Below are 248,809 nucleotides of genomic sequence, written 5' to 3' on the forward strand. Positions count from 1 at the left end.
GTGTCGGTAAAACTGTGACTACTTGCTCTGCAGTGGGATCCTGCCTTTACAAGGGAGTCACTGAGGAGCTCTAGATGAACCTCTTCATCTCATCTCTAGTGACTACTTAAGAACAGGATTGTTGCCTTTCATCCCCCCAAAACATCAGCCAGATTTTCTTGTTAGGATGTTGTGTTTGTTAATAGGAACAAAGGGAAACAAAAGGAAAGAGGGGAACAATATATATTAAAAGTGATAAATCTTCCAGTCAAACCACAAGTGCAAAATTTTCTCTTATGACATACAGACAAAATGACATGTGGATTGGAATGACCTGACCCAGCAATCCTGCCCCTTCTGTGAAAGACAGTAAGAAGCTCTGTCGCTCATTTTGAGCAGCCAGTTAAATTAAAAGTTAAGATAGCTACTCTGTTATTTGTATACAAAATAAGCCTTACCCTCTTGAAATCTGGGACAAATTCACTGACCAAAGCCAACAGAAAAGGAAATGGATTACTGTTGGTTTTTAAATCACAACCGAGAGCACAACAGAGTAAGATGCCTTTGAAGAAGAGAAACAAAATGTCAGGGCCAGGAGGGCCACAAAGAACTTCTTTATAGCTTTCAGTTTTACAGAGATGATGGTCTGATAACAGCAGGGAGAAGATATATCCTCAGACAATGAAACAATACCCACAAGCAATACAAAAGGCCAGGTCTGGCATGAGGCACGGAGCAGGAGAGGCAAGAGCACCCAGAAGGCAATTCTAGGTGGTCTAGCAGCATGCAAGCATTACCTTCTCTCAGCTCTTTTCTGACACGTTTTGACAGTCCTTGAACAAAGCTGAAGCAGTGCCAAACAGCTCTCTGTCAAAAAGAAAATGCTTCACAATTCTACACAGGGAAGGGGAGAAGCCCTTAAAAGTGCTTTATCTTTTCAGCTGAAATTTGGCTAAAATGCTGCTGAAAACCATAACCTTGCCATTCAATATTGTTCCATCTGCAACATGGCCCCACACATGAAGGTCCACATCTGCAGATGGCATAATTCAAAATAATGCTCCTTCAACCAGTAGTGATGTGAAGAGCACTTACAGCTTCAAACTTAAAGGCCCCACTGCCATAAACACTAAAGACAGCTAGAAAATTATATTTCACTACAACCAGCAAGTTAACCTGATTCTGTCATGAAAAATATCTGTTTCCTTGACTCATCCATCATCAAGGCATAATAAACTTATAATCAAAATTATATCAATTCAAATGATACTGCCAATCTTTCCTTAATGGATTTAATTTAATAAAATTTTTTAAATTTTCCATGCCTGTCTATAGTAGACAACAGTAGTAGCAATGGACTCATGGGGACTGTGGGAAAAAAACCCAACCTCTTCCCCCATGGCAAAATGCTCTGTGTACCAGCTGCTACTGGGGAACCATGGAGGGACTCACCCTCACAAGGCAGAACTGAGCTTACCTGCCCTTTCAGGGAAATGCAGTGAGAAGAGTTGACATGTTCTTTTCCCAGTTCTATTTTCTCTGCCACTGGCTGGAATACAAGCCTGGGAGGTTTACTTGCTGCTGTTTGAGGAAAGTTTGAGGGGTTAAAGGTCTCTGTATCTGTAGATAACATTGTAAAGTCCTGAGATGGCAAACTGCTGTTCCCCTTTGGCAATTAGCCTCATTACAAAAAAAAAAAGAAAAATTTACTCTTTAATATCCCCCTTTCTTCCAATCACTCATGATGATGGGCACAACCCAATGCTGACTGAAGTTTTGGGCCTCTCTGCTGAGCTTGAAAAGACCAATTACTTCTTTCACTAGAAAATAGCACCCAAGATTAGAAGCACTCACTAGCAGAAAGGTAAACTAAGTTCTGCATTCAGGGGAGAGATTCACCTCCAGATCCAGAAGATAGAAGGGCTTTGAAACTTATGATGGCAAAGCCTAAGCCAAAGTCACTGGGAATTTTGCTTGGGACTTGAGATCAGAGCGTTAGTATGGTATTTTCAGCACCTAAAGACAGGTTTCTACCAGTTATAGTCCTACTCCCTCCATCACAAAGCAAACCTAGGAATAACAAAGATTGTAATGGATCCAAACCAGGAAAAAATCACTTCAGTTGGAGCAAAATTGGGTTTTCTATTTAAACTAAAGCAGTACTTAGACACAGGAACAAATAGTTTGCAAGTTGCACGTGGACACATTTTGGTTTGAAATAAGAAAGCTATCACTAAACCAACAGCTAAAATACAGGAATACAGTTATGGAACAACTTTCTGGAGGCCAATAAACCTAATTAGTTAGGGATGTTGACAGGATTTTTTAACAGAACTAGGCAACTCTAATGAACTGCAGAAACCATGGTTGCCTAATGGAGGACTTCATGTCCCTGTCCTAAAATCCTTCTTGTTACACTGATGCCCTTTATGGTGTTACTCGGGAGTGTTATAAGAAGCAGAACAGCTCTAGATACATCATGTAAGAAGAAAAGGGAAGAGGAGAAAGGGTAAAAGTTCTTTCTTTCTCAGTGGATATGCATAAAAGTGTTTTCCCCCTAAAAAGAAATTAGAAAGACAACAAAAAAAGTGCTAAAGGGTTTGGCAACCAGATTCATTCTTTACGGGCTTTCTTCTGGAAGCTGAGTATTTTGCATTCACACTCCAAGATACAAACAGGGAATTCATCTTGGGATTCAGCCAGAGTAGTCTTATACCAATGGGTTGATTCAGGACCAAAATCTTCAAAGAGACTCCAACTGCTGAAATTCTAGACAGAAAAAAAGAACAACCAATATGCAAGTAACTACATGTGTCAGTGGGCTGTGACTGAAGCCAAAGGACTTGATTTTGCATTCCTCCTAAATTCACTGGGCAAACTGAGGCAGGAGAGGTGAATCACCAGAAGGTTTGCTCATGGAATGTAAGAACTCAAGCTTTATTGCCCCCATCAGGATTTCACAGCCACATAACACCAGTGATTTCATTAGAGTCAAACCTGATTAATCAAAAAACTGAATCAGATTTTAGGTCCAAAGAAACCCTTAAAAAAAGTCTTTACTAATATATTGATATTTTTTATGGTGGAAATGCATAGGAATCAGTTAGGCTACCCAGGATTTACAGTGGTATAAGTTAAAGCAAGATTCAAGACTTAACATACAAGCTTCTTGGACCTGTGATGTGCTTATTTGCTAGTTTAGGCACAGACATGAAAATAATTAGTGACCAAATGCTAAGCAGAGCAAAAGTTAGACCTTGCCTAAAAAAAACTTTCCCAGACAAAGTCATAAAAAAAAAAAAATGGGGGCTACTATGCTGTTCTTGTGAAACTCAACATCATTCCATTAACAGGAGAACATCTATTTTTGCTGGCCAAGGATGCAGCCCTTGATCGTCTTTTCCCACACAGTGAGAAGGACACAACTCTGGATAGGGCACTGCACAGATGTGCTCACCTCAGACAACATGCCCAGTGTGACATGTCAGGCCAGCAGTAACCATGGAACACAAGGCAACCCGTGCTTAGCCCTTCTGGTAAAATCATTCATTCCCAAAGAAATGTAAAGCCTTTGGAGCCCACAGAGCACCAGCTGGGGTCCTGTTCGCCAGTCTGCAGTGGAGAAATGCTGCCCTTTTCCACTCAATATTTGCCACCTATCGGGATCCTGAGGGGAAGAATAAAGGACCTAATCTACTTCTTGCTAACACCACTGTAAATCAGGAGCAAAGCTATCCACATTAGCAGCCTTCCATGAGTATAAAACAGGTGTAAGTGAGAGTAGAAACAGGTCTATAAACTCAGCTGAATTTAGAAGTCAGTGTATTACTTTCTAATTTTGCAGAGATTACATTACGTGTATACATAAACACACACATATACACACACCATTTTTAAAACCTCTCCAGGAAATCAGACAGAAACTAAGCAGAACATATGGAAATTTAACTGGTTGCTCATAAAAAGCTGCTAAAATCTGCCAAAGTCAAAAGACATGGTGCAGTCTGCTACACAGGCTTGTTAAAAAGAAGGTAAAAAAAGCACCATTTTTAACTAGACTACCTGATGGGTGGAGCAGAAGTTTCACTTGTCTCAAAAATGCAGTATTTTTGCATTTTTTAAAAACTCTGAGAGCTTGGGTTCTTTCCTTTTTTTTTTTTTTTTTTCTGTATGGATTTTCTTTTCCCCCACAGAACCTCGGGAGTAGATTTCTGAGACTAAAGCGCTTCTCGCCGCTGCCTCTTTGATGCTCCTCTGCTGCCACCATGTGGAAAAGAAACAGGGAAGCAAAAATGTGCCGAAAGTGCCTGGAGCTGACGCCAAAGGCCTCGTCTCAATCTGCTTTCCCGCTTTCCCAGTTATCCCCTCAGCCCCTGCCTCCTCCGGGGTTGCCTGCAGGGATGGGGAGGTGACCGTGTTAACCACGGGGTCACCCACAGCAATGCCACCCAGAGCAGCCTCCACAGCACTCCATTCATAGGAGAAATTGGGGAAATATAAAAAGAGACTGTCGAGATAATAAATACACAACACACTACACAGCACATCTGACAGACACTGTAACGAAGGGGCTCCTCAGGCATTAAATGCCTCTCCTCAGTAACATGTCCCCACTTTTCCTCCCTGCCAGGCTGCTGCTCCTCCACTAAGTGACACGTGTGCTTAATATAGATATAATTGCATGGAAAAGTAGATCTTTTACTTCCAGCTTTTCTTGTAGAGGAAGCGAAGTACAGGTCAACATATGCTGGGAAGCAAACACAGCATCTGACAGGCCAGCTCAGGTGAGGTGAGGTGAGTTGAGGTGCCCCCTTAAGGCAGCACCACTAACCACTTTTGCTGATGAGGTGTCTGAAGCGGTTGAAGGAACAAACATCTGTTTCACTCTATTGTGAATGGATGGTTTTCAGGCAGGAATGCTGCCCACACCATAGGGTGCTGTGGAGAATACTGAGGGAGACACATGGGTAAAGTTACTCCCAAGGAGCCCAACAGTTCATACTGGTTTCCAGGGATGTACATGCTGTTCACTTTCGCTTTTAATTTAAACTAATTTAACATATTGTAAAATGTTCTCCCCATTTTAATACATCTTGTTTTTGTAGCAATTACTGTCTTTTAGGTAATGTCACACAGATGTGCTCAAGGAGCACAGAGTTGTGAGGAGCCCTGAAGAATTTCTGGCAGTATTTCTTTCATTCAACCAAATTTCAGAGGCAGACGTAGAGCCACACAGTTGAACTATGTTGAAGATGAACATAGGAAAGGCAGCTGAAAGACTGAAAAAGAGATGAAATGGCCTTTAAGCACTAACATAAGTAAACATGAGAATTTACCCACCTTCTCTGTTGTGCTGTAAACAAACTGAAAATAAAAAAGCTTAAGACTTACACAAGTAAGCTAAACTACTAAAATAAAGATGTACAAGACACACTAAATAGAGAAAAATTATAAACTTCTAAGCTCATGGATGACTGGTTCATTTTACAGATGCTTTTCAAAACCTAAGCTTTGTCATCTGCAGTTACATCAAAGAAATATTCAGATATTTTAGCAACATGGGGGCCACAAATATGTTAACACACATGCACTGCCAGCAAAGTCACTGCAGTTAACACCAGCTGAGAATCAGCTTTCAGATTTTTTTGTTATTTTTTTTCCCTGTTGTTGGTGGGATGTTTGAGTAGAGTAAATCATTATTAATCTTTGCCAGCTGAGGTACTGACTACTGAGGTTCCTGAGGCCAGCCAGCTACGCAGTGCAGGCTTTGTCTTAAATGACTTAGAACCTCAAATTCTCTTTGGACCAGATGAACTTACCATTATGCATTAACTGAAGGCTTGGCTCAATTATATCTTGCCTTTTTGCCATGGGAATATAAGCACCATGGCATCAGATAATTCTGCAAGTCAGAAGTCACTGTAGCTAACATCAGAATCTGGCCTTTTTGCATTCTGAAAACCTGTGCAAGAAAATCCATGGGCAAAATCTGGCCCTTAATTTTTCTGATAGTACAACCTCACTCAGGTGGCAAAAGACAAACAAAACAAAACAAGAAGTTTTTTTCAAGCTTATTTTGTTCCTGTTAAATTTTATAAGTGAGCCAAGTCTCAGTCTGGGAAGTTTGCCCTGGTTTTGGCAAAAAGTCCAGGTAATCTAGAAATACTAACCTATGCCCAGAAATTACTCATTTACCTACCAAAAATCTTCTGTGTAATTATATATATAAGGAATGAGGTCGAATTATTAGTCTTTAATGATCTGAGTATCTTCCAAAAAAATAGGATACTTTATTCTACATATCACAAGAACATTAAAAAGAACATGTGAAATGGACCAGACTTCATTTTACCAGCTCAAGCAAGGAGCAGCTCCACAGCTTAAAAAAATAAATGCACCTCCTTTTACAAAACAAACAAACAAACTCAGTATGACAACTGTAACCCTTCTTTATGTTTTGAATTGAGACAAAATCAAAATTTCAGATTTTTAATACATTCAACATAGTTAAACAATGAAAAGAGGTACCCTTACACTGGAGTTACCATTTAGGGAGATGTCACATGTGAGTTAATTCCATTTTAGTTAAACTGGTACAAAACTAAATCCCATTGTGATCATAATGTAAATGAATCAGATACATATAAGAGCACCCTTTGTCTACATTAAGTATTTAAAAATCTGAAATTAATATAAAGCTACATTAAAACAACACTCTTAAAAATGGCAAAGTTGTACTAGATCTGCAATTCTGCAAATATAGTATGTCACAGAGTCCTGTCATCATCCAAGATAAATTGGACCTTAATTTTCAAGCCTATATTCCTCCCTAAGCAATTTGTGGCCTCAGAACTGTGCTGGGAGCTTCCCATGCATGGGAAAACCAGAACATGAGCAGAGTAAGGGCCAGTACCTACCAAGCAGTTTATGAGGTTTCCCCAGAGCCCTTATCTGGATAAATTTTCACTGGGATAACTTTTCTTTTTAATCTCTTAACAATGCATTTCAAATTTTTACCTCAGTGAAGGAGAGTTACAACCTTTAGAAAAACATGTTTGGAAGTTTCAAGCTGACATTCCAATGTGGCCTATACTTTACACACCATGTTCTTCAACAACTGTAAGAACTACTCAGCCTTTCCGGTTTTTGAGGAATTCATTCATGGTAGAGACCAAACATGAAAAATTCCAATACAAGTAGTTAAAAGCTGGCAAAATTACAAACATCTGGGAACACATTACTATAAGAAGTTGAGGCACTGTGTGGAAGTATGAAGAGTAAACCCTGTATATAATAAAAGGTAAACAAAGCTTAACAAATACTGTCAAAGCAGGGAGGAAGTAGCCCTTAACAGACAATTTTGCTGGAAGTAAATATTTTAGTGCTGGTTTTATTACATGAAGACATTCGTACCTACATAAAGCCAAATTCTCAGTTCTTTTGTACTGGATTTTTGCTACTGTGACCTCAATGAAATCAAGAGTTAAACTGACTTAAAGCAAAGAGAATTAAGCTTGTGGTGTTACACACTCTCCAACAATAGCATTTCAGTAATATGCACTTTGTATTCTGTTACACACTGAGAGAACTTCCTGATAACCAGGAGATCTATAACATGCAGGTGGATGTGTAATGTGTACATCCACAGACAGCACCCCATGTGATTAACTGCCTTGAGGAATCACTCTCTCCATGGAAACTTCACAGGAGAAAACGTGTTTTGTCTTGTGTGTGGGTTGGGGAGCAGGTCTGTCAGCCCAGGGCAACAAATTAAAAAGACTGTTTATGCTATCCAACTTGTCAGTGTTTGTTACTAGGCATTTCTCCTTCTCACCTTTCAATAATGGGGACAGGAACTTCGTAACTTTAAACAATGACTCATTTGTTCCCATGGGGGCAAAATACACTCAGGTGACAATGAAAAAAAAAGCATTCTAGAAAACAATTCCTCTGCTATATTCATGGAAATTAATATCCATATCAAATGAGAGACTATCGAAGACTACTTTTTCACTTGTAGTACTCAGCAGCTGCTCATTTGCTTTAACAGACTCTGCTGGTAAACAGTAGCTAAGAATTTACCCCTAGAATTAGTACTTTAAAAAAATACATTTGCAACCACATTTGAGTTTCACTTCTTTTCTGTCTATTCTGAATCATTGTTATGCAAGATATACCACCATAAATTGAAGGTGATCCTTCGCTTGAAAATTAGTTTGTTGTTCATGTACTCTTTGGATATGCTCTCTAGGTACCTTTGATACCAAGACTGTCTTGATGTAAAGTTGGAACAATATAGAGCTGAATTAAATCCATTTTCTATCACTTAGACTTTAAATTTGTCCATGGAACATGTCCACACTAGATTCAGAAGAAGCCTCTTGGCAATACCAAATTATCATACTGAATTGCTTCCATCAATTTGCTGGGGCTGCCAAATTGAAATGATGCATGTAAAGGCAACCCTACACTGAAAAGTAAAAGATAGCCTCTTAAATGTTCCATTTATAAAGCTTTTTATTCACAGTCAAACTTAGTATCCCCTCCGAAATATATCACTTTACAAATTGATACCTTGCCATTACAAGATTTCTATGCCATATTTACTGAGCTTAGTAGTAAAAACAAGCTTTTGCTCTTTCCCCTTTGGTACAGCTGATGAAAACTGAGCAGTTCAAGGTCTGCTTCTTAGATCACCAGCACTAAATATTCCATAGATCTGTAATCTTCTCCTACAGGGAAGGTTAAAAATCAGCAAAAATATAAACTTTTGGTTTTATCAATAAAATATCACAAGTGTATCCCACTGAAAAGCAGAAATTGAAGAAAAACAACCAAACTACCACTAATGCTAAGATTCTAATAGTGCTCTGCAAAACAAAAGCATTCATGTGGACTTTCTGAAACTTTGTGCAAGAAATACTACTCAAAGTAGATTAGGAAAGAGAAAATTCCACTGTCCCACTGCAGAACTTAAATGCATTTTTTTAACTTATGTGTATCATGTGTGATTCTAAAATGACAAACTGTATTTACTTTCTGTAACTGATGTAACCTCTTTTTTTTTTTGATCACTGGCAAGTGAATGTCTAAGAAACATAAATAATGACATAAACTAATAATGCCCTGTTTTGACATCATTACATCTCAGTTTACGAGAAACTAACAACCTGTATACATTTGGGATGCAACCACTTTCCATTATTTTGGCACTTTTAAGTTGGAAACCCTACGCCACAGATGCCACTTGCACCAATGTAACTCCACCCGTGTTTCCAGTTAGAGATTGGAGTTTGCTGTTCATGGCTCCCAAAAGCCTTCCGTGGCTGACAGCTGATACAAGTCTTCATGTAGGTAACCAAGGTCTCTCCTTCTAGAGCTGCAGAAACAGGTCACCATCACTTCTTGGGTAATGTATGTCATTTACTATGAAAACTAGGATTTTCCTTTACATTTGTAATGGTCCCAGACCCACAGTTAAAAACTATCCGTCTACCCTCTTAAACCCAATAAAACTCTTAATCCTAAGAGAATTTTGTTTGTTTAGCTTTTATTATTCCAGATAAATATGCTTGAGGATTTTTTCAATAAAACTGCAACACCGACAGTTTTTGACAAAGCTCTATGCTAGCACTGATTTTCAAGGCCAGGAAAAATAGGATGACTTAATAAAAAAAAAATAAAAACTCTTAGGAATGCAGTTCTCCAGTAATAAAAATACTGAAGGAGTAGAAATGCACCATTGATGTGTTGACTTCCCAAGTCATATGGCTAGCATTTTTAAGGCTGGGAATTTAAGCCCTAGTAAAATTCCCCCTTTGTTTACAGTCACAGTAAACTCTCTGTCAGAAAAATGTTTTCTGGGAGTAGATCCGTGGAAGCTTCACACAGCTCAAAGAATACCTAGTTTCTTACATCAAAGATAGTAATTTTGTTACAGTAAAAATCTCCTTATATGGCTAGGACAGTTAATGCCAAATTGCTATTTTTATGTAGTTATTTGCCACTAACACGAGTGGCATTTAACATCCTGAGCTGAGTTTTCATTTCTCTTCTGAAATACATTTTTTTGAACTTGGAAAATTCTCCATGCAACCTCATACCAAATTCTAGCCCCAGCTGTTAATTTCACATGCTCTCACCAATCTCACCGCTTCCTTGGTGCAAAGAGTGGAAAGCAAGAGAAGTTCCAAGAACTCATTAACTGCCTGAATCAAAACAAAATCTTTAACAAAATAATCACTTCAATGATGTAAAAACCACTTAGCATTCATAATCATTATTTCAAACTTCTTTCTATTAGGGCTGTTAGTGAGTAACAAGCACATGGTGAGGATTCTTAGTTTGTGGGGTATTTGTCTGGGTTGTGTTGTGTCAGAAGAGCAAAGCCACAATCCACATTATTAACAGTCATACTGAATGATGCAAGCCTTAAAAAAAAAAGTTCACAAAATTGCATATGCTATATCTATTTAAACTGCTCTATTACAAATGTCAAATACCTGCATATAATTAATTATGCCAGAAGGACTTCTACCTCAGTAAGTCTTAGCTAATAGCTTTGCATTACTCTTGTTTAAACATTTACCAATGAAACCTGCGTACTCTACTGGACAATGAATTATGATCCTTTTCAGAAATTATCCTTTTAAAACAAAACCTATAATTGAAGCTTAAGAGGAAAATCATGTAATGGAAATGTCCTCCAATTCCCTTTTAATTAACAGCACTGTGCATAAGTACAAGCTGAGCTACTTATTTCCTCAAGACAATGCCTCTCAAAGCAGATGTTATCTCCCAGAAAATTTCTATATTAAAGTGCTCTGGTTTGTGCTGCTTCTAGACCACTTCTATCCAACTTGTCTTCCCCACTAGTCTAAAGAACACCTGACCTTTTTTCTTTTCTTTAGATCACTGGGTTTGAGATTAACATTTTGAACCTCGTGTTTTGTGCATGCAGACCTCAACATTCACACCAAGTCCAGAAGTCTATTTATAACAGTCTAATACTGCCATCTGCAGTATCAGGCTGAAAGGGGTATGAGACAGGGCACACAGACTTCTGAACAAACACCATCCAAACCTATTTAGAAGAACCACTTTACACAAATGTGTTACTTCTGGTCAAGAACACACTTTGGGTCTTCTGAATTTTTTACCTTAATTAAACAAAAAAACCCCTCCCAAGTCCAACAGCTCCTTCATTTGATACAACCATGACATTAACCTGAAGAAATAAAGCACTGTCATTTTAGCTTTTTATGGGCCTTGGCCATGTACACTCACATAAGCAGTCCTGTGGATTTGAGGCAGCAAGGTTAGGTATCCACATCTAAATAGTTCTCGTTAGTTGGATTGAGGGCATTGCTATTTACTTGAAGATTTTACTGTAAACAAAAACATGTAAATTCACACCAGTCACTAAAAATGTTTCTAAACATGTAATGAGTTTAATAAACTTGTCAATGCATTGAATTTTTACTTTCAAATATGTATTTCTATATAATAATGGAAAACCTTCATTTTAGTACATAATTCAATTTAGTCACACTCTGCATTGCCTGCTGCAATATGCCTAGGACAGTAACCATCCACTGAACATCATTCAGCATGCAGTACTAGAGCTATACTGGATTCCTTTGTTCCTATCATTTAGTCTTTCCTCTAAGATTTCCCAAACACCTGTATGGACTGCTACCCAAACTGCATTTTTGTAAGCTAAATAATCTGTTTTTCCTTCATAATTGTTAATTCCTTGCTAATTGTTAAATAGCTTTTGGGCAGATAATTGAGCTTTGCATTGCAGCATATTGAAAACTGAACCCACCTAATACACATCCTTTCCTAAATGACTAAGCTTCACATTTTGAGGAAAAATACAGTATTTGCAAGATGGAGCAGTAGTTTTTATTGCATCAGAGGATGCTTTCTCAAATGAAGAGTTGAGAAACACCAATAGATGGCCACACTCTTACCACGTCAGAGCACATTTCTCTAAGCATCAGCACGAAGGGATGAGCACTGCAGCCAAAATTCCATCAAGTTCCTGCACATGCTGTTTCTTAATAGCCATCCCCAGCCTGCTCCTTTTTTTTTGGACCCTACAAACTGCCCCTAGGGGATATCTAACCTTTCCATTGACTAGACAGAGGAGCTTAGAGTGGAATCCAGGGTGTTTGCTTGTGGCCCTTGAAGGTCTGGTTTCTCAGAGACAACAAAAGTAAGGGAATATTGCACATATTCAAGTTGAAAGGCTGAAAAGAGTTTAACACAGTGAATAAACCCTACAAAATTCTACAAATAAGGCATTTCACACAATGCTCTTTCATAAACACCACAGACTGGATAGCACTGTTTGAAACTTTTTAATATTAAGGAGATTGAGGACATATAAAAAAATACTTTAAAAATTTGAATTCTTAGGCATTATAAACAAAACATTACTAGTATTTATTACCAGCAAGTATATGTCACGTCATTATCATTTGAGTAATGAAATGTCAAATGTGCATCAAATGGCACTTTTAGATACACATTAAATGTGATCACCTCAGTGACAAGCGTTCTGGACAAAATACAATCCTGTAAAATCTGTTATACAGCACTTCTGTGAGATGCATGCAGTATACAAAACATTTCCAAGTTAAGTTCTAGGTGTCTGCAATTTATATGAGGGGAAACAAAGATTTAGTCCTTCTGCCTCTTTTTCCCTTTAGGAGTTTTGGAAGTATGTTCGTTTTCTGCGTTTGGTTCCCAGAGTGCATTTTTTACAAATCTAGAAGCAGCTCCTTTATCAAGTTTGGATGCCTTTTTCTTGTCTGTTATTTCTTTGACCTTGTTCATGTATGTTCTTATTCTCTCCTAGGGAGAAAAAAAAAAAGGAAAAGTATTTCAAACCATTCTCCCAAAATTACTGCTAAAATGAATCAATGAGTAGAAGTTCTCCACACTGTACCCTTCTAGAACTGTAATACCTGGAATAGCATTACTTAAATAAATACACCAGGCCCTTTGCAAACTTGAGACTTCCCTTTAGCATATTTTCCATCACAGGTACCTACCATACCATCTGCATGACACCCACCATAACAGGAACACAAAGTCCTACAGAGATGCAGACTCTGCATCTAATTTACAGAGAGATGGGAACTGTTCTTGCAAGCACAGTTAGAAAATAAAGTACTGAACTCAGTTTGGAGTTTGACCTACATAAAGATGAAAAAATAGTATTTAAGTATTTGACACATCTATGGATGAATTATACAGCCTGACTACTGTCCACAAAAAAAAAAAAAAAATTCAGCAAGTCCAAGCAAAGCTAAAAAAGCATCTTACACAAAATCAAAGATGGTACAAGCATTACACATGCAACTACCCAGAAGTCTAGGGGTTAAGTTCCTGAAATGGTCAAGGGGGCTTATCAAAAAATTTATTTAGGGCAGCCTGATGAATTTGCAGCCATATCAGAAGTTCCTTGTATGGCCATAAATAACATACAGGGGATGTTTTCTTGGCATATCTTAGCCTACCAAGGTTATTTGGTGTTTATGGGGTTTTTTTTGACCAAATCATGACATGGATTCAGCCCCACAGAAGTATACCCTCCCAGCTTAACAATCTCATTTATACGCCTACTCATCCTCACCTGCTCCTGCAACAAAAAAAGAAAATTACTTTGAGAGGGTACTAAAAGCAGCTTTAAGATGGGAATTCCCCTCTGGTAAGTGCCTGCTTCTCTTCACTGACTAGAGAGTACACTTACAGTAACTCTGCAAAATATTTAACAATTTAGTTTACAGATTTCACGTCTACATATTTAGCCTAATATGGCCTTTAACTGTAGGGCCTTTGGGTGTTACTGTAATATAAACAACAGTGATATGTATATACACATATATGTAGCGCTCTACCTGATACTTGAATTATAAATGTGGATTAACAGAACACATGTGGATACTGCTAAAATAAATTTTGATATGCAACCCACACATTTCTCACACAGCCATTGCCACCTCTTTGAATATGGAACAAAAGTTACAAGACCTACACTACAGAACTGATTTTCAATTCCTCAGTGATCATTATAAGCAACTGTCAAAAACTTGGCCACTCTTTCTGCATCAAAAACACAGCTTTAACAAGGAGGGCTTTACAGGATCTGAAATTATGATCGGCCATAATATTTCTTTTGTGACTGAGATGGCTAATGAGAACAGATGGCAAACCTACATGTATTAACACGGGAAAAAGGAGATGGAAAATGTCAAGGTGACAAAAGAAATGAATTCTGATAGCTTGAGTGTGTTTTATTAATACAGCTTGAATACCTGTATGTACACAAGGAGAGCAATTCTAAAAACAAAACAATCATGACAGAACAGTCTTATTTTAAGTCCCTTTCCACATGAATGAGAACATTACAGTGCCTTTGGAAGGAAGGAATGTGCATTCATTCAACCTTGATACTTGCAAAAGGAAAAGAGATCTGAGTAACAATCTAGGCTATGAAAATATTCACTCTTTCTTCAGAGTTAAAACGGCAATTGTGAAGTAAAATACCAACACAAAATATCCACAGCATAGAGATAAAATTTTTTATTATCACTAAATTAACACAATACTCAGACAATATATAATATTGGAGGAACAAAAAACTGACAGAAAGCTCAGGAAATATTAACAGATGCATTTTTTAATATGATGCAGTCTAGACTACTGAAAACCTCACAAAATTAAAAATAGAAGTATTCTTGTTATTCAGGCTAGCTTTCCACATTTTTTAGTCCTATCCTCTATTCGACTGGTTATATAAGGATTACAATTAAGCTACCTATTTTACAATTGCCAAGTTAATATTTTCATTTATTCAGGAATTAAAATGGGTAGTGAGAAGTTTTGATTTCTGTTTCCTCTTCAGGCTAAATGATTCGGTTTTTTAAGTCAGAAGAATTTTCAAGATAACTGGCCTTCTATACTGTAGTCATGCATCTAAATGGAATATAAAGACAAAACTAAAGATTTATTATAGGTCGTAAATATGTCACTAATGCAGAATTACTGGACAATACACATACAACTGGTGCCAAAAAAGCTTTTAGCTTTGTTGCTGAACTGGATTCTTTACTGCTGAGAAAATGAATTAATGGAGGGCTTGGAAGGGGAAGGGGGGCTCTTTCCCGTCTTCGCTAGTAAATCAACCACACTGTACTTTTAGAGTCATACAAAAGTAAGAAAAGGCAGCCTCAGAGATTAACATGATTCCAAGTATTTATAAGAAAAAAATACCATACTGGAAGTTATAAATTATTATCAGGCATGTAACATTTTTCCATTTAACAGATACAAGTGAAAAGCTGCTCTGTACAGAATCCAATTCTCAACCAAAGGTGGAAAAAAAAGAAGAAAAGATAAGAGGATATCATTCATCATCCTCTTCTAATTTCAGCAGACTCTACAACTTTACTTAAAACAGTACTGTTTAAAAGTAAAAAAAATTACTTTCTTAATTTAGAGAGCCCAGCAAGGCATACAGTTATATAACAGCATGTAGCATATGCATGCTATTATGGCAATGTATCAATTTTAAATGTAGATATAAGCATTTTTTAAATTCTCTTTGGGCTAACCATCCTGAACAAGTAGGATGCATGCAGCATAAGCAACTCACCAGTTCTTGTTTCACTGGATGTTCCTTTGGATTGATTCCCTGGGTAGCCAAGTATACTACAAGAAAAAAACATTTCTTTGAAACTGAAGGCTATCTGTGACTGAGGACCCTATCAGTCAGTCACATAGGAAAACCCCAGTTTCCACAAAAAATCATTAATAAGAATTGTTAACTGCGTTGTTAAGTATCTGACAAACTACTATTATCAAATATTGCAGCTAAAACACCCCCAAACAACTAAAATGGTTAAACTTTCTGTCCTTTAAAGGACAGAAAAGGTTGCCACAAAGAAACCAGAAAGATCTTCGTGCATGTACAAAATTAGCTTTTCTAAATACAGATTTTTGGTTTGGAGTTTCAACGTCATTTACCCTAGGGATGGCAATAAAGTGAGTCCTCAGGGTAATTACAAGTTTTTAATTATTTGGCTTTGAAATATGATTATTTAATGTTTGCAGCTGTCTAGGTGTTCAAATGGTAATCATAAATACTACATTTTCCTTCTACCACATACTTACCCCAGAACATTGAATTTAATGTGTACACTGAAACCAAATCCAGCTTTGCTTGCTCAAGAGGATCTAACTAGAATGAAAAAAAAACCACCACATTTGAAGATTTTTAAGCAAAATATGCATAGATTGTAGTAATGTGCATATTTTATAACTGTGAATGTATTAATAAAAAAATACATACTGAAGGAGCACATTTTTGCGTCACAAATTCACTGAGACTATGTTTATGCCTTATTTCCATGCCATCACAGAACCATTCATTCTCTCCTCTCTGAGTACTCATGTAATTCTCCCAGTTTGAAGTTAAATGCCCCAGTCCCATACACCCAAAAAAGCACAATCCCTTAGCATGTAGCACTTGGACTACTGTTCCCATAGTCAGAAATAAGCCCCTGTTTTTCCACAGAAACTTAATTCAAAATAGTTGTTGCTATCAATGGAAGGAAAAAAAAAGTTTAAAGTTGCTGAAACTCAAACGTCAATATACAATCAATGAATGTTAACACTGCACACGACAGACTGTGTGTTCAATGCATACTGGAATACTTAAGGATGTAAAGCAAAGGAAGAATAAAGGTAATGAAGGGTTGGGTTTCTTTCCCTTGACTGTCAAAGTCAATTTATTATTTTAGTCCTACACGACTTCCAGAAACTCTGATAACATAATTGTACAGCTCACTAGTTCTAACATGGATACTGTCAAAAGATCTGTGTTGTCAAGACTGTTTTCTTCATAATTTATTTGTGTAAGAAATCCTCACAGGATAAAGAAGCTCCCTCATGTGCTGGCTTTTTCTTGCCCTACAGAAAGAAACTACACATTATGCTTTAAATGTTACAAGACAGAAATGCTTACATTAAATTCTCAGGTACTACCTTGCTCTGCTAAAAAGCTACATTTTGCAGACTTATGCTTCTAACACAGCTAGAGGAGACAGCTCAGGTTCTGCAAGTCTAGACTTCTGGAACCACATCAATTCTCACTTCTGCCAGTTCACCTTCACATCCTGCTGGGTACACCATTCCATTCAGTTTGTTGTGAAGCAGCCTCAGTCAAAAACATGAATGACCTCTCTATTATGGAAAAGCATGCTAAAGAAGGTCAGGAATAAGACAGAATATCCTCGACCTAAATGACTCACTGGTAAGATTATCACTTATCAGTTTGGAAGAGCATGTGTTTCATTGTTTAGCTTGTAAGACCATCTGGGTATCCTAGAAATGTAAGAATTTAACAGTAGGTGTCAAGCGTAGGAAGTGTTGTATTTGTTATTTCTCAGTGCAGTGGTTGGCCTAACAGACCCTTTTATTTCAGTTCAGGCTCTCAAGTATTTTAATAACGAAAAGGTTTTTAAAAGGAAGATAACTTACCTTTTGCAAAAGCTCGCTCCTAGAAACCGACATCATTGTCTTCAGCATCTCATCTACAGAACCAAGAGACTTTTCAAATGCTGCGAGATAATCATGAATTTCAGTGGGGTATTCTTCCATGTTATTATCATCTTCTGACATTTCCATCTGGAAAGTGGAAACAAAACTAATAATCCTTTTCATTAAGTACCTACAGAGTCAAAAGACTGTAATTTACAACACAAAGCATTAGCATTCATTCATTAAACATTGCAAGAAATGCCTACATGTCAAGAGTTCTAGCAGGTAATGTCAGCAGCAACACAGTTAAAGGTCCTGTAAATTCCAGGGATATCTCCTGTGCAAAGTGGCATGAAGGAGCATTACAAATAGTGCCTATTCTTGCAACAGTCCCAAAGCAGTATTTAGCTTTCATGATCTGTGATAGAAAGAAATTATTTGCATGTTTAAAAGAAGTGCTCTATAAATCACACTGTATTAAAGAGCTACACCAAGCAGCAGGAGGGACATCAGGAAAAACAAAAACAAAACTAACTAACCAAAAAAACCAAACCACAAACCAAACCAATGGGGATATGGCTTCAGTCTGTCCTAGGAAGTCATTACTTCAACACCAGCTACGTCATGGTCAGTTCATTTAGGAGTAGGTCCAAAAAATTCTTCTTGTGAACCCTGTATCCAGTTTTCTGAAGTCCCTATGGGGTATTATAATCCCCGATATAACTCTACCTGTAACAAAGCTGAGTTGATTTGGGGATTTCAGAATACTCTGGCAATCTTGTCAACACATCAGTGCACAGTAATTGGGAAATAAGATGTGAAAAATCCCAAAGCACCCCTTTTTTCTTCCCAGAATTTATAGTACCATGGTATGGCTACTGCCAAGCCATCTGGCTGCTGGTTTATAATCGATATCTTTAATTCCTCTCAAATCATAAATCATGTATTATCTTGGAGAGTTAATGTTACTTTGAGCTATGTTATTTTCTACAACTTCTACTTAGCAACAACTTTTCAAATGTTTTAAGGTAAGAAGAGAATATGTAATTTTCCTGCCTATTTGTTGAGCTGATCAAGAACAGTGGGAGCACCTGGATCACTGCAAACTTTTCTTCTTAGAATCACTGTGATAATCCCACTCTCCAGATGCTGAGTACAGAGGGAGGGAACAGAAACTGGAGAGACTGCACTTTATCTATGAACATTAAGCCACACAGTCAGTGCAAACAGCAAACAGCTGTCACATCACTGGAGTTTGTTTTAGATAATGATCTTTCCCTTACCCTGGCAAGAGCATGGCGTGTGTGAGAGAGGTTTCTTTTTATTTATATTGTCTCTTGGAGGTCAAAAAGGAAGAAGATTGGGAGGAAAAACTGTGTGGAGCTACTCAAGCTTGTTTGCAACTCCAGTTTTAACTGCACCAGTGTGATTCCAGAAATATGATCACCCAGTTAACAAGCCCAGTTTCACTGCTATTGTTTGCATAGTTAAGAATTATAATCCTACTCAGCTGCATGACTGCTCATCCTTGTCAGAGCTGGTTTTCACACTGAGTACAGAATCACAATGCCAACCATGCTAAAGGTCCCCTCCCTACCCCAGCATGTAACCCACACACCACACACGTACGTATTACTTCCATCAGCTACAGCAGACCTAAGCAAGAAAGCTGAGCTGGATCCATAAGATGCTGCCCACAGAAAGGCAAAAAATTGATTCAATTATTTCTGCCGCTCACAATAACACTGTTTGTGTTTCGTTCTATCCTCCTAGCCACCTGCTTTATAATCTGCCATGTTAGGTTGACTAAAAGGGTTCAGAAACAATGTTTGTTGTTAACTTTTAGTCATATAATACAGCATTAAAAACCCTTCAAAGCTACAAAAGATTTTCCCAATCGTTAATACAGTTAAGTTTGGTTAGAAGGTGTCTGTCAATACTTGTTCCCTACACTTACACATTGTAGTGGTTTTGGTCCAAAATACTCATTACTTACTTATTTACCTTCTGTGAGATAAGAATTAGGAGAAAGCAAAACAGGCACAAAACTTAAAAGAATATAAAGAAGTTTATTAACAGACCTAAAAGAAAGGGAAAAAAAAATCAGACCACACCTTCCAAACACTTCTCCTCCCCCCACCTTTTCCCCTTCTCCCACTGACAATGTAAACAGACAACCCTTGAGATTTTCAGTCAGTTTACCACTTCTATGATAACCTTTTTCAGTTCACTTAGGGAGAGGAGTCTCTCCTGCTCATGCTATGGAGACATCTCCACAAGAAGTTCTCTCATGGCTTCAGTATCGCAAGACAGCCACCCAGGTTGGTTCTCTGCTCATATGTGAGAGCCTCTTCCCCAACTTACAGCTGTTCCCACAACTGCTTTCGAGGGTCCAATCTTGAGCTACTGGGGTACCATTTTAAGGTTGAGCTGTTCAAAAACAAAAGTTCTCTTCACCCATCTCTGGGAGCATCTAGATCTCTAGAAATAGAGGCCCTCCCCCTTCCCTGGGAGAAAAAGGGTCCTCATCATCTTCATCTCTAGGACTATCTCTGGGAGTATCTCTAGGAACAGAGGTCTGTCTCCTTCCAATTTGGAGGAAGAGTCCTCATCAATTCTATCTCTCCCTGCTCAAACTTCTCATCAAATTACAGCTGCTTCAGCATTTGCTTATTCCAGCACAGGTGCCTTTGCTCATAATTGCAGTTCGAACGCTCCACCCCCCATGCTTTCATGAAATTACAACGGGTACTCTGCTATATCATAGTCCATCACCACCATAGCTTTACAACAGAGTTTCAGTTCCTAAGCATCTCCTCTTTCTCCTCCCTCAGGGTTTCAGCTCTTCTTTCTTTACCTAATGTCTGCAAGCTTCATCTGTTCTGGTGATGCCTTTTCCTGGTCTTAAAATCAAGAGGCATACACGGTTAGAAGGGGAAAAGGGATTTTATCTTGGTATTTATTTTAAGGATCCTTAGGTGTACACGTCCAGGTCATATGCATCGAGATGCACCCCGCCGAATCTATCTCTGTGTCCATGTCTCTCTTCTCCTCCCCCCCCAACATTGGGTATAACATTATAGGCTTTACTAATTAGCATATCTATCAAAGATTCCCCAATGAGAGGCTCAAGTGAGCAACCCCTCCCCAAGGAATCTTCCCCTGGATGGTTCTATCTTGGTTTACAGAATATGTTCTGGAGAGGACCTTGGGGTCTGGGGCGCACTGATCCCTAGCTACGAAGCTTCTAAAATGTTTAGTCTCTTAGCTTGACAAACAAGTCCAAGAATGTAGGCAAAAAGCACTAGGAATACAGAAGTTGTAAAAAGGTATAACAGGGGTATAAAAGAAAAGGCAAAAAAATCTTCATGGCATCACTGGAGGAAACTTACAGTACTAAAAGGGTTAATCTCACCCGGCCCCGCAGCTGGAATTCATTTATTGCCGGGCAATTTTTTGCCGGGCATTTATGATCTTTGCCGGGCAGCGGGGCAGCTTCAGCTGAATCTTGGCCGCACTGGAGAGGGGGGGGTGCGGAGCCGGGCCGGGCCGCCTGCACGTAACAGGGCTGTGGGGGGGCTGTGGATGGAACAGGGCCACACGACTCCACGATGGCTGTGTGCTGGCCAGGCCCGGCCAAGCAGGCCCCGGGCTGAATGGGCCCAGCCCAGTTACCTGTCCCAAGGCCGGAAGCAAGAGAGGCAAGAGAGTTTTCCCGGGGTTTGTCCATTCTTAAATGTGGACCACAGAGGCGGTCAAAATTTTTAAGTGGCTTAAAAAGTTGTCCATATTCAAACTAGCCAGTTGATAGGTTCTGTCAGGTCATAAAGGAGCTGTAAGCACCTCTTTGCAAGAAAATCACTTCCGGAGCTATGCTAACCCATGACACACATACAAGGAGAGAGGTAATCCAATTCAACAATCACCTACAGATCTTACCATCGCTGCAGTACTAAAATTACTATGGTCTGTATTTGACGGGCAGGCACGAACATACTGATAAATTCCAACTTTTCTCTCTCCCTTAATCAGTGTATCCAGCACCAGCAAGAATAAAAAAAAAGAACTAACAAAAGCCTGTAGCAAGTATCTGTTACCAAAATTAACTGGAGCTGTTTTACAACTGTTGCAAGGATAAACAGTCACATATTTGATATTCTTTTCAGTATACCAAGCTAGACTTAAGGAATAAAACAGAAGAAGAATAGGAATAAAGAAGGAAAAGAACAAGTACAGAACGAAATACATTTTGCTATGATTGCTGTCTCATAAACCAGAAAAAATGATGTCTGACCTCATATCACAGAGTATTTACTTGACACTATTAGCACGGAAAGGGAAAAATGTGCATCAGTGTCTTGGTTTGAAAGACAGGTGTCTGCCAAGGAAGGTGGAAGCCTTCCTTGGAATGGAAAAATATTACCCCCTTCCCTCCGAATTATTATAACTTTGAAATTAAGGGGCTTTCAGGCAAAGATATGGGAAAAGGAATAACAGTTCTCTACTAGTATGCGTATGTATAACAAGGCAACCAAACAACCACAACAGCAGCAACAACAAACAGAACAGAAACCCAGCACCAGCCTCTCTCAGCCGCAGACCCTTTCCCCTTGGGTGCAGTTCCGCTCACAGCCGGCAGGGGCGCTGGTGGCTCCCGGCCAGGCAGGGCGGGTGCGATGATTCCCCCGCGCCTGCAGGGGGCGCTGTGGCGCGAGCTCGGCCGCATCTCCCTCACGGGGTAATGGTGGACGGGGTGAATGGTGAAATGGGCTGTGGCAGGAACCTCGGAGCAGCGGCTGGGATGGCAGAGGCAAGCAGCCCCTGGGGTGGCAAACAAAATGTAACAGAAAATTCTGCAGCCTTAGCAAGAGCTGCAGGGGTCGGCGGACATGGGGTGTTGGGTTAGGGTGTAGCGAAAAAGCCCGAGGCAGCAGCAGAAAGCAGCAGAGCTCGATAGCGGCAGCCAGGCTTCTCCCTAGCAGCTGCTGCAGCAGCCGGGGAGATGGGCCCTCCAGAAGGGCGAGGGGGTCAGGATCCCACGTTTTTCCCTGAGGCACCCGAGTAGATGGTGAGGGTCCTTTCCAGTACGATCAGGTGTTGATAAGGTCCCAGTTCAATGAGTGCTCTTACAAGCAAAGGCTCACCCACGGTAGGAGAAACAGTGGGAGGACAACAGCTCTGTAGAGGCAGTGAATCCTCCGGGCAGTGACCGCAGACCAGCTGTCCCTCCTCCGATCCCGAGAGCAAGACAGAGCTACGGGCTAAGGCCCAGTACCTCACCCCCCAGCCAAAATCTCGAGGTATCTCTGCCCTTCCCAAGAGAAAGCCTCTCAGGTAAGAGAGTAGCCATCTGCACCCTTCCCTCACTGTGGCCATTTCTTTTGTCTCTCGTAAGTACCAGTTGTTATTGTCTCTTAGCAACAAATGGGACAAAATTCCATGAGAGAAAGAAAAAAAATAAAACAAAATATCTTAACCTCCAACACCTGGACTTCAATGGAACAAGGCTGCCCTTTAACCTGTGTACAGAACCTTCACTGATAAGTCTGCTGCTTCTGCCTGGGGAGCAGGAAATTATTAAACTTGTGTTTTCTGTTCACTTCAACAGGAACTAGCAAGTTCCTACTCCTGCTGTGTAGGGACCTCTCTCTTTTCATTACACTGTTGTTTCAGCATAATTAATCTCCAAGCAGGATATGTCACAGTGTTGGCACATGCCAACAATGAGGCAGCAGTCAACAGCCTAAAATAATTTTGGTAACATTAACAACAAGGGCAAACTACATTAGAAAACGTGTACTACAGAAACTCCACAAAATTGTTTCTGCGAAAATCAACACATGGGTTATGTACTCACACCTGCAGAATGACAAAGCCAAAGATAGGAGGAACTCCATGACACTGTAAACATACCCAAAAACTATACTGCCCTCAATAGTTATGTTTCAGTTATTAAACAATAAACAAAATTTTTCTCAAAGTTCTTCAAGTGTTTCTTATTGTATTTTGAACAAGCAAAAACTTAAGTCAGTCCCTGAAGACAATGTTTATTAGACAGGTTTTCTGATTTGAATTTACTGACTTTCAACCAGATTTTATTTGGCACTGAGTTCTCACTTTAAAAATTAATGATAGTAGAAATATTAAGATAAGAGAAGTAATGAAAAATTCTTGCTAGGTAAGTATGTCAACAATGAGAAATTCTAAAGGAAATTAGACAGAATTTTCATTATCAAGAAATAACACCTATGATGCACAACACATAACCTGTGGTTGTGTTGCGATGGTAACACTTTAAAAGATCTTTAATTTTGAAAATGCAAAGAAAAGTTCATAACCCATAAACATAAAATACAAAAGAAATGGACTACTTTGATTAAGGACACTGAGGCAAAAAAACTGTGATGAAAAATGTTGTATGACTTCCTAACACCAACTTACCAGAAACAATGTCCCTTTTAACCGTGAGCTGCCATGTAGTTTTTGGAAAAAACATAAGAATAAGTATTTGAGGAAGAAAAGGACTTCAGATTGCAAAAGTAAACCATTTTCATGAGAAAATTTATGCATTGCATTTAGGTCTATTTAAAAAATGTTTATGAATTTCCACAGGTGGAAAACCTCTGAATATTCTGAAATTTCTGAAAAAATTCTGAATAAATTGTCATTTATTCAGAAAGATGGCTATATTTATGAAAACTTCTGCTTAGAAAACAAGAAACACCTTGTTTTCTTTGCAGTCAACATATCAATATACTATAAAGCAGAGTATGTAATACGAAGTGCAAAAAGGGAGGGAACTATCAGACATTATTAAAGAACCACAGAAAAGACGCAAATATGAAAAGGAGAAAGAGAAAATATGTCATCTTCTGCAGATTCTATAAAAACAACTACACAGGTGACAATCAAAACAGTTTGCTGTAGTGTTAACAGGGCTATTGATCTAAGATACAAACAAGTTAAATGCCATATTAAGGTATTTTAAATAATAACAAAATACAGATGGTTGTGCACAATACTACTGGCAAAATTATCTATATTTATCTTCCAGGAGAACGAAGAGAAGAACTACAGACCCCTTTTAAGAAAAGCACACCCAGGAAAAAGAGAAACTGCAGTCAATTTGCAGGTGGCTTTTATGGATAATCTTTTAATATATCCAGAGTTGCTAGAAAGCAACTGCCAGCTGGCTTAAAAAGCAAAACCAAACTTCCTTTCCTGCTCAACCCCCTCCCCACCCCCAGCAAAACCCTGACATACTGAAAGATACAAACTCTAATTCGGCCATAAGTACCTCTATGAGAGATTCTGCTGAAGATACATTGTGAAAGTAGTGGAAGCTACATGTATCTGTCAGCGTGGCAATGGGAAACCACTAAAGACAGAAATGAAAAATGTTCAGCGTTAGCATCATGCACATGGTTTTCAACTGGAATTAAAACTGCAAGTTCAGGATAAAAACGGTGTATTTAAAATATTTTGTAATGTGCAAACAAAAGACAAAAAGTAATTTAGCATTCTGCTAAATACTGCAATTCATGCTTCATGTTAATTCTTATGTATTCCTTAAGCACTAAAAGGCCTTTTCTTCATACTTGGGTCAGATCTTTTATTTTTTCAGATTATTCACCTAACAAAAATCAGATTAGGTAGTTAGATTATTTCTTCTTTTCATGGATATTTACAGACTGCATAGAGAAAAAAACAAACTAGAGAAAACCAAAACAAACCCAAAACCTTCTGGTCAGGACACATAAAACTGCTCTCAAATTCAAAATGAACACATGAACAACATCAATATGACAAACCATCTCTGTCAGCTCCTGAAAACTGGCACTGTCCTCCCTCTTCTGAGTTCTGACTCACAACCTGCAGTGAACGTAGTTGATATGCAACTGCAGCAAAGTGTCCCTTCTGCTCTAACACTGTAGTTCACTGCTGTGGCTCTAGGGCAATAGAACAACCAGCATCCTAAGTTTAAAGCTACCCACGATCACGATTAAGTTCTTTGGCCACAAACCTCTTTAGGGCAGAGAAATCCATGTTTGCAAAGTTCTGAGTAAAAAAGGCTCTAATCTGTGACAGACACGCATTACTGCTGATAATAAATAATTACTTGCCCACTAGTCATCACTGTGTCCACAGGCCTGCTTTGCTCCTAATGCCTTTCAAACCTGCTTAGGGCAGCTGGAAAGCAAATCTAGTACAATTAGAGCACTCTTGCAATGCCAACTCACAATCTTGTTTGCAAGAAAGATTTCCACTGCAAAAGTAAAAAAGCCTACAATGAAATATCAAGTATACACCAGCAGGCTTATCTTGATCCCCTTAAAAATACTCCAACTCAACCCACGGTAGTTAAGCATGGCATAATTTGCATGGCATAATATATTACAAATGGGAAAGAGCCAAGAAATCCCTGCCTTCAAAGCCAGACTCCAGCCACCACAAAAGCCTGCACAGAGCCATCCTACAAAACAGCTCACAGCCATCAGTCTCTTGCTGATGCCACTGAGTCACCTGAGCTTCAAAGGACTTGCAAAGTTTATTCTCATCTGTCTTAAAAGGAGATTAAAATTTAAAGGGAGAGAAAATATTATAGGCTCATTTACACTTCAGCCAGTGGTGGGTATCACATGAGAAAACAGTTATCTCAGCTTGGATTAAACAACCCTCATTCACCACAGCCTCATCTATATCCACTGATGTAAACCTTCAACTCCATCTGCACAATTCATAAAACACTTTTACTCTCTGTAATCAACTGTCCCAAATTCCACATCTTTGATGATGCAGTGGTTTCCTCTTCTGAACAAATCCAATATAAGCGGGCTCTTGTTCAGCTCCAACCCATCAGTACACCCAGCATAAGTACAATAATAAAAACAGCTTTCTTCAGGTATGTGCAGAACACTTCTTCATGAGAGGTTTTCATAAAAGCTCCCACACCCAGATATGCTGCCACACTTCAGTCCAAGTTCACTCTAAAGTGATACTAAATGTGTGTCTTTAAACTGGTCTTTAAAACATATTCTTTTGTTTGCACTGAACTTACCAGGAACTTCTTGTACAGCAAAAGACTGTCTCCTTGGACAAACTAGTTTACATACAGTGGGGACAAAAATCAGTACTGAATACTTCTGTCTCACCAAATTTGCAGCAAACAGGAAATTACCTGCCTGCAGTCTGCACCTCCTGTATACTGTAAACTATGTAGTTTACTACTAAAACCTGCTGCCACTCTCCACTGGTATCAGCACCATGAATATCCAGAATTAAAGCCAAGAGGTTTTTTCAATCCTTTTAAACTGCTGACCTCGTTTCCTTTAGCCACTAGTTCCATAATACATGAAAAAGCCCTTCCTATTTTACCAGAATGCAATTTTCTGTATTTGCAATTAATGCAGTGCCTCTCTGTACCATTTTGAACAACTCAAATGTATTTTTGGCTGGTTTTTTATTTGGCTGTGCTAGCTGTTATTTTTATTTGGCTGTACACTATTAGAAGAATGTTTACCCATTTTTTGGTTGAATATAATGCAGTAACTGTGGGATGTTTGTGTTCTTAGCATCAATTTCACTGATGTGGGAAAAAACATCTACCTGGAGCTATGGTGGCCAATCCATTCCAGTGTACTGTTTATTTATTTAGAGGAAAAGCAGACCCCAGATGAAAAAACAATGCTAAAGGTCTTAAGCCACTTCAAAGAGAAAGACACTTATCAGAAAGGTTTGTCTGACTTGTGCACTGCTTTTCTGATATGAAGCCTGACAATTCTACCAATTGCTTTCAAGTTTCTCACACTCTGGAGAAGAACCTTGAGTTGAGTGTTTTCTCATTTCTTTAGCAAGGGTCATACTGCCACAGGATTAGCAATATCCAGGTATTTTAGATTTGAAGTGTTCTTTTATACTTTTACAACCAAGAAATACGCCAGGCACCTTTCAATGTTGGTTTTAAAATCCAGTTCTTCCATTTTTGTTTGTCTCAAAAATGAGGCCTTTTAACTGGCATAATTTAAAGTCTAATTTGCAAGTCAAAGTCCATTCCACTTTGCTGGCAGCAACTAAGCTTGCGGTCAGAAAGCTGTGACAAAGCATAAGGAAGGGGGGCATTTTTACCTTTGCAGCAACATGAGAGATACACAAGTTTCATTACAAGGTACTCATAACTTTAAGTACCACCTGCCTTTCTATTAGGTTCTGTGGAACTGTTTTATCCATGGCCTGTATATGCACACTGTACCCTCTCTTTGAAAAACTTTGCCAGGTTCTCAAGGCTCCTCAAGCTGCAACACTATTTTGCTAATTTTAAGCAGGGATGTAATCGTTTACTGCCTACCGAACATCCATCCTCAAAAAAAAATGCCAAGAAAAGCCTAAAGCCCATGGTCTCTTTTTCACAGGTACGTAAGCAAGCTGTAAACATGTCATACATTAAACATCCAAGGCCAGGCTGGATGGAGCTCTCAGCAACCTCTAAGGAAGCTCTAAGCAACCTAAGCCTAGTGGAAGGCGTCCCTGTCCATGGGGGGGGGGGGGGGGGGGGGGGAAGGGGGGGGGGGCTGGAACGACATGATCTCTAAAATCCCTTCCAACCCAAACCACGCTGTGATTCCATAAACCGCGTTTATTATGCTCACTAACAACACCAGCAGCGCGCACAACTCGTGCACAGCGGCCCTGCCTCCTGAGAACACACTTCCCCGTTTCCCAAGGCCTCGGGAAAGCCCTAAAGCCACAGGAAGCTCCCGGGGGTACACACGGGGGGGTGGCCGCTCTTACCTGCGGGCAGGCGGTCGAGCCCCGCGTGCGGCTCCCGGGCACAGCGACAACGGGGCGGGACCTGCGCCCGCGACCGGCGGTGACGTCACGGGCGGGCCGGAGCGGGATGCGGAAGCGGGGCCTGGGGAACCGGCCTTGAGGGGAAGAGATTCTTCCGATCTCGTAAACGCGCTTGGTGGGAAAGGAGCCAGTCAATAGGGTCCGCAAACAACCAGAAGGTTTGATTACGAAATCATACACTTGGCATAGAAGCTGGTGTTAAGTTAGCCCCTGACACGCACTACAAGCACACGGCAGTGGGTTTTGCTTAAGGGGGGAGGGGGAAAGGGAGAAGAGAAAGGAAGAGATGAATTAAAGGGGGGAAGAGAGAGAAAAAGAGAGAGAGAGAGAAAAAGAAAGAGGAAAAAAAAAAAGAAGAAGAAAGGAAAGAAAGGAAGAAGAAAGAGAGGAAAGAAAAAAAGAAATCCAGCTGATGTGGTGTCCAGGGCAGGGATACCTTTTTATGGAGAGGTTTCCCTGCCCTGAAGACTTGTTTTCTCTCTTCCTGTGCAAATTAGTTCTCATGCTATGTTCTTTCATGAGTCTTGAGTGGTCTTGATCGTCCCTACAGCCCATGCCCACTTCTTGGCCTCATTCCTGCACTTGCACTGTGGTGCATTGTGCCTGTCTCCAAGAACTTAGCAAGGATGTTTGTCTGAGAAAAGCCGTGCCCTGCCTCTTCATGGCCCCTTGCTCCAGTCGCAACTTGATCTTTCTCACAGCATGTTAATACCAACAGTCCGTTGTTATTACTAAGAATTCTTGTCTGATGGGATTCTTACCTGATTAGTTGGGTCCACAGCCATCCAGTTATCAGTGTTTGAGACACACATTAGACGCTTACCTTCTGGGATTCTGCAGTGGGGAGGGAGATGCTCTTTTGAGACAGGAACACACTTTCCAGCCACTGGCTCCTCTGAGTGGAGAAGGTAAACAGCTGGCATGACATATCTCCAGCTGTTCCCAAGCTCTTGCAGTTGCTTCCTGGAAAAAGAGAGGCACAAACTGTGTGTAGAGATGGTCTCCTAAAGCCAGAGATTGCATGGAGTCATCCCAGGAGGTCGGCACTGGTTCCTGCCTGACGCTGCACATCTTTGCCTCACCCTCAAGTGAAAGTTGGTTTCTAATTGTGTTATTGGCTGTGTTTTCCACTGTGCTTCTCCACAAGTCCAGAAGAGGCTACCACAATGATTGGAGACACAGCACACCTCTTCTACGAGGGAATTGGGATTGTTCAGCCTGGAAAAGAAGTGACAGAGAAAGATAGAGAGGGACTTTTTACAAGGGCATGTGATGACAAGGAGGAATGGATCCAAGCTGAGAGTAGTTTCAGATTAGGTATTAGGAAAAAATTCTTGACTGTGAGAGTGGTGAGGCACTGGATCAGGTTGTCCAGAGAAGTGAATGCCCCATCCCTAGAAGTGTTCAAGGCCAGGCTGGATGAGGCTCTGAGCAACCTGGTCTAGTAGAAGGTGTCCCTGCCCATGGCAGGGGGTTAGAACTACAGGATCTTTAAGGTCCCTTCCAACCCAAGTAATTCCAGGATTCTATAAGATTTCAGCAAATAAATCAGGGTTCAAAATGCAGTGGATTAGTATTTCTCCACTGCAAGAGCTCACTGATCAGAAGATTGTACCAACACATCTGTGGCTCCCAAAGATAAGATCCGCATTGTATGGGACATACACCACATACAGGTGGTAGAATCACTGGGGTAGGGAATGGTATCCCTACTGTGTGCCAATATTTTAGTGTAATAATACAATTTTTCACTGCATTTTCATAGCCATTTCTTATTTTCAAAAAACACAGTATTAATTATTTTCTCATGTTCATTTTTAATCGTAAAACTACAGAATTATAAATAAATAAATGTAAATAAAAGGGAATTTAGGAGAGTTTTCAAAATATTCAGAAATGCAACAGTCTGAAGGGTAGCAGAGAATTAGCAAGAGCTGCACTCCTAAATAGAACACTTTGCAGTTCTAGTATGCCAAATGTCTACAAGGAGGTTAGAACACTTAACGTATGGTTTGTTCATTTTTACCTCAGTATTCACATGTCACAGACTGGGAAATACAGAGAGGGGATTTGATTGATAGACTAATTGATTTACCAAATGTTAGGTAGAAATTGTTGCCAGTCTTATTTCCTAAACCCAATATTTTGTTTCAATTACAAGATCAAAGGAAAATGCAACACGTGCTGATCAATGTTCAGATTCAGCCAACTCTGTAGAAGACTGTAACCGTGTAGAGCATTAATGCAGTACAGATTGTGCTCCGTATTCCCTGCTCATACAGTGTGGCTCTGTCTCCTTCTACTGGTTTGCACTTGTTATAGATTTGCTCCTACAGATTTATACTTTTGTTCAGTTAACTGTAGTTCCTACACTGGGCGCCACAAACCTTGGAATTTCTTGAGCCAATTCACTCAGGAAATTATTAGGTATAAAAGCATTCATTTTCTACTTAAAATGGCTGCACTGCCTGTTTGGTCTTCAAGAGCAGTGAGTTAGGAGTTAAGAATTCACATTTATCCCAGCCAAAATCTGATTAAGATACACCTCATATAATTCAAATGGTTTGTGCTGGTGCTACTCTGAAAATATATTGTTTATATATGGATATCTATAGAAAAATCCACAAAAAGCTATACTGGCGTTTGGAACTTAATGGAAACCATTTCATTTGAGAGGCCTACGAATGATTATTGATTTTTCTCTATCATTCCTGAAACAAGAGAAAACAATCCTCAGTATTTTTGCCAAAGTAGTCAAAGTGACAGGCATCTTCAACGTAATTACTGCATTATTATGATGCATCTCATCCACTGTACATACTACATAATGATTCCCGCAAAGTCAGTGTTCTTTGTGGAGCAAATGTGGAGGCCAAATCTTGTAGTCTTGGCCTCACTGGAATCATTACAGAGCCTGGGTCATGCAAAGCACCACAGCCGGACATACAAACCAGCTGTGGCAACTCCATCTCCCTGAAACAATGCCACTGAAAAAGCTTTGGGAGATGTCATGCAGAAGACAAGGTAAATGAAAAAATATAGCGTAGATTCTTCTGCTGTGAATCTAGTGTGAATATAACAAAGTTTACTAGAAGCTACTTGTGACAAAAGGGTTAATAAATCATTGGCAGGATAAAAACACAGACTCTAAAGTCAGACTAAAAATCTGGCAAGCAGACCAGTTTGGGAGATGTTCGTATGTGTAGTACACGTGTGTCTGAAGGGCACCTTGGGCCTTTTGGAATAGGCATTTTGTTTTTGTGAGGCCCACTTCTTGGCAGTGTAATCTAATGAATCTGCAATCCCATGTGTGGGCAGACCAGCAAGTTACCAGAAGAGGGTGTAGCAGGAATAAACTGAAGCACAAACATCCGTTTGCCAGTTATCACCCGATGTGCACTCACTCCTTGATGGAAGAAGGGCAAGTACCTGATGTTTCCTCGATCAGAAGACAGACATTCCTAAAAGGACAGTGACAGACAGCTGCCTGACTTGATGCCCTGTTTATGGGAATTTATGCCTCTGCCTGAATTCTGCTGAGACCAGATGTATGCAGGGAGGGAGGGCAGGGACAGAGATTTTACAGTGATTTATTACGATGCATATGGTGAGTCCAGAAACAGAGACCAAGGTATCTATCTGGCTGCCAGGTTTGTTTTTCTTACTTGCTAGATGGGGTAAGAAGGGGAAGAGAGTCTTGAGGTTAATCCATATTTTCAGCAACTAAAAATCCTATAGTAGTGACATTAGCACTGTGGAAAAGAAATGTAACCTCCAAAAATTTCCATGGTCTGTTACACTTTGCAGAACTTAGGGGCAGTGTATGTGGCAGCCTAAGCCCAAGTGAATTTAGACTCACCTTTCAGTTAAAATGCTCTGGAAATGCCTTTTTTTCTGCTCTCAGATTAAATTAGAATGGCTTTAAACCTATTAAACACAGACTCTTTTTCCTTTTGAAAATGTAAGATTTCTAATCAAAATACAGATGCAAAAGTACATGGAAAGAGGGAAACTGAGATTGATGTATCTTTGGTTTAGGGAGGAAAAATAATATAATTCAATAAGACTAGCTCAAAGCCTCTAATTAAAGCTTTTTTAACATAACAGATAGGTAGGATGAGATCAACACTGAGATAGGGATAGTTGGTACAGATCAAAAGAGCTTGTATTCACGCCAGCTAGATTAAATGACAGGATGTGGTGAAGTACTGGGTTACTTTACATACAAAGCCTTATTTACTGAATGTATATATATTTATTAGGTTAAATGCATTTATATATGGAAACTGTAGAAATAAATTGAAAGCAATCTATCATGTGTAGAGCATTTGTTCTGATACTATTCTAAGATTGCATTTCTTCCGATTAGTATGTAAAGCTGTAATTTTTTTACAGCTGTTTTACTAAGATTGTGGAAGAAATTGTGTTAGAAATTGAGGTTTATTTTTAAATGCATTAGCATTCCACCTGTCTCACTTGTTAGCTTCTGTGCCTAAATTCAATAGAATCATATATTTTATACTCCGTTTTAGCAAAAAGCCTAGGACAACTTTAGGAGTAAATTAAACTTAGCGCCCAATTTGTAGTCGTCATTTAAAAGTGTTTTTTAATATCTATTTATTTGCACATGCCCCCTGAAGAAGCGGGATAGAAGTCTTTGGCTGCTGTTATGTTTCTTATTCACTCTGCAACAGCAGGATGTGGGAGAAAGGGAATGCGAATGTCAGGAAGGCAAGACACTGCCAGATAAGAAAATGCCACAGGCCTGTGCTTCACACACTTCGGCAAGGCAGTAGTGTCTGTCCCTCACATCTGCTGAACAGGCCACAAAGTCCTGCCTGGTTGGGCTGTGCCAGAAAGAAACAAGGAGGGTGTCTGTCCTCTCTGCAGGAAGACTGATGACCTAAAAATGAAAGGTTTAGCATGGCAGGCAACTGAACTGATTTCATTAGCTGCATCTACCTGAATTTTGCCAGTGGTGGGTTTAGTAAAACTTACTTACAGTAGTAAGTAGACTCTCCTGAAGTAGCTGGGCCTTAGGGACTTAACTAGGAATTTACCTAAAGGAAAGAGTAATTTCAGCTGCAAAGCTGTAAGTCAGTCTCATAGTGGGCAACTATACAATGTAATCTGGTAAACAGGCTGAGCTACTATTTCTGATCCACTGTCATACGAAAAGGTTCCATCAGGTCTCAGTTGCTGTGCAGTTCTGTAGGCTTTACTGCTCTTCTGCAACCCACACTTCCTCTGGCTTCAGAGAATGTTTTCAATGTTTCATAATCTTAAAATCCCAAGCAACCTAGGAGAGCTTGTCTGTGCTTGTTTTATTTATGCTGCTGATGGACTTTTCATAGTGAATAAAAAAAATTCATTTTCACTGCCACGCTTAAGAACCATATAATCTTACCACTGTTTAGAAAGGAATCCTTAGGAAAGATCATCAAGTTAACCCAGCACTGCCAAGCCCACCACTAAACCATGTCCTCTTAAATACCACCACGGATGGTGACTTCACCACTTCCCTGGGCAGCCTGTTCCAAAGCTTGACCACCATGTCTTCACCACAGGGAAGAAATTAGAAATTTTTTCAAATATCTAATCTCAACCTTCCCTGGCACAAGTTGAGGCCATTTCTTCTTGTCCTGTTGCTTGTTACCTAGAAGAGGCCAACCCTCATCTGGCTACAACCTCCTTTCAGAGCAAAAAGGTCTCCCTTGGGCCTTCTTTTCTCCAGGCTAAACAACTACGGCTCCCTCAGCTGCTCCTCGTAAGACTTGTGGTCTTCTACTAAAGACTGAGGCAAAGAAGGCAATAAGCACCTCGGCCTTTACCTTCATCCTTTGTCACTGTGTTTCCTCTGGCATCCAGTAAAGGCTGGAGATTCTCCTTAGCCCTCCATTTGTTGCTAATGTACTTAAGAAGGATTTTTTTATTGTCTGGCAGTAGCCAAGTTAAGTTCTAGCTGGGCTTTGGCCCTTCTAATTTTCTCCCTCCCAAACTTCATGACATTTTGTCCTCCTGAGTTCCCTGCCCCTTCTTCCAGAGGTCATAAACGCTCTTTTTTCCCCAAGTTTCAGCCAACACTCTCTATTCAGCTGCACACTTCAAGAACCTTCTCAACTGTTTCCTCTCTGCTATATTTCCAGCAGACATCTGGTAAGTTGAAGTCCCCCACGAGAACAAGGACTAGCAATTGTGAAATTCCCATAGAGTCTTTCATCTGCCTCTTCACCCTGGATGGATGATCTCTAACAGATTCCCACCAGGATATCTGACTTGTTGGCCTGCCCCCCTGATTTTTACCCGTAAAGACTCAACCCTTCTGTCACTATCATTAAGCTCTAGAAAATCAAAACACTCCTTAACACACATGGCTACCCCAGAAGGAGGTCAGGGTGTTAAGTAGAAACTGTCAGCCTGGGGTGGCCTCTTGCACATTGACAAGAGTGGAAAGACCCATTGGTCTGGGAAGGGAACCCCAATCCATACATTCTGCACAGGCTATTTTTACTGCCAGGCATAATAGAAGAGGGAACTTCCAGGTGCCTTCACATGGTTCTGCACCTCAGCTCCCTCTGCACATCCCCAGACATGGAGATGGTGACAGAAGATTTAACTAAGATTGCGGAGGCAGGGGAGTACAGGCAGGAGAGGGGGAGATCTCTTGGAAAGAGAGAAAAGTACTCTTTGAAGAAGATAAATCTGTCCCAGAGGCTGTAGTTGTACTAAGCTAAACAGCAATAGGCTCATTCTTATGCTCATTCTTTGGCTCAGAGACCGATTGCAGGATTCCACAAAACTTCGTGACAATTGCCTTAAGGAGGAGACAGAGCAGAGTGGGGCAGCTACTCACTGCCCTTGAGACCCTGGATACTCTTGCAGCCATCACTAATCCACTTCCAGTGTCCTCTGTGGGACAATGTTGTGCAACTCCAAAGGCAGGCTGTGCTGTGGGAAGCAGGTCCTCCCAAAAAGGCCAGCAAGTAATAGAAATGTTTCACGGCCAAGGCTAGAACTGGTCACATCACCAAGTCGCCAAATAGCTCTGGCCCAAATCCACAGAAATCCCATCTGGTCATTCCTCTGGGCTGAACCTGCACTGCCAGAGGGAGTCCCACAGCCGTGCTTTGCATTGCACTCCAGGGGATACAGCTCTTGGCTCCTGCCTGAGTCAACAGCTGCCCTTGCCCAAGTTCTGGGACTTGGGTTTGCTACTGCAAAATATTCTGCATGTATAAAGGCTTTAAATGCATGCTGGACATATAGACTCTGGTCTGAACATTTTTTGAGGAGTGGCCAGTTCTGTTTAGAGTGCATGCTACTGAAAACTCAACAGTAACAGCATCACAAGCAAGAAAATGTGGGATTAATAATGGGGGGGAAAAAAGTAGTAAATCAATGTATTTTCCTGGCACTTTTCAATACCAACTTTAGACAACTTCATTACAGAGATGAATATGCAGGCCACAAGCCTCTTACTTACAAATCAGTCAGTTTAACCAAACAATCCCTCTTAGCTATCAAATCTATTTGAGAGAATAATTTGGGGAGGATGAGCTGAACTGTATTTACAAGCTGTGTCTGCTGTCTCTGAAGGAATCACTGGAGAACAGATGTCTTTCTTTTTCTGTGCAATTCCCCATCTTCCGTGTACCAATTCCATTATGTCCCTAACAGAATCAGTGGTTGTGAAGAGGTGAGAGCACGGCATTATAGCTTCCCATACAGAGTTACAACTTGCTTTATATTGCTTAAAATTCAGTCCAAGTCATGCCTAAACTGTAAATTACCTTTTTTTTTTTCTGTGATGAAAACTATATATTGTATGCAAATACCGACTACATGCACAGAAACCTTGGAGGGCTGTAATCTCCAAGAACCTGTACAAATGACGAAATTCAAAATAACTATACTGGTGTGAAACAGAAAACCCAAACCTGATAGCTGGGGATTTGGGCAGCACCTGGTTAAAAAAAAAAGCACAAACCCAACAAACCTGTAACATGTCCCTGTATTCTGGCTGCAGTCATGCCTGTAAACAGACTTTTTTCTTCCATGAGCACACAGGGATGGTTTGCACAGGAAACAAGCAATAGCTGCCAGGCAGATATACTTGTTAAATGTAGTCACTCCAAATTCGGTAGCACATTCCATTTCCTGGATCTGGGCGAGGCAGGGGCTTTCCAGAGCACTCCTCGGCGCTGCGTCAGAGAGCATTTGCTCTGTGCATTACATCTCAGATGCATTAGGATTTTATTTAGCACACACTTCAGCTCTGCAGGCTGCAGAGGCAAGGTGCCAGTCTTCCGCAAGAGGGGGAAGGACTATAAATAGAGCAGGCTGGGCTGCCACAGGCAGCTTTTGGTCTGCTTAAGTTTCTGGTTTAGCCTCGAAGCAGTAGAAATCCAATCTGCTGAGGAGATAATGCACAGGCACAAGCAACAGCTCTTCTCTCCAGCCAGTTAACTGTCTTTCATTTTGTAGGTACACAGCTACAGCCACTTACCTTTAATGAACAAGGACACACCACCTTCCGTCTGTGCTTTCCTCCGGCTCTCAGTTTTTTGCAAGTTCCTGATATGCAAAGTGTCATGTTTTCATGAAACCAGCTACTCAGGAGAGGAACACATTCCTTCATTTTCAAAACAAGAAATAAAATGAATCCCAAAATTAAGTGCACAGAGGTAACACACATTTCATATTTTTGAGGCCCATAGGGTTTTAAGAATTGTTTAATAGTTCTTGCTCTAAGTTGTATCCCACTAGGAGACCTCCCTGGAGTTGTTTGAATAAAGAAGGGACATTTTTGCTGCAGGACAAGTACATAAAAATAGCACCAAGAGCCAAGGCCTGTGCTCAGGAGATTTTTGTTTTCCCTTGCAGCTACCTACACTGAGAGCTTTTTCTTCCCTTACTCTGTGCTTGACTCAGAGTTAAAGACAGAAACCATATTTCCACCAATTTCCACTGCCTTTCACACCTTTCAGTGTGTATATTTTATTTACAGCACAAAGCTAATGGAAGCCATCTTTGAACAGTGCATTTTAGATTCAAAGCACTTGAATTCTTTGAACACCATACCCCCAACGCAAGCTGCAGCCAAGAGTGCAGAGTAATGGTTCCCCCTATTCCCTCCTGCTGGAATGCATCCTAAGAGGGACAACATTTAAAATAATTCCAGGATATGCTCTCAACATTACACCATGCACAAAAGCAGATGGGATTACTTGGGTCAAAAAAATCATATACTAAATATTACACTTGAAAGCAAACCATCAAGTCTTAGGGAAGACAGCTGAATCTCATAAATCTTTGTCACCCACAAAATATTTAGCCTACATTGCCTGTGTTTTCATCCCTGCTGGCCCTTGCTAAACCTGAGATACAAGAACCTAAGCTTGTAGACAAGCTAGAGGAGAGTATCAGTGACCTACTAAAACCAAGGACTTCTACAGACACGCTGCATTTATGGTCTACTATAATGTTCCTCCTGCCCACCCTCTGCTACACAAGCATGAAGGATTTCTTCATTCCACAAAGTTTAGGGTTTAATAGCCTGTGAGGCTTTTTTATACATTACTTCTCTAAATCTCCGGATATTTGAATAATATACTTTGTTCATATTAAGAAAACACTACATATAATTTTATTTGTAGAATATCAAGTTGAAAACAGATATAAAAACAACTGAACATATAAACTTTACAGGAAACCCAACTAAAACAATAAAACAGTGCATTTTGCTCGATAGTTTAATTTCAGTATGATCTTCAATAAAAACCTTACTCCAATAAACCTGAATATTTCAGCCTTTGTTATCATTTCTCTACTGCATTAAAGAATCCTAAGTCACTTTAACAACCATTCTAATTAATACATCCCATAACACAACAAGTTGCTGCAGTAATTCCCATTGCATGAATGCACATGAACAGTGCTATATATAAGAAAGCCAAACCATTTAAAAAGTGTGACGAGATTTACACTATGAATAAACTGAACACAAACCCAAGTGAACTCTGAAATTACAGAGCTGCGCTAACAAAAAGGCACATTTTACTTTAAGTGTGAATTCACATTTCTAGAAGGTTAAATTTTGTGCCCAGGCAACTTCAAGTCATCACAGAACAATCAGCCAAACAACTCTAACTGCACATATCTGAACTTTCAATAGAAAGATCTGGCTTCTATTTCTTTAATCCAGTTTTATTAAGGAAGAAATTAAATTAGAAACAGAAGGGCTCCCCCTCCCATATTTACAGACTGCAAACTATACGGCTTTCTCATCAGAAATAGTAGTTTTCTTGTCAAATTTTGTTAAGCTTCGTAACTATCAGCACCCTCACAGTTTGGTCAAAGGCCCCACAGACACACAGTCCCTTTTTGTCAGGGCTCCAGTCCAGGCTAGAGATGGGCTGTGTTGACAGTGTCACATTCTGCAAGAGACTAACAGACCCTGCCACCCCCATCTCAGATCCTTCCGAATCCTTCTTCGAGCGCTGGGCTGGGTACTCACTGCCAATGAGAAAAGTAAACCAAAAACAAATACTTAGAAATTTATTGATACAAACACATCATCATCCTCTTTATGTGCTGCTCTATAGATAAGGCAAATAAATGTCTTAAAAGTAATGAATAATCATATCCAGCTATATCTACACTGCATCCTTTAGTAGGTATTTCATGAAAGAAAAAAGGAGGTACGAAATTTTAAATCCTGACACCTCTGCCCTTCATTTTTTAACTGGTTGGCTTTTGCCACAAGCAGAAAAACTTCATCACAACTATGCTTCTGAAGCTTAAGGCACCAGCTTCATTGCATTTAGAACAATTAAAGTATTTTTCCATGTAATGTAAGAAGATGTAGACATAAGACTCATTAAAAGCCAAGGCTTTCCATTTTCTTCTCAGATGGAACTGCTACCATATGAGAATTTTAAGAAACCAGTTTTTTTCCATTTATCACCTTGTTAACCAAGGATATAATTAGATCTTCCTTATGTTAAGACAACAAGGACAAGATTCACCTGTGGTGTGACATTCTCTTAGGGATTAATTCAAGATTCCAGATCAAGTACTGACACTGAAATCACCTTTCTACTGCATTTGTAAGCAATAATTTTAACCAGATATTCTGAGGGTGGAAGCAGGACCCCACTCATCATTTTCAGAAAGATTCTTTCTTAAAACATTAAATGGTTGATTTCTTACTCCTGGCTGGAGAAGTGATCACTTACTATTTCCACAGATGAAGGCTCCCAGATCCTCCACTTGTCATAAATATATCTCTGTTCTGTGGCAGGTGCCGAACCTGCCAAATGGTAGATTTTTGTGCCTAATAAAAAGAAATCAGCATTATACAGAAGTCATTTGGGGATGAACCTCATAGGAAAGGACACAGAATCTTAAAACACAGATCACTTGTACGAAAAGAGCCCAGCCTTCTCATGGTGGATGGTTAATTCACTGTATTGTATCTGTTAAAATCATTACTGGAAGGGAATATACTACAAACACAGTGCAAACACAACAAATAGTCAACAAGTCAAACCTCATCCAGGGCACAGCAAGATCATACAGCAACAGAAATCACTTAGGGAAAAACCCCAACACATGTCCTGTGACTTAATGCATATCTGTCTGCAAATGTCCACAAGGAAAAGCTTAAATGCACTAAATGACCAACAAATGCTATTTTCACATTTTATTACAAAATTATTTATAAATAAATAAAATATATTATTTTATTCAGTAAAAAAAGTCTTTGATTCAGAGTAAAGTACCTCCAATACCTTATCTGCTTTGAATGATAGTATGGAAAATACTAAGAGATACTAAGTTGAAACTCAGCCTTTTCTAAAAAACGGCAGTCCTAAAGAACTTCACCACAAAAGTGTCTTTTCTTGAATTATCACCAGATTTTGTTCACTAAACAAAAAAACAAAACAAAACCAAAAGAAAAGTTTTATAAAGTAACCTGGGCATTTCTTACCTATTTGTACTACACCTGTAGTAATTTGACAGCATGAATTTAGGAGGTTTGTCTCTTGTTAAGAAATTCTCAGTCCCCCCCATACCTTCTCTGAAACAGAAGCAAAACCTTTGGTTGGATGCTGAGTTCTCATATCAAAAACATGGAATTTTCCCTCAAGCGATGTGGCCACCAGCTTATTCATATTTATATCTTTTCTGTCAAACTCCACACTGCAAACCTGGAAATAGAAAAAGGTAAATTCAGTCTTGTAATTTAGCAACTGTTAAAACAATGGGTGTTTTGTGATTTGTAAAGATGTATTAATCATTGGTTATTTCCACAATGACATCATCACCAAATTGGAAATAAACAAGTTCATCTGAAAACATAAATCCACTGAAAAATACCCCATCCTGTCCTGATCAAGAGTGTGAGGGGTACAACTTGCTGAACTTAAAAAAAATTATTCCTTGGTACAGTCTCAGCAGAAATGTCTTCTGGGTAAGTTTCACACAGAGTCCTTTTAATTTTTCCATCCTACAAAGGAGATGGGATTAAAAATACTTTTATGGTTTTCTTACCCCATTCTTAATGTTGGTCTCCCATCGTAGTGACATGGTCTTTAAGTCAAACAGTTTAATGTCCCCATTGTCATATCCAGCACATACGACACGTTCCTCTTGATTGTATGCATTGCCTGGACACAGAGAGAGAATTAATCAGAAAAATAAAACCTCTTTAAGTCTGTAAATTTCAGAAGTCCCAGGCCTGCAGTTTCAACTTACATTTATACAACAACAAAAAGTTACTGTTGGGATACTAAGATTTGGTGAACCAGATGGTTTTCAAACCTGAAGGGTCTAGAAAAATCTTGTGTAGGACACAAGCAGCTTGTTCTTTCCAAAGAAAAATGCAGATCTCACATCAAGCATGGCTGTTTTCTTTAATTAGCTCTTAAGCTTCAAGGGTCTTCTCTTAAATTAAAACCTTAATGCTTGGTAGTTGGAACTACACTATAACACTGATGTGTTCCCTGTACATGACAACATTTACACTCCTTCAGGACCACACAGCTGGATATACTGTTTTTACATTCCCAGGCACAAAAATAAAGCTTACACAGCTTATCTGTGAAACCACAGAATCATCAAATCATTTAGGTTGGAAAAGACCTTCAAGATGATCGAGTCCAACTACAAATGGTGACCAAAAGTGATCAGAGATTGAAACATAAATTTAGAAGAAACATAAAGATTTTACTTATAGGCTAGCTGTGTTGAGATTAGGAAAGAACTTGGGCCCAGTGAGAATTAATTAAAATAGTTAGGAGAGCTGGACTTGAAATGGGTTTTAAGATGTTAGTAACTGATTGCCAAATAACTGATGATCTGTCATTTGCATGTTTGCTTAGCTGTGCTTAGAACGAGGAATAGAAACTTTGATAAGTTGGTGTAGGGAACAAGGACAATTACCAATTTCCTCCCTTGGTGGGAACCCGTTCAAAAGTCACGCAAGAGGAAACTTAGAGGTCACTAAAGTAATTAGGATTGTTAAAGTTCAAAAAGGCAAAAAGGTCAAAATGAGGAAGATGAGTTACTTCATCTTTCTTGGGACCACTGACCCAATTCAAGACCACCGACTCCATTCAGGACACACACTATGCATGCTTTATGACATTTAAGCTCATTTCCATATGAAGCGGAGAATGGGAGGTGTTAATGTTATGAATATGCATTTGTATTTTGGATATTCATAATATGTGGAAATAAAAAGTGTCGTGTTTGCTTGGATCGGGGCCCTGCGTCTTAGGGAGCTATCCCACGCAGCGCCTGGCACCAAATAAAACATACACTTTCTAACTCTAAACTGTTAGAGAGTTTTTGTCCGTCTCAGTTGGATATCGATATTAGGTCGATATTCATATTTTGGTAAATCAAGATTGAGTGCAAAACCTGTCTTATTTTGAAGAAAAAAAAAAACACACATAAATTTAACAGTGTAGAAAAGCAAAACCTGCTAATTATGCATCCATACAAAACAAAGTATTCCATAACATCCTGAAATACATTGATAATCATCAAAGCACAATCATATTAGATGGAGGAATGGTCATAATCTGATCAATTACCAAATGCCACAGTCCAGCAGTCTCTTTTGCTCTCCCCCTGTACAGGTTCCATATTAGCCACGGGAGTGTCATTCTGCCTAGGGTCCCACACCTTCACAGTTCCTGGGAAAGAAAGACAATAGATTTTGTGTTAGGAACATGCTGTCATATTTTGTTCATCTTCCCAGAAAAACCCTTTGCTTTTCATTCTAACCATTCAAAAGACAGGAGCAACTCTTTCAATTCTAGAAAGCCTCACTCTGTTTTGTGGATATAAGAACCACAAAAGCAAACAGAAATAGAGTAAAAGCATTTGTCAATGATGTATTTTCTCTAGCTGATATTTTGCATTTATTCTGCTTTGTATTCCTTCTGTCTCATGCCCAGTGACAAACAGTACCTTTTGCTTATCTGTGGCTTCTAGAAGAATTAGAGAAAATCGGTCCCAAGCAAGGTTCAAAAGACAGTGTACAAAGAACTAGTTGCAACAGCTTGTAACTAGTTCGGATGGCAGACTGTGCCCTGCCATCAAGAGCTTGCAGGCTCAGAGGAACTGGAAAGACTTGCAGAGTTCACTAACTCACCATCTCGACTGCCAGTCACAATTTCTGGTGCACCTTCCCCAATTCCTAAGCCACCTACACCATCTATACTGTTTATGATTTCCTTATGACCTTTCACAGAATACACTGGTATTTCAGGAGCTTCTAAATTCCTAGGCAAGAAAACAAAAGAACAGAAAACATGGCATTTTTCCTTGACACTCAGGATTTGTATAAAAATGAAAGGAAACTTGAGCACAAATCATAAAAGCTCAGATTAACGGTGAGAACAAATATGGATGTCACCACTAAGAACCATGAGTCTTTGTTGGATTCCTTCTTTGGCTACTGCTTTGGACTGTTCTGAAAGGTTTTGCTCTGTTCTGGCCCTCCCTGTTTGTAAAGACAGTTGTGGGATTCACCACAGCAACAGCTCAGACCCAGTTTTTATGCTGGGCTCAAAAATTAATCACACCACAGATCAAAATACTCCAATTAGCTTTACTTTCAGTAAGTCTATAATTATTATAAAATAACTTGATTCATTGATCCCCACCTAGCTCTGACTACTGCTCTTTAACTTCAGGTGAATATTGTATTCAGCCATGAGTTTCATGGTTCTTTCCCACTGATTCCCATTCTTCAAGAATCCTTCAGAATTTTATTTTACATTTCAACTAGCAACTGTTCCATCTCATTCTTGCTATTCCAACAAGAACCTGTAGTTCCTTGACACAGGTTCCTTGACATATAATAATAATGATAATAAACAGTCCCCTTTTGACACTACTACTTTATTTGATAATCAATTTACCTAGAAATTAATTACACAAATAATTCAGGGACCTAAAGGAAACATTTGAAACTTCAAGATTAAAAATATGTATTTAATCTAGACATGAAATTTAGGTTGAACACAACCTCTTGTTTGTACTCATGCATCCATTCAAAAGCTTATTTTCAGAGGACAACTTCACAGAACTTTTAACAGTTTTTTGTAGCTGCACACAGAAGATGGGAGTGAAGCAGCACTGAATTAAACACTGTGCAGAAATTTTGTGTTGTTTCTACAAAACAGGCATGGTCCAAATACAGTAGCCAGCAAAGCTTGCACTGGGTCTCAACCACAGACAGCATGGAGAGCATCTCATGCAAAAGCCACATACAGAAGCCTCTGTTCAGACAGACACGCACAACATTAGGTGAAAAAGCTCCCAGAGAATATCTGTGCTTACCATATGTTAAGGTTTCCATCAAAATCTCCCGTAGCTAAATATCTTTGCTGCAGAGATGTAGCACCAAAAGTTCCACATTTTATAGGTTTGGGCTTTTCGATCTTTTAAATAAAGGAAATGTCTGTGTCAGCACATGGAAAAGGCAAAAACACCCACAGACCACGCAGTTCTTAGGAGTGTACAGGAGCAGGTGTCAGCAAAACACACGTGGGATATTTGGTGCAAAATACTATCAAAATGCTATCAAAAGCAAGCTACGCTTTGAATTTAGTCCTTGTGCATAGAAAAGCAGAGGGTCCAGTTTACTGGTCTTAAAGGTTTGTAGCCTAGTGGGGCCTTATGAACCTGAGGAACTGCTGCGCCTCAGAACAAGCAAACACTCAAAGGTCAGTCTGAGAGAAAAAACCAACCAAACAAAAAAGCAAATAACCAACCAACCAAAAAAAAAAAAAACAAACCCCAAAACCCAATCAAAAACCAACCAACAAAAAAACCCCAAACAAACAAATGAAAAAACACCCAAAAAAGCCAAACACAGGCAGAAACCAGAAACCCATAACGCAACCCACGAACAACGCAGGAAACACGGCAGTAAACAATCACAGAATCACAGACTCAATTAGGTTGAAAAAGACCTCCGAGATCATTGAGTCCAAGCTATGACCAGACACCACCACGTCAAGCAGACCATGGCACTGAGAGCCACATCCAGTCTTTCCTTAAACATCTACAGGGACGGCGACTCCACCACATCCCTGGGCAGCCCATTCCAATGTCTAATAAACCCTTTTGTGAGGAAATTCTTCCTAATGTCGAATCTAAACCTCCCCTGGTGTAGCTTAAGTCTGTGCAGCTTAAGTCTTGCCTGGGAAAAGAGACAGACTCCTACCTGGCTACAACCTTTCAGGGAGTTGTGGAAAGCGATAAGGTCACCAGTTATCAAAAACCGACAGGGTATCACTGAATCAGCACATTTAACATGCAAATCAGCCCCTGTTTTTTATCCCCGGGTTCTGGACAAGCGTCCTGGCAGCCGTTCCCGAGGGGACCGCGCTCACCTCTCGCAGCAGCTCCAGACGGGCTCCGTGCAGCTCGTACAGCTGGACGAGGCCGGTACCGCGGGCGGCGCTGCCCAGGCACAGCAGGCGGGCGCTCCGGGGCACCCACTTGCAATCGAACACGGTGTAGCTCAGCGCCTGCTGGACGTGCGACACCACCTGCGGCCGCTCCGCACCCGCCGCCACCGACATCCCGCCCCGCTCCGGCCCCGGCGGATGCCGAGGAAGCGCTCGCCAGCCCCTTCCGGCGGCAGCGGCACCACGTGTGTTCCGCGGCGGACATGGAGACCGAGGCGGCAGCAGACGGCGGCTTCACCAGCGTCGCGTCCCGGCGGAGCCGGAGGAAGCGGCGGGCGGGCGGCGAGGAGCCGGCGGCGGGAGCTGCCATGGACACGACGGAGCCGCGGCCCAGCAAGCGGCCGGCGTTCCCGCCCCTGACCGCCGAGGCGCTCGGGGTACGCGGGGCGCCGGGGAAATGCCGCTCCCCCGGTTCTCCGCCGTCCCCCGCCTCACGGCCTGCCTGTCTCTCGCCCCCGGCAGGTTGGGAAAGGCGAGCTGAGGAAGATCCCTGTGCCGGCCAACAGGTACACGCCGCTTAAGGAGAACTGGATGAAGATATTCACGCCCATCGTGGAGCATCTGCAGCTTCAAATCAGGTTCAACTTGAAAACGAGAAATGTTGAGATCAAGGTAAGGGGAGCAGCTCCTGTTGCCTTCCCCGTTAACTGGAAGAGAAGGTTGTGTGCAGACCTTATAGCACCTTCCAGTCTCTGAAGGGGCCTCCAAGGAAGCCGGAGAGGGGCTCTTTGTCAGGAACTGTAGAGGCAGGATAAGGAGTAATGTATACAACGTGAAAGAGAAGTTTCGTTTGGATGTTAGGAAGAATTTTTTACTGTGAGAGTGGTGAGACACTGGTTGCCCAGGGATGCCCCAACCCTGGTAGTGTTCAAAGCCGAGCTGGATAAGGCCTTGAGCAGCCTGGTTTAGTGAGAGGTGTTCCTGCCCGTGGCAGGGGGGTTGGGACTAGATGATCTTACAGTCCACTCCAACCCCTTACCATTCTATGATTCTGCCTCCTGAAAAGCAGGGCCTTCTCATGGGTGTTCTTGGTCCACAGATTAAAAACTAGAGAAGTCATAAATCTTATATAATGCTTGGAAAAATGGAAACTGTGTGGTGTAATCTAGCAATTATTGCTTAGAACAAGTAGTTACTGCAAGTAAAACCCAAAAATACAAATCTGTTCCAGAAGGAGCCAGCAGAAGCTGGGGCGGTGTTCAATTTTTGTAGGAAAAAATTATGTACTGTAGCATTAAGGAAGAATTTTTATCCATGTCTTAGATATGATTTTGTAATTCAGTATTTTCCAGCTATTTAAGGCTACCACAAATTTACCTGACAGAGAACAGTATCTTTTAAGGGGGCACTGAATCTTCTAGTGTCATTGTTTGTGGCAGATGATAAGGGCTCATAGTTTAATAGCATGTGATTTTTCTTCAGTGGGTTGCACTGGAATACCTTAGGGCACAGACACCAGTATAAACCTGTAAATCTTGTAGATGCTCATTCTTTATCCTAATTCCTCCTGAGGAATGTTCACACTAGGAGTTTTTAAGAGCATATCCAAAGTTTTGACATAAAACTTACTGTATTAGCAACGTTGACATGAAATCTTCCAATGTAATAGTGAAAATACAGACAACAACAGGAATTCTGCTTCCTAACCATGAAATGTTATCACAAGTTTGATGGCAGGAACTGGAGGAAAGGTGATAGAATTATCCCTTATTTACACTTCCTAAAAATAACTTCAGGGGAAAGGTAGGGAGGAGCAGAAACTCCTGCAGTTTCACTCAATAACTGTGCAGGAGAAAACCCTGGGATTTTAAAACCACTTTTTGATATGAAATGATGTCTGGTGAAAAGCAAGGTAGTTTTTTTCTTCATCAAGCTGATTTCATTTTGCCCATATCCATCATGAATCTAAAACTTTGAAATGAGTTTCATTCACCTGTTAAGGTATCTATCTGTCATTAGAATAACTCTCCTGCCCTCATCATCCTTCTCTTTTTTCTGCTTTTTGCTGTTGCAGTTTAGTTTGTGTTGGTTTTGGGTTTTCTCCACCAAAAGGGTTTTCCTCAGTCAGTGGTGGTGTGGATTTTCAGCAGCTTCTTTCTTCTCTCCCCTCCAAGCAAAGGCTGATCTTTAAGTCCTGCTCCTAACTTGCCTGGTCTTAATTTGCAAACATAACTTCTTGTCTTGCAGACTTGTCAAGAGACAAAGGATCTCAGTGCTCTGACGAAAGCAGCTGATTTTGTGAAAGCCTTTATACTTGGGTTTCAAGTAGAGGTGAGTCTCCCAACAACCAGATGGTGAGATTGCTCCAGTTTGCTGACCTGTCCCTGACCTTTCTGCAAATTACAGTAAGAAATAAATAAAGAAAAATCCTGAGGTGGTTTTCTAGAAATTAATGTTTGAAATTGTGACTGGAGTAGACATCCAATTTCTTAAGATAATGCTGGATAAAAAAAGCACATAATTAAAATTATGAAACAGAGGACATAGGTTGTGTGAGACAAGCATAAAGCAATAATCTCTCTGTGAGGTACTCTGCACAGGTGGAGACTGTTCATTTTGCTTAAGCTCAAGCCAATAACCTCCAGTCTGTGCAAAACTCATGGAATCACAGAATTAACTAGGTTGGAAAAGACCTTTGAGATCAAGTCCAACCTATGACTTCATCAACTAAACCATGGTACTGAGTGCCACATCCAGTCCTTTTTTAAAAAAACACCTCCAGGGATGGTGACTCCACCGCCTCCCTGGGTAGCCCATTCCAGTGCCCAATCACTCTTTCAGTGAAGAACTTCTTCCTAATATCCAGCCTAAACTTTGCCTGGCGCAGCTCAAGACTGCGTCCTCTTATCCTGTCACTGGTTGCCTGGGAGAAGAGACCGACCCCCACCTGGCTACACCCTCCTTTCAGCCAGTTGTAGTGAGTGATAAGGTCTCCCCTGAGCCTCCTTTTCTTCAGGCTGAGCCCCTCCACTCTCATAGGACTTTTGTTCCAGACCCTTCATCAGCCTTGTTGCCCTTCTCTGGATGCATTTGAGCATCTGAAAGTCTTTCTTAAATTGGGGTTCCCAAAACAGTACTGGACACAGTATTCAAGGTGTGGCTAACCAGTGCCAAGTACAGAAGAATGACTTCCCCAGTCCTGCTGGCCACACTGTTCCTGATGCAGGCCAGAATGCCATTGGCTTTCTTGGCCAAGTGGGCACACTGCTGGTTCGTGTTCAGTCAGCTGTCGACCAGCACCCTCAGATCCTTTCTGTTTGGCCTCTGTCCAGCCATTCTGTCCCCAGCCTGTAGAGCTGCAGGGGGTTGTTGCAGCCAAAGTGGAGGACCCAGCAACTGGACTTACTAAACCTCATATCATTGGATTTGATCCATCTATTGAGCCTGTCCCAGTCCCTCTGCAGAGCCCTCCTACCCTCCAGCAAATCAACACTTGCACCCAGCTTGGTGTCATCCACAAATTTGCTAAAGGTGGACTCAATCCCCTTATCCAGATCATCAGTAGATACTAAGTAGGACTGGGCCTATTGGAGAAAACAAACCCACTTTTTGCAGTGTTGTAGGGGCTGCTCCTTGCTCTAGACCTGTACTGGATTCACTAGCACTGGGGAGGCAGGGCTGAATGCAGGGGCATCCAAGCTGTGTAGGGTTTTCTAGATGGAAATACTTACACTGCTGCTGAAAAATGTGGATTTAACTTCAGCTATTATTTGATAGGTTATATGTATAAAGAGAACAGCAGCTTTCAACTGTGTGGTACTGGAACAAAATAACTTTGCTGATAACACATCTCCTGCTCTTTTAGGATGCTCTTGCTCTCATCAGATTAGACGATCTTTTTCTAGAGTCATTTGAAGTTACAGATGGTGAGTATTTTCTGCTGCAGCATTCAAGAAGTCACATGTGCATCCTGCAAGTATGGGGTTTTTCTTCTTTCCCCCTGCTCCACTTGTATCACTTGCCCTCAAGGATCAGGAAAGCCAGAAACATCTAATTTTATGTAGTACTGGCACTCCTTGTAGTCCCCTGTAGAGCAGGATCTAAACCTGATCTACTTTATTTCTACCAGTGTTAACTTTGTGCACTTTGACTCCACCAACATGAAGTGCAGTGCCTTCCTCTGCAGTTCTGAAGGAGACTTTCGGATGCCAGAAGCCCTAGGTCAGCACTGGATGCAGTGTGCACTACTAGTTAAAAAAAGCTGAAATCCAGACGGGTCTGTGTTGACCAGTGAAGTTGCTTTCGAAATACTTGGCTTGAGTTGTTTCCAGCAACTTGACCAAAGGAAGCACTAACGGGGATACACATCACTGCTGTTACCCTGGACATGCTATTCTCATTTCAGTCAAACCTTTGAAAGGAGATCACCTGTCAAGAGCAATAGGGAGAATAGCAGGGAAAGGCGGAAAAACCAAATTCACCATAGAAAATGTAACCAGGACACGCATCGTTCTTGCTGACGCGTAAGTACAGACTGACTTCCTCCTAGGCAAAGCACAACCCCTCAGCTAATCCATGCCCTCTGCCAGGAACAAAGATAACTTGAATTTTATGAAACTGTTGTAGAGTAGTAGTAAGAAAAAATATTTAGGAGAATATTTTAGTGAACACAAGTTATTTGATCTTCTGTTATGAGAATGACAGTGTCACCAGCACACGTAGAATTCAGTCATTCCCCATAGCATAAGAACTCTTCTTATGAAGAATCGGAAGTTGAACTCACCAATCCATCAATATTTTCCTCCTGAAGCTGCTACACTGTTAAATTTGCAAATGGTAACATCTATTTTAAAAGGATTTAGAAGAGCACAGGTCTTACATTGTAGGTTTTGTGGGTTTCGGTTGGGTTTTGTTTACAAGTGTAGGAAAGAAACTAGTACACCTATATGAAATTCCACATTCATCTCTAACCTCCAACTCTCTATTAACTGTAATCTCCTAAATTGCTTTCCGTTAACTACTGCTACTTTGCTTTTTACAGAAAAGTTCATATTTTGGGATCTTTTCAGAACATTAAAATGGCACGAACAGCAATTTGCAATCTAATTTTAGGTAAGTCCTTTTATCTAATCTTAACTACATACAGATCTTGCAGTTTGAGAAACTGCTTTGTGGCTCTCACCATTTTTCCTGGCCTGTCCACACCTACATTTGGAGCAAGTAGCTTGCTGGCAGTTGGCTTGTTGCTCTTAAGATAAAAATTTAGAGAAGCACAGAATCCAGGACTTGCTTTCTGGCTCCGAAACTCGCCACATTGCAGAAAGATGTTCTGCTTTTTTATTTAGTTACAGCATTCCCTAAGGGGTCTTGAAAGCCAAGAGGGCAATCCACTCTGAAAGCAGAAGTTCAACTCTGCACTTGCAGTAAGACAGGGTGACTGACCTTGACTATCCTTCTCATCCTTTGGCTCAGTCCTCCACTTTTAACATAGGTTTGAGTGCAGCACATCCATTTTTGTGACAGATTATCTCATTTGCTGACTGGATTTGTGCCTTCTTCTGCAGGAAGTCCTCCATCCAAAGTTTATGGCAATATTAGGGCAGTGGCCAGCAGAGCAGCTGAGAGGTTCTGAGCTGCACCACCAAGGACTAGGGCTGGAAGTCCAGGTTCCTGGACACACAAGAAGCCCAGAGCTACAGAAGCCATCAGTTTTCTGGTAGATCTGGAAGCCCAGAAGAAAACCAGGACTGTTTCTGCAGTCTGACTGCCTTTGGACATGTGGTCTGATCTGAACATACCTAATGTTTCTGTCTAGTCATTAAAAGGTATTTTAAATTGTGTCTATATCAAAAGTGCATGATTTTACTTGAACAGTCTCAAGCAAAAACCTGCTTCGTTACGGATTTTCTGAACATCAGACTTAAGAGGCTGCTTCTTCAGAAAGCCTTGGTGTTTAATGTTTTGAGTCTGAAGGAACTGGCAGAGCTAAGCATTTGTAACCACACATCATGGTTTAGTATCTTCCTGAAGAAAGGAGGATTCAACTGGAATAGAGTTCAATAGCAGGTTGTCCACTGAGTCTCTGCTGCTGCTGGAACAATGCATCACATGAAAAAAGGAAGCTGAAGAGGTAAATAACGTATTTGCACTGAATCCTGAATCTGCACATGTATAGATTCCTTAATTCCTAAAAATGATCTGTAAGGACAGCCTAGCAAAGCCAAGAGCCACCAGATTAAGTACTTTCCAGTGTACCAGAGTACCAATAACTGTAAGGACCTGTGTGTCCTCCTTAAAATGCTACATAAGTAGCATAATGCAACAAAAGTAGGGGGAGAAATTGCAAAGACCAGTTCCCAGTATGATTTAAAAATGGGCCCTCCTAAACCTGCCAGCCAACCTTCTGTGAAGTGTCTTGCAAAATAATTCAGTTCAGGCTTGGGAACGAAAAGAAAAATTGAAATGAGATTATCAAACACATGGAAATTGAGTAAGCATTTAGGTCAGTGTCCAAGTTTCCAGAGCAGTACTTCACAGTATGGGATTATCACTGCAGCCAAATTGATTGAAGCCTTCAGTTGTCAACAGATTTTAAGACTTGCTGAGTTACCTAAACACACATTGTTTAGCAGTGTGAGCTATCCAGGGGTCAGCATGCCTATTCTGAGCAGCTCCAGGTGCACACACCTGATCACTTATGTTTTCTGTTCATTGGCTGCTTATGTCATTTATTTCAATTAGCTTGAAAGATACGGGAGAGTGAGGCAAGAGCACACAAAATTAATGTTTATCCGAAATCAGGTGCATACCAACACTGACCCAAAGCAGCAGAAGGGAGAGGGCAGCACCCAGAAGGTCCAAACACCTGCACCCCCAAAGAGCACAGCGCAGAGCTGCTGTGAAGGGCATACCTGCGGCACGGAGGGCTGGTGTCATCAGCACAAGCCTCAGACTTTTTCCTGAGAAAGGAACTGCCTTTCATTCTCCACCTACATTAATGTTAAGGTGTGTTGGTTTGTTTTGTTTTTTAAACCACTTTCCACAGGGATTTCAAACAAAGTATGTTATCCACTTTGAACATTTGGCGAAGAGAACCAGATGTGCCTTTGAAGAACCTCAACATGTCTTGAAACACTGAAATAAATTCCGAAGTTTTCAGCAGACTGCACCCTGTAGTTTTTCAGTACATCTTAATAATCGAGGAGTGGACAAAGAAATATGAACAAGTTTTCTTCAGAGCAAGGTGCAGAGCTACTTTAAGGTGAACAGGAAAGGTACTGAGCACCCCAGTCAAGGTTCAAATATTTTATTTTGTATTCATACAGTATGAAGATTCTTATAGTTCCCACAACATATGATGTAGCATGCAGAGGAGAAACTAAACATTCAACATAAATCATTTTTCCCCACACAAACTAAAAAAAAAAAAAACCTCATCCCTCCCCTTCCAGTCCCCCTAAGGAAATAACATTAGCACTAATTTCTATAATGCCAGCCAAGATATGCACAAGCAAGAAAAACTGAAAGCATTTGCTAAAATGTTTGTAACAAATACTTATGTACAAAAAATTCACAAAAGACTAATTCCCCCTTGAAGCAGAGCACATGGCAGTTGACACTGGAACAGATGCAACCACTGGCTGGGATTATAAACCACGTACTGATCCAGAGGAAGAAAAAAGTTACATGTAGTGGAGATTTTTGTTTTGAACATTAACATTTACCAAAGTTTGGCAACATTATCTTTTTAATTATGCAAATTATGTAAACAAGAGGAACATTTCAAATTGATCTACATGCAAAACTTCATGTCATGCAAGGACACTAAGCACCTGGATTTCTCTCTCACAGACAGAGCCCATGATGTGCAGCACTCAGTTGAAGGAACAGCTATGGCAGACAGGTGCTCAATTGAAGAGGTTCAGACAACCTGCACTTTCCACTGCTCATTATAAAACAATTTTTTTTAAATAGAAAAACTACTATACAGGAAAGATGTACTGTCCTAAAAAATCTAGCAAATGTTTTTCTTCCAGCCAATAGTACCACTGCAGAAAAGGGAAGGGATGATATAAAGTTGTAAAACATGGCTCGCTACTTTTATATCACACAAATATATCAAGTTACCTTCCATTACAAATTATGATATGGACAAATCTAGAAAAGAAAAAAAAATTCTCCAGGAAAAGAACTGGAGAACCACAAGAGGTATAAATTTAGATAGTGTGAAGTTTTCCTCCTCTATGGCATAGGTTAACAAGATTTCCCCCCTGTATGAATCATATATACATATATATATAAAATATTACCAGTTATTTAGCTACCTGTAGTATTTTTTAAATGCAGGGGGGAAAACTATCATGGTTGAAACAACAGAATTTAAGTGGCAAGAACGTTTTATAATCTTAAGTACTGTATAAAATAAGTAGATGGGAATTCTGCACAGTTATGTTGATCCTAATTTCATTAAGCTAAGCACAAGAGAAAATCATGAATGCGTCTACCACCTTAAGCAGCTGTATCTAAACTGAACCCAGAACAGCAGAGTTGTCTTGGCTTCAGGACAGCTGTAAATGCTCCCAGTTCCTGGGTGACAGAATCTAACAGCCATCAAAGCATTCCGCAGTCACTATATGCACAGGAGGACTAGTTCTTGGCAGTAGCATTAAACTATATTCTCATATCAAGTAGAACTGTACTAAGTTATTTAGCAAAGAGACACAGTCCCTGGTAATATATTAACAGGTATAAATAAATTTAGTCTCCCGTGTTACAAAAAAAAAGTAATTAAGGTGATTTAATAAGAAGCAATGCTTTGTTAGCCATTCAATATATAGAAACATCTGAACAGTCACAGGAAAGGAAAAGAGTTGACCTAAGACCCAGTTAAAATTTTACATTCTTCTACTATATATATAAAACTGTGTGAAATAAAAGTAAGGATGTATATCCATATATTGAACTGTTAATATTCTGCTTGGCACTTTGTACTCTAGTTTTGTTTCTGAATCAAGTATATTAAATTAAAGCCCACCTAGCTACTACATATAGAAAGCTACATATATATCTATATATAAATACACACACACATATATATATATAGATAGATATTTCCTTGTTATAAAAGATGAAGAAAAATAAATTAAAAAGCCAACCCCTTCCCTTTCTCCGCCACACTGATATGCTCTTTCCATCTTTGCTGTCCTTCAGACTTTAAAGTGCTACACTGAGTTATTGAGAGAATAAAAGTTCAATAACACTTAGTTGGCTTCATGAGGCTCATGTTGGAAAATGTGGCTTCACAGAGAAAAATACTTCCATTTAAATACACAGAGAGCATTGCTGGACGTCTGGAGCAGATCTTCAGAGATGGAGAAGAAAGCAAAAGTGTTGGGTGGTGCCCTACAGAGTCACACATCTACAACCATCTTTTTGTGGATATCTAGGCCTCCTACAACCTGGGAGAAAAATAAGGTTCAGAAAGATGAGAACTGAAAGTTAGCAAGGTACAAAGAACACATTCAATAGATGCATTGAGGTCAACCATAAAATAAAGGCAGTACCTTCCCTCCAAACTGATTTACGTTTTACAAGTACTGTGAGAGATAAAATTAATTATGTACAAACCAAGGTAGTTCAATATTAGTACAATTACACACTCAAGGGCCTGAAAACCAGTGCAAATAACACAATTTTGGCATTCCTCTCCATCTCTTATTATGGCCTTGCAGTATATTTGTGCACGTTAAATAAAATGGTGACTTCGAAACCACCCTGTAAAACTGTGAACCTTCCCAGGAGAAGGAAAGGGCCTTAGGAACAGCAGCAGGATTTCATACAGAACTGCACACACCCAGAAAAGAATTACCAGTGTTCACAGGTGTGTGATCCATGCAGAACAGAAGGCAAAGGAAAGCTGCCATGTACAGAGGAGTGTTTGATAACGCAGGAACAAAATTCAATGGCCAAATGGTATTTGCCAAAGACAACAAATGAAAAAGCATTTTTGTAGATGCACAGGACAAGATTCAGAGAGGGTAAAATGCAAGAAAAAGGGTAAAAGGTTTTAGAACTGGAAAGTGTCCTGTCAGGAGGTCAACAAAAACTTAAGAAATTAAAAGAAAGGAAAAGGAAAATCCATCAGTAGCACATGACAGGAAACCTGGGCAGAAGCCCAAGGACAAAAGAAGATGCAACATCACATTTGATGGGTGGCAAAGATGACAGCCCAGTGCAAGAAATAAACAAGTAATGCACTAAATCCAGGCATTTGCAGGCTGTAGCTCTGACTCCTTTGCAGATGAAGTTTTTTTTACATGATGTCACAAAAATAATTAAACTTAAAAAAAAAAAAAAATCCCCCAAAATGCAAACAATAGAACCTTTTCACTTTAGTAGTTGGCGGGATGGCAGATTTCCACCACCCACCCTCCCCCCCCGCCTTCTTTTTTTTAGAATTCACATATTTTTTTGAGTATGAACAAGTTATGTTTGAACTGAACTTGTAAATTCAAAGATTAGGGAAAATAAAGCAATGCCCAAACCATGCTATCAAGTGTATCTTCCTTAATATACTGTTTAAAAGTCGATGCGTAAACACTCATTATTTCAATTTTCAAAGTTTCAAGATTCAATGTGTCATTTACTTTTTTTGAGAAAAGAATTTAAAACTTGCTGTCAACTAATTAAATAAATATACCACATGGGTTGAAATCAACCCCTTCAAGCATTAAATGCTACATTTAAGCATTCTGTTCTAAGTTCTTAAAACGTGCCTTTTAACTGTTTACTCTTTTTCCAGAGCAGCACTTGAGAGGCTATTTTTTTCTCTCTGTAAATGACAAAAGTTTTCTTTAGAAGTTACTTACAGCACAGAATTCTTCAAAGGATATTCTTCCATCACCATCCTTATCTGCATTAATTATGGTTTTATCTACAATTTGCTGTAACTGAGTGTCTTTGAGATTGTTCCCAACCATCATCTTCAGCACCTGGAAGAGCTCTCCATTTGAGATATAACCATCTTTGTCCATATCATAAATGCGAAAAGCAACTGCAGAAGTAAAAAAAAAAAAAAAAAAAAAAAAAAAAATCAAAGATAAATTAACCAACCATTTAGTAGCAACTGTGGTTGGAAAAGAATATATACTCACTTTAGAAAATGTCTTAGCACCAGCAGTAAGAGAATTCTATAAGCACCAAAAAAGAAAGTCTTCCCCACCACAAGTAAGGCACCCAGGCAGCAAACAAATTACATCTTCCAGGAAACAGATGACTCAAAATCTGGTTACTTTGCTGCAAACAACTTGGCATCAAGACTGAACTTACTTTTAAACATTTGAATCTTAGTTATTGGAAGCTACATCCATAACCAAACCTGTCTCTTTTCTAGTCCAAAAGCCTGAGTCTGGAGATGCAGTTCTGAAACTAGAATTTAATGCTTTTCTACTGTAATAGCAAAGAATTGAGTATTGTTCTTAGGCCCTGTAAGTTCACAAACTATGCAGCAAGCTGTTCTTAAATGAATTTACTTTTTTAAAAAACAGAAAGCAACTGAAATTCTTCAGAAAGCAACCAACGTCCTCCAACCTTCCCAGCAGAAAAGAGTGCTGACAAATTTTCACACAAATAAATGACAAAATGTGCAAAAAGCTTACAATCTACTTTCATTATTTTCCACTCTACATTCCATTTTACAACAATCTGGATTTGTCAATTTCTTAACTTACAAAAGTATATTTTTGAGGATCAGAAAATTTTTGTTAAGGAAAAATCAAAATACTTACACCTCAACTTCTGTTCTTTATCTCCTTTGACACTGAACTGGGAGACTCCTTCTATGAATTCTAATTAATGCAAGGAAAACATGTACAAGAAAGTGTATTTTTTAATAAACAAAGAAGTCAACATTCAGAAAATTTTAGAAATTGTAAGAAGAATCTAAATTACCCTCAAATTTTTAAAATATTGCCTACCTTGTGACACATAAATGTCTGTGTACTTTGATATTTTAACGTTCTTCAGTGGGAGGAACCCCAAATCCAATGCAGCACTCACTAAACGGTCACACCAGGATTTAAGTAATTTTGTTGCTGGACCTTCACAAGAACCTGACAGAAAACTCTACGATCTTTACTAAAGCTACTCCAGTTGGGACTCTAATTGTACAACTCCTCTCAATGTTACAAATGTTCTCAATTTAAAGAATTACATTGAAACTGAAAACTGCTTTTAAAGAAATACCAAAATAGTATTTTTCTATAAAAGAAAATTGATTTTGCCAACTTCCTGTTCCCTCCCAAGAGGAGCAGCCCTCGATAACTGTATTAATCACAGCTCAACGTCACAGACAACATGATCCTCATTGTTCATGACTACCTATTTTTTACAAGGGAATTTTGAATAGTTCCATGCAACCATTACTGCTTTCGATCAAAACTCAACATTCTGGTTATACTGTAGCTATCCCTACAGAAATTTAAGGGGTTTTGCAAAGGTTAGCAGCTCTTGTATATTAATACCTTATCTAAAATGTCAGCCTGTCAGTATACATAAAATTCAAGTACTTTCTCCAGTTTAAAAAAAAATGCAAGAAAAATCAGTATTTCTTAGCTCCATTTAGTAGTGTATTTGCTCCAATAGTAACAGAAATTGTATCTTAACTTCTACAAGGCACACACATCCACCTGATCCATTTCACGTCACCTTCTCTAGTCATAAGCAACAAGAAATACTAAGTATTTTGTATTTGAACAGAACTTGTACAAGTGCAGTACTTGAAGAGAAGTTACAAACATTATCACTTCTAAGGGTCAGAGACTGTTTAAACATGAACTAGTAATGAAGATAATAACCTGCTGGCCCTTTTAATCATGAATATTTAAAATCAGTCTAAAATTTTCAGAAATGTACTAAATCGAATCTTCTAGGTTGTTTGGATTTTTTTTCTTCAAGTGTCAATCTAAGATCTACCTAAAAAGAATCCCATAAAAGAAGTACCAACAGAAAAACCTGAGCTCCTTTCTATTTTCTAAATACTCCAACAAAGGACAGATTTTATTTGGGTATTTGGATAAATACAACTTATGCAGAAACACACCACTTAGCCTACCCCGCTTTCTTCAGTCTCTCCTCAGCATCAAAATGAAGAGTCTAAATTTGTGTACTTTAAGAGATACTCAGTGAGTAGTCCTCAGTCACATGACCTTAAAAGCTATTACTAAACAATTTGCTCTTTTAAACATTTCACTCAGAAGTGCCTTAATGCACCAGAGAAACTAGTTTTACTGGTATTTAGTTTCACTAGGAATTAGCACCTTATTTTCATTAACAAATCTTCAACTTTCCTCTTTCTGATGAAGAAAAATATGAATTCTAAAGCTCCAGGAATTCTGAAGTACCACCACCTGTCACAAAACACTGTGCCTTACCTTTGAAATCCACTTCTCCATTGCCATCTGTGTCAAATATATCTATTACTCGCTGTACTAATGGGTTCTGTTGCAATTCAGGTAAAGACATGAACTCTTCCACGCTCAGAGAACCAGAGTTGTCCAAATCAAGCTTCTTAAATCTCTTTCCTAGTCGTTTTATCTCATCAGCATCAACTGAAATGAAAAACAACCCCATACTTATTCTCAGAAAGGCTTCAGTAAACCCTTTGCCGTTAAACACAAGGCACATTTAATTGCTTTCCTACAAGATTTTCTCCTACTTTATTATAACTATTAAATACCTATAAAGATAACATGAAATTCTGACGACAAACACAATTTTATTTTAAATAAGACTTACCTTTTTTCCTCCCTGCACCTGCCATGATACAGTTAGCCTTGTGACTCACTGAATATCACACGCTGACACAACATTTTGAAGGATTGAGGATGCTTAGCTAGTTAGTTCTTAGTCAGATGGCTCTTACAAATACCAGGTATGAAGAAATTAAGGAAGAGACCAAGTGTTCTTTGAAGGAGCTAGCATTATGTTTACACTAGACTAACATAGTATGTTAGAAAGACAATTATATCCAAGTTATTAGCAAAACTAGTGCTCTTCAGCACAGCAAACATGAGACCTCCTGGGATATGTGTCAAGTTAAGCAGGTTAAGAGTCCTACTGTTTACCAGTTATCTCTCACCTACTCAAAACATCCCTCTGACTGACCTAAGATCATTTTTCCTCTTCATCACAAACAGGAAATAGGCACACCTGTAGCCCCGACCTGCATACAGCTTTTTTTTTTGTCCCAGAAATTAAAGTAGGTTTAGGTTCTGCAGCAGCAACTCTTCATCTAGTCTCTTCAAATTTATAGAGAATCTCAATTAAACATCTGATTATGCCAGGAATAGACTAAATCTGTTAATCCATAAAAACAATTACAAGAAATCTTGTACTTTGCTACTGCTGAAAAGCTTGAAAAAATTTCCCCATAATAACCTGAAAATACCCTGTCAGCAACTTCATTTACGAGACCCAAGTTTGTTCACATGTTGCTCACCATTTTTGGCTGTGAAGGAGGAACTGAGGTTCTTAGGAAGCCTAGAAGGAGCCCAGCACAGAGCAAACCACAGCAAACATACCTTGCAGAACCTGACGCTGGCAAATTCCCCCTACCAACCTTAACATGAGCAGCTTCTTCAATGTTTCTTAGCTCCATTTAGTAGTGTATTTGCTCCAATAGTAACAGAAATTGTATCTTAACTTCTACAAGGCACACACATCCACCTGATCCATTTCACATTAATACCTTCTTAGGTTTTTGTAAAAGTGCAGCATAAAACCGCACAGCTCTGTGTCTTTTGATGTTTTGAAATTGCAGCCAACTCAAGGACCTGATCCTCTACCAACAGTAATGAACTTCCACTTCAATTCCTTGATATCCTTGTCTAAAATCCAATGAGACACAGAGTCCTCAGAACTGTACTATTTCAGAACGAAAGACAGAGCCTGCCAGAACTCCAAAGGCACAAGATGATTTTCTGTCAAGACTTATTTTTTCTGAATGGTAAATTCTGACATTCTGCAGTTAGTCTGTCTCGGTTAGTCAGTTACGGCTTGCAACCGCAGAGGCAAAGGGCAAAAAACAGTCTCCAGTCCCAGAATAATCTTCTCTTTGCTGTGCCAGAAAGTGATGGACCTGATTCTCCCTCTAGGACCATAAAAGTAAGACTAAACATAATCTGCTTTCCTCAGTTGCTAGTAAGCAGTGTGGTATTTCACGTAATTAATCTCTCGATTGCAGTGAAATATTCCTTTTACCCCCAGTTTCTGCAGAAGCCTTGAACAAGACTGGAGATGTGCCCTGAACAGTATGACACCACAGCAATGGCAGCAGCACATTGCACAGCTACCCAAGAACCCCTCCAGATGACACAGCAGGAGATGTAGACGTAGAACATCATCATGTGACTAAATGAAGACAGTATTAAAAAGGAATGGCAAAACAGAGCTCCTCGGGCAATTTTATGAGTCCATCAGCACAAAATGCTGCTTCTCACCAACACACTGAAGGTATTTGCCAACTTTTGCTTCTGCACACAGAAACTCTTTTGCTTCCATTCTTCCTCACTCCCAGTCCTGCCAGTGGACAATTACTGGGCCCACCCCAGTTTAATGTAAAGATAGCACGTTGGCAAGCTGCAAATGTGGAAAATTCATTTTTAGTGCAAGCTCTACTTGCAACTCACATAGAAAGAGTTGATATCCTCAAAGAATTCTCACCGCACAAGCATTTGAAAAAGCATAAAAATATTAAGGGTAGCTTATCACACTACCTACATAAGCACATTTTCCCTTGTAAAATAAGTGTATGAATAGACATCATTTATACCCATATTACTTCACTTTAAAACAACTAAACAGCAAATTGAAAGTAGTATCTATGGTGTATATAATGCACTGCCAGTTTCTTACAGATCAGTGGAATCTCACTTCCAATATTAATAGAAAGACTAATCTTTCCATTTTGGTGAGTTCTCAGGCCTCCTAAGCAACCTGAAATACTTCCTAGTTCTGCAGTTTCACAAAATCAAAATGGAGAAAAATGACAGCAGCATTAACACAGCTGGATCTCGTCTCCCTTGCCACAAAAATGAATGAGTTAAGGAACTGCAAGTTCTATAACATTTCTAAGTAACATGTAAAAAACTGCTAAGTACCAAAACACAGCGATGACATCTTCACAAATTAGGATGTAAACACAGAGCTGCCTGAAGCAGGACTACAGACCTCTGATCATTAGGTAACATCATTTTCTCACAACCCAGAGGTCGCATTAAAGAAAGTCTTATTTCATTACTTCAGTTCCATTTCCTGGTTTGGGAGCTCAAGTCCATGCTATTTTTTCCTCACAAATATATGAGCGAAGACTGAAAAGTGACACCCAGAGTTCTGTTAGTGTTCTGCTACAAAGTGGAGCTAATTACCACATACACGAGTCACACACATGCTGCTACACAGCTTAAATTGGCACAAGCTGGCACAAAAGACAGACAAGACCAACTCTGCCATTGCAGAGAGACAAGACCTCCCACACAAGATGTGCTAAGAAAACAAACTTTGTCACAAAGGTATTTTATCTCAAGTTAATGTATCTCTAGCAGGAACTACCAATACGAACTATAAAAAGAACATTTTCTTGAGGCACTCAGAAACTGATCCACCGGACACAGTATTAACAAGCAATGCTGCTCTGCCATCGTCTGCTCGGCACAAGAACCACTGCCGGGTTAGCTAGCCTCGCATTTATAGTTAACAAGATCCTGAAATTTACAAACTAGCAAGAGTAAGAGAAGAAATTTGTTTTGTTTTCAAGATTGTACAAGGAGGTCAAGATTATGGATGATAAAGATAAGAATCAGATCACAGGAAGGGGAGGAGGTTGCAGAGGCATGTAAGAATATTTCTCAAGAATGTTAGCGTTTTGCTGAACTGTAACAAAGCAACAGCTGCCTCAATTATGAAATTAAGGAGTCCTGATACTTTAAAAATGTTAATTACTCTTTCTCCACATATACACACATCCCATTTCATAGCTCATACCACCTCAACTCCAATGCACAGTCCAGGTAAAAGTATCTAGCAGCAGTTTCTACTAGAAATAGGATTACAAATTTCTCATTCCAAACAGTGAAACATTCAAGCAGAGGGTTTGCCTGCACTGGAGATCTGAGAGAGGTTCTTCCCTTGAGGGGAGAAAAAAAACCAAGTCAAAGAACAGTACTGAAAAAAATCAGTATCTCTGCCAAAAGCTGACCAAATAGCAAACTCTTCCAATGTTTTGTTTCTGGCAATTGATAATCTGTGAATGACAGCTCCTGGAGGAGAAAATAATGAAAAAGCAAAGTAGATGCAGGACTAAGAAAATTTCCTTTAATAGTTCCTGAGCATAAAAACCTCTGTTCCTAATGAACATAACTGGATAAACATCTGGAGACCACTGTGTTCACAACTGACTGTATGAGATTTCGTATCAGAATCTCATTATTTTTCCTTAAATATATTGCCATGAAATCCCTTCCACAAGCTGAATTTTAAAAAGCTTATACACTTGAAAAAAATTTGTATTTGAGTAGCATCTCTGTCTTCATAGAACAGCCTGAAGAAGTAAGACTATAAATATAAAATAAGGGATGAATACATTACAGTATAAAATAGCTTCGATTTGCATACCTTCTATCTATTCTTTCTTCAGTTCGCAGTCTTCATTTCTGGCGACTCTCCCGCCTAAGCTGAATTAACCTAAAAACTGTGTAGGTCTTCTGGGGTTTAATGTTTGTTTCTTCGTTCTCCTTTGGATTTTTTTAAAGGGAAACATCATACATTTATGTGTAACAGCAATTTCAATAATATCTTATCCATTTTTTGTTGACATTATCTCCAAGAACGCACACATACAACAGTTCCCATCCAAGATGGATGTTCCCATTTTTTACGAGACCTTTATTTTCCTTGTCCTTATCAACAGACTTTCTTAAAATTCCACATAGCTCTCACTGAAGAACAGAGCACTAAATTAAATTTTTAGTGTCTGAACAAAATATGACTTTGTGCCCACGCAAACTTTCTTAAGTACTGCTGGAAATGCAAGGCACAAGATAGTTCAGATCAAGGGAAAGCTTCTGAGCTGAAAGGACTGATGGCGGCAGTAGCAGACAGAATTTTAGAAGACCAGCTCAGGAGACCAGGACAAATAAAAACATTAGGAAATCTAGGAAGTCCAAGTTCACAGTAGTGTAAAAAGGGTGATACCACCACTGAGGAAAATCAGGAGGACTGAGCTTTGTTCACACTGTTTGAGGCACAGTTTGCCTGTGACTCATCACCACATTCTGAGCAACCCTGAGCATTCCTCTACCTCAGATCCGAATTAGCCTTTTTAGTGCTGTGCTCCCCAGATGACAGGGGGCTCTGCTCTGTGCTTCCTATGCTTTTCAGCAGAATCAGACAGTATTCCATCAGCTTGGCACTGATGCCTGAGCTCACAAACTTACCAAGTGGCTGGAAATAATAACTGCTAAGTGCTCTTCTTTAAAACGCTTTGTTGGCAGTCCTGTACCAACATCAAGTTCTGCACTGTTCTAAAACACATGGAATTATTTATGTTTATTTCATAATCCATTTTGAATTTTGTTCCCCTTGTAATTAACATAAGGTGGGTGCTAAGTAGTTCTGGTAGTAAGGAGTTTTTTGTTAAAGAACCATCAGTACTTTCAAAAGATTCCTCTTCCATCCAAGTATTAAAATTCTTAGGGCCAACACCTGCTTCATCTCTTCAATTCCTTTGCATACATCTAAAAATACGATGAATCACATTAAAATGCTTCCAAGAAACTACATGCAAATACTTTGCCTCACTCCCATTTTAGTGCAGGAGTCTTATCTCCCAGTTGTTCACTTTCTAATATGCTGATCCACACGACTGAGTTCCTCACTCCTTCCTCCCAACACAGCAGTAGGGGATGATCCATCATACTTTAAACCAATTCTGTTTCTAATTGTTATGCATGTAACTGATGCTCAGATAAGACTGTAAAAACTATTCAAGTGGCAACTCGAAAAGCTTTATTAGAAGCCTATTTCAGTGTGCTCTATGTTAAAAACAGTAATTTCTGAAAAAAAATTAATATTTTTTCCAGTTAACATAAAGGTACATAGCTAACTTTTTATTAATGTGAGAGCCAAAAGTAAAGAATGCCTTAAAACTACAGATTTCTGAAATCCACTACATTCACTGATGCTTAAACAGGATAATTGTTTACATATTAAGAAGCATTGGGCATCCATTGCTGCAAAGTACACGATATACACACAGGCATCTGCAAAGGGTACAGACCTTGGAAAAGCTGCACATCTCTCACCAATTAGGTGCTAAGCACTTCTGAAATCTAAATGTTTACCTAAATGTTTAAAACTGTATTTAAAAGGTTGGCTTTTCAGCTACTCTTAGAATACTGGCTCAAAGGTTTAACTAACAAAAACCAGACCAGAGTGTGGTCACAGAGAGCCCTATTTCCACTTATTTTTTAAACATGAAATCATTATAGACAAGAGTATTTCTAAGGTATTAGGAAAAATATTGTCTAAATCAAACATGTTCTGAAATGAATTTAAAATGTTTCCAGACTAATTCCCCCAGAAGAATTGGGATTGCAGAGATCTCAAAATAAAACAGACCTTCAGCAAAACTCTCACCTCTACCTACAGTCTCATCTGATTCACAAATATAACGTTTCAGAGTAGCAACCAAGTCAGCCATTTCAGTCTTGGGAGATCCGGTTTCAAAAAGATGACGCCCTTGAGAACACTTCAACCACTTGTCTTGTCTATGCTTACACACAGCTGGCCTAATCCTCTTCATGACTTCAGATGTGTCAATTACAATTTCCTAAGTTAGAAAAACTAGTCTCCTTGTCCTAAAATCCAAACACTCTACAAAAGAGTGTTTATATTAAAAATACTACACTATGAACTATTCTTTACTCTATTACAAAATAGTTTTCTCCACATCTTTTTGCTATGATAAAATTTTCTTATGGATAATTTTACAGATTTTGGCTGACATCGAATTTTCACCATGGAAAGCAGTGCTAGGTTTTCAGCAACTTCTGGCACAGCACAGCTGAGAAACAAAACCAAACCACTTCAAGGAATCCAACAACACTAATTCACCCACTGAGAAGAACTAATGTTCTAAAATGAAAGGTTAAAAGCATATGCTTGACTGTTTAATGGTGTGCATCCTCTCCAAGGTATCCTGAATTTGCTTCACATAACTGCCAACTTTAACACAAAAATATTCTTATGAGACACCAAAGTAGCAACTGCAGCACCAAGCAGAGGTTATGACCCAATGCCTCCATGCAAATAGCATTAATACACTATTACTAACTGGCAGTCTCCAAAAAGTATAACCATTCAAAATCCGTATCTGATAATCTTCAAAGACATTGCCTGGCCTTGCCTTGAAAGCTTTAAACCTGTAAGTGACAATTTCTGGGAAGCAGCAGGAACATTTAACATTTGAAGAACATTGTGAACGTCTACTTGGTGGACTTGCTTCCAGACATGCAGCAGTGCACATCCACGCCCCAAATCCCTGACTTTCAGAATATTGAGGCATGCAGGATCTTTAAGCACAGCACTATCATTGCAGTGACTGGGCTCATCCAAGCAAAGGGACAGTGAAAACTCCATTTTCCCCGTGTGTATAGTTATGTTGCCCAGGGACACAGCTGACCTTCTGTGAGAAAGGCCATCAGAGCAGAAAAAGCTCTAATCATGCAAAACTTCACATTTAAACAACAACAGCTCCAACATACAGTTTAACTATAGAATATAATGTGGAAATCCTCACCTTCTCTGCAATAAAAATGGGCAAAAAGCTCAGTAACAAACCTTTAGGCTTCCCGTTGCCTATCAATGAATATAGTTTGTCCTAGAATCAGAAGTTAAGGATGGCAACAAACTGCTTACAACTCTGACATGAACACGACTAGCTACAAAAATAACTCTTCAGAAACCAATTTGTCCCTAACTAAACACTGACCAATGGAGCAGTAATGTAAGATTGAGAGATATATATATGATTCAGGAAAACACTACTGAAGTCTTCATTGAATACAAAACTCCAACCATATATTTGCATTTAACAAAATGTACTGAGAGCATTACATAGCTATGTACTGCTGTGGATAAGATTCTCAAGTGTTTGCAAACTTATGACTCAAATTAGAATCCATGTAGATGTTCCTATTAGGCACAGAGGACTTTCAAATTACCAGCTAAAGCCTCATTTCTCTGAAAAAAAAACATATTTAGACGAAGATTTCTCCATGATTATTTTCTGTTACAGTTTGAGTTACAAGACCCAGAGGCCAGTTATGACAAGCACTGTGAAAGAAATCTAGAAAACATTCCCTCTCCTGAAGAGTTACTCTGTTTAAAAACAAGATCCGATTCACCCAAGATAAGGAATTTTATCAAGTGGTTCAGAAGACACACACACACGTCTACACACACTTCAGGGCTGAAAAAAATCATTCCATGGAAAAAGTAGCTAAGAATAGGTACACTTAGCACAACACCACAAGGACATTTCAAAAGACAACCCCTTCTTTGGTCAGCTTTAAGCAAAAAAATCCTTCATTTTTACAGGGTAGATTAACCCCATGAGATGGAGCACTGAATTTTATTCTCACGTGACCAAAACCAAGTAACACCAAGTGAGTTCTCACCTAACTGCTTGGCTGCAAGCATACACAGGGGAAAAAAAAGCTCATTTAGTCTCAACCTCTCCTTCCTCTGAGGGCACAAAGCCAGTTTAAGCAATATACTTCACTCCTAACACAGCACAGACTGCACCATGAGCTGCTCCACATCTCTGAGGAACTGGCACCAGGACTGAGGGAAAAGCTCCACCAGTCGAACTACACTTCACTCTACAGACATCAAGACTATCGTAAGGTTTTTTTATATTCTAATGGAAGACTCAAAGAAAACCCTCAAAACTTTAAGTGATTTTTATTTTAAAGATGGACTGATTTTTGATTTTACAGTTAACAGCAAAAGCTGTATTGTTTCCAAAGGTAATTTTTAACCCTTTTAATTTTGCTCTTTTGGTTAGTATATAAACTGCATAACCTACATGGAAACTGTACATATCAATCCCCAAGTAAAATTCACTTCTGTAACAATATAACGTAGCAATTAAAAAAAACTTACAGTGTGAGCACATTTCCAAAGGGTAGCTTGCCTCATTTCCCTGAAACACAAGAAAAAAAACCAAGTTTCAATTACTCCCAAAATAGCTTTAAGGAACTACTTAGATTTCATCACTGCAAAAATCTCAGGCAATCAAGTTACATTGCTATTTAAAAACATGTATTTCAGACCCAACAATCAGAAAGAGTGCTTTATTTGGATAGATCTATGTTACCAAAACATACAAAGAAATATAAAACCATTAAGAGGTCTGTTCCCATGAGAATTCCCATGACAATGTCAGTTCACATGATTATGGCAAGAACTTCAATCCCATATTCTAAACTCAGAAAAACAAACTCACTACTTAGATATTGAGCAAATGCTGCTTTTCAAGTTAAAAATATTTAATTACAGAACTTCACAAAGCCTGTGTTACCATTTTATTTCACACGCAGAAAAAGACGTCCTTATGAACTCCGATGACAAATCTTACTCAATTTGCACAAAAAAATTTTATCAAGTTTTCTTCCCTGAACCACCTGCCCATTCCCCCCAAAAAGTATTCACACACCAAGAATGATACAAAAGAAGAGTTTTATATGACCAGAAACTCATACATAACAGCTTTACATTTAAATATTTTTGTAATGTTAATTTTGTACTATGTTAATATGTTCCTGCTTTGTAACTGAATGGAAAGTCAAACTAAGATTTTAAATCCTTGCTATACTACAACACAGTAATAGCACAAAAAGCTTAAAACTTTGAGCGTGTGAACACTTTAAATTTGCATATACAGAAATCAACATGAACTACTACAACATGAACACCAAAAGACACTAAAACTTGGTATTTTCCCCCAAATGCCTCACTTTGCACCAGAGATCACAATACACACATGCTTAATGACTTTTCTGAATCCATTAGCAAAGGACCAACCAGATAACAGAAGAAATTCATAACCATTTTCAAAACAAATGTTTTTAAGGGAATGTGTTACACAAGAAAACAAAACATATTTCAGATGAGTCTAAGACACTATTCAGCAGCAATTCTCTTATGGTGTGGAGCATAAGGGTTTCCACAGCTGAGCACTTGCAAAGAAAGGCTCATCAAAATTATACAAAATTGAATAGAAATAGAGATATTACTTGACAGAAGGGGGGAAAAAAAAGGAAGAACTCCATTTAGCCTAGAAGCTAAAATGCAACTGCATTTCCTAATTAGAGCAGAAAGGGGCAGAACAAACATCTCACAAATCTAAACATGTTCAAGAGGAGATTGTGGTGGTGGTGTTGCTGAGGGGAGTTGTTTGCACTTTTGTATCTAGGGAACACTTTCACTTTGCTTATCTCCCACAAACCACAAGGTCTCTTGCTCCTTTAAAAAATGTTCTAAATAGGGCAGCAAAAGGTACATACAGCCTTAATGTCTTCTCCAATGTCTACTTAGAGCAAGACAAAGCAGCAGAACAGAAATGTAGTTGAGGACCATCAGGTCACTAAAACCTCAAAAGCACATCAGGCCTGTTCGACAAACTAATTGCAGGGACTAAACTGTGGCACGGAATCCAGGAGAGCCAACGCCACATGGAAAATATTGGATGGAACCCAACCAAAGTTTTAGGATAAACAGCAAAGACCAAAACAGGTAGCAAAAAGCTAGTATATGCATATGAATATAAAAGGGTAGGGAATCTAAAACGGGAGAAAGCAGAATTTTGAAACAAGAAGAAACAGGAACCAGGGGATCCAGCTAGGCTGCTCAAGACACGAGGTCATGAAGAGGCAAGAAAAACACCAGACTGGAAGGCTGCAAATTAAAGGAGAAAGTTGAATTAAAACCAGTGCATTTATGCACATGCACACAAATATACAATATTAACTACTACTGTTCTGGCATTTACACCCCTGTTCAGGTCTTGGGAGAAAACTTCTAGTACAGGTTACCAAAATCAATCTGCCCAAAGACACATAAAATGCTTCTGAAAACTGAGCAAGACAAAATGAAAAAATGGGAGTAACTTTTTTCAGTTCATGAATAAGTGTAATGTTTATAAGGAGCCTTACTGTGCATTTAGACACACATGCTAAGTCATAAGCAAGTTATCTAAGGAGTAGCCTAAAAAAAATATTTTGAGATCAGAGAAAAAAGTGAATAAACTTCATCTTAGCTTTTATTTGAAACAGTTACTGCTAAAAAAAAGTGTTCAGAATACTTACCTATCCAGGACTGGATCTTGGATATCTAAAAAGGTAGAAAAATCTAGTAAATGACAATGTACAAATTACATGATTATTCAACATTTTCCACATAGTATTTAAATAAAGTATTTAAAAAAGTAGTTACCTGCTACTGATGTGTTGAATATTCATCTTCACAGGAGAATTCAAAATTCTTGTAAGATTTAAAAGGATGTTGGTTGGGGGGGTTTTTTGGTACAAATAAACATTTGAACTACTCATGCCAAAATTCCTGTTTGCACAGCTGTGACCTGGACAAACACAAAGATGGTGCTCTACACCAAAGCCTCGATCTTCAGAGATTAAGACGAATGATTTGGTCTCAGGAGCAGGCATTTTTTATCATATTCCGAGCAGCAGTACAAGAAGGTTGCTTACTTGTCCCCAAATACAACCAGTATGTGTAGACACTCTATGAGACAGGAGATAAACTCTGAAACACAAGCATTAAGTACAGGCTGAATACTCCTCTTGCTCAGCATGCAAGAATTGTTTAAAAATAGGCAGGCAGTAAGTCAAATGGACGGTCTAGAGTTATATCCGTATTCGTGTGTTGAGAAAAAAAGCAGGGAGGTAAGCACAGCTATAAGACATCATTAAGTATCAAATAAACCCTCTAAGAAAAGGGAAAGAAACTGGGTACATTTTCATCTGTACAGTTTTAATGCAAAGAACTATCTAATTTTAACACCAGGATAAGGAAGCATTCTGAAGAATGCTGAAAAATATTCTTTGTGATTGAGTGCACTAAAAGAAAATTCGAGTTGCTGCAAAAGGTGACTATCATTATACATCTCATTCATTAAAATAACACTGCATTTACACTTTATTTTGAAGTTTTAAATTATACTAATTTATAAAGACAAAAGCCAGTGTAAAACTCCAAAGATGTAATTTCACCTCTGACAGAGAAGTTCATTTATACAAATACTGTAGAGTAACAAGGTTCTGACACAGCATAAAAGTGTCAATTTTAAAATCTCATTACAATATTAGTGTTTCCTGCCAGATACATATTCAACATACCTCACAGAAAGTGAGAGTATCTGCTCATATACACTATATCAGCACACCTAGAAACCAGTGACACATGGTTTGTAGAAGAAATACAGTTTTTACAGTCAGCGCTCCACAGGAGATTTACTTGGCACCTACGCCCAGTGTAAAACACACCTTCCTCAGGTGTATCTGGGTTATTGCTACCAGACTGCTGGAACTCCACTCTCTCTCAAGCTGCACCAGTAGAAAAAGCAGCTGAAATACTACAGGTACCTTGAATAGCCTTATAATTTTAGAATAGTCTTGAAATTTTCTTGAATGCTGTTAGAAGCCTACGAGTTAATTCCCAGTTAAGCAGCTGCAAAACCATGACTTGTTGACAGAAATAATTACAGATAAAGGAAAAGTCCAAAATCTACTAACAGAAAGTTGACCTAATTCTGAATACTGCAGAAATACCAGTTTCCTAGAGAGAAGACAAAACACATCACTAAAGGAGTTGACATGACACATAATGTGTTCCTTTAAGAACGAAAGTGGTTTTTGCAATTTCTACTAAGTATTTTCCCCTTTCAGCAGCTGTGCCTTTTTACTAGGTCAGAATAACTTCTTAATGGACTTTAGCTGTTATATCTTCTATAGATTATTTAAAAAAAAAGTGTTTCTTGATTTTTTTTTTTCCCCTGGCAGTTATTTCAAATACTAATCGCTCTCTCTTCTTAAGATCAGTTTTGTACATGCTGCTCCAAGGTACAATAGTTAAGGCAATTATCTTGACAAGTTTCCTCTTAGTGAAAGACATGAAGATCTGTGGATAGAAAATGAAAAAGGAAATTAGCGATTAGCAAAATCAGTAACAGAATCTCAATTCTTAGCTGCAGTTGTTTATACAAAACAGCTTGTACACAGTAAGACATCACATTGCAAAGCAGTTCTTCACCATATATTACTAGAACACTGTTTCTAGGTCTGATTATACATTACTTTTCTGCATGACGTGCAACTTTTTGTAAGTAGTTCAGAGAGCTAAATTACAGCATCAGCCTTCAATTAGTTTTCTGTTTTTATAAAAGCAGAAAATGTGTATAAATGTCAGCAAGCCACAATTTCACTTTAGGACTAATCTCAAATTTAATCCTCCAAAGGGGATGTGAGAGTCACACAAACGAAAATTACTTCCTGGACAGTTTAAAACATTAGGTTCTTTCAAAGATTTTGATTTGTTTCCACAGCCAGGCAATTAATTCAACAAGGGCAAGAGTGGTCTCCTGATCTGTTTAGTACATGTACAGGAGTAGTTGTCCAAGATTTACTACTTTCTGCAGCAGCATACAAAACCAGCGTAAGTTCTTATTTGTAAACTGCCTTAAATATACGAACTGCCTTGTCACAGCACTGGCTGTTCTCTGCACTAGATGTTCCTGCATTTGTGTTTCTGGTGCAAGGGCACCTCCTGGCGTGTTGGCAACACCCTGTATGTTGTGCTCCTGCATCTGCTCCTATACCTTCAGCACTACTAACTACCACTGTTAGCACAAGCAAGAAACTTCAGCGGGCAAGTGAAACAGTCCAAGCCGTGCAAGCTGAGGGCCAGAACTAGGCATTATCAAGATAGTCAACTTCAATTCTTAAGTTATACAAAAAGCTGTTTTCCATCATCCCCTACTACAACTCAAAAGAATGGGAATATTAAGAAGAAAGATGGAAGCAGCTGGCAGCTTGCATTTAAGAAGAGCCCACACATAAGACCCTTCTCCCTGTTCCACAAACACACAAAATGCTTCTCTGTCTTTTCTCATTCTTCTCCATACCACCAGAATAAATGATTGATGACAATTACCTGTTGCAGAGAATTCTTCCTCCTCCTTCGAGCTCATTTTCCATGTACTGTCATTTTCATAAAGCTTTAACAGTGAAGAACTGCTTGGTGAAAAGGAGCTTGATTTGGATTTTTTTGGTTTGGGTTTTTTTTTTAATGATCATTGTTTAACAGATTACTAGAGCTCTGGCTGTCAGAGGTTGGCACTGTATTCCACATCAAAAACCAGCAGGCAAGTAGGCAAACTAAAAACAATGGTATATGTTTTCAAGGCTCTACAAACTTCTGTATGAATAGAACACATCACATAGACACATCTACAGCGGTTTAAAATGAATTTCACACAAGGCCCAGGAAGCTTTAAGCCACTTTATTATTTGAATTTCTGAATTAAATGTTGGTCACAAAAATATGCAAGATCTTATCTACTGTAATTTATACATTTTATATGGAACTTACCAGAGAATTAAAGACTGAAAGAAGTTTACCAGAGCACAGATGAGACATACCCAAAGTTTCTGCAGACACCACAAAAAATAGAGCTTAAAAGAAGAAAAGCAGGAACAAGATTTCAATGCAAAAAAGCAGTAAGAAAAATACTTTTATCTACCCCGTTCAGAAAGAGTATGAATATACTTATACTTGGCCTTTTCTGTTAAATTCAATTAGAAGAAAAAAACCCAAAAACCCTTGAACAAACTACTCAACACAAAAGAGTTGTGTCAGCCCAAGAGGAGTCTATGAATCAAAAAAAACATGTCAATGATTATCTTCTATTTAACAGGAATATCTAATTTATACACTGCAAAAGGAAACTTTCGAAGGAAATGCTATAGATAAGATCACTAGGGAATTTGGCATTTGTGTTTTGACTTGGAGTAATTAAGTCACCTCTTAGGCTTTTTACTCCAGACAGTAAACAAATCTCCCTAAAATTTGGATATCCAAACATAGTTACCTGAAAACAACACTTAAGTTAAGAACTGGTAATAGTGCAGACTAACTGCCAAAATTTAGAAAGCAACATTTAAAACAACTTGGTGACTTCTGTATTGTTTTATACAAAGCAACTACTAAGTAGCTGCTTTGCATAAAAGTATTCCAGGCAGAGAGAGTGCAACTCCCCCAAATACTTCCTCCTTGAATTAGCAGTTTTCCAACACAAGACTTCTACTCAAAGAAAATAAATCTACCTCTGAGGTTCTTACATTCGTACCAATGTTGAGTTAGATTTTGCAAAGCAAAAATTAAGTGAAGCCAAGAAATTAGAAGACATTGAATAAGAAGGCTTGTGGAAGTTCAAGCAACTGAAGAGCAGTGACAGTTTCGCCCCAAATTCTCAGCCTGTTTTCTAAGATCATGTCCTAAAGAAGGAATTAAAGAAATACATAAAAATTCATGGGAGGTGACACCCACCTCATATTCAGTAAGTTCAAAAATTACGTATCTCCTAGCAATAAGCTAGACTACACTTGCCAATCTTGCATTATGTCTTCAGGTCACCAACAAATCCAGTCTATCCTGAAGCTAGGACAGTATGACAGCAGTTTAAGATCCAAGACTTCCAAGCTGAATCCAGCTCAAATGATAATTTATTGAGCCTTCATGACTACACTACAATTTTCACAACCTCAGCTCTGCTTATTGTAATTGTTGTAATCAAAGCCCATGACATTTCATAGCCATTACCTTGGCTATCCAAAAGTTCAATATATTTTCTGGCATTGTGACTGTCAAACCTGGGCATCTTGTTACCCTTTGGTGTGAGCATTCAGTCATCCACATGTGCAACAGAAGGAATTAAACAGGATACAAACGAGCAACAAATTCTTACAGGTTATACAGAAAAGTCAAGGATTAAAGTAAAGTAAATAAATAAGGAAAGGAAACAGAGAAGCAGCAATAATGGTACTAGGCAAGTAGCACAGACCACAAATGTGAAAGTAAAGGATCTGGGCATTCCACTGGTATGTAAGAGTTGTACTTCTCTGCACTTCTTTGAGTAAAACTTGCCATTATAATCAGTAACTCTTTATTATGAGCACAACTCTAACAGCTAGAACTAGCAACATATATTGAATTCACAGAATAGCACAAGTCACGAAAGAAATCCGTTTTGGTATTTCTTTACCAAATAAATCTTTCAATGGTCTATATACAAAAGAATGAACGGTACTTTTATGGAAGAGTATCCACTACTTGTTTCTTCAATTCTTTAGTCAACCAGCAACAAGACAAATATTGCAGCAATATATTATAGTTATTTTCTCCTGGACCCCTGAAGATATAGCTACAAAAGCAAACTATGAAACTTATGAACTGACCTTAAATGTTAGTATTTAGATTATCTTGGTGCAATCACACAGTGCATGCAGGACGAGGGCAGTAAGTGTCTCTATCAATCCCAGTCAGCCTGGATTCAGCAAGGCAGGCTCTGCTTGACCAACTTCATCTCCTTCTATGACAAGGTGTTCCACTTAGTGGATGAAGGAAAGACTGTGGATGTGATTTACCTGCACTTTAGGAAATCCTTCGACACTTGTGTCTCACAGCATTCTCTTGGAGGAACTGTTTGTGCATGGCTCAGATAGGCCATGGGCTCACTGGGTAAAAAAACTGCCTGGATGGCCAAGCCAAGAGTGGTGGTGAATTGAGTTGCATTCAGCTGGAGGCCTGTCACCAGCTCCCCAGGGATCAGTTTTGGGGCAGGTCATGTTTACTATTTTTGTCGAAGATCTGGACAAGAGGATCAAGGGTACTCTAAGTCAGTTTGCAGATGACACTATTGGAGTTTTCTTCTGCTGGAGGGTAGGAAGGCTCTGCAGAGGGATCTGGACAGGCTGGATGATGGGCTGAGGCCAACGGTATGAGGTTCAACAAGGTGAAGTGCCAGGTCCTGCCCTTGGGTCACAACCCCAGGCAGCATCACAGGCTAGGGGAAGAATAGCTGGAAAGTGGCCCAGCGGAAAAGGACAAAATGGTGTTGACTGACAGCAGCTGAACACAAGCCAATATGTGCCCAAGTGGCCAAGAAGGCCAATGACATCCTGACCTGTATCAGGACTAGTGTGGTCAGCAGGACCAGGAAAGTCATTCTTCCCCTGTGCTCAGCACTGGTGACACTTCAAAACCTATATCCAGTTCTGGGCTCCTCACTTCAAAAAGGACATTGAGCTGCTGAAGCAAGTCCAGAGAAGGGTTTGGAACATAAGTCCCATGAGGACCAGCTGAGAGAGCTGGGGAAGTTCAGGATTGACTTTATCTCTCTACAGTTCCCTGAAAGGAGGCTGTAGCCAGGTGGGGTTCAGGCTCTGCTCCCAGGCAACTAGGAAAAGGCCAAGGGGAAACTGCCTCAAGTTGCACCAGGGAGGTTCATGTAGGAAAAATTCTTCACTGAAAGAGTGGTTGAATATTGGAACAGGCTGCCCAGGGGTGTGATGAAGTCACCAACCCAGAAAGTGTTCAAAAAATCAAGTGGACATGCCACTGTTCTGGTTTACTGGGCATGACAGTATTCACTCAAAGGTTGGACTTGATGATCTTGGAGTTCTTTTCCAATCTTAATAATTCTGTGATTATTTTGTACCTTCCTTTGAGCTGTTAAGAGTTCCCTAGGTATACAGAGATAAACACAAGTATTATTCCAAAGTTGGTTCTACAGAAGTTGAAAAACCAAGAAGCAAATTTTTAATGGCCCAGAAAATGTAATAAATGAAGTGTCAAATGCTTTAGAAGTCTAATAATCTTTTATCTTTGAAAAAAAGAAATCTAGAAGAGCTCAGAAAACATAGAAGTTTCATCTGGGATTAAAAAGAAATCTTACAATTATATGTAGTTAACACATTGCTGCCCAACCAATTTAAGGTTTCCTTTAAATAGGTAGAGGCATTTTCCATTTTCTGGCAGGCACAACTTCCAAGAGGCTACAACTATCTAGCATAATACATCCACAACTCCTTAGCATCTCCATTACAATTCCACCCAGGAGTTTAAAACCAGTGACACAAGCCAGCCAACATACTCTTACATTCCACTTTCATGTTTGGATACAACCTCCGTTTAGACACTACAGCATAAACTATGTTCTCCCCTGCATCTGCCAATGAGTGCAACCATCATCCCTTGAAACTTTATAGTAACTTTTTGTGCACACTTTCAGTTACATTTCTTGTAAAGTTTACCAGAAATCTGATAAACAACTGAACTTGTATCAGTGCTCAGTTTATGTGTATGATCTTAAAGGTGAAACACATAAAGGTACAACAGGCAGGTCTTACAGCTGTTAATATTCTAACTCAACACCTCACCTGAATACTAATCAACAGCAAACATCAAAGAAGGCTGTAAGTATTTTATAGATAAAAGAGGGCACTTCAGCGGAAAAAAAAAACAACACAACAAAACAAAAACAAAACCACAAAACCAAACACTGCTGGTTTTAACTTACCTTTCAAAGAAGATTTCAAGTTTTAAATGTGTTACCCCCCAAGGCAGTCTAAACTTTTAGTCCTGCTTCTAAAGAAAACACTCTGTGACCTTCAGTACTGAAGGAACTCAAAAAAAGATTAATACCTAATTCTTCAATATATTTAAATTGCAGACATTAGAGATAATGAACCAACGCAAAGGGGATTGGTGGATTTGGGATTACAGTAGAGATCAAGTCAGGTTAAAGCTGTTACAGCATTCTGGCATTGCTTCTTTTCAAGTATGCCGAGTGTTAGAATTCCCTTTGTCACATTAAAAAAAAAAAGGAAAGTCTTATTAAAAAAAAAAACAAACAAACTTTTTTGAATACATTTACTATTTGCTCCTAACAAAGTAAGTGATGATTCCTTAGAAGATTCTTCCCTGTTGCATGTATGTCAGGTTCTACCACACCACTTTTCTGGATATAGGAGGCAAGAAAGACTGTCCAAGTCTTAGGAAAAGCCTGCAGTTTACTCCTCAGTCACCATCTAATCCAGTCATGTCTCTGCCCAACCTTCATCAGTCATTTTAAGGGAAGCCACTTGTCCCCTGGCTGGCAGTTGGCCAGTCACTTCTGCTATGCTTTATTTAAACCCTTCACTGTCCATGGGTCTCCTCCAATGTAAGATATTAATGGCTTAAGGCCATCACAGTCAAGTAACTATTCTAGGATATCACAGGGAAGCCCTAAACCAATGAAGCACAAAGCAAATCCAAAATTAGAGATGGCTACTGTTGCCAAAGCCTCTACCAGCCAGGAAACTGAAGGAATCAAGAGTGTAATTTATAAGAGGATTCGGCATTTAATACACCATTTGGCTCTATTAAGGGAAACAGTAAAAACAAAAAGTGCATTTATTCAAATAGGATAAAAACACCCATTTTAAATTTCAATGTTTTGAATTTCAAGTGTTCAGGACTGAAAAGCAATCAAAGTCTATCCATTTACAGCAGGGATTATATGATATATATTCATATACATTCATCCCACAGCATTTCCTATCTAAACTCAGTTACAATTGCTGAGCTCCCAGCAAAAATCTAGACTTGCATGATCCCGAAGGTATGATAAAGCACTTGGTTTAATCACAGATCTGTACATGCAGACATAAACACTAAGTACTCACCTGCAGTGTCTCCCAGAAAAAAAAGTCACCCAAGACAGAATGAGACATACAAACGCAGCACAAACAACAAAGAGCAGTTTGTTAAACTGCTCAAGAAGAAAGAATGAGCAAAGATAAAAGCAGTTTTACTGCAAAGTCCTTTTCCTGAATTTGGAGGACGAAAGAAGCCATGAGGTCAGAGCGTACACTGATAATATGATTTACTAGGTATGTATGATTCCCCCAAATCATCTCACACAAGTTTGTAGACATAATAAAAACCTTAAGGATAACTAGGTTACTTTAAACTTTACCCAACTGTTCCATCTGTAACATGTGAGACTATTCAAATTTTCTCTTCCATTTTATAATCTCCCTAACAGACCTTGCAGTATGTCACACAGATAATAAACAGTGCTAGAAACAAACACAGTGAGTTTTTAAAACAAGGTAAGGCAGAGAATAGATTGTGCCACATTTAGAAAACTAACAAATTAATCTTGTTAATTGAAGGAGAAAAGCAAAACCTCGTATGTATGAGAAACCATAGAAAACAATAAAAGATCTCGCTGTAAAAACTTGCAAAAACATTGTAATCTGTAAATAAAACTTGAGAGAAAGGCAGTGACAGGAACTAGAGTGTTCACTTCATGAGCTAAGGTACAATTCACAATTTCATTTTTGGCAGTTCCCAGCTGCTACTCTTTAGAGACAACAACCCAATCTGCTTATCCAATCACTTCAAAGCTCACATTTCTAAAGCTTGCATCACACTCAAAAATTCTCAGAACCCTGTAATTTTAAGTGCATAAATGAATAATGAACTCTCGAAAAGCCAAGGAAAGGGGTTTCCCAGAAAGATTCTGACGCAACACAACCTTTAGTAGGAGAATAATAAAATTCTGCCACCACTAAAACAAAGTTCTGATGCAATTAAGAGTTCACACTGGGAAGTCTTTGCGAGTAACGGGTTGCTCCTCCACTGCTTCTGGAAGAGTCACAAAAAATTTACAAGATACTGATTTATTTGTTCCGCTTAGGTTAATATACCGGTTTCACCTACAAAACCTCTTTCTAGGTTTACAAACTGAAGTTTATTCTATTCCCTTAGCTACAGAGGAGACCATGACAGCTGTCCTTTTCAGCTTTAAAGATAATTGTAGTAAAGTTTCTCAATCAATCCACTCCATGACTGTACTGCTATATGGACTAACCTCACACTAGTAAAAATTAAACCAAGACCATGTCCAGAAAATTTGTAATCCAAGTACGAAACAAGGTAGAAAATATAAACAACTGCAAGAGAATAGACACATCAATGACAAGTTACAAAAAAAACCCCCACAAACCTGAAACAAACCACAGATCTTTATGCATAACAAAAGTAGAATTGAAGAGCTTCAGAGAGCATTTCAAAGAAGGCAGCTTTGGAAGTATATAGTGCAAAAGCTTATCTAAAGAGTATGGGAGAAAGCATAAAATGCAACTGAAGACTTTATCAAGTGACTGAGGTGCCCTGGGATTTTCAGAGTCAAGAGTCAACATCTTAACAAAGAAATTACATTACCTTACATTTAACAAGATATTAAAGAGAAAGAAAAAGCCAAAGCATATCACACTGATCTTGTTTTTTGGGACACTGATTGATAAAAACTCGATATCAGACACTTAAGAGCTCCAATTTAATCACTTCATTAATAGGAAGGATTTTTCTTCCCCTTTGTTGGTGAATATGAACACAGAAAATCCAAGCAACTGCAAACAGTTAAATTGTGTCACGTTCATGTGAAAAAAAACCAACTTCAGATTTGGAAAAGTAAAGGAACACGGAGAACAAAGGAACAAAACTTCACTCAAAACATCAGGCCAAAGTGTGCAAGCATCACTGGAATCTGGAGAACTACAGAGTTCCACAGTTTTCACAAGAAATTAAGAAGATTATACTCAAGCTGTTCTTTAGCATATCATACTCTGTCAAATGAAGAAAGACAAAGCTACCCAAGAGTCAAAACACTCATTTTTTGCATGTCAAATACTTAGTAGGTAATTAAAGCTCTTTCAGCTTCTCTCTTTCTCCACAACAATTTGAAGATAAAACAAAATTTTCTCAGAAAACAGACAATGCTCCAACCTTCCACTCCAAAACAAAGCAGTAACGACTTCATCACTGGCTGACCTACATATAAATAGGAACAGAACAATTACTTTACAAGAAGATATTAATTTGACCTAAAGCCATAGTGAAATGTAATTTGCTATCTATATTCTCATGAGGCTGCTTTTAATTAGGCCAATTTAATTTTCACCACTTCGAGCTACTATAAAACAAAACAAAAAAAAAATTGGGAGCTTCAGCAAACAGCTCTATAGAATTATCCCTGTAAAAACTCTGCCAAGTTAACTCCTATTTCAATATCCATCCAAAATTAACAGTATTAATCAAATAATTATATTCTCTGTAATACTTCCAAGTCAAGCACTCTCTCCACTGGATTGACAAGGACTGTGAAATACAGGCTTTCTTTTCTCTGAATTTTCACCCACGTTTAGTAGATTGTGGAAATCACAGTCACTTAAGCTATAGTACTTGTTACCATGCTCGCAAATTTAAACTTCTTTTTGAGTAATCTTCAAAAAACCAAAGGCTATCTGTAGAATCAAAAATTACTTCTTAAAAATACGAATTATGATACTCCAAATACTAGAAATGAGTAAATATAAGGACGGCTCAGTCTTCCAAAGTTTCTGAACTTCTGAACTGGCTTGTACCAAGGCGACATTTAATTCCAAAAGCCCAGACTCTACAGGCAGGGAAAAAAACCAATAACCATTAAATCAGTTTCCTACTAGTACACTTCAGTACTGCCATGAGCATTAGAAAGGAGTAAGAATACTTCTCTTTGCAGAGGGTTTTTCCAAAAAGCAGAAAAGGAGCTACAGATGTCACAGAACCCCAAGCAAAGAAAACAAATCTCCTTCCTAATTTCTGCAAGAAATGGCTACAGATCCTTGTGCCTGATTAGGCTGAGACAAATATGAAAGACAGGAATTTAGCTAGAAATGAAATGTAGCATGCTATCCTGTGACAGCAAGCAATGAATGTATAAATTCATATATTTGTTAATATATCATTATATAACTAATTATCTACATTAATTAATGTTACAGACAATTAATGTATTTCTTCCTCATGTAGCTAGAAAACGTCCCCTGCCACAAACTGTTAACAAACTTAAGCAAGCAAAGAATGGAAGATCATTATCAGTTAGAAAATAAATTTAGGTGGCTTCTTTTTTTAGGGGGGTTTACACGGCAAATTCACTGCAAATGGTATTTGTAGAGGGCAAAGAAAATAGCAAAGATATATTAACAGATTATACTGTATCATATAACAGTATTAGGCTACTTAGTGTAAAAGACTCTACTGCAGTTCAATATAATTCCCTATTCACAGAAGTAGGTTAGAAACAGTCAAGAACAACATGACCTGAACATCTTTCTCTACCAATTGACTGTCCTAAGTTTTTAGATTTCAACAGTGTACTCAGTCATGTGTTAACCGCAAAGGCTAAGGCTTTAGGAACAGCTGCACAGGTTATTATAAATTAATCTGAAAAGGCCTGGAGCAAAAAAAAAGGCGATGCAGCTCTATTGCATACAACAGTTTACTACCAGTTTTAATGAAAGTCCTTGAGAGCAGGGAAGTGTAAGTACCAATTCAGAAAGTATCAGTAAACTCACACAGGTTCTACCACAAGGGCTTAGAACTGTCAGGAAAGTCACACAGCTCAGCATACAGCCCTGCATAGAAACAGGGTGCATAAACAGGTGCTGTCACCAGCCCTTCTTCCCATGAAAGAAACATAAATAGCTTGATACCACTTAGGAAATAAAAAAGGGAAATCCGAGTTTGAAAGGAGATAAACGTCTTATGGCTGCCCAACAAGAAAGGGGAAACGGTACAATTTAAAAAAAGATCACAAAGTAGGCAAAATGTCATTCAGGATCCATCACAAAAGAGGCTGAAGAACATCGTGAAGAGTTGTGAAAATGACACATACCTCAAAACAGAAAAGACAGTTCAAAAATGGGATTTGATTTCACAAACTGACATGAACAAAAAACAATCAAGGAGGCAAAGATGCAGAACTGGGCAAGATGTGCAAATCAAAGGAAGAAGCAGGCTATGCGGAAGAGGAATTGTTGCATAGATACAGAATCTGAAATACAGAGATTGTTCATATTCTGGTATTCTCAACCAGTTAACACTATTCTTAGTTCTTGTCTTTTTCTTTTTTACTAAAGGAAAATAACTTAATCAGAACTTGCAGGTGTCAGCTAATAAATGGAGACATTTTAACGAGTCCTGGTTTAGTTTATGCAATTCAAGTATTCACAAAGAATAAAAATGAATCATATGGTTTGAAAACAGGCCCTACAAACACTATGATCCAATACAGAAGAATGAAGAATTTTACAAAACGTTAAACGGGTCTTCTTGGCATTACCAGCTTCCATTCTAAGTGAACACTTAATTTCTAGCACTCAAGAATTTTCCACAGATTAGACATCGGTTTTCTGAAGATGCATTACAAATTTCCAAAGTCTTCCAACTATCACAGATTTCCCAGTGAAAGGAAAGCAAAATGAAACATAATAAAACATAAAAAAAACCCCAACCCAAATGTTTTCAATTAAGGTTTTCACTGCTATGGAACATTTCAAGCCCTTCAAACAGTTTTCTTTATATGACATGTGACATGGAGAATGTACTGACTTTTTTTAATCATAATACTGAGGTGATGTCCATTCAGGAGTGGTTATATTAGGTAATACTCAGATGCTATTTAAAAGAAAATGCTATTTAAAAGAATATTTTAGGTTAAGTTCTTCAGGGCAGGAATTGGCTTGTTTCTTACATACAGGAATGCAAACATTGAGTATCAAATAAAGACATTTGTCACTTTTGCTACAAGCTAATAAAAGGGTACTCAAAGTACAAACCAATTTCAGTAGCTTGTAACATTCATGTCAAATGTTTAAAGAATTATTCAAAATCTCATTACCAAAATAGTTCTAACATCTCTAAATAGAAGATCCCCTACACTTTCTAAGATTGCTTAATCTTGACAGAAATCAAAGCTTATTAATTGCTGTAATTGACAATACATCCAGAAATAGCTGTCCTGAAGAACTGTAAATTTTTTTTAAGTAGTAAATGTACATAAAATTGTAAGTGTAGATAAAAGCAAGCATAAGAGTACACACAACGCAGCATTACAAAAATTACTGCTATTTATAGCGTCTACAGTCCAGTAGACGCACCCCGGCAGAGCCCCAGGGACATCCAGTAATAATTACCAGTTGCTCACAATCAAGAATCCCGTCCAAGGAACTGTACAAAGACTGACACAATTGTGTCATGTGCGTGTAATCACAACCTGCCCACAGAACCACATGCCACCATCTTTCTGCTATTCACCATCTAACCTCTTCATATGCCATACTTTCAAAAATGTACAGTTTGCAAGCATTAAAGGCAGTATATAATGCATATACATTTGCACACCAGTCTGTAATATGAACTGCAAATCACAGAACACTTGTGATTTTAAACAAAGTGTTTTAACAGCTCTTTGTGTAACACGGGATTACAAGGATTGACTTGACACAACATTTATGGCACTGCACAGATGCTACACAATACCTCTGAGAAAGCAGCCAAGATAAAACTACTAGTAAAACCCATCCTTTCTCTAAAACAAATTTTTCTGGAATCTTTAGTTTTTCTACCCCTGCTATAGAGCAGTACACTATTACTACATCATTACATAAAAATGCCTAAATCTAAACCCACCGTCTTCTCATACTGCTCCATTTTAGTCCCTTTTACTCACATGACTTTTTGTTTTCTCACCACAAAAGGGCATTTGGCCACCTTTTAACTAACCATTCCATTTTTTCAAGGCCTCCCAAGAGAATTTTTCAGAATTGACTTTTAGCAAAACACAGCTGCACCAACACTAGAGTTGCACTATAAGATTCAAGAGTATGCAAGATTCAAACTTACTAACCTTTCATATTTTACGAATTACATTTATATGATTTTTCAATGCCTGTCTGAAAACCAAAAAAAATCCCTAACACCAGTGGCACCTACTGCAAATGCTTTAGTCTTTGATAAAATAAAGTGTTTTGAACAAAATATTTCAGGAAAACTAACACTGCTTTTATAAGAATCACTGGAAAATTCAAGAATAAGTAGCAAACAGGCATTTTACTTGATATCGCTGAGAAGAAAAGTTATTAGAGTGCCAAGACAGTCTACTTAAGTCAAATATAAAAATCAAGTCTATTTATTCATCTGACATTTTTATTATTGCTGCTTAGAAGTTCTCCTATTTATCATAGGTTTTTTTCTAGACTTGTTAGCAGATCTACATGCAATCAAACTTTAATCTAAAAAAATCTGTGAAGTGCCACTTTAGCATTATCAACAGAACTGACTCATGACTGCTCAGATACCATGGTGCTAAGCCTGTTAGCAGTGGCTCAATACTAAATTAAACTTCCCCAAGGGAACATCTTACATACACAAGACTGAAAAGCTGTTCAGTCATCATGCCTACAAAGTACACGAGTTCTCCTTCACAAACTCAGGCCTGAAGTACAGCCACGGAGTTTATTGAAAAAGAAATCCAAAACCAAACCAAACCACTCCTTTTGAAGTCCTCTCTGCTAGCCATAGTGTCATTCAGCAGAGGGAATTCAAGTTACTTCTTTCAACTTCAGTGATGCTATTCAGAACCTACACAGTCAGCAGTGAAACAACAGTTGGTTTTGTCTTTACAAAAAAACCCCGAAACATCTGATAAATGTACATAGAGGAGATACTCATAGGGTAACAACAGAGAAGAGGTAGAAAAAGAGTCCTGTAGTTTCCAGCTGAGGAAAACAAGGGGTAAAAAACCTCCATATTTGTCACAAATATATCAGAGGAAGAAAAAGTTCCACAGCATTTAAAGATGACCCTAGGATTGTATTCTTCTGAGAATCACAGCTGAATCCACTTTTCCAGTAGCTTGGTTCTTCCCAGAAACGTATCAACCCTGGGCTTTATTTCTGGGCTTCCTATCTGTTGTCCCATTCCTTCCTCTCCTACCCCTCCCAAATTCTGACTGAATTTCTTCCATAAATGTCTTACTACATTTTTTAAATTCCTACCTTACCAAACTTAGGCAATGTTATAAACTGTTGTGAACTTCAAGCTGACTCAAGCTTCAGTCCTTTGCCTTAAGTTTGCTTAAAAACATTCATTACCACAGACTTTGCAAATATTCACTAACTGACACAACCTGTTAATGGCTCGGAAGCCAAGGTTTTTATTGGCAGTTCGTGAGAAATGCTGTCCTTTAATCCAAAGCATTTAATGGGTTTCCAAAACTTCTTTAATGCAGTTAAGGATTATATCACTAGGATTTCTTCCTTAATTGTGGAAGGGAGTATCAATAGCAGGGCCAAATGACTGTCAAATTACAAGCGAGTCAGATATAGTCTCCAGCCTGTTTTGTACCACCAACACAGTTTTGCCCAAGCAGTTAAAGTGCTTAGTAGTATATAAAACATGGTCCTTATGGAAAAAGCCTAATAAAGTGTAACTACCAAATTAAAATTTTCAAGCTACACAAAATGTCAAAATTAAGAAGAACTGACACTCTGAAAATTACTTTAGTGGAAAGATGGGGGTTTTATTCTTAAGACACACCTGAAACTTAAAAAAAAAAAAACACAAACAATTCTCCACAGACTTTTGCGACTCAAATTATATATATAAGACCTGAATAGAAAGACAAGCCAGAGTTTAAGCTTAGCCCTGGTTAAACTAATCTCATTATTACTAAAAACAGTATTTCATGCAGTAACCAAAATAATCTAGCTACATCATAGACCAAGTAGGATATATTGCTTCTAGTCCTGAACTTTCTCAGGATACTTGAACTGGTATACCGAAAGATTTATCTGTTACAGATTAAAAGATGTTGGTGCACATCCAAGACTTTCCCACTTCCATTCGGCACACAAAGGTAATCTCTGTAGCTGATTTTTCTGACACTGCTGGTGTCAAGATTACTTTAGGCCACTGCCAACTAAGAAACAGAGTAGCTCTTAAGGGATATTAAAAGCCCATCTCCAGGTCTGATCTCTAAAAGCAGTCACTTTAAGCAACTAAAACACAAAGATGTTGGAAGAAGGCAGCCTGTGACCACTGAACACTATCACTTGCCCTAAGCCCAATGGACAATGCATAGCACATTTTCTAGTGGCTGCATTTTAACTCCAAGTTACAAGACCCCTAAATTTGGAATAGTTAATTTGATTTAGACATATTTTTTTTCAAAGCTACAAACACACTATCCATTTCCAGTATTACATACTAATTCTAACTTCTAAACAATAACAAGGACCTTGAATAAGTTATTACCCTGCCATGGCCTCAACCTCTTTCATTTGCAGAACAAGGGCAATATTTACCAGCTTCACAAGAGCATAGCAAGTTAAATTCTTATGGTCTTTGGGAAAAAAAGAACATATTTACGTAATTTATATAATCATGTCGGCAATTAAAATTCTAAGTGTTTCAGGAGTTCCAACTTTTCTGTATTTTAATTAACATAGACCTGCAAGTCAAACGAGATGCTTATTTTCTAATGGTATCCTGCTCAGAGGTTCCAGCTGCGTAACCTTTAAGCACAAGCACTTTTCACTCCTCTTTTTATGCCAATCCATGCCTCTCATCATTCCTTCCCCACTACTTCAATTTTTACTCCCCCATCCTCACAGTGCTCACTCCTCCAGCAGCTGAAGAGTTGGATCATGACAAGGACATCACACAGTAGCACCTTCTGTTTCTGCTGATTCTGGCAAAGAAATAGCATGTAGGAAACACAGAAACAGCCAGCCCTCTTTACCCCCATGGTCCTTCTGTAGGGAACACAGAAGAATAAATAAGCTTAGGAAAACAAAAAAACATACAGTCCAGAAGAAAACAAGGATGGAAAACTAGGAAATGTGTCACTAAATGAACTGGCTGCCAGTGAACAAAGAACAGTACAGTATAATTTTTCTCCCAATTACAACTTGACAAATACTACACAGAGAAGGGAGAACAGGCTTAGCAGGGAAGAGAAGGGGCACAGAAATCAAGAGCAAAATGCTTTCAAGAAGTCATATATTAGCTCAAACCACAAAAAATGTTTTTCTATTAAAACAATTTTTGGTCATCGCTTCACATAGTTAACCAAAGTCTCTAGAATCACAGAATCAGGTTGGAAAAGACCTCCAAGATCACTGAGTCCAACCTACAGAATTTTATGCTCTACTATCATTCAGATTTAAAACATTTTAGGAGAGGATAAAATTTTCTTTAGTGAAACACAGCTAAACTCAGGCAGTAAAAATGGGGAGGGAAATCAAAACAATTCTTCAAACTAAAGAAAAAAAAACAACCTGATGTTGAAAAATCTTATGCAAGTGTAAATTATGAGTTACAGTAGAAGAACACTATTAAGCATACCTACAATTAAAAAAAAGCTATTTCTTCTGTAACACTGCCAGGTAAGCACCAATTCAGCACCCAGATTTAGGGAGAGGAGCACCTCTCTTACAAGGAAAGGCTGAGGGAGCCAAGACCTAATCAATGTGTATTGGTATCTGAAGAGAGGGTTCCAAGAGGATGAACCGGGCTCTGCTCGGTGGTGTCAAGCAATAGGACAAGAGGCAATGGACAGAAACTGATGTTCCACCTTAGCATGAGGAAGAACCTCTTTACTGCGCAGTGACCACACATGGAACAGATCACCGAAAGAGGGTGTGGAGTCCCCCTCCCTGGAGATATTCCAGAACCATCTGGACACAATCCTGTGCAATGTGCTCCAGGATGACCCTGCTTGAGCAGGGAGGTTGAACTGTGGTCCCTTCCAACCTGACCCATTCTGTAAGGAGGCAGAAGCAGAAAAAGAGAAATGGTTTGGCATTAAAAGGTGTATTTCTGCCTCATCTTGTTTCCTCAGAAATACCAGAATTACTCTCTTTTTTCTGGCACTGATTGACAGAAGACAGTTCCATATACTTTAAGAAATTAATAAACCCCACAGTTTAAGTGTTATTAATCTCACTCCCTTTAAGTTTCCCTTTCACTGTTAAGCCAGATGGCTTAGGTGATGAATATACTGAAGCTCTTGAGATATGCCCACCATAAACAATTTCCTCTTCAACTACTCAATTTTCATTCCTCCCTATTGTTAATCGTTTAACCAAATAAAAACAGAATTCTACTTCTATCACAGGAATGGTGAAAAAATACTACTTTTTAAAGTTTTTTTTTCTTCTCCACCAACAGAATCTATCTTCCTTTTTAGATCACAGAGTCAAGGAGACTTGCATATTCAAACTGGCCTCTAAACCATACCTGTGAGAGTTATTTCCAAAATGAAATCTTTCACTAAACTAACTGGCTTAAATAAGACTACCAAATACTTCTCAAGACCTGTACATGAACTTCACAGTTTAAATCCTAGACCAGTTATTCCACTTGTGGGAAAAGCCCATCAGTAGGCTGTAACCCAGACCCTGTGAGTGCCTCTCAGTTTCTGCCACCTGTTAAAAACCAAACTGATTATCCAGATAATTGTCATGATAACAGTGAGATCATGATTTGGTAATGGAATAACTAGCTTTTTGTTCAGCTAATAATCAAAGTATTTAATATCCTCCCTGCTAAATAGTAAACAATTATTTAAGATGGTCTTCTGCGGCTATTTTTTTGTTTTATTGCAAAAAACCTGTTTAGGAGGTTCTTTACTCCAGTAATTTAGAACCAGTGTTAGATCAGTTCTGGCTGGAGAAAATGCACCAGAGGCACTAGTATTTAAGTGAAGTGAGTCAAAACAATTGAATAAGAGACAAGTTAAGATGGATGCACAATGTAACATGCTTCGGGTGATTCCTGTAGAATTCTGGGGCTTCTGTACTACATCTATAAAGTTCAAGAACTGGATATGAACCAGAACACAGATCATCCCAAGAAGACAGAATTTATCTATCTAAAACTAAGATCATTTAATACCTTTATCTGTGCTGTATACCTTTTCCTAGAAAACACTACTCATAGGAAAAACTTGCTAAGTCAACTCTGACAAAAATAGCTTATCAACATTACTTCTAGCATTATGTAATGGACTCATCATCGTATGCTCTGACAGATTATTTTAGAACTGGCTATACCTAAACATCCAGAAGAACATTCTTTGACTCACTAGATGTTTTTGTTTTATCTTAAGCTACCTACTATAAACACAACAATACATTCACCTCTTTTTTCACCATAACTGTCAGCTCTCTCATCCTGTAAGAACATGAAAGAAATGTTGTTCTAAACTGGGAAAAAAGAATTGCTCTAATACCATAAGGGTCGAAACAAGATGTACTCCTTCATTAAAACTGAACTCCTTTAAGGAAAACATCCCCTGATTAATGACAATAAAGTGCATAGGAACTTAAATGCTGGCAGGATTTTTTTGTTAATGTATAGTTTTAGATTGGTTTTCAGACTAAAAGGCACCTAAGATCAGGTATTACCAGAACCAGTGTAATGATATAACTACAGTGGTGCTACACTTATTTGAGAAAACAAGCACCTTTACTGGTAGAGGTAACATCCAGCACACCTTTTTTCCTCAGTATATGCATTTCCACATTGCAATGCATCATAGATAAATACTATTCAGGAAGCAATAAAGTAATGATCAACATGATTATACCATCAAAAGATGATAGGAAAGCTTTAGTTATAAATGAATGAAGGAAAAAATAATACATGAAAGTTAAGTTCATTAAAGGTCACTGACAGACACATGGGCATCACAGTTCAGTAACATTTATTTCCTTTTATGCATGTTAGTCTATCTCACCTGGCAGGTTTTTAGAACACAATTTTCACAGAAGACCCAACTACTGGCAGGATGAGCACACCTGTTGTGTGGAAGATGATCACTGTTCAAGATGATCTATACATCCAAAATAATTAGCAGTATTGTAACTATGGCATGAGTGACAATAACTTTTTTAAGTCTCAAATTCATTAATACCTTGTTCTCAAAATACGAGCTTTTTTTCCCCTCACAGTCTTGATGTGCTCCCAACCAAAACCAAAGCTTTATACATTTCAAAACATTTCTCCAAACGCACATCTATTAAAGTGTACATACAAAACCAGCCTGAGCATGGCACATTAGTTTCTGCTTCAACTCTATTTTTTTAAAGGAAAGGCTGCAATACCTTGCTTAAAAACAAAAGGAAACCCATTTTTGACTTCCAGGCCCTGTGAGGTCTAACACGGAATTTAAACTACTTCTATTTCTCCAGCTGTAAAACCAAAATATTGCTAGGTCTTCCTGCAGCCAGGGTACTGGATAATTTAGGCTAAAATAAATGTTTATTAAAAAAAGGGCGTTGATTTCTTGGCAGCAGTGAAAAGCAGGAAACACCCCTAGTGTCGACGTAAAATACTACAGGACTCCATACTGTATCTCCGGGTTAATTTTACGGCAGAAAAAGGGAAATTTAAACCCATCATGATTGAAAAAACAGAGCGGTTCTCGCACACACACGCACACCTGGACACACCGCACTCCCGCAGCCTCAAACCTCGAATACCCATCGTACGTGAAGTGTCAGCCTTCCGCCCCAGCCCAGTTACAGCGCACATTATCCAGCCCATTGGGCTACGTACATTACAGCTTTCCGGTCCGCACACGAACAGCACAGCGCTACTGCTGCTGCACCGGGGGCGGGGGGAGAACCCCGCGGAGCTGCGAAACAACCCCCGCACGGCGGCTCTGCCGAAATTGCCGGAGTTTCGTTTCGAAACGGCTCCGGGGGCCGATGGTGCCTCTGGGGAACAGACGAGGCGCAGCCCGGGGCACGCGAATCCCCGGACGGCAGGGAGGGCCGGGCGGGGGTGAGGTGAGAGGGTGCCGGGGAAGGGAAAGGCCGAGCCCGACGAGCGCTGCCAAGGCGGCGGAGGGAGGAGGCGGAGAGCCAGCGGGGCTCCGTAGGCGGCAGAGGAGAGAGGGGGGGGGGGGATACCGCCGGGGAGAGCCGGGAGGGAAGCCTAAAGAGGCGCTCGCTCGCGGGAGGACGTGGACGGCCCGGGGGCAGGAGGAGCCGGGTCAGGGGCAGGGCAGCGCCGAAGCGGAGCGGTGGTGGGGCCGCGGGGGTGGGGGGCCCGGCCCGGTCTGGAATATTCCGGCGGGGCGGGAGAGGGAGGTGGGAAGAGTTAGGGAGGGGAAGGGAGGGAGGGTCCTCACCATGGCGGCGGGTGGGCGTCAGGCGTCTCCCCCGCAGATGAATCCGCCGACCCCGGCCTCGCTGTGCGCTGTCCGGCGTCGCCGCCGCCGTTGCCACTCCCAGTCCGCTTCCGATCCTGCTCCCGATCCCGCTCCCGTCACTGCGGCAGAGGCTCCGCTGACCCGCGCACGGAGCGAGCGAAGGAGGGAGGGGGCGCAAGCAGCGCTGGCGCGGGGCGGAGCGGGCGGGGGCTCTCACATCCGGGTCCTCCGCCGCGCCGGGGGGTGGGGCGAGGCCGTGACGTCATCTGGGGAGGTGGAAGCGCAAAATGGCCGTGAGGCGATTGTCGAGTCGTGAGGGGCCGAAGAGATTTTGAGCCCAGTCGTCAACCCGGCATTGCCACTGTAGCCTCTAAACTCCTAAACCACTAAATTACATCGCTCAGCGCAAAATCCAGGCGCCTCTTGAACACCTCCAGGGATGGTAACTCCACCACCTCCCTCGGCAGCCCACTCCAACGTCTGACCACCAGACCAGTGAAAAAACTTTTTGTTCTAATATCTAATCCCAATCTCCCCTGTCTCATCTTGAAGTCATCTTCTGAGGTCCTCTCACTGCAGACAGGGTAGAAGAGGCCGGACTCCAGCTAGTTGGAGAGAGAGATAAGGTCCTCCCTGAGCTTCCTCCAGGCTAAACTTAGCCCAGGTCCTTCAGCCGCTCCTTATAGGCGCGTGGGGAAAAGACGATTTTTGGGGCTGCTGTGCTGCCAGCACGTCCCTTTTAGTAGGCCTTTTGTGTTGAATGTTACTACAAAACACAACTTTTTCTTTTTTCTTTTTGCTACTAAACCAGGACTGATTCAGGATGATGGCATACACTTTCTTCCTCCCTTTATGTATGATTTGACAGATCAACATGTGATTGTTTTCAGTGCTGGGCCTGGCCAATGTGGTTGTGTGGCGGCAGTGAATGGCCTGAAAAGTCTTGAAAAGGGCTCCAAGGTTGTGGATTTCCTGACCTGTGCAGCAGATGTAAGTACAAAAATACCTCAATAAACCCGAGGTTTATTGCTACTACAGCTACTGGTGCTAACAAGTTATCTTTGCTCCTTCAGGTCTCTGCCCAGGGAAAGGTTCCCTCAGGGAAACTGCCAGAGCTGCTGGTCGTCCTTGTTCTCCCAAACACCCTCTGCTAAGACTGGTCTCCCTCAGCTATAACGTCTATATATGCTATTATTACATAATTCTTTTATATATATTTATGTGTGTGTATGTATGTTGTTTTATAAGCTGTGCTGCTGGAGCCCTTGCTGCTCAAGCTTCCTCGTGTGACTTCTGCTTTCTGCAAAAGGGGAAAAAAAAAAATCCATGCAGGGAGAAAGCTCTGTGCAAGGAGGCCTTTGGAAGCGTGGCTTTGAGAGGTGCCTGCTCTCCCTGTGTTCTGGCTGTTATTTTCCTCAGGTTTTTAATGTTGTATTGCAAGAGTCTATCCAGGCTTGAAGCTGCTTGGTAAAGAGTCACAGAGTATTTAGTGTTTGTTGGAAGGGACCTCTGGAGATCGTCTAGTCCAACCCCCATATTTAACAGATTCTTAGAGTATGGTGTTTCAGTACTGTTAATCGTTAATTATGCAAAACTAAAGGAATTGTGCAGTGATGAGATAATCCTTAAAAGTGTATGCATGTATCTTTGTGGTTTCATGCCAGCTTTGTACCCTGCATAGTCTACAAAATAAAATGACTGAGCTGAATGCAAACTCAGATGAAAGATGCAGTCTCAGTAACCCCTTTGAGACAAGATTTAGGGCACTGCAACTGCTTGCATAAGTAAGGCTGACCCTCGGGGAGTGATCTCTATATATTGTGAAGTTTTAAGTAGGCCAGATGACACCTTTAAAAACCTCTGTAAAGGGTAAGATAAAATAGGTAATAAAGAGGGTGTGATTTCACATTTCCTTTGCTGTTTTTGCCTTTCTGTCCTCTCTTTGATAAATGGGTTTATTTTGGAGCACCATGACACAGCGCATAACACTGTAACAAATTAGGTGGTGCTGTGAAAATAATAATTATGTATTGTTGTGTTAATACTGCCAAAGAGAAGACTCGGTACCATGTTGATGTTGTTTTTCAGGCGTTTGTTACTTGGCTCACAATAGCTAGACACTTTGCCAGGGAAATGCAAATTAATTCTGCCAAGTTCAAGGTGAACGGTGAGCTAATTCGTGGGGGAAGGGAAGACTGGATTAATGCTTTAAAACCAGGCTAATTTTTTAGGACCGTAGCTGAGAGCCTGAGCTTTCCAGTCTAAAATGGTAATTTCCTCTCCCTTCAGCTCCTTCTGGAAAAGGTACTGCCTCTTCACTATTTTTGGGAGCCTAAGCTGATCAAAGATTAGCAAAGGTTACCTTAAGAGTTCATAGAGAAACCTGGAATCTTGAAATTAAATGCACAAATGCTAAGAGGAATGGGAATCTCCCATAGGGAAGCCTGCTTAGGGACCTAAATAAATGAAGGGTGACTGTGCAGTTCAAGAACACATCAAAAAGTTGTTCTGTTCTAGAAGACTGAAGCAAAGCAGAACAATAACCGTGCAGTTCTTAGAAACTGTTAATGACTGACGAATGTTCTGTTGCCAAACTGATATGCAGCAAGGGGGAAGCTTGAACAGGAAGAACCAAGAGTGGATCAGGGAGATGGCACAGAAAAGTCTGGCAAAAGCAACTAAATAAAGGTGGTGGTGATAAGTGAAACTGAATAGTGGCAATCTGCACCAGAAGAAAACAAAACAAGCACTAGAACATAAGTGTAAGCTTTGAGTTAATAACAAATCAGCAAAACAGGCTGGTGAGAACCTGAGCCTGGCCACAGTGGGAGGTTATATATCAGAATATGATCTAGTCCAGGGAAGGAATTTTCTGCCTGTTTTTATTAACAGATACAGATGGTTAGGATGTCTCTTCTTTTGAGAGGAAAAAAACCCTAATTGATAGGATGTCTAGGAATAAAATATTCCCAGATTTCACTCAAAGTTAGCATTAAAACTGACTGGCCTCTAGCCAAAAAATAATAACTTGAGATCTCCAAAAGAAAAAGTAAAACAGTCCTGCTCCTTGCATCTCTGTCATTGCAGCTGTGTCTAGCAGATGCAAATCTGGAGTAAAATCAGCTAAATTAAATTGAAGGAGGCTAGAATTTCTATTGCATAATGTAATGAGACTAAAATAAACAGAAATAAGGAACATAATACCTTATTTGTTACCTTTTTAAGTTCCAAGTAGAGAGAGCCAAGAACTTAGGAAAACACAATATTAATCTTGTAATGCAGTTATGTCACTGATAATAGTTTTGAACCTCTAGATGCAGTACAAAGAAGAACTAGTGCAGTTTTAATTCCCTTTTCTTTTGTTTGAATCTGTCCAAGTTGCTTTTTTTTTATATCTAACTTCTAAAAGAAGTTAAAAATGAAGCATGGCATTTATTAGTGTGTAGGTGAGAGTCTATAGAAAACCATGACTTGCATTCAACACTTTGCATTATGTTACCTATATTTCTGACTTTTTTTGCAAATATTGATGTGATTTTTTTTAGAGTAAGTTTCAGACAATGCTTTGTCATTTTCTGCTGTTAGTAAAGCTCATAATTGCAGCGTAATTGCAGCCATTCAAACTAGGATCATAGCATCATGGAATCATTTGGATTGGAAGGGACCTTTAAGGGCCACTTAGTCCAGCCATGGGCCATCTATGTCCACTGTAAGCAGGGACATCTTCAACTAGACCAGGTTGTTCAGGGCCTGGTCCAATCTGACTTTGAGTATTCCCAGGGATGGGCCCTCCACCACCCCTCTGGGCCACCTACTCCAGGGTTTTACCATCCTCACTGTAAAAAACATCTGTGTCTCCATGTAAATGGAAACTGATTAAGCTACAGGTAAATAAATATGTAAACTCTGTACCTGTTTGGGATCTTCAGTGTTACTAACCATTATGATGTGGCTTGCACAGTGCTTGACCTAATGCCTGGAAAAACAGTTTCTGTGCTCCTGCTTATGTGTCTGGACTCTAGCTCATTTCACAGCATGTTTCTTTGAAAGTGCTATTTGTGATGCAGTAACTGTCTCAAAGTTTTGAGGGTTTTTTAATACAGCATGTGTCTTTGATGTCCTGAGCATATCCTTCTTTGTCTTGCCTTGCACTAGTCTTCATATTAACAATCCTGACTCACAAACCTTGCTGGATGCAATTTGTAAGAAGCATTCCCCTCTCTGTTAACCCAGGGTTAGGGCTGCCACCTAATTAAATAATCTTCTGTCCTGACCCTTAACAGGCTGTAAGCAGCTTTTCCCAGCAAGGCAGGTAAACTCTTGGGACAGTGCAATAAAGCTTGAAAATACGCTATTTTTAAGCATGTTTGTGTGTTCATATGTGCTCTAGTAGTGTTTTATAAAAATCAATAAACTCTTATTCTTCTGTAATTCTGTAGAAGGAAGGAAAGCAACCTTTTATGAACTGGCTTGGAGAGAAAGTGCTTTCAGTTACAGCAGGCAAGGGAGGCTGTACTTTATCAGCAAAAGAGGAAGCCTTTTCAGATAGAAATGAAAACTGTCCTTTCTCAGCATGTTTGAATTGCCCTGTTAGTGCAGGTAGGTCCTGAACTCTTCATATCTGTAAAACCAATGCACCATATTGATTCATTGTTTCAATTGTAATAAAAAAATAATAAGCAAATCTAAAGATACAATACTGACTAGAACTGACAAATGGTTGGAAAGAGAATGTGTCTCTTATTGTATCTCTCTTAGTCCTACATCTGTCTTTTCAGTTGAAAGAAATCAAAGGGAATCTGTCCTTATTTTCTCACGTATCTGTGAGACCATGTATAAATTGCCAAGACTTGGGAGGAAAGGGAGGTGATACTTTTCAGATCCATTAAGGCACAGCTGAAAAAACTGATCTAATGAAAGACCAGAAGAATGATGTGGGCCACAGGAGCCTTGTGAAGCTGTAAATAATAGGGTGAGTTTTAGTTAACCATTGGTTTATTTTGCGTCACTGTGGGATGCTGGATTTCAAACTGCTAGAAGAGGTACAGATGTACAGTTGTCTCTTGCATATGTGCATTTACTGAAACAGTGTTTGTAAATGCTTCTGATCTGTGGATCTTGGTGCCCAAGGTGCTGTGAATTAAATGATTGTAGGATTATTTCTTTTCAGCTCTTGTTGGTCATTAACAGCCCCCAAAGACTTGAAGCCACAAACTGAAAATCCTTACAAGAAACCTTTTGGGTTTTTCTTAACTGCATTATGAAGAGAGGCCTTCTGATTTCCTAAACTTACTGCCAGTTCTGACTAGGATAAACTGGGGATAAAAATGCTTTCTTTGTCTTTGTCATTGTGCCTATAATAATCACATTACCAGATAGCTCTCTGCAGAACAATACGGAAACAATTTGCAAGAAAGCTTGAGACTAGGAGGTTGTATTTTTCTTGAGACTCTGCAGTTAGCATAATACTTTCATGTAGAGATCTTGTTTGCCTAGCAGTTTTTAAGAATTCCTGATGGCATCCAGCTGTAGCTGGGGTTGGTATACTTGGCTGCTTTTTTTCTGAAGACATTTCTTCTGGGGAGCTGTTACGGGTTGACTGCTCAAAGACCTTGCAACAAATGGAGGCAAGTGCTGGAGTACAGTGTTTGATTTTTTTTTTTTTTTCCCCCCACTTATGTGCTTGTTTACCACCTTTGCAAAGGCTTATTTATTTTGCTTAATTCTGCTAGAGATACACATGTATCACTCTGACTGGCAAAGTTCTTATCTTCCTGCAGTAGCTGATAAGGCTGTAGAGACTGGCCTGCACGGGTTGTTAATGAGCTATTAATGTATGTAAATCCAATATTGTAGAAACAATCTCTTCAATTACTGTTTTATCACTGGTCATGTATTGGCTGACTGGTTCAGGTTTGGGCCAGTGCAAATGTTGAAAGTGATGACTCAGGCAGCAAACTAGATTAATGATTTAATGGCAAAACAACAATCTAAACTAAAACTATGCCAAAAGGTTTTTATTTGTTCATTGTCTTTCTTGTAGCAGAGAAAAAAGGAGGAAATTGCTTGGTTGCTGATCCTCTAACAGTTTGAGTTGGGGACAAATTTTGAATACCAGTTAGTAACCTGACTGTTTCAAAACAAATCAGAATACATGTTGTTCTGTGGAGTACCTTTTAACATATTAGTATGTGTTGTGGGGAGTTAATTAGTGCAAGGTTCTGTGTCTATTAACCTCTTTTTGTTGTCATGGAGGGGAAAAACAATTGCATTAAGAAATTCTGTCTGTGGTGTGATATGTTAAATTGCATCTAGGTTAGTTGTACATTTTTCTACAGCTTTTACTGCTATGATCTCTGTGCTCATGTAATCTGTTTTCATTTGCAGTGCAGTCAGCAGTATGAAAAATTAAGTAGCATGTTAGAGCTTTCAAGGAAAACATGATGCAGCATGATCATGTATATTAATGTAAACGTTCAGAGCCCTTTAGCTGAAGCAATGAAACCACACTGAGGGGAGTCACTGGTATGTGGAATTCTCTCCTCAGAGCTGCTGTTCTGTGCAGAGACTCTTGGGAGTGCAGATTGAGGACTGTGTGGTTTGTCATTGAGGGAGTATAACCCCATTCGCCATTTAGATATGTTTGCCACAGGATGGGATTTTTTTCTTTCCCAGAGAATTCAGAAGGTGGTATCATTTTCTCAAGGTGCAAAGCACCTGGTCTATCAGCCATGCCTGTTGTCAGTGTTTGGATCAACACTGGATACCGACTTTTTCTTATCATGGTAGTATTCAGGTATTTTGCACCTGCAGCACAGGACTAGAAAATCACCTCAGCTCTTTAGTGGTGGGTGGAAGTTTCAGTGGAAAGTGAAATTACACTCAAGATGCTGGGTGGGGACTCTGTGTTCACATAAAACAGCTTCCAGAATCCCAAGCGTTTAGACTTCCTAGGTTTTATGCTTGGTCTTTGCACTTGTAGCATAGTATGGTTACCCAAGGAGTCATAAATAGGTTTAGCTTCCTGTGATCCTCTTCCTCCTTAGAGGTAGATGACAGACTGCAACTTTTTTGCAGTGTGTGTCACTAAAGCTACTGGGAGCTCTTGCTTTGCACTGAAGTTAAAGAATCTATTACAGGAATTAAAAATTGGCTGGACTTGCTGTTGATCTCTGTTAATCCGAAGATTTTGAGTGATTTAAGTCTTTGGACTTCATCTTGCAGAAGACTGACTAATTAAAAGGGGCACTTGCCAGGGATGGTGTGCAGCTTATTACACTGGTACAGTGTTAAGTCATGGTGCTTTTGCCTCCTACTTATATGGCAAAGTACCATCAAGTTTCTGGTGTGGAACTGATTTATAACTTCAGTAGATTTAATATCATCTTCTGATCCATCATGCTGTTCCTGAACTCTCCCTCAAGAAAAAAGTAGAAATTTTCCTTTTCTGAAAGGACCTGCAATGTTTCCAGAGGAGATTTCAAAAATCAGAATAAAGACACTTTCTCTTATTTTCCTATCAAAATTCCTGCTGATTCTGTCTCCCTGCAGACAAAATGTATGCATAATGGCAGTGAGGTTCCTAAGTAAATACCATGAAATTTTGTGTGTCTTAGTCATACAGTGCTATTTTTCTTTCCTCTGTCAATAGGGAAGAATACTGCTCTCTGAAAATTGTGCTTTTTTTTTTTTTTTTTTTTTTGCAGCCTGCTTTGCACACTGAAAATAGTTCAGATTTTGTACTGTAAAGCACCACCACTAGAATTTTGCTGAAGCCCAAACAATTTTCCACTGGATGATAATATCCTTAAATTTATTGTCCCTAGTTTATGCAGCATGTGTTGTACAAGAGATACTCCAGGCTGTCCTCAATATGAAATCTAGTTTCAAAAAACCCACTTCTGTAGGCCTTGTCTGTGGCAGGAACAATAAGGCCAGTAATGATTCTAATGCTTTTCAGCTGGTGGGGAATGCAACAGAACATTTTGTGACTTTGGATCATGTGTTTATGCATAAATAACCAAAAAGAGGCTTAAGAGAACAGTATCAGAAAAAAAATAGTGCCAATTATTAGTTATCAGGGTAGTACTAATGAGATGAGACTGTGTTGAAAAAAATTTTATAGTCTTGTAAAGAACTTCAACTTTGTCTTTTTCCATTCAGTTGAAGTTGTCATATGACCCTTTCTGCAGATTTAGGAACAGCTGGTAAATTTGCAAAGGAGAGTTAATGCCCAGGGAAGTAAGGTATGCACTTGCACCGCACAATGCCATGAGAGCTTTGTGCTGCATGTAAATCTCGGTATTAAAAAAATATGGAAACTTGTTCAATGTTGCAGTAAGCATGTTACTAATGCTATGACTGCATGGGTTAAAACTGACAAAGATTTACCGACGTGTATCCAGTTCTGTTGAATCTGCTGGGACCCAGTATTACCGGGGTAAGTGCAGCCTGTGGAGTTGCAGTCAGTGTCTTTTTCCTGTTATAGCTCACACCAATTTTGGACTAGAAGAAACAACACTATAGTGGCTTTTTGGTCAACATAATTTGCAGTTTTCTAGCTGACTTATGCTCACAGGAGTATTTTGCTACCTTCCCAGAGCTAAATGTGTAGGATGTGTCTGGGAAATGTTTATGTTATGTCCCTCTTACAAATAGAAACCATTCTGAGCACCACCCTCATGGCACAGTGAGGCAACATGCTACTTCCCGATTCTGACATCCGTAGCAAAGAATAAACACAGGTTATCAATACTCTCTTGTCCTGCTGCATATGACCTCTCCAGCTCTAGCAGTACTTAAACTCAGGAGCAAGCAGCTGAAAGCTTTCATTCTCTGCATCCTGTAATCATACTCGGGGATGGAAGGGACTAATTAATGCCTGAATACCAGCGAATACATACCCAGTCTGATCAAATGCAGCAGCAGTTAGCACTGGATTTAGCTTAAGGTCAGGGAAGAGAGGAGGGATGCTGTTAGGGTGAAGGAGTAGTCTGTAATCTTCTTGGTAGTGAAAGCCAATCTCCCTCTCCTGACCAGGTCAGTCTATATGGGTAGCACACCAGATATGCCCACATCTGGTACAGTGAGAGAATTTGTCTGGCATGTATGGAGGATTCTACTTTTTCTCACACATGTAAATGGAGATCTACATTTCATGTTGAACAACCTGCAGCCCTTCTTGTGTGGGCTGTTAGCTTTTTTTTAAGCACTGCTGTTCTGAGTGCAATAAATAGAGCATATTTTAGATTAATTCTCCAGAGAAACAATTTTCAGTATAACCTGGTTTTCAACACTCAAAAGCCTTTGGATATAGCCTAAAGCTGTTGTAAACACTGGGAGGTAAGAGCCTTTGAAATAGCTGTGTGGAGTAAGCAGTGTTTTAAAAACAAAACAAAAAACTTCCCCAGATATGAGCTGTGTTGCAAATTTCTGCAAATTTCTGAGTGACCCTGCAAATGGACTTTTTAAAGAGGAAATGCTGCTACACGATCAAGGTCCCTGAAGGTGCTAAAAAAGAGCAGCAAATGTATAAAGCCAGTAAAGCTTGAGGTATTAAGATAAAAAACATCCATCATTGAAGCAGTCAGGGCTCCCCTTTTAACAGTATATCTTGATGTTACAGTGTTCAATTATGTACCTAGTTTGTATAATCATTAAGGAAGAACTAGCCTCACAGTGTAAATCCTTTAGTTTATTGGTATTTTAGTAACATACAGTACACATTTTACTGCTCAAATGGTTAATTTGTTCGTGATGATGGTTGTTTATGTTGTTCTGAGCCTGTGGGTGTTCACTCTGACTGAATGCATACATGTGTAGATGTATGTTGTAGAACATGATGAAAGCTTGAAGTACTCAGTTCTTGGCATCATAGTAGCCTGTTTAAGTTTTTGCTCAAGATCTACATTCATGAGTAGCCAGCTTTGAGGCTTCTCCTGCATATCTCATGACAGTTTTGGGATACTTATATTTTGAGAGAGTTTGGACTGGAGTAACTCTGCAGATAACTTCCAGTTAAGGTATACCAGCTTCTCAGGGATTGTCTAGTTTCACTGAGCAGTGAGGCTGAGCTGGAAGCATGCTGCATCCCTGAGCAGACCAGTGAAAAGCTGTTGCTGTGGGCAGCCCCTCTTGCTCACTCCCTTAGAGCTAATGTATAGGCTCTGCAGCATCCTTAATTGTCCCCAGGTGGTGTGTGGTCCTGTTCAGAAATCACACCTTGGTCAATTGTATCCTCAACTGTAGTCAAGTGCTCTGGCCTGCAGCTGTTGTGATGAAGACCAGAGAACAGGTCCAGACATGTTATCTGCACAAGGTTTAGCTTGCACCCTGATACTGCTCGTCTGGTTTATGGGATCACTAAGTACTGGAATATTAAGTTTCTTGTGGAGCTTGGGATGCCAAATCTTGATCAGGACCACAGTGATTTTTTTGCTGCAACTATTAAGCATCAGTGAGGTTGATAAGTGATAATCCTGATACCTAAGACGAGTGTTCTAGTGCACATGCTTTTCTGGATATCATTTTGGGAACACCTCCACTAATACTCAGTTTACACCACTGAGCTGAAATAGAGGGTTTTTAACACCAGATTTGTCATTCATTTTCTATGCGACCGTACACATGAGGTATCTCAGGTGGACATGTAGACTTTAGGCCCTCTTTTGAAATGTCCTCTTTGAAGGGAAATAGGTGGAGGATTCAGAAATTCTTACACAAATGCATAGTGTATTTATATGTGCATTGTTATTTACATAGCATAATCCATATTTAACTTACCGAAAAGTACATGATATTAAAATATGGTAAATTCAACCTTGCTTGACCTGTCCAGCCTAAATACTTTTTTTGTAGAGGAAAAATGGAAAGAACAAAAGGATTCTTACTGACTTATAAAAGTTTCAAAATGTAATGTCATCAGTGTTAGATAAACTTTTGTATCTGCATAGAAGAGATAAACAGACAAGCTCACTAATGAAATTTCAGGTATTAAAAGCAAGACAAATCTTAAAAGCTGCTTTTTTCTTTTTTTGTTGTTGTTTGTTTTGGGTTTGTTTTGGTTTTTTGTTTGCTTTTCTTGTTTTTGTGCAGGGGTTTCTTGTTTGGTTTGGTTTTGGTTTGGTGGGGTTTTTTTTGGTTTTTTTGGTGCTACAGCCTAAATTGACTGTGATTCCAGTAAAGGTATTCAACTAAACTCTCTACTGTTTTACGTATAATTGAAAACAGGATCTTTAAGACTGTATCATAAAGGTTGGAAACAAAAATATTAAAGGTATTGATAAAAAAAAAAAAACCAACAACAAACAAAACACTTTGAAATTGCTTTGCTGCACAATAGTCAATTTACCAGGCTCTCAGCACAGCCAGTAGCTCTAGTGTCTGTGTTTGGGGATGTCTGGTCCCTTGCTTTGGATTATCTTGTAAACGTATGTTTTGTGAATTAATAGTAACACATGGCTTTTAATGATAAAAGGACATTTAGTTTGACTTAATTATCTAGTTACTGCCTTTTGCAATAACACACTGCTTCCTGTAGCTAAACACTCAATTGAAACGAAGATAACTTATATAAATATGTAAATGTTTATCACTTAAAATTCCCTTGATAGAACATGCTTAAGCTGTAAACCTTGGTGTTTGAGAAGGTATTTTAAAATTTGGATGGTTTCTGAAGAGATAATCAGATTCTAAGCCAAGTTTCTTCCCTTGAATACCTGCATTGTCTTCAGTAATAAATTTGCATGCAAACTGGAGGAAGGCATTTGGCCTATTCTTAGAGCAAGTCAAAATTATGCTCTGCTTCTTGATGATCAGCTGTACATCTTCCCTTTATATCTTGTGTATCAACAAGTGCAGGGCACTGAAGAAACTCTTTGCCTTGGAGAAACTTACAGCCTATATGTAAAGAATAACTAAATGTTATTCTATGAGTTTATTAGGGTTAGGAACTCGCTATTCCTTACCAGTAGGTTGTAGTGTGTGGGTAGATAGCAGGTGTGTGCATTGGCTCCTGCCATGCTGCTGGAAAAGGAACTATACCATTGGTTTTGCCCTTCTTACTGCAAGTTTCCCACATATGATCTGCTTGTATGAACCTGCATGTCTCTGCTTCCTAACTCAGTTCTTAAAATATTATCTCTCATAGCTTAAACACTTCATGTAGCTGAACTTTTTGTAAAGTTAATTTATCAAGCAGTTGGGCTGGGGAGAGAATACACATGTAGTCATGTTGGCAGACTGGAGAATGAATAAAAATTTCAGTCAAAGAAAAGAGCTGTATTAGGTGACTGGGACTAGAAGCCTCTTTACTTGCCCAGTGTCACCAAAGCACCATTTCTAACCACCAGTCAGTCATTGGTGTCCATTGGGTGGATAAAGCTTGATTTTGTTATCACACTTGAGACCAGGGCTGGATCTGGGTCAGGCTGAGAGTCAGAGGACTGTAGTGCATATGGATATGCAAGAGCTGGCAACAGATGGTATCATAGTGGGAAGAAAGAGACAGCTCATCAGCTGGCAATGTTTCTGCTGCATTTTGTCAATTATTTCTTTTTCTTCAGGGAAGAATTCAGTGTTTGGTTAAGTTTTGTTGTTAGTTTTTATAGTTATTGATCCTAAGAAATCGTCCGCTCTGAACTTAGTATTCCTTTATTTTAAGGCCATTTGATATCCTAAGTAATATGATTAGTGCTCACATTTAAGACTGTATTTTCTTAGTTAAAAAAAAAAAGCGCCCAAGTTACATGTAAATATTGTGGCAAAGGGTTCCCCAAAACCCTGAGCAGAATATTCATCTTTGTGGCAGATGGTTCTACAGTAATTGCTGATTCATAGTCTTTTGAAAAAGGAAGTAAGCTACTAATGAGTTTATGGACTAAGCATTTTGACTAAATTAACTTCTTTATATCAGCATATTGCATTTGCAGTAAGCTTAGAGTTAGAAAATACTGCTTATATTTTACAAGTAGGATTGACTTAATTTAGTGATTGCATGGAAGAAAAGGACTCATACATTAGTTTTTCATTCAGTAATATATCTTAGGTTTTCTTAAACAAGAAGATAGTTTTATTAATCATTCCTGTTTTTCTTAAGCAAAACCCTAAAATGTTTAAAACCAAGCATTAGCTTATTTTGTAGGGCATTTACAGTGGGGTTTTCAGAAGAGGTGGGTTTCTCATTGACTAATTTTTTTTTTTTTATTTTTGCTATAGATTTAAATTATTATTAACTTGTGGACGAATAATAGTGCTTCTTAAGCTTTAAAATTTTAATTTGTTTTTACATCTATTTAATGAAAAAAATATGAGTAGCTGCCTGTGAGAAGGATGACTGCTTTCTTGAAGGGATAATTTAACTAATTATATATAAACATTTATTCCATGCTTATCACCATAGTAACTGAGGCCTCAAGTCAGTGTGCTTTGCTGAGCAGGGTTGCAAATGCTGTAGTGAGCCAAGGCCTGAACTTCTGTATGAAAATACAGTTTCACATTTTGTTGAGGCACAGCTAATCCCTGCTACACCTTTTTGGCCTCATGTCACTATTTGTATTCCCAGGGCTGCAAGCATGGAAGAAACCTGGGAGTTAATGTGTCTGAAAATTAACCTCCCTGAAAATTAGTGTGCACCAAATCATCCTTCTGATCTGCTCAAGCATGTGACTGTATGACCACTAGTGAGCCACTGGGGAGAGTCAGGAACATGTGATTGTGATAAGTGTGGGGAGAGACAGCTAAAAATTAATCTGATTACAAAGCTGCTCTGGAAGCCACTTGTTTAGGGCCTGACTATGCTGTAGCTGAAATTGTTGAAAAATTGTTGGCTTGGGAATTTAGCCAGTTTAAGTGAGGAAATTATCTAACCAATATTAATTTTGAAGTGCTTATTGTGACTTTAGAAGTATATCCCTGAGCCAGGTATCTACTTGGTCCTGTTCTGAGAATGGAAGATGCTATCAGGATTGACTTTTGGTGTCTCTTCCCATATGCTGACCTCTGACAACTGGCCACAGAATTTTATCCGAATGTTCACTTCAGGGATTGTTACAATTAAGTTACTGCATCTCTTTATTTTCATCTTCTTTTTATCTGTACCTAGACAATTGCTGTCAGAGAAACCTCATCTTTTTACTTCAGCTTTCATTTTGACAGCAGCAAGGGTAGTACTAGCTATTTCTGCAGGCTGTTTGTAAGTAAATCTCAGATGTATTCATGTTTCAGATGCTCCTTCTGCCTTATAAAACATGGCGATAGTATGTGTTTTATAACTATAAAGCTTTAGAAACTCAGACTTTAAAACTCTGAAAGACTTTAAAACATTTATCCTAAAAAACTTGATGAAGGCTTTTACTTTTTATCTGCTACATTAACCAGGCCGTCATTTTGAGCCTTTAAAATTACAGTGCCATTTTATTTTCCAGTGCGCTTTAGATCATCACTTCACCATCCAAGGTCCTGATTCCACAGAGACTTGCACACTTGTTTAACAACGCATGTTTCAAACAATACTACTGATTTGTTACTCTTCATTTACTGTTACCTGATTTGAAGACAATCAGACAAATCAGGGACATTGGCATTAATTCTGCAGTATTTGCAAACAGAGAAATTATTTGCAGGTGTAGCACAGCACTGCAGTTAATCACACTTGCAAACTGCAGTATGAAGTGTGATCTTGTATAGCCATTTATAGCCTGAGTTTTCAAGAGCTGTAACTCTGCTTTTGGCTTGGCTACCTTCCATGGCTGTTGTAGATTACATTTGCAATCAAGTTGTTGCCAAACTTCCACTCAGTGTTAAGGTCATGTTTACTACTGCGCAGCTGCATAGTGAAGAGTTGCAGTAAAAGCAAAATAAACTTAAGACTATTTGAAGAGCAGCTCTCTATGGGATTGGAGAGCAAGTGGATGTTGGGCAGAAGCTCAAATTGACTGTGGACGAAAGCAGAATATTTTTGGCAGCATTTAAATTTTACTGTTTCATTATAGCTGATGTGTCCTTGACTGCAGCTCTAATAAAAACAACTTGTGCGTGTTCTGAGTACTGTTTAAAAAGAACATAGATGTAAGAAAACTGGAGTCTGTAGCTCTCCATATGTGGTGTTGGAATGGTGCAAGGTTTTCATCTATTAGCCAGAGTGAGTAGCCTTCTAAAAACCCTAAAAAGAACCTAAAACCATTAAATTTCTGGCACTGCTCATGAAAAGAATGCTGTTGGAACACTTAAGGTCCTGTTACTTTTACAGGGAATGGCTACAAAGGCTAAATGTGGTCCTCCCAGATGAAGGGTTAAAGTATACTACAAATGAGCTGCAATGGAGCTTTAATTATGACTTAACTGTTCTGGATTAGACACCCACACCCATATTCCCCTTTTGTGTTTTAAAATCTTGTAGATGGATGCATTTTTGCTGGTGTGAATGCCAGTAACTCTTTGAGCTTAAAAAAAATGCAAAATCCAAAAACCACGGCTGGGGAGGGACTATTACTGCCACTGACATTCTGACACACATCTTTTAGCTAGCTTTAAGTAACGAGGTATATGCAGTAACGATCAGCTGCACTTGACAAGCAAAATTCTCCACAATACTAAGTTTCCTGTGTGAAAACAGACCACAGAGCAGAGGAGAAGGATTTTTGTATTATCCTTACATGAGGAAAGAGACAGGTTTATATCTTTTGTTAAACACCAAAAATCCATAGAGGAGCAACACCTTATTGTCCCACCTGTATAAAAGCTTCAGCTGGAATTCTCAACTTTTTAAAGAGTCAGTCAATCAAATGTAGAATACTGGTGTGCAGGAAACTTGTAGATACAAAAATGCTGCTAGCGAGGATTTTCTTACTATTTTCTAAGTCCGTGAGAGACTTTTCTCTCTCACAGAAGAGGTAGCAGAATATGTAAACAACAAAGTCACCTGCAACCTTGAAAAATCTTGTTTATGGTATAGTAGAAAAATATTTTGACAATGGATCTTTTGGGATTTTAGCCAATCACCCCAAGGGGTGGCTGATCCTTTGTCCAATTAGACTATGAACAAAAAAGTCTATAAAAGAGTTTGTAAAATAATTAAATCAATCTTGCTGCACAATTCCTGCCTGCTGGATCTTCTCTCCTCCTCCTCCCTATGGCTGCAGGACATGATGATACACCCTAGGGCCCAGGCCTGCGTTAATATTTGGTGACCCTGACATGATCTGCACTCTCTGATGTGTCCTGCTGCTGCGAGGCAAGCCGAATTTCTCTAGAGGTACGCTGTTCCCCTTCCCCCCCAGGACCGGGAGGTCCGACGTGACTGAGAAATGGCGAACAGCGGCTCACAAACCGGCACTGTGGTAATGGTCTGGAAAGGTGTGTTTAGCAAAATGCACACCTCCATTTCTGAGAACTCAGTTCGGGAATTATTAGATTGGGCTACCTTAAAAGGGATTTCCATGGACAGAGATACTGCCCTGGACTTTGCCTTATGGCAGGAACTTGGCTGTGCTGTCCGGCACGAACTCCCGTGTGGGGACCCAGCAGCATTACAATTATACCAGACCTGGCGTTCGTTATTTATTCTGCTGACAGACCTTGACTGTACCAGCTGAGGTGGCTCGCCTATTTCGGTGATGAGTGATGGAGGAATGTCCAAGGGGGCAAGTGATGGTGAATCCAAAAAAACACCCTCGGCTCCACAGACAGAGCCTGCGCTGCCTTGCCCTGCACAGTCGCAGGACTCCGCGGCCCCCAGGGACCCCGCGCCGGCAGAGGCGGGGATGTCGGGGCAGCGGGAGGGCGCACAGTATACCTTGCTGCTCAGCTCGGCAGCGGCCACTGCTTATCCAGGGCCGCAAATTAGCGGCTTAGCGAATTGGACCCCCGTGGCGGCTCCTAGCCCCTTTGCCTATGCACCAACAGAGCCAAAATCGCCTGGATCTAACTTCTTAGCCGACGTAGCGCCAGGCGTGACTGCACCGAGACTGCCTGGGTGTGGTCCGCTGCCCTCCTTGGCGCTGGGCTGTTGTGCACTGCTGCAGAACCGAGCCATCGACCTTTTAATACAGCATCTGCCTTTGTTGACAGAGTTACCGAACATATCCCGAAAGCTGGAGGACCTGCACAGCTTGCAAAAGCAGCTGCCGCGGACGCCAGAGGCACCCCGCCGCGCGGGGTCCACTGGGCCCACGCTGCCAGCACCGCCCGCGGGAGCCGCGGCTCCAAACCAAGGAGCTGCGTGGCCGGCAGCGAACCCAGAAGTAGCGCTGCCACGGGAAAACCTGGAAGCGGACACGGCTGCAGAGCGGCGGCTGGGGGCAGTGGCGCCGAACACAGCCAGGGAGCGAGAAACAGCAGCGGTTTGGGCAGCGGCACCGAATGCGGCTGCGGAGCAAGGGCCAGTGGCAGCGCCGGGCGCAGCTGCAGCACAAGGGCCATCGATGGCGCCGAACGCTGCCACAGAGCACGAGATGAGCGCAGCGCCGGGCGTGGCTGTTGCCCCAGAGACGGCTGTAACAGCTCCAGTACCAGTTCAGTCGGGACCGGCTGAGACGGCATCCCGTAAAGAAGCTGCTGTTCAAACTGCAGCGCAGCCAACTGCAGTCTGTGCTGTCTGTTCTGGCTCTAGCGAACTTAGCCAAAGTGCCCCTCCCTGTCCACCTCTGTTCGCTCCCAGCATCTCAGAGTTGCCTTTGCCTGATGACTCATCATCAGGCAGTGAGGCAGAGGAGGTTCTGGCCCCAGGTCGTCAGGCGACTGTACCCGGACGGCGAAGGAAAAGGCTGTGCCAGTCTTGCCCCTGGACCTTTCAGGACCGCATGGTAACAGTGCGTCCGACCCACTACAGTTGCTTCTTAGAGTCAGTTAAGATGCGAGCTTTGGAGGAGGGTGACTGGAGGTTATTGGAAACACTTGGAATGCCAACTAGATTTGAGGATTCTGGGGGTAATCAGGAAGCTGTTACAATCCATCCACAGGCTGTGCCAGAAGTTCAGGATGGTAGTGACTCCCCAAAAGGGGAGATCCAAGCTTTCCCAGTGTATAAGGCTCTCCCAAATTCAGGAAAGCGTGATAAGCATGAGGTGATTGCTTGGAAGGTTGCCCAGGACCTGCAATCCAAGGTGGCACAACATGGGCTAGGTTCTGCTGAGGTTATGCAGATAATAAGGGTGATAAATACAGATTTGCTTGCTCCATTTGATATCAGACACTTAGGTCAAATTCTATTTCAACCTGTACAATTTACAGTTTTTGAGACAACCTGGAGAAAGGTGGCCAAGAAGACTGCATTAGCAAATTTGCAGCTCCCTGCTGCCGATCCTAGACGGACAGCAGGAATGGATGCTTTGATGGGGACTGGTCCCTTCTCTGATCCCAGCCTACAGGGTAACTTGTCCTCTAGTGTCCTGCAGCAAACTCAACAGGTCAGCATGGCTGCCCTGTTGAAAACCATAGAGTTGTCTGCGCCTAGAAAGCGATATACTGAAATAGTTCAAGGGAAATCAGAGTCATTCCTTTCTTTTGTAGAGAAAGTTGCTGCTTGAGAATGACGGGTTAAGACAGATGTTGTTAAGGCAGTTAGTGAGAGATAACACAAACAAGGAGTGCAGAAAAATCATAGATGCCTTACCAGGGGATCCTGAGGTAACAGACACGGTCGAAGCCTGCGCTAAGGTGGGATCTGGGAACCAGAGAAGGTCTGCTTTGGCTGCGTTCCTGCAGCCTGTTCACGCATCTTCTGATAGTGAACCAAAGCAACCAAAACAGGCAAAAAAACAGAAGCGGCCTAAGCCAAGCCAAAAAGAGAACGCAGCGATCCCCCAGTGCAAGAGGTGTGGCAGGCCAGGGCATTGCTTGGACTATTGTAGATCCCAGACTCATGCCGATGGTCGGCCATTGTCGGGAAACTTCCGCCAGGGTGCAAGGAGGGGGAATTGCTCTCCGATGCAGTCTCTCTCCCAGACAGTGGCACAGGTACAGGCACTGGCCTACCCAGCCACCCTAGAGACGGCACCCAGAGATCAGACGGTTTTGACGTCCAAACCTCAGCCGCAGTCGTCTTAGACTCTAGCGGTATTTATAAGGTTCCCTTGGATGCATATGGACCCTTAGCCCAGGGATCCAGTGCAATGCTGGTGGGAAAACCTGACGTTGCCCATCAAGGAATCTTAGTGCACTCAGGAGTTATTGGCGCTGACTTTAAAGGTCAGATTTGCGCTATGGTCTCCACGCAAAAACCCCGTCACCATTCCTGAAAAGACCTGCATGGCTAAATTAGTGCCTTTTAAGTCTTGTGTCCCCAGGATAGAACAACCAACTCACGAAGATAACGGCAGTGGATCTACGGGACTTCCGCAGGCCTTCTGGACTGCAGACATCTCTGACCAAAGGCCACAGATGACGTGTACCCTGATCCTGCCGAACGCCCGTCCATCCTGGACTCAGCTTTGAGGTTTGATTGATACGGGTGCTGATGTAACGATCATCTCCCTCTGCGTGGCCTCCCTCATGGCCTTTAGCCCCGGTGGGATCGGCCATCACAGGATTAGGAGGATCCACACAGAGCTATTTAAGCGAACGGCCTGTGGTGGTGAGGGACGCAGAGGGAGACATAGCTACAATTATGCCTTATGTTGCTACCACTTCCCTTAACCTTTGGGGACAGGACATGTTGGCAGCTTGGGGGGTACGGATTGGAACAAATTTTTAGCAGGGGTCACTGTGTGTAAGGGCGCACAGTATCCTACACTGCCTTTGTGGTTGTTGATTAACACACCAATCCAAGTCAGACTCTGCTCAGTTAGTTGAATTAAGGGCTCTTATCATGGCTTTTCAATGATTCTCACAGGAACCTTTGAATTTGGTTACTGAAGCCAACTAGAAAAAGCTTAGTATACAATTAATCACCTTACAGTACCACAAAATTCAAATAATCCTGTTATTCTGAATCATTTTCTCTCATTGCAGTCTGCAGGTGAGACACAACTGCCCAGGCAAAAGTCTGGGTACGGAATTTACTCACTAACCAGTGGGAAGGCCCGCATGAGCTTATCGTTTGGGGTCGTGGGTATGCTTGTGTTTTCACAGATACTGGAGTACGGTGGCTACCTTCAAAATGCGTTCGCCCTGACCTACGGCAGCAGAGGCAGAACAGGCAACCTCCAAATGATGACCAGAACGCCAACCATCCAAATGGCGACCAGAATGTAGATCATCAGCCTAATGACTCTTCTGAGGATGACCAGGATGTCGACCATCAGGCAGATGGTCCTTCTACAAGCAGAGACTGGGATGGTCCTTCCACAAGCAGAGACTGAACTTTAAATTTCTTGTTATGGAGTCAGATAGTTAAAGCCTTAAGGACATATTTAGAATTAATAACTGATGTAAATCTCTATTTAGGATTAACAGTAGAGTTGTTCTCTTATCAAACAAAAAGGGGGAATTGTAGATACAAAAATGCTGCTAGCGAGGATTTTCTTGCTATTTTGTAAGTCCGTGAGAGACTTTTCTCTCTCACAGAAGAGGTAGCAGAGTATGTAAACAACAAAGCCACCTGCAACCTTGAAAAGTCTTGTTTATAGTATAGTAGAAAAATATTTTGACAATGGATGTTTTAGGATTTTAGCCAATCACCCCAAGGGGTGGCTGATCCTTTGTCCAATTAGACTATGAACAAAAAAGTCTATAAAAGAGTTTGTAAAATAATTAAATCAATCTTGCTGCACAATTCCTGCCTGCTGGATCTTCTCTCCTCCTCCTCCCTGTGGGCTGCGGGACACGGTGATACACCCTAGGGCCCAGGCCTGCAGTAACAGAAACCAAATTTCTTTATTTCTGGTACTGTAAATGTTTTTTTCCCCTTTTCTGAAAAGTTGATTTTGAAACTGGTGTTTGGGGGTATGGTTGTACTAGCTTTGTGAGGTGTTGCAAATACATGTGCAAAAGTTCACAGAACACTATCAGAAATGGAGATGTAATTGAGTTTTGGTGTGACTCAGTATGGGTTGTGTGTTCTCAAATCTTAGGGAACCTGGGTGGGGTCTGAAACCTTTTTCTCACACCTGGAGTCAGTTCTTTTTTCTACTGTTAATTTTTGCTGATCTATTTTTGTTTTAGTATTATTTCTCTTTATAGACATAATTAAAAGTAATTTGAAATAATTCCCATTCTTATTGTGGTGGATTTACCCTGGCTGAACACCAGGTGCCCACCAAAACTCTTATAGCCCTCCTTAGCTGGACAGGGGAGAGAAAAATATAACCAAAGGCTCATGGGTTGAGATAAGGGCAGAAAGAGATCACTCACCAGTTACTGCCATGGCAAAAAAACCTCAGCTTGGGGAAACCAATTTAATTTATTAGGAATTAAATCAGATTGGGATGATGAGAAACAAAAAACAAATCTTAAAACACCTTCCCACACACACTCCCTTTTTCCAGGCTTAACTTTACTCACAAATTCCCAAGATGCAGGCACTTTTGCCATCTCCTGCTCTTATTTGTTGTACTCAAAGTATTGAAAATAAGAACACTTTTGTGTCCATTGCTATTTCACAGATATATATTACTCAGAAACAGCAGTGCATCACATAGACTGTTGGAAATCTCTTTTACTAGACAGGTGAAATACCTTAAAAGAAAGCCATTTTGCATTGTAAAACTTTTTAAATGATTGAATGACTTTGGTAAAGCCGAATGAATGTTGCAATAATATCCAGGGTTCGTATGAGTATTTCATACTCCATGGAAGTGAGCTTCCAAAACAATGTGTTGACTTTGCTTCTGAGCTGGAGGTGCTGTAGTTGCCCAAGTTCAAGTTTCACCTTTGAAGAGAAATCTTAACTGAAGCAGAAGAGTCCTCATAACTGTTGTTTTTCTGTGATTGCTTCTTTTATCTGTTCTGCCAAGCTACTCATGCCATCTGGAGACTGTGGTTCAATGCTTCAGTCAAAATCCTGGTATGCCTCCTATGCAAGAGTAGCACAAAAAAGAACCATACTGGGATAAAAGATCTGGTTCAGGTTTAAGTAGATATGTAGTATAGGAAGGATTGTACCCTACAGTTTCTTTTTGCTAATTTGGAATAAGAAAAAGTTGAGGCCAATAAAACCTTAGAGAGCCAAATGATTATTTTAACCCTTCATCTTGTTAGAAAGTAATTCTTTGAATTTTAAAAAATCACACGATGTTTATCACTTATGTCTGTGAGCCATAGTAATTTTACAGGTATGATAGAGAGGTGAGTAGTTTATAATATTACTTAGTTATATACAGTCTTAGTTATGAAATACTACTTACCCAACTCTTTAAATCAAAACAGGTTTTGCAGGAAAAATTTTGTCACAAAATTTCTGCCTTCTAGATAAAACAAATTAAGCATCCCAAAAGTCCAGTTAACTCTTTGTGTGTGTATATATTTCATTTTTGCTAGATATGCTTGGAAAGGAAAAAGTTTTTTGGTTCAAGTTTTAGTTGGCATGTGTTTTTCCAGTCTTTATTTGAAAAGTAATTTTTGAATGATCTTTAATATTAGGTAATGCTTTAAATAATAAGGGACAATTTTCCTTTTTCAGAATGCTCCAATTTTTTTCTGTTTCTTACAGCTTCTAATGTTCTTTTTTCTTTCAAGTCAAGTAAAGCAGGTAGATGCCTAGCAACTCTGAAATTCAAACTATATATCTAGATATCTACCTTTGGTTAAAATATTGTGGATCAGTTTATAATAATGAATATTGGAACTGTAGTGAAACCAAGTAATTCTTGTTTCCCAGACAAGTTCTAATTACCTACCTTATACTCTGTCCTTCGCCTTTTTATCTTAGAGCAAAATTGACTCCAGCACTTTGAGTTTCACAGTTGCAGTTTCAAGTTGTAAGACAGTGGTATTTTTCAGAATCTTTAAAAGCTCCATAATTTCTTTTCAAATACAGAAAACAAACAAACAAAACCAACCAAAACCCCTACCTAAAGAAATAGAACAGGAGTCATGGAATGAATGTAATTATTGACATGCTGTCATTTTAAGATAAAAGTCCTACTGGGAAACTTGATGTCAAATTCACTTTAAGTTCGTGCACTCCCAGTAATTCAAGTGAGTGCTGATACACAGTGTTGCTCAGTAAAGATTTTTACTTGATTTAAGCAGATTTTCGAAGATGATCTTGGCTACCTTTCAAAATGTATCACTGAGGATGCTTTTTAATCTGCTTTCTGTCTCCAAGCTTTATCAGTATTCACACTGAACTTTGAAAATACTGTTCGGACATTTCATTGTATGAGACATCAGCAACAGATGTAATTATGATGAAAAGGAACAGCTAAGGTGGGTTTACACAGCTGTCCCTTCTCCCTCTGGGACTTACTAATGTTAAACAAGATTCTGGTTGCCCTGCAGTCTTTTTTCAAACGGTGCTATCTGGTCTGTATAGTTTCTTTCTTTTTTTTTTTTTACATTTACCATATAGCATGGTAATTTTGCAGGGTTATTTACTTGTGAATAGGAACAGTTTTGTTCTGAAAAACTACCCCGAGCATAGAGTGTGATCTGATGTGGTCTGCAGATTGCAGATATTTTAGATAAGGCTTTGATTAATGAAAATTTAACACTACAAAGTTATCAATCAGAGCTGGCTTTTCTGACTTGACATTTAGCCTTCTGTGGAACTGACCGTGGCTTGCAGCTGAATCTGTCTTTACTAGGTGTTGATTATGTGTAAGCCAGAACACAGCCTGCATGATTATACCATAGGTGGCTATGAAATAGTAGCAAGTATTGAAGACAAGGAAGATTTGTAGTATTTTTTTCACTTATCACTTTAGAAGGAGGAAGGGTTCTGAGCAGCATGTAAGACCTTTGGAGCAGAAACTGTATTTTGTCTAATCCTTTCTACCCCATTTTGCTCCACAGGGCTTTGATCTGGAATTAGATCTGTGTGTATATATCTGTGTATATATATAGCAGTTGCTTACTCCTGGCAGAACAGTTTCTTGAAGTTCCTGCAAACCTGGAAACAGGATGAGTGGGGTATCTCTAGTTCTCTGAGTGTGCAAACCCATAATACACTCTTCAACACAGAAAATTATATCGAGATTTAATACTTATCACATGCAAAATATGTTTACCCTGATATTTTGAAGTCACTACTACAACAGGCCTCAAGGAATCCCTGTCCTCTTTGTGTGCATGTGATATTCCCACTGAAAATGATAAGAGTTAGCTATACACATGAGGAGGAGGATATACCCATGGGACTAAACTTAGCAGGGAGTACGAAATTCTCTCTTCTCTAAAACTGTGAGGACAGTTTAAGCATTACTCTTACCTCTGCACTTTGTGGTATTTTTGCTAAGGAAACCGTAGTGGAAGTAGCAGCTGGGAAACGTGATAATAGCACAGTGTTACCTTGATGGAAATTGCAGCTCAGAGCTGTAGGTCAAATGTGGTACAGAACCTTGAATGATGGAAGTGAGCTGTTTTTCTGGACAAAGCAGCCATTAAGGCTCACCCTGGTAAAAGCTGACTGTCACTTAATGGCTTAATAAATAGCTGACCAAAGACAGGATTACATCTTTTTGTGTTAAGATGTATTTTCAAGTTCAGGTATCATTTTCAGTTGTTAGGCCAGATGTTAAGGTCTTCGTATTATTGTGATTTATTGTTCCTCACCTACTACTATCTGGATAGCTGACACTTTTGGCCACTTAAGTGACATTTGTATACATCAGATATATCTGGATGTTGTAAACGAGGCTAAGACTTTTGAAAAGAAAAGCCAACTCGTTTATTTATTAACAGCCGAGAGCGGGAACCCAGGATAAGCCCAGGCTCCACGCGACAAGCCAGAATAAAACAACACACACACAAAAAAAGACAGTGAGACCCACTGGGTGCTCCCTTGGACCCCAACTTCTGCAGGGGGGCACCTGGTCGCTTTTAAAGTCTTTGGTACCACCGGATTGGTGCGTTTCTTAATCCTCGTGCTGATTGGTCCCTTTCCTGTTCGCTGGTTGGTCTATACCTCCGTGCATTCCTAACCAATCATTTCCAAATAAGTCCACTTCATTGGTTGGCTCGTTCTCCAATCACAGTCTAGGGCGTCGTCCTCATCCCTTGTACCCTATGAGGCAATGTGCTGGAAGGTTCCGTCTATTAAACCCATTGGGTCCTTGTTATACCCTCATCCAGTGGTTACACTCCAGTATTACACCCATACAGTCTCGCAATCTCTCTTCAGTTAACATGCCCATTTATTCAACTTTTAACTCTCCTCTTTTATATCCCATCCAAACAGTAATAACCAACACCCCGAAACTGATTCATTTACATCCTAACAGTAACAATCAACACCCCGAAACTGATCCATTTATTATATGGACATAAATGGTGTTGGACTTGATGTGCTCAGGTTTTTCCACTACAGAACTAATTGCATTAGGGGATAGTAATAGTGTGGCATAAACAAGGGTGCAAATATGGTGTCCTGGGGTGACTGTATGATACTGTATTCCCTATCATCTTCCCTATGCCAGACGTGAATCCCATGACTTTCTGTGCCTTTAAACTGAGGCGGAGAGCGAACTTTTCACAGCAGTTTGTGTTCAAGGACACAGAGACACACTCCTCTGCGTGCTTCTACGGCGGCAAGAGCGGGGGAAGCACCCTTCCTTTTTCTTTTCCGAGTTTTTCGGCTTTTTCTCAGGAGAGAGACACAGTTAAAATTCTTTGGTGTTTAGCCGGCTCGCTATCTGAGGCAAGAACTTTTCCTTGGACTGTTCTGGTCCGGTCCGGATCACCAGCACCGGGAGGCCCACGCTGCGGCCTGAAGGGGCCACACCCCAGCTCCGGAGAGAGAACAGCCACACTTACAGAAGGACTTTGAATTTTATCAGGTTCTCTCCACAGCGAGAGGTTTTATTATTTAGCATTATTCTATTCCCGTGTGTTTGTTAAATAAATAGGGTTTTTTCCTTCACTTTCCTCTGAGGAAATTCTTTTTCCCCGAACCTGGTGGGGGAGGGGCGGCTGTAACCTGCCTTCTATCAGAGGATACTTTCCTCCAAATTTGTCTCAAACCGGCACATATGGTTTAGCTTATAAATGCTTGATCGTTTTTTTATTCACTTTTTTGAATCTTCTTTGCTGACCCTGTGTGCAAGCTGTCAGCCATGGGGCACTCCAGCATGTTTAGAGCTTCTACACGTTTCCAAATTGAGAACTGCGAGAGTGTCACCTTAGCAAGAGAAAAGCTCCCTCCTGTGGAAGAGGTGAACCTCTGCTGCGACAAGGAGCAACCATAAGGGCATCACACCGTGATTTAAAATTAGCAGGAAAAAGGGTTAGAAGCACTGTGGGAGTTTGCAAATACTGGAATGCAAAACCCCGCTCTCGGTTATTTTTGTCTCAAAGTAAATTTTTAATATTTTGTATGACTTATTTTTAAAATGTATCTGAGTTATAACTGTTTGCTGTAAGTAAAAATGGATAGTTTAAATAATATAATGCGGCCACAGAGGACTCTGTAGTGTTAAAAGGATCTAAAGCAGCTGATATTTTTACAGATTTTGCTTTCTGTAGCTCTTTGCTGAAAAACCCTAGTATTTTGACATTTCTCTGAATTCGAGTTTGTACAGCTTACTTAAATTTTTTTTTCTTTTTCCTTTTTTTTCAAGTTTGATAATGTGTTCTGTATATCTTGAAGATCTGTATTAAAATTATTTTGAATCTTGCTGTGATTGGTGGTCCTTGGTAGAAGGCTCTGCTGAGCTCAAAGCCCTGTGTGACTTGGAAAATAAAGCTGCATAGAAAGCATAAAAATGAAATTGTGATGGAGGGGCTGGAACTACAACTTGGTATCAATTCCTGCTAGAAACAGAATTTTTACCTTTGAGCTGCATATGATTCATGCTTGTGATCTAAAGGTGGAAGGCTCTACCTCATTAGCAGATTAGCAAAACCCTGAAGCATGTACCTCCATAAATGCTAATGTTATCCCCTGAGAATGAAATACTTTTGGGGAGGGAGTGAGATGGATCTTTAGTATGACAGTGGAGTTTTAAATTTTACCAATTCCAATTTACTACCAGCTAAAGAAGACTGCGACAGCACAGAGCGCTCTGACCCACTGCAGAAAAATGCTGTGTTGAGATTGGGTATTGGGATCCTGTCCACTGGCAAAATGGTAAGTTGTCATCTTGTTCAGAGATAGCTAGGTTCTAGCTTGTGGCACACAGCAGCAGAACTTTGGCTACAAAAGCATGAGATCAGCGATGGTATGTAATGGTGAAGTGAGATTTGGTTCTGTGTTTAGAAATGTTATGGTGTACCTGCTTGATTAGAGTTTGGATTTATCTTCGAAGTAGGGAATAGTTGCTCTGTTAAGGAAGTATTATCCTCGTTTATAAGAACTGTGAAGGTGTTACAGTTTGGGTGAATAGTCGTTATGATTGTGCCTGTCAAGAAATGCAAGCTCCCGAACTTGTGGACAAGTAAAAATTCTCATGAGGCTGCATGAAACAAAAGCTCAAGTCAGGGTTATGAGAGAAATGTTGGCAGAAGTGCCTTATCAGTGAGGTTCAGTGCTGTGTGAGCTCCCTGGACCTCTCTGATCTCCTTCTGGACCACAGGTGCCAGTTTGGATTAAAAGAAAATCAGCAATAGCAAAGGGGAGTCCTTTTCACATATAAGTACTTGCACTGGGTTCTGCAAGACTGGTGTGTTTGTGGGGGAGAAGTGGTCTATGCAGTTCGAATGGGGATGGGGAGGCTTTTACATGTGGCTTATAGCATACTAATGGCTCCTAAGATTGAAAGTTCCTTCCTGATACGTATGAGTCACCATGCCTGGAGGAATTTAAGATGTGTGGATGTGGCACTTGGGGACATGGTTCAGCAGTGCACTTGGCAGAGTTAACAATTGGACTCGATGATCTTTTTTACAACCTAACCAATTCTATGGTTCTATATTTCCTCTTAGTAGCTCCATTAGTGATTGGCTGGAGTATTTCTGATTATTGCTTTTTTCCCTATGGCAATTTTTGTCTGGTTTCTTAAGAAATTGAAGCTTGTGTCGAGCACACTTTGTCTTGCTCTTCTCCTTCCTCTGCACCCCTCCACCCCCAATATTAAAAGTTTTTCATGAAAATCAAAAGGGGCTGAGGGCCTCTACTGAGTTGCTTTAGTTATATGAAATTACAAATCCGAACAGAGCACACTGGATGAAATTAGTGTCCATAATGATAGAGGGGCTGCATCATGAGTTGAACTGAATGTTATAACACCAGGTAATCCACAGGAGATGGACAGGAAATTACTCTCTATAAGTCCCATGGTTCATCATGATACACTACAGAGAACAAAAGTAAAATAAAAGTTTTATTGTTTTTAGTATTCACATGGCAGTGATTTCTGCACAGCAACTGTGACCTGGAAGAAATGGCTTTAAATCTCTGAATCCTCAGCAGTTAATTTTCTTCTGCTGGAGCTGTGGGAATTGAAATAATGATAAAAATACAGAGAACACTTACCAGAGCTGGACATTTACTCTTGCCTATAATCACTAATGATTTGTACCTGTTCACTTTAAATGAACAAGTTTGAAAACTTGGACTATGGATTAAAAAGAATTTCAGATATATGTTCTGGTGTTTTTGAAGTGATTTAAAGCACTGGTTTGTATCACCTATTGCAGATTGCACTAAAGCCTTGTCTTCCTCCAGGAATTCTGCATTAAAGGGGCTACACAACAGGTTAACTCAGACCTGGTCTGAGATTTGACAGTCGCCTACTTTTTTTCACTGCATCCTAAAGACCATTATCTCATTTAATTTTTTATTTCTATGAGATTTTAATAAAAGGCCAAGAGGTAAGAAGGAGATGGGCTAAAACTGATTGCACCCTTTTTTCTCCTCAACTGAAATTCTTTGCTATATAGTGTAAATCCAGCTTGAATGTTGTTCAGCAACATGAGCAACATGCTTGATTTGGCTGAGCTGTGCCAACTTCTCCCTGGAGTACTTCTTGTCTTGAAGGAGTGCTGCTCCACAGGGTATTGATGTACTCAGTTGCTATGCCCTCTGTATTGGAGGTATAAGGGCTTCCTTGCTCATTCCATACAATGGAATATAGTGCTGCTTCTCCCACCCTCTTGGATTATTACATTAAAAGTTACTGACTGACTGGGGGTCTTATATTTTGTATATAGCCACTTACTCCAGAGCCTTCAAGGAAAATGAGTAATGATTGAACAGCAACTGCTGAGAGAAAAGAAAGACTTCTCTGTCCATTACTGATGAAAGATGAGAGAGGTAACATTAGGGGATGTAGATAAGCAATGACAGGATGTGATACCTGAGAAGTTTGAGATTAGTATGAAATCTGTGGAAAGTTACTGACACTGAGCTTAAAGCTACTTACCAATAAAAACCACGGGGAGTTCAGTAGGAGATTTTTGAGGTTAGGAACAGTCTTTCTAGCAGAACTGGAAAGAAGTATTAAAGGGGACTGAGATGGAGACTACCAAAAGAGATTTTTTGGGAGTTCTCTGGTATTGTTATACTTTCATACGGAGACTACTAGTGACTGTTTCCCCCAGTGCCTGTGGGTCAAGAGCACACTCTGAGATTCTCCTGTCTCCTTCTCGTACCATGACTCCAAGCCCATGCCCCTCCAATGTTTTCCCTTTAGATATCTGGATGGAAGCCAGTGTCTCAGATAAGGCATGGTTCCTCATGGATTTACAGAATGGAGTGTCAGGAAAAACTTGCATACTTAGCTGTCCTAGTCATGGTTCTCCAAGAATAAAGGCTATAGGCACACTGCAAGATGGCAAATAATCTCCCTTTCTTGTGCTGTTTGGATCATCTCTCAGTTCTGGAGCTAAGTACACGTCAGCATTCCTTCTTTGCTTGCTTATTTGTGCCTGAGGGCTGCTGCTGACATTGCAAGGCTGAAGCAGAAAGAAGTCAAAATTCATAGCTGCTTTTATTAAAAGAAAAAAAAAAAACCCTGCAAGAAAATTTTCAGCTCTGTAAATTCATTGTATAACTGATTCTGTACCTGTTTCCAGGTGCAAAATTTTAGTTCTTGCTCCCTGGAGAAAAATACATTTTCTAAGATAGGGTAAATGATCTGTAGAAGAAATCTTTTCACTGCATTTAAAACAAACAACCTCCCTGAAAGTGTTTCCTCAACTTCTTTAGTTCTACTTAATCTGTATTAAAATATTTAGGTCTAAATTCTTACAGTTCTGTTTTAAGCAAGGGCAGTTCATTCACATTTTAGCGTATTAGGGCAAATCTGTCTCTCATATTTACTTCATATGTTTTGGTGGAACTTTGTACCAGGAGTGCATTTGGTACTTTTGTTTTCTTAACCATCTACCTCCCACCCACCTTAACAGTAGCAAAGTTCAGTGTAAACATTGTGAATTTAAAAATGAGGTGACCAGCACATTTATATCTGGCTATTACCTTGTCCTGATACACAAAATGTTGCCAGACTTGAACAGAGTAGATGCATGATACCTTTTTGTTTGTTTGTTTTAATGCTTTTTAAATCTTTGGAGGGTAGTCATATAACATCCATCCCAGAACAGGGATGACTGCAGTTGTATTTTCATACCCTGGTGTTTCCTACATTTTGTCAGCTTGCCTGTAGCATAGTATTTAGGCAGAGATGTCTCAGAAGTGAGAATTAAAAATTACACAGTTAATTAAAAAAATCCCAACAATCAACAAATAAAAAAAGCACCAACTCTAGTTATTCTATGTGCAGAATTGACCACAGCTTGTTCTCTCCAGTAAGTCTGAAATGTGGAAGTACCTTAGGTGAATCTCTTGGCATACCAACTTAGTGAGCAGGAGAGATTCATTCATCACAGTCAGAAAAGAGTGTGTGTTGTGATATTGCACTACTGCCACTTGTTTGCAGACCCTCTGAGGTTCACATTAAACTCAGAGAGATTCAGTTCAAACTTCTGAGAACATTTGGTCCCTGTAGCACATACAGTATAGTTTCATGTGGATACTACTGACCGTGTTGTCACTTGTCCTTTCTGTGCTGAGAATGAGCAGAAGGTCCAGCTAACCACCAGCACAGTTATGTGGTTCTTGCCTTCATCATCCACTGATAGTTTATCATTTCTTCGCCCACAATTGTTCAAAGGCTGCAGATCCTAGATAGGACCAGGCTGTTCCACACTATTGGGATAAAGGGAGTAGGAGTGCCTGTTCTCTGGGGGAGGGAAACTCAGGTGTTACAGATAGCATGCAAAGCACTTGTACATGGATGGCAGCATCGAGACTCAAGTTTGTGTGAGTGAGGACAAACAGAATATCAGAGCCTTACACTTGGTCAATGCAGACATGCTGCTATGAACTTTTTTTTAAATTCAATATTTTTTAGCATAAAAATTGATGGAGAGACGGTCATTGCTTTTAAGCCATGTCTCCAATGGAGATCTGTTTGTGTCTATGTGCTCATAGTGCAATTCACTGTGGGTCAAAAGATTACAAACTCCAGTAACTGCAGTGGGAGGACTCACAAAACCTTACGGTAGAGACAGAAAAGTGATACAGAGAGAACTGGTTTGTCTCTTCCTAGCTTGATGCAGCCTTGTCTTCCTAAGACTGAAAGCCAAGGCTCACAGGGATTTGAAGCCTTAAATCCTGGTATCAGGGAGAGGGGGAAAAGGAAGAAGTCCAAGGAATGCTGGTGAAAGCTGCCAAGCATGCAGTGGGCAGGAGTGCATCTCTCCTGGCCAAAGGTCTGGATTAGCTGCACTAAGGGGACTTTGCAAGTCATTGCTTGTGAGCTTTGCAGAGCTAAGGGAAAACATGAATGTTGTAAGACTCGTTATACTGCTGCTTTGTGCTTCAGGGCTGACGTAGCTATTAAGGCAATGCTCGCTGCTTTGAATTTTGAAAGTCACAGCATTTGTTTCAGATCTCAGAAAGAGGTTAGCATTTACAGTGTGCCACATCCTTATTTAATCAAAGCTTTGCATGGAGACTTCAGAAGAATGGAACACATAGCACATACATCAAAATTTTACATAGGATGTGAGGGCAGTGCTCTTAACCAAGTGGAAAAGAACCTCTGCTGGCATGCAAGAGCCTTGTATTACAAAACTTACACCTTCATTGTATAGAAGTTCTGTTCACATCTTTTATACAGAGAATTTTATAAATGAGGTCTTCTGATTCTTTGCTAGTCTGGAATCAGTAAGGGTCACTGCATCTGCAAACCAATAGACAGAGCTTCAGCTGAAGCCAGTAAAACCTCTTTACCACGTGAAAGTAGTGCATGGAGATTTGATGTGTATCATTTCTGTTTCATATACAGTCAGATGGTAGGAGATACTAAAGCCTGTAGTAGCTGCAGTAAACACAAAGCCTTGTGCAAAATCTAATGATATAATACAAGCCCTATGCAGGATCACAACTGTAATAATTGTGACTAACAGCTTGCTTTTGAATCCTGTAACTCAGCAGTATCATAGTGCTAACTGCTACCTCTAAATATAGATGAAAAAGTGACACAAAGATTTGGAATGTTTGTTTCAATTTTTCTTATGAAAATGACAGCTGGACACTTCATGAGAAAAATCTTCAAGTCTCTCATTTATAAAACCTCCAGCTATGAGTGCTTTGTGGTTTCAGCTGGATCGACACATTGTCAGCATTTTCTGACATATATATTTAGTCCTAGTGTATTGTGTACTGAATTACGGAGTTCTGTATAAAAATGAAAATATTAATTAGAAAAAGCTGTGTAAAGAACAAACCTGTCTGGAGATTAAATGCTGCTGATTGAATAATGCATCAAACTGTCACAGCAACAGTTTTGTAGTGACTCAAGTTCTATGAATATTCAACAGAGTTATCCTGGATGAAAGAAATTCAAAACATTACTTTCCAGGAAACTGCTGAAATCTTGGGTCTCCTTTAATAGGAGCAAATGTTTACTTTGTTAGCAAAGCACTTGATGAGCAAGGGGAAGTTGATGGGACTATTTGCTTTACATGTGTGGAGTATCAGAGCTGGTGGTATGGATACGCAATCAAGACCACATGAATAGTCTTCTATTTAAGAAACACAAATCATTTAAGAATGTAAATCACATTTCTGTATGCTTAAACCTCACCCAGGTGAGAAGGATATAAGAGCTGATAAATTCCATTTACACATTCCCCAGAGAAGTGAACCAATTTTCATTCTTTCTATCCCTGCTGCTGTCTGTGAAAGGGGTGCTGCAATCCTGGGCAGCAATGTTCAGTCTTAGGATATGGGACCTGTACGACACAGTTCTTCTGCTGTTCTCTCCTTCCTTTTAAAAGCAACTCACTCCATCTGCAGCCTCTTTCTTGAGCATCCTCTGAACTGAATTGCTACAGGACCTGCTAGGTTGTAAGAAAAGAGATGCCCTATTTGGCATTAATGTGGATATGAGAATTTGCCTTGGGAAGGGTATACTTCCAGCTGGCTGATAATAACAACCCTCCTGTGCCAGGATCAGCTGTATTTATTCATTGCAGCATTTCTTAAATGCTGGAGAGCAATTGACTGTGAGTCTTACATGTTTTTTACTAGGACAGAAGTTTGTGCATTTATGTGTCACATGTATTTCTTGCCAGTGTGCCAGTGTACATGTGTTCATATGTACAAACAAAATAAACCAAAGTATGCCAATTGTTGCAGAATAAAATCACTTTTCTAGTAATGTAGAGACAGAACTGATTCACAGCTGGAAGTCCAGAATCATTAAAGCATGTCGTCTGGAAACTTCTGCTAAAATGCTGGCAATAGCACTTCTGTCTGAAGTGCAGATTTCAATTTCGTCAGTTTTTTCATTTTGAAGAATTATTTCTAGGAAAAATATAGGAAAGAAGTTAATGCAGAAGATTATTTCTAGAATTTCATTTCAGTAAAATTTGCCTGTATAATGTTGCTTAGAGTGGAGATGCAACTGGCTAGCTCACCATTCCAGTGGTGTATTACATCAGTGCCACTGTCAGTTCTTTTGGCTGTAGAAATCTGCAAGGCAACTAGAAAAGCCTTTTGATTAGTAATTCAGTGGAAGAAAATATTTCTTTGCTAATTCAGCTCTGTCCTAAATCTTTACTTTGCACACTATATTACTGGAACTGCATATTAATATGCTCTACTGAGTGTTATCACATTAACCATCTGCATTTTAGCACAATGGATCTGTGCTTCCTAGAAACAGTAGCTTTGGGTGAAGAACATTGGACATTGGACATTGGACAGCATTCTCAGAAAGCACTGGCTACATAACCTCTGCTGTCTGCTTCTCTAAAACCACTGCCTTTTTTAATACAGTGTTTTCAGCTCATTTAGATGGCCATAGTAGAGAAGAAATCATTTAAGTCTTTTATTACAAAGATCAAAAGTCATGTTTACCATTTACATACACAATTTACAAACTATTCACAAAGGGAATAAGAGAATGCAAGAACTGACAGTTTACTTCAACCCAAGCTGGGGACGGGACAAGTGTAATTGTTTCCTTGCTTCTGTGTCTTTACTGAAATAAAAGATAAGTCTGTTTTGTGTTGCCTGTTTGTGTTAAACACTGATCTAGTGTTTATGTAGCACCTTTAGTTATAACTATGCAAATGCTTACATGCTTATCTTTATTTGAAAGAGTAAAGTGCATGTATAAACATGCACTGGGATCTGTACCCTTCACACTACTGAATGTTTGTTGGTCAGAAATCTTGTCAATTAACACAGTGGTCAGGCTTGAAAATGTTGATTTGTAGAATTTAACTGATTTCAGCAATGTGCCATTAAAAGAAAAATGGAGTTTAATATCAGAACTCTTACTCTAAGAAATAAATTAAGTATGACAGCTGTATCTCTAAAGGATACGATATGATCTTAAGATAGGTCTTAGCCATGTTGTTAGATGTCTTTGATAACACAACTGATTTATTGCTCTTCCTTCATCATGTTTTATACCATTTCCTAATGCTATTTCAAAGACTGGGAAACTTAACAACAAAGAATCCTATTTTGAGAGATCTGGTAAATTAGCAAACTTCACAGAATATCTTACAGAACTTAACAAAAAGGACAATGAGTTCCCAAATCCCTTGGTATGAAAGCACAATACCAACAGTGCATTAGCTGCCATTTAGCTAAATCTACAAATAACCACATTTTTAATTTTTTGCTGTCCACTGGGAGGACGGTACAACAAAATGCTTGAAAGAACACACTGATTTAAGAGCAAACACAAATGTAAATACAGAAATCACCAATGTGATGTTAATCCAAATTCTAAGCAATGAAGCAAAACACTTCACGAAAGTTGTTACATCTAGTCAGAATAATCCAAATACTTACAACAGTATTATGATGATATGACTTCCTACCCAGCTATCAGCTATCCTTTACCATGAACCTTTCATTTTTCTCAGGGTGACAGATAAAGAATGTTGCAGATGCCATGGTAAACTTAAAATACAGTAATAGGCAAATATTTTAGTGGCACCACCTGTATATACAAGGTAGTTGTTGGAACCTTGTGGACAAAGGATTGTTACAGTATGCCTTTGTTAAGGCTTCTTGCTGGTTTAAAAAGGTAGATTTTTCTATAGGGAGATTGTCCAGCAGTATTGGTTTCCCATCTCTTCAGTGGAAGGTCTCTTTATTGATCCACATGAGACTGCGTGTTTCATTTGGTTTGCATTCGTACTCAATACTGCCAAAGCTGTTTCCCCATTGGCAATGATCCCGTTTGTGGTAGTTGTAGAATTTGACTTGCCAGACTGTCTCAAAAACACCAATGTCATTAAACTGTGAAGAAGAGGGAATACCAGTGTTAGTGAGCTGATTATTTTGTTGGTTTCTCTCTCATCCTGAGAAATAACACTTGTGAAACTGCAGAATGTAAAACACCTGGTATAAGGATGATTGTTCCTCAGATCAATAAATCAAAGATCTGTAAAACCTGCTCCAGCAATCATAAAGTCTTTTATGCATAGCCATGCATAAAACGTGAAGGATCAGATTCTGCATGTACTGTCCTCCTGCACTCACATCTGGGATAGGCGAGGGAGTAAAAATATTCAAGTTGCCATATGGATAAATGTTACTAACAACAAAAATCAAAGCCATAATCTTTCTTAAGATGACACAGCTTGTATATACTGCATATCATGTACCACTAATCTGCAGTGATACAGACCATCACTTTACCTTTATACCATACCTACAGGCTGCAGCTGGGATGGGAAGAATCTTCTTTTGCTCAGTCTGAAACCTTTAATGTATCTGCATTTTGGAGTCTTGTGTTTGCAGTGAGATGTGCTGCTCTTGTACCACTTACTCCCTCCCTGGGATTCTATTCCACATTTTAAATGAGACTTAAGCAAGAGAAGTTCTTTGTGCACATCTGTAATTGCTAGTTGGACTGTGATAGTGCAGCTGAGTAATAGGAGCTACTAAAGAGATAATCAGCATGTTTAGCAGATAAGCGTCTAATACAGTGAAGTAGTGAGACATTGACTTTAAATTGTCTGTGCATTCAGCTTTGAAGTGAATAAGACTATGGCTATAGTAAGTTCTGTAAAATGAAGGGGTTTATTTTCTTTAAGCCATTGCTAGACACCTGTAAAACATCAGAAAAACCTCAGTGAGGCTTTCAAGGATAAATTCTGATTTCAGTTTTAATGGTAATGGAAAATTTGAGTTCTTGTGCCTTGAGACATTGCAGAGAATCTGAAGTGTGGGTGTGAAGCCTGTACATATTGCCATTGGTCCCAGTAGTACGGCCTGTTGATTGTGTTATGTTGTTAGAAGATACTAGATAGTGAATTTAGTGCTACTGAACGGCACCATTGTTCAGTATTTTTTCCTTTTAAGTATTTCCGTCACTCACTTCAATGACAGCTTCTTCACTTGACTGTTTTCCATTCCTATCATGTGCCTGGGAGCTGATCTTTGGTCATCTGCCTGCTATAATCACACCTGCAAAGTCAGTATGAAAGCCCTTTTACAGAGAAATTGTTCCTGATTTACAAGCAGAGTCTTCTGTATCCAGATTTTTCAGGAGGACACATTTGTTGTTGTTTTTTTTAGATTCAAGATGTGGTTTGTAAGCTGCTGCTGTGTAACAGACATTAAACCTTCCCTCAGCCCTCTGTGGTAAGTTAAATTTAGTCTTGTCAATAGCAGAAGTTGCTGTGTGCTTAAGTGGAGGGGTTTTATTCAACTCCAGTTACAAGTGTTACCTTAAAGGAGTAACTGAAATATTTCTGCCACTTCCTTTGACTAAAAAAGAATCAGATGTACAGGCTATTTTATCTCTCTCAGCAACTAAAATCTTAAGTAAGGGCTTTTTTTAATCTATCATCTTTGATAGTAGTCCTGATACACTCATAATGCAAGATAGTAAAGGTTTAGCACATTGGGTATTACTGTGCACAGTCCACAAAACTTGTCAGAGAGGAGCATCAGCCACCCTCAGTGTGGAAACTGAGGAAGAAACAGCATTTCTAATAACATTCGTAGAAGGTGATATGACACAAGAGCAGTATTTCATTTCATTAATGTATGAAGGATCTGAATTTCAAAAAGACAGATGAAGAAAGTAAATTTAATCTTCCTTCAATGACCCAGTTTGCTGAGCTACCCTGAGTAGTTTGACTGCTGTGGGTTTCCAGTAGAAGGAAAAAATTAATTGCAGAGCTTTTCTACTACCATGTGCCTCCCCCAGCCCAGTACTTAGCACATGCAGAAGCTCTATGGCGTAATAAATATTCTGCATTCTTAGAGCTCTCCTGAATTCCCAAGGTTCCTGCAGCTGGATCCTGGCTACTCCACTGAGCTTGTATATCAGCATCCCCAGGAAGGAAGAATGGCCCTACTCTTGCAGGTCAGGCTTCAGGTTAACTGTATTTCCCTGTCTGCTCTTCTCTGTCATCTGCTGCTATAGGAGTAAATAGTTATTTAATCACTCCATCTAAATTTGCATGCTGAGGTGATTTGATAGCTATTTATTCCTGGTAATAGAGTTCTAGCTTCTTTATTCAATCATAGATTAGTCTGATCAAGAATAAAATGAGGCCCAAAGACAGGCTTCTAACTTAGTTTACACCATTTTCCAGACAGTTCAGCAGTTTCTGGATAGTGGGCATGATTGACCTATCAGGTAACAGAAACAAATAATCAGATTCTGGAATTCAGAAACAGGATTGCTGTTTAACATGTATAAACTCTGGCTGTCATGGATCAGATGTCTAAGGCAGCAACATAAAGAATTATTTGTTTAAAGTTTCAAAGCAGATAGGAAAAAATTTCTTATGGATCTTTACGGACCTTCAGTTATTCAGGCACTAGATTGGCAGTATCAAACTAGTTTTTGATTACTGGACTGACCTCACAATCTATTTCTAATGTGAATTCAGTTTTTATGCCTTAAATAGTGTCCTTACCACCACAGGATGCATCAGGATTCTGTCTGTTCTAGAAAAGGAAGTGGAGGCAGAAGTTCCTCATAGTTGAAGGAAATAGGAAAATTTAAAGCTGTTTGCAATAAGCTCAGTTTTGAAGATTCAGGAAGTAGGTGTTCAAAGCAGTTTTCAGACTGAGGTATCTGAGGCTTGTTCCCTAAATCTGTTACAGCTCTGCTTAGCTAAGCAGCTAAATGATGAGTCAAACATGTAAATCCATGTTGAGTTGCCTATGTTTAATACTTAAAAGTATCAATTGTGGGTATCTAAGTCTGTACTGATGAACCTATCTATCAAGATCAGTTCCTAAAAGGAATTGAGGACCTGCTTAATGCTTGAAAATCCTATTAGCTTCATGGTTAATATCCCAGGATCTGATCTGTAAAAGCAACTCTTTGGGCAAATATTGTGGCTACTCATTCTGATGCTGCAACAAACCATGTCAGAGCTTGTACCTGAAAATCAGATCCTCCTTACATTTCATTTGTGATTTGACTTGGTTTTCTCCAAAGGAAAAGTTAAACTTCTAGATTTTCAGAGTTCACATCAGTGCTGCACTTAAGGGTAAAGGTGACCAGCAAAATAGGGATACCTTAGTCAAAGCAGATGTTTTTTTGGGAATGCTGTCCTTTCTCCTCCTGGTACAAGGTGAAATATAATTACAGTGCTCAACAGTGGCATCCAGCAGCTGTGTTCAGCTCGTTGTGAAATAATACTGTGTTTGGTTTTCCTGGGTGTTAAAAGGAGGTGACTGTATCTAAAAGTGATTAACGTAATACTCCATATTAGTCTTATTAACCTAAGATTATGAAATAGTAATGTGATGTGGGTCTCCAAAATTAAGTCAGGCACACTGTAATTATTAGAAACACCAAATGGAGATGTTACAGTTCTCATTCAGAAGGGGATTACTATGCTAAACTATGATCCCAGAAAAAAAATACTGAAGATCAATATGAAATCTTGTGTGCAGTAAGCAAATGTCATAGAATGCTGAAATCTGGTGGGCTTGTATAAGCTGGAAAAGACTCTTAAGAGAGCTTCAGATGAAGATGGCTTACTGCCCTGATTCCTTTTTTTGGTACAGAGGACATGGAGTAAACAGCAGGAATCCCTCACAACTATAATTAAGGAGAAGAAAAAAAACAAACCGCCAAAATAAAACAAAACAAATCTCCCCCTGCACACTGAGCATACCACACAAAGAGTGCTGTGGAAATCTGCCTGCTGCTCTTCCTCTCTTCTGTCAGCTCTGCTGCCTTGTGGGCCGGAGCTTTTGTCATCTCACTTTGGGGCCATGGAACCTCTCTTTAAGACAGGGGTGAGGAGCCACTTAAATAAGAACTTAGGTTTGTGGATGCAGATAATGGATGCATATGGGAAAAGAGAGAAGACAGCCTTGGGGGGCTGTTCTCATGCATGCTTTTAGTCTCTGGCAGGTCCTCAGGCATCCTGAAGGTGACAGATGGAAGGGGAGAGCAGTCACCTTGTGCTTGGGGCATGCTCTGCGCCAAAAAAAATGGTGCTGCCAGGCAAAAGAGGGGTCCCTGTATGCCAAGGGATTGGATTCCTAACCAAGAACCTCGGTGGGAGCTGCCTGATATATACAGTATGTCCTGTAGAAGAGGTGGGAGGTTCAGCTAAAAATTCTTTCTGCTGCAGCACCCCAAAGGGTTTTTCAGGTGTCTAGAAAACCTCCTGCTTCTTCCCAGCCCATGCTGTTTTCTCGGGAGAGAAGGAAGCAGGACGTGTATTCTCCAGCTATGCTTTGGCCAGCGGCCTTACTGACACAAAGCAAAGAGGAAGGCAGCAGTTGTGATCAGACTTTGCCCTGGAATATTTCACCACACTCTCTCTGGGAGTCAACCCCCTGCTGCCCTCCCTTGTCCTCTCATGCCAGGCTTGGAGAGCCACGTACCTGCATGTTGACTTGGATAGGCTGTCTCTCCCCACTTTTGGTATGGGGCACCCCTTCTGTATCGTAGATCCCTGTGTAAGAGGCCACTTGTGCATCCCGTGATTTTTCTTCCAGTGGGACATTGACACCCCCGATGCCCATAGTCCTGCAAAAAGACAAGATCCATCCTTTCAGCCCTGAATTCCCCCTTTCCTGGCAGTTTGGAGCCAGTATGTGGGTTTGCAGCCTGGCAGCCTCTGTGCTAGGGAAAAGCTTCAGGGATTTTAGCAGACCTGCATGTGCTGCTGACTCATTGGGGCTCCTGAAATATGTCAGGGCTCTGTAGTCATCCAGGGAAGGAGTAGCAAGGAGAGGCAGGAGGGGTCTGATTTCAAATGGCTGGGGAGAGGTTAGTCGAATCTCTTTTGCAGGGCTGCCCCTCCACCCAGAGCTGGTTCCCCATCTGGTCCCAGTCTCTGCTTTGCCACGCTGCAGCCAGGCTTGGCACTGTGTAGGAGGGGCTTCTTCCTCCAGCGAAAACCGCGGGGAAGGAGGGAGAAAAGGAGCTGGGCTTCAAAAGGCTCCGGGAGAAGGTGGGGAGGGAGCGGAAAGGCAGCGAATCCCAAATGTGGCCTCCCTCTCGAGCCAGCCAGGCGGAGCACTGGGAACAGCTGGCCAGGGACCCAGAAACGAGGCCACCAAAGTAAAAGGGCGGGGAGGGAGAAATCACGGAAACCCCGCGCTGTCAGCCTGCCAGGAAAAAACATTAAACGTCTAAAAATAAAGCAGCGGGGAGGGAGGGGAGGGCCGGGGCAGCCACCCTGAGGAGGACGGTCGCACTTACGTAGCCTGGACGGTGCCGGGTCGGAGGGACACCTCGATCTTGTACTTGGCCCCGGTCAGCAGCTTGATGGTGCGGTTCTGGCCGAAGCGCTGCCCGTCCACCTTGAAATACACGGCCCCGTCGTTGGGCTGGATTTTGAGGGAGACGCTGATTTTCACGAGGCCGGGGATGTCGCCCATCGCTTGCGGCCGGGGGGGACTTACGGGCTCTGCGAGCGTCTCGCCCCCTCCGTGGAAAAGCGGCTGGCTGGGAGCGAGGGAGAGGAAGAGGAGGAGGGAGAAGGAAGAGGAGGGGCTGCCGGATCCCAGCCAGCCCAGCCCTTCCCAAAAGCAGCGGATGAGATACTTGATTATTTATTTTCCCTCCCACTAATCGCGGCGTAGCATCTGGGCGGTTGATGTCTTTCCCCCCTCTTCTTCCTCCCCCGCCATCCACTTCATCACCCCGCCCCATATCCCGGTTTGGGGGACATTTGCAGCTGCTCAAATTGCAGCCGGTTTCCAGGGAGTTAATCCGGCCCCGATTACTGCAGCCTTAATCCCGCGGTTCGTCCCGGAGGAAAGGAGAGAGGCCCGGCCCAGGCGCCGCCGTTCAGCACCACGGGCGCGGACAGCGGCGCGGGGAGGGTACGCCCCGCGGGCTCCTCCGCGGGATCCCGGCCGAGGGGAGCCCTCCTGATCACCCCCCAGACCCCCTCACACGGGAAACGCCTCCCGAGGGTTGATTGAGCCCTCTGGGGTAGGCTGAAACATCTGTGTGGCGGCACGGAGGAGCCAGAGCTGCCCGAGAGGGAGGGGAGGGCGGACAGCAAAGACGTGGTTTTCTGGCTCTTCTCTCTCCCTGTGCAGCAAAAGGCTTTGTTGAGTCACCACGCCTGGACTGAGGGTCACTTTCTTGCTCCCTGAGGTCAACAGTTAACATCAGTAGGCCAAGGTTTCTCTTGGGATTTTTTTAATCACTTCATTGCAATCCTCTTATTTGAATAGAAAAAACCCCACACACTGTAATTGCACTATAAGATCAGAATCTCACATCTTTAAGTCTAATACTACTCTTTACATATGGCTGGTGCTGTTTGTTCAAGAACAAAGATCTTTGAAACTGAACAATATACCATAATTCAACTCTCAGTGTCTCTCATTCCCATCTAACTGAGACTGCTTTAACCCAGGCAGGTTTGTGCGTCTTTTCCATTCTTTTTTTATTTGTTCTTGTTTGCTGTTAGAACTGTAGCATCCTTCTGTCTGACACAAGCCTTGGGCCATGGATATATTTTTTGCTTGGACATTATGGCAGAGTTAATGGTTTTGTTAGGAGAATTTCAGAGGTCCATGTCACACTGGACCTAACCTGTTCTTTGTTTTTCTGAGGCTGGGATGTACATGTGGTGGTGTAATGTAAACTAAGCCAAATGGTAGCAGCATTGCCCAGCTGCATTTCCTTATGCATGCAAGCTATTTAGTGATTTAATTTTATTATGAACTTGAAGCAAAAGAACACATTTTTCTGAAAAGCTCTGGGGGAAAAAAAAAAAACAACAAACAAAAATCCTACTGGATATCCCTTGCTTAGGGTACCAGCTAAACACAGGCTTCATAATGTGTTCAGCCATTCAGGCTTCTACAATTATAAGGGCAGGGATATGATCCCTGTCTCTCACAACTGTGTATCTCTGCAAAAATAATAAACAAACAAAACAAAAACAAACAACACCCACCCCCAGTACATTTCTCCTTGTCTCTTTTCCTCACTACAAGAGAAATCTTGTTTTGCATTACATTCTGCAGGAACTGCTGCACTTTGTGGCTTGTTGGAAGTTTTGCCTGCAGCAAATCCCCCTTCTGTAAGTTTAAATGTAATTTGGTATGAAATCACAGAGGCCTAGCCTGTGTGGAATCTGATAGTATCACTTAAAGTGGTGTGTGAAGAGTAATGGCCATTGCCAGGGATCAGTTTTACTTGCTTCATGGGCCAGATATATCATGTTGTAGTAAATTGTGTGTAGCTGAAGACATTGATTGCAATTAGCTTCCCAAGTACATGAGAGGTCAGATCTATAACGAGGGTTTTTTCCCATATTATTTCAGCCTGAATGATTATCTTTCTATGAACACAGCTCAGACTGGGACTTTATCCCTGACCACTATTGGGCAAACATGAGGGAAAACTAAAAAAACATCATATTACAGATTGTGTATGCATAGTAACTGTTTTACCATATGCAAATGTAACATGGTAAGAGTAGAACATTTATGAAGAAATTCTTAATTTAGGCAATGACTTTCTTTTGATTGATCTAGTAATTTCACTTGTGTTAATACATTTACTTATCTGATCCCACCAGATGCTCTTATCAGTAAAGATCAAGGGAAAGGGTTGCCTTTGCTAAGTCTTTCTGGGAGGTTAGTTTTGTTGCTGCCCACCTTAATGTCCCTGACCAGCCTCATCTGGGGCTGCCCATGGGCCCAGTTTTAGCTCAATCCTGGTTTTCATGCCCTTCCTGAATTATGCTTAGGACTGCTGGTCTCCAGCTCTGCCACAGACATATCCAGCCATGGATGCCCTTGACCTCGATCTGCATATTGAATACTTGGCTTGACCTCAACCCATCCCAATGAAGGTGCCTGATGCTGTAGGATGGGCCCTGGATAGAGAAACCTAGGCCCTTCCAGCCCCCATGGGGATTTTCTATGGGTCCCAGACCTCAGGCTGCTACATTACCTGATGTTATTCTCTTGATATTCTGTAGGGATCAAAATACCTGAAGGAAGAAAGAGTTGGTCTGCTTTTGCCAGGAGCACAGAGTAAACCTGCTGACATTTACAAGATTCAAAGCTAAGTAAATCATCATAGACTTAGGACAAAGTCCTATTTCTTCCAAGCCACAGCAGCAATTTACTTCTGGGAACAAAAAGATAAAGTTGTGTTGATTCCCCCATTCTCTACACCTACATTTGAGGGGTGGGACTATAATATATAATGTCTTTGTAAACTGTAAAACTGTTTTTCTGGTTTTTTGTTTGTTTATTTGGGATGGGGGAGGTTGTTTAGTTTTGTGTGTGTTTTGGTTTGGTTTTTTTCAGTCCCCCAAATCTACTTTTCATTCCGCTGGCAGCTGAGGCTTCCCAGTCCGTTGTGTGGAGTCAGCAAGGTACATTAAGCTAATTCATTTCCCTTGGGGTAGGAAGATTGGAGCACTCACCTATGCCCTGGCAAATGCCTTAGTGCTTTTGAAGGGAGTGGTGAGTTAGTTGCAGCCAGCAGTTCTATCCCTCTTTTTCTTCCTAAGACTATGAAAGTCTCATCCTACAAGATGTGTGAGCTATATACAAGCTACATTCTCCAAGACCTCTTTCTTATGTATAGACCTTCCCTGCTGCATCAACATAACTTGCATGTATCACTGATGGGGAACTACTGTAGGGGAGAGGTGAGGATAGATGTGTTCAATGAAAGCTAAGAGACAACATGCAGATAAACCACAGCCTATGCCTTATGCTGGTCTAAATTATCTAGAAAACATTCTGGAGAAATGTGTTTGGTCTCTTGATTGCATGTACTCAATACGATCTCTCTAGGCATGATGATATGTCAACTGCATAAGCTTTAGAGTATTAACATTTATGCAGACCTTCTCACTAATGCACTAGCCCTATGGCAAAGCTCAGCAATCATTAAATATGTAAAATGTACCTTGAGGCAGAACAAGATGGTTCATTTAAGGTAGCCAAACCACAGCATTTAGTTTCCAAGGTGACATGTAATACCTTTATTAGCCTTTTTATGCTTGCCCCTCTTCAATTAAGTTCTTAACACAGTGCAAAATTTGGAAATGTTGTGGTTTGGGGGTTTCTTTTCAAGAAGGGCATGCAAAGCCACAATCTCTCATGCACTAAAAATAGCCATATATGGAGGGAACTGTGCTAAGGCTTGCACCTGCCAGCTCTCTGTTTAATACTTTGATTCTTTTGAGCCCTCTGCCTCCGTGCAGAAGTGGGAAATGTTTTTACTAAAATATTAGCTGGACAGAGCTAATATCTTTATCTTGTTTGTACAAGCTTTATCTGGTTTGGAAATCACTTGTGTGTATAACTTTTCCCATACAATTATTTTTAACACATTTGTTATCATTTCCCCTGGAAATGCAGCTTGATTTGCTGTAGTGATACATATTTATGGAGAGATCATGTGTTTTGTTGCAGATGAGGTGGGCTTATGGCATTTACAGTGCAGCAAACATGTTAGAACCATCTCTGCAAGGGCTTGTGGAGCAGTGAAGCTGGTGTAGCTGAGAATCTTGCCTTCTTTGCAGCTGCTATATGGTTCCAATTTTTGGTATAAACACTTCTTAGTCTCTCAGGTAGATGTCTTGGTCAGATAAATATGGTTGATCACTTTTTTTGTCAATGCTTGCAGGAACTTGTATTCTGAAGTACCAAAAATAAAGCAGAATTTTCTGAAGAAATACAGCAGCAAATTCTCCTGTACAAGAACAGTAAACTGAGCTAAGATATCCAGCTCTGCTGCAGATTGTGATATTGTAACAAATTCGGCTCATCCAACATCATGCACCTTTATCTACTTGAGATAGAAATGGAGATGATAAAGTAAGTTATAGCAGATTTCCACATTGCAGGTTACTTTCTCTTTCTGACAAAGCTCTTCCTCCCCTTCATGGAGAGGTAGCAGAAATACAGCTCTTCCTCTCTCTTATGCCTGGTGCTGCTCTTTAGGAATGGCTGGACAAAGAAGACCTGCATCCACAGTCCACACTGTCCCTTGCACCTGCCACAGCCACTTTGTGTTTAAGGACCATTTTGCCTCACATGAATGATTCAGCTATATCAGCATGTTTCTGCCCGGGGGGAGATGAAGTGCTGATTTCCCCAGGATGGTGTGTGATAAATTAAACCAAACTTCAGCATTAAAGAAAAGGATTGTTTCAGACTTGCACAGTGGAAGGGCAAAAGGACCAGCTGAGCTTTGAAGATGAAATAGAAACAATACACAGAAGTGTTATAAAAGTGGTTGCCTTCAGCTAACATTGGATGGAAGTTATTTTTTCTTTTGACACTGAGTAGCATAAGTAGTAACGGTAAATTCTGGAGCCTTTGGCTAGGTGCCACTGTGTTTAGATTTACATTTCATCCCTCCAAAGGCTTTTCATGCAGGTAAGTGAGAAAAATGAGCTTTTGTGAAATTGTGGAGTCAGCATCCTTTTCTGTTTTCATTAAGCCACTTTTTAGTATAGGCATATATAGATATTCTGTTGAAGAGGATCTATCCCATGTCATCTCATATCATCAATTTATCAGGAGGACGGCCCTGTCCTCCTGATTCAGCACAAAGACTGAATCAGCAGGAGCAGGCGAGCAGGAAAACCTGTAGAAAGGATGCCTGCAGGGAGGAAAATACTGGCAGATTCTTTTGTCTTTGCTCCCCATAAGGCCTTCCAGCTGGGGATGGGGCTTCCTTTCCTCAGAGCTGAGGTGGGGGAAGCGAAGTAGAGACAGAAGGAAGAGATAACTGTGATCCTGTACTCGGTGTTTAATCATTGCTCCAAGCTCTAAAGTATTTATGTCCTCAAGGCAGATAATAAAGGCATAATTTGGCTTCCCGCCACACAGTGAAAGATATTTGAGTTGCTGTTGTCTGTGACGTGTGTTTTTGATTTATCTAATTGGAGAAAAAAAAAAAGTATCTTTTCCTGAAGATGGAACCACTGAAATGAAAGGGAAGATATGGAAACAATTCACCTTCTTAAAGCAAAAAAGAATGAATTAGTGACCAAAAAAGACATTATACAGGAGGATTCTACAAGCTCCTCAGTCCATCAAACATCCTTTTAAGACTTATGGGGGATGAAGGGAACCTTCACAGAAATGTAACACAGAAATCCAGTTAGATCATCTCTGCTCTGGGAATCCAGAGCATCTTCAGTTCATTCCAAGTCCTGGACCTTGTAGGTGAATTTTCTACTATAAAAGTTACATAAGGTTTTTGATCACTTTTTAGTGGTAAATTTTTACTTTTAGCTCCAAGGACCACACAGTTTTATTAGCTCTGTGTGAGTTTCTGTCTCCAATATATTTTAAAATCTGTTCGTTGAATTCAGTATGCTGAACAGTCAGGGAATATATGGAGTCTTTGATTTGCAAACTGATGGATGATTGGCTTGATCAGCAACTGGTGCCTTTCAAAGCTATAAGATCCTTACAACAGCATTATTTACATGAGCAAATGAACAATTTACTGGGACTGCAGATTTTAGAAACCCCAAACAACTCAGTGATAGATGAAATCATCACAAAAAGGTATACTTTGGACAGAATGCACTATGAAGTGTTTAACCTGAAACAGGTGGTACAGACAGGTGCTCTGCCTGCAGAGAGACTGGATATGTCATTTAAGCAGCAACTAGTTGAGAAAAGCCCAGAAAAATAAAATCTCCATTCAGACAACGAGGAGAAACATCCAGCAGTTGGGATAGTGAAGCATTAATACAGATAATCAAGGAAGGAGTGGAGTCTCATCTGTGGGAGTACCACTAAATAGGCATCAGTGAGGAATGTCTAGAAAAGGTCTCTGAGGGCTCTGCTAACCCTCTGGTCCTCTATCACAGACCTTGTCAGACTTCTGAGTAAAGGCTGAGACAAACAGAGAGTCAAATGAAGAATAGGAATTTCTGTCTGTGAGAAAAGTCCCTGTTTGGGGATCTTTACAATTGGCAGAGGTGACAGGTGGAGTCACCCTGGGCTCAATCAACACTTATCTGAGTGAGCTTAGCTGCAAAAGTGACTTGGAATCTCGTGCTTGGAAGAACACAAGAGGCTGCTTCAAGATATCATGAAGCAGCCTCTTATTGCCTCCCATATGCCCCCACTTTCTTCTATATGGGGAAGAGGGACTGTGACTCTGGTACTTATGAAAAGCTATGGGTTTGCCTTGTATTTTCCCAAATAAAGCCAAACAAGCTCTGCAGCAAGTAAAAGATGCTTGTAGAAAGCATTTTGCGGTCAGTGCTTTATGTAATGCACTAGTCTAATCCATTTGTGCCTATTTGACAGCTGACGTCTTTGCACGGCCTAAACATCAAAATCCAAAACCTGATCAAGTCTGATAAACAAATTTCTTATGTCAGCAGAGGGCGCATCCTCGTTAACCAAGTGAGAGTCCTCTACCTTCCTGCCAGATTCCACATTGTTGCCCACTGGGAGCCAGACTTGGAAGGCGGGGTGAAGTGGAAGCACTGATGCATTAGAAACCTGTCTCTGAAATCATTTGGCATGCACCAGGCAGCAGCACAGTGCCCTGTTTGTTGTTTTGGTACAGTTCATGTATTTGCAGAGCGGGCCCAATTTCTTGTGACTGAGCACTAAAGTGCTAATTTAATTTCCCAGGATTCCGTCATCAAGGCTGGCTGTATTTGATACGATGAAGTGTTTTGTCAGGCTGTTGCCTGTGCTGTCAGAGGCAGACATGTGCTTCTGCACTTCCCTATCTTTCACTCTTGAAGAGGAAATGGGCTTGCGATTAGCATTCAGAGGAACTTGTGAAATGACACAGCTGTACTGTAAAAACACCATCCCACAGACTTTGCTGCCAGAGGAACTCAACAGCCAGCACTGATAGACCCGAGAGCAAGATTGTCCAAGCCATGGAGCGAGAACCGATGCGCATAAGGGAGGGCTACTTGGTTAAGAAGGTAAGTGGGTAGTTTCGGACTGAGTGGAAGAGAAAACTAACTCTGAACAAGTTGGGAAGATGTAGGGAAACATATTGTGAAAGCTTGGCAAAGAGGTAACAGGAAATAGCCATAGCCTACTCAGTTGCACTTAATTGAGTTAAACATCAAGGAAGAATAGTGAGATCAAAGCGGTCACATCACCTTGGCCTCAAGACAGTGTGTGGGGCCATGGGCACATCCATTCCTTGAGAAGGTGGTTGCTGCCCCACAGAAACCTCTGCTCTGGAGTCTTTTGTGGTACATCCTATAGGATAAAGTCTTTACTTTTATTTAAATCCACAGTGGCTTCCATTGGCAGAACAACTACAAGGGGAAATAAACGGTGGTCAGAAAAATAACAATGTTTAACTGCATAGTAAGATGGGTGTGGTTGTGGTATGTTCCCCTTGAGACACAAACTGTAGTTATTTTAGCATCAGTCAGACATTCCGTGGAAGGTCATAGGAAGGTGATTCCTTGGATATCACATGAAGAGTGATTCACTGAACATAATATGGGATTTATTGATGCAGGGCAGCATGTTTAATACCTGGAAGCCAATGTGGGTTGTGCTCTTGGAAGATGGAATTGAATTCTACAAGCGGAAGGCTGATAACAGTCCCAAAGGGATGATCCCACTAAAAGGAAGCTCTATTCACAGCCCATGCCAAGATTTTGGCAAAAGAATGGTGAGTACTTTTTTAATAAAAACAATTAGCAGTATACTTATACTTCTGGAAGCACTGAAAGGACAAAAGGCTGGTGGTTGCAAATCACTCATCCTAGTGGCGATTCTCACTTGCAGGTCACAAGCAGGCTTGGAATTGTGTACTATTTGAATTCAGGACACTTCAAGAGGACTAATTCAGAAAGCATTGGGGGGGGGTTGGTTAGTTGGTTTTTATTAAATTTCTGAGTGTCTCAGAGAGCAGAACTAAATTTTATTGGTGTGAAGACATTTTGCAGCTGAATGGCAATGAGTCCTGTATTAAATATAAATCTAATTGCCATAGAATAAAGCTGTGAATAAAAAATATTTTGTGAGCAGGGCAAGAATTTATTTATTGTCAAGGAACAACAACTGGTTTGCTCAGACAGGAAGGAGATAAATGCTGTGACACACATATTTTGTTACAGGGTTCCTGAAAAATAGTTGTTGGTAAAACAGGATTTCTAATATGAGCAGAGAATCATATCATTAGTCATTTATTATTTTATCAACTCAGTTCTGTCAAATAGGCATTACATCCCCAGGAATTCCTCCGACAAAAGGGTCCCGCAGAATCTGGAACATTATCCCGCTACAGTTTAAAGAAATTTACCACAGGGATGCTTGACTAAAGATAGAAGTCTCTGTGAGAGCATTAGAAAAATAGAAAGTTTAGAGACTGCTGAGACAGTGAACTTTACTTTTTCATATGAGTAAAGTGAGGATAATTAAACCTGTCCTTAGGTTTTGTGGTAAGTGGAATCAGGGTCCTTTGTGTCAGATTTAGACCTGCTGGCTTTGCTTTTTCCTTCTTTTCTTTCTTCTACTTCTTTGTTTCTTTGTTGTTGTTGTTGCTGTTGCAGAACCCGCATTTATATGAAAAAACCCACCTTGATTCTTACTAAGTCTTTTTAGACGTACATCTGTTCAGAGAAAGGGGCTGATAACTTACAAGCTGTCTTTGAGACAGTATAGAAAAAGGATGGGGCAGAGAGTAGAGATTGCTGTTATTTCTGTGCCGACTCTCTTATTAACAAGCCTCAGCATGGCACTGCTTACTCTATACATGAGGCATTGAAGGGTACTATGTTCAAGAGTATCACAGACCTCCATTATAATGGTAGAAATGAAGTTTTTCTCACAAAGCATTCTTTTCCAGACAGTTTTGTGTTGGGTTTTGTTTTTTTTCTTTAACTCCCAGAAAGGCACTGCTATCAATATTGGTCTATAGAAGTTGCTTGGAAATGTCAGTAACATATTTACAATAAAGGAAAAATACCTCACATGTGCATTCAACAAAGTAGGCATAGAGGTCTGAAGTATCTGATGTCTGCTGAAGGCAGAGTGAGAGAGATCCTCACCTGCCCAAAGGGTTCCTTTGGGATGTACTAGTCTCCAGAAGGGGCATTGTATCTGTATGGAAGGGTGATAGTCTCTGTGGATCATTCCTTTGGCTGCACTGAGTTTTATGTTATGTTTCATTTTACATTAGGTGTTTACATAATGAGCTTTACATTATGTTTCATTTTAGTTGCTGAAATCTTTTCTGAGGGATAATACAGACAAAAGAAAGGATCAGAGATCCAGGGGTTGAGGCACCCAAAATAGCTTTTCTTAAGTGAGATTTGCTGCAGGGTTTGCTGAAGTCAGTGGAAACAATCCAAATTACTTCAGCAGGCATTGGAGCAGATTCTCCATATTGAGGTGGTGAGATTGTTCTGCAAGTCCATAGACCAGTAGCCCTGGAGGTGGACTTTGTCTTAAAATTTGCATTGTTCAAACAGTCAAAAATTCCACATGCTCATTCATATGAGCAAAGCCATCACCAGGATTGTTCTTACAAGTAGTTACTGCCCAATATGATTAAACCTAACTTTCTACATGTATTCCTTGAAAACCTAGTATCTTCATTTTTGCATCTGACATTTTACAGCTTTACTGTACTGCTGAATTCAAAGCCTCTGCATTCCATTCTTGTTTCTCAGTGGTTATGAGTCAAAGCATACAGTTATTCCTCTTATGGGAATTATTCTGGTTCTTAAGTTTATACGGCTAGAAATGAAAGTATATTTTTAGGACAGGAATTCTGAATGGTGAATAGTGGGATAATTCTCATTGGGTCAGTTTTAAATATAGTTTCACTTGTCTGGACCCAGTTTGGAGCAGGAACTATTGGGCCACAAACAAACTTCTATATTTCTCTGGTTAAATTTTTGAATCAGCTTGTCTATCTGCACCAGGACCTCATTTGAAAGCCCAGAGCACAACACCAACATGCTCTGTTTACTACATCAATTGCAAAATGCAGGTGCTGAGGGGAAAGGAAGCAATCTTGGATTTGTTAAGTAGAGATAAAGGCTGTTCAGAAGAAGCTGCAACTGCATATTTTGAGATTATATTTCAAAATGTATTCACCACTGTTCGCTGTCCTTGATTTGATGTTTGATCATTGCTTAATGTAACATAAATTCTGATATTCTTCAGCTTTTTCCATTTTCCCCATGGTTTTCCTGTGAATAGCATTATCATGTTTGGTTGCTCATAGTTAGATTCATCTCTCCCAATTTAAACTATCTAAAATGTTGGTATTTAGTTTAGTCTAATGGTCTAATTTTCTCAAAAGCACAAACAGATATACATCGTCAGAGGGACGCTAGGTCACATCTAGGACTGGAGACTCAACATCTTTACCAATTTCAGAGGAAGCCTGAAGTCTAGCTTACTGGCCTGATTTTGTTAAATGCTAAAAAGAAAGGGCTTTGCCAGTCTCCTCCATGTGCTGAAAATGAAAACTCTTCTTTAGCATTTTGCTGTATGTTGCTTCTCAGCTCTTTGAGAAAAATAACTTTTTCCTTTGGTAATAAATCTCGTCAGTGCTTTGGTATTTCATTCTGTTAATCTGGAGTGTAAGCTTGACTCTTGAATATTGGGCTTTGGAGAGATCTGTCTGTTTGCTTTTCTTATGCACTGTACATTGATTTTCAGTATGTAGGTCTTTCCTGCATAACAGAAAAAGTGAGTATTGTTGGAAATATGAACAGTATCAGATAAGAAATGGTTACTTTTCTGTCTGAGATGGATTTTTGAGGACTCGTGGCTTTGTAAGTTTGAAATCTATCTTCTGTGAAATTCAGTTGGACTTTGCACAATTTCAGGGTGTCAGAATTTTTCCTGTTGGCCATAGTTTGGAAGATACTTGTCAGGGATGTTTAGAAATGTATCAATTACAAATGTGGGCTTCAGCAGACTCATTCAGTGTTGATTTCACTGATGTAAACTTGCTGCTTTTTGACAGTAGCCTTTGCTTTCCTTGCCCTCATCAAGTCGTGCTGTTGGCTTGTGGCTTAGCTTGGCATTTTTAGACACCTGCTGAGTCAGAACCTGTGATATTTATTATAACACAACTACAGAACAAATTAGTTTCACTCATGGGGAACTATATTTTAGAGGAAGTGGAAACCATTAGATCCAGATTTTCCATCCAGAAGATCAATGGATGGAAATGAGTTCAAACAGTGTGAACTTTGTTGGGTGGGTTTTGGGGTTTGTTTTGTTTTTGGTTTGGTTTGGTTTGGTTTGGTTTTTTTCAGGTTGGTGTCATTTATCTGTTTACAACTACTACTAGATGATTTATTCTCATTTTTGGGAAATACAGTCTTTCCATTGTTGCTAGTGTGTTTAGATAGGTGATCCGAAGGTGTAGCCAAGGGTTGGATGTATCATCTCCCTACTAAGCCGTTAAATGTTTACTAGGCTGCAAATATACTCAGGTACTCTCCAGTGTATGACTCTTTTTCCCCTTGTGAGTCAGTAGCTGAATATGATGTGGGGTATTTTTCCTCCTTCAGACTGTTCACATGTCTCTAAACATTAAACAAATTTACATCCCACTGTAAGCCTGCAGGGGCTGGGTGCTTCAGCCTTTCAGCTGTGTTGAACTTCCCAGTAAAAGTTAGAATCAGTAGCTGTATTGGTGCCACACACCTTGGATGTGCTCACAATGTCAGGATCACTCACAGTGAAGTAACAAAAGGATTCAGTTATGTGCAGTGCTTGTTCATGGTTTTCTTCAGAGTTTCTATAATTTAACTGTGTCTCTAAGGCACTTGCCATAGTCCTTAGGCATAGGTAAGCTGTATGTTGTGGTGGTACTAGCTTAATTGTGCCCAACTGGCTACACCAAAGTAGCCTTTTTTTTTAACTTAAAAAAAACCCCTCCCATAATTTCTCATTCCAGTTTGTCTTCAGGCTCACTGTGGCCAAGCAGCAGGACCATTTTTTTCAAGCTGCCTACCTGGAGGAGAGAGATGCCTGGGTGCGGGATATCAAGAAAGCAATTCATCATATAGATGGAGGCCAAAGGTTTGCCAGAAAATCCACAAGAAAGTCTATCAGATTGCCTGAAACAATCAATCTGAGGTTTGTTCTCATAGTTCTGCTCTCCCATTTACTTCCATCTGCAGTCAGTGTGTCAGACATGTAACGCTGGTCAGGAAGACCAATGAGCCTGTCTGTCCATGGATTCTCTCACAGCCCTTTCTGCACAACTAAAAATTTCAGTTTGTACAATGTGTCAGAAATGAGCCAGCAATCAGAACTGGGAAGCTCTTTTTTAATATATTATCATTTACCAAAACATGCTTATTTATCAAAGGTATTTGCTGATAGGAGATTTCTGGGCATACTGCAGTGCAAGAGGATATCCCAGCCAAAGTGTGATTCTTCAGGAGAAGCATTTTAAAACAATAAACCATTTATTGCAAAAATATTTTAGACCTTTTGTTTGCTCTCCAGAGAAATGCTGATGTTGGCCTAGTTTTTGGATGGTGAGGGGAGTGTGGTACATGCCAGAGAACATGAAACTGGCAAAGGGAGAAGAAGAGATAAAGGGAAGCAATCTGTTAGTACTTTTAAAAATCAAGGATGACTTATTTTCCTTCTCTGAGCTGTAAATACCAAGATACAAATGAGTCTGAAATGTTCCTTATAAGACAGTAAAACCGCCCAGGGCCAAGATTGTCTGAGAGAATGCAGGCTTTGGGATAAGGACAGGTTTTCTGCTCAGCCCAGGACCTTTGGGTGAATGCAGAGCACAGCAGTAAACTCTCCTGCTGGGGCTGTGGAGCCCTGCAAAGGTGCCTCAGCAGTGGGTGTTCCTCTCTTCACGCTATAGTCACCACAAGTCGTTGCATTCTCAAAATAGGGACATGTGGTGAGCCCTTTGTGCACTCCACCCTCTGCTCCCACAGCTGTGATTGTAATGTAGTGAGACCTCCAGGCTTTGCAACTTGAATTTTTCAGGGGATGCAAGAGATGAAACTAAGCCACGTTACAGCTCTGCAGAGAGCCATATGCTAACAGAACATGAAGCCCCCATGAATGACAATGACATTATTATACAAACTGGCTAAACCTTTTTATTTGCTAACAGTTTCTGTGGTTCTTTTTATGCACAGTGCTTTGTATCTCTCAATGAAAGATCCTGAAAAGGGAATAAAGGAGTTGAAGCTGGAAAAAGATGAAAGAGTGTTCAATCACTGCTTTACAGGTAAAGAGCTCCTGTCCCTCTATTCCATATAATAAAGGGAGCACAGAGTTGAAAAACTAAAGAGATTAAACAGCTCTAAGCTCTGTAGAGCACAGAGAAGTTTGAGAAGAAAACCAAATGTTTTCTTAACTAACCCAGGAGATCTTCAAAGGTGTATTTTGAAAAAGTGTTCAGTTGTGGCCATGGTAAACAAAGGAGAAGGACGAAATTTAACCAGGGTCAGAAAGATTGAAGTAATCTTTTGAGTAGATTGTTGTGTGAAATACTTAAGTACAGAAGAATTATTCCATTCTGAATTTTTCATCACTGAATGGTGTCACATTGTAATTCCTGTTTCTCTCCAAGTCAAATCTGTGTTTGTGCTCAAAAACACATAGAGGCAGCACTTGAGGACATTGTTCAGTGGTAGACATGGCATTGTTGGGTTAATGGTTGGACTGATGATCTTGGCAGTCTTTTCCAGTCTTAATGATTCTGTGATTCTATGAAAGTCACCCTGTTACCAACAGCATTTATGTTAGTAGCATAGCAGCCTGGAAGGCTGCCTTTTCCAGGCTTGGCTGTCCTTCATAAATCCCCAGTCCGTCTTTGAGGCTTCCCAGCTCAGCCCTGCATCCCCTCCCAGCTCTCTTCTCCCTCAGGAGTGGTGTTTGAGAGTTGTCTTGGCCCCTGTCATTAGCTGGAAAGGCTGTGCCTCACTGGATGACCAGGAACCTTCCCAGATTAGCTCCAAATGTTGTTGCTAAGAACATTTTTCAGGAGATTGATGAACACATGGAGTAGGCTTGTTTCCAGTGTACTTCTATGCTTCTTCATGTCTGTCTTGGTTTGTGGCTTATACTTTGTTCCTTTGTAACCAGGCACCTGTGTGATTGACTGGCTGGTGTCCAGCAGCTCCATCCGAAATCGCAAAGAAGGTCTCCTGCTTGCCTCTTCTCTCTTGAGTGAAGGCTACCTACAACCTGCTGGGGATACGTCCAAGGCTGCTGCCGAGGGACTGTCAGACACCAGCTTCTTAGATCTCAGTGATGCCTACTATTACTTTGTGAGCATTGTATTCTGGTTTTTTATTGTCTCAGACTTACTCAGCCTTCTGCTTTTCTCATGCTTCTTGTTGGGCTTCTTAAATCTTGGAGGAAAGATTGTACAGAAATGGAGAAATATATCATAATTGTCTTTTTCCTGTGATACTCAGAATGAGGCGGCTCACTTTAATAGTTGTAACCAGGACAGGTTTTTTTTCTAGCACCCTTCTAAGTGTGAATTGAGTGCTGAGACCAAGCTGGGTTCTTTTTAACTTAGACTTTGTTCCTGGTAATTGCACTGGTGACCAGAATTTAACCATCTATTTCCCTGATGATTCAATGGAAGGGAAGAGAGAAATTCATTATCACAAGGCTTCACAGAGTGGCAGAAGCTACAAACCCATTTTTGTGCAGAGCCATCAAATCTGACTCAATGGGAGTGTGCACACACATAGCTAGCCTGTGAGCAAAGAAGTTTTTAATATCCCCCAGTAACCTGTCCTGGGTGTCATACTCAGACTTTTCCATTCAGTATTTCATATTCTGTGGACTGATTTGAAGAACTTGAAATACCAGAGTCAAATACTGTTTGAAAAATATTTTGCTTATGGATTTATGCTAACAAAATGTATGCCTTCCATAAACTGAAACCAAATAAATTTGTGTTACAATTCTGTTTATATTTACCACATAGAATCACTTGGCTTCAGCAAAATGACTCTCCCACTACTCACTTGTTTTCCTAAATGTGCTTGTGCTAGGGAGACTTTACCTGTGCAGCAGAGACACTGCTGGTAAAGGCAGCCTTGTGGCCTCCTGGGATGCTTCTTGTAGCAGCCCATGTGTACCCTGCTTGTTTTTAGATTATTTCTAGTTTGATTCAATACCAATGTGGTGTGAGGAGGCCACAGCAAGCCAATGTCTGACTTGGTATCATAGAAGTATAGTCCCACCTCACATTGAAATGTCTCCATGGTGATTATGAGAACTCCTCAACTTCACTGGGGGACTTTTCCAGTAAAAGGTTAGATTATTTAACAATAATAATAACCACCACCACCACCACAACAATAATAATATTTTCTTTGGGGTGGTAAAAAACAGCATGGAGGGAAGCCAAAAGAATACAAATTGGTACATGTACATAAGCATGCAGCAACTGTGCAACTTCTGTAACATTTCTCTTGTGGTCTTGCAGCCAGATAGTGGATTTTTCTGTGAGGGATATTCCAGTGATGATGATGTGGTCCTAAAAGAAGAATTCAGAGGCACAATTGTCAAACAAGGATGTTTGCTGAAACAGGTCAGTATTGCCCATGTTGCATCCTGCTATTAGGATGATATTACATGGGTGCAAGATTACTCTTTTACATTTAAAAACTTTAGGTAAGAAAGAAACTACCCTATGGCATCTCCATACTTGGCAGGTTTCATCTCTGTCCCTCTTGCCTTTGCACAAGGAACACTTGCTGCAGCATGGCAGCAGGACTCTGGACAAATATTGCAAGGTTTATTGCTCTTGCCACAAAATAAAACAGTTGATAGCTTTAATTAGGAAAGAGTGCTAATGCAGAAGACGTGACAAGTCATTGGTACAATGCAAAACTGCACTCAGGTAAAAAGGCTGCCACTCCTGTGTCCCTCTGGACACACAACTGGATTCAGTTGCCTGTTTTCATAGACTTTTTCAGCATGCCTGAGCAAAGGAGTTGTTTCAGTCACGAATGTTTGATGTGTAAGACAGAAGATAACTGGATACCTTCCTTTCCAGCAAAACTTTAAGTGAATGTGAATGTCATGTTTCCAAGGCCGTTGCAAGCAGGTATTAGTGAACTGAAGGCAAAATCAGGATTCTTCAATGAATAAAATGGGTCAGGTGGAAGGGACCTGCAACAATCCTCTGGTCCAACTGCCTGACCACTTCAGGGCTGACCAAAGGTTAAAGCATATTGTTAAGGGTTTTGTTGTCCAAATGCTTCTTACACATTGACGTGGAGCATTGACCACCTCTCTAGGTAGGCTGTTGCAGTGTTTGACCACCCTCTCTCTAAAGAAATGTTTCCTAATACTGAGTCTGAACCTGCACTGTTAAAATAGTCCTTGAGGGCCTAAAAACTTAGTGGTGGTGCTCACATATATTTCTCTTGTTTAATCAGATTACTCAAAAGCAATGGTAGAAATTAGACCCACACCTTGCTGCTTTTTTACCCTGTCACATTCACATCAATCTAGTTAGTAAGAGCTTCCGTGCAAACAGTAGCTAATTGAGAAACTTGTATTTTGAAATGCCAGAGGAAGTGATTCATGACAATCTTCTACCAGTGATAGCCTGCACTTGGTCACCCTCTCTGAGTTGTGGGTCACTGCTTGGAAGGGTCACTGCTTCTGCTGAAAATGCTTTCAGCAGGTCTAAACTTTCCACATCCATCCTTTTCAGTCATGAAAAGAGGCCATGAGGCACTTACATCCATATTTCTGCCTGAGTTTCTCAGCCATGAGCCCTCCAGGGTGTTTAAGCTAGATAAGCATTTTTTTTTGTTGTTATCTTTGCAGGGACAGAAAGACTTTCAGCTCATCCTTGCCAATAAATTCAAGGTACCTTCCTTCAAGGCACTTTGCAGCCATGTTTCTGGCAAGCAGTTAAACCCAGTTCTCACAGATCTCACAAGAATATCATAACTACCAGACTGTATGATATGTTATGGGGAATCTCCCATGTTGAAGCTCTTCTGCTTTGCACAAAAAAAAATAAAAAGAGAAAACAGTTTGATAGTCCTGTTGTTGTGCAAAAGATTGGAATGTAGACAACTCCTACTCCACTGAGTATTTCCTCTCCAGAATATTCAGGTTTTGTCCCTTTTGTATTTGCCTGTCCTCTCATGTGTGGGTAATATTTGCATGCAGGCAAAGCAGTTCCATGACATTCCTGGTTTTGAATTTTCCTAGGGACATCGGAGGAAGAACTGGAAAGTGAGAAAGTTCGTTTTAAGAGATGATCCTGCATATCTGCACTATTATGATCCTGCTGGAGTAAGAGAGATTTGGTTTATTCCCCTGTTTTTTTGAATCCAGTGCCTTGTAAGAAGTACCTGAATGGAGTATTTGCATGAGAATGTGACAGGGAAGATCAGGCAGGACAGTGGGACTGTTTGTTCTTGCATGGCCTAGCCATCCTGTGGAAAAGCAGAGTGAAGCATGGTTTATGGGTGGCAAGGGCCACCCAGACCTGGGAACAAGTAACACTGAACTGTATTTTCACCTCTTATCTGTGATTAATTAGAATTAATGTGTACTCTCCCTTGATCAAAACAAATTAGGTCCTACATGCAAATGACCACAATACACTAATTTTGCAGTTGATATTTGAGGTATTTGCCATGCCAGGTGGAGACATGGCATCCTATTTCTTGTGTAATTCTAATGGGCCCATTCCCATGCTAAATACTCTGCAGATCCTGAATTCTACATCACAAGAGATTCCCTGTTTATTTGTAAACCTTTCCCTTACCACACCCCCAACTCTCCATGTCACACATAGACTGAAGATCCCCTGTTCTCTCAGGGACAATGAGAGATTACTTAGTATGTCTCATATACTAAGTAATCAAATGGTTTTGTTTTTATTCTGGAAATGTAGCCATATATTAACAGGTGAACAGTTTCAGAACTGTTGCATTTCATTTTGATTTCATGTCCTCCCCAGGGAGAAGAACCACTGGGAGCAATTCACTTGAGAGGCTGTGTGGTGACAGCAGTGGAAGATATGCCAGACAGTAAGGACCCATATTGAATGAGCTCTCTAATAAGTTTTTGGTACAAACCCCACCTTTCAATCTGCCTGAAATCACAAGTGTTTTTCATTCCAAAGCAATCTATGTACAATGATTCAATAATTCTAGTAACTGGTCTCTCTCTTGCTGTCTGAATTACAGGAGAAGGGTACTGTGGTAAAGGTAACAACAGGGAATCTTATGTATTGTCAGTACTTTAGGGAAGGCTGGTCAAAAGGATGACACAAACCCTGTGTTAGAATATCTGGCCTTTAGGCAAAGTAAGCTGAGTTTGATCTCTTTAGTTAATGAATTTGGGATGGAAGCTTTATGTTAGAAATGGTTATGCCAACAAATTATTACTGTCCACCTTCTCTTCTCTCCCAAAGCTAGAAGTTGGAGGAACAGAAATGGTGTTGCTGCAAGGGCCAAGAAACATTAATTTCATGCATTCTCCTCTCCACAGGAGAGGCTGGCTATCATATCCAGCAAGAAAGTTTGTTGGCATCTCAGAAAAGAAAGAGATGGATGTGACATTTTCTCAAACATCTTGTTTTTGTAGCTGGCCAGGCATGGGAGGGTTTGGAAATATTATCTGTCTGCAGGATTGCAGATCCTTCCATGATCTGAGACCAACTAACCAGAGACTCCTGAAGGTGAAATGTGCAGAATTCATGAGTGGTTTCTCTGAGAGAGAGACCCATCTCTTGGACCCAGTCTTTGTGAAGACCTGATCAGGCTCAGCCGTAGAAAGAAAGGAGATCCCCTTACAGTGTGTAAAGGAGAAAACATGGAAAGTGCAAGACTATTTTCTCTCATAGCTGACTTTCTTACTTTTTCCCTGTAGCCAAGAAGTATGATGCTGACAACATCCTCTTTGAAATCATCACAGCAAATGAAATCCACTATTACTTGCAAGCAGCCTCATCCACAGAGCGTACAGAGTGGATCAAAGCAATCCAGTCAGTTGCTAGGACTGGTAAATGAAGATGATCTTCTAATAAGAAGACTAACAAATTAAATTAGTTACTCAAAACAGAATTTAGCATTTCACCAAGAGAAAGCAGTATCATCCCAAATGTGTGTTGGGGGTGAGGACTGGTTGGAAGTTTCAATTCTATAGTGGGTACTAACAAACTAACATTTTTCCACTTGTGTTATGGTAATATTTTACTAAATTATAACATAGAACATGCCATATTAGTGTTTTGCTTAGAGTAATCAGTCTAGCTTGAGAAGGTTGTACCTGTTACCACAGCTGATAGTGGGAATCTCACCATTAACAGGGGACAGGGTCATACCACTGACAGAGAGGACCTCAATTAATCACCCTCTTCAACCTGTGATGTGTTTCAGGATTTTCGTGTATTTCAATCTTCTCCAGACAAGTTTTACACTTTCTTCTTTACCAGATCTTGTTGCTGCTTGTTCACTTATACAAATAATGCCATAGATTTAAGGAAAAAAAGTTAACTCACTTCGAAACCTGATCCATTCCTTTATAATCTGTCAGTATTAAGAGAGGAAAGAATGCAGACAACTATGGAAACACCATGTGGAACCAAGTGCAACTCCATGACAGCAGTATGAGGAAAAGTCTCTTTCCACAGTATTTCAAAGACAAAGCAATCTCGCTTCAAACTCTATATCACCCAATTTTAACTCTTGCTAAATTTCTCCACAAGAATCTGCCCTTGGACCATTGTTTCCCTTTATTTAGGTCTACAAAGCAGATGCTGGGTTGTCAGGTACTGTACACTATTTGAATTAAGAATCTTGCAGGAGAAGGGAAAGGATGCATGGGTTGCTTGCTTGAACTATTGATTGAAGTAGTTTTGATTAGGTTTTCCTTTTTTAACTTCCAGCACCATACTCAGTCCTTGATTCTGTGCCTTAGTAATATAAGAGAAACCTTGTGCTTGTAACTGAACTAAATGTTTTTATTTAATAGGGTCAATTCACCTGATTAATCCTTGCATTTTTTTCTGACCATATATCAAACAAACTTCTAAGTCTTAAACTCTGGAGCTGAAAATCAAGTTACTGGCAGATCCTGCATGTAGACTGTTCCTGGTACAGACTGATGTTTGAGTGCAAGTAAACTTCAAAACCTTTAAAACTCTGTTCATAGATCTCATAAGGTCCCTTATCCATACAAATTCTTACTGGGATTTCTTCCATCTTAAAATAAATGCAGAGCTAAAGCTTCTTTTCAGTTGTGCTTAATTATACCTGTAGCTGAGCTAATGAGCCTGAAGCCCTGTTGCCTTGTGTTACTTATCCCAAAGAAAACACAGCCTTGCAGGAACAGCAGGCTGGGACACTTCATCATCATGTCCACTTAAATTGGCCAGCAGAAATCAGCTTCTGGCAGACATTTCCTGTCTCTCATGCAAGCTGACAGGATCACTGAAGTCTGATGTGTCATTCTGAGGAAGGAAGAGTGATGGTAAAAAGATCCACTGTTTGCTCAGCCTGCTTTCTTGATAATTGCTGCTTGTCACTGCTTATTTTTGCTTTCAGAGCTCACTAACCCAAAAATACCCAGGGGCACAGAAAAGTAGAAAAAAAACACCCCACACAACCAAACAACAGAAACTTGTCCACCTTAACAAAGGAGGGACATGACTGCCGCTTTTTAATAAAACTAAAATGTTTTACCAGTCTATGACCTTATCATTTTAACTTGTGCCCAGTCCAGGGTATGGCTGTCCACCGATGAATGGTGTTTTCTCAGGCAGGGGATGCTAGTCAGTATGTTTATGGAAGAGCTCTGAAGTTTGTACCATCCTATACTGAGTCTGTAATCTCACAGGTAGTGCTTCAGAAGACACATTTTAAGGGTTTGTAGGTGCCTCTGCTTCTTGGCAGCAGTGAGATCTTGTCCAAGGGAATTCACTATTAAAAAGCAACTACACGTCCATCAGAGATGATGAAGCCGCCTAGTAACTCAGAAGGCATGGAACAGGCACAGATCCTGAATACTGGCACAAAGAAGAGAGAGCCAGCTTTGTGCAAGTAACTACTAAACAAAAGGGAGAAAACAGAAGAGCAGACCTACATGTGTCATGCTTCCTCTAACTTTCCCCCTCTAATTATTTATATCACACTTCTACTGTGCCCTCAGCAATTACTACATCAGTTTCTTTTTTACTTATAAAAAAAGAACTAGTCTAAAGGACAGCAAAATAAACAAGCCATTGTGGATAAAGATTGTATTTATAATCTTCAGTTACTGAAAGACTTGTATAATATAATCTAATATAAATATCCTCTTAAGTTCATGTTTGTCTTGCCACAACTTGCACTGAACAGATTTCCCTCCCCTAGAACACTGATTACATGCTTACTACAGTCAGGGTCAGATTTTTGGGAATTGTTGGAACCCTGGGTTCAGAAAATTTAGGTTTCTGGGATATAGTAATATATATGTAACAAGATGGAGGATTTTGGGTGTAGGTTAGTTCTTCCTTCTTCTTCACAAGCCTGGGTGATCTGGTATTGGTTCAAAAAATCCACAGTGCAGAACATGAGTGATTAGTTATTGGATTATAAGTAAAAATAAATTAGTTGGCATTCCATAATTGGGTAATTCGGGCTTTAAAAGACCTTGGAAAGTAGAACTCGGGGGCCATTTCCACCTTGTTAACTTAGAGGCACATTCCATGCAGCTGTACCATAGATAAGAAACAATAAACATCTGAGTCTGAAGAACAACTCTGTGTCTCCTGCGTTTTAATCCAAACTCTGAGTAAAAGAACTCACGAAACAGAGGCAAAGAAGAAAGGAACAGAAACAGAAAAGTTAATAGGGAATGTTGAATAACCATGCACCCATAAAAACACCCACACAGATACAGCGCTCCTACTTCCATTTTAAAATGAAGTTTAAAAGAAAACAGTACAAAGCAAACCACCAACACAGATGCTGAAAAAATAGTAACCCCAGCCTAACAAACTTTCAGCTACAGTTATTATTACTTCTTATAATCCAACAAACAACACATATGGAGGTAGTTTGGACTTAATATGTCTGTAGCATTTTTTCAAAGAGATGTGTACTTTCCCTGCCCCGCAGCGTTCTTCTGAAGGGTAAGGTTGATACAACTATGTTGATAAGTGTAGTTATTTTGGTGCTTTTCTTTGCAGTGTGCTGTCTTTGCTTTTTATTTGAAAGAATAGTTAACAGAAAGTGTGAAAGGTCTACTAAAAATGTGTTTGAGTAATACAACAGTTTATTTAGTAATATTTAATCAAAGTTTGTTCATAAAGATGAAAAAACTAGTTAAGGCCTCTGAGGTACCTAATGTTTACTGTCAAACCTCTCTATTAGACAACTTTTTATTTTCATTTCTTTTTGCAGTATTACATATAACTCTTCAATGCAGTAGTACCTCTTCTGTCTTTGGCTTAGAGTTCACTTTACTACAAATGTTAAATACCTATTTTCTGCCCCTAATTTGTTCTCAAATATTTGAGAAGTTACTTTAAGTTTAAACAACTTGCTTCACAGGGCTCTTGATTAGTGCTTTTCACTGTTTGTAATGTGCCTCCACTTTTTCTGAGTTCAAGCTTGGGCAGCACTGAAATCCAGATAAAAATTCCTTAAATAATCTTTTTTTATGGGGGCCAAAAACATTTAAGTAGGGTGGGAGTTTTTGGGGGATGGTAGTGGGGTGGGGATGAGTTGGATTTTTTGGTTGTTCTTTTTCAGTTTGTACCTTTTAAAACTGTAGGAGACTATAGGAGGAACTTGAAAAAGCAAAATGAGTAGATAAGAGTCCTCTGCAGGTTGTTGGTATTTCTGTGGGTGCCTTCAGTTTTGAAAAGTGCATGGGTTTTTTGTTTGTGAACTATGGTGTTCTCATTGATGTATAGAGAATTTTCTGTGTTCACGGTGAACTCTGACAGAAAACAAGGTTCTTCTTTTGTTGTTACTCATCAGACTTCTTGAAATAGAACTTCTTATTTCGCTTCAAAATAAGGTTGGGGGGGGGTTTTTTGATTAGAACACAGGACTTCCTGCTTTGCATTTAGAACCAAAACTGTGGCTTTCCGCACTTTGTTTCTGGTTCTTGCAGATTGCCTAATGTTTTTTTTCCTTCCAGTGCAGTGAAAGGGAGAGTAAGACTGTATGAAAGCTGAGTAAAATGCTTCTTTTCATGCTTCACTGGCATTATTAAATGTAATGGGCTACAGTAAAACTCTTCACTTTCCTGCATAGACTCTGCCTTTCTTTTAAGATTGCTCCAACCTTTTGTCTTTTAAGACTTTAAGATGTCTTTCCCTCCTTTTCTTCAACTCATTAAAAGATGACTGAGCAGGAGGGAAGAAAATAATCAAAGGGAAATGCTGAAAAAACTAATGGAATTTTGCTTCCAGCATTTGAAGGGGAGAGAGATGATGTTAGTATTTTTTAAAATTTGCCTTCAATATGTCTTTCACCAAAATTTTGAATATTAAAAAACTGGGTTGATCAATGGAGAGGAAAGGGACCTGGGTATTGACTAGTTTAATTAAAAAATCCCAAACAACTAGACACCCAAATCTTCCTACATCCTCAAATGGTTATAAAAATGACATAGAGAACTCTCTTCTTAGAGTATTGCCATTAGCCCCTCTCTCTTTATCAAATATACTAGAACAGCCTATTGCAGACTAATAGAGTATCAATTATATAAATCAATGTATGATCTGTCTTTTCATGTACCTGCTTCCATATCATAAGGAAAAGTCTGAAAATCCTTTCTTAATCACCAAAGTATATCAAAAGAAAATCAAGAAACCATCTATTTTGTCCTTCATTGCTTCTGCTATATGTGTATGTAGGTGACCTGCTTTTGGAAGCTTAATTTGCTGTGTTTCTAAAGTACATGATGGTTAAAGTACAGTAACAAAATCAATGCACATGTGAGATATTTTTGAATAATAGGAAGAGTTACATATCAGGCTTTTAACAGTCTTATGCAGTTTTTTGCTTAAAGGAAGTATTTCATGATTCTGGTATACAATTAGTAAAATAATGTTGGTTTGTTGGTTTGGGTTTCTCTTAATATTTTTACTTAAAGTAACAGTTTCTTTCCCAAGTTACATCTTCAATTTTCTCTTTCTTCTCTTTTCCCCTCCCCCATATCCTTCTTCTTATAACTATTTTGACCTAAATATCATAAAAGAGAGCTTGTGTTTCTGCGTTTAGGCATCATAGAGTGGATCTTGGATGAGAAAACATAAATGCCTAGTGTCATTTTAGAATTGCTGCAACATACCATGTGTTCTTTAGTCACCCCCTTAAAACAGTAAAAACTTCCTCTCATCTCCTCATACTTACAAGCTGTGCATAGATATGTAGGTTGCTCTATGGGTATTGGGTGCTGTTATAATGTCCCTGTTTGAGCAGGTCCCTAGTGTTATTATCTCTAAGTACACATGTTGGTTGATGAGCTGCATGTTAAAATGACTTTAAAGAGCAATATAAGTTCGTGAAAAAATTGTCTAAAGACCAGTGACGTTCAAAAATAAAGGTGCATTAGAAAAGCCAGTTTTGTTTGGTTAGCCACACTAGGTGACTTTAGGCATGTTTTTGTCATTTGCTATGCTGTTAAACAGCTATATAGTGTACCTGCTGAAACCTAGGTGTTAGGATCTCCCAGCTATATTTGTTCAGTGCTCTTGTTCTTTAGCAATGTCCTGTAAAAGTAGTGGAAGCTATTGAAATATTCCTTCAGTGGAACAGACAAGTAAAGCTCTTACGGGGTATTGTAATATTTCATTTATTAGTTGTTAGATACTGTTGCTGCAAAAAAAATACTTCATCTTTCTCAACTTTTCCTTTTTCCCATATAAGAATTAAAGGCTTAAGATGGCTGGTTTGTTTGATGGAATTTTCTCTCTGTTCCCAGCTTGCTCAAACTATACCTTTGGTTCAAGTCTTCAAGCTGAATCTTCCAATAGGCAGCTAGCAGCATCTTTTGGTTTTGGCATTCTGAGACCACAGAAGTGTTTAAAAGCAGTATTTTGTGCTATGACTGATACATTATCTCATGGCCACTGATGTCCTGTGGCATCTGGAGAAGCCTTTGTGTATTGCTCGAAGTGTCTGGTATCTCAGCAACAAAACAGTCCATGCAGTCAATACCCCTGGATTGGGAAACAGCAGCTCCTTTGCCTCTTAAGGTTTTTAAGGACTGTGCATTAAAACCAACATGTGTAGTTTTGACAACATTTATAAACATGAGTCAAAACCAGCTAATGTTGTACCTAGTTTGCATGCTCTAGCAGACTAGGTTTTATTCCCCTCTGGCTTTGTAAATCCAGAGTTGCTGGGCATGGGTTGGCAGTGCTGGACAGGGTGATTCTGAGGAGTTGGGGGAGACTGCAACAAACTGTGCCAGTATTATCCTCCTGGGTTTCATCTTGTTAGGTCCTCCAGCATCTCTGAGTTTGCAGTCCATCATCTCCCTCCTTCTTCTCTCACAGTTGTAGCTTGGGTTTTTGGTTTACCAGAATAGCAGGAGTGGGTCTAGCCCTTAGCAGTGAGGCCTGAACCCCTCCCAGCCCCCAACACTCAATTCGTAGCATTGTGCTGATCAGAAGCTGCTGCTGACTTGAGGTGTTAAATGCAGCAGGTGATTTCTTCTGTGGTTTTGGAGATGGACTTTTCTGAACAAGCAATATGGTAAAAATCAATTGCCAAGTGTCAACATGCTCTTGGGAATCCTATAGACCTCATTCCAAGTTCATTTAGAGGGAAAGTAAAAAAAATAACACCACCGCCACCTAAGTCCTCCCAGCTGCATGCTTTTATTGTCTTCCTGTCAGCTCTGGTGGGCTGAATGAGCTGATCCCAGTCCTGAGCTCAACTGTTCTGTCTTCAGCTGGGATAACTTTGTCACTTGGTACCTTCCAGAGATGATCAGGATAAAGACATGACTATCTGCATGTATCTGCCTATTGGCAGAAACACTTGACAAAATTAGCCTTGAAATTTGAGTGGTCTGATTAAAAGTCCGTGGTGATTAATTATCTCATGCATGCTTTTTCATTTAGTCTGTTACTGGCAATGACCCAAAGCCACATCCTGCACCATGATGAAATAAAGCCACACTGTCAGCTGCTCACTTCAAAAATGGAGCACTGCAACAGTGAGTAGTTGCAAAGAAGGTTCTAACACCAACAGGTATTATTAAAAACACCACAGGTGGTTTTGGAGGTGCAGAAATAAAATGCTGATCGGGGGGGGCCCTCTGGCTGAGCCTCAGTGCTGGTCTTTTTGATATCCAGCTGTGCAGCAGTTCACGGGGTTTTGTGCAGGAGGGAAGCCTTTTTTCCTCACAGAAGCCTGGCAGGTTTAAGCCCCTGTTGCATCGTTGAGTTGTGTGGGCAGAAAACATTTGCAAACAGCTCTGCACACACTAATTTAATGTGCTTTCTCCAAAGGCCTCTGTATCCTAGGAAAGCTGGATGGGCAGGAAGGTGAATGGCAGGAAGGCCACGTGGCTAATGGGAGGCCTGGGTGATGGATGCCTCGGGCACCTTTCTGCAGCTGACACCTTCCAAGCAGGGGCATAAAAGTGGCATGGGAATGCAGTGGGAAGGTCAATGGGGTTTGCAAAAGTAGAACTTTGCACTTCTGCAAAAACGTATGGGTAAGAGGTAAACACCGGAGCGGAAAAAGGGTTTCACCAGCCACCAAGGTGTGAGGGTAGCTAATGTGCGCCCTGGGGTGGTGTGGGCTTTAAATGTGTGGTCTTAGCTGCTGAGGGTGCTCTCTGAGGAAGGACACCCACATATGAGTGCTAATTTAGGCATTGATACAATCTTCCTATTGCTGGCATTTCAGTGGCTTTTGTTGGCAAGTAGAAGGAGCAAGAGATGAGCCCAAACCAGGTGGTGCAAAGAGTGCCACTGGTTGGAGCAATGGACGCTGCTGGGGCGTCTTTAAAGGGAAGAGAACACATCCATCTTGCAGCAGAGATGGGAGGCTGAGTAGATGGGGCAGGGGCAGAAAGGAGTAGAACAGTGTCATGGGTTAGCAAGCATAGTCCCGGAAGTGATGTTCTCCCAAAGGAGTGCTTACAGCTTCCTCTGTGACCTGACAGAACCTATCAACTGGCTAGTTTGAATATGGACAATTCTTTAAGCCACTTAAAATTGTGACCGCCTCTGTGATTCACACTTTAGGAAACTCCAAGGCAGAGCCTCTCTGTCTCATTTCTGGTGTTGGGACAGGTGGCTGTGGGCCCCATGCGGGGGCCAGCGGGCCCAGCCCAGGCCCTGCTCAGGCCAGGCCGGGCTGGGCCACGGCCATCCTGGAGCCGATGGGCCCTGTTCCAACTGCGGAGCCCACCCCTCCCCCCCCAGTGCGGCCAAGATTCAGCTAAAGCTGCCCCGCTGTCTGGCAGAGGTCATGTGACTGACAGCGATAAGCTTCATTCCAGCTGCAAGGCCTGGGTGAGATTAACCCTTTTAGTGCTGTGAAGAGCTGAAAACCTTAGGGAAGAAAGAGGAGATGCTTAAAGCTGAAATTCTGTTGTGAAGCTATGATATATCAGAGTATCCCGTTGTAATTTCATGAAGGCATGGGGGGTGGAGCGTTCAACTTGTACTTGTGAGCAAAAGCACCTGCGCTGAGATAGGCAGATGCTGATGCAGCTGTAATTTGATGAGAAGTTTGAACAGGGAGAGATGGAAGCAATGAGGACTTTTGCTCCAAATGGGAAAGGAGAAAACCTCAGTTCCTAGAGATGCTCCCAGAAATAGTCCTAAAGATGAAGATGAGGAAGACCCTTTGCTCCCAGGGAAGGAGAAGGGCCTCTATTCTTAGAGATGAAATGCTCCCAGAGATGGGTGAAGAGAACTTTTGTTACTGAACGGCTCAACCTTAAAATTTTACCCCAGTAATTTCAAGAGTGGACCCTTGAAAGTAGTTGTGGGAAAAGCTGCAAGTCGGGGGAAGGGACTCTCACATGCAAGCAGAAAGACCTCTTCCTAAATGGACTGAACAATATTTGGAAGTGGGCGGCTGTCTCGTTGTGATAATGTTTTCATAGCATGGACAAGAGAGACTCCTCTTCCTAAATGGACTGAACAAGGTTATTATGGAAGTGGTAAACAGACTGAACATCTCAAGGGATGTCTTTTACATTGTCAGTGGGAGAAGGGAGGCAGGTGGGGGGAGGAGAAGTGTTCTGAAGGTGTGGCATGATTTTTTTTTTCCTCTTTTAGGTCTGTTAATAAACTTCTTTATATTCCTTCAAGTTTGGTGCCTGCTTTGCGTTTCTCCTAATTCTTATCTCACAGAAGGTAAACAGTAATGAGTATTTTGGACCAAACCACTACAAACAGATTACCAGAATTGATGTAATGAAATCTCAAGGGGGAATTAAAACCCTTAAAGGAAGAAGTCAGAGTAGAGAGGGAAGAAAACTTTGTTTTTATGAGGATTTGTACTAAAATACTTCTTTTTCTCAGTAATAGATTTTTCACAAGAAATTTTCATCACTGTTACTCCAGGTTTAAAGATCAGGCCTTGTGTAATTGCATAGCTGCGTGTTTAATTTCTTGTGTTTAAAGAGGCACAGCCATCTGATCTGAACAGAAGCAGAGACACGACAGATACTGGGGATTCTTAATGCTCATTCGAGAATGGGGAAAAGCTACAGCTAAGTGCACAGTGAAGTAACTGTGTTAGGATTCATACCTGAATAATTGTTCTATTTACAAACTGTATCCTGAGACAAATATATGAGAACTTACAGCATAGGGGCATGAAAGGAGCGGGAATAGGGGGTAAATGGCAGGGAGTTACGGACTGGAGGTAACAGAGGAGGCTGGAAGAGAAAGGTGAGGGATGAGATCCATTATTGTACAGTTCCCTTTGTTATGATTAAAAAAATTGGTCAGTTTTGAGGTGATGAGAATGTACTGCTAGTATTGTTCTTGATTAATTTACATGCACTTTTTGCACTTCTAGCTCTTTTAGAGTCGGGGTAAAATATGCTGTGAGCAGAATGTGAAGCAGTACTCTTAAGATTAAATTTAGGAAAAGTTGGCTTTCACAGTTATACTAAAGTCATTAATTAGTTGTTAAAATAAAGTTGTTAATTGGGGCATAAGGGAGGTTGTTAATTAACTTGTTAAGTGTTTGCAGATAAATAGTCAAGTATCCAGTTGGGTTGTTTGATTATTGTAACCTATCAAAGTTAAGCTATTAGTTAAACTGTTTATCATGCTTCTTGTAAATAAATTTATTATGGGGATTGCAGTACAAAATGAAGAACTAGCGAATTTTCCAGAACCTCTGTGATGTAATCATAGAGGGAGGGTTTCAGACCTTATTTACGTAAGAGTGGAAATAAGAGACTATTACTGGATGTTCCCCAGACCAGTAAGAAGACCCCAGACAACAGCCAGAGGACAATGAGCTGATAAAAGGACTCTAGACATCAGCGAGACAATCGCAATGCTCTGGTGGGGCGGGGAAAGAGGTGGCTGGGAGGCGGAGCCTAGGGGTATAAAAGATATCACCCAAGGCTGCCAGGGGAGGCTTTGGTCTGCTCTCTTCCAGTTCAAGCCCTGGTGCTGTACACTTTGTTTCATGTAAGGCAAATCACCACAAGAGATCTCTTATTGTCTTTTAAATTAGTTCTTGTTAATATATTTGTTTTAAAGCTCAATCCTGAGCCCGTTTTTAACAAGTACCTTCAGTGTGCTTGAGCGTGGGTTTTAGTGTTGGTTTTATTTCTTTTTTTAATTTGCAGTAACTAGATATAGTTTTGGAGCAGAATACCTAACAATAGCAGAAGCAGTGTTTGCAACTCATTGACCTTTGTGCTACATCTTCTATATTTAAGAATGCTCTTTACTCTGAGTTACACTTGATGTAGGTTAGGATTTCTCTTTTTTTTTTTTTTTTTTTCTCTCAGGGAATTTTGTCCCATATGTTGCCCAAGAGATTATAACAATGGGTACTAAAGAGAAACAAAAGATGTGGCCAAAGGGGAGGGGGTGCAGCTGGCTGCACTCTGATAGCTGAGAGGTTTTTTCCTTGGGAAAGGGCAGAGATATTGCGAGATACTGGCTGGGGGGTGAGGGGCTGGGCTCAGCTCCTCTCTCACTCTTGGGTTGGTGTGGGAGACAGAGGAGTAGAAACTCCTGCAATTAAAGGAGGCTTTGATTTACAACCCTGGAAGAGACTAGGTCTGGCTTAATTGACAGAGATTTGTGGACTTTAAGCAAAAGGATTACAAACTTGTGTTCCTATCATTATAAGTAAAATTGTACACTGGGTGTTTTGGTGAAGGGTTTTAAAATATAATAGTGTGGTTTTATATAGTTTAAGTTAAGAATGTAGATGGTATAAGAGAGACAACTGTGTGTACATGACATGAGAAGTTATTGGTCAAGACATAGCTGCATTGCAGTGAGAAGTGCCACAGGTGATAGGTCATTAATCTAAAACAAAGTGTCATTTTAAGTATCTATTGGATTAGAAAGTTATAAATTACGATGTAACCCTAAATCTTGTGACTAGTCGCCATTACTCGGAGGTGTTGTAAAATCTCACGCCTCGACTGATGCGTTTGTTATTTTAAACAATAAATTCGTGTAGTTGCATAGTCCTATCCCTTAAAGTTATTTTCCTCTGACACGTGAAAGCGAGAAACGGACAGGTTGGAGGGGAACAGACCATTGCTGCCTGGAGGATTCGCTGCCACTACGGAGCTTTTGTCCTCCCACTGCTTCTCCTACCATGGGTGAGCCTTTGCTCATAAGAGCAGCTGTTGAACTGAGACCTTATTACCACCTGACCTCACTGGAAAGGACCCTCACCATCTACTCGGGTACCCTAGGGAAAAACCCGGGACCCTGAGCCTCTCCTGGCTGCTTTCTGGGAGCCTGGCTGTCGCTGCCCAGCCTTGCTCTTTTCTGCCACTGCCTGGGGCTTTTTCACTACACTCTAAACCAACATCCCACACCTGCCTGACCCGCTGCAGGTCTGCACAGTTTCTGCTACATTTTGTCTGTCACCACAGGTGTGCCCACCTCTGCCACTCCAGACACTGCTCCGAGGTTCCTGCTAGTCTAGGGGTTACTTTATAATGTGTATCCCCATATCGTTGCCCTATGCCCAGGAATTAATTTAGTGCCTCTCTATGCCTTTAAACTGAGCCTGAGAGGGGGAAGGAAACCCTAAGCAAAACTTCAAAGCAGTTTGCAGCTTGTTCAAGGTCACACAGAGATAGAGACTTTTTTTCAGCTGAGGCAGGGAAGCGAGGAAGCACCTGGCTTGCTGCTTTCCAGTCAGCTTTTGGTCAGTTTTTCAGCTTCTTCTTCTCCAGAGAGAGACTGAGAGTTGAACTTTTTTTTTCTTCCCTGGAATTTCATATTTTCTCCCTGTTCTGCTGGACTGCTTCAATATCAGAACACATTGGGAGGACTTTCCACCGAGCACAGAGGGCCTGGCCCTGGGCCAAGTCCCAGCTCCGAGGAGACCAAAGGGAGGACTCTAACACTTTCCCAGTTTTTTTCTCCACAGCGAGAGATTTTATTATTTAGCGTTATTATTCTTTTCCCGTGTGTTTTTTAAATAAATAGTTTTTATCTCTTTCACTTTCCTTCGAGGAAAATTTATTTTTTCCCGAACCTGGTGGGGGAGGGGTGACTGTAGCCTGCCTTCTCTCAGAGGATGTATTTCTAAATTTGGCCAAACCAGAACACTGTACAGCTCATTCCGCCATCCAGAGGGACACTGGGACCAGCTGCTCCTGGGGGTTTGCAAAGGGAGCCCCTTTTCTATCTCTCCCGCTGTCTCGCCTGCCATTACCTCATGTGGAGAGGTGGCTGAGCTCGTGCCACAGCGCCCCCTGCAGGCGCGGGGGAATCATCGCACCCACCCTGCCTGGCCGGGAGCCACCAGCGCCCCTGCCGGCTGTGAGCGGAACTGCACCGAAGGGGAAAGGGTCTGCGGCTGAGAGGCTGGTGCTGGGTTTCTGTTCTGTTTGTTGTTGCTGCTGTTGTGGTTGTTTGGTTGCCTTGTCATATGTATATATATTTTAGTAAAGAACTGTTATTCCTTTTCCCATATTTTTGCCACAAAGCCCCATAATTTCAAAGTTATAAAAATTTGGAGGGAAGGAGGTCACATTTTCCATACCAAGGGAGGTTCCTGCCTTCCTTGGCCCACACCTCTCCTTCAAGCCAGGACACACTTCAGTCATGTTTGGCAGCAGGTTGACAGCAGAAGCTTCAGTGAATTTTAGGTACTACATCTGTTTTGGATAATGTAGTAGTTGTCCTACAAGAACAGTGGGTAAAGGGAGATTTTTAAAACCTAGTGCAATGGGGCCGTGTGAAAAATGTTACATATGAAATCCACCAAATTGGCCTTTGCATGTTAAGTGCCCTGATTTTGCATGATAAAAGATTAAATATCCTAGTTTTACATTTTGCATATCAAGAGTTTTAATTGCCAAATTAGTATTTACATACTTAAAATGCCCATCAAACTAGTTAAAGATATAAAGTTAATTTTCAGAACCACTTAATCACACAATTCCTAGTTAAAAATCCCTGTTGAGAAAATATTCCCAAGTTTAATCCATTCCTTAAGCCTTAAACTTCCAAATGTCTTGTTTCATACACATACTCAAGTTATCCAAGTTAATTAGTATGTTTTAAAAAGACTCTTAAAGTGTTTATGGTTCAGTTTTAAAAGTTCCTTAAAATGTTTGTTGATGGTTCTGTTTTAAAAATTCCTTAAAGTGTTTGTAGTGCAGTTTCATGCTTTTGTTAATTGTCCTTAAATTCTACAACTTTCTAAGCCCAGCTCAAAGAACAGACTTTTTAACTGTCAAGGGCTATTTTTAGTCTCCTGTCCGTTAAGTTGCAACTCAGCTCCATGGCACCATGAATTTCAATGAGGACATTTTCCCGCCTTTCAAGCACCCTAGACAAGAAGCTAGCCATTGGCAGGATCAAATGACCTCACTTCAAGATTCCACCAATCGCACCTGACCATGGGGGCTGGATTGTGGGTGGACCTGGGCGGAGCATGGACATTATAAAACCCAGTGCACAGCTCTGGAGCTTGCTTTTGCCTCGGATTAGCTGTGGGCGAAGCCCAACGCTGGTGACTCAGGCCTCTATCTCCCAGAGAGACCATTTTAATTATCTAACTTTGGACTAGCCAAAGTTAACCCAGCACTGCAGGCTTCCTGCACTGGGGTCTTGTGCTGGTTAGGCCTAAAGGTCTCTAATCGCTGCGGACCCGGGTTTTGGGATTTTTACTTGTGGATTTTCCCGGACTGGATTATTTTAACTTTAATTAATTTTTTTAATTATTCTTTTAATAAAACAGATGTTAATTTTTAATTAACATCAAGAGTGGTCTCATTCTTGACAAAAAACATTATGCAGTCCTTGCATCATATCATACAATGTTGTTGGTGAGAAAGCTGTCTAAATTAGATACGCTACTCATGATTTAGAAAAGGTACCAGTGCTTATGGAATGAAAACCTGTTCAAATGGGGAGCATGGGCTGAGGGAAGTGGACCCATTTTGAGGGAAGCTGTTGAATGCTCTAAACCACAAAAAGGATCAGGTAACATTCTGTTCTTGAAAGCACTTTAGAGTTGTCCATTTCACCTGGCTGATCTGTTTCTTCCTTGACCTCTAGATGTCGGCACATACAAGATAAAGCCTGTGAGCCCAGACACCTACATTAAAGGGGAGTAAAAAATACTAGATATTTTCACCAGATATTTTGCAATGGTAAAATAAGTGTGAGAAAATAAAGTGTAAAATGAAAGCAAGTTTAAACTAATGGTTTGTTTAAATGTCAGCATCACTGAAAAAAAAGTGCTACTGGCTCTTAGCCCAAATGACCAGAGTCTGTATTTTCAGAGTAAAACTGCCGTGCTTAATCTACTGTTACTGGGCCTTGATAAAGGTAAGGGCTGGACCTATTTTGAGTAAACACCACATCTAATAGGGGCCTGATCTAGTGCCATTGAACTTCATGCTCATCACAGGACACTTCTATCCTTATACCGTCAGAATGTCCTATGCCAATGTTTGCAGTAGTTGTATGAAGGGATTTCAAATCTAACCAAGCATGGTAGAAGTCTTCCTATAGAAAATTGGTGCCAGATTGGTGACTGAATTTTGCAGGAATGCCTCAAGCAACAAGGATCTTCCCAGCATTTTCTCACTTACTTTACTCTTTAGTGCAAAGGAGGTAGAGAAAGGTGATACTCAGAATAGTAGTAAATGATTGCTTTTATATTGAGTAATATGACAAGCAGCTCCTGTTTTACTAGCATCAGTTTTTCAAGTTGGTGCCAAAAATCAGTGCTGGTAAAGCAAGGCCTGTGTGGTGGAAGATCAGCATATAGGAAAAAACTAAGTTTCTCAATGCGTTTTAACGTGACTACAAAAATACATCAAGCTGTGTTACCTCATATGGTTATTCAAGTCATCTTGTTTAAAGTAGTTAAATTTTTCCCTACTACATGCAAATGACTAATGTGCATAGCTAATGGCTGAGAAACTGTTAGTTACCAGTCTGCTTCCATTCTGTCCTGGATCTGAGAGTCCTAATCCAAAAATTCCACAGCTGGGTAGTTGAAATTCAGCACTGCCAAATACTAACACTTCTGTGAGTGCAAGTTCAGAGATCCTTGTGAGGATTCTGTCCCTTGAAATGGGCACTGGGAATGTTCAGCTGATCCTGAGGTGGCCACCTTGTCGTCTATTTCCAGTGTCTAGATTTTTCCCTTCCCCAACCTTCCTTTGTGGGCTCTCACGATACACTTCATGTCAAAAAGTCAAACACACCTTGGTTTTTTTGGTTTTTTTTTTAATATAAAAATCATCTCTTCCAAAACAAAAAGTGCAAACTGAAATTATAATCAGTGTATTTTTGACAGTGCAGTAGAACATTGAATTTATAAATATAAATTACAACAGAATATTTAGTTGTCTTTAGAATTTTACATAAATACAGTTAACTGCAAATTAAGACACCCTTAAGTTTTTTTGAGAAGCTTTCATCATAAATTCATAGTCCAAAATCATTCAAAATCAGTTTCACAACTGCCAAACAGTGTGTGATATTGGCAAAAGTTGTTTGAGTTGAAAGAATCAGCACTGGTTTTCATCTCTCAAGTTCTGCTTCCAAGATTTCTCCCCACGTGTCGACATCCATTGGATACATGCTTTTCTCTGGCAAGCTGAATTGTGAAGGAATGTTGCTGTATTTCCCACTAAGCCATTCTTGCTTCACTTTGCTCTTCCAGTAGTTTCTTAACAGTGTGATCTGGTGGAAAAACATATAGTCAGATCTTGGAAATGAACCCATTTAAACTGCAACTTAAGTTTAGCACTGGAAGAGTAGTGCTAGAAAAAGGATTTGGAATGTGGCTTTGGATATCTAGACATTAAGCCCAGGAAGGTGCAATGCTGCCAAGAAGAAGACCTTGCTCCACTTCCAATTTTTCTGTTCCTGCCTCAATTCTTTGATGGTCAAGATGAAAAACCCAAGCCAGGAATTCGTCTTACTCCTTTAAAAAGGCACCTTTCACTTTTTCTTTAGGGTTGTGGCCTTTAACTCTTGTTTGGAAGTTAGCTGGATTCTTCTCTTCTGCCAGCCTTTTAGGGCAAGAAAATGCAGACTTGGTGTGTTTGTTGCTTCTATTTCAAATCCCCTCCAGATAAAACAGACAATCAGTGCAGGAAGTTCTGCAGGAAATTGCTGTGCAAGGGTAGTAAGATCTATGCACTGAAAGGGCAACCACTATCCGCTCATGCCTGTGCCTCACACTGCAGTACTGAAGTATCAGAGCCCAGAACAGTGGCTGCTCTTGTTTCTTTTGCTGCTGCTTCTCTTTTCACCCCTCCACTGTCCCCCTGCTCTCAAACACTCCAGCTAAAATAAGGTGAGGAATTACCCTCTAGTTGGCCCAGAGTAATCTGTGGAACCAGCTATCACGTCTACCTGATCTACCTGACCAGGTCCTGATCTACCTCAACTTCCAGGCTGGATTCGACAGTGAGAGATCATTCAGTATATTCTGGAGCTGAACCTGCTACAAACTCCCCAGAGCAGTATGTCTGTGAGCAGATTTTCTAAACAGTTTATAAAAAGCTCCTGCTCGTTTCCTTTTCTATTCCCCTTGTTTTTTACTCCTGAATGTGTGTCACTTGAGGTGTATCGAGAGAGCGCTATCCAGGATGATTTCTCAGGGAGTCATTCCTAACCAGCAGACCTATTTCCACAAAATACAACCAGAGAGCACACAATGCCTGTTACCTTCTCCCTGCCAGCACTATCTGGGGGAACGTGGGCTTTGTCCCGTGTTAGAGCTTGTGTATGATGAAGGTCAGAGCTGAGGCTGTGCAGGGCCGCAGGAGGACTAAAGCCGAGCTGGACAGGCTGTGTCCTGGGTAGGAAAAGGGACAGCCTTGCTTTATCCCTCAGTGTATTTTAGCAGATGTCCGTCTGCCGGGGTGCGCTACCGAGGCACACTGTCACCGCAGCTGCTCCCCCCACAACCCTAGGATGGGTGCGACGCGCTGATGCAATGTCCTTACACACTTCTATTGCCCCTCCTAGCAACCTCGTTTATGTCACTGCCGGTGTTCTGCCGCTGAAGGTGGATTTACCTTCCAGGAATACCCGTTCCCTCGGTCGCAGTCAATCTCCCGCTGGCAGACGGCGCGCACGGTCAGGCAGTGGTGCCGCCACAGCCGCTCGTTGCTCTCGATAACGCGATGCCAGCCCTTGCACGTCACGGACGCGTGGCACAAGCTCTCGACATCCAGCCCGCTGAAAATCCGGGAGCTGACCTCGGGAGGAAGAGCAGACACGAAGTCACCCAGTCCTCCTCTTCCTCCCTCGGCGCTGTCCCGGCCGGCAGACCGCTCCCCGTCCATCCTCGCGGCCTCGGGGCAGGGAGGCATCACCGCGGCCCCTCTGTGCGCCGGCGGCCGCCGCCGGCAGCGCTCTGGGCTGGGTGCCTGCCTGCTGACATGTCCCTGTCGCCCGCCCGCTGCGGGTGTGCGCGTGGGGCGCTGGTTCCGGGGCGAATCTTCGCAGTTTGGGGACCAGGGAGGCGGCGCCGCCGCGCGGCTCGAGGAAGCTACGCGTCACGGGGCGGCTGCGCGTCATCAGGCGGCGGCGGCGGCCTCGTCGGGCTCGGCACCACCTCCATCCCTCTCCCGGCGGCTCCGGCACTCCCGAGGTGAGGCCGACCTGGCCCCGCAGAGCCGCGGCCCGTGGTAGCGACGCCCGCCCCCAGGGCCGGGGTGGTTCGTGTCCGCAGCCGAGAGGTTAGAGGGGACCCCTGCGGCCCCGAGCCGGTTCCGCCGCCGGTGGAAGGGGCGGGGAAAGCTCGGCTCTAGGGGAGGGCAACGAGGATGGTTTCGAGAGCGGAGCATCTCTCTCAGGAGGAAAGGCTGAGGAAGCTGGGCTTGTTCAGCTTCGAGAAGAGACGGCTGAGAGGAGACCTCATCCATGTGTATAAATATCTAAACGGGGAGTGCCAAGAGGATGAACCAGGCTGTGCCCGCTGGTGCAGAACAATGGGACAAGAGGCAATGGGCAGAAACTGATGCACAGAAGTTCCACCTGAATATAAGCAAGAATCTCTTTACTGTGTAGTAGCTGCATATGGAACAGATGGCCCAGAGAGTTTGAGGAGTGTCCCTCCCTGGAGATATTCCAGAACCATCTGGACACAGTCCTGTGCCATGTGTTCTGGGATGACCCTGCTTGAGCAGGGAGGTGGGGCCAGATGACCCACTGTGGTCCCATTGAACTTCACCCATCCTGGGATTTTGTGAGCCCCTGCAGAGCTGAAGGGATGAGGGCAGAGCTTGGCCTTTGGTGTTTCTCTTCATGGGGCAACAAAGAGAAAGTTCAGCTGATCACTGTGCCGTCTCTGCAGTGCAGAAAGTTCTGAAAGGTTTGGCAGAGACTCCCCAGTGCTTCTGTGCAGGGAGTACTGCAGCAATTAAACTTCTTTTTCCGTAATTATTTGTGCTGGTGAATTGAGTAGTGGAAAGACAGTGTGTTGAAGGAAAAACAATTGCAGTTCGGGTGCACTTTCACAACTTAAAAAGCTTTTTAGATGTAGCAGCTCTGAACTGAGGCTTTGAAACCAGTACCCAAGTACCTGGTGTCACCTCAGAGCTGCAGACTGGTAGCCTGTAGTGAATATTTGATGGGAATTGCTAGATTCATTGGGCATCTGACCTGAAAACTGCGTCTTAAAATCATTGCCTGACTTTTAGGATGGGATCAGATTTTGGGGAGTTGTGCAGATTTACCATAAAGCAAATTCTAAGATGTAATACTAAGATGAAGAATGGCTGAGAGAGCTGGGGTTGTTTAGGCTGGAGAAAAGGAGGCTCAGGGGAGACCTTACCACTCTCCACAACTACCTGAAAGATGGTTGTAGTCAGGTGGGGGTCAGTCTCTTCTCCCAGGCAACAACTGACAGAACAAGAGGACAGAGTCTTAAGCTGTGCCAGGAAGTTTAGGTTAGATGTCAGAAAAAAATTCTTCACTGAAAGAGTGATTGGGAAATGGAATCATCTGCCCAGGGAGGTGGTAGAGTCATCGTCCCTGGACATGTTTAAAAAAAGACTGGACGTGGCACTCAGTGCCATGGTTTAGTTGATGAGGAGGTGTTAGGTTAGGTCATAGGTTGGACTTGATGATCTCAAAGGTCTTTTCCAACCTAGTTCGTTTTGTGATTCTGTAATTTCAGCTTTCTCTAAGTTTTGTCATGGCAGCAACCAGTGTATGTATTTAAACCCCAAAATACCACAGTCATGGTCAGCAGTTTAATTAGAGAGTCTTTTGTTCAAAACCCTTTAGGTATGAGGTAAAAGGAAGGCGTGTTTATTTCCTCTGTAAGTTGATGTAAGAGGATGTTGATGGTTAGTTTCAAACTGCATTTGTTAATTGCAAACGTTCAGTCCAACTTTTGTGTTTGAGTCGAAAGTATATGTTTATATTTGTAGTATGTGAGTAGCTAAAATTGATTCTGTTTTGTCAGAAAAAAATCAGGAGGCTGAGGCAGAAGAAGCACCAACTGTTCATGGAGATGTCCTGTATTCCATTGTTAATGGAACCAGCATGTTCCAGCTCTGAGGTACAGGGAGTTGGAAAAATGAGGAATAATGATGCTGCCTCTAGACTTTTGGTGGGTGCTTAAGTTTTTAATGAAATTTAATATTTGTAAGCATGTGTTAAAAGTTAAGGAGGTGTTGTGTTTTCTATACAAATGAAATGTCAGCCTTTGCTGTAGCTGAGATCCCTGGGGTGGACTGGCTCAGGAAATTCAAAATGATAGTGCTGTTTTCAGTAAGTAATGAATGTGACTTTGATTTGCACTGTTTTTACAGAGATTTAGAGTCTAGTTACTTCCTGGAGAATGAAATTGTAGGAATGCTAGAAAGACTTTTCTGTTTGTGGGGTTTGGGGGTTTATTTTTCTTGGACAAATAGGCTTTTGTTAAACTTGCTCTTTCTGTTATATCTGTGTGTGGACACTCTAGAGCAAGATGATGATAAAGCTCTTCTATGAATTTTTCAGTTTGTAGCCTTTTAGATACTTATTCCAAAGATGTAAGAAGTTTTTGGTTTTGTTTCTTGGTTTTGTTTCTTGGTTTTGTTTCTTGGTTTTGTTTTTTTTTTAACTGCACGGAGGTTCCTACACATGTTGTTTTTCTGAGTGCGTAGAAACTGAAAAAAAAAGTAAAATAATTGAGCAATGGTCCCCATACAAAAAGTAGGTGGTTACCCAGGCTGCTTTTGAAGGGCATAACTGAGTACAAACTGTGGTCTAGTTTCCCCTCCTCTTCTGTAACTGGATAAAGGCACTAAACAGTAAATGTTGTTTCAGGTTCCTCTTTCTGAGGATAATGAGAGCAAACAGTCAAAATCTATTCAAAGAAAGAGAGTGCTTCCATCTTGGATGCTGGAAAGAGATCTCCTCGTGCAGAGGGTTTCCAAGCCTGTAATGACAGGAGGTAGGTTTGCGGTGTGATAATGATAGCCTTCCCATATGCATTTCTGTGCTTTGATACAATTTTTAAAATTATAATGGTTGTGGTAGAAAGTATTACTTTGCTACTTTTCTTTCCATGCTCCGTGTGGGGCAGCTGACAAAGACTGACTTCTGTTGTCTCCTTTGTCATCAGTCCTATGGGTGTGATAGAGCTCTTTTTCATCAGTTAATTGTCTTTCTGTTCTTTTTGTTTTTAATGCCAGATAATAAACTCTGTTTGTGCAGCTGAGCATTGGATGTTCTAGAGCCCTTTCCTATAAACTTGCCTATTTTGTATGTAAATTCTAGGTAGTTTCTGTCTCTTCAATTCCTAGCGTTCTCCACACTTAAGTGACTGATGTTTTGCCCTTCTAAATTTAGATTCTTGATTTCAAAGGTTTTAAAGGTAGGTGGGTTTGGGTGGTGTTGCATGCTAGTTTTTTAATCATTACTGAATCAAGCTTGATTATTTAGACCGAAGTTAATTCCTAGCAGGAGCAGTTCATTACAGAGTGATAGTTTCTTACCAACATGAGGCTAAAATAGTGTTACATTCCCTCCTGTTCTTGTGGGAAAAAGAAATTGCTGGATGTGTCATGTACTGCTGCTGCTGCATATCAGCAGTGACAGGAGCAGAAGGCTGTGTTCAGTCACTGCCAGTGGGACACACAAAGTGCCTATGCATTGGCAAGAGCTCAAGAAAACTTTCCAACGTGTCTGACTTTGGTCCTGGGAGCGTCTAAAACTGCCATTAGACAAACTTTCTACACAGCATTTATTGCCCTTGTGACTTTTATTGATGGTACAGGAAGGCTAAAGAAGTGAGAGGAGGAAACAGTGTTTCTGTCATTCCCTGTGCTGAACGCAGCACACCCCACCCTGCTTTCCCTTCTGTGGGGAGGTGTTACGTGGTTTGGGTGCAAACCGTTGAGTTTCCTTTGCTAAGCAGTCCAGATGTATGAACTGTGGCTGGCGTTTTGTGTCTGCTCCCCTGTGTGCAGCAGCTCGGCTTTAGCGAGTCTCTTTCCAGCTGCTGTTTCTGCTGAGATGCTGTTAATGGATTTGGCTCTTAATGCCCAAGCAGCCCCACAGGAGTATTTTATGCAGTGTCTGGCCAGTTGCTTCTTCTATCCTGTTGTAAATACAGGTGTCTCTGTGCACTGATGAGGACAACTCTGGCTTTGAACACCTCAGTCATGTGCCATCCACCACACTGCCTCTTCTTTTCCTCAAAAGCTAGTTTGGAAAAAATTGTAAGATGCAAAAGAAAATCTGTATTTCCATGGTTTTTTCTTTCATCCCCTTTCCAGGTCTAGACTGGTCCGTCCTGCCTTATTTATGTAAAAATTGCATGGGCTTCAACTGGCTGTGTTGAGTCCTGTACTAGTTTTCTTATGTTTGTGCTTTTGTTTTGTATTTTTGGGAGAGTGGGGTTTGGTTTTTTATTTGTTTGTTTCTCTGCCAGTACTATAACATTTGTTATATGTGTGAATATAATGTTTATTTCAAAGACTTAATTCCTTGACTGTGTTGGTGTTGAGATTTGGAGCTGTGTGGGTGAGACATATCTGAAGGCCTGATCTTGAGGGAACTGGGGGTACATGCAAACATTACTGGAGCTGTTTCAAAATTCCTTTTCACAACTGCTGCTGTTTCTCATGCCATGTGCCCAGTGTTCTGCTTTAATGATTTCTAGTGTCAGGATTTCACTGAAAAAGTTGCATTCCAAAAGTACCCTTTTTCTTTTTTTTTTAAGGTAGTAGAAAGAAAAAAGGCCAAGGAAGGGGAGAAGGCCATACAGAGTCATTAAAATCAGAAGTACATGTGCAGCAGAAAAAAAGATTAGCTTCTGAAGAAACTATAGAGGATTTTGAAGGTGGAGAGCAAGATCAATGGAAAAGGAGCTGCCTCTCCATCCCTGTTCCTTCATCTCAGGTAACTTTTTGGCTCAGGGCAGAACCATGATACTGCAAAAAATGAGAATGTAGTTGGCAATGTCATGTTGAAGGTTGAGTCTACCACATAACTTTTTGTTCTATGTGTTCTGCTCATGATTTGTTGTTTTGAAATACCAGTCCATTGGATAGCTCTGTAGCAAGGATCATGGAAGCCTCAAAGATTTGGTTTTCTGCATTTCCTTCAAGGAAATGGATCTGGGACTTGTGATGCCTTTTCCTGGCCTTAAAAATTAAGAGCCAGACACAGTAAAGGGAAGAAAGGGTTTTTATGTCAGTTTTTAATAAGGATCCTTATGGTGCACCACTTTGCCAAGGTGGAATGCGCTGAAATGCACACCCACGATAGATTGCATATACAATTTATAGACCTTGCAAATTAGCATATCTATCATAGATTCCCCAATTAGAGGCTTGAAGGGATAGCATGATATCCCCGCATCCCGAGGAATTCCCCCCTGGATGGGCTTATTTTAGTTTACGGGATGTGTTCCAGAAAGGACCTTGGTTTCTCAGGATAGCATAGGGCTTTCTGGCCCCAGCTGTGAGGCCTCCAAGATGTTTGGTCTCCTGGCTTAACAGAATACCAGGACTATGCTAAATTATTGGGCTTAAGGCATTACAGGTATGCATGCTAAGAGCACTGAGGATACATAAAAGCTATATAAAAGGGTATATAAAACAAAACGCAAAAAATGATCATGGCATCACTTGGGCCCCAATTGTCCTGCAGAAGTACCAGACTTTGAGCTTTACAGCAAGAGGCAGGAAGACATCGGCCAGAGCACTGCTCCTAAGGAGTGGTTGTTGCGTGTGGTTTTTCTTCCTGAGAACCTTTGGGGATAGCTGATGGTGTGATACTGATGTAATGCGACACTGGGCTTCGCCCAAGCTATTGCCATTCTAGTAGTGAGGGTTTATGGTCAGATAAGGATGGTATGTGGCTCAGCAACTGCTGTGTTTCAAAGGAAGGTAGCATGGAATGTGCTTGTGCCACCATCTCAAAATCTGAGTTAAAAAAAGGAAAGGGGAAAAAAAAAGTAATCTGAAAGGATTTGTGGCAGTGAGTGAACAGACCCTTTGGCCCAGCTAGTCCAGTGTCTCTGTGACCTCACAGTACAGCTGCATTTACAGGCAGTTAAATCCTTACTAACAACATCCTGCAAGTGGTGAAAAGAGAACGATCATTGCTAAAGACAAACAAAGCATATTCTGGTGAGAGCAAACTGAGGGTTTCACTGACTTGTTTCCTTAGAGGGAACCACCTGAGGAGATGGTTTTTATGTCTAGCATTAGAATTGCCTGCGTCTGTTCTAGGATCTGATAAAATAGTTAAAATGCTTCTAACACTGAAAATTATTGGGGCTTTGGTTTTAAGGTTAACTGAAACAAACCGTGCAAAGTCTTCGGAGTGGTTTTGGTGTAACAGTGGTCCACTAGGTGCATTAATAACAGCTGCAGAGCTATTTTCTCTTTGCCAGGTTATAAAATGAGTGACTACATAATGAATTATTCAATTTTTCAATTTGTAAGTAGGAAGCCTTACTTATTTTCACCTAATAATTTCATAAATCATTTTAATCTCAAGCACAGCGTAAGAAATTGCTTTCAGGACTTTGCAGAAAAACTGATGTATTAGGGCAAGCAAGAGAGCTCTGAAAGACTGTAATTTGGATATCAGAGCCTAAATCACGGTCCTGCTGTCGTGTTTAAGCGATTGAGAAAATGCTCTGTAAGGAAGAAAGCGAAAAGATCTGAATTGTTGTAGTCGGCAGCAGCCGCCAGAGGGCGCCGAGGCCCCGCGCGTGCTGTCTCAGTGCTGAGCGCTGGTGGCTTTGGTTTCCCTGGATCGCAGCCTGCTGTGTAACTGGTCCTGATCAACGTGAGCGTTCTGGCTCTTCATGTACAACACAGGCAGTGCGTTGAAATACGTGGTAGAGAACTCACAAGTGGTAGTGGCAAATTGCAGTAGTTTATGCTTTCTTTTGCAAAGGAAGGCTTACTTCTTAAATTGCAGTTGATTGCTGAGCTGTATTTTGGGAGTTGTCTTTGTGTCCCAGTTGAGTCATTAAATATGCTTTGGTCAGGATCATCTGATATTAATGCTGACTTTGCCCTTTCTTAATCACATTGCTGCTCAAATGTAATTGTTTCTGGTTTTGGACAACATTTTATGAAACTTGCATTGAAAGGAGCAAAATCAAGTAGGAAATCACTGGCTGATTTTCAAGCTCTGCCAAACACACCTGTGTAAACTAAGTATAAATTTACTGGAGTGGAAACATAGATAATAATCTGTAGAGAGCAGAGACCTTCTAATAGTTCTATGATGTATCAAAGTAGTTCAACGTTGAATGTAGATATGCTTCCAGCGAATGTCTCAATTGTCAGGACAGTGTTTGTTCCTCAGTTGTGTATCTCATATTTTTTTTCTAAAGAACACATTTCTTATTTTAAATGTACATTTTTTCCAAAATTTAAAATTCAGATTGTGACAATACTGAAATGTTTGCATAATGGTGTCTATGACAGACTGTTATGATTTAGAGTCATGAGTTGAAGCATTTAAGATGTAGCAAGGTGGGATTAACCTCAGAGTGTGTATCCTCAGTTTCCATATATCTTCTATGTAGATAAATATATATATATACGCTCCATATATCTTGGTGCTTAAACTATTAAATAATTCATTAAGTTAGTAAGTAATTCATTAATCATTTAAATTGATTCTTGGGTAGGAGTCTACATTCTTCTACAGTTTACTACATCTTCACCTGTATAACACCCATTAATTTTTCAGGAGCAGTACTTTTAATTTTTAGTTAATTTAAACTAGTCCTTGGACTGTTGACAAACTGAGGTGGTGAGAGGTCATGTTGTGAGGGAACTGAAGCTGAGGATGGAAGCTGTTGGATAAGTTTTCTTTTAAGAGTGTGTGCTCTCTGTGTGTTTACTGAACTTGAGCTTTTCATTCAGCAGCTGTGTTAAGCAGTGAACTTGAGTTTGGGAAGTGGAGTAGAAGATTTTTAAAGTCTGGACCAGACGATCTTTCAAGGTTCTTTCTAACCCAGGCTGTTCTACGACTGATTCTGAATGCAGGAATGATGAGGCACAGTTTGACTTCAAAGCTTTTAATTCTGAGGAGTGTAAATTTTCAGGTTGTTCAAAATGTAACTTTGTTCCACAGAATACATCTGGATTTCCTCTTGAGAATTCCATGAGAGATATGGAAGGAAATGGCAAGACTGGAACAAAAAACCCTGGAATTTCTCTGGAAAAAAATGATAGGCAGCTGCATAGCAAATGGTCTAAAACAGTAGGTCAGATCTCCAGTAAAGACAATAGAATTGAGAAAAACAAAGAGCAGATTACTGGTTCTACAAGCCAACAAGCTCACTGGGGCAGGACTTCAAAATATTTTGGTGCCCAGGAAGGGATTCTTGAGCCTGATGCAAATCTGGATTACAACACTGAGATTTCTGATTCAACCAGAAGTGCAGATGCTTCAGAAAACTCCAAACAGATCCAGCATAAGAGGACACCTTGCATGTATGGAAGTGGCTGTTACAGGTAAAGCAAAATTAAAACTAGCTTGGGGTAGCTTGTTGTTTAGAAGTCATGTATTAGCTATGGAAGAGAAAACTATAAAGTTGTTAGAAGCTTTGATTCGGAAAAAATCTTCCGGTGAACAGGGGACTGATGAGAAACAAATGGCAGAACAATAATTTTAGAAGGACAAAAGGAGGAGCCGGGATGTCTTGCTAATTCCTAATACAACCCAAACAAGGGATGAAGTATTCAAGCAAATTAAAAGATGAAGTGTTGCAGGAAATAAAAGATAAAGGTCCATTATAAAAAGAAAATAAAAAGACCTGTGTGTACAGTACGACGTACTAGCAGGCAGAAGAGATTTAAAAGGTTCAAATACCCAACAAACCTGTAGGTTTGTTTTATTAGCAGGTAAGACTTACATGAAAGACTGTTGTGTTTATTGAAGTTACTCCGTGCTTTGTGATCTGAATGTTTAAAATAGTTATTATTTGTCATCTCTAAATAATTGAGAATTTCTTTTATTATAAATCGGTGCTTCTGCAATTTTTTGCAAGCTTTCAGTCTCCCCCTACAACCAGAACAAAGCTTACTTAGGAACTTGAGGTTAACCGTTATTTGGACAGTCTTTGGAAATACTGCAAGTGAGGAACAACAGGGTTTTTCCTCTTCTTTTTCACCCACTCATATCCTTTCAGGATGGAGGTGGTGGAAGATTTGTCATACAAATGTTCCAGAGAAGTTCCAAAATACCAGTGCTGGGTGCCTGGCCTCCTGCTAGTTCTTTCTGCCCAGAAGAGATCTGTGGTGTCCTGTGGTGTTACACTGAAGGGAAGGTTGAAATCTAGAGGTGCTCTTGAGTCTAGAAAATGCCCAATGACCTGAGAACTACATTTAGGAGAAGATTTTGAGCCCTAGATAATCCTATGTACCTTGTAAATACAAAAGATAAGGCTAATCCAGGAAACAGGGGATCTAGTGCCTTTTTTTTTTCTTCCCCCAAGGGGCTTCAGCAATAATAAAAACAGTGAGTTTGATTAGGAAGCAAACAAGCACAAGTGACTGGGTTTCTGTATGTTTGGTGGGCCTGATGCTGAGATAACTGTGTATATTAAAATTGTAAAGCTTTTGTATTCATGTGCACATCACATGGCGGTTTTCATGTAGCTTTGACACACCTCATTTTTTCCCCTTAAAGATTCTAACGAAAGCATGTCTTATTAGACAGTTCCATTGATCCAGTAGTAGAAATGCAGCCTCTGGTTTGCTCCAGCTACTTTGGATTTTGCTGAGAGAAGTTTTGCCCTGTATGGGTATTAAGGTGATTTAATGCTCTGATATGATGAAATATTCCTAATCTTCAGGAAAGGCAAATCTTAGGTACCAATAGGGAGTAGGAGTCTGTATGTGCACATTTTTTCCTGGGTCTCTTGATTGTGAAACATTTGGCAGCAATACTTTTGGAAGGTACTGCTTTATAAAAAGAAAAGAATGTTCTGAAATAACAAATAGCAGTCTTTGTCAGAGAAATTTGTAAATAGGGAGCATCAAAAATGTCAGCTTTGATCTTCAGGAAATACTATGAAACTCAGCCTGTTTGCTTGCAGCAAAAGAAATGTGCTTTGTAGTCTGTCTTTGTATTTGCTTTTAATTCAAGGCCCCTAAGTAGTTGTTTCTGCATTGGTGGCAAAAGTGTGTTAGAGCAAAGATTACATGTTACTTCTAGTTATTTGACTGCATTTCTCTTAGCCTGTCTTAGACATTTAGGAAGAAAATTTGTAACCCATAGTTCAATTTCTTCATTTATGAATTTGAAAACATTACTTTTGAAAGAATCAACCTTGATATACACCTCTTGCCCCAAGGAGTCTTCTTGTCACCTTCGTTCAGTGTCACTTTCTGAGGTGGCCAAATTCAAAGGAACTGCTGTTATCACTAGGAGACAAAGTACTCTGTGTATATTGTAGATGCCTATATTTGTTGTCGAGGAACTCACCCTCTGAATACTGTCACGTTTTCTTGTCTGCTGCTTGCTTTTCTGAAGTTAGCAGAATAGGGAATTAAAATAAATCTTTTCAAGGGCCACATAGAAGGGGTATAGTAGACCTGAACTCTCATCTCTGAAACTGGAACTCACAGTCTTTCTTCCACAATTCAATCCTTTCGCCATAGCCTGGGATACAGTTCTCTGCTGACTGGGGGTGTGTAAATCTCTCCCAGAACTGTCAGAGCAGGGGGTGCTGAATCAGTGTTTGGATTTGTTTGTGGGTTCTTCTAAATACTTTGCTGGGTTTTTTTTATGAAAATAAGTATTCTTCCTTTCACTTTAAGCTTGTAAATCTGGCGGCTAAACACCTGCATCTGTCCTTTTTTTGAGTTGTGTCTTCTAGTAAGAATTAAAATATAGAACTTATAAACATGTTATGTGCAGTCACGGCATAACTTCACACTTTAATTTTATGGCTTTGTAAGTAGTGCTGGTAATTCATTACATTTTCACTAGGAGGTTCTTTCAGTAGTTGAAAAAATAAGCCCTTGAGATGGAAAGGGGTCTTCTGCATGGGTTTATGAGGAGTCAGGGATTCTGAACTGGTCAGTAAAATTTACTTTATAAAAAGTTTTTAAAGTTGCTTTTGGTAACAACACAGATGAACAACTGTCTTAAATATTTCACTGAGCAATACTCAACTTCTGCTTGAGATGTTTGTATTGATTCTGAAGAAGTTTTAAAGTTTTATTTGCATAGTTTCTGTTCACATAGTTTCCTGGACCATGAAATATACGTACACAAATTTAGAGCTTCTGTGAAAGCAAAGCTGCAGTAACTGTGTCAGTATGTTTATATGAAGGCAGTGGTCATAAAACTTCATTATTAAAATAGGCTTTTTAATTAGTTACTTTTCATGCAAGTAAAGCCTAATGATTTTGTTTTGATCAAATGAATTAACACATTCCTGTGCACTGAGGCTTTGTTGTGAAACAGTTAACTTTGGAGTGCAACTTACAGTGTCATAGATGTGCTCCTGTAACTCAAATATCTCATTTCTACAAATAAATATTAAAAAAAAAAAATCAAAAAAACCTTTATAGGAAGCAGCCTTAGGGTTTTTCTGAAAAAAAGGGAAGATGTTTGGTTATTAGCTATGTATTTCTCTGCTTCCTTTTATTTTGCTGGGTATCGTTGCACTACACATAGGATAAGTACAAGTTATCCAGGTAAAAGTAAGATAAAATAGGATGTTTCTACTAGTCCTGAGCATCTGAGGTAGGACATATTCAAGAGGTAGGACATGTTTGAGGTGCTCCAGGTAATGTATAATTTGAGGAGTATAATCTACTGGCCAAAAGACTCCTGAAGCCTACTGATAAGGACTTGTACATCACAATTTGTTGCTCTTCTTCCTTTCTCCCATACTTTCTTTTTTTCCCCTCTCCTTCAATAATGGCTGTTTGGTATTGTCCAAGTAGGTCTTGAAGCAATGTTTTAAAAGGAAATGGGTATCTCCTAAAATACAATAGATTGGCTAATTGAAAGGTATTAGGTCTTCTTTCCTTGGCAACTATGCTGCTATATGTATCTTGATACAGGAATAAGGATTAAAATTAGTTCAAAGAACATCAGTTGCTGCTGTGTCCCTTTGAGAAGATAAATTGTATTTCATGTGACCAAGAATTCTTGCTATTACTGCAAGTATGTTAGCTCCATGCATTGAGAAAACAAAGCAAATGGCCTCTAAAATTATTTGGTTTCATCCCATTTATTTTTAATGGGGAAGGAAGTAGGCAGCCAATCTGAATTTGTCACAACAAGTGATGTTTCCTGAGAATTTGTTACGGACTGCAACGTTGCAATAGTTTTCAGTGAAACATTATTAAATTACCCTACAGTTTGCAGAAGCAACAAAAGACCAGGACAAGAAGCTTGTCACCCAGGTAAGTAGATCCAAGGGAAAACAGGTCTTTGATAAGTGGCTTATAGAAGAGTTTTATCTTTAGTTTGCTTGTGGAGTTTCCTGAGTGAAAGATATTTGGCAAATGGAGATTTAAAGAATTAATACTAAATATCTGGTATTTTTCGAATGCTAAAAGGAGGCCTGAATGGGCAGTGGAGCTCACAGTGTTTAAGTCATCATTTTGTAAGAGCTGTAACAAATGCTCTTTTCTTATGGTGGTAGTTGAAATGATAAAATGAATATTGACTCTCCTCTATGAAGTTCAGAAGAGGTACTTGTGAATTTAAAGGAGTTTCTCTGATCAGTGAGGAAGCTGCTGTGTATGGAGGTGGCTGCACACATGTCCCTGGTGTGTTCCATACTTGCTTCTCAATGCAGCTGTAGCAAGTGTAAGTAAAAGCACTAAGTACTCATAGCTGAAAATCGTCATTCCTCCTCCTGCTTGAGGCAGGCAGCTCACTTTTATAATTTGCACAAACACATTAGAGGTTATGTACTCTTGGAATAATTGCAGTAATCACTAAAGTATTTTGCAGATGTCTTTTGGAAAATAATTTATTAAAAAATCTCACGTTTCTTGCTTCTCAATGGTATGCTTAGGAAAAAAGTCTCTAAGAAATTATAGGGAAAACGTAAATTTGCTTTTGCTACCAGTATGTTAATACTGATGTAATTTTTCGTAGCATATTTTGATCTGTCACATGAATTGCTCCTGAAGTCAGAACTTGGTTTTTTTGTATTCTTTTTAACTCCACTTACAACAGTTCTAGAAAGAAGAAAACTTTTTCTTCAAATGATGTTTATGACTGCCTAGTCTTGAGTGGTGTGTGTACAAAACTCTTGCCTAGAAGCGGTAGAAATGTTCTTTCAGTTATGCATAAATTTATGTTCCCTACTTATTCACCTCGGATTCAAGTGTTGTAGAGCAAGAAGTCATGGATGATGGTCATGTGCTGTCCTCACTAACACTGGAGTTGTTAATGTGTAGTTGTCTTATGGTACAACTTATGGTACAACTTCATGTCAGCATGTCAGCATGCTAATTCGTAATTTCAAATAAAACCTATTGTGTATGTGCTGGAAGTTGGAAACTTAAAGCTGATGGGCAATATGAAAATTCCTGGTTTAACCTCTGTTGCAGCAGGTGCTAAGACAAAATTTCTTCTGTTATGCTGAAAGTAGGTCATACATTCTGCATCAAGTTAAACATTAAAAGCTCCTCTTCATGTAACCACAGAAAAATGAGCTGTCAGTGATTTAGTAACACATTTTATATGTCTGCTTCTTGTGTTGAAATGGAACAGTCAGTTTTGGTGTATATTTGTTTCTTGCAGGAAGAATCCCATTCACTTCCAGCAGTTCAGTCATCCTACTGATGATGACTATGATGACATGGAGATGGTGGCTCAGGATGACAATGACAACCGGCCTGAGTGTCCATACGGAACAGCTTGTTATAGGTGAGAAACACTGTGCAAAGTGGCTTTCCTTATTTACAGGTTAAGAATGTTCTCCCCTGCAGTCACAGAATGACAATAGAATAATGACTAATTCTTGATGTTAACTTTGACTGTAGGTTTCTGAAATTTACTGCAGTCAGACTGCTACCCTTAAAGCACCCAAGTCTGTGCATATTTTTAACACTGACACAGTAAAAATCACTATTTTGTTAATGATATCAGCTGTCAGAGATGAAAACTTGACTATTCAATGAACCTGTTCAGTGACCTGGAGATCAACACTGTATCTCTTTCCAACATTCAGTAAATTGTTCTTTTATATGAACAATTTATTGTTGCATGTTGTTCTTGATCTGTAACTTTTAGTTATTTTGATAATGTATTTGTTGGGATTTTGTACAAAAACTATTTTAATCAGCATTTGATTTGTTAGAAAGCATAACGGAGGTAACAGCAATAAAATCCAGTTTATGGCTGACTGCTGTTTCTTTAAGCACTGTTGATTTTCTTCAAAATATTGTTGTATTCCATTTGTTTTTCAGTACGTAGGTTTTACATATTTATCAGACTGTATAATTATCACAGTGGACAAGAAGATATATTTTGAGGCAATAGCATTTCTATGGGAGCATATTGAAACTGCTGGCTGCTGTTAAAGATTGTTTCTGCACAGAAACATTTTCTCCTGGAAAGTGTGGAGTTATCCTAAAGAACATGGTCTCCATGAAATGTAACAAAATGTAACAAAATGTAACAAAATGAGCACTTAAGAAAAAGCCTTGGTGATACTCAGCTAATGCAGAAAAAATGGTTCTCTTAAAAAAACACCTACGAGATGAATTTCCCATATCAGGCTGACCAATATAGGCTTATATGAGTAATGAAATTGCCAACATACTTTTGAGGAGTACAACGGATGCTTTATCTAAACCCCAAACTGTCTCTCCTTCCAGATAAGACAACTTCTGTGTTGTATTAGATGATAATTTCTTAATCTGTGTTTCATTCTTTGGGGATAAAGGAGGCACTCACAAAAAATTGATCATTCTTTCAAGGAAGCAACAGATATAATTTGAAGAGTTTTTGTGTTAATTTTGTTGTCCTTATCTGTTGGCTATTACTTGACTGATCTAAATGCTGTGCCTTGAAAATTATCCATAAAATACCAGGGAATTCTGCACTTTTTAAATGTGGCAACAAGGTGATGAATCAAGCTATTACTTTTTTCTTCTTTGCAGGAAGAACCCCCAGCACAAGTTGGAATACAAGCACAGTGCACCTCCAGGTGGGCCAATTTGTTCAATATTACAGAATCACAGAAAATTCTGAATTGGAAGGGACCCACAAGGATCATCAAGTCCAACTCAGTAAAATGCTTTAATCTCCTTTAAGGGAATAATGTTGCATTTATAGCTTCCTTTGTATTGGGATTATTTTTTTTCTGGGATTTTTTTTAATCAGAAGTTCTCAGGTAAGATACAATTTTGAAGTATTTTGATGCTCTAAACAAAATATTGCAACCATGTCTGTCATCTTTTTGTGCTGGTTTTTTTTTTAATCAGTGATTTTCTTACTGTGAGAACTAATTTTTGCATATATGTTCTCTTGAGGCCTGAAGGGAATGTAACTAAAACTGAATTTGAGTTCCCAATCTAACATTTTGTAGTCTTTTTATATTCCATTAACTTGACTTGGTGAAAAAATACAGGGGAATGTGCTGTTTGCATTTTGTCAGCTCTTAAAGAATTGAAAGAGATACTTCTTGGTTTTGGTTTTTTGGGGTGCTTTCTCTTGGTTATTGGATTTTGAGTTTTTCCACATGAAATCACAATGCAATAAACGATAATTTAGAGCAGAACAGTTATGGAAATGACATGATAATGCATTTTACTTTGAAGTTGCAAGGCTATGACATTATTAAGAAGGAATAGCATTTATGGAAACAGTAGTGTAAAATATTTAAATGCCCTAAAATATTCCAATTTTCTGCTTAAAAAGTCTCAATCAGAATTGACATCATTTGTCTACAGATGGCAGGGATAATAATTTTAAGAACAGTTTATCTGGGTAATCTGTTGGGAATGATTCAAGACAAAAATGGTTTTTTTGGGGCAGCAAAGTAGCTTTTATATCTGTAAGTACAGCACAACCATTGCAGCATTTGTTTAATAGGTCAGTTTTCTGTTGTAGCAGCTCTAAGAATAACCCTTATGGCAGAGTTCACTCTGTCCTGACTGACAACTTCCCTTTCTTTAGTAACTGGAAGAGGAACACAACAACGAACTTCAAGCAATGGTGAGTGTATTCTAAAGTTATGAGTGGGCACATCAGCCTGGGACGCAGTTGGTCTGCTGTGGCTCTTTTGGCATTTAATAGTGTTGGAGATGCTTGATAATACTTAGCTGAGGAGAAAGTAGTAGTTATTTTAGTAAAATCCTTCTTGTTTTCTTACAAGTAATAGTGCTTCCATTGAATTTGTGCCAGTCTTCCTGGATAATCATATCTATAGTTCCCTAGAAGCAGACAAGAAAGCAAACGTATTTTAAGAAGAGACCCATATGGCTAAAAGGTGTCTTCATCTTCACTCCTTACACAGGGGCCATAATAGGATGAAAGGAATCCAGTATTTCATGCACAGCTAGTTAAGGTTGCCCTATAAGGAGTGATTACTCCTGCAACATGGGAGATAATTCCCTCTGCATTGTATTGACCTTTGCATAACTTTCAGGTGATAATCTGCATGTGCTGATGAACTTTCTTAAACTTACAGTGAGGTATTGATGTTTCAGAGCGTGTTAGGATGGAAGTGTAGAAGTTTATATATGTTGTGGGTGCATAGACTCAAGTTTTAAATATGATTAGGTCTGCTTCCAGGATTCTTTTGTGTCTCATGTTCCAAATGTGAAGCTTCCTATACTTTCTAAAATTAAAAGGGAGCTTTAAAGAGCAGTCTGAAAGTCTGATGCTGTGCAGTCTTCACTTTCAGTGGCCAGAGTAAGGCACGAGGGTGTGGAACTGCTGCATTTTGAGTGGGAGTGGGAACTGGCTTGCCTTCCTTGAGATCACCAAGGAGTGGCTGGGAATTTCCTAAAGAAATCTTCAAAACAGATCTGCCTTCTAGAGAAAATAAATAAAAGTGCAAATAGCTGTAGTTAGCTTTTTAGGCAAAGTGTTTTCAGCCTTCATTTCTGTTGTGGGTGAATGCAGGAGGTTGTTTTAAACTTTCTACTGAGAAATCTCTCTCCCATACCATTTCCTTATCAAGTTTGTGTGCACTTTGGCTATCACCAAATATTTACTATCTGTATACTGTATCTGTGCACCAGCATATTCTGAGGCATGTTTGTTACCTGTGTGCTTTGGTGCATCCTGTGATACAAGTACCCATCTTGATCAGAGGTCCAGGTTAGAAATTTGTGTTACAAAGTGTTGAGGCATGCATTGAGTGGTGAAGATTTTACAATGTAGCAGGCTGGGCTGTGTGCATATCTAAAAGTCTAAATCTTTTCTTGAAGGTTTTAAACTGTAGCTGTAGCTCTCATAAGAGCACCTTCCTACCAAAATAGTAGGTGCTGTGTGTGCAGCTGATGGTCAGGCAGGGGTGACTGAAGGAAAAAGTGCTGCTCTTGTAGCATGTAAAACTTGCACACAGAAGTGAAATTCAATCTGTCAAACTCTTCTTACTAAGTAAGAACCACGAAAGAATTTATATTCTGCACATACAGGAAAGAAGGGAATTTATTAAGTTCTGTTTATATTTACTATTTTTAAAAAGATTTTTAATGTCTTGTTGACTGGCTTACTTAGCTCTGCGGAGGGCAAAGATTATAAAACGTGGTGCTCAGCAAGTTCACACCTGAGGCCATCATACCAGGTCCTGCAGGGTCAGACAGACAGTCAGGGCTCCATTAACTTTTATTTCATCATATTTGGCACAACTGCACCGTTAGACACAGCAGGATTAAATTCCCTACAAGTTTAAATTTAAATTCTACCAGCCAAGAGAAGAGGGGTGCCCTCCACCTGACATTTAACATGTTCAGTTTTTAAGTCTAATTGCTGCCAGAATTGCCTGTAGAGAATGTTCTGAGAAATAATCTGACACAAATTACTGGGGAATAGTTGTAGGGAAGGAATTGAAAAAAAAGTCAGTGTTATGCTGTCATTAAATTGTCACTGCTGAATGACTTCACTAAGTTGTTGCTACTGAGATGAATAACACCCTGTAACCATGGAATATGCAGTATTCTCCTACACACTTTTTTGTAGGTTTTCTAGCAAGCTGATCAGCTCACATCAAAATAGAACATTTTGGAAGGAGCGGTCAGCAAGCTTGTTTTCCCCACATCAAGAAGCTACTTTTGTAGAAAGTTTCAAGGTCATCTTTATAGATACGCTGCTAGAGAAAAGGCAAAATTGAGCTTAATCATCAGCTTTAGGACGGAATTAAACTAAATGGAAAGAAGTGGAGAGGAAAGGCATAAAAGGAAGTGCATCACTCACTGCTAAAATCAAAGAATTGATGTATGGGGAGGGAGAACATAGTATGCACTTCCTACATTTGTAGGAAGAATATGAAAGTCATCAGTGTTTTGCCAGAATTCCTTCTTCTGTTGTAAAATAGAACTCACAGTGCTGTGAAAGTGACAAAGGGCTTTTTTTTGATAAGCAGCTCTTGGGCTTATTTTTCTAATAACCTTAGTCTGAGAAGGGGGATTTTGTTCTTACTGTATTCAGCATCTTCATTTTGACCCCTCCCCTCCAAGACAAAATTAATTCTGCAGGACTATAGTCTGTGATTCTGCTAAGAAATTCTGCTGGTTATGGGCTAACATGGGCATGATTAATTTACTCTGAAGTCTGTTAAACAATAAGCCAGCAAGCATAAAAAGGAAGGTAATTCTGTAATAGGAGTGTTCCCACTCATAGGCAAGTGTGACAGCCTGATAGAGGCTGTAGTCTGACTATGTGACATACTGGTGGTGGTGTTTGTACCTGGAGCTCTGACCTGAGGTTTCAAGAGTTTGCTGAGAAGTGCTTATGGTTAATATAGAGTTAGGATTTGGACTGTGCTCTGTAATTAAAGAAAAAATGCATACTCATAGTTTCATATGAAAGCTGGAGACAACTGCTCAACAAAAAAGTTACCTAAACGGATACCATTTCTAGATAAGGTAAGAATGCAAAAATGGGAGGGTGGGAGGAAGAGGAATGAACATGATTTTACTCAGAGATGTGACTTAAGGACAGAATTAAGACATGACTGGGATATTAAGAGGCCATGGCTAGTTAGGAATTTTGGGCATTTAAGAAAAGATGTCGCAGATGTTGAGAGCAAGGCTTACACACATCTGCCAAAATGCAGTGGAAATGACTTTCAGAAGGGAAACACAGACTATCTAGCATGAATGCAAGTGGAGAACATAGGAGGTGAGTGATCTAGATTTCCTTCTCTAATGTGAAGCTCAGAAAGAAGTGAGTAGGAATTAAAAGTCGTATCAGCTTCCACAGACTAAGAATATGATGGATGGATGGATGGATGGATGGATGGATGGATGGATGGATGGATGGAGGAAGAAAATCTAGGGTTAAAGTAGCCATCTAGCAATAGCTAGAGGCCTAACTGGAAGATAGATGTGTTGTTTAGGTGATTCTTTCTCCTCTTGAGAAGAGAGGTTTAACTGTGTGGGCTCTGGGAGGGATCTTGAGCTCTGTATTTATTATTCATGAACACATGGCATTTTTGTCCCTACAGGAAAAAGGGCTGTGGAGAAAGATGGTGTCAATGATGGTGAAGCCAATGAATATGACCTCAATGACAGCTTCATAGAGGAGGAGGAGGAGTGCGAACCTACTGATGAAGACTCAGACTGGGAACCAAGTTCAGAAGAAAAGGATAACGAAGATGTTGAGACACTTGTGCAAGAAACACGTAGATTTGTTAGGGTCAAAAAATAGCTGCTCAGAACAGCCTTATGAATATCCAGTGTAGTTGTGTTAAAACATGGTTGCACAAGGAGAGGAATTGTTTGAAAATTTCTCCATGATATAGGCACTACAGGAAAATATTGATGGGGGCAAGGGGATTCTGCAATGCCTTTCTTGTTCACATGTATTATTTTGGGGCTGGTGTGGTGTTTGTTTTATTAAGTCGTGGACCCAGAGGATAGAGCCCTGAAAATATTTGGTTGATTTTTCTTTTTTTTCCTCTCTCTCTGTTTTTTTTTTTTTTTTTAGAACACATTGGTGGCTCATATTTTGAAATACAATTTTAAAGTTTTTAAAAGTTCATCTTCCTATGCTTGAAAAAGAAATATTGGCATTAGGGAAGTCTAAGCCATTTTTGTCAAATTCTCAGCAAAGCTGAAGTCTTGATGACTGTATTTTTGCACAATTAAACTTGTAACATACAGTGGAAAAAGCATGTAACTGTGTGATTTCTAAAGGCATTTGAAAATCTTGCCTTCAGTGCGCTCATCACTCCCCTGAGCTTCCTGGAAAGCAAGTTAAAATGTTTTACTATATTTTGGGACAGATGACTGAAGCCTTGTGTATTTGGCACGTTTTTTGTCAAAGGCCTGAAATTCAGCAGGGGAAACATTCTTGTGTGGCTTCATGTAGGCATCCAAATATGCTGCAGCTGGTTTTACAGACTTTTCAGGACTTTGTGGATGTGCCCTCTACAACACCCATGCCCTGGTTTTTGACTCAACTTGTATGCTTGTCTTGTTGTGAAGAGGTTCCTCTTACAGGAAAAACTGCCAAGGGGGAGTCAAGCCAAGCACTGCCTGGGCCTTGCCACTGCTGCATTGAGCTGTGTGCAGGCTAAGCCCTCTCAGCAGGCTTGAGACCTCCTGCTCCCACCAGGCTGGGGCTGTCTTGGGCAGGGAAGTTGCTCTGTGAAGGAAGCTGCTGGCCTCAAGGGAAGCTGCCCTCATGGCCAGGAGGCAGGAGAGCCCGGACCTGGCTGGAGCTGGGCTGTGTCAAAGAGGAACTGTCTCAGCGCGCCCTGCCCAGGAGGCACCTCCACAAGCAGGTGCATGCAGCTGCCACAGGCTGGAGCGGGGCTTTCTGGAGGAAGAGGAGGAGGGGGAGCTGGCCTCATGTGCCAAGGTGTTGGCAAGGGGAGAAGCCGCTTTCCTTTGGGGCCCAGGAAGAGTGGTGCTCCAGGCTATGGGAGGCAAGCTGGGGCTGTAGAGCCTGAGCTCCTAGCAGTTCAGAGGCTGGGCACTGGGAGTGGACATCAGCTGCTGCCCACTTCTACATCAAAAAAACCTCATTACACACACCCCCTTGGCATTTGGAAACTTGAAGGGTAATCTTGATCCTCTCCAGTTCCGCTGTAAGAGGAGTTGGGAAGGATTCTTTTTGTTAGATTTCTCGGATAAAAATAAAGCTCAAACGCGGCAATATTATATCTGAGAACTGTTTTTTGATAAAGAAAGGATATGGACCCGGCTGGAGGGGGATAGAAAAGAGAGCAGAGAGGGAAAAAGACGGATAGAGAAATGGAAGACAACGACAGCATTACCACCAGGACACTGGAGCGCCCCGTCGGCGTCTGTTCGGCAGATGGAGCGGGCATGCGGCGAGCCTGCGCAGCTCTTCTCACCGGCTGGGCGCGACTTCCAAGCGACGGCGAGCAGCCGGTGTCCGGCGGTGGCGAAGGACGGCTGCGGGCCGGCTGCCGCACAGCGCGGGAAAAGCGGCAGCGGAGGCGAAGCAGATTGTCGCAGCGACGGGCTGCCTCGGGGAAGCGGCAAATCAAGGCAGAGGGACAGGCGCAGACAGGGAAGAAGCAGGACAGAAGGCAGAAGAAGGCGAGGGGGTGGGGACTGAGCGAGCTGAATCTCCGAGCAAGCCCGCCCTCCCCCCAAAAAACCAAAAAATGGCGGCGGCGGGGGGGGGGGTATTGCGGCGCAGTTAACTGCATTTATGTGCTAAGACTCCTCCCACAGCCCGTTTTCCCGGGCATTTTTTCTGGGGTCTCTCAAATTGCTGGAGGATGCAGCCTCCTTTTTATCCTAACTTCCCCGCATTTCCCTCTCTCCTTCCCCCTTGGCTGAGGTGTTTGAGAGGTACAGAGTTCCCGAATCACCTAATACAGACCCCCGTTTTTCTTTGTATCTATGTTCTTTTTCTCTAAGTCCAGGAATTTAGCACAGTCTTGGGTGAGCAACAGCTTGTGTCAATTAGAGGAATTCCTCTGGAATTTATGGTTCCTCTCATTGCTTCTTTTACCTATTAGTATCTGGCTTTATGTACCAGCAGGCCCACAGTTAGTTTGGAAAGACACATCCCTCTCATTCATTTTATTACGGTGCTACGTGTGTTATGTGCTGTCATGTTTATTATAGTTTATGCATTGTAAATGTATTGCAGAGTATGTACTGCATTATATCATGGTTTCTTGTCTAGCTGTTATAGTATATGGTACAGTACTGTATTGTATTTTGCATTGTATGCATTGTAGGATTTTGTGTTTATTGTCTTGTGTTCATTATACCCTAGAGGAGCCAGTTCTTTGCCACACCACAGGAGCCCTTCAATGTTCTGTTCTACAGAAGGTCTTCCCCATGCCCCCCTTTAGGAACCTCTTTCCCTTGTCAGCCCTCAGGAGCCCTTTACGGTGCAGTCCCACAGTTCTTTACAGTGCCACCTCTCAGGAGCCCTTTAGCCTGCAGCCCCACAGGAGCCCTTCTCCTTGTTGACCCTCAGGATCCCTTTGCCACGAGGCCCAGATCTTTTTGGAATCTTATATTGAATTATCTTCAATTCCTTCACCACGCCACTGCCCAACTCTTACTGGAGTTGCTAATCACAGCCTCACAGAGGAGTCCTTCACTGCATACTGCTTACTGACTCTTCCGGTTTCCTCTTCACCTGGTATTTTTTGGAGAGTGTCACCACATGGCTCCGGAGGAGTTCACACCTGTTTGGTTTTTTGGAGTGCTTTCCCATTTGGCTTTTTGAGAAGCTTCCACCTTTCCTAGGGGCATTTCACCCTGTGGCTTTTTCCTTGATTTCTACAGTGCCTGGCATATGTTGGAGCACTTTACAGAGCCATCCTGGAGCAGTGCATTACCCCTGGCTCTTCCAGAGTGCTATGTGCCCAGATTCTATTGCTTTGCCTCAACCTGCTTCCTGTGATTGCCTTACATGTGTTAGCTTGCAGATTTTTTTCTTCTTGAATCAACAGATGAGCAGGTAGAGGAGTTTTCATGGAGTTTTGATGTTCCTTTTTAGCTCAGGGATACCTTTTTCCAGGAAATGTTGCCATCTTAGTGTTCTCTGTCACTTAGTCTTGGTTTTGAAGAAGGTGACTTTATGCTTTGAGCAACTTTGTGCTCAGGGATGTTTCTTAGTATCCATCATTTTTTGGTGGTTTTTATACTGGGATTTGTACCATGTTCTTTTGTTCTGGTTGGCATTTTGAAGGTCACTTTTGAAGCTGCAGGAATTCCTGCCTCATCGGTGGTTTTGAGGGAGCTGGTTGTGTTTAGCCTGGAGAAGATGGGGCGCAGGGGTGACCTTCTCACTCTCTACAATGGCCTGAAACAAGGTTGTAGTCAGGTGGAGGTTAGTCTCTTCTCCCAGGAGCAGGACAAGAGGACATAGTCTTAAGCTGCACCAAGGGAGGTTCAGGTTGAACATTAGGAGGAATTTCCTTCACAGAAAGGATGATTAGACATTGGAATGGAGGTAGTGGAGTCACTGTCTCTGGAGGTGTTTAAGGAAAGACTGGCACTCGGTGCCGTGGTCTATTGATATGGTGGTATTTGGCCAAAGGCTGGACTCAAGGATCTCAGAGGTCTTTTCCAACCTAATTGAGTCTGTGATTCTGTGATTTAGGGCTTTTCCTGGCAATATGTGTTATGGTGCAGCCTGTAAGACAGGATCCTAATAGAGTGTATGAGAGATCTCTGTGAGTCTGAGGGACAAGCGTCCATCCTGCCTCAATTATGCTTTCTTCTGCTCAATGGTGTGTGGTTTTCCCCACAGGAAGTACACAGTATTTGGAAGAGGAACAGCCCAAGCACCCAACAGGTGTCACAGCTGATAAGACTGATCAATAGTTAACTCATGTAAGCACAGTTAGCTATTGGGAGACAGCAAATGTTGATCACAAAACCTAAGAAGCAGGATTCACCTTAATCTTGTCGAGAGGAACAAGAATTTACTTGAGACCAACACAGAAACTGCTGTCCTACAAAGGACTATGCATGCCCCAGAAAGAAAGGTGAAAAGTGTATTGTGATGAAGACTACTGATCTTCATCAGAAAGACCCCCGAGGAAGAAGAGGAGCCCTTCCTCAGTGCAACCACCAGGACACACCACGCATTTGTGACACATATGCTAATGGTATTAATGACTTCCAAGAACTAATTTGTATAATCACTCCTATCCCAAGGAATGTGATGACTATTCATGAATTTTACCCATAATATTGTGTTGTAGGAAGTGCTGTCTGTGTGTGTGTGTTTGGAGGAGCGATCCCCCACACCCGGTGCGCTGAATAAAGCAAATACCCACTTCTCTGACTCTGTCTCTGAAGTGTCTCCTGGCCCAGTTTGGGACGATTCACAGCCCTGCCAACACAGGGAGAGGGAGAATGCAGACACTACAAGCATTGGATAAGTGCCTGGGTACCCAGCTGTCAAAAGCTGAAGCATCTGTTGGTACTTGTTGGAGTAATGGGAATCCTGGGATTATCTGCATGACGTCATTCCCAAGGTGTTTGACATGAGCTGATGCAGTTTTCGGTGATGCTGTGCTGCATGGGCAGCAGCTGGAGGGTGCTGTTGCCACAGGAGAGGCTCAGAGAAGAAGGACCACAGCAAAGTCTTGGCTCCTGAAATGAGTCAGTCAGTCTTCAAGGAAATTTTCTGTGCTGGCTACTTTGATGTACACTGGCCTGGGATCTTGCAGGTCATCCCCCTTTTGTAGAGAGACAATTGCTTTAATGACACAGCCTTTGTTTTCTCAGTGCCTGTTGCTGACAATAGCTGTTTTTCTTCTCTTACTGCTCTCTTAGCCATTTGGAGTCACTATTTTAGCTTCCAAGTGTACCTGGGTTTATGTTTTTCAGTATGAAGGAGCAGAGACTGGATTTTACCCTCAAGTTATCCTTGGAGAAGCTGCTGTAGAAGGAAGTGAGCCTATGGTTTTGGAGCTGTGCTACAGGAGGACAGCTAAGCAGTGATCTGGTGTGGTAGCACCAGTTTTGCATTTGGCAGTAAAAATTGGAGCTATCCACAACCAAGACATGGTGGCATCTGGTTGATTCACTGCGTGGTTATCTAACTGCTGCCAAAGGCTCTCAGGAGGATGCCTCACTCCCATCCACTCCTCATCCATGACACATCCCACAATTCTTGCATGATGGATCCCTTATTGCAGCTGTTCCCCTAGAGCTAACAGTAGGTAGCTGCTGGCCACAGAGGTCTTGCTGGAGTTTTTCCTGCTTTCCAGTAGGCAGGAGTTGTGCTGGAAAGGCCTGATTCTCCTCTGAGACAGATGCTGCCTTCTTCCCAGCTTGTGCTTGTCTTTCTCTGTTTACGCATGGCTCTTGCAAGCAGAGCTCCAGATAGGTGCAGTTCATATTCAATTCCCTCTCTAAATATTGTCCTTTAGTAAGCTGTGTGGGTACAAAAAAGTCTTTCTGTTCTTTTCTTCCTTGTACACCTTACTTAAGTCCTAGGGAATGTGGGATCTGTGCTTGGATCAGGGAACAGAACCGTCACTCTTCTTCAGTGGATGCTCTGTGGATGCTATTCACAACAAATTCAGTTGAGGGCAAAGCATGACTTCTCCTGCCCTATCCAGAGGTTCAGGCAGCAACACCACTTTGCTGTTGGGAAGACCTCAAAATGTCAAAAATACAGCAATCCCAAAACCTAAACTCAGCAGGGGCTGTGGAGGATGCTGCTTTGATACTTTTGTCAGGCCACGGGGGTGAGAACAGTGGTCAGGCCAGACCAGAAGAGCTCTCTTGAAGCTCTCAGAGTGATTTCCAGAGTTTTAAAGCAATCCTTTCCACCAGATTTTGCTTAGTACTGTATTTCTTGGTGGAGGTTGAAGGATTTTTTTATTAACTCACCCATAGATGGATTTCCCTAGTGTGGAAATTATCAGTTGACTTTGTTGCACCAAAATCATGTAGGGAAAACAGGTGGAAGGAGTATCAACACACTCTAATAACAGGTAGTATTGCTAGCTAATCCCCAATAAGTAGGGCAGGTTTCAGGAGATAAATATGGGAGCATAGTTTCAGAAGGAACCATAAAATTTCAGGCAAGATTATAAGATTAAGCTTTTTGATGGTGAAATACTTCAGCTCTCTGTTTTTTTAAATTTCTGTGGCAAGCTGGAAAACAAATGTAGCCCTGTTCAAAACTGACATTTTGAAGGATGATTTCAGTAATTGTTTTGCCTAACAGCAAATGATGAAATACTCTCCAACATATATTTAAGAGCAGCTAATGATGAGAGGTTTTGAGCACTTAAATGGATTTGAATATCCTTTTGCCCTTAAATTTAATTGGTCAATTTTTCTTCAGCAGGAATGGGATCATTCACATTACTCAGTTGGGTAAGAAAGTGATGGCTAAGGGAAAAAGACAAAAAATAATTCAGAATGCTGATACTGAGCCCATGTTTACTGTTTTATTGGCAGGATTTGCGGTTCACTTTAAATTCACGATCAGACAAGTTATTTACCAAAACCATTTACTCCAAAAGTAGGCACAACCACATACTTTAAAACAGGAAGCATTTGTCATCACAATAGAAAAGATTTGATTTCCATACACAGAAGTCCATGATATGTGTAGTTGAAATGAGTAGGTGTTACTGTTACTGTCACCTGCCTTGTCACAATTATCAGTTAAGAAACATCCAAACTGGAGTTGCACTAAATCAGAACAGTAAAAGAAGCACTGCAGAAGGAAATGCAGAATTCATTTAGAGTTGTTGCCTCATGTCTAAGCAGACAACAAGCTACTCAACTCAGCCAGAGGCCGGCTCACTGAAGCCTAAGCCTGTCTTGCTCCCAGAAAGATGGATCACCTCGGGATCTCCTTGGTATTTTGGCTTCATTTGTCCTTTATTGTGAAGGTGCACACAGACTTGGTACGATATCTGGTCGGTTTTTTCCCACCACCACGCTGTAGTTTTATATGGATCCCACTGACAAGCAAGCTAAAACACATGAAATTCCATTTGAACATAAGAAAACACTTTTTCACTGTGTGAGAGCTGTTGAACACTGACACTGGTGATCCAGGGAGACTGTCAGCATTCCCTGGAGTCAGTCAAAGCCCAGCTGGACACAATCCTGGGCAATGTGTGCAGAGGGGTAGGCTAGACAATGTGGAGATGTTATTCCCAACTTCTACAATTTTGCGATTGATTCTGTGATGAGCTCAGCATCTCAAGGCAGCAGAAGCTGGCCGTAGGGTGCCTGGAGGTGAGGGAAGAGGTCCCTTTCATATGCATCTGTGGCATTACCAAATACATAACAGAGTAACACTCCCCATCAAACTAAAGAGTGGAATATTGATAAAGCATTCTTAAACAAGGTGTCACAGGAAGAGACTTGAGGTTTTCACTAGACTGTGAAGCAGATTTTAGCTTTCAGAGCATGTGCCTTTCAGAAGAGCATGCTGCGCACTGGACAATAGAAAGCTGGTGGTCTGTAGACTTCAAGAAGCTTCATCATGAGGGGCTAAACTGAGAGGTTAAAGAGAGACAGGAAGCAAAATGGGCTTTTTTGCCATCCTTTCTCTTCTGAGCAGAAAGAAAAGGACACCAAATAGCTTAAATATACAAGTCATAAGCTCAAAGGGGTTTAGAGGTTTCTCTTAAGAAACAAGGAAGCATCACTGCTAGAGTCAGCACTCAAATTTTCCATCATTGTAATATGCTCTAATACATTCATAGACTTCTTTGTTCTTCTTAAACAACTCTAAAATAAGTGTCTACATCCCAAATTTACAGCTGTGTGAACTGAAGCACAGCATCAGTTCAAGTTGGGGGAATATCCAGTAGTCCAGTGAGAAGAGTTCTGGTGGGAATGCAAAGTAGGCTGCTTCTTGAGGGCTCTCACCAGTGGTGGGTATTCCCACAGACAAGGGAGAAGCTTCTGAGAAGGTATTATTTCCTCTTTACCCCCTCTCCAAAAAAGGTGAGATTAGAACTGCAGAAAATTTATTGTAGTTTTATGCAGTCTACTTCCTCTGTGATTGGCATTACACTTGTTCTCAGGTCCAAATCTGTGCTAGATTTGCTTCCCTTATATGTTGACCTCCATCTGAGCAGCATGATCTTCTTGAAGTACTTCATGGTGTTGTTTTTCACGGTTACAAAACACATGGTGTTTATCATGCTATTACTCATGGCGATGCACTCAACTATGTAAAAGGCAGTAAGATAATGTTTCTCTTTCACAAAGATGGTGGGGAAGAAGTCCCGGACAATTGTGAAGCCATAGAAAGGTGCCCAGCAGAGAACATAGGCAGTCAGGATGCACATCAGTACCATAACAGTTTTCCTTCTGCACCGAAGCCTCTTTCTGATTTGTTCTGTCTGAAATCCTGGGACGGTTTTAAACCAAAGCTCGTGAGAGATCCTGGCATAGCACAAGGTCATGGTAATCACAGGTGCTACAAATTCAATGCCAAAGATGAAGAGGAAGTACGATTTATAGTACATCTGCTGGTCAACTGGCCAAATTTGGCCACAGAAAATTTTCTCCTGGTTTTTAATTTTAAATAGCACAGTTTCAGTAGCAAAGTATGCAGATGGAATAGCTACAAGTATGGAGACGATCCAGACCAAGGCAATGAGGAAGGTTGCTGTTTGATAATTCATGCGTGGTTTCAGTGGGTGAACAATGGCCAGATACCTAGAACAGAAAAATACATTCAAAATGGTCTGAAAACACTGTTAGTCAGAACACACTGACTACAAGCAAACAGAATTGGGCAGGAGGAAATTGCTGTCACTCCTGAGAGGAGAGCCTGACAATATTCGTCTGTAAGAACATAATCATCTGTAAGAACATTTTGTGAAGTAGCAGCCTGGAGCTGAGTTAGTTATAATTTTGTATCACACCTTCTCCTTTTTAACAGGAGCAGGAGTTTGAAAAGTGCAGTATTATGCATCTAGTCAGGTCCAGGAAAGAAAAGACAAACATGTAGAAGCAGGAAAATGTTTTCCTTAGGCAGAGAGCTACTTAAATAGCTCTTTTTACAAAGAGGTCAAATATACATCACAGTGCACCCCATGATAACCACAGAAATAAGAAAACCAAAGACCTGAAGATGATGCTAATGTATGGTTACAGGTAAACATGATTTTAAGCCACCAAAAGAATGTGTATCTATTTTATAGATACACACCTTAGAGGAGTGTATATCTATTTTCTGCCCATAGAAACCTTTTTTGTGTGTGTTCTGGAGGTAACTATTGCTTATTCATCTTAAATATACAGTATTAAGTAATATGGCAAAGCAGAAAACTCAAGTTAGGTATTTGTACTGCTTAGGACTATAAAGCTGCAAGGTTGTGGTATTCCTGCTAGGAGGAGATTTTTATCAGAGGTCCCAGTACAACCATATTTAACCTAAAGAATTGTTTCAAAAAGTGGAATTTCTCATTCCTTTGGAATATATTCCATCTCTATATATTCAATACATAGAATAGCATCCATAAGAGATATTCATTCTAAAGTTAAAAAGTCAGCAGCGCTTTTCATCAGCCAGATATTGGAAGCAGATAAATTGTTCATGGCTCTTAATAGTGCAGGGTAAATTCAGAACGAGTCAGCCTCATTGTGGAGCAGATAGGTGAACATTTTTAGATTGGATCCTGGGGAAGCATGTTGTGGCATAATATATGTGTATGTATTTATATACATATATCTGAGCATATCTGCTCAGCAGAACATTTGACTGGATGGGATCAATCTGTCCAAGAGAGTCAGGAGGGAGCTTTTGTGGTGGATTTCCTGATCGTCATTGCTTACCACACGTGGGCTGTTACCATAGAGTGGTCCTGCAGTTTGTGAATGAAGTCAGATGAAACTGTCCAGGAAGATGTGCTCCAAAAGTGTACATAAAACACACCAAGTGCCCATGGGTGTTCGTCCAGGGGACCCAGCTAAATATTTGCAGTGTGGACATTGGACCCTTATCACACGCTCTTCCTCTTCAGATATGGTATTTTTTCTGGTGTAGGTGTGGCCTTAAAAATCTGAAATTCCTGTTTTTTCATGTGAATAGACATGAAGGAAGAAAAAAGAGAGCCCTCTGTAAAGGAAACCCTCAGTGGGACAGACTTACCTGCTTTTCACGGCTGATTTTTTTTAAATTATCTAAACATGGGAAGACTTTTGTTAAAAGCCTGTTCTGTTTAGAGACAGAAGTCAACAATCTGTATGACATAACCAGCATGGAATAGGTGATTGTTAAACAATGATGTTTCTCTCTGTTTACCAAGTCAAAAGCTTGCAAGAAAAAACGAAAGCAATGAAACTATAACAGTGTGTTCTTACAACAAGCTTCAGTGGTTAATCTTTGCCAGGCTTGTTTTTAAAGATATGTGGGAAGATATGCTATAAATCTGATTTCTTAGCAGACATAAGGGCGCCATGACCCATGTTACTTCATCAACCTGGGATGCACTAGCAGAGCTTTCCAAGAAAACCTTGTAGGAGCTGAAAAACTGATAGAAAATGGTAATGCATACGTGGTAGTGTTTAGAAGCTTTACCCCAAGTCCTCAGCTGCTGTTGAAAGGATAGTCTGTTAGATGCTTGTTAAGGATTTGTTTTGTAGGAGCTGATCATTCCCTTGCCCACGCTAGGCAAAACATCTCTGAACTTCTCTAGAGTCTTTTCACAGACTTCTGTTGACAACAGAAACTGCTGAATCAGCCCCACACAAGCTGTATCTGTACACCCTTCAGCAAGGTTAACTACTCCTGAGCTGACTTTTGCATTAAGGACTGAAAACTGCAACACTATACTAAAGTTTGAAATGGCACATGAGAGAAATTGGGGGAAAGAAGAGGAAGGAGGGGTGGAAATCACATATATATATGCAAAGGGTCTACAGAGATGTGTATTATGTTTGTACATGAAAGAGGGCTTGCGATGATGGCCTTTCTGTAACGAGTTTACTGAGCAGCTCTCTGGCCTTCTGTGAGTCAGTCATGTCAGACTTATGTCAGCACAAGGCTGATCCTCAGTGCCTTCGCCTGTCAGTCCATGGTGCATGAGACTGAGAGAAGCAGCGTGAGAAAGGATACAATTAAATTATATTGTTAAAATTCCTGGAGTAAGAGGCAGGCAGTCTCTCAGGACTCCAGCACACTTGGAAAGAATTTCTTCACTGAAAGAATGGCCAGGCATCGAAACAAGCTGCCCAGGGAATAGTTTACAAAAAGTGTGGATTTGAGGACATGTTTTAGAACCTCGGAAGCTGTGGCCACATCTTTGTGCAGTTGTAGCATCCCACTTACCTGTCAACAGCTATAGCCAGGAGAGCATTGGTCGAAACATAGAGGGAGACGGTTCGAAGGTAGTTGACTGAGGCACAGAGGACATGGCCGTGCTCCCAGGACAGTTGCCGCACCACGTAGTAGTCCATCTCAAAGGGGCAGCACACGATGGCCACGATGAAATCTGAGATGGCCAGGTTGGCAATCAGTAGGTTGGTTAGGTTTCGCAGCTTCTTGTAGCGGGCGAGAGCAGCAATGAAGATGAAGTTGCCAATGCCACAGACCAGCATGATGCCAACCAGAGCAACCCCGATCACAATCCTGGCTGCAAAGAAGGTGCAGGTTTTGGTCATGTCATCCTCACTGTCCAGTGGCAGGTCATAATCACTGTAAGTGAAATTGAAAGGGAAAGAGAAGTTTCGCAAAGAGGTGAAATCCCCATCATGGAGGTTGTAGATTGCAGCAAAGTTGAGGCGGGCGGTAGCATTTAGGTTGCGTTCAGTTTGCTCCGTGGCCATGTCTGTCTTCTTTTGGCATGTGCAGCTTGGCTGGCCCTTGGTGTTGTGTTAGAATAGCGCAGTGTGGCAGGGCACGAGAGTGGGAGGTGAGAGACCTTACCCAAAGCTTCCTTTTGAGCAGTGAGTAATCTTGTCTTTGTCCCCAGAAGATTATAGGACAACAGCCTCACTTATCTCCTTCTGTGGGAAAAAAAAGTGGAAAATGTCTCTTGAAAGGAAATGACAGCAAAAGTACTGACCTTGAAGGAAAGAAATAGCCACCTTATTGCCCCACAGCTCTGTTGCTGCATGTGCATGGAAGGAAGAAATACCCTGTGAAGGGATGCTTCTGTTCTCACAAAATAAATGCCTTGAGTTGCTTCATGCATTGGTTGTTACACCAGCAGTTTTATTTACCAACAATGAAATTTTCATCAGGCAGTGAAATGAAAATAAAGAAGGAATGTAAAATCTAGTTTAAACCTCCACTGGCCTGCAAATCCACGGTGCTGTCATCATTGTGCAAGGTAAAAGACACTAAAATGACAACTCAGTGTGCTGAGCACATCTGATGTGCTTTTGGACAAAGTTTGTGCTTTATTCTGGTTGTTTCAGAGTGATTTGGTAGAGGAGAACGAAAAGAGAACTGATGTCCTTGCTTCTAAATACATTTCTTAATGAAGTAAGAGTTGCAAAGACCCAAGAAAATACTAAAGCCAGCACTTCACTTTTGGCAGCCGTTAATTAAATACAGGACAAAATTTTCTGCCAGCATAATCCATTATCACTTCTGTCAAACAGGTGAAGCTCTGCCAATTTGCAGAGACATGAATTTTGTCCCATGAACAAGCTTGTAGAGCTTAGCTGTGAAGGCAAATCTGCCATTCACATGGAAAGTGTTTTTACAGACAGGCTCTTAAGGTGAAAGGGAAAATCTTCCATAAGCAAGACAGAGTGCCTTGAATTTTTGATGCTGGGAAGGAGCAGGCTCCCCTCTTTGTACTGCCAGTTGTACCAAATATTAAAAAAGTATTAATTTTTTCCCACACAGAGGGAAAAAAAAAATCTCATCTACTCCTTATTTTTGCTTCTCTGTATCAAAATGCTGAGAGGGCATCTTCCCATGGTCTATCTAGGAATCTTCACGTCAGACTCCTGGTTGTCAGGACAGTCCCACCTCATCCCAGCAGAGGATCGGGGGGCATTACTGCTTTTTCTGCCCTCCAACAGTAAGTCCTCAGGGTGTCAAATGCTACTGAACAATAGCAGTCTTGGCTACAAAGGATAATCTGCGTCATGGAGCTTTTGCTCCCTCCTTTCCCTGGAACCACCCTCAGACCCTGATATACTGACACTTAACAAATATCTGACAGGAACTCTGTTTTACAACTTTGGTCACCACATTGTTTTTCAAACTGAGCATTGCAGAACAGAGTAACAGAAAGCCAAAGCCTGAAACTAAACAGTTCTGACAAGGGACTGCTTTAGGAGACATCTCCACAGCTGCCTGGAAAGGTAAACATTCATTTAAGAGAAGTGCTAAATAAACACTTGGATGCAAAGTCTGTTGGCCAAAGCAAGGGGCAGTATCTGTGTCAGATTTCACTGCTAAATACCAAGAGAGCTATAAAATAAATACAGACAACACAACCATCCACAAACTGACATAACACTATTGGCAAAGCATACCTGCAGTTGGTCTCGTCTTCTTGGAGGTCTCAGGCACCCTGCAGAGAGCCGCCAGGTTTCTCCTCTGCACATGTCTTGCTCTTACCGGAGGAGAGAAAGGATAACTGGAAGTAGCCCAAGGACTCCACTGAGCGCTCATTTCCCTCCCACTCAGGTTTGCCCTGTGCTCAGCGGAGGATGGCTCCGCTGTCTCTGTGCCTGCATCTAAAGCCTTTGCTCGGTGGGAGGCACCTTGACGCTGTCCATGCATTTCTGATTTTAAAGAGGCAGCGCGATCTGGAGACAATAGAGCACAGCCCTTTTGGGGTTCCTCTGCCTTAAGCCCTCTGAATGCATGGAATTGGCAGAGTGGCTTTGTTAGCAAGCTTGAACATGGAATATATAAACCCCAGTCTGCCCTTGCCCTTTGGGTTTTGCCTGTGCTGGGCAGCAGCTGCCTGCACCTGATGTGACACAGAAGCAAAATACAAACCTCCCACTGGAAAGGAGGGGGAGGAAGGAGGGTGATGTGCTTTCCCAGGGACCTTTCTCTGTGTGTCTCTCTCCGGCTATTGTCTTTAGGACTGCAGCTGCAGTAGCTCCAGAAGAAGGAGGGTCACACAGTGAATAGCCATAAATCAGAGGACCCCTCACAGCTTTCCTTGCCCTCTCAAGGAATTACTCAGAGCAGAAAAGTGGCAGTGAATCCTTAAAGACTTGGCGTCCTTTGTTAATGCTGCCTTCTCACTGCTCTGAAGCACTCACACCTGAGAGAGCAGTTCTCCAGAAGGAAAGGAAATGTGTGGCACATGACTCTCCTCTTCTTCACCTCCAGACTTATTCACTTAGCTGACATTTTCCAAGGCGCATAGTTGGGATACATTACATAGTCCCTAGCAGATGAGACCATCAAAGGCTGTCAGACGTCATGAAGAGTGTAGGAGGTTTGCAGAAAAAAATGGTATGCCATCAATGCACATTCACAGCTTGTGAGCTGGTGGGCACTTAGCTCTGGAAAAAGAAGGTAAGGAAAGAAACCTGTGGGTATAAAATATGTCTGGGATAAAAGATGTCTGTGGAATTCCTTCCAGAAAACTTGAAGATCAGAAAGTCCCCAATGTCTGCACAGAGCGTTAAGAATTTCCCAGTAAATACTTTGCTTGGCTTTGTTTTGAACAGCCAGTGTAATTGGTGAAAATACATTAAGGGATTTTTAATCTCCTGAAAGGGTGCAACCAGATGAACAATGATGAAATCAGAAACAGTTCATCTGTTAAATTCTGTCACAAAAAATATAAATATAGTAAGTATGGAGAGAGAGACAAAGGAAACTGAGTGTGTGCATCAGAACCATGTCAAAAAGATCCCTAAAATGGGCCACATAAACCTTAAACGTCCCTGAAGAAAAGATACACTAAAGGGAGTTTTGCATTCAGAATGTTCATGATCTCTTTAAGACTTTATTTAGCTGTCTCACATGAAGTTATCTAGTGAGCTAATAAAGCAATATGATATCCAGATATTTATATTCCTTTAGGCCAAAACCTCATCTGCTGCAGAACTCTCTCTCCCCATTGACTCAAGGCAAGTTCGCATCAGAACCTTGATAACTCCAAGGTTTTTCACTGAACACTGCATGCTCAGTGTGAGCTTCTGTACAGCAGTTCATCTCCTGTGCTCCAAGGAATTGTGCTGTATGTGTCAAGCGATTCTCAGAAAACACCAGTAGCATTGTGAAACAATGTGATTTACATGTGCTGTGCAAGGCAGTGCTTTGTAGCTGTGGACTGGGAGTCACTGAATAAAGAACAAAACCAGTCCTTGGGCAGAATGGAAGTTCACGGGTGGATCTAGCGCCTCAATGACTGTCCCAGTACCCTGCCCCACTGCAGCAAGGGCTGGTGTGGTAGTAGTCTAAGGGCTCCAAATCCAAGGGGTATATGCCAGAAGCATATGCACATGATTCTGGTGTACGATTTCTGCAGAGGACTAGGTTTCTCATTAATAACGTTAACTGGTGATTCCCCAGTGGTGTCACAACACTCAACACAGTCTCACAAGGCATTTCCTGAGACCAGTGTTACCAGTGTGATAAATTCAGGCTGAGAAAGAAAAGTTGGTACTGAAAACTATCATGTAAAAGATTGTGTTGGTTTTGCACGGCCTGGTTTTTGGTAGTGGGGGAGGCTACAGAGGTGGCTTCCGTGATCAGCTGCTGGAAGCTTCCACCATGTCCAGCAGAGCCAATCCCTGATGTCTCTGAAGATGGACATGCTGCTGGCCAAGGCTGGGCCAATTAGAGATGAGGGTAACGCCTCTGTGATAACTTATTTAAGAAGAAAATCAAAACAAAGAGGGGCACAGGTTTTTTTCCTAGCCACAGAAGAGGAGGTGAGAACATGTGAGGGAAACAACATGGAGACACCAAGGTCTCATAGAGAAGGAGGGGGAGGAGGTGTTCCAGGTGCCAGAGTCGAGATTCCTCTGCAGGCCATGGTGGTGACCATGGTGAAGCAGCTGTGCCCCTGCAGCCTATGGGCATCCATGGGGGATGCAGAGATCCACCCGCAGCCCATGGGGATCCACAGGGGATGCAGAGATCCACCCGCAGCCCATGGGGATCCATGGGGGATGCAGAGATCCACCCGCAGCCCATGGGGACCCATAGGGGATGCAGAGATCCACCTGCAGCCCGTGGGGGAGGTGCTCACGCCAGAGTGGTTGGATGCCTGGAGGAGGCTGTGATCCAGTGGGAGACCCGGTGGAAAGAGGGGGGGCCACTGCTTCCAGGCTGGAGCAGCCTGTCCTTGGAGGACTGCACCCCGCGGAAGACTGACCCACGCCGCAGCAGGTTTGAGAGGACTGCTTGTGAGACTGGAGCCATGGAGAAGGAATTGTCTCCTGTGGGAGGGACCCCAGGACTCACAGGGGAAGGACTCCTCTCCCCGTGCAGCAGAAGAAAAACTCGGGTGATGACCTGACCAAAACCCCCATGCCCTGTCTCCCTGCACTGTTGGTGAGAAGGAGGGAGAGGCTGGGGGAAGAAAAGGTGTTTTAAGGGCTTGTTTTACTTCTCATTTTCCTCCTCTGATTTTGTTAGTAATAAATTCACTTTGTACTTCTAGGCTGAGCCTGTTTTGCCCTTAGAGTGTGTTTTCTCCCAGTCCTTATCTCAACTCATGAAGCCTTCATCAAATTTTTCCCTCTCCTCTGCCCAACTGTGGCAGGGGAGGGTGAGTGAGCAACTTTCGTGGGTGCCTGGCATTTGGCCAGCATCAAACCACGACAAAGATTCACATTCCTGTTTATTTGTTTTGGTCATTAGTATGCTCACAGGTTGAACAGGGAGGTCATTTGGAGGTTGAGTGATGCAAAAACAATTGCAGTGTAAAGTACTTGTTTGGAGACTTTAAAATCACGAAGGTCTAAAACCAGCATTTAGCCTGGGAACAGACCTGAGGACTCTGGCCCTACATTTCAAAACAGCAAACTCACTACCTACTGTCTAGTTTTTCCTAATTGCTAAATAAATTGGACTCTGAGTGTTGTAATGTATGTGAACCCTGACAGTGTGCCCCAGGAATTCATCAAGCTTACTGAAATGTAAACTGTACTAAATTGGATTGGGTAAGAAGAAGCTGGGAAGCAGAATACCAAGACAGCATGGAATAGAAAAAGAAGGACTGTGCGGCACTGGACTAGAAGCAATCATATTTTCTGAAAAGTGGGTGCAGAGCGCATGGACAAGACAGAGGGTTGTGTGCAGTGGTTGCAAAATGCATAAGTAGAATGTAATGTAAACAGTAAAGGTCTTCTGCGAAATCGTATTGATTCGTTGTTCAGAAGTTCTGAGCTCCCGCTTCTGAGTGAGGTAATTAAACTTACCTAAGCTTTGCATAAAATATAGCTGGGGTTTTTCAAAGGTTGCTAATATAAATCAGGCAGTGAAGTGGGACAAAGCATCAGACTTATGATTTCCTGGGAAAACAAGCAAACAGATGGTGCAAGCACACATGGATTACAACCATGTGTATTTTTGCTCAGTATTCCCACCAGACATTCAGCTCAGGGGTTTTACTCAATCTGAGAGTCTGTAACTGATACTAATGAACACTACATTTGCCTGCAGAAAGTTAAGTGTATATATATATACTTTTAATACATGGAAATATGCCTTGTGGCACAAGAGGAAAGTGACTTTTAAATAGAGTTTGGCAAAAATATTTGCCACACAGAAGGAATCCCACCCTACTCAGCTGTTCCAATGGTGACTTGGGATGTGGAAATGTCCTGGAAAGGAGTGAGCAGAGAAGAATTTTACTTTATTACTGGATTATGAAACCATATTAGTTTCCTCTTACCACCTTTTTCTGCGTCCTTACTGAGCATGTATCATTTTGTGCCTTGGGAAAAGGCACAAAGCATGTGTAGGAACCGTAGAGCAGGCTGTCAACAACCACAGTGACACTCTGCCAAGATGGTTGTCAGCACTGCTAGAACAGCAGATGTGGCACTTTCATCCAAAAAGTCTTTCCCTTTCAGAGCAGCACAGGTTTCTGTGGACAACGCCATTCAGGTGGCTCTCACAGCCGAATGACACCAAGATTTAGCTGAGCTGCTCAGAGCTTACTTCATGTGCAAGGTGACCCAGGGGCAATCTACTTTTCCAAGTAGAAGCTCCTTTGTTTTCACTTATCTGCGGGGTTTTTTCCCCACTTTATAATTCTCTATCAGTGTCTATTTCTCATTTTCTTCATCTTTGTTCATCCTTTCGTGATTGTGTAGGAAAATGGTGTTTATTTTGCTCACTTCAGCTTAGCATGCCATTCTGTGAGAAGCACCCCCTGCCCTCAACAACAGTGTATGAAATACGTAGAAATAGCTCTAAGAAGCTTATGTTGTGACTGGCACTTGTCACCCTCACTAGAGAAGCAAAAATGATGGTATTTGAGGCGGGGGGGAAACAAAGACCAGCCAGACTGCGCATGAGTCTTGATGCCACAGTATATGACATGAATGACCACAAGAAAAACGTATCAGTCTTTGAACATTCAACATTTTATTTAATTATTAACTGTTCCTTTGGGTTTTGGGATGTATTTTTTAGGCTTTGTGTGTTTGTTTTTGTTTTTTTTTTAATCTGCCTGCCTTAGAGCAAATATCTGTTAGCACAAACCCTTCTCTTGAGCAGAGGCCTCTGAAAAGCAAATGTTAAGAAATCTCAGGATTATCATCTAATCCATACTGCTGTTTCTGGGCTGTGTTACATATATACAAATAATTTATGAAAAATGCTTTCCTGGCCTGATGGCAAAGAAATTTTTTAATGTAGAGCTCATGTCTTCTATATGAAATTATTAAATGTTTCTTAGCTGCACTACACAGAACTAATGGTCCTATTTTAAATTCCTTATTTTACTATCTCTGATCCAGATTTGAAGTCTGCATTTGGCTTCTTCCTCAAGAACAGGTTTATGCAGACCCCATCTTCAAAAGCCTTTGAATTTAGAAACATCCAAAAGGAGCTTAATATCTCATTCAGGCTTGTCACTGCTCTGGATTTTCAGAGATAGTCTTGTTGACTTTGGATTTCACTCAGAGAAACACTTGGTTCATTTTCTCTTTCAGTGAGTGTTATGAGCTTTGGAATGCTTTTGGAAATGAAGCAGCTTTTTACTAGAAGTGTGTCAGTAGGAGATATATCCTTCCAAAAACCTGCCAACTTCTTTGGCGGTCTAAGTAGGAAAAATTGAATGCTGCATTATTAAAAAATTTAAGTGTTATCCATTCCAGCTACAGTCTCAAATTTAAGCTCAATTGTCAGCCCTTTCCTTTGCCATTGCTGCTCTCTGTTACAAACAAAGCCATGTAATTTGTATTATCATCACTTCAGCATCTCCTTTATTCTGCTCTTTGTATTCAGTGATCATTACTTTCTGTTTCTCTGCTGCAGACAGAATCCTGCTCCTTCACATCTCTCCTTTGGAATATTGTGGTGGATCTGCCATTGCTATTTTTCATTGATGATTTGGTATTTCACCATGGCAGGCAGAATGGTTCCAAGATTTTCTCTCTGCAGTTCCCATAACCCCATTTTTACCTAAAAATAACCCTTCTTTTCATTATCTCTACCATCTCAGCATAAATAAACAGTCACTATGAGCATTTTTACCTCCAGCAATGACTCAGAGAGGTCTGGTTGGCTCTGGTGCCTACATGGAGGCAGGTCCAGGTCCTCAGCTTCTCCTGTAGCAAGATATGAAGTATTTAAAACTCATGACCCATTCTACTGCCTGAGACAGTTTTTGGTGGTTTATTGTAAATTCTTTTATTTCTCCCAAGTTATTTGAGATTTAAAGGGCTGTTGGAGTTCAGTATCAATCTGAGAAAGAGTTTAATATTCTGTGAAAACCTTGTTGCAGGTATTAGATATTGCTGGTTATTTCTGTACACACTTGAATTCTAATTCAACAGAATAATGCTTAATGGTAGTTTCATTGGAAGCTACTCAGAGCATGAAAACACAATCTTGGTGTCAGGATGAGTCATGAAAAGCTGGTGTCACCTTATTTCTAACATTAAAAAAGGCCTTGTGGTACTTCTGATAATGTTGTCAAAAGTGCAGGGCTTGATCAGCTTGCTTCTCATATTTTTGAAGTCTGAGAGTAGCATTGAAGGAACAGGAGATGAAAGGCATGTCCATGCTCCCCAAACTAGGTGGAGATGAAGCAAATCCATGCCAGAAGATGCCCATACATGTTTTGGGCTGGAGTCTGTGTCCCCCCAGGCACTCCAGGGCTGACTGCTGACCATGTGGCTGGCAGTGTGGTGGAACAGGCTCCTGTCCAGGACTCTGTGGAATACAGGTTATTTAGAGTCAAAAGGAGACAGATGCTGGTTTGTCTGAGAGGGACAGCTCAGGGGCATGGATGTCAGAGCCAAGGGCTCAGCATCTCCCTTCTGGTGTGATACATAGACTGAGCTAAATACTTTGGGGCAGGAGTGACAAAGCCCCCACACTGCAAAAGGAACCTCTTTACCGTTTGGTAGTGGTGAGGAGGAAAACCCTTCCTTCTCTCTGCTGGTGGTCACAGTGGCCACGCAATTATACCCCCATGTGTTCTTGTCTTTAAAAGTGCAGCCACAAATTCTTGTGTAAAAATCCTTTTTGTTTGATAGTAGGATTGATGAGTAGGACTTGAGAAAATCCTGTCAAAGCTTGACACACCAAAGTGGGGTAACCTTTCTATGGATGTCCACCAGGATGGTGTGCTTGGAGACCCATTGAATAAGGTACAGCTCAAGGGTCCCACCTGAGGGAGGTAAGATTATCCATGCTCTCCTCTTTGTCATATTAGCTGTAATGAAAGACATTTTAGGTGATAATTTACAAAATTTGAGTGCCTTGCTTACTGGGATCACAATGAATTAGCAGTGATGGTTCTTTTCCTGGAACATTTAGAAATTATGTGAACAAATTAGAGGCAATAGGAGAATGTAGCATGGCTACAGCTGTGTGGGAATGGGCATCCCTCAATTCCAGAATTGCAAGTCCTTGAGGAATAAAATGCACGCTAAGTCCCAGCCTTTTCTATGGGACCTACTTAAAATTGTTTCTATTTGGTAGAGACCAAAGTTGGCAGGGAATGGCCTTTATGAAATCAAACCCCATTAATTGTGACCTTCTTAAAAGACCCCCTGTACAGGGGCTATGACACAGTGCCACAAAACTAGCTCAGGAGGAATTAACTGTTCAGCCAAACTCGTATCTCTCAGCGTTGGGGATGTCATGGTTTAACCCCAGCTGGCAACAAAGCGCCATGCAGACACTCACTGCCTGCCCCCTCCCAGTGGGATGGGGAGAAGAATCAGGAAGAAAATAAAAAACCTAGTGGGTTGACATAAGAACAGTTTAATAATGGAAGCAAATTTAAATATAATAATAGCAACAATAACAGCAAGAAGAATAGATAACTAAATCCCAAGAAAAACAGCTGCTCACCACTTGCTGACCAAAGCCCATCCAGTCCTTGAGCAGTGGTCAGCCCCTCCCAGCCAACTTCCCCCAGTTTATGTACTGGGCATGATGCTCTGTGGTATGGAATATCCCTTTGGCCAGTTCTGGTCAGCTGTCCTGGCCATGCTCCCTCACTTGTGCTGCTCCTTGCTGGCTGAGCAGGAGACACTGAGAAGTCCTTGACTCAGGAGAAGCACTGCTCAGCAACAACCAAAATAGTGTGTTATCAACATTATTCTCATCCCAATCCAAAACACAGCTGTGTACCAGCTGCTAAGGTGAAAATGAGCTCTATACCAGCCAAAACCAGGACAAAAGATGAATCAGCCTAGAATACAATCTCCAGAATTTTTTAGAAAGAAATTTAGCTGTTCAGAGGTCATTTGTATCTCTTGACTACTGATCCCAAAGTAAACTGGTAGGAGCTCACTGTGGAAAAAGTCATCACATGGCATGTAATGCACAAAGGCCAGGTGTCATGGTTTAGCATAGTTTGCGTTTTTAGTAAAGCGGGCTTCAGCCACAGAAGTGATTCTCTTGCAAAGAGGTGCTTACAGCTTCCTCTATAACCCAACAGATCCAATCAACTGGCTAGTTTGAAAATTGGCAACTCTTTTAAGCCACTTAAGAAGCTTGACACGCCTCTGTGATCCACATTTAAGAACGAGCAAAGCCCGGGAAAGCTCTCTTGCTTTCGGACAGGTCACTAGGGATTCGCAGCGTGGCCCAGCAGGGCTGGGCCAGGCCCTGCTCGGCACGCCCTGGCCGAGTCGGCCGCGGCACAGCTTGGCTGAAGATCTCGGCCACTTTTGCTTGCTGGACGCCCGGCCCAGCCCCCTCAGTGCAGGCTGGGCCAGCTGGGAGACAGCCACCCCGGAGCCATGCGGCCTTGTTCCATCCGCGGCCCTGCTCCGTGCAGGCGGCCCCGCGGCGCGTCTCGGCCAGGCCGGCCCCCCTCCCTTCCTCCAGTGCGGCCAAAAATTCATCTGAGGCCACTGCCTGGCAAAGATCACGTCACCAACAGTGAGAGGCGAATTCCAGCTGCAAGGCCCGGGCGAGATCAACCCTTTTAGTGCTATAAGATTCCTCCAGAACAGATGAAGCCTGCAGACATCAATACTCTCCTGAGTCAGAGGAAGAGGAAAGGTGAAGGCACATGAAGAAAACACCACAAAGACACCAAAGTCAGTGAAGACGGAAGAGCTGAAACCCCGAGAGAGGAGAAAGAGGAGATGCTTCAAACTTAGAAGCTGAAATTATGTTGTAAAGTTGTGGTGATGAACTATGATACATCAGAATACCCGTTGTAATTTCATGAAGCATGGGGGGTGGAGCGTTCAAACCGCAATCATGAACAAAACTACCTGTGCTGAAACAAGCAAATGTTGAAGTAGCTGTGATTTGATGATAAGCTTGAACAGAGAGGGATAAAAGTGATGAAGACCCTTGCTCCCAGGGAAGGGGGAGGGCCTCTGTTCCTAGAGCTGAAGATGCTCCCAGAGATAGGTGAAAAGAACCTTTGTTTCTGAGCAGCTCATCCTTAAAATGGTACCCCATTAGCTAAAGATTGAACCCTCAAAAGCAGTTGTGGGGAAAGCTGTAAGTTGAGGGAAGGGACTTTCACATGCGAGCAGAGAACCAACCCGGGTGGCTGTCTTGCTGTAACATTGAAGCCATGAGAGAACTGTTTCTTGTGGAGATGTCTCCATAGCATGAGCAAGAGACACTCCTCTCCCTAAGTGAACTGAAAAAAAAGATTATTATAGCATGGTAAACTGACTGAAAATCTCAAGGGTTGTCTTCTCATGTTGTCAGTGGGAGAAGGGAGAAAGGCGGGGGGAAGAGAAGCGTTCTGAAGGTTTAGTCTGACTTTTTTTTCTTCTTTTAGGTCTGTTAATAAACCTCTTTATATTCTTCTAAGTTTTGTGCCTGCTTTGCTTTCTCCTAATCCTTATCTCACAGAAGGAAAATAAGTAAGTAATGGATATTTTGAACTAAACCACTACATCAGGATAGTGGATCTAATGCTGTTTGTGAACCAGAGCATAACTGACCTGCTGTGAGAGACCCTTTGGGGGTGTTTCTGTCCACATGACTGCAGAGGGAGGCAAGGGAGATCACGCCTTCCAGACTGGGAGTTAGCTCCCATGCTATGGATGCAGCAGGATGGCTTGCTGATGGGCAGCCTGCTCTCTCCCACTATTATGAGCAAACTTTCATTTAAATGAGCTTTAAATTTTAAGACCAAAGTTTTCCCAGAAGAAATATTTAATCTGATCCCAGCTGGCCTTTTAAAATCAAATTCTTTATTAACTGATTTGTTGTTATTAGCCACCAGGAAATGCACTTGTAAAGACACTAGTTAAAAAATTTACAGTTTTCCAGTACCCTAATTTAGGTATTTTTGCTGCAGGGAGTTCACTTGGAAGAGAAAAGGAGGGCATGTGGATACTGAAAAGCTAGAAGAGGAATTTTCCAACTTTCTGCAGCATCCTGTGAAGTTTTCCTTTCTCACGCAAGCTAGCTGAAAACAGTTGGAGGTTTTTGTAAACCAAGACTTCATCTAACACCTGCAAACTTGTTTTCCAGTATTGTTATGGTACATTGGAAAGTTATTTTGAAATGGGTGTTGTAGAGTCTCAACCAATCATTCTGGGAGGTGGTTGATCAAGGAACCAATAATATCATGCCATTCTTGCGAACCGAGTTATAGAAATGGATTTATAATTAATAAGCCCATTTCTCCTTGGACTTGAATTCTGTGTCGTTCTTCTCGCTGTCCCTGGTACAACAGCAACAGAGGACAGACTGGATATTTGAGTACAATTCAGACGGTTTTTTAGAGGCTCATTTCTCATGCAAATGCTGTCTGAAATCATGTCAGATTATTTTCTATCCAATACCTGATCCATTACCACTGGAGATTTCTACCGTACTATTTTCTTTTGTTGCTTTTGGAGCCAGCTGCATCTTCAAGATCTGTAGCCCCCTGTTGAACCTGAGACAGCCTTTAAGGAAAGATGATGACAAGTCACCCCCTCCCTAGTACACAGGGACATTATGAAATGTTCTTTCTGCCAGGGCAAATGGATTTTCCTGAGCTTTCTGTATTGGTTTCCTGGACAAAAGAACATTTTTTGCTTGTGTTTTTGTTCTGTTTGGGTGATTAAGAGGTCGTTTGCTAAAGCCCACAGAAAACTACCCCATGTGTAAATTTATTTCAGCCCACTTAGTGAGAAAGGTACCAACATGATGGTGTGAAACGCTGTGTGAAGGAGATCTGTGGGATACAAGGAGCCTGCTTGTGTCCCCACCTAAGAAAGGGCAATTTCAAAACATGCTCTGAAAGTCAAAGAACCAGTGCTACCCAGAAGACTTCAAGTATCTGGCAGTTTTTTACAGTAAGACTTGGCATCCTTCAGCTCCTGTATACCTGACTAAAGTGATTTAAGTCAGGAAATTTAACACCAGGCAGATGGAAGTGCGCCAAGTCGGCTCCCTGGAATGGAAGCTTCTCTTCAGCTGTATTTGTACCAGCCACAGGAAAGTATTTAGATACAGCTGGCAAGGCAGCAGGAGATGACAAGAAAATACTGAGAACCCTCAGCTCTACTAATAACAGGTCCTAAAACCAGTGCCACTTCTTATTCTTTATGTCTGTTCAGAACAAAGCCACCCTATGATAATGTTGACCTGCTGCTTTTGAAAGAACATCTCCTGGTGCTGGTGGGGTGATCTAAGGCTTGAGCCTTGACACTGACAGGCAAGAGTTTGAAACAAATTCTGCAATTAAAATGACAGGCAGCAGAAATTGCCAGTCATTAAAACTGGTGGTTTTTGCTTTGTAAAGGTAAACTATTGAAAAAGATTAAAAATTAATCACATTGATTGGATGGTCTGGGATCACTCAGAGATGATAAACTTCTCTAGAACTCACACTGGCAGATAAAAGAGGCACCATTAAGATGGCTGGGGTAGAGGGAGGTGGAAAGGGGCTCTTCTGTTTGAAGCACTCATGATGTTTGTCGTGGTTAAATTTATATTATGGAGTGATGTATTTGAAACCACATTGAAGCTCTCACTGTCTGTCAATGCCAGTGTCACACAGTGCCCATCACAGGAAGAGACAAGATCTGTCTTAAAAAAGAAAATTGGTGTTTTAGAATTTAGAGAAAATTCATTTCTACTCTTTTCCAGCAAATACCAAGCAATGGATTTCAAGAGTGATTCAGATGTTCTGTATGTGACCAAATACCTAAACAGTAAAAAACTCCAAACCCTTGAATTTCCTGTAAGTTTTTGCAAGTTGTCAATACTGGATCCAACATTTAAATCTATTTCCTAAAGGTCAAATTTTACTTTTTAGGTGATAATACCACTTAGTTCCTGATAGATCATTTCAGTGAATTGGATGGAACTGTATATAAATGACTGAAGACTTCCACACCTCCAATATGTATCAAATGTGAATTTCCAGCCCTGCTTTAGAATCTCTTTCTTCCTCCTTTGGATGGATCTGAGTTTTTGTCTAGCAAACCACCCTTGCTAAAACAGTTGCTTTGAGAAGTGTGCTTCAAAAAGGTGGATTTTATTTGAATTCCATTGTCTGCGGGCTCAAGAAAATTTCAGGTATTTCTTAGTTCCTAAGCAGTTTCTTGTGCTCTCTGGTCTGATGTCTATGATGATAAGCCGACGTGAAGTCACATGTATATGCTGGGCTTAGGAATAGTATTAAAATAGGCAGGTAACAAAACTCTCTGATGGAAGAATTGTGATGCTTGGAAATTAATAGTTACTCTCAAGAGAGACGTAAGAAAAAACATGATTAAATCTCAAAGGAAGCTCAGTAATACACAATTACTTGATGTTATTGTAATCTGGCATGTAATTTTGCTATGAGGCAAAAATTCCTCCCAAATAAATTCCAAAGTCTGCACAACAAGGAAGGGAAGTTTAGAAAAATCTGCTACTCTGTGGCTTGATGTATGAATCCAGTATCTGGTTAAGGGCACGGAACAGAGGCTCAGATGGCCATGCTGTTAGTTCTGCCATTAGTATTAGAATTTAAAGGTTGCAGAAATTGTATTTTCGATAATCTCTGGGTTCTCATATGTAAAGTTTGGGACTGGAATTAAAAGAAGTCTTTTTTGTTCACTTAGCTATTGACTTAGTGGGTAACTGTGGTTTAACTTACACATTTCGCTGCCTTCTCATTTTAAAATGCATGGATCATTCCAGTGGTGGTAATATTTAAGACTGAGAGGTTTACAAGTTCAGGGTTTAGAGAGTAACTGAGCCTGACCAGTTTGCATTGGGAAGGCAGTAGTAGCCGCAATAATGTGGAACCTCAGGTAATTGCATTACAAGTCTGTGGCTAGTGGAGGAAAATAAGGGAGGTCTGAGCAACCCTTGGTCTGGTGTGAGTGCAAATGGTAAGTGGTTGACTTCCATTACCCACAGGACACAAGAGATGAGCTGGGAAGCAGTGTAAGTGAAACAAGGTCAAATTTGTCAATGCCTCAGAGACCAACATTCAAATAAAGTTTCTGGATTGGAATATCACGGTTTTGGATCTGGAATATCAGAGAAGGAGGTATCAGTTTTGGATGATATGCTGAATCAGGCAAACACTGATCAACACAGGAATCTGTTGGTAAGCTCTTAGTTTGGCAAATGCTGCATCGTAGCAGGAAGCAAGCATTGATGATTTAACATTTATTTTCTAATAGTTTGGCCCCACAGCAGGTGGTGAAGGGAAAGGGAGGGGAAACCACGTGAGGAGCAGCTGAGGTCACTTGTTCAGCTTGGAGGAGACTGAGGGGAGACGTCATTGCAGTCTACAACTTCCTTGTGAGGGGAAGGCACCGATCTCTTTTCTGTGGTGTCCAGTGACAGGGCCTGAGGGAATGGCCTGAAGTTGTGTCAGGAGCAATTTAGGTTGGATATCAGGAATAGGTTTTTCATTCAGAGGGTGGTTGGGCACTGGAACAAGTTCCCCAGGGAAGTGGTCACAGCACCAAGCCTGACAGAGTTCAAAAAAGCATTTGGGCAACAATCTCAGGCATATGGTGTGATTGTTGGGGCTGACCTGTGCAGGGCCAGGAGTTGGGACTTTGATAATCCTTGTGGGTCCTTTCCAACTCAGGCTATTCTATGATTGTATGATTCTAAATGTTTCAGGTACTTTTCCTTCTAAAATTATTTTGCCTGGGATGATAACACACAGTATTCTGTCCCTGAGATCAAGTTCAGTTCCGACAATATGCAGAAGCAACTGCTTTTGCTTTTGAAAGATTGTGGAAGGAAATTTGCAGAAGCTGTTTTCTTTAAGTTCTTAATGGCCCTTCAAAGCTTCAAATTATATTTTTCTATTGAAATAGCCCTCAAAAGAGATTTCTTTAAGGAAATGATCAGTGGCCTCTGCAATCAGCCTGAATGAGCTGTGAAGCAATGACAGGATACTTGTAGAAGAAACATTGTTCAATCCCTGGTAGCATGACAAATTGCTGAGATTCTCTGATGTAAATGCCAATGATTTGACAACACATTTCTAGAACTATTATAGGAGAAAACAACTACTGTGTGAATTAAATGCAGGGCTGAATATGTCGCACAAGGACATACTGATCTAGAAGAGTATTGTTCAATTTTATTTGCCATATATAAGATAATCTTGCCCCACGCAAAACCCCCCCCCCCCCAATTATTCTTTATGAAAACAGTATTCACATGGAGCTTTTTAAAATATTATAGAAATCAAATTACTTGTCTGCAAAAGAGCTATAGGAATTTGGCTGACAGGAGAACTACAGTTGGCCTCAGGAGAAAACTGAGCAAATAGGAGCTAGTGAGTGGGGGCAGATTTTGCTCTGAATTTTACACTTGTCTGAGTTTGAGAGGCAATTTAAAAGAGGACACTCTGGAGTGTCGTCTCCTCTACAGGGTTCCAGTAATCCCTTTCCACCAATAGGAAAGGAATACCAATAGATGAAAGTGAAAAAAACCACAACGATTTATTAAGAAACAGGATGCCCACAAGACAAGGGGAAAAAAAAGTTAAATAACCATTAGATATTAAACTGTCAGACCTTACCCCACGTGCACACACTGGGACAAAAGACCCAAAAACCAGAGAAATGACTGCTCATGACACGCAGTACAAGATGGCGCTGGCTTTTCTCTCAGGAAAAGAAAAACAACCAGGGGCTTTCATGAAGCGGATGAAAGCCCGGTGGCTTGTTGTAGTGGATTCAGTTTGTAACCGGGAAGAAACACCAATTTAGTGTAGTGGTTTGGTCCAAAATACCAAAATACTATTTACCTTCTGTGAGATAAGAATTAGGAGAAAGCAAAGCAGGCACAAAACTTAAAAGAACATAAAGAAGTTTATTAACAGACCTAAAAGAAGGGAAAAAAACCCAAAGTCATACCACACTTTCAGAACTCTTCTCCTCCCCCACCTTTCTCCCTTCTCCCACTGTAAAAAGACAACCCTTGAGATGTTCAGTCTGTTTACCACTTCCATAATAACCTTGTTCAGTTCATTTAGGGAGAGGAATCTCTCTTGCTCATGCTATGGAGACCATCTCCACAAGCAGTTCTCTCATGGCTTCAAGTATCACAAGACAGCCGCCTGTTTTGGTTCTCTGCTCGCATGTGAGAGTCCCTTCCCTTGACTTACAGCTGTTCCCACAACTACTTTTGAGGGTCCTATCTTGAGCTACTGGGGTACTATTTTAAGGTTGAGCTGTTCAGAAACAAAGGTTCTCTTCACCCATCTCTGGGAGCATTTTCATCTCTAAGAATAGAGGCCCTCCCCCTTCCCTGGGAGCAAAGGGTCCTCCTCATCTTCATCTCTAGGACTATCTCTGGGAGCATCTCTAGGAACTGAGGTCTTCTCCTTCCAATTTGGAGCAAGAGTCCTCATTGCTTCCATCTCTCCCTGTTCAAATTTCTCATCAAATTACAGCTGCTTCAGTATTTGCTTATTCCAGCACAGGTGCTTTTGCTCACAAGTACAGCTTGAATGCTCCACCCCCCATGCTTTCATGAAATTACAATGGGTACTCTGATATAGCATAGTCTATCACCACCATAGCTTTACAACAGAATTTCAGCTTTTAAGCATCTCCTCTTTCTCCTCCCTCAGGATTTCAGCACTTCACAGCACTAAAAGGGTTAATCTCACCTAGGCCTTGCAGCTGGAATTTTGCTTATTGCTTTTGGTCACATGATCTTTGCTGGACAGCGGGGCAGCTTCAGCTGAATCTTCAGCCGCACTGGAGGGGGGGGGGCCACATCGTCTGCACGTAGCAGGGCTGTGGGAGGGCCGTGGGTGGAACAGGGCCCATCGACTCCAGGATGGCTGTGGCCCGGCCTGGCCCAGCCGGGCCCTGTACGGGCCCTGCAGCTACTTGTCCCAGCGCCGGAAACGAGAAAGACCTCCCCTGGCCTTTGTCCATTCTTAAATGTCAACCACAGAGACGGTCAAAATTTTAAGTGCCTTAAAAAATTGTCAATATTCAAACTAGCCAGTTGATAGGTTCTGTCAGGTCATAGAGGAGCTGTAAGCACCTCTTTGCAAGAACATCATTTCCGGGACTATTCCTGCCTGCTAGATCTTCTCTCCTCCTCCGTATGGCTGCGGGACACAGTAATATACCCTAAGGTATTTTTTTTTTTTAGTAATACACTACTGTTGCAGTGGGGATACTGCAACATGCATATATCAAACCAGGAGTCCCGTGGAAAGGAAATATATATGGACAGACAGATTCTTGATAGCTGTTTCAGAGATGTTTATTTCTCCAGCCGCATGGCCGGAGCTCTGCCGAGGAACTGTTCCAGTCACGGGACCAAGGGTCCTTCTGCCTGCGCAGGGAACACAAACCAACCAATGGGAACGAGGCTGAGCAGGGGCAGGGAAACCCCGTGTCTGTCCCCTCAGGGCCCTTCTCCCAGGGCTACACAGCGGGGGAGGGACCCCAACACACTACCATAGTAACTCACACCAAGATTACACTTCATATTCATTTACTCACTATCAGAAAAATGCCTTTCCAAAATGTGTTGCTGTGCTTTCACATTTCAGACCTTAATTCTCTGTTGGGCTTTCTTTTCCTTTGGGGAAAAAGTACTGACAGCAAATTATTTATATTCAGGGGGGAGAAAAAAAAGCAAGCTGTGCGCTTCAGTGTTTCATCTTACGCTTTTTATCAGGAGAAGAACTTAAGCTAAAAACATTTTCAGCAGCCATTCAGTCAATTAAAAAATCTAAATGCAGAATGGCACCTGTTGTTAGTTTGTGCCTCTGGATGTCAAACAAGCAAAATTATAGGTGATTGTAAAAGGCTTCATTGGAGCCAGGCAGCCAAAAAACTGAACACATGGAAGAAAAACAGTCATCTGCTTTTGTCGGAAGCAGGTGAAGTTGTTTAACCATCACTAATATGAAAGGGTGATTTGTCAGCAGGCAAATTGCACAGGAGATCAATGTGGACAATTGAAATTTTTGTGTATGAGGGAAATGGGACAGACTACAGATCAGGCTGAAGACCCAGAATCCCATGGAGGAAGATGACCTGCAACAGAAGTTTTCTTAATTTAAAACTTCTGGTGACTTTGCAAGTTGCATCAGAAAAGATGCTTTGCTCCTACAGTGCCCATAGCTCTGTCACAGGGATGGTGTCTGATGGGCCCAAATGTAATGACTGGATGGTCCAATGCCAAGATGCTGATTATAGCTTTTAGTCATGTGGGTTTCTGCCAAGCTCCAAAATGTCAGACAAACTGTTTGGGGCACCTAACAACATTTGCCTCTTCTCCACGAGTTATTCCAAGACTTAGAAATAACTAGAGAACAAAAGTATCTGGACCTGCCACTCCACTTGCAGTGCCCTATCCAGCTGGTTTGTAGGGGGGCATTAAAGCAGCTGGATCCCATTTGTCCTAGCACCCTCAGTGCATTTACTCCTGCTGGCAGGGATGGTGAACACTTCCCTAGCAGAGAACAGCAGCATTCTGTCCTCAGCTGCTGCTGCTATTCCTTGAGCAAAATTAACAGAGCGCAGGCATAGGGAGAACCAGCCTCTAGAGTTGTATTTGCAGAATTAATTTGCAAGATAAGTCAGGAAATTTATAGGATTGCTCCAACGCTTTGAGGAGAGATTAAGAAAATCCCTGTAATGTTAAAGCAAGTTACAATTCTTTCCAAGGGCAAAGGGATTCTTACAGTCCCTATGTGTGTACCCTTTAAAATTAAGATAATATTGATAGATAATGGTATTTAACACCTCATCACCATTTTAGTCTTTTAAAATACTTCTCTCCAATCTATATTACATTCAGAACTGCAGATTCTGAGATTAATACACTTTGAACATGCAGCAGTGATTAGGAATACGGTAGGAGAGCCTGGTTGATAGATCTTCAGCACAGTAAACACCCCCCTTATTCCCATACCTCTACATCAACTCTATCAACCATTTGACAGTGGACACAAAAGAGTGATGCTGAAGATGGTGGCAAGCATCAGCACTTTATTGCAAAAACCTGGCCTTTTAAAGCACTTAGCCAGTTACCTGTTTACATAGTTTTAAAGCATAACAAGCATAATTCAATCACCCACCATACACCACGATGTGAGCACACGATGGTCACGAAGCATGTTTTTCTACCCCTAATTCAGCTGAGTCATTATCCAGAATCCTTTTCTACTTAGCCAAAGTAACAGAAATAGACCATGATTTTACAAAGACAACAAGGCCTTAATTTTATAAGGTTTTACCTATATGCCACATACCACCACTGGATTCCCAGAGGAGAAGAGCTCGCAATAACCACCACTGGACCTCCAGAGAAGGACCAGACCTTTCTACAGGATCACTGCTTCAACAGGACCATGTCCATCACTCCAATCGGACTGCTGCCACCACCCTGACCAACAGGGTGTTAGGTCGTATTCTGATTTTGTTGGTATAAGCCACTGTTTCTGTGCTATTGCCTTTATTGTAATTTTTTCTATTAAATTGTCATTCTGACTTGGAATCTCTCACAACATATTTGTGTGGAGTTAATTCCTCCTGCTGGTTTGCCTTCAAACCAGTACATGGGGATAAACAGAAAATATGATTTGCGCTCTTTTGATAGCATGATTATTTTCATGAAGTGCTTTCTATACTGTTTAGACATCTGGCTGGCCTGTGATGACCATGTGTTCTGGTTGTGACTGTGGTGTTCTTACTGGCATCTGGCTATGCAGCTGTGTTCTTTCCTCCTGGCTGAAAAGCTTGCTGCTCTCATCCCTGCCTCGGCTTCATCAGCACAGTTGTGCTGCAGTTCACTTCAGGCTACACTTGGAACCATTTAAAGGTAAATCTTGACAGAGAATATGGCTGTACTTAACACTTTGTCAGACTGGAAGAACTCTGTCATGTTGACTGAATTGATGCTGAGTAGTTCCAGATGGCTGTTCCAGGTGTCTTTACCTGTATTTGCATTTAGACATTGCTCCCTTTCTGGCCTGAGAGTCCAATTTGAGTAGATACTCCCTTCATTTTTAAGAGAAATGCCACTGGAAGGGAAAGCTCCATGAAGCTCCATACTTTTGAGTTTGGCATTTACTCCCATAGCGCAGCAGTCCACTTAGCCTAATTAGTCACTCAGCAGAGCTGTGGGTGGAAGCACCACCAATTTTTTGAGATTCAGTCTATACAAGAACAGACATTACCACAGTACATGTATAGCTCTGATGGCCCTGGTCACCTCTGCATTTTTGCATTAAATGATGGATAATTTTGCTGCAGTTGTCCTTTCACCAAAGTATGAGCAGGTTAAGACTGTGCCATGAGCACACAACTGCAGAGAAAGTGAAATTTAGCATTGAGAAATTGTGGAAAAAGTGCCCCATGGAGTCTTTTGAAACCAATGCCAATCTTCTCCAGTTTGAAAACAGCAGGACTTCTTTGCAGGGAAGTGTCCATTATGTCAGGAAAGCTACTACAAAAAGGAAGCCAGATATGTGAGTTACATGTTTCCATATAGTTTCAGTTCTTTCACATTGGCTGTAATGTGTTGGAGTCTGTCTGAAAGTGCCGTTCCAGATCATGTCCATTTAATGTCTTCTGCTAGAAGTGAAAGAAGTAGGAGCAGAACCTCCTTGGGAGCAGAAGGCTTTCTGGAGCTCCCAGCTATGCCGAGGCCATGTGTGTTCCCACATGCTTTCCCGGGGTCAATGCTTGCCCTCCCTCATCTCTCCTGGGGGTCCCGTGTTCATGACATCCCCGTGAGGAAATTCTGGGTCCTTTGGCTGTGTGAGATGAGGCATTATGTGGGATGTTTGAATGCGCTGTTGTTTTTCACTGTGAATCTAAGAAACATAACTTTTATCCCTGTGTGGTGCCTATGCCAGTCTTCATAAAAGGCCTCAGTCATCTTCCTTAGCAAAAATGTGTAATTTGCTGCCATTTAATTACACCTTTTGTAATATACTGAGGGTGGTACTGCTTTAATCTATGAAAATGCCACTTTGGAAAGTGCATGTCAATGGATGAACTCGCTGAACTTCTATTTCTCTGAAATCTCTTTTAGAACCTATTTTAAACCTGATCTAGTGGATTGTTTGTGAATGGTGTATTTCAGTTTCTGAGGGCCTGGTGCTGTGAATCCATTCCCTGTCTTTTCATTCTGCCTCCACATGAGTGCTCTCAGGGAGTGTTCACATAATCCATACAGCCATTTCATGTAGGATGGATCTTGGACTATCTTGTGAGTTTTGTTAAATATAAGATAAACTACTCAGCCTCTGGCTTTGGCTTTCCATTCAGTAATGCACTGCATATACTAAACATGCCACTGCTTTGAGTTTACTCGGGCACCAGTAATACCTCTGGTAACATTAAAGTAGTACAATTAGTCTAAAATTTACATTGTTTACTCCTGCTGTAAAAAAAAAAGACAGTGCTTCATCTCTCTGATAGTCTGATCTCTGTATTTGCTACCTCTCAAATGCTTGCAAAAGTGTGTCAAGGTTTTTTTCAAAACTTAATCAGAGGAAACATTTTCCTTTCTATTTCCTTTTAGAGAAACATCTGTTTAGTGTCTTAGAGCAGCTGCCCTCATAGATTACTAGATAGTCAATCAAAGCTGAGGCTAATATTTCAAATCCAGCTGGTTTTGGCAGCAAATGCTAGTGGGTCACTAAATGCACTTAGCCTGGCTTTCATATGCCTTAAAGCAGTCATCTTTGATTGTGGAGGAAACAGTTTTCAAGTTTGCATTTACCTTGTCTTTATCTTTGCTCTTGCTTAGACGTTTGAGCTCTTGGAGATTTGCAGTGTGCTCACAAACTGCCCAGCTGTTTGCAGTGTGCAAGGTGGAGAAAGAGGGATAAATCTTCAAGTGATGTAAAACTGCTGTTGATTTGTTCAGTTTGCAAAGCTAAACAGTAAGCTGTCCACTCTTACCAAAATATATGGCTTTTACTAGTGCTAGGTTTTTGTAGGGGATTCCTGGAAATATGAACAGTGGCATAGGATTCTGGTTTTCCCCTGTGGTTCAGGATTTTTCACACTAAAACACGGTGTCTTTTAGTTAGAGATGTGTCACTTTAGTGCAGCAAAGTCTATTTAATGGAATAAAACTTCAGCTTGTTAGCAAGGAGAGTATAGGCTGGGCTTCATCATGCACTAGTTTCCAGCCTTTGGGAGTGGTGAGACTTAGCCTGGTCACCTTTTACCTAGGCTTTTGGAGGTGCTAGGTTAACACTTCTGTTGCTGTGCAGAAATGTTCTCCATCATCTGCTGGGGAAAAAAAACCCAATAGTGTGACAATCTGCCTTGGTTTTCCATGTTTTTGTAGCTTTGCCTTGCTGTATTGCTAAAAATTCTTACTGATCTTGTTCCTGTACAGCTAAATGCATAGCCTGAAAGCCAGAGATAACAGTACAAATCCTTTCTGGCTTTTCTGCATCTGTGATACAAAATGTTATGTTCAACTGGTAACGCTTCAAATTATGAGAGTGAGAAGCTGTAAAATAGATCCTTGATAATGCATGTGTGTGAATTTAATGGCTATGAATAGATTAACCTTGATCCAAAAGGGGTGACAGCCTTGTCTTGATTTGTAACAAGTAGTTATGTTACCAAAGAGATATTTGCTTTGAACATTCTCCTTTATAGATGTTTTGTATCACATTAGGTGCTGTACTACTCATAGAAAAATTATCAGGATTTCTCTGTGTAAACATCAAGTAACCTCCAAAACAGATAGTTGGCTCTATTTACGTCTCAGTATTTATCTCACACGGGAATATCTTATACAGGTGTTTGATAACTGCTCACTGTTTATTTCCCTGAATACAGGGAAGCTGTACCAATTCAGAAGGCAGTTTTATATATTCAGGGCAATTAAGTTGTGTTAGCACTGTTCTGACCTGGGTGTGAAGAAATCTTACATGGAAATTCTAACTCCTTGATTACCCAAAATACTGTAGCTACACAAGCAGTATAAAGTTAGAGGGATTATATTTGTTAGAAACAAATATTCATGGAAGAGAGCATTGAAACCAGACATAAGCACTAGACAGCAGATCTGTTAACACTGAGCTTTGCAAGTGTCAGAAGGCATCTGACTGTACTAGTGCTGCATGGCAGCTTGGATGCTCAGTGACCTCTAGTTTTAAGTGGATTTACAATTTTAGAGGCTAAAATCAATTCACTGGACTAAATAGGCTATACTTTGAAACAAAATGTTATTGCCTGTCTTGCCATATCTTTACAATTGGAAACTGCTTATAGCTTCCACGTCCTCATGCCCTTTTCTTTAAATCCTGCATCAATGGGAAAATATCTTGGGCTCTTGGGATAAGAGATGAGATGCTGTTATTAATATCTCTTAATAGCCGTATTTTCAAAGCTCTCGTTTGTTGAAGTTCAGTGAAGGGCCAATTGCTTTTAAATAGTAGGAAACAATTAGAAATACAATCTTTATTAAAATAAATAACTGGTGATAGATAAATTTAGTGTTCTGTTCTTACACCCTAAATTTATAATACAGATTTTACAGCCTTGCTCAAATTGAAAGGACGAAGTAGCATGATTGGAGTTTAGCTTTTCATATTGTTCCATGTTACCTGAAAATAAAATCAAAGATCAAGCCTGTAATTTTATATCATTTGAGTTACTGACTGCACTTCAGACAAGCTCTCATTGCAATTTCCATCCCTTCCGAACAGCATATTCCTTGGCAAGAGGAGTTTGAAGCTGCTGATTAGGTTTGAAACTTGGGTTTCCGCCACCAAATAGATTCAGGAGGGCTGAAATTCTGTGCCTGCTCACTCCTACAGGATGTAGGGAGGAGCAGGAATGGAATAGCTGGGAAGCTGGATTGTGATTTTGCCCCCAGATTTTCCTAAATGCTTTTAAGGATTGGCATGTCAGAGGCTTGTATTTGTGAGTCTGTTGATGGAAGGTTGTTAAGGAGAAGTGCATCCCTCAGTTTCCTGGAAGAATCCCAGTAACACTCCTTTCTAAGTCCTAAATTCTCTTAGCCAGAGTCCATCTGGCAGGAAGGCAAAGGATTTCTGGTACACCAGCGTTATCTCAACACTGTACTGGAAACATAGCTGAGTTACTTTTTAACAGTCTCTGAAATAAGGTCTTTGTACCTAAGTTCTCCTTATCCGTTCTCCAACACAGCTTCCTAAGGATGGCTGGCTAGTATTTGTATTTGAATAGCTTAATGCTCATGATCTTACTGGTTGTTAGTTGTAGATCTATATATCCCCAGCTTTTTTTCTCTTCCCTATCTGCCTTGCAGTTGGCACCTTCTCTACCAGAGAAGTAGTCTCAGATCAGGATTTGTGCTGCAGAGATGCAGTACAGAAAACTGAATTAACTTCAACACTTCTCCCTCTGCAGCCCTCTGGAGACCTGCCTGGCAGGGGTTGAATTCAACACAGAAACAGCAAGTGACAGCCCTGGGTGATGCCTAATGATTTTTGCCTTTTTTTCTTTTCTATATTTTCTGTATTCTTTACACATATATTTGTAGCTTTGTAGCCTATTACTGCATTTGTAGCTAGTTTTCCCAGTACTTTTTCATGCCCTGATAGGCAGAAAGACAAAACATATTCCAAAGCCCCTCTCCTATCTTGGTTCTCCTTAGAAACCAAGACCAAAAACCAGCTCTTCAAGATACATTTTCATCAACAACATTTAGGCCTATCTGAGGGGGGAGGATTTAGAAGGGGCTTGGACTGGGGTGAGGGGAATTGCATCACCGCGTCTCCTAATTGGTATTTTTGTCAAATATGCTGGTTTGCTAAACGTATAAAACTGTATTCACCCCTGTGGGGGTGGGCTTTTTGGACATTTTCTATATCTGCCCCTGGAGGCCTCCAGTAAAGACCAGGCTTTACATTACCTCCTATACTAATATTATCTTGAAAGTGTCTGTTGTTTCATTTATAGGTTCTTAAGGCATCATGGGTATTGTGGTTGTTGGGCACCAGCACTCAGGGCAGGCTTCAGTTTTCTGAGCCTTCTTGTTTTCTTTGGAAAACAGGTTTATCTGAGATATAAAAGAGAATACTGGAGCTTAGCCAGATCTTTAGACACAAAGGGCACAAGTCTTCCTTATTCTGCAGTTATTTAAGAAGGTTTGGGGTTTACTGGTAATGCAGGTGAGTTTCAGAACATCACTTTTCAGTAGCACTTGTACTGCCAGTGACTCTTTCATACATCAGAACAACAGGAAGTTCTCTGTCTATGGTAATGCTTCAGCTACAAACTAGAGATGAAATAAAACTGCAGGCAGGCTGCATGTTAGAAGGGTTATTTATACGAACAGCTTTGATAGTACTTTAGAATGTGCTTTTCTTCTGATGTGGAAAATTGCAAAGGATGTGCAGATGGGAACTTTTCACAGCTGGATGTAGGCACAGCACACTCTGTTAGTATTTCTGGCCTCTATGCAGCCTGCAGGACAGCTCCTGTGCCCATGGGCAGGGCACAGCTGCAGTTTTGACTGGCTGACATGCCCTACAGTAGGAATGGGGGGAATCCCAGCATCCTGGCCTAGGAATGACATGGGCACTTGTGAGGTGGCATCTGCACAGGCTCTGTGAGCCTCTCCTAAGCCATTTCCACTTGGCTGGGCATAGCAAACAAACATCTCAGGCTCTAAAGCACCAGTTTTGTGATAAAAATCATGAAAATAAGGAGAAGTTTGTTCTCTTGTCGACTGTGCATTTGTCTGGTTGCAAGCAAATATATTTTCACCATTCATTTGTTCTGCTGTTTTATAATCAAGATGTCCTTTGAAGCCCACTGATCTGGATTGCTTGTGTCTTAGGCATGGGAAGCCCTGCAAATTATTACCTGGCTTTGAAACTGAAAGAGTAATAAATTTATGAAAAAAGTTCTTGTGATCTAAGATAGTTAATGTTGGAGCAGATGTGATTCACGAGTATTCCCATTTTTCTGCTAGACTCTGTGAATTTAACTGGGATATGGCTGAAAGAGGTGGTAATTCAACCTTTAAATAACTTTCTTAATAACACCTTTTCCACACTTGGCTTCTCTGGCTCTTATATTCACTAGTGCGGTTACTGCTGATGGGATTGTGAGCTGTGAGGAGAAATCTGGCTATTTGAGGGAGCAGCAGTAGTCTGAGAAGAAGGCGAAGGTGGCATCCACATTGGCATTATAATTGTGAATGTGTGAGTGCCATTGGAGTAGCAGAACACCCACCTCACAGGCATTGCATCGATGGTTTCTTCTGTCTTTCCCTTACTGTCAAAGCTCCCAGGCATTGGCCTCTGTTTTGGCATTTTTAACTGGATGACATTTCCAACTTCTGCCAAGTGTATGCTCTGCAAAACTTGTGAAAAGTGAATTGCTGTGGTCAGTTTCCTGGTAAAATAAATGATCCTGTGGCTGTAGAAATGTGAGGTTTTAGTCAGTGAAGAAATATGTATAGCAATGAAAACCATGATAATTTAGAATTCTTATGTTTCAGAAATAATTTTGCCCTGATCAGATAAAAATTCAATTATTCAGTCGTAAGTTTAAAATAAACAAAATAAAATCCATGCTGGCTGCACGGTCCAAATTGGACTTCTCAGATAATTATTCTGAAAATTGTCTAAAAAGTCTAAGAGCTGAAGGCTTCTGACTAGAATATACTTAATTATATAAAGATGCATTATTTAGTAGATACCCTAAGAGTTTATTTGCCACCTTTCTTGTCTCCAAAGAATTGTGCAGAAAAGACGATTTAGTATCCAATATTTACTCCTTTTTAATCCATACAGATGTTGTATATTGGAGGTGAATAATTTGTTTTCATACAGGAAACACCTAAAATGAATGGTAATGTGTCTTTGTTTTTCCCAGGGAGGCTGAATCTCAGCACTTCCTATTTACCCAGCCCACTCTCTTGTAATGATCTGATTGCTTTTATCACTTGTGATTGTCACAAAGGGCACAGATATGAATGACTATAACCTGTGCATTTGGAAAAGATATCTGTTTATCTCTGAGGTCAGAACAGCCACTTAAAATTTCAGATAATCTGATATTCAGAAGCAGAAAGCCTTGAAATTATGTCTGTGCCAGACTAATTGGCATTTGTCTTTTGAGATTTGTATACACTGTGGACGCAAGCACTGAGAGGAAGAGCTGTTTAACGAGGGAGACTGCGAGGAATTTTGAGTTTCCTGTGAGTTCTCTTCTTCCTAGGGGAAGGGAAAGAAAAAAAATCAACTTTTCAAATATACCTTTAAACAACTGAAATCTTGAGCTTTCATACTTGTGTTTAGGACTCTTCCATGGGTGTTGCAGGGGTCATATGAGTAGCTTTCCCTGGAACAGAACTGGAAATACACCTGCTGAAATGCTCCAAGTTGCTAGAATGACATTGTGCCTCACAGATTGTTGTCAGTCAGATCCTGTGCACTGATGAGCCTCTTCTGCAAAGCACAGAACACTCTCCATGGACCCTGACTTTGACAAACAAGACATTTCAGGTCTTGCCCATAGGAAGTTCAGACATGAGGATTTTCTAAGCAGCACCATCTGCCATGCTGCACATTTGGTCTTAAAAGCAATTTTCTTTTTTCTTAGTTAGCATGAGAGCTAAGAAAGTATTCTCAGCCCTGAGGAAACCCTTCTTCCTAGGAATGCCTTTCCTGTGCTAGGAAAATTCAGTGGCACAACATAACTCTTGGTGACTTTCTAATCATTAGCAAAATTTTGATTTTAAAACTGAGTATTTTTGGTGTTACAGACAATTTATTTATTTTTTAAAAATTATTCCCACAGTAGTTTTTCTCTTTAATCCCTGCCTTGTATTGTAACTAGTGACGCTAGATTGGAAGCAGTGTATCACAAGCTTTTGTCTGGATTTATAGGTGCTTGCATTCAACACACTGAAGCATCCCCATCTGAAACTCTTACAATTTGGAACAAAAAATGTTGGAATGATGCATGTGCTTCATTGTAGCTGTCATGCTATTTCCAAGAATTCCAGCCTTAATGTCCTTTTATTGTAAATGATATAACACAGTTACTTTGAATGTGTAATTAATGTCCTTTTATCATCATGACAAAGAGTTACCACGGGATGATGCTGAGAAGATTTAAGGTTATTTTATTGAAGTTTTTGTCTTCTCTGCAGTTCATGACTGTGAAACATGCATGAACTGCAGAAGCAGTTGCCTCCTGCACTTAGATGAAGATAGCTTATGCCCTCTGCTCAGCTCATGACATTTTTAGACTCAAGCTGGATGATAGATGCAGGAGGAGGGCGGGAAGCAGAGAGAAAGTAGAAACTCAGGAAAAAAAATACAGGTTCAAAGCAGTTTCATTTCTCAGCAGACATTTTTATTGACAACACTTGGGGTTTTTTGACAGCATGGAGTTCTTTGCAGAGGAGGAGTCCAAATTATAGCTCAACAAACCTGTTACGGTAAAGCAGAGCCAGGGAATCCTACTCTTCTGATAAAGTCTTTCTGTGCCATCCATATGTGGTAAAAAGCCCCATCCATACGTGGATAAATTCTGTACAGAAAAGTCATGGGCAAGGCCTGTTTTGATATCTTCAGCTGCCATTACAGCTACTTTGTGAGAGATCAGTCTTCATCAGTTAGAGAGGGTTGTGCTGAAGAAGGACAAACCTTGGTGGAGTTTTTATTGTGGCAGAGGTGCATGTGTGAACGTGTGAATGTGTGGTTTTATTTGTTTGGGGTTTTTTTTCATTGAATAGCTGCTACAAAAAGCCCCTCAGGGCAGGAGCTGTTCAAGTGCAGAGCAGGAAGGCTGGTGGTTTCGGGGGGGCACCCCCGTAATAGGGCAGTAATGGTGCACACATTACAGGAATTTTTAACAGATCAATGAGATGTGGCAAACTTCAGTGCAGACCACGTGTATTGCACAGTGTTGATTACCCAGTCTGGTATTTTTTCTCCCATCAGTTATCTAGTTTTTGCGTTATCACTCAAGTATGTTGCATGATCATCTAATTACATAGTGAGATGCCAATTAGAAATAATGCTACAGCAGACCATTACAAGTCAATTTGATGTGCCTTTTTCCACTGTAAACATTAATTATTGGCATTGTTTTTCTCAGTACCACCTCCACTGTTTGAGTGACAGCAGTACCACTCACCAGTTTGATATTTCTATTGTGTCTATACAGAAAAAAACACTGGAAAAGGCCACCTGTTATTTTAAAATCAGCATTGAGGAGGTCCTACTGTGTGCATGTGGAGTTAGAGCAGAAACGCTGCGAAGAGAAACACAGCTGAAGGCAGGTCTGCAGCAAACACCCAGTGCCAAGCAGTCACTCAAGAAACAGTTGTGGGAAGCACTGAAATAACTGACTTTGCAAGCAGGATTATTGGCATATCCTTTGAAAAGAAGGTAAGATTGTTTGGTTGGGATGTCTTTCCCCTTTAAGTAAATAATTTATTGTATCCTGAAGTGTCTTTGTTTCCAGTGAAAAATGCAAGCATGGTTTTAATATGTAATGATAGGGTTAAATGATGTGTTCATGTTCTATAAAAAATTGCTCAAATCCCAACAACAAAAAAAAACATTGTAATTTCCACTTTTTTTATGCCAGAACATTTGGTACTTCTCATTTACTGGAGGTTTCTAGAAGTGTGAGTGTTGTTCATACTGGCACTGAAATGCACTGAAACAGGAATGGTTTTTCCCCCATTACTTTGTAATTGCCATTACTTACGTAGTAGTAGTCTTCAATTTGTTTAACATGAGTTGTGCCTTTTTAAGGCTGAGAATATTTAAAAGGGGAAGTCTGTAAGATGTTTATCAAAGAAGCACCAACCAAACTTTTAATTCAACCTCATTTCAGCAAATGTGAATTACTGCAAGCAATACATATAGAGATATAAAAATGGATATGAGATACATTCTCAGGCTTTATTTGTACATCAAAAGGGTAAATAAAGGCCTCTTCCATTTGCTGGTGGCAGGGTGAATAGATTTTATGCAAGGGCTTCCAAATTTGCACATCTGACACAGGCTGTACCTTTTTTCTTTCTGAGACAATATTTTATATTGTGAGTTATCCGATAGATTGATTGAATTTTTTTTACTTTTAAGTGAAAGAATAATAGTTTTAGCAAAAGATTTGAGGACATAATTGTGAATAGATTGCTTATATAGAAATGCTAATTACACTTTTAAAATTATGTCCTGGGTTGCAGTGTATTCTATTACCATCCCCATCAGCTGTTAAAATCAGGTGGGGCAGTGTTTCCTTGCCTCCTCCCCCCAGACTATCTTTCTGTTAATTGCCCATCGTTGTCCTGCCACCTGACTCAGAGATAACTCCCTCCGGATTATCTTCTGTTAATGAGCCTAATCAACACTCTGCCTCATGACTCGTTACCCCATTGTGAGATGCTCCGCCCAGAGGGAGGAACCAAGCATCCCATCGTGGATATAAGCTGAGGCTGAACACCAGAGACACTGGCTTCCCACTGGATTTCCAGAGGACAGGAGCTACACAGCCACCATTGGACTTCCTGAGGAAGAGCAGACTGTTTTACTACAGGATCACTGCTTCAGAGGACTGCAGCCACCATTCTACCAGACTGCTACCACCACCTTGCCTAACAGGGTGTCAGGTTGTACCTTGACTCTGTCAGTTTGACAGTGTTTTCTTTTACCTTTTTTTTTTCCCCTTTTTTCTTTAATTTCCATTAAATTGTTATTCTGACTTAGTGCCTCCCACTGGTTTGTTTTCAAACTAGTACAAATTAACATCTGTGTAAAAAAAGAATTCTTTCTGTAAGTGTTTCTAGTAACAGCAGCACATGGATTTTGTCAAAGTGGATGGTTATGGGTGTTGTTTATACATTTTAAGTGTTTCTCTGAGATGAGAAAAAGTACAATACTGCTTCTGTTTGTCTTCCTGTGGGTCTTCAACAACGTATCTAAGATAACCCCTACAAGTTAAGTTAAAACCATCTTGCTTTGAGTAGTGGATTGGTCTGATGTCCCTTCCAACCTAAATTATCCTATGATTCTTACATTTATGTGAAATCCCATTGTATGTAAATTTGACCAATTGCTTACTCAGGCCTTGCTAGCTGCCACTTCATCCTACAATTCTCAAATACTTGGAAGGGATACAATGGAAGCAAGAAAATTCTCACTGCAGTGCTCAAGTGTTGCAACCTCATACAGGCATGTGTTGTCTTTGTGCCAGGTGTTCCACAAAGTAATGGTGCCTATGTAATGCAGGAAGGTTTCTTTCAGATTACGTTTGCTTTTGTTAGGTGGAGATGTAACAACCCGCTGTATTGGGTTGACCCTGAGTTGATGGACAGTCTTTAAGACCAATTACGCTTCCCACAATTTACATATTTAAACCGCACAGAAAGGCGGGACTTCCCCTTTTTGTCGGAGCTCGCCTGCTGGAAGGTGGGGGGGCTCCGAGCCTCCCAGCCCCGCTGGGCCGGGGCCACTGCCCCTTCCCCCCCTTTCCCAACGCTGCGGCACGGACCCTGGGTCGCTGGGGGGGACTGTCCCAGAGCCGCAGGCAGCTAAAACCAGCCATGGACTGCTCACAGCTAAAACCCATCCAGCGCGGCTTCTGGGGACAGGCGGGTCCCTCTCCTCTCCATGCGGAGCCGGCGGAGTCAGCGGGAGCCGGCAGAGCCTCCTGTCTGCAGCCAGCACACTTCGTGCTGAACTGAAGAAGACACCATGCAGCCAGCAGCACAAAGGGAGCGAGGCTTTCCCCACCGTAAAGCCCGAACAAGAACACTCTTCAACATGGCGGCTCCAGAGTCAGGGAGAAAGAGAAGTGAGTCACGTGGGACGGAGCTGAGCATGGCGACGGGAGAAAAGAGGGCGGTGCCGCGATTCTGGCGCGCAGCTTAAAAGAAACCTTCTTGCATGCCGTGGTAAGAAACTGTAATACCACAAACTGTTTGTCTCTTTAATCCATTTGAAGAACATGGGGGGATGGAGTATCTTCGTGTGCCTGTGAAGAGTGCCTATACCAGGCTATATAGAAGCAGTAAGAGGCTGTCAGAGACTTGTGGAGAAGAAAAGCCTTTGTGTGCAGGCCAAAATAACTTATCCTTAAAAAGATGAATAACCCCATGTGATGGCCCATGTTTTGTAGTGTGAAGGAACTGTGAGATTTTTCATGGGAGAGATGTTCTACACACAGCAGATTGTTTGTTTCCGGGCGGATCTGCTGTTAGTGGCAGTTTGGGAACCACGTGCAACTGAAGGAAAACCCTTTTTTCCTTAAGCATAAGAGAGAGACTTTTCAAGAACTGGAACACTGACTAACATCCCATGTTCTGTTATCCCTTGTGTGAGCTGGGTAAAAGGAGAGAAGTGCTGGCGGGGGGGGGGGGATTTGCTTTAATTTTGTTTTGTTATTTTCTCTTTACTTTTAATTCTATTAGTAATAAAACTCTTTCATTGTACTGCAACTGTTTAAGGTTTGTGCCTGCTTTGCTTTTCTCCTAATTCTTATCTCACAGAAGGAAAATAAGTAAGTAATGAATATTTTGAACCAAAACCACTACATTTAATTGGTGTTTCCGCCCGGTTTCGAACTCAACCCGCTACACCCGCTCACTAAAAAATATGCACATGTGGTCCTTGGTTCTTGTCCCTGAAGCTTCACTTCCTTTTGCAAACAGGGAAGTGAGAACCTGGAGACTTTGCTACACGTTAGTGTAAGGATTGTGCTGAAGTGTGGTAACAAACCTGTCCCAATTTAGGATTAGTATCTCTGTTTCTAACATTCTTGTAACCCCATCAGCCAGCATTTTCTGAGGGGGACAAGTATGCTGAGGAGCATGGCCTTCAAACCTGTGTGAGACACCCGTGCTCCTGGCAGAAGTGCTAATTCCACTTCAGCTGCAGCTGAGACGGTGATGCCATGAAGATTTTTGTCTTTTCTTTTATACCCCTGTTATACCTTTTTACAACTTCTGTATTCCTAGTGCTTTTTGCCTACATTCTTGGACTTGTTTGTCAAGCTAAGAGACTAAACATTTTAGAAGCTTCGTAGCTAGGGATCAGTGCGCCCCAGACCCCAAGGTCCTCTCCAGAACATATTCTGTAAACCAAGATAGAACCATCCAGGGGAAGGTTCCTTGGGGAAGGGGGCTCACTTGAGCCTCTCATTGGGGAATCTTTGATAGATATGCTAATTAGTAAAACCTATAATGTTATACCCAATGTTAGGAGAGGAACAGACAGAGAGATAGACTTGGCCGGGTGCATCTCGATGCATATGACCTGGACGTGTACACCTAAGGATCCTTAAAATAAATACCAAGGTAAAATCCCTTTTCCCCTTCTAACCATGTATGACTCTTGATTTTAAGACCAAGAAAAGGCATCAAGGGAAGGTGCTGGGTGACAGCATTCAGTCATCTTAGTTCCTTGATACATGTGTGTCCAGGAAATAAGCAGATTATCTCACCCTTGTTTCTGCTTTCATCCCTTTCTATTTTAGTTGGGATGTGCATGGGACTTTTGCTCAAATATACTTAAGACTGTCAGCATAGGATGCTGAAGGATAAATTCTGTGTTACTATTGGAATGAGCTCACGTGGAGCTTTTCATTCAGCTTCTCACAAGCTGCACATTACAACAGCCAGTTTATTTCTGACATTTGTACCAGCTCCCATACCTCAACACTGCCTTGACATCTACAGTTCAAACAAATCATCATTTCCCTTGCTTTTGGTGATATACCAGAGAGGGACCTTGGCCTCAGATAGAGCTTCTACATGTCCATGTAAGACAAATCAGAGTTGCTGAACAAAAGACCTATGGCTTTAATTTAAAAAGAATAAAAAAGACAAAAAAACCCACCAAAACACACAAAAGACAGTCAAAAAGCAGATTGCCAGTGCTTTTCCACTTGCTTCTCAGGGGTAACAGCTCACTTCCTCCCCCTGTTTTAATCACCCTCCTTAATGCCAACTAGACTCAGTAACAGGATACTTGGATGGCAGCCCTGTAATGATACTTAATTTATTAGGTCACTGTAAGGTTTCCTAGCAGGCAGTATTATGCTACATTAAGAAACTTCCTGTGACCTTAATAAGAAATCACTAAATTATTTATTTGCTATGGCTTTCCTTTCATTCCTCTGATTAAAGAATATTATTTCATAGAAGCAAGTTCTTCATATTCCTTCTCAGTCTACTGCATTTGTGTTTAAAAAAACCCAAAATAAACCAAAACCTCAAAAACCCCAACAAGAAGAAGAAGAAAAGAAAACAGTAAAACCTCCCAAGACCCAAGACACCAAAACTCAAACAAAACCAAACAAACACCACCAACAACATAAATCAAAGGATGGTATAATTCTGGTTTATATAAGAGAAAAGGAAAAAAAAAAAAAAAACGAGTTGTCTTTGTTGCACTGCATATACCACTTGGGAGCAAATTCAGTTATAAAATATATGGTGTTTCATAATTACCCTTTCTGCCACAGGACCAGCTCTGACCCCTACAGGCTTAGCACAGTTTGGGTGATGTGGTACAGCTGGGTTCTCTGCCCTAGCGTTTTCCCTTTGGAATAAGGCTTGGCAAGTAGATAATTTGCTCGGAACCTACCACCAGTAGATTCTTTTGCCAAGTGTTGACACTATGTTGCTCTTTGCAGTCATATGGCCTAGCCTTAAGGCTCACTGGATATGGGGGGGTTCTGAAAGCTGGCTAAAACTCAGGCGGAACCATTCAATTTAATCCTTTACCTAAGTGAAAGACAAATTATTTACAAGATTAATATTTTAAGAAAATATATTCATTATCCTTCTTCAAAAAGCTTCTATGAAAACACTACTTCAATGATGAATTCAATTCTCAAAAGACACAGCTTGCAGGGCCATAGCATACTTTAGTCTAAAGACAGCCCTGTGACACTTAGGTTCATAAATACTGCATTTTCCATTGTTGAACACATCCCCTTGCCAAAACTCAGGTTTTCTCCAATTCCGTTCTCAACTCTCACATATAGATCAAGATTATGCATCAATTCTTAAAAATATTCAGGCACCTCTGTTGCAGGATGGACAGCTGTAGGCTGACCATGGTTTTTTTTTATTCAGCCCTGCTGCTATCTCTTTTTGTACTTGGATGATAAAAATAGATGTTGGCACTTGAGGGGATTTTGTGCTTATTTGTGTGTGTATGACATCTGAGTCTCAAGCCCTAGGGGCTCTCTGCTACTACAGTATTATAAGCGGCCTTTATAAATTACTACCTCATTTTGATGGATTGCCATAAAAAGGCTTGGCTGTAAAGGAGAATCCATTTTGTTCTGCTGTTAGTGGGAATTAAGTCACTGAAAATGAAAGAGAATCTTGTCTTAACTTCAAATTTGTGTAGTCATTAAGAAGGGTTTTGGTTTGTTTGTTTGTTGGGGTTTTTTTACTTCCAAGAATGGATTCTCACAGCCTCTACCATAGCAGCCCAGATCCTAGAGGCCTGTACCTTTTGCTGGACCTGTGCAGTTCTTTGGAAAGAATAATTTTCTAGCAGAGAGGATTCAAAGTTAATAGGATCAAGTTTTTGAAACTCATTGTGGCAATCACTGTTCTAGGTATCCAAAGGCTATGTTCATAACTGAATATGCCTTGTCCTGCAGAGAAGATAGGAAAGTGTTTGCAGTGCTGGTACCAATTACCACTCAAAAATGGCTTTGAGTGGTCTTATGTGTTGCAGAATTTCGTCCTAACCTTGTACTCTGTTGGCTGTAGTTAGGACCAGTGTTTGGCTCTTGGGATGTTACTAAGTGGTCACTGCAAAGCTGAAGGCTTTAAGTGGAGGAATCCTTCAGACTGGCTGGCAAAATATGGGATGGGAAAGCAAACCAGCTGGGGTTTATTTCTATTTGGATAAAGTTGCCATCCATGCAAACAGACTAAGGATCGGAAACTGGATTAGAAATAAGGCTAAGAAATCTTCAGTATCAGCTGACTGTTGGTAGTTACGTGAACCTTTGAGTGTCTGTAGAAAGTGATTCTCCTCATGGTTAGAATCAGCCTTTATTTTTAGTGAAAACAACTTACAAGTAATGTAGTTATTTTCTTATTATCCTGATCAGTGCTTTTCCCTGGTTATCATTTCCCTGTTTTCTGCTGTGGCAGCTTGACTGCTGCTGGGTTAAACCCGAGTCTCCACCCTCAAAACTTGCAAAGGTTTGGTTTTTTTTTCATGTATACTGGGATAAATTTAATTGCAGAGAAATGCAGAATGCTAATCACTGAACAAAGAGAGACCCAGAAATCCAAAGCCCAGCAATGTTGTTTTAGTAATATTCCACATACCTGCTCTGAGAGAATAAAGCACATTTACTGAGATACTTGTAAAGGAGTTTAATTCCTCTTTTTTCTTGAACTTAACGGCATGAACAGTCAACACTCAATACAGGAGATACAGAGAGTGAAGTAAAACCAAGCAACCAAGTTCAGGCAATAGATGTTTTTCATTTTTCCAGTAATTTTATGCATTTGATCTCTGTTTTCTAAACATTCTTCCATGCTGATATTAAACATACTTCCATTTCTGATAGTTGCACCAAAGCACCTCTGTTAATATTTTCTGTGAATTAAAATCTCTAAACCTTTACATTTTCAAAATGGATCCAACATTTTGCATGGCTAAGATACAGATCAGTTTACAATATCTTTTTTAATCTATTAATATACAGTGGCATTTTTAGAGAGAGAAATATTTATTCAGTGCTTTTTGTATGCTTGTAGTGGTTCTGTTCAAATTATCACTTACTTATTTACTTTCTGTGAGGTAAGAATTAGGAGAAAGCAAAGCAGGCACAAAACTTAAAAGAATATAAAGAAGTTTATTAACAGATCTAAAAGGAAGGAAAAAAAAAATCATACCACACTGTGGAAATACTCACAGCACACTTAGCCAGCCAGGTTCATAGTTCAGTGCCTTAGAAAGCCCCAAGCTCCCTAGAGAGACTGCACGGGCGATCTAGCACTTCAGTAGCTCCAAAAGCGGCAAGTGGTAGCTGCAAAGCTAATACCTAGAGCAGAAGCAAAGAGGTAGAAATATAGCCCTCACTCTATGCTTTAATCCTGCTAGTAGATCGCGCTTGGTCCGAGACAGAGACACACACAAGCTGCTAGCAGAGGGGTAGCCAGAGCAAGAGGGGGGGAGCCCGCTTGGCTCGTCTTTTATTCAGGGAAAGGGAAAGGGGAGAACTAGGGGCGGACCCAGGGTAACCAGCCAATCGGACTGTGTTTTGGTTGAATCTGGGTTACTTTCAGTTTTACCCGCGCTGAGAACAAAGGGGATTCAGAGCACGTGGCTCAAGCAAGTCAGGGCATACCTGCGCAGCCTTGGGCCTGGCTGCGCCTCAGGGGCAGGCAGCAACACCACACCTTCAGAACACTTCTCCTCCCCCACCTTTCCCCCTTCTCCCACTGTAAAAAGACAACCCTTGAGATGTTCAGTCTGTTTACCATTTCCATAATAACCTTGTTCAGTTCATTTAGGGAGAGGAGTCTCTCTTGCTCATGCTATGGAGACATCTCCACAAGAAGTTCTCTCATGGCTCAGTATCACAACGAGAAGCCACCCGTTTTGGTTCTCTGCTCGCATGTGAGAGTCCCTTCCCTTGACTTACAGCTGCTCCCACAACTACTTTCGAGGGTCCTATCTTGAGCTACTGGGGTACTATTTTAAGGTTGAGCTGTTCAGAAACAAAGGTTCTCTTCACCCATCTCTGGGAGCATCTTCATCTCTAAGAATAGAGGCCCTCCCCCTTCCCTGGGAGAAAAAGGGTCCTCATCATCTTCATCTCTAGGACTATCTCTGGGAGCATCTCTAGGAACAGAGGTCTGTCTCCTTCCGGTTGGAGCAAGAGTCCTCATTGCTTCTATCTCTCCCTGTGCAAATTTCTCATCAAATTACAGCTGCTTCAGCATTTGCTTATTCCAGCACAGGTGCCTTTGCTCATAATTGCAGTTTGAATGCTCCACCCCCCATGCTTCATGAAATTACAATGGGTACTCTGATATATCATAGTCTATCACCACCATAGCTTTACAACAGAATTTCAGCTTTTAAGCATCTCCTCTTTCTCCTCCCTCAGGATTTCAGCTCTTCTTTCTTTACTTAATGTCTGCAAGCTTCATCTGTTCTGGAGGAAACTTACAGCACTAAAAGGGTTAATCTCACCCGGGCCTTGCAGCTGAAGTTCACTTATCGCTGTTGGTCACATGATCTTTGCTGGGCAGCTTCAGCTGAATCTTGGCCGCACTGGAGAGGGGGGGGTGCGGAGCCGGGCCGGGCCGCCTGCACGTAACAGGGCTGTGGGGGGGCTGTGGATGGAACAGGGCCACACGACTCCACGATGGCTGTGTGCTGGCCAGGCCCGGCCAAGCAGGCCCGGCCAGGCCCTGTACGGGCCAAGCCCAGTTACCTGTCCCAAAGCCGGAAGTCAAAGAGAGAGCTTCCCGGGGTTTGTCCATTCTTAAATGTGGACCACAGAGGTGGTCAAAATTTTAAGTGCCTTAAAAAATTGTCAATATTCAAACTAGCCAGTTGATAGGTTCTGTTAGGTCATAGAGGAAGCTGTAAGCACCTCTTTGCAAGAACATCACTTCCGGGACTATGCTTGCTAACCCATGACAATGCTTCAGAAGACATTGTTTTGAGCCTTGTGTTGATGTCAGAGAGCTCATTATCATTTTCATCATAACAACAGTGATAACAGTGATAACCACTTTATATCTAGTAACAACAGCTGGCCAGAGTATCTTATGAGTACTCAATTTTTTTGAAAAGTACAGAACAATGATTTTCATACTTTTCATTGTTTTTTGTCATCTTTCAGAGAGTATTTCAACTTATTTCATTCACATTTGTCAATCCTTAATTTTGAAGAAAGGAAATCAGTGACATTCTCTGTTATGAATACAATGAGCTGACTCCAGTCAGAGAACCAGCACATCAGAGCTAGTCCTGGGGAGCTATGCACATCCTTCTGAGCATCATCATTCATCAACAAAAGTCAAAACAATCCTGATTTTGAAGACTTTGTTTCTATACTCACTGATTTCACAAATTTCACACATAAACATGCCGCAGAGCTTTAACTGCTGACTGTTCTCTCAACTTTGGAGTTTTATCAACAATCAGGGAAAACTGCTGACTGCATAATTAATCCACTTTGTGAAGATGTTTAGCAACTTTTGAAAGAAAGCATTATTGCTTGGGCTGAATGCATGTTTACTTAAACAAACTGACAGCTGGATTGCCAGACTGAAGACAGTGCAATTTCTCCAGAATCTATAGTGCGCTCAAACAGGCAGGAGGTTTGCTCCTGCATGAATACTGTCCTAATCGCCTTCAAACCAACACCTTGGTTGATATGTTACTCTGGATTCAGGCACTTTGAAATCACCTTGTTTTAAAAGCCACTTCACAGCTGCAGTATCAGCACCTTAAAATCTTAATAGTCACCTTTACTCCTGTTCTTTAATCCGTATATATCCACTGTAGTGTTTGAAGGATTTCCTTTCACAAGGCTCTGCATGAACCAAATGTCACTCAGTTCTGGGAAGCTGCCCTTGTTGCATTGTGCTTGTGAGGAATTCTGTGTTGTCCTTCATCAGCACCACAGCGGAAGATACCCATGAAAGCTCAGGACAAGAACATCAATATTCTCTGGCAAAATAACCCAGAAGTATAGATGTTTTGATCCTGATAATTCTAATCATCCTGATCTCTATCCATGGTCATGTTTTGGGAGTTTACTTCTGAAAAATTACTTTTAAAAAAAGGTCATTTTCTAGAACTGAAATTTTCTTGTGGGGGATTCCCAGAAGACCACTGGGGTCAGAGTATAGACCACTTTTCCGTCATTTTATGGAAGACTTCAAGTGACTTGTGCTGACTTCCTGTAGTTCCTTGTGATAGGGCAGTGATGGGCATCAGATTTCTGCAGTCTTACTGTCTATTCACCACAGACCTGATCCTTCCTTGAGGTAATGATTGCAATATTAATTCATTACTCATGAATACTAGGAGAGAGGTAAAAAGGAGCAGTGGAATGGTGGAAGAGAAAAAAAAAAAGAAAAAGAATCTTCTGACAAGATTTTATAGGGAAAAAAGTTTAACGGGGATTGTTTTTCTCAGGAGCAATGAACAAGCAGCACAACAGCAAGTGTCATTTCAAGTTCATGGTCAATAAATTCAAGAGATTACAGTTTGGAAGAAATCATTTCAGCTGTTTGGGCACCTTGCTGTGTGTTCCATTAATGGCAATACAGCGATATTTGCAGTATTAGTGGCTCCCTAGCTGGGAAGGCTGGTCACACAGGCAGCAGCCATTGAAGAGCAACAACATAAGAGGATGCTTGGAGAGTGGGAGGAAGATACCAGAGATTTAATGACATGAAAGTAAAGCATTTGAAATATAATTACATTAAGAACATTAGTTTTTCCCCTTGGATTATGTTTGAATAATGAGAATTGCAGTACCTGCAAAAGAACTGTAAAGTAAGTAACAGCCAGGGATTTGTTTTCTTTAGTCTCAATAAGGGACATAATTTGAAATGTAGTATTTGATTTAAATGGTGTCTCTCTGAATATGAGAAGTAAGGAAATAAACTGAAATGTGATTAAGTCAGAGGGACCAAATCCCTTGTTAGTGTCTACATAGATGTATTTCTAGTTCATTTCAAGGCAGTTGTTTTGGTTCATTCCAACTGTGGTGTGAAGGAATCCCAGAAGCACTGGGCTAGTTCACCTGTATGTACTTGCCTTTGGGTCTGATTTTTAGTAAACCACCCTCATGCATCTTAAATGAGGGAATGATACTTGCCATGTAGCATTTGGACCCAAGGCTGCCTCACTTGGAGGTGAGAGGGCCCAGATGGCCAGGAAAGGATGCATTTTACACGTTTCTGTCCCTTCTCTGGCTCAAAGCATTTCACCCACCATCACCAAGTACAGTCTAAGCAAAGAGCAGATTTTGAATAAGGTGCAGATTGCCCAGGGACTACTGTGCTGCACAGCACAGTCTGGAATTTGCTGTGAGACTGGTTTAATTATATAAACTATGCTATTCTAATATACTAGGGTTGCTAAAAGACGAAATTCCCAGAACAGAAGTTGGTCTTTAAGATCAAATGACTGAAAACAGCAATTTAATTAAAGCTTTAGTACTTCTGGGAAGGGTTTTTTGATGTAGGCAGGACTGAATTTACTTCATTCTGATCATCTTCCCCTAAACACTGACTTGCTGGGACTGATGGAGGCTGAGTACCTTCTGCATCCCACATGAACTTCCTTGTCCTTCTCATGTCCCAGCTATGCCCTGGAGGCCCTACCAGCAGGACACCCATCCTGCCTGCTCTCCTATTCTCACATGTGTAAGGTGGGTGAAAAGATTTTCCCCTAACCTTACACATCTGTTGCCCAACCCTCTACTCTGTACAGCTTTAGGTGTCTGCAAACTGACAGCAAGGTGTGTATGAAGGAGATCTGCTGGAGACTTGCACGCTGTATTTAGTGTTCACCAAGCACAAAGTAAATTTTTTCCCTCATAAATAATTGTATCACATAGATCCCTTTCATTTCTAAGGAGGATGATGCTTCTCCTAGGGAGCCATAAAGCTGAAATAGGTTATTTTAAAACTAAAGCATTTTCATCCTCAGTCTGTTCCTAAGTGCTGCTCAAATACAAAAGGCAGAAAGTGTGACATGCAAGTTGTCCAAAAATGCCACCCTTAAAACCTCTTAATCTGTTTAATACCCAAAGGCTCTTCTGCCATTTGACTGTAACATACAGTGGTGCTTTAAGATTGAACACTGGAGTGATTTTTTTTAAATTCCAACCTCTTCCCCAGCAGACCCAGGAAAGCTTCTAACCACTGTCATTGAGGCTGGTGGCAGAATTGAGAACTACAATTTTATGGCAAATGTGCACATTCCTTAACTTTGCTTTCTAGTATATCAGAAACTTTCACCCATTTTTCTGTGCCAGTTCAGGATCTTGAGATGCTCTGTCTTTTCCAAGAAAATATACTTGATTGTACTGTGGCTTAATATAAAATAATGAGCTTTACTAGTCTTACCCAGCCTGGCCACAGTTTTTTGTGCTTGAAATTTCATTAGACTGGAGTGAGAGGGTTTTCTGCCTGAATGCACCTGAATGGGCATCCACCCCAACATTTGCTTCCTGTGTCTTTTTCTGTCAACCCTGTTTTGTTATAATTTTGCAAAAATGCAGAGGGAGAAACTTTAGATCCAACAGATTTAATGAAAAAAAATTTCAGTGTAGAAATGCTTGTCACTAGAATTCAACACAGGGCTCAGATCACGATCTAAGAATCTAAAAAGAAGAGCATGAAAGGGGGTTTTTTTGAGGCTGGAATGTGTGGGTTTCTGGAATTTCTTATTCTGGGTAAGAAAGATTAATTGTGATCATAATAAAACTACAGTACTACAGCTAATGATAACATATGAAAATATCTAATGAAATTATAGTAATGATAATGGATGTTGAAGGCAGTTTAGGGGCTCTTTTCTGCCTTCCTCAGTTCCTCAGGGTGATATGTCTAGCTACTGCAATCCTCCTTCTGTTAACCATGTTAAGAGGGCCTAGAACAAAGCAAATTCTTTTGCTTTAACAGCAAAGACTGCTGAACATCTCTATGTTTCTGTGATGGATATCTTGCAAGGTTGGCAAGGATTAGTCAGGTCCATTTTGCATTCAGTCCAGTCTGGCAGATCACACAGGTCTCAAGGCATTTGGAGCTCTTGCAATAAGGGCCGTACATATCCTTATCTCCTGCATAATGTCCTTAATCTCTCTTCACCAAATAAATGCCACAGCTGTACTCTTTCCACTGATCTTCTCATGCAGCAAAAACCCTTGAGCATTGCTAGGGAAGCAGTTCATTTGACTGTGTGGAAACAACTGGGCATTCTATGGTCTTGCATTTCTTTCCCTTTGAGAAATTCAACAATTCTGTTTTTAAAACACATTTAAAATATTTTAATTTAAAAAGATATATTTCTGACTTACAAGCTCACAATGAGTATTTACTTACTAGATGTGTAATGATGCCTTGAGGTGGCCATCTAAAAACAGAGACTAGGCAGTGAGAGAATAAAAGTAGGTGTTTATTTGAAGGGCCTTCAAGGTACACTCTGTGCAGTCGAAAGGCTACACCCAAGATGGAACCTGGGTCATGGGTTCTTCACACTTTTTTAAGTCTGGTCCATTTGCATATCAGGGTTAATTCTCCAATTATAACCTCAGTTAATGATGTAATTACCCCAAGTTTGCCCCTCCCCCAGGCTTTAGTTTACACATTTTGGGGCCTGGTGTCCTTGAAGAGCAAACCTGGAGAGGCTTGTTTTGTCTAACCAGCATGAGAGAACAGTAGTTAACAGGCCACACGAAACTTCAGAGTTACACACTTGATGCCTTAGGTTTTAACCTCTATATTTTTCAAATTCTGTACTGCTTGGTGTGTGACTCTGAAGTTTCTTGTAGCCTGTTAATTCCTCTTAACTGGGCAAAGCTTTATGAAGTGAAGCAAGGTCCTAATGAAACTCCTACTGATTTTTTGAATAGGTTAAGAGAAGCTGCTACCAAATACTCAAACATACATCCTGATACAGTGGAAGGGGGAAATCATCTGGCTTATTTGTTTATGGGTCAGGCTTCAAACAATATAAGAAGAAAGTTGCAAAAGTTAGAAGGGGTCCAAGACATGAATAAATAGTTAGAAGTAGCTGGGATAGTGTTTCAAGATAGAGACTCCAGTAACAAAGGTAAACCCTGTCCCAGGAAGAAGGATAGTCAGGAAAAGTCATCTAAGAAAGCCTCTCCCCCTAGGGACAAAGACACATGCTCTTATTGCAAGAAGAAAGGGCATTGGAAGGCTGACTGTCCAATGTTGAAGAAGACACCCCCAGTTCCACAGCTCCCATTGGAACAAAACTCATACTCAGAATGATGGGGACCGGAGGCTTCTCCCCCAGCGGAGCCTTCGGTTATAGCCAAGCTGGGGAAAGATAATATAGAATGTCTGGTAGACACCAGCGCAGCATATTCTGTGTTAAATACTCAGAAGGGAAACTGAGTCATGAAACTGTTCATGTAGTTGGGGCAACAGGGGTAACTGAAACACAGCCTTTCTTCCAACCTTTGAAATTTAAACTGGGGAAGCACTGGGTAACTCATCAATTTCTTTATATGCCTAACTCCCCTAAACCATTGCTGGGGAGGGACTTGTTAGAAAAATTGGAAGTTGAAATTAAATTTAAAAGAGGGGAGGGCGTACGAGTTATCATTCCAGAAACTAAATTTATCAAAGTTGCTGCACTATTTATACAGGACAGATGTGGTGAAATTCCCATTGAAGTTGAACATGCTGTCAATCTGATTGTGTGGGCCAGTGATGTTCAAGGAAGATCCAAACAGGCAGAACCAGTGAGCATTGCACTCAAACCAGGAGCTACACTGGTAAGGCAAAAACAATATCCTTTAAAATTAGAAAGTCGCAAAGGACTGGCACCTATAATTGAAAAATTCCTCCAGCATGGGTTATTAGTGCAATGTGAGTCCAGGTATAACATGCCAATCCTTTCAGTAAAGAAAGCTGATGGTAAAAGTTACCGGTTAGTCCAAGATTTGAGGGCAATTAACAAAATTACAGAGGACACACACCCAGTGGTTGCCAATCCATACACACATTTGACCACAGACAGATGAATTAGGGTGCTTTACTGTTGTGGACCTGAAAGATGCATTTTTCTGCATTCCTGTGCATAAAAACAGCCAGGACCTTTTTGCTTTTGAGTGGGAAAATCCCGAAACAGGGCGGAAAAGTCAGCTTACTTGGACAGTACTACCCCAGGGTTTCAAGAACAGCCCAACAATATTTGGAAACCAGCTAGCAAAGGAATTAGAAGATTGGAGGAGACAAGAGCCAGGAGGGGTTATCCTTCACTATGTTGATGACATCTTGATTGCAGCTAAGACCAGTTCACTGTAAGTTTGTTAAACTTTTTGGGACAGTGGGTACAGAGTTTCCAAAGACAAGGCACAGATTGCCAAGGCAACAGT

At 40.8% G+C, this 248,809-nt stretch overlaps 9 protein-coding genes and 1 long non-coding RNA gene across 22 annotated transcripts; 4 read left to right on the forward strand and 6 right to left on the reverse strand.

Annotated features, from left to right (window-relative positions):
* Positions 1–8,478: 8,478 nt before the first annotated feature.
* C1D (C1D nuclear receptor corepressor) lies at positions 8,479–28,425 on the reverse strand. Of its 2 annotated transcripts, none has more exons than XM_032103620.1 (5): positions 28,321–28,425; positions 17,533–17,679; positions 16,165–16,231; positions 15,647–15,702; positions 8,479–12,840 (listed from the first exon to the last, which is right to left on the reverse strand). In XM_032103620.1, exons 2-5 carry the CDS (start codon positions 17,677–17,679, stop codon positions 12,667–12,669), a joined length of 444 nt encoding a protein of 147 aa, XP_031959511.1. In that variant the 5' UTR covers positions 28,321–28,425; the 3' UTR covers positions 8,479–12,666. The 2 variants fall into 2 exon arrangements, with proteins under 2 accessions (XP_031959511.1, XP_031959512.1); XM_032103621.1 differs by having other exon boundaries at positions 12,409–12,840; positions 17,533–17,698; positions 28,321–28,401.
* A 9,578-nt stretch (positions 28,426–38,003) lies between these two features.
* Positions 38,004–45,523, reverse strand: WDR92 (WD repeat domain 92). The gene is made up of 8 exons (XM_032103608.1): positions 45,297–45,523; positions 44,239–44,339; positions 43,046–43,176; positions 42,483–42,584; positions 40,936–41,051; positions 40,458–40,592; positions 39,618–39,715; positions 38,004–38,895 (listed from the first exon to the last, which is right to left on the reverse strand). Exons 1-8 carry the CDS (start codon positions 45,486–45,488, stop codon positions 38,688–38,690), a joined length of 1,083 nt encoding a protein of 360 aa, XP_031959499.1. The 5' UTR covers positions 45,489–45,523; the 3' UTR covers positions 38,004–38,687.
* A 22-nt stretch (positions 45,524–45,545) lies between these two features.
* On the forward strand, positions 45,546–52,745 carry PNO1 (partner of NOB1 homolog). The gene is made up of 7 exons (XM_032103613.1): positions 45,546–45,751; positions 45,837–45,986; positions 47,562–47,645; positions 49,180–49,240; positions 49,720–49,837; positions 50,356–50,426; positions 50,879–52,745. Exons 1-7 carry the CDS (start codon positions 45,578–45,580, stop codon positions 50,944–50,946), a joined length of 726 nt encoding a protein of 241 aa, XP_031959504.1. The 5' UTR covers positions 45,546–45,577; the 3' UTR covers positions 50,947–52,745.
* On the reverse strand, positions 52,605–91,731 carry PPP3R1 (protein phosphatase 3 regulatory subunit B, alpha). 3 transcript variants are annotated; one of them, XM_032103614.1, is made up of 6 exons: positions 91,522–91,727; positions 67,536–67,575; positions 58,745–58,921; positions 57,101–57,160; positions 56,183–56,367; positions 52,605–54,772 (listed from the first exon to the last, which is right to left on the reverse strand). In XM_032103614.1, exons 1-6 carry the CDS (start codon positions 91,522–91,524, stop codon positions 54,725–54,727), a joined length of 513 nt encoding a protein of 170 aa, XP_031959505.1. In that variant the 5' UTR covers positions 91,525–91,727; the 3' UTR covers positions 52,605–54,724. The 3 variants fall into 3 exon arrangements, with proteins under 3 accessions (XP_031959505.1, XP_031959506.1, XP_031959507.1); XM_032103615.1 differs by lacking the exon at positions 91,522–91,727 and adding an exon at positions 69,740–69,764; XM_032103616.1 differs by lacking the exon at positions 57,101–57,160 and having other exon boundaries at positions 91,522–91,731.
* Positions 90,968–107,814, forward strand: LOC116441564. 6 transcript variants are annotated; one of them, XR_004239144.1, is made up of 4 exons: positions 92,033–92,532; positions 92,616–92,701; positions 95,982–96,141; positions 107,682–107,814. It is a non-coding gene; the product is annotated as an uncharacterized LOC116441564 (long non-coding RNA). The 6 variants fall into 6 exon arrangements; XR_004239146.1 differs by lacking the exons at positions 95,982–96,141; positions 107,682–107,814 and adding an exon at positions 90,968–91,177 and having other exon boundaries at positions 92,354–92,532; positions 92,616–93,455; XR_004239145.1 differs by lacking the exons at positions 95,982–96,141; positions 107,682–107,814 and adding an exon at positions 91,303–91,382 and having other exon boundaries at positions 92,354–92,532; positions 92,616–93,455.
* Positions 107,815–124,223: 16,409 nt separating this feature from the next.
* On the reverse strand, positions 124,224–133,023 carry CNRIP1 (cannabinoid receptor interacting protein 1). Its single transcript, XM_032103617.1, has 3 exons — positions 132,741–133,023; positions 131,918–132,062; positions 124,224–127,342 (listed from the first exon to the last, which is right to left on the reverse strand). Exons 1-3 carry the CDS (start codon positions 132,917–132,919, stop codon positions 127,178–127,180), a joined length of 489 nt encoding a protein of 162 aa, XP_031959508.1. The 5' UTR covers positions 132,920–133,023; the 3' UTR covers positions 124,224–127,177.
* A 155-nt stretch (positions 133,024–133,178) lies between these two features.
* PLEK (pleckstrin) lies at positions 133,179–155,235 on the forward strand. Of its 3 annotated transcripts, none has more exons than XM_032103609.1 (11): positions 133,179–133,915; positions 135,490–137,911; positions 139,885–140,445; positions 141,000–141,155; positions 145,413–145,594; positions 146,632–146,723; positions 147,584–147,768; positions 148,947–149,051; positions 150,695–150,778; positions 151,452–151,521; positions 152,366–155,235. In XM_032103609.1, exons 3-11 carry the CDS (start codon positions 140,398–140,400, stop codon positions 152,503–152,505), a joined length of 1,062 nt encoding a protein of 353 aa, XP_031959500.1. In that variant the 5' UTR covers positions 133,179–133,915; positions 135,490–137,911; positions 139,885–140,397; the 3' UTR covers positions 152,506–155,235. The 3 variants fall into 3 exon arrangements, with proteins under 3 accessions (XP_031959500.1, XP_031959503.1, XP_031959501.1); XM_032103612.1 differs by having other exon boundaries at positions 140,141–140,445; XM_032103610.1 differs by lacking the exons at positions 133,179–133,915; positions 135,490–137,911 and having other exon boundaries at positions 137,957–140,445.
* Positions 155,236–168,418: 13,183 nt separating this feature from the next.
* Positions 168,419–170,524, reverse strand: FBXO48 (F-box protein 48). The gene is made up of 2 exons (XM_032103618.1): positions 170,183–170,524; positions 168,419–168,836 (listed from the first exon to the last, which is right to left on the reverse strand). The coding sequence occupies exons 1-2, from the start codon at positions 170,477–170,479 to the stop codon at positions 168,675–168,677; spliced, it is 459 nt and encodes a 152-aa protein (XP_031959509.1). The 5' UTR covers positions 170,480–170,524; the 3' UTR covers positions 168,419–168,674.
* A 161-nt stretch (positions 170,525–170,685) lies between these two features.
* Positions 170,686–191,014, forward strand: APLF (aprataxin and PNKP like factor). Of its 2 annotated transcripts, none has more exons than XM_032103604.1 (9): positions 170,686–170,760; positions 172,582–172,728; positions 173,430–173,556; positions 175,330–175,508; positions 178,716–179,098; positions 184,365–184,490; positions 185,729–185,775; positions 186,747–186,785; positions 190,246–191,014. In XM_032103604.1, the coding sequence occupies exons 2-9, from the start codon at positions 172,624–172,626 to the stop codon at positions 190,446–190,448; spliced, it is 1,209 nt and encodes a 402-aa protein (XP_031959495.1). In that variant the 5' UTR covers positions 170,686–170,760; positions 172,582–172,623; the 3' UTR covers positions 190,449–191,014. The 2 variants fall into 2 exon arrangements, with proteins under 2 accessions (XP_031959495.1, XP_031959496.1); XM_032103605.1 differs by lacking the exon at positions 170,686–170,760 and adding an exon at positions 170,767–170,848.
* A 6,129-nt stretch (positions 191,015–197,143) lies between these two features.
* PROKR1 (prokineticin receptor 1) lies at positions 197,144–204,615 on the reverse strand. 2 transcript variants are annotated; one of them, XM_032103607.1, is made up of 4 exons: positions 204,179–204,615; positions 202,611–202,690; positions 202,014–202,379; positions 197,144–199,396 (listed from the first exon to the last, which is right to left on the reverse strand). In XM_032103607.1, the coding sequence occupies exons 3-4, from the start codon at positions 202,343–202,345 to the stop codon at positions 198,700–198,702; spliced, it is 1,029 nt and encodes a 342-aa protein (XP_031959498.1). In that variant the 5' UTR covers positions 202,346–202,379; positions 202,611–202,690; positions 204,179–204,615; the 3' UTR covers positions 197,144–198,699. The 2 variants fall into 2 exon arrangements, with proteins under 2 accessions (XP_031959498.1, XP_031959497.1); XM_032103606.1 differs by having other exon boundaries at positions 202,014–202,690.
* Between the last annotated feature and the right edge of the window lie 44,194 nt (positions 204,616–248,809).

The sequence above is a fragment of the Corvus moneduloides genome, chromosome 3, assembly GCF_009650955.1.
Source record: "Corvus moneduloides isolate bCorMon1 chromosome 3, bCorMon1.pri, whole genome shotgun sequence".
In the NCBI taxonomy this organism is placed as follows: domain Eukaryota; kingdom Metazoa; phylum Chordata; class Aves; order Passeriformes; family Corvidae; genus Corvus; species Corvus moneduloides.

Bases quoted from the DNA above. Each gene is read 5' to 3' on its own strand.
- C1D (XM_032103620.1), bottom strand. From the start codon at position 17,679: ATGGAAATGTCAGAAGATGATAATAACATGGAAGAATACCCCACTGAA. The intron at 16,232-17,532 runs GTAAGTTATCTT...TTTTCATTCTAG, and splicing joins GGAGCGAGCTTTTGCAAAAG to TTAGATCCTCTTGAGCAAGC. The intron at 15,703-16,164 runs GTAAGTATGTGG...TTTTTCTTGTAG, and splicing joins ATTAAATTCAATGTTCTGGG to TATACTTGGCTACCCAGGGA.
- WDR92 (XM_032103608.1), bottom strand. From the start codon at position 45,488: ATGTCGGTGGCGGCGGGTGCGGAGCGGCCGCAGGTGGTGTCGCACGTC. The intron at 44,340-45,296 runs GTGAGCGCGGTC...TTTATTTAAAAG, and splicing joins GTCTGGAGCTGCTGCGAGAG to ATCGAAAAGCCCAAACCTAT. The intron at 39,716-40,457 runs GTATGGGGGGGA...TCTTTTTATTAG, and splicing joins TTGCTTCTGTTTCAGAGAAG to GCACAAAAATCTACCATTTG.
- PNO1 (XM_032103613.1), top strand. From the start codon at position 45,578: ATGGAGACCGAGGCGGCAGCAGACGGCGGCTTCACCAGCGTCGCGTCC. The intron at 45,752-45,836 runs GTACGCGGGGCG...CGCCCCCGGCAG, and splicing joins TGACCGCCGAGGCGCTCGGG to GTTGGGAAAGGCGAGCTGAG. The intron at 50,427-50,878 runs GTAAGTCCTTTT...CTTCTTCTGCAG, and splicing joins AATTTGCAATCTAATTTTAG to GAAGTCCTCCATCCAAAGTT.
- PPP3R1 (XM_032103614.1), bottom strand. The intron at 58,922-67,535 runs GTAAGTTTTTTT...TTTTCATTTCAG, and splicing joins TTTGGAAATGTGCTCACACT to TTGATGCTGATGAGATAAAA. The intron at 57,161-58,744 runs GTAAGGCACAGT...TGCATTAATTAG, and splicing joins TGGAGAAGTGGATTTCAAAG to AATTCATAGAAGGAGTCTCC.
- CNRIP1 (XM_032103617.1), bottom strand. From the start codon at position 132,919: ATGGGCGACATCCCCGGCCTCGTGAAAATCAGCGTCTCCCTCAAAATC. The intron at 132,063-132,740 runs GTAAGTGCGACC...GTCTTTTTGCAG, and splicing joins CCCGGCACCGTCCAGGCTAC to GACTATGGGCATCGGGGGTG. The intron at 127,343-131,917 runs GTACGTGGCTCT...TCTTCTTCACAG, and splicing joins CTATCCAAGTCAACATGCAG to TTTAATGACATTGGTGTTTT.
- PLEK (XM_032103609.1), top strand. From the start codon at position 140,398: ATGGAGCGAGAACCGATGCGCATAAGGGAGGGCTACTTGGTTAAGAAG. The intron at 145,595-146,631 runs GTTTGTTCTCAT...TTTTATGCACAG, and splicing joins CCTGAAACAATCAATCTGAG to TGCTTTGTATCTCTCAATGA. The intron at 151,522-152,365 runs GTAAGGACCCAT...TTTTCCCTGTAG, and splicing joins AGTGGAAGATATGCCAGACA to CCAAGAAGTATGATGCTGAC.
- FBXO48 (XM_032103618.1), bottom strand. From the start codon at position 170,479: ATGCCTCCCTGCCCCGAGGCCGCGAGGATGGACGGGGAGCGGTCTGCC. The intron at 168,837-170,182 runs GTAAATCCACCT...TTTTTCCACCAG, and splicing joins GGAACGGGTATTCCTGGAAG to ATCACACTGTTAAGAAACTA.
- APLF (XM_032103604.1), top strand. From the start codon at position 172,624: ATGGAGATGTCCTGTATTCCATTGTTAATGGAACCAGCATGTTCCAGC. The intron at 175,509-178,715 runs GTAACTTTTTGG...TTTGTTCCACAG, and splicing joins TCCCTGTTCCTTCATCTCAG to AATACATCTGGATTTCCTCT. The intron at 179,099-184,364 runs GTAAAGCAAAAT...TGTTTCTTGCAG, and splicing joins TATGGAAGTGGCTGTTACAG to GAAGAATCCCATTCACTTCC.
- PROKR1 (XM_032103606.1), bottom strand. From the start codon at position 202,510: ATGGCCACGGAGCAAACTGAACGCAACCTAAATGCTACCGCCCGCCTC. The intron at 199,397-202,013 runs GTAAGTGGGATG...TTTCTGTTCTAG, and splicing joins CTGGCTATAGCTGTTGACAG to GTATCTGGCCATTGTTCACC.